Source organism: Aulonocara stuartgranti (assembly GCF_965226115.1).
Source record: "Aulonocara stuartgranti genome assembly, chromosome: 9".
NCBI lineage: Eukaryota > Metazoa > Chordata > Actinopteri > Cichliformes > Cichlidae > Aulonocara > Aulonocara stuartgranti.
This window is the reverse complement of record NC_138960.1, coordinates 15,573,818-15,862,175: the sequence shown is the minus strand read 5'-3', so window position 1 is coordinate 15,862,175 and position 288,358 is coordinate 15,573,818. Positions and strand designations below refer to the sequence as shown.

Genomic DNA, 288,358 nt, shown 5'->3' with positions numbered 1-288,358 from the left:
CTGGGCAGTTCCAGGCAACCAGCAAAGGCTGCTGGTCTCACAACTTGACAAGCTCAGGAAATTGGTAATGTGACGCTAAAGAGTCCAATCAAGACGAGTCAATGATGCTCTAAGACAGTGCTTCCCAAACTTTTTCCAGCCATGTACCCCTTGAACTACTACCCCTACGAATGACTCTTAATTAGTGTCTATAAATACATTGCAATACCGCATGCATAAAAATAAATACTGCACAGTCGATTATTTCTCACCACCAAATGAATTTATTAATATTTTTTAGTAATGACAGAATTTTAATAACAAACTTTACTACTTAATACTAGCAGTGTATCAAAAGATTTATTAGAATTCACCGTTTTGTCGAGAGCATAAAGGCCATATATGAACTTTCATTAAACAGAACTTTATTTAATGTGATGGATGTGCTTGAGCAGAGGCACACAGCTCTTCAATGTTTGGCTCAATTTGGGAAAGGCTGAGTCTTAAATCGTTTTCCACACAAAGTCTTGCTCTGTATTTTGTTTTCATGTTTGTTAAAGCAGAAAATCCCCTTTCGCATAAGTATGTGGTGGCGAAAGGAGTCTTGACAGCGCGCTTAGCCAGCACGGGCTGTTCAGTGCGCAGTCCTATCCAGAAATCCGCCAGGGTCTTTTGAGCGTGTTCAACTTTTAGAGATCCATCTGTGGCGATCTCAATTAGGCTCTCCTGGTCAGACGGTGATAACGAAGTAGGCACGGCGGTGAACAGGTGACGTATCCAATCATTTGAGCCGTCAGTCTCTGGGAAGTATCGGCGTAACTGCACCGCCAGCTCCTCAAGGTGCACGTTACATTCGCGCTTTACACTTTTTGATAATGTGAGATCCTTAGAGCACAGAAAATCATGCAGCACAGGAAAAACTTCGGTGTTGTTTGTATCCATGCAGTTCTTCCAAAGGTTTAACTTCTTTATCATGGCCTCAACTTTATCTTGAACATTGAATATAGTTGCAGAAACGCCTTGTAATCCGAGATTGAGCTCGTTCAGACGAGACAATATATGACACAGATAAGCCAGGCACGTAAGGTACTCTTCATCATGCAAATGTTCAGACAGCTCAAAGGGTTTCAAACCCAAACATGTTTCAAACGGACAGGTATTCCCTTTGCAGCAAGAGCCTCTCGGTGGATGCTGCAGTGTACCCAGGAGGCATCTGGCGCGACTGCTTGCACACGCGAAACCACACCTCCGTGTCTCCCAGTCATGGCCCGTGCGCCATCAGTACAGATGCCAACACATCTGTCCCACACAGAGTCCATGTGTGTTCATGAATGTGTCCAGCTTTTGAAAAATATCTGCGGCACTTGTCCTTTCTTCCAGCGGTTTACAGAACAGCATGTCCTCCTTAATAGTTCCTTCATGAATGTAACGCACATATACGAGGAGATGCGCCAGGCCAGCCACATCCGTGGACTCGTCTAGCTATATTGCATAAAATTCACTGTGGCGTATGCTCAGAAGTAGCTGCTGTAAAACATTTTCTGACATTGCATTGATGTACCGTGAGACAGTATTGTTTGATGATGGAATGGACTGTATCGTCTTTTTTGCCTTTTCCCCCAACATTGTCCCTACCATATCTAAAGCAGCAGGGAGAATGAGGTCCTCCACAACAGTGTGGGGTTTGTTGTTTCTAGCCACTCTGTAACTGACCATGTAAGATGCTTGTAGTCTGTTTTTATTCATAAGATCTGGCACCTGAATGCAGGTTTTACTTGTTGAAAGTGATTTTAGCTGTCGCTCAAAATATTCTCTTGGTTTATTTTTCAAATGGAGATGATTTGTCTCTAAATGTCTGCGCAAAAGTGAAGGTTTCATTGAGTTCTGAGACAAGGCTTTTGCACAAATAACACATTGTGGCTGGGAAAATCCACCAATATTTATACACGTGAACCCCAGCGAAATATAATTGTCATCATATTTGCGCTTCTTTGATGAGGTTGTGTTACAGTCCGAGCTGTCATGCTTTCTCCCACTTTGACGCTCCGCATCAGACACTTCATCACTTTCCACATGACTGGCTCCAGCTATGCTAGCCACTTGGCTAGTAACCACAGATACATCCGTGCTAGTAGAGCAGGGCGATATGGCCAAAAATATTTATCACGATATATATTTGAAAATTTGCGATAACGATATAACCGACGATATAATTGATGCGAGACAAAATACAACTCCACAACATTACTAGTGCAAAAAGACAACCTTCCATTTATTTTCACTTAAACAAGAAGCTGGTTTTTATGTACATTAAAGCTTTATAAAAATGTAACAGTGCAAATGCAAATTCCTTGCTGAAAGTTTAACCAAAAGGCATTTCCAGTAGAAATGGGCTGACATATCCTGAGCATAACCATGTATAATATCCACTGAAGTTAAAAAGAGGTGCTTTGCAACATTAAACTGCAGTGTGCAGTACGCATTTTTCGGACCATAAGGTGCACGGGATTATAAGGCACATTAAGCGAAACAAAGCAGTCAGATAAATCAAACTTTATTAAACTCATTCTTCTTGCTTCCTCCACTTCTGTACCATTGATTCATTAATGTTGAATTCTCTGGCAGCTGCTCTGTTCCCATGTTGTTGCAGTATATTAATGACTAACCTCGCATTGTGGATGGATTATCTCAGTTGTTCTCCTGACTGAAGTTTGGTCCGTTTACAGCATCCTGCCATGCGATTGCATTTGTCTCTAACCATGAAGAACCTTCACGTTAACTTTTATAAGTGGAAAAGTGTTAGTGTTCGTCCTCCAGCTTCACTGTTTATGTTATGCTAACATAGCTGTGTCGCTAGCGATCACGTAGCATATCATTATATACCAGCTAGCCCAACTTCAGTAACCCTACAAACATCACTGCTGTTTAGTTTCCTGTCTTCATTTATGTTGGAAGTGATAGCAGAGCTGTACGTTTGATTTTTTTCAGAAATCTCTCAGTCAGAACATGCAATATCATGCTTAGGTAACTAGCGAAACTAGCGAGCTAACTTCCGCTAGCTTCCTGCTAACGTCTAACTCCGTTAAATGTAATAACTTTTGTTTTCATGGATGCCTGGAAGTTAAACTTTATAGTTACACCTGGTAAAGCAGCAATGCTGATCGTTTTATTAAAGATGAAAGAATTTAGACAGTTTTTAACTCTAAGTGATGCTGCAGTGTTGTTTGACCTGAAGCATACGGAGTTTAGGACCCAGATTACTCCCAGATTTAAGAGCATCTTAGTCCGACAAATATGACAATAACAACGGCCGCTTGCATGTTCTGCAAAAAATGTGCTTTGTTGTGTATCTGACAGACAAACACCAAACCAGTTCCACATCACGGAAGTTGCACCGTTTTTACAAACCAATTCTGGTTCATCTGTTTCACTCAACAATCGGCCATGTGCGTATGAAAACAAAGGCACCGCGCATGCGCGTTTTACTCCCATTCTATCGCGATATTTCATTTTCCTATCGTTGCCTAACATTATACCGGTATTACCGTGAACGGTATAATATGGCCCAGCCCTACGTGCTAGCATCCAAATCTGACGAACACATTGTTGTTGAACAATCACCTGTGCGGTCACAGGAAAATGCATCTTCAGATATGAGCTTATTGGTTGTTGTGGCCGGTGTCTCTGTGGTAGGGCCTTTTTTTCTTGTTAACCACCTGTCCATTTTCACGCTGCACTGAATGCTTGGAGGCAACTTCAACTGTTAGGTGTCAGTCATCTGGGCAAGTCACGCCCATGCGCGCCCATGGGGCGACTGTGGCTCAGGGGGTTGGGAAGCGCATCTGTAACCGGAAGGTCGCTGGTTCGATCCCTAGGCTCTCTGTCCTGGTCGTTGTGTCCTTGGGCAAGACACTTTACCCTACTGCCTACTGGTGTTGGCCAGAGGGGCCGATGGCGTGATATGGCAGCCTCGCTTCTGTCAGTCTGCTCCAGGGCAGCTGTGGCTACAACCGTAGTTTGCCTCCACCAGTGTGTGAATGTGAGAGTGAATGAATAGTGGTATTGTAAAGCGCTTTGGGTGCCTTGAAAAGCGCTGTATAAATCCAATCCGTTATTATTATTATTATGTATTTTGTCAGAGCTATTTTTTTGCTGAACACCGGAGGGTGTTCATAGCCACATAAAACTGCATTAGCGCAAATCTCGGCTTTTAAAATTTTTGATCAGCACTCCAACCCCGACCCACGCGTACCTCCTACAGCCACTTGCGTACCCCCGAGGGTACGTGTACGCTAGTTTGGGAACTAGTGATGTGTCGGTCGTGAACGAAATAGCTCTTAGAGCCGGTTCTTTGACATGAACGACGGGAGCCGGCTCCTTATCGCGAGCCGTGGTTTTTTATTTTTCTTTCTCTCACCCTCTCTCGCACTTTTTTTCCGCTTCACTCTGCACGCGAGCCTTGTGCTTTGCGCTGGGAAGAGGGGGGAGTGGCGTTAGTTACGCTTGCAGTAGCACAGGAACAGAGCGGGAGGGAGAGAGAGAGAAAGAGAGCCAGGGACAACAACGTCACATTAGAAAGGTATAGTAATCATCCACAACTATTTTCAGTTGCAGATGATAAAGGATTCAGAAAGTTTATTCATGCAGACCCATATGACAGAGAATGTGCATCTTCTTTTAGTTTTCATATTTTAAATTATATTTAATTGTGTTGTGGTTTGCAGTGTTTTGTGTTGTTTCACTTTAAATTTGTTTAAAAGGAAAAAGCTGAAAATTTAAATAGTTAAAAGTTGAAATGTGAATAGTTGGTTTTTGTATTATATGACTTATTTATCACATTTTATGTGGAGTGAATAAATAAAAGTATATTTACGGTGGCCCCTAGAGACAAAGCACGTACAAACACGTACGAACTCTGAAGGACGTACAAACTCCAAAACACGTAAAAACTCAGAAGCACATAAAAACTCTAAAACACGTACAAAAGACAACAGAAGTGCTCCAGAATGCTAGGCGCAGTGTTGAGCTTTTGTTACAAAGGCTACGTTCACACTGCAGGCGAAAGCGCATCAAATCCGATTTTTTTGACCCTATGCGACCCATATCCGATCATGCTATGACAGTGTGAACGGCGCAAATCCGATATTTTCAAATCCGATCTGGGTCACTTTCGTATGTGGTACTGAATCCGATACATATCCGATGTTTTAGAAAGCGACTGCTGTTTGAACGGTCAAGTCGCATTAAATCCGCCTTTTACGTCACCGACACAAGACTGAAGCCAATTATCAGCGCCCGAGAAGACATCGCGAACGCTTCCTGGCCATCCAGTGTAGATGTTAGTGAAACTGTTGGGAAGACAATGTGAACATTTTATTTGTACTGTATAATCTGCAGATTCTGACAGAAATCTGCAGCTATCATTTGAAGCACCGCTCCTCTCTTAAACAGCAATAAGGATCATTATTAGGTTATTTACATTATTATGTAAATAACATAATAACTTAAAGCAAAAATTGGGAAACGAAGTCCGAAGTCTGCATATTAAGGGCCATCAGTCAAACAATACTGTTGCTCTGGGTCTAAACAGAGCTCGTTGTGTGTGACAGCTTCTTTTGAGCATGCGGGCCGCTTTGAGCGTTCACACTAGAGCGCGTTTGCTGTCGCATTTTATTTGTAGTGTGAACGAGCAGACAAAAAAATCGGATTTGATCAAAAAATCGGAATTGAGCATTAAGACCTGCAGTGTGAACGTAGCCTTAGTGGCTACACAAGCCAGCAAGTACCAACGACCTGATTTGGTGTGTGGTAGTAACAGGTAAATGAACATTTTTTTTAAATTATTTGAATATATATGAGTGCTTGTGTATAAATACACAAACAATACACATATGCTTTCAATTGTGTAATTTAAGTGATCTACTAGCTCTGTTTTGGAAGTTCAGTTAACGCTAGAAATGTGTTTTAGAGTTTGTACATGTTTTGTCTCTAGGGGCCACCTCATATATTCATATATAAACACATATAAATAAAACCACTTTTTTTTTTTACATTAGTAATTCCTTTTGTGCATAATTTTATATTATTGTTAATAATAAATTAACTACAGCAACAAAACAACCTGAAGAGCCGGTTTGGAGCCGAAAGAGCCGGCTCTTTTTAGTGAGCCGAGCCGAAAGAGCCGGTTCTCTAAAAAGAGCCGGAAATCCCATCACTATTGGGAACTACTGCTCTAAGAGACAATAATGCAATGGCACAAATAATTTACATTTTATTTCAGCCAGCTAGTCAGCTAGCTACAACTCACTATACAGCCTGCATCCATTATTGCTTACATTCAGATCAATTTTGACATCATACTGACACTCGGGTATGATAAGATACAGGGTAAAGCTAAGTGTAACAAGCTGCTGACTACAGCTTACATAAAAAAATCATTATTAACAATGTTTATCTGAAAGTTAACTACTGAAGTGACCTCAGATGTAAAATGTAGCTGTATGACTGATAAAAATATGGTCTTTTCTTCCTATTTAATTCAAATCTATCCACAACTATCTATGTGGTGTCTGACAGACAAAGCTAGCAAAAGGTAGAGGACAAAGGGTGAAGGGGTCAGCAGTAATTTCCTCCTCTTCAGTGACCCAGTAAGCAGAGACTCTGATGGTGGTGTAATAGAAGTTGACTGTCACAACAATATTGAGGAGACATGAAGACAGAAATGGGAGCGAACCATGAGAAAGGCTGTGACCCGATGACTTTGTGAGTTGTTTGGGATACAAGAGGGCAAAATTTGGTGTCTCTCCACTAAGCTTGTGTGTGTGAGAGCCCATACTGCAACTGACCAAAGTTAACAGGAAGCCAGAGTTTAGTACTCATGTTACAGTCAGTTGGAAAACTTGTATTAGCGAGTGAAAGCAAAAAGCCAGCAACGTGACAATTTAGACTCTCATTTATTTACTGTTGCTGCTGGGTAATTTTCTCTTATTATTTTTGGACTACGGTACGTGAGAAGGAAGAGTGGTAGTCTGCACACTTCTGTTATTTTTATCTTAGGTACAGAGCACGTTATACTCAACGCTGTGATGTTTCTGCACTGAACTTTGCACAGATCACCTGTCAATCTCACAATGCTATCTTACTGTGGTGCTTTTACTTCAGGTTGTTTTTAAGAGTTAAATTTGGATTTGTGTAAGCAGCAATCTCTGTTAAACACACATAGTTGGCATAGCTACTGCTTTACAGTCGTTAGTACAGTAAGAGAACCTCTAGTGCACACAACTTGACTGTGTGGTTTCATTTAAATTTTGTAAGCAGGATGAGAAGTTATTTTAAATAAATGACCAGAACTGGGTGGATAACATAGCAGCATTAAATTCAACCCACTCAATAAACAGGTCACCATGAATAAAAGATGGTTTTGCAAAATCCCAGATTACATCCACTCCAATAGCTATTTACTGTAGTTATCCGTGAATAAAGTACACAATGTACAGCTACAGTGAAACTACATGGTCACAATCAGGCCCCAAACAACAATATGTGCCTGTTGTCCAACTTTTAAATCTCTGTCCGCACAAAAGTTTGAACATTTCTTCTCCTTGTGTGAATTTAGACGTGTAAATGAAAGTTATGCAAACAGCACTGATTAATGGACCAATGTGGCTGGAAAATGCTTAACTGCAAATGAGACACAAGTGTCATGGTCCGTGAGTGTCTTTGGTTTGATTTATTTTTCCACCATGACTCCTGTGTCTTGGTCCCACCTTTCATGTGACAGTGCGTAGTTGACGTGGGTTACATAGGATTTCTGAAGCCTCTCATCATGCTGGAACTCACAGGCCTCCTTGACCTGGGAAGAGCAGGTCAAGGAGGCCAACAAGTGGAAATGCGCAAAGTACCAGGAAGTAGTGCAGGGGAAGGGGCTGGAAGACTTTCTATAAACCCATAGGAGTGGATTGTAGGGGCTTTGCAGGACAATCACTCTGCAAAGTCCTGGGTTGGCTGGGTGTGGCTGGGGCAGCCAAGAAGAGGGCCATCCAGCGAAGCAGCAGAGAAAGCCACAAGGTGGCTGTGGATTAAGAGGGCTGATCCGTAGGTAGCTACTGGTACGCAAGTCGGGGCCTGATCACCCCCGGCTGGGTCGCCTGGGCGAGGGTGTATGATGTTGCGAGACCCAAAACACCTGATGACTCCAGGACACATCCCTGAAGTTTCTTGCATAGGTAAAGAAAATTGTTACTTATGTTAATTACTTTGAAAAAAATTACCTTTACTTTGCAGAATTATGAATTGCTAAAGGGAAATAATTTCACAAGGTTTGAAATGTTTTGCTCTATTTTATACTTGAGACATTTTCTGTTGATCCAAGCCCAGTTTCATGAAAATGTTGCCATCTGAAAAATGGCATTTGACATTTGAGTAATATTTGTCAAAATTCAGGGGTCAAAAATGATTTTAGTCATTTCTGAATTTGATTTAAAACATTTGGTCTTAGAACTATCCTGGTAGCATATGAATAAAATTAGAGCCAACCGAGATTTTTTAGCACTATCATCCCCAGTTATTAAATTTTGACATTTTTTTAAACATTTTTTGGCTTCATAAAACTGTACACCAGTTTTACAAAGTTAAATGCAGTTAGGTGTAATCATGTCTAGATTTGAAAGCCTCTTCCAGAGATTTTAACAATTCTTTTAAAAAGCAAAGGCTTTACTGGTAAACCATGTTTATTAAATATATGGATGTTTTAAATAACCATAATGAAGACACAAGCTGCAATGAGTTAACACATTGAATATTCTGTAGGGCATTTGGCAGCCATAATTTTGGAAACATTTCCCGTCACCTCTAGAAGTTACAAAAAAAGCTTTTTGGTGTCCAGATGTAATAAAAGTAGTGTATCTTGGCAATGTTATCATGCCTCAAAAATAATAAAAAGTAAAAAGCAATTGCTGTTCCTGAATGGTTCTTACCATTTTTGGCTTAGAACCCGTGGAAACCAAAGGTCACTAGGGGAAAATGCTCATTCCTTAAGCTATTGGCACATAGTTGCTGCCAGTCATTAGGTGAAACTTGTTGCAAAGAGGTGCACAGTGACACACTGAAAAAATCATTGCTATTGCTATTGCTTTGGTTGCAAGGAGTCAGCTGTGATCACCCTTTGGTTGCATGGTAAACAGTTGTCTGCAAATAGTCTGCGACTGGTTACAAAGCAGTAGTGAAAATGTAAAAATGTGAGGCCTTTTTCTAGCGTTGTCTTCTGAACTATATACAGAAATCTTCCACACATATCTTTTTACATTAGACCAAGGAAGTCATTTCCCTGTACCACTCCAAAGTAAAATTGCAGAACGTGGTGAGAGCGATGGATCTGTGTAGCTGCTTTGAAAAACAACAACTAAGAAGCAAATATTTTTTTCACCCCATTGAGCATGTGGACATCTCAGTCACTTCTGATTGCTTTGGATGTTATGGCACCATGTGAAGTTAGCAACTAAAAAAATGTTTAAATTCTAAAACATCTGCAATATTTTTATATTTTAGAGCCAACGTGGCATGTTCCAGCGTCTAAGAAGGCAGTCTTACCCTGCCGTTTTGGCATGCTGTCTAAAGGTCACTATTGCACTGGCACTTTATGTTGACATTATACTGCATGCCCCCCACATAATCACCCACTGTGATCTCATATTTCTTGGAGGACTATGATTGTTTGTGTCAGAAAGCAGCAGTAAGGAGAAAATTGCTGCAGATATTATAGAAGAAAACTTTCAAGTGCTATTTGATTAAACGATACTTTACTGTAGTAAAAGACAGGAAGACAAAAGAGGAGGAATGGTTTGACTGTACTGTTCAAGCATGTGCAATTAGACTGAAGATGATGCCTTTTTCCACCCGTATCCTAATGACAGACTGTGGAAAACATAGAATAACTGCAAAGGACCCAGGAAATGGCAGAGAAGAGAAAAAGACGCACTGGAGAAAATCTGAGAGGCTTGTTGAGAAAAGAGGCTTGAAGACAACATTATGAGGCACTGACATTGGCACTCTGAAGCAGAGGAGGGAAGGAGTGATATAAACTCGATGTGCTGTGGCAGAGAAGATCGAAAATATCAGAGCAAAGAAATCGAAGGGAGAAATTAGAATAGGTTATTGTGAGATTATGTGTAATCAAGTTAACATTTGGGCTCAATGAAAACAAATAGATAATTGGTGTAGAAATGTTTTCAGCAATATACCCCTGCTTTCAGTGTAGTCTTTATAATGCTGCAAGGACAGGCCAGGCCAGTCAGTTCCAGTGGCATTCATGCAAATGAAAACTGCTGCAGCTTATTCAATTTCAAGGCCTTGTTTTGCCCTACATTCTCAAATGTTGCAGTCAATCTGAAGCCTGAGAGAAATTTTAAACTTGTATCAGAAAACTCTTGGGTAGTCTGTGGTGAAATATATTTCTATATGTAGCAGGAGACTCTCTGGTAAACAGTGTGGGTTTATGCGGGCAGCGCTCTGGGTTTATCATGATCTATTAATCAATATTCTGTGCCGCCATGAACAAAAAGCGTCAGATTTTCATTGTACAGAGATGACACACTCAATAGGAATGGTGCTTTATAAATGTAAAGTGGAATATATCTATTTCAGTGCTGTGTTTTAGGCAGGATAATGAATCAAGTGACATAGCATCCCTTACCCGCCACCTGTCAGCGATTTATTGCCAAACCAAACCAATGGTTTCTGTCATCTCTTTTATTATCTTGTCTGCCAGCGAAGTCGCTGCATTGTTAAAATATATTCTAATCTTCGTGCAATGTGGCTTATTGTCGAAGTAAAGGTTCCCCAGCGAGGATGACAGCGACGGCATCAACGCTGAGCGCTGACCCTGCTCCAATTTCCTCTTCATCTAATTTCTACATGGCTGCACTCAACCACAGAGAGGAGGAGGAGAAGAAGAAGAGGGGAGTCATCCTCAGAATGGAAATAGCCACTTTGAAAGAGGCCCTAGAAAATGGGCCGCCCCCCAGTGCAGACAGGGGCATCAAAAGTGCTACAGCAATGGATGCTAATGATCCCATGACACTTGGAAAGGGGGTGCCAGAGCGTTAACCTCGCTCTAGACGACCCATCCTATGTAGGTCAAAATGAATAGGTTCTGCATCAACACCCTGCTACCTGAAAATGACAGATTCTGTCCTCCTTTTCTTTCCCTCTGCTTTACCTCAAAATGACAAAGAAGGGCCTTTTGTGACACATCTCTGCTGCAGCTGATGCCACATTGCAAAAGCCTTTCCATCTGAAAGCATTATATTTTTGCTTTGATTTAATACAGACATCTTCAAATTAGCTAAAGCAATTTGACTTGCTTCAAGATAATTTGGCAATTTTCACTGCAATTTCAAATCCAAAAACAAAATGAAAATTAGATTTGTTGGCATAACCTGATGCTGAAGAATTATGTTCATATACAAGTAATTTCGTCCTGAAGGAAGTGAAACACTACTATGGTTAACAGAATTCAAAGGTGGAAAGATAGCAGCAATTCTTCATGCTCATCAACTTGGGAAGGGTTATAAGGCCATTACTCTACAGTGATAAAGGTTGTGGGAAACATTCAAGACAGTTGCCAAGCTTCCTACGAGTTGATGTCCCAGCAAATTCATCCCAAGGTCAGAGAAACTTCAAAAAACCCAGATCTACATCTCAGACTCTACAGGCCTTAATTAGCATGTTAAAATACTATTTTGGTGTTGATATTTGGGCATAATACACAGCGCCACATTTAATAAAAACCACAGCATATCAGAACAAAGACCTGATGACAGCTGAGATAGGCTCCAGGCCCCCCGCCCCCCCATCAAGCACGGTGGAAGAGGTGTGATGATTTGGGCTTGTTTTCCAGCCCTAGAACGTGGGCACCTTGTAGTCACTGAGTTGACTCTTCTGTATATCAAACAATTCTTGAGTCAAATGTGAGGTCATCTGCCCAACAGCTAAAGCTTGGCCCAACTTGGGTCATACAACAGGACAATGATGTTGGAACCTTATAAGAGCTATGTCTAAATTAATGTTCGCAAAACACGATCTGATATCGTCGTGTTGGTGTTGTTCCCAGAGCATCATACTAAATGTTGTTTCAGGATCAACATTGCAAGTGACCAATCAGAATGTTGTGACGTCATTCTTTGGCGACTTCGGGAAAAACCGCCATAAAACAAAAAACTGTACTTAAGCTGCGAGAAACCACCTCTGTCCGCCGATTACGGACCCTAACCCTAACCGTAACCCTTTAATAAATGGTAAGCAGAACTGATATTGTCTTTGCAACATTGGAATTTCATAAATGCACGAATGGCTTGGCGAGCAAAAGAATAACGTCACAACAATGTGATTGGTCACTTGCAATGTTGAACCTGGAACAACATTTTCATGATGATCTGGGAACAACACCAACATGACGATATCAAATCATCAGTTCGCAAACCTCAATTAACTGAAGCAACGTTGTTAAGAAGAATAGTTCCAACCTCTTATATCTGCATTTTCACTCTGGACTACAGTCGTGGAAATGTCAAACTGACCTAACCTCGTGTCAAGAATTATCACTGGTGATGACAGCTGGGTCTCACAGCCCCCGGAAACCAAACAGTAGTCCTCAGTGGTAGAACCCACAGTGCCCAAGCATGAGAGCAGTACACATGAGGTCATCAGCGCAACCTTGAACATGCTTTTTCAGTCACAGGGTTTTGACAACTAAATTCATCCCCCCAGGATTCAACTTTTAATGAGGAGTTTGACTGTAGCGTTCTAAGGCACAAAAGACCTCAGCTGTGATGCCAGCCAGCATGCTAATATGCTCAAACTTACCGCTGAAAAGCTTTTTGGCCACCAACACAATCTTTGCTTAATACCTACAGTGCTCGCATTTTATTTAGCTGCAACTTCCTTAAATGAAATTCAAGTTGAAGGATGGAAGAGACGACTCACACGCATGCACTAGAAGTCAAAGTAGGGCGTTCGCTAACAATTGCAGCAGTGCTGAAATTGGACCTTGGACCTTGAAGGAAAAACTTTATTAGGCATATCTGTTGATGGGAAAAGGCTTGGATCATCCAACTGCACTCAAATAGCCTCCATAGTTGCCAGATCTCAATCCAAAAGAGCACCTTGAAATGTGGTAGAACCGGAGATTTGTATCATGATGTGCAGTCAATAATTCTGCAGCAACTTGTGATGTTAAAATGCAAAATGTCTGAAGAATGTTTTCAGCACCTTGTTGAATCTATGCCACAAAACATTAAGGTAGTGAAAATGGGTACTCAAACCAAGGTGTACCTAATAAAGTTAGCAGTGAGCATAAATTTGTTTTTGTTTTTTTAGGAGATGTGTTAGTAGTAATTAGCAGTAAAAAAAAGCCTGTATTTAATGGTCATCAGTTAAACAAAACTCAAATAAGAAGTGCAACTGATGACTGAACCAAAAAACAAATCATAAGAAATAATTAACCCTTTAACGCAAGGCAAAATGACTCATTAACATTTCTTGTTAGTGGATCATGTTTTATTCATTTGACAAACATTTCAAGGCCTTGTGTGCCACGATGATTTCGTGTGAATAGCAACACATAATGCAAGTATGGATGTGCTATTGATTCAGTCACACATGTTCCCTTGCAACAGCAGAATAAAAGACATTTGTGAGAATTAATGAGCTGATTGGATTATGATGCAGTGTAAATTCCCTCATTCAGTTCCCTTATGAGGCAATAATGACAGAATTTATTCATACAGACATGTTGCCAGATTAATTTTCCACCAATTTTGAACAATTATGATTATTGGGGTGGTGGTGGAGAGGGGTGGGGGAGGGAGTATTCAGGATAAATGAGGTGAAGAAAAGTTTTGTTGGCCTCTGTCCTGATGAATACACAGAAAGAGCTTCCATATTAAGCACCACTTCTGATTCAAAAAGCTCTCTCATTCATCATTCATAAACATTTGTTTTGTGATGCTATTCTATTTGAGGTTTTTCTTGTTTTGTTTTGTTTCAGCTTTGCTTTGTCGAGCCCATGGCTTCTTTTCACGCAGCAAGACTGGAGAGCTGCGTCTCTCCCTTTAGACTCTTTAAGGGTGTTTAAAATGCATTTGAAACGTACGTGAACGTACGCACTCCTGCTAATGCCCCTGGATGTACTACGCACTCAGAAGGAATCAGACTCCTCATCTCTCTTTATGCTGTATACACATTTACATAATGCACACATGACCACGCGTTCAGCCCTATGCGACAAGAACCCAATTTAATTTGTCAAAGAATTATCCCGTCCATGCTGATATTTCCCGTCAAGCATGGCTTCTGCTGCTTTATCGGTTGCCATGCTAACTCTCGTGTTAACTAGGAAGCTAATTAGCAGTGTGTCTTTTTTCCTACTAGCTGTTATTCTCATGAGTTTCACATAAATTGGTACACTGCCTGTCAAAGGTTCTTAGTTTTGCCTTGTTTTTTCCTTTTTGCATTCTTATATGAATTCTCTGTGTTGTTGCTAATTTTGAACATAGAGTATAAATAAGGAGTAATTTGATTATTTCAGCAAACGGGGTAAACATAAGAAGAAATTGTACATTGGATTCAAAATGATAAATCAGTCCACAATAACTTTCTCCGCCCTTCAGCAGTCCACTGTTTATATATCGTAGCCCAACCGAGGCTCTTAACCCTGTTTTGATGGCTTAATAAAGGTTTCTGAGCTGTGACGCGACCCAGCAGCCCTGCCTCTTAAGTCTTCGCAGCCCCGTTGATTTTCTCGCGCTGACTCTCATTGAGCTGTGCCTTGATGTCGGCTGCAGCCGGCTTTGTGTAACGCCAGCTAGGGCAACTTATGAACTCGTTTGATTTTGTTGTCGATCTAGGTCTTCCAGCCCTTTTCATTTATTTATTTATTTATTATCATAGTCCTTCATTTCTTGATGCTTCTGAAATCAAAGAAAGACACATCGCTCAGAGATACTTTAAGATTTTTGTGGGGCTATGTCTCTTCAAGACAGTCTTTCATTCCTCAGAGTAATAACAGCTTGCCTTTCCTGCCGTGAGCTGTCATTTTGCTCCCATGATGACTGCTGAGTGCCTCAGAGTGTTCTACCAGAGACGTCAATCGTTGTATTTAAGAACCTACTAATTGGCAACCTCTCAGATCCTAATGGATCTCTAAAAGTCATATTTTTCTATTCACGTTTACTTATTTCGAGTGTTTACTACACTTCTTGAAATTTAACTAAGAGAGTAAAATATGGGCCTTTTAAAATTAGATGCGCAAACTACAATGTGCTATTCTCTGTGCACAGGAAAAAGATATAAAATTAGATATAGTGTCCAAGTATCTTGTGTACCCAAAGATTTTTCTGAAATGAACTGTTGTGTATCTTGTGCATCTTGTTCTCTGTTGTGTACAGCCCAATAGCTGTGTCTGTGATTGTATCTCTGTGCTGTATGCAGGAATTCCTATACACTTGCTTCAGAAGCAATTCTGTGATGCACCAGGCTATAGAGTGAAGAGATGTCTGCACTCCAACTCCTTTTCTACTGCACTACAAGACGTTTCCTATCAGTGCAGATAATTCCCAGCCAGGCCTATAGCTTTCATGTAAATGTCAGTGGCAAAGGCGCGTCAGAGAGATAAAAGCTCAGATAGTAGACCCTCGTCAAGACACATTCAACAATGCAGGGGTAGAGAATTGTACACGTGTCAGTGGAAGGTATTGACGGATGGTGTGCAATGAGTGCTCCAGCCTCTCTTTGTGCGATTGCTAGTTTATCGGATTTCAGTGGTCTTCAGATTTAAAAGTACGGGGAAGTTTTGATGACTTCCTCATCATCAATGAATTAAAACCTGCTATCATGATGCACCTTAGTCTCATCCCCGTGAGCATTACAGTATGGCTAATGAAGAAGGAATCGTGGTAACTAGGTAACTGTCCTACAGAGTCCAAACAAATACAGTTTAAACAACCTCGCTTTGGGAAGTGAAAAACGCTTATTTGTGCCTCTGCGGCACGCACCTCCCACTTGATCAAATTAAAGCCACGTGCTGCCTCAGTGCCACGGGCGCCTGAGAGCTCCCCCAAGTATTCCAGTTTTGTTTGACCCAGACAATCCTTTTACCAGTGATGCACATGATGCGGTCCTCAGTGGGGGCGCCACACTGGCAAGATTCCCTTTCACTCTGAACTCGGGGATGGGGTCGTAACCTCGCTCTCCAAGGGGGTCAGGGCCACAGATGGGGTCTGGCGTCCACTGCTGTGTTTGCGGCTGAATCGGAATCTTTAAAAACGGGTCTGTGTTTACATTAACTCACAATGATTGGTTTCACTGAGTGCCAAGGATAATTACCAAGGGTTTTCCTTTATTGAATGGTAATTACAAAAGACAAATAGACTTCAAGCAACTGACTTCCTGAGTAAAACAGCTCTCTCCCAGTGCAGCTGTGGGTGGTGATGCCGCCAAGAGTCAGCGTGTTTGTTGGTGTTGCTAACCACTCAGAACAGTGAAATAAATAGACAAAGGTAGCTGATTAAAAAATGAATGTATGAGTGAATAATTATACACTTTGCGGTGTTATTTGACTAGCTTTCTTTATTTTTACAGATTGCTCTCAGCTTAAGTGAGGGTAATAAATCAAAAACCTTTAGCGCTGAGTGTTTTTGCCTTTTGTTGTACTCTACAGTCTCATAATGTGACCAGAGAATCCACTCTTGCACACTTGATTTCAAACTTTTTCTTCCGCCTGACCTTCATATTATTATTATAATGACCTTTGACAATCTGCCATTTCAAAACTCAGCCCATTCAAAAGGTATACAGCCAGATATGAAGATAGCACATCATCACTGTAATTGACTTCTGTCCAGGTCTTGACTGAAGGTCACGCAGGCAGCCAGACAGATGAGTAATTAAAATCTCTTCTGCTCTTTAAGACACTCATTGAAGTCCACCCTTCATTTGGAACATCATTAGTCATGCTACAACTGACTCAAGCTTTATATCATGGAACTTCTTGGCACGCATTTGCATTCGCACACAATGTATAATCATTAGGAATATCCCAAGTAATTGAAGGTGGCACTTGGGAAATGGCTACCTGACACTGACAAGTGGAGGATGGAGGGTGCTGTCAAGGAGGTGCCAGACTTGTTACCTTTTTTTGGTTCATCAGTCAGAATCTGTCAAAGTGTGATGAACTGGAGGTTAAACTGTTCCTTTCAACTTGGACTGGACTCTTGTTTCTATGCTCCGAAAAATTATTCGAATAAACTCATAGCACAAAATGTAAATATCTAATTATCCTCAGTTAAACAGAATGGGGCTGTGCAAACTCAGCTCAGCGTGCTTGCTGTAGGTGAGCCCACAGTTAATAAAATTAGTTCAATGCTTTGATTGGTTTTTAAAAAAAAAAAGTTTCTGTCTGCCGTTTCTACACGATAAGAGGACGAATATCTCCAGTCCTCCGTTGGAATATAAGCCATGGAAAAGTCAACAGTTTAACAACTGGAAGAGCTTAGATCTGAGCTCTAATAATAATCAGAGTTTACAAAGGATCATCACAAACTGCTAAACGAGTACACGAGAAGAGATATAAATTAGTTGATGTTTATTTAAGAGAGATAAGATAAGATAAGATAGAACTTTATTAATCCCTCGGGTGGGTTCCTCTGGGAAATTCGACTTCCAAAAAAAAGCACAGCAACGACCGAAGTTACAGTTACAGAATTGTTATATATATATATATATATATATATATATATATATATATATATATATATATATATACACACACACACACACACATATATAAATACAGAGACAAATATAAATAAAATATACAAAGGGGATAAATAGAATAAATAGGAATAAAAAATAAAAATACAAGTGAATTGCACATTTCAAGTATTGAGTCTATTGCACTGTTGACTATTTACAAAAAGTATTGCACAAGGTATTGTACAGTGAGGTGCAGAGGCACTACAGCTTAGTTGTTCCCCCCTCCTTTGTCCTCCTGTTTCTCCTCCCTCTCCCCTCCAGAGAGGAGTTAAACAGTCTGATGGCGTGTGGGACAAAGGAGTTTTTAAGTCTGTTAGTTCTTGTCTTGGGGAGAAGCAACCTGTCACTGAACAGACTCTTCTGATTGTTTATGGCCGTGTGCAGAGGATGTCCAGCATTGTTCATAATGTCCATCAGTTTCTTTAATGTCCTTTTCTCTGCCACTGTCACCAGAGTGTCCAGCTTCATGCCGACCACAGAGCTAGCCCTCCTGATCAGTTTCTCCAGCCTGGATGAGTCCTTCTTTGCTGTGCTGCTCCCCCAGCACACCACAGCATAGAAAAGTACTCCAGCAACCACCGACTGGTAAAACATCCTCAGGAGCTTCCTGCAGATGTTAAAAGACCTCAGCCTCCTGAGGAAGTACAGTCGGCTTTGGGCTTTTTTATACAGGTGCTCTGTGTTGCATGACCAGTCCAGTTTATTGTCCACCCACAGCCCGAGGTACTTGTACTTGTTGACCACCTCCACCTCCTCCCCCTCTATCTGAACCGGCAGTGGACCTGCTCTAGACCTCCCGAAGTCCACAACCAGTTCCTTAGTCTTTGAGGTGTTGAGTTGCAGGTGGTTTGTGTGACTCCATGCGACAAAGTTCCTCACCAGACTTCTGTACTCCTCTTCCTGATCATCCCAGATACACCCCATGATGGCCGTGTCATCTGCAAACTTCTGAATATGGCATAATTCAGAGTTATAGCAGAAGTCAGAGGTGTACAGGGTGAAGAGAAGAGGGGACAGCACAGTTCCCTGTGGTGCTCCTGTGCTGCTGTGGGTGGCATATCTGGCATATTTATCCCTAAATATGCCAGATGAGTTATAGGGGTGCCCAATATGTAATTTTTTTATACATTTTACCTGACAGTGTCCACTTTTATACAGATTTTATGGACCGTCCTTTACCTAAACACCTTCTCTGGCTCTTTCAAGAGCACACTCAGGGGTTCTCAATCCAGCTGTGAGATGCGATGTCTCCAGCGTGTCCTGGCTCTGCCCTGCGGCCTCTTTTCAGTTGGACATGCACAAAATACCTCACCTAGAGGCACTTAAGAAGCATGCTGGTCAGATGCCTGAATCATCTTAACTGGCTCCTTTCATTGTAGAGGAGTAGCAACTTAACTCTTAGTCCACCTCCTTAGCTTATCTCTAAGGAAGAGCCTAGAAACCTTTAGGAGGAAATTCATTCCACTGTTTGTATTCGTGATCTTATTTTTGCAGTCACTAACTAGAGCTCATAACCATAGGTGAGGGTACGGATGTAGACAGAATAGGAAACTGACAGCTTCACCTTTACACTTTTCTCTATTTTCACCACAGCAAATAGATGCAGCATTCATATCCCTGCTACTCCCCACCAGTCCATCTGTCTTTCTCCCACTCCGCTCTCCCCAAAATAAAATTCCTCCAGTTGGGGCAGTAACTAATTCCCAACTTGAAGTGGGCAATCCACCCTTTTCCACCCTGGAAAAGGGTGGATTGTGCCTTAGAACCTTTTTCCAGCAAACATGGCTTCCAACTAATTCTCATTCCAGTTGATTCACACTTGGCTGCAAACCACCCTGCGAGGTAGAGGTTACCATCTGATGAAGCCAAAAGAACCACACAATCCAAATAAGCAGAGAGATGATCCTGAGGCACCAAAGTGGAAATCCCCACCACCACTTGGCTACTTAGAAATTTTATGCATAAAAGCTGTGAACCGGTGACAAAGGGAAGGCCTGGTGGAGTCCAGTGTCCACTGGCAACAGCTCTGACCTACTAATAACTTACTTGTAATGATCATATAAAAATACTAATTCAATATAGGGATTCCAACAGCATCAAAACTGCAGTGGATATATTTAGATTCCTCACTGTTTTGGGGAGCCCTGAAAAACTTCAGGCCCAGTGGAGCACACTGGCCTGTCTTGACTGTCTTCTGTTTGTCGCTGTTTGTTTTGCCTCGATGAAAGGCCTCAAGGACAGCCTAGCTGTTAGTGTAGAAGCTTGCTGTGTTCTCTTATCCCCACGAGGGTCTAGGAAAACACTCTAAGGAAGAATATACTTCAAAACACATCTGCTCATTTCTCTTTTCCTTAATATCAAGAATTTCCCAGGCGGCAACCTCTGGGGCCACCGCAGAAGTGCCAAAAAATTGCAGTTCCTCAAGTGGTCACTTGAGGCTAGTTCCAAAACCAAGTCAGTCCCCACAGACTCCCATAATAAAATACACAACTTTACAGCATTATCATGCATGATATGAAAAATGTTGATTGTGATTTTATTTTATATATTTTATTTCATTATGTTGATGCTTAAAGTTATGGCTGGAAGCTCTCTGCTGGACATCGCGCTGTTACCTTGAGTCACTGACGCAGACCCCATATCTATATTTGTGGTGCTTTGCTTTTTTGAGCTTTTTTAATTTAATTATGTAACACATAACATGGCTACTCTGAGGTACAGACCATCACAAAATGTCCCAAAGAGTTGCTGTGTGAAGTTCTAGTATTTGATTAATCTGTTACTGAGCAGTAATTAGTAATTAGTTTTGTGTGGTTGTGCGTGGCTTCCATACAGCTTATGAATGCAGCTTGCTAGCATTACGTTGACAGCTTGATGCTCTAATCTCCAATCGAGATATGCTTACTCCTGGTTCCAAAACTAGAAGCCAAAACACTTATATTGAGGGTTTTAATGCAGACTTCAGTACACAGTGAGTGGTTTATATATGGCTATGATATTTGCATAATATATTTTATACTTTATATCCGTGTTTCCTGAAACATTGCTGCTGCATGAAGCTAAACCTGATCTCATCATAAATTCTATAATAAAAACAGTACCAGGTAAATCCATTATCATTCACCTAATTCTGGGAATAATTCAGTTATTTAAGGTTCAGATTAAGGTACAGATTCAGTTATTCTCCTTTCTTTAAGCAAACTGTTCCACAGTCCAGGAGCTTTTGTTGTGACTAATTGTTAGGCCTTTCTATTATCTTGTTCAAGCCCCGAATGTGAATGTTCAAGCATTTGTAAACAGAAACTGTATGCCGACAGTTGTACACAAATGTAGGCTGAAATAACCCTGAACGTCTACCAACAGAAACACACATGGACACACACGCACGCACATGCACACACAGTGATGAACACTCACACAACCAGCTGCTGTGTCCCTGTGATCTCGTTTCCAGTGTTAGCTGTTCTGCAACAGCAAAGCCAAGACAAACTTCTACCTTTATTGTACTTGGCAAATAAAGTGATTGTGGTTCTGATTTTGAAACAACACACCCATAACTGGGAAAGAGACAACAAAACACAGCCTCCCATACACACAATCACAGAGACAGCTTTGGTCTAGTCAGCCGTGGTGAGTGATGGGAGAATGGACACATCACAGCAGCCTGCGGTGCTGATGGAGCCTGGCCCATCCGTGGCCTTGCCAATCTGTCATCCACTGTGTGTCCTGCAGGGCACAGACACATGCGCATACACATAGGCGCACATGTCCACACTCAGCCTGCTAGGCAAGGCAACCCATGAATCAGTCATCTCTTGCTCTTCCACGACCGCCACTCACCACCGTTCGTTGCCTGACTGACAAAAGCAGCAGGCCGCCGTGCCACAGCTCGGCTCCCCCCTCCTCTCCGCAGGAACCTGTTTCGAAAAGCCACTCTTTGGTTCCTGTGTGACCTACAGGTGCGTTTCAGGCTTCAGGTCTGTGGCAGAGACACAGCCAGGTCTAACTAGTTGCAGGAGGCCTTTTTTAGTTGCATTCTCACTCAGTTTACTTGAGCAGGTATGCACAAGGTTATTTAAACCTGGGTGGCATAAAATAACTGCCCTGGAAAATGCAGGTTGCAGTCTCCTTTTAAAGGAACAGTGGCAGGGCTTTTTGGGAGAAAAATGATATCCAGGCAGCAAAACAACCTCAAACACAAGACTGTCACTAAAAAGAGGTAGATATTTGCATCTGTTGGAAAGCTAAGGGTGAAATTCACATTAAGCTCCGTCTTTATGTGACGTTAGCCGGTATTAACACCCAAACAGGCAAAACGCTAAACAACACGTTCGGTAAAGAATTTAATAATGATCAGCGACAGGGGTTCCGCGTGGAGTCAAATCAGAGTTATTTGCCCGACCACCCACCTCTACCCCCCGCTGCACCCACCAAATCTCAAACCTGGCAGAATGACAGGTTACCAAAACTTTGTCCAATTAACCAGCCACATGTGAGTCCATGTGACTTTTGTTTACAAGCCCTGGTTGGCTTATAATTGGGCTTTGCCGACTTAAATGAGCCAAATGCAAAAATGCACCACAGTAAACTACTGCTGCGGTTGACAGAGAAGGAAAACAAACTGCCGCGCACCGTTGCTTAAAATACTGACGGTCGATTAAATACTGCACGGCAAATCTGCAGCCATTTGTGAAACTTTGATCAACAATGTAACGTGAATAAACAGGAAGAAAGGGGTTGTGATTCAGAAGGGACTGATTACGAACAGAGTATTTTATCCAAAAGTTTCCAAATTGACCGTGATGACTGAGCGAATGTTTGTGCAGAGGCGGTAGCAGTAAATTTAACCATCCTCCTCCCTTATTTTAAACCTGAAATGATGCCAGTTGCTGTGGTGTAACAGTTGCTACTCACTCTGTATTATGTTGTCTGACAGACTTGTTTTGCCAGCAAATCAGAACCAGAGGTAAGCAGCATCCAAACCCCATCCGATGAATAAAACATTTCCAAAAGACAATCAAACTCGCTTTGACATATACAGTCAAATCACACGGCTGGCTCTCTGATGGCTGTCGGCTAGAAATCGCCGGCCCTGTCTTTGTTGAGAGTGTCAGGGGGGAAGTGAGGGAGAGAAGCTCCAAGTCCATTATCTGTTCTCTCTCACTTAAACAACGTGGCTTCCCCTTGTTCTCCCCACCATCACCTATGGACTTTCTCCCATGGTTCAGCAGCAGGGAAGTCTGATAATTGGTTAGACTGCTGCACAGTCAGAGAAACACTGTTCTTTTTTACCTCATTAGAGACACCCATACAGCTGCATTGAAATTTCAATAAGCTGTTTGATTCAAGCCGCTTTGACATTTGCAGATATCTTATTGACTGAATACATTCTATTTTACACTCAGGGATATGACAGTATTTATATTTGATTTGCATGGCTCCTATGACAATGAGCAAATACACACACGCACACCTGGAAGCAAAGATCAAGCATGTCGAGAATCTTTAGTTGATATAAATCCACACGCCTGCATGAAAGACATTCCGATAATGTCTGATCTGAACGTTATATATTTTTAATCTTTTCTTTATTTTCTTTATTTGGAGACTTTGATTGTGTTAACCGTATTGAACCGAGTACTTTTATCAACCTACGCCTTGTTTTCGCCAGCCAGTCTTGATCGAAACTGCTGTTAATAGGTCCGTAAGGCATTATATCCTCCATACTTTCTTTGCACTTTAACAGTTGTTTCTTGCTACAGAAAGTCACAGTGCTTTTCACACAAAGCCTGACAATGCGGCAGCTAAATGTTATGTTTGTTTAAAGGCTGAAGAGATTTGCATCCTACTGTTTTAATGAAAGCGGAGCTCCATTATCTTCGCAGGATTATCGCGGCAGAAGAGTGTAGCAAAAATTAAAACAGTGACAAAATGCAAGCTTGATGGTCTAACGGGAAGGTGGAGGAAGTGTTATTGTCTTTTATGTGATGCAAATAAAATCAATGTTTAATGAAAGTGTTTCAAATGATGATGTGAAAACAATACAAGAGGTGTAGCTGGTGGAGATAAATTCGCAGAAAACTTACACTTCAATCTGCAGCTTAACTCAGCTTTACAGGGCTGTATAATTAATTCCGAACCTCTCTTTTAATTTTTATTGTTGTTATCTGTGAAGGGGAAATTCCAACAGTATATTGGTACCATTTTAATTATAGATTGTTCTCATTGATTCCTGAACCGTTTTCTGTGTAGAGGGAAAAAAGTAAGCCTTCTCTGGCTCATCATTTTCCTTCTTGGTGCAACAAGCGTGAAACGGTTTTGCAGGCTGGGAGATGATGAGCTACCTGTAGCAACACTATGTCTGAATTAGATGGAAGTTAAACAATGTGAGCACGGTGTTCATTTTCATTTAGGTTGCTTTAGTCAAATCAAAACTCGGCTCACCCTTACCCCTGTGTAGCACTATTGTTGTTAGGACGTTGAACATTTACTGTTTTTTCTGCACTATAAGGCGCACTTAAAATTTTCACAAAAATTGACAGCGCGCCTTATGTATGAATTCTGGTTCTGCTTAATGACCTTGAACCGATTTTATGTGGTGCACGGTGTTCAAAAATCTGTCAAAAAATGTTTTAGTATGACTTTAAGCCGCACCGCTTGATGGATTGTCAGCGACTTACGCCTACCGTAGTCAGTAGCCTCGCAGAATAATCTGGGTCCAAAACTCTGTCCGCTTCAGGTCCCAAAGTCAAACACTGCGGCATCACTGAGAGTTAAAAACCATCTAAATTCTTTAATAAAATAATCAGCGTTGCTGCTTTACCAGGTGTAACAATTAAGTTTAACATCCAGGCATCTTTGAAAACAGAATTTATTAAAATTAACAGAGTTAGAAGTTAGCAGGAAGTTAGCTCGCAACACAGCTATGTTAGCATAACATAAACATAGAGAAGCTGAAGGATGGACGCTAACTTTTTTTCACTCGATAAAAGTTAGCGTGAGGGTTTCTGATGGCTTGGAACAAATGCAATTGCATGGCAAGATGCTGTAAACGGACCAAACTTCAGTCAGGGGAACAACTGAGATAATCCATCCACAATACGAGGTTAGTCATTAATATACTGCAACAACATGGGAATAGAGCAGTTGTGAGAGAATTCAACATTATTGAATTAATGGTACGGAAGTAGAGGAAGCAAGAAGAATGAGAAGAGTAAAGTTTGACTTATCTGACTGTTTTGTTTCGCTTGATGCGCCTTATAATCCGCTGTGCCTTATGGTCCAAAAAATACAGTACCTTCTGTAGTGAATGTGCTGCAGCTGCACCTGTGCACAGAGTGTCAAATCCATGGCATTCATGTTCAATATATTGCTGTTTTCTCCACCTTTATTTGAAATTGTCTTCTTGCAGTCATTACAACAGCCAATGGCGTCATCTTTCTTTCAGCCTTACTGCACCATGACTCCTTGTTGTTGTAAGTTTCCATCAGCGTAGAGGCACGAGTTTGACATCAAGCTCCAGACCAAATTCTTTTATTTTTTCCTTATGCAGCCCACAATTCATCTGTTTTGGATTCCCCTCATTGCTCTTTAAGTATTGTTTTTAGTCCCCCTCCCCCCAAAAAAGATAAGAAATTTAAATACCTCATGTAGAAAGCAGGCAACAAACAAGCTGGTGAACACACTGAAGCAGTTAGCCACTGAAGAGCTAAACATTTCCTCCAGTAGCTGGTAAGAGACCAAAACAGCTTAAAGAGAAGGGAATATTGGTCTTTCATTGCCAGGTTGCCAGAAGCACAGCTCCCAATGAATAATAATGTTGCTCTGCAGCTAGTGGATGTGCACTAAATGAGCAATCTGCTAAGAAGTTAGCCATATTGACTTTTGAGGCAAAGATATGTCAGTGCTGTGCTCACCATTTTACAGCTCCCCTCAAATGGCAAAAAATAATCTTATTAGTTAACTGCATTAAATCTTTAATCTCTAGACTTTAAACTTGATCTTGCTTTGCAGAAAGCGACTGATACTATCCAATCAGTGCCAGGAAAGTAACAAATAGGGATTGCACCCCTTACACCCCATACAGGTAAACTCATCCCTACTGCAAAGCTCGTTCAAGTGAAATGAACAAGCTACACGTTCCTATGTGTTAATCAGTCATAAGGGACAGTCTTCAACAGTTGTGCTGCATGTGCTATGAATGTTTCTACATGTGATGTCTTCCTGTTTTGCATTGAATTCTCATAGATAGACAGATAGATGTGAAATGGCTCCAATAAACTGCAAGGTGCATTTCCCATAATGAATTCACATACATACTTTTTCAGTCTTATTTCTCTGGAGCTGTAATTTGTGCAAAGGTACATTGGATATAATTAGGAAAGAAGTTGTTACCTCCATCCAAGCAGCACCTGTCCATTTTACACCGAGGACCTGATTCAGCAGCACTTCCCTTCTGTTTTTTCACTAGATCTGCATTATGTTTAGATGCTTCCTGCTGAAGGTACTGTGTTTTAGTAGGTGTATATGTACCTTGTGAAAATTGACCTCAAGGGGAAATATATATATATATGTGTGTGTGTGTGTGTGTGTGTGTGTGTGTGTGTGTGTCAACTGATAGTGGTAAAGAAAAATTATCCCACTTGTTCTGTATCTACATCGTATCATACACAGCTTCCCATTATGATCCAAGCTAATAGTCAGATTTTGCTTCTGTGTGCCGGTGATTATATGGGCAAAATGAGCCCCCAGCATGCCCCTGTTTTTGTCCTGCCATTTGCAAAGCCTTGTGGGATATGACTAATGGAGTGTTGTGCTTAAAGGATTGTGGTGTCTAGTGCGAGTGTTCCCTGGGTCGTGGTGAAGTTAATTACCTGGGATTGAACAGTTACTTTGTCCCTCTCGGGGGAGGCAGTCAGCAGGCAGGAGAGGAAAGCGATGCGTCTTGAACTGGCTGCATATCCAGGTCACTGAGGGAAAAAAACAACACCTTTTTTAATATTTTTCCTCCCCTGCTTTAACCCTCCTGTGTGTCTCTGTGATCTTAGCATATGGCTCAGGAGCCAGACTCATTCCATCAGAGCCAAAGGACACCAATATCACCCCATGTGGAGATATTGGGAAAGTAATGGCTATTCTTTTTGTCCTCTGTTTACCATGTACAGGAGAGAAAAATAATATGGCAAAGCTATATACCCAAAAATACTTTAGAAAGACACTTTACCACATTCTTCACTATGTGCTGCTTTCAAAAGTCCATTCATAGTGTCCTTATAAAAAAGTTATTAATAACTCTTAGATTTGTGTAAAGTTGGTCAGAAGGTTCCTTTGTGAGTGCGCATGCGCCATTAGCGTGCTGCCTGCTGTAACCCCTAATTTCCCTCGGGATGAATAAAGTATTCTGATTCTGATTTTATTATACACATTGAGCATATAATAAGAAGAAATGTGTCTTTTGTTTCTATTGAATCAGTGAACTGTGTACAAAAAAGTAGTCCTCAATGATCTCCAGCCCACGCATGTCTGCGGCATTAGTTACTACTGATTTTTTAAAGCCACTGGTGAGGCTAGTTCACACACAAAGTGTCCTTTGGCATGTGTGCTAGGATGCCCTGGATTATGGCATTAGTAGGAGTGATTGGTCGCTGATTGTCAGTTAGCAGGGCGTGTTTTATTCCAAACAATTAACCTTCAGGTAGTTTGCATTACCATCAAGTAAATTGTACAATCTAACATTAACCAACAAGTGGACAGTAAAGTGAAAAAGTAAAGGGAAGGAGGTAAGTGCAAAATGTGAAAAGGGTCTTAAGATTGTTTACCTTGGAAAGTGCACTACCGCGACCCAACCAACCCTGAGGACTTTGTACTTTTGTTAAACAGGGCTGTTACCTCTCACTTGCCAATTTAGCTGTGACCATGTAGAAGACACCTAGCACCTTCAGGCTGTGTAGCCTAAAGCTAGGCACCACCAAACAATGTTTAGCAAGCAGGAGACAGAAACGTCATTAACCCTATTTCTATGCTAATGTTAGCTAGCCAGATTACAGCAGAAGATATTTTCCAGACATTTCAGATAAAAGTACATAATAGATACACACATTATGGCATAATTCAGTGTTTTTACTTGTTAAACTGGCCCCTTCAGTGTAGAAGAATTACGCGTAAAAGAATTTAGCACTAATTATATTATAAGTGCTCACAAACGGTCATAGTTAGCAGCAAAGTTGTGGCGAGCGTAAAACCCAACTGTGGAAAGAACTGAGTGTAGAAAGACTGTGAAAATACTATACAAGTACGCACTCTAAAAAATGTACTACTTGAAAATGAAGAAAGTATTGCATTTTGACAATTAAGGTAACCTAGCTACATGAGTTTCTTGCAAAAACTGGTTAGAGTATCTTTTAATACTCCCAACTGACTTTATAATAATTAGAATATCAAATGATGGATGCCAACCTATCAGCACCTTCACCACATGAATAAAACAACAGCATTGTTCTTGAGTTACACCTATAACAAACATAACATTAGAACACCCTGTTTTCTTTTCCAAACTAGTCTCACAGTATCATACAAGACACAACCAAAACTTTACTGAGTTAAAACAACCAATGTTCACATATGTGAACAAGTGCACAGAGAAAATTGCTACATTTTCTGCAGCAGAACTCATCACCCTGGGAACTCAGGTAATGGAGGAGAAGCTTGCTGATTTACCTGGTGCCAGCACATAATTTAAAGACATTATATAGTGTTGCAAAAACTGTCTGCCTGTCCACACTTAAGTAACACCTCTGAAAGGTACCGCACACTACAGTAGTGCAAGGCTAATTAGTCCACATGCAATTTAACAGGCATACCGACAATTATCTTACCTTCAGTTATATCTACAGTATGTGTTTGTCCATCCTTTGCTTGTGAAGACTTTGTGACTTTGAGTATGAAAACCCATAAGTATCTAGTGGCATGACTTAGCCGAGACAGCTGGAAATGATGCAAAAGATGACCAGTAGTGTCTTGATTATGCTTCATAGCACTTTGCTGGAGCTGCCTTTTCCCACCATCTTTCCTCAATTTGTGTAGTCCACTAGAGTCGAGGTTTTGCATGCACAGAAAAACAAACCCAAGCTCACTGAATGTATGGCTGAATGGAGGGCAGAAGAGGTACTACAACCTTGTATATATTACAGTTCTTTGAATGTAGGCTTGTTTGCAACCTGTTTCATAATGTTGCAATTTCTTTGTTAAGCACAGTGTTTGCATAAAGATAAGAATAATAGAGATGATGGTTAAAATTCAAGTTGCCAAAACTTAGAATTGCATTGTAATTTCTGTGAACACCTGAGAGGATTTTACAGTTTTTTACAGTCGCTAACAAGCGTTTGTCCAAACAGTTGTCACATTTGCAAAACTCTAAACACAATTAGCACAGCATCGGTCTGTTGTGGCCATACCATTCACACATTTCATGTCGTGTTCACCCAATATGCAGTCAGTGAACACATTTCCACAATGCTTACATTTTCTTAACAGACAAGTTATACCTCCCAACAAAACTATGGACTGTTCTTGTAGTATCTACGAATGTTAACACACAACATCCCACAATAGCAAAAACAATATTCCAAACCTTAGATACAGTATAAAAACCTCTGCTTCTGCAATGATATGTCGGTGGATCCGACATACCAGGCGGTTTTATCCCAGGTGCATCGACTTGGATAACATCAGATGTGATGTTGATGAAAACATGTGGCCTAACCCTGAAGATCGCAGAGATTAGATGCAAATCTTTTGCCTTTTTTTAGCCCCCCTCCCCCCCTTTTTATCTTGGCTTTTTGCTGTTGTTTTTTTGTTCAGAATGCTCTTGTGTGTTTCATGGATATTTTGTTCACTGTAAGCAATACTGTAAAACTTTCTCTGTCCTATCATACCGTGTTTCTACTGTACCTCCTGTGGTAAACAGTAAAGAAACAAAAACTTGTTTGCTTTTTACTGGAATGCTTTTGAATGTGAACATTACTGTACATGTGGACATACAGTTACCAACCAAGACATTTCTGGTGTCAATATGGTGGATTGCATGTTTCGCATGCAAATACCTGTGAAACTGAAACATAAAAGTCTATGCAGTTTTTGTAATGTCAATAATAGCCAGTATTTTGAAACCTGGTGTACTTTGATTGACTGCATGTACCTTGTGAAGTGAAAACAAGTGTTATTCTTTGACAGACTAATTTCATTTTGAGTCAGATTTATAGTGTTTTTGTACAGTTAGTGTGTGCAGAGAACGATGTGTTCTAATTTTGAAATGAGGAGTTAGTATATATTTAACAAAGTGTATTTTTGGGAAGGATATTATCCATTTGGCCAATTGTGTTTTGTAGGTGTGGGTCTGTGTTAAGAGTTTAGAAAAAGTATCTGGAGTATGGGTAGGCGCTTGTTAGCGACTGTAAAAAACTGTAACGTGACTGCAGAAAAAAAGAACTTATTAAATTTTCCTTTGGAGTCACCTGGATAAAGCATTAAATGACTTCTGTGCTGCCTCGGATAGCAAAGTAGCATCAGAAAGGTTGAAAAACATCAAAAAAGGAGCCCCTCAGCCTTCCTTCCAAAAATTGCCAGGTCTTCAACACACAACCTTGCCCTGAAAAACAACCCGCACATCCAGTACGCTGCAAAAATATAAAAGCCAGTCTGAAAAAATATTTTAAAAATAGTTGAATGCAGAGGGTGAAGAAATAAAAAATAAAATTAAAAAAAGATGAAGAAATCCCTATGAGCGTTGGAGCGTTTATCAGGGGATATATATCCCCGACTAGTTGGCAAGTGTGCAATGAAGCCTGCCACAGTGTCACGCCGCACTGTGGCTTTTAATAGGAACACGGCTTAAGAGGCCCTTACATCTTTCGTTTCACTTGAAGTTGTCACTCAGTAATCCCTCGGTAAAGTGTAATGCCGCTGGATTAGCGCCGCAACCCCAGATTTCCAAATTATCATCTGAAAAACCCACTGAATGATGTTGCTAATAGGAACCAAATTATGCAAAAGAAGAAGAAGGCCATTTTTTCGTCTCTCTCTCTACCCTCTTTCAATTTGTCACGTCATTTTTTTCTCTCCTTCTCTCCGTAACTTTTATAACAGGCAGATTAGCATGCCGCTGTGCTCATGTCCACTAGCTACTTGGAACGCGGGGAAGAAAAAAAAATGTCCAGATGAATATACAGCATCACAGGAGGATTTATTAATAGGGGGCAGTCTAAGTCCATGTGTAGTTGAGCTCAGGACTAATCCTTTCCCCCAACTGAATGAGACTGTACAAATTCCCCATGATGGCCCACGTCAACAGCTGCTGGAGTGGGTGGGGAGAATGAGAAGTGAAAGGAAAAGGAAAGGAAAGCATCCAAGGCCTCCTCCCACTGTCCACACTCCCTGGAGTCATCTTAACCAAAGCCGAAACCCAAGCTGGCCATGTTTGTTGTGATCACTAAGCCCGGAGACTTCCACTTTCAGGATAAAGATGATTTTGACCAGCCCTTCTCCAAACCCACACACCAAGGCTGACTTAGAATCTTTTTTTGGCAAACTCTCACTGTCTGCCTTTTCTTTCCTCTGCCTCTCGCTCACTCTTACAGCACTTTCATGTTCCGTTTCTCTCTAAGTTAAAACACTGGGAAGACTTCCTCCCAGAGTGCATTTCAGTGCATTTCAACCATGCTAAATCATACACACTCTGGGATCATGTGCTGTTTTTGCTCAGACTTTGTAAATTCTGTATCAAACTGCCGCAGAGTCACAGTGTTGTGACTACACCGTGACTGTCGCCGCTCACCCCGCCCACTGAGATATCAATGCTGATAGAAAAAGGAGACGGAGAGAGCAGACATGTTTTCGCCGTTCCACTTCTTTCTTCAGACACAGCCAGGGGACTCGGGAGGAGGGATGATGGTAGCTTCAATCTGCCCTCACAGCACAATTGGGCTGCCTGCCATGAGCCCCATGATTTATGATGCCGTCAAAATGTACACAGTTTTTTCTGTTGCTTCACCAAGGGTCACTGTGTTGTCTTAGATGCCTCTATCTCCCGGTGTGCTGCTATGCTCTCACTTCCAAAAAAGAACAACTAATCTCCAGCAGTCAGTGTCCATTTATCTGCTGTCTCTGAATATAATGTTAAAATGCTAATGCTGCATTTTAATATTCTTTTTCATTCCCCGATGCTGTGATAGAATTTATTCTCTGCCGTTGTTGCAGTAAAGGAGGTGTATCTTCGACGCTATATGCCTACATAGTCTTCAGATGTTAGCACCAATTACTGGGGAAACCTGCAGAGCTGGATATATACATAATAGAGACTATTAAGCTTTGAATATCACCTTAAATTGTGAACTGCAAAATTTATGCCTCTACATATGCATGAAGCTATGCTACTCTGTAGAGAGGAGAGGAAAAAGGACTTCCACACACCTTGCAAAACTCTGGGAGCAGCCGAATTATAATCATTTGAGGGGAAACTTGTTCCTGCCAATTCTGAAAGAATGATTGTGACACAACAAATGCTGATCCATAACTCCAACCCCCTCTGGAGTCACAGCACCACAAGTTCATCTGCAGCAGCGCTCCAACAGGAAGCAGGATTTCTCTCCGTCAAAGGACATGGCTCAGCTTGGCTGATTAGCTACGCTCGCTGAGTGTGCCCAAACAGCAAGGCCCGCCGTCAAAGTGGTGGAAAGGATTCAGTTCCAGGAGGGGAGGGGTGGGGTAAGGGGTTTGCGGGGCGGTGGGCTGGGGGTGGAGGGGTTGCCGATGCAAAAATGCAAAAGCTGAGGTTGCATGCTAATAAACAAGACCGCCACAGTGTCATGCAAATGTGAACTCCCCTTGGCAATTTCACTGCATGTTTGATACAGTCCTTGTGTGCCACTTTCCCTCACTATTGTTAAGGTGGCCTGAAGTACGGTTTCAAATTCTGCTTTTTAGTTTCCGCAGAGCATGAGGTCCTCAAATCCAGGTCCAAATGCCATTCAAAATCCTTTTCAAATGCTTCACTGTGATTTATTTAACGGCATAACTGAATTGCCTCAAAGTGCCGGCCCCCTTTAAGACTGGCACTCCTGGTGTGCTTTAGTTGCAGAGAGACTGTGAAAACTTCTGAGAAGCAGAGTCAAGCATTTTTGATGCTTTTATATTAGCTTTTCAGTAAACACAACAATTGGGACCAGATGATTTGCCTCAGTGAATGACTCATCTCACAAGAAAAGTCACATCTTTGCAATACGTCTTTGTTAGAAAATAAATATATGGCAGTAAAGACTTCATGATCTGGGATAAATTAGTATTTTGGTGCTCTGAGCTGCAGAGAAGCCTTTAAAATATTCCTATTGACTAATCTGCTGATCAGCATTAGGTGTGGCTGCTATTCTGTCAGCAAAGAATTATGTTGATTATTGCACAATGTCAGAAAGTCTTCACCGAGTTGGAGGGGGTAGTTGCAGAAACAGTTATTGCTCTGCTTTCCTCTGCATAACACCAATCTCTACTCAGTGGAGAGTAATCAGAATATTTTGGTGTGGGAATTGAAAAGAGATGGCTAAAGACAGATCATAATCCCCCGCTTTGCGAGTTTTTCTCTTAGGGAAAAATTGCTACACTAATAATTTCCTGCCAAAGCTGAAAAGGGTATTTTGGAAACTGGAAAAGGTCATCTCATTATTGGGAATTACCAGAGGAAGCTATGTCGTCATGTTCAGTATGTACACATAGAGGCCAAACACCAGAGCAAAGACCTTATCAGTTTTCCAAATTAGTAATATGTGCAAAGAGGAAACAGCACTAAGTCTGTCTCTGTGTTAGCATTCAGGTTCACACTTTAATTGGCTTCAGTGTATGCTTAGGTGCCCATGCCAGTGTCCTATTAAAACATGTTAACCACTTTATATATGGAGGCACTGTACCATACTATAAGTTAAATGAAACACTAACAACTCCTTGGTCATTAGAAAAAGTGGATAATTTGGAAGTTGATAAACAAAATACCATAATCAAAACTTTGCCTCAGCACTGCTCATCTGTTTGATTTTAACATGATGTTACACACAACCAGAAACTATGCGCAATGTAAACAATATGAAAGGCGGAGGGGGAGAAAGATGTTGTGTTGAAAATATTTTTAATTCTTGTTTATATATTGTAAACAGCAAAGCTTACGTTGTCCTTTCATCGTTACTTCTTTGGCTTTGTTGAACAACTGAAGGTAATGTAGAATGTTGAATGGGAGGAAGATAGAAGCTGTTGGCCGTATTTGGACAAAAATACAGTCAACAACCTTACAATATTTGCCCAATATCTTTGGGCTGCTATTCAAATGTATTTTGACTAAAACAGCAGTTCCTCTTGTAGTGACTTCTTGTAGCTACCACATTTTCTGCACTAAAAGGCGCACTTAAAATCCTTTAATTTTCTCAAAAATCGACAGTGCACCTTATAATCTGGTGCGTCTGAATTCTGGTTGTGCTTACTGACCTCAAATGGATTTTATGTGGTACACGGTGTTCAAAAATCTGTCAAAAAATGTTTTTGTACAACTTTGGTAAGCTACGAAGCCGCACTGCTTGATGGATAGTCGGAGCATTACGGCTACCGTAGTCAAGAGCCTCGTGGAGTAATCTGGGTCCAAAACTCCGTCCGCTTCAGGTTCCAAAGTCAAACGCTGCGGCATCACTGAGAGTTAAAAAACCATCTAAATTATTTCATCTTTAATAAAATGATCAGTGTTGCTGCTTTACCAGGTGTAAGTTAAGTTTAATATCCAGGCATCCATGAAAACAGAATTTATTAAAATTCTTTTTTAATGGAGTTAGAAGTTAGCAGGAAGTTAGCTCGCTAGTTCGCATCTAAACATGATATGCCATGTTCTGACTGAGAGATTTCTGAAAATTTAAAACGTAGCTACAGCTCTGCTATCACTTCCAACATAAATGAAGACAGAAAACTAAACCGCAGTGACATTTGTAGGGTTACTGAAGTTGGACTAGCTGGTATATAATGTTGTGCTACGTGATCGCTAGCAACACAGCTTTGTTAGCATAGCATAAACACAGTGAAGCTGGATAAAAGCTAACTTTTTTTCCACTCAATAAAAGTTAACGTGAGGGTTTCCGATGGTGAAGAGAGAAGAATTCAACATTAATGAATTAATGGTACAGAAGTGGAGGAAGCAAGAAGAATGAGAAGAGTAAAATTTGACCCCTTTTTACTGTTTTGTTACGCTTAATGCGCCTTATAATCTGGTGTGTCTTATGGTCCGAAAAATACGGTACTTCCAAAATTTAGTACCCACAGACTCCCATGTTAAGAGCTGAATTAAATCTGTTCACAGTCAGGTACTATTCCTCTTTATGTGTAATTTGCCCTTTTAATAGCAACTGTATAGAAGTGTTCTATTCATATGTGTATGATTATATCCATATTACTGTAGGATCTTTACCTTGAGGCAACTGTTGTTACGATTTGATGCTATACAAATAAAATTAAATTGAACTGAACATAAAGTTGTTATTAAGGCTTAAAATTTACATTGTTGGTGCCAATTTTATTAGATTCGAACAAAAACAACACAACAACATCAACACATCAGACCATGATGTTGTTGTGTTGTTGTTTTTAAACCAGGAAAGGAAAGGAAAAATCTGAAATTCTGGGTCCATCACAACCATTTTCATACATATTTCAGGATGTCCGTGGGACAGTTTGAGCTCTAATTGGCAGAGTTGGTGCCAGGCGGAGGAGGAAGAGAAATCATTTTAGAGAACTGATTGACTTGGAGCAGTGTCTAGCTGTGTGTCTGAGGTAAAATAGTATTATTTTATGAAAAGATTATTGCATCCGGTGTGTAGAAACCTTTAGGTAATCCAGGTATTGGCCACTTTATCCAAATGGCTGTAGCTCATTGCTCATTAGGGCTGGGTATCATCACTGATTTCTATAATCGATTCGATTCCGATTCACAAGGTCCGAATCGATTCAATCCACGATTCAATTCAATTTGATTCGATTCAATTCGATTTAAATCTTGGAAATTTTGCCTCAGACAGTCAGAAGTATTATAATTCAGATCAGTACATTTACATATTTTTGTATCTATAAAAAGGAAGCTGACACTCGCAAGACTTTATCAAAGGTGCAAGCATCACAGCAGATGCCTTTGTGTCAAAGCAGCTAAAGATAAAACAGAAAAACATGAAGGTGATTTTCCTGGCCTGGGATTTTATAAAAATATTCTGCAGTGCATCAAAAATGAAAGAAAACCATTAATCAACATATGAACATTACCTCTGAAGTTACAGTGGTTTTATTAGAGACACGGCTAAGCGTTTTGCATTTTGTATAATTTTAAAAAGTTTAAATTTGTTCAGTAGCCTATTGAACGGCAGAAATTAGGTTTTCTTTTTGGGAAGTAAGTAAAAGAAAAAAAAAACAGCGGCCGACAGTGCTGTAAATAACGGTCGTCTTGTGCGTAACAAGCAAGCAAATAATGCAGAAAACAGATTTTTAGACAAGAAACTGTTCTTCAAGTACAGAGAGAGAGAGAGAGAGCTGTGCATGAAGTGTGATTTTATCCTGGTAGAAGCAAAACAGCAAAAGTAAGAGGGAATTCATGACGATGTTTAAGTGAAGCGTAGTTTGGATCTTCTTTTGCTGCTGGTTCAGTCAATAATGTTTGGAGAGAGATAAAACTAACAGCTTTAGAATCAGCGAAAAAATTACGTAAACACAAAGCGCGGAGCCGCCGAAACATCAGAATCAGCAAGCTGTCAGCTTTCAGCCCCAACCGTGTCCGTGCCGTCGGGTGAGAAAGGCGACATCTCACTGATTCTGATACGTCGGCGGGTCCGCACTTTGTGTTTACGTCTTTGTGCAGAATCCGTGTTCGTGCTCTCATTTACTGTTTTAGCTGTTTGGTGGTTGTCGAAATTTTGTGAGGTTTCACCTGAGATTCTGGCATTTCGGGCAAAATAAATTTGTATTAAAAAATCGCTTCAGGATTTTAATGAATCGATATCACGTTATCCAAGCCAGAATCGATTTTAATCGATAAATCGATTATTAAAACCCACCCCTATTGCTCATATTCAACAAGGTGCTGAAAATGTTCCTCAGACACTTTGGTCCATATTGATAAGCTAAAATCACACAGTTACTGCAGATTTGTCAGCTGCACATTCATGATATGAATCGCCTGTTCCACTGCATACCAAAGGGTGCACTATTGGATTGCAATCTGGTGAAATTTGAGTACAGTGAACTCATCGTCATGTTCAAAAACAGTTTGAGATGATCTGAGCTTTGTGACATGTCACATTATTCTCCTGGAATGAGCTGTCAGATGAGGTTACCCTGTGGTCCCAAAGACATGGACATAGTCAGCAGCAACACTCGGATACGCTGTGGCATTTAAAAGAACTCGGTTGGTATTAAAGGGTTCAAATTGTAGACATAGACATATAATTTCTTATAATACTGACCGTCCAAATGATGCAACAGAATTCGAGACTCATTAGACCTGGCAACATCTTTCCAAACTTCTCTTGTCCAGTTTTGGTGAACCAGTGCAAACTGTAGCCTGTGGCCTCAGTATGGAGTGGCACCCAGTGTGGTCTAATGCTGCTGAAGCTCATGTGTGTTCAGAGATACTCTTCTGCATATCCTGGTTGCAATGAGTGGTTGCTTGATTGAATGTTCCCCTCCAAAGAGCTTGAAGCTGGCCATTTTCCTCTGACCTGTGACTTCAACAGGACGTTGTCTCCCAGAGAATTTACTGGATATTTTGTCTTTTTCTGACCATTCTCAGTAAACCCTGGAGATGTTTGTGTGGGGAAATCCCAGTAGATTAGGAGATTCTGAAATACTCAGACCAACACCAACAAACCCAACAAACAAGTCACATTCACCAGCACTTAAATCACCTTTCTCCACCAGTCTGATGCTCAAGTTTGGTCACCTTGACTGTATCTGAACATATCTATGTGATTGGCTGATTCTAACTAGTTAACTAGTCTATAATTTCGACTAACTAGTCTACCAAGATCACCACTTCTGTCACCCATAATAGCGTTGGCTCTTCAGAACTCTGCATTTAACAGGCGTGCACTGGATTGCTCGTGAAATAATTTTTTTTATATGTGAAAGAGTTCTCCTTTCAGAAGTTACACAGTTTTGCTTTGAGCAATATTCAGGGAGTCAAAAGCAATTAAAAACATCTCTTTATCATTTCGATGTTTTGCTGACCACGGTTTATCTCTGGAAGTTTTTGAAACCTTTAACACTGACTATTTCCCTGCAACCAAATGTTATCAGCAGAGTGTCATTATTGCTATAGTACACTCTGTCCTCTCCCAGATCAGCTCTATTGCAGAATTCGAAGGGATACACACTATGTATGAGCTCTTAATTGTAGTGGTGTGCGGATCGATACTGAAATATCGATTCTTCCGATACCAGCAATTTATGTTCTAGAATCGATTCTCATATTATAATATCGATATTTTAGTACTCTGGGGTAAATTTGTAGTTTTTCCATTAAAATGAACGCAGTGGAAAGAAACTATACCATTCGGATTGTCTAATTTGGAAGGAACTACTTCCTCTTACGCCTTTCATAGTCATATGTGAAATACGGCTGTATAAATGTGTCACAGCCCCTGGCCTGCACACTCACAACAATGGCTGAGCGCAAACAGAGTCATGTGTGGACGCGTTTTACCTCCACAAACAGCCCAGACGCAGGTTTGTGATATATGTGGCAAGACAGTGAGGTGTTGTGGCAACACCACTGACCTCGTCAAACACCTCGGAGTAAATCACATCACAGAATATGATGAGCTTATGTTGAGGCGAACTGAAGAGGAGGACAGGGACACAGACGTCTCTCGCAGAGTCCTTTAGTGCTGCAGGCAGGCAACATGCTCAAATAGCGCACAACTTCAGTTTTTTTTTTTTATTTCTATATGATTATTCTGTATTATTAAGCAATAAAAACAAGTTGTCTGATGTCCTCTAATCATTATGAAGCAATATGGTTATGTTATTATTACAATTACATCATAAAATTATATATTGTATTATGAAATGCAATGAAACATTAAGTTTTTGTACAGAGTATCGGTATCGGATCAGTATCGCCGATACCACCCTGAATTTTACTTGGTATCGGATCGGAAAGGAAATCAGTGGTATCGCACATCACTACTTAATTGCACTCTATGGAGAGTTATGCACAGCTCCTCACAGCAGTTCTCCTTATCCTGTCGCATGTACTAAAGATAATGCCCCGTGTTCCACAGTCATTAGAGGAGCAGAGAGACATTCTAAGTGTGAACAGCCCTCTGACATTTAGCTCAGGCCTAATTTTCAGCTCGGCACTGGCTAGAAAAGGTGGGCTGAATGTTTGAAAAAATTCTTTCGGTGGTTTTTGAGAGAGAGAAGAATACTTTGTGACTTTATTTTGAGCCGCTTTGGTTTATCTCACCTTAATCGACCGTTTAGTGCAGCGTTCGCCTTCTCGGTGCTTGCAAAATTAAAGCATTTCCATCTTGCCTGTCCGATTAGCCTACCTCACATTTTTTTCATACTCAGGAGCACTTCCACAGAAAGGCAGCTTGGTCAGCAGTCAAAGTAAATGTGCATCATGAAGGCGTGTCAAACTGATATTAAGGTCAAACCCCTAAGCACTACAGAAAACAATCTGCCATGCAGTGGAAAACTTGTGACCATCAGCTGTTTTTAAGTGTGATTCACTCGAAACAATGCACCAATTCAAGATATGCCCCTAAAGATCATTTTTGCAACGTACTGTATATGTGCTGTAAACAAGCCTGGACCCGAGTTATTTCCTTGTGTTAAGCGTCTCTTTATCTCAGCTGAAAATGACAGAAGAAATACGGTCGACTTCAGGCCGAGTTCCAGTTTTTTGCAGGAGACACAGCATTATTTGCGACATAGTGAATATTTATACCACGGAGTCCTTCAAGTTAGAAGATCCAAACATTATGCAGTTTTTTTTTATTTCTCTCTGGAGTTGGGAAACTGTGTTGATAAAAACTTATCTTAGCCCCACAGAACAACATGGTATCTGATATTCTTTAAAGAAGACTATGATATCTGTGATACGAGGTGCTTGGGCGCCTGACTCCTCTGTGCTCCCTTGTTCACTTTCCTGTAGCGTATCGATCTTTTTCTGGGATTGTTTATAGGACTCTGTGCGTCTAAAAGGAGACCTATTGATTTCCTTTTCTAGGGTTCTGCCACAGCAGAGCTCAAAGTCTCACCCTTAAAATAAAAATTAAAAAAGCATAATAAAATTAGTCAGCTTAATCATACATAATGAGTCCCCAAAGTGAATAAAACACATTTATGATAGCAATCTCTAACATGTGTAAAACTCTTCTTTGTTTTCTTATGAAAGTCATTTGTGGACTGAACTTTTTTCCGCTCTGATAGCATCACTGTTCATGCAAACTAACTAGGTCCCAGGTCTTCTTTTAGTTCAGAAAAACGTTCATTGCTGCTCCGCTAATGTAGATTTCATCACTTAAACACACAAACACGAGGTAGCAAACTCAGAGGGAGGGAAGTGAGAAGCTGAGCCTGTGCTGTAATGTTGGAAATTGTTAATTACTAGCCTATTTTAGCCTCTAAACTACACATCTCTTTAAAAGAGATTACACCAGGATTTGGTTGAATCACATCATATTTTCTAGTTTACTTAACTTACATAAGGTTTGCATCTTTAGTTAAACCTAAAATGTCCTATTCTTATTTTCACACTGCTTATATTTTTTGAGTTCTAACATCAAATGAGGAGTTCAAATTTACCTCTACCAAGGATACCATGTTTTTGGCATCATTTGCATGTATGTCTTTATTGTCGTCATCCTGCCTGGCAGGCGGACTCAGCTCAACAACAAAGCAGCGTAAGAGTTTCAAATGGATATCAAAGGTGTATCTCCTAAAAATCTCAGACGTGTTCGAATCAGAGTAACCTCAACCTCAAGGTCAAGGTCAGAGGTCAAGTTTTCTGAAAGTTTTGTGAATGCAATAACTCGAGAAAGAAGTCACCTAGGATTTTGAAATCGATACCATAGGCGCATCTACTAAAAACCTTGACCTCAAGGTCAGAGGTCAGTTTTTCTGAAAGGTTTGTGAATGCGATAACTTGAGAACAAGGCGACATAAGATTTTGAAACTGATAGTGTAGGTATATACTAGGGCGCTGAGGGGTACCTCTTCCCGCGCCAGTATTTTCTATCTGTAACACGATAGAAAAATACATTTTGAATTCATTCTAATAAAAACTTGGGATGTAGATTGAGGTCAACGGTCAACCTCAAGCTTTATTGGTCACAAACTGACAAAAAAGCCTTATAACTTAGAAACTCCATTTCTTTCATGTGTGGTGGGCATTGTCGGAATATAAAGTACGCTCTAAATATTTAAAATATCATGTCACATTTGATCTCTGACCTCTTCTTCAAGGTCAATAGACTGATCTGAATGTCAAAGTGATAATAATGCTATAGAGCTTTTTAAAACTAGGTTTCTTACTGCTGTTGTTTGTATTGATAATATACAAGCACATAAGGAATGAAATACATAATGATCTGAATACATTTTTGAAGAAGTAACTAGTAACTATAATTAATTACTTTTTCAAAGTACACTGGGTTTGAGTGCCTTAGTGCATAAGAATAAATGAGAAACAGGTTTTGTTTTCACACACTTATAATAAAGGTAAAAAAAGAAAAACAGTCTTCAAATCAGTTATATGCATATTTTATTTTCGCCTTTCTAAAATAACTGACGCTGCTCATCTTAAACTGTAATTAATGCTGGTGAAGGAAGAAGGAAGAAGGATAGCAAGTGGGACATCTTTGGCAGCATGATTTTTTAGCAGAGACCAACATGGCAGAGAGTAGGTTTAGCCTGCACACGTTGGCACTGTCAAAAGTCACAAAGCATAAATAATGTTCACGCGTAATAGTTTAAAACCACATGCTCATCAAAAGCTTGCAGATTTGGTGGAACTCCCTTGTTTTCGGTCTCAAGCCAAGCATCCATCGTTGATTTGAAGTGTAAAGCATTAACAGTCCAAACAGGAGGCAAAGTACTTGAGGTAACCTCTTGAGACAATCCATGAAAACCTCCCTCAGAAATGACGTCAGTAGACGCTGGATCAAGGTGGAGAGGATGTGGAACGTTAGACGTTAGTGTCAAAAGCCTTTTTAAAAGCAAACCAAACATTATAGCAGATGATCAGTTATTAAACAGCTTCCACGGTAACAATGTTTATACTTTTAAAAAACCCCAGCTTGAAACAAACTACAAGGAAGATTTTTTTTTTAAATGAAAGAGTGATTTAATACTGTTTTTCCTGTTTAGCTGTTATTCATCCACTTGAGTCCAGTAACCGAGGGAGGCTAAATCATTTATTGCTGGAGATGAACAAAGTCAACTGTGATTTGGAGCATTCCCACATCCTCTTCGCGTTGGTAATTGGACAAATCCTCCCTGGTGGCTGCCTCCCGCTCCTCCTGGTGGAAACCCTGAAGTGCTTTACGAAAAATAAAAGATATAAAAGAGGAGTAATTACTATACAGTTGCTGTCTACTTTTGTGTTGAACTCGTGTTTATATCAATCTCTTTGTCTAACTCTTCATAACACACCTGCAAATACAAAGTAAACTTGTATATAACTGAGGCCTTGTAGTACAACGGTACACATTCCTGTCACATCTGGTTTGTAGAACTGAACAATGAACAAGCAGAGCACAAGTTTATGACACACTCAAAAGCTACGGCAAAAAAAGGCTTGCAAAGACAACACAAAACACCACAGTGTGACAGTGAAGCTAACAGTTAGTAACTGGAAAATCCCCAGGTTTAATGCTATAAACAGCAATTAACAACAACTCCTCAGATTAACAAAAAGAACAAGAAAAAGGAAATACTTTATTTGCCCCATATTTTGAAAATTCAACAGCTTAAATGATGATATAAATATCCTAAAGAGTTACTGCATATAATAGGAAAGATTTCCTGTGTCTGTCCTTGTTCAGTGCTCTGCTGCCTGTTCAGTAAGTATTAAAGAAGAGAGTCAGGACTGGCCACAGGCTGAGGATAACGTCTCCTCTACCACAGCTTCAAAGATGTCCATTTTGCAACCAATGATAGAGCCAGCCTTCCTAATCAGTGCTTTCAGTCTGTCTGTGTCACCGGCTCTGATGTCACTCCCTCAGCAGACCATAGCAAAGTACACTATGTTTGCTACAGAGAAGCAATGGGAAATCTCCATTTTGCTGCAGAACAGGTGAACAGAAATGGAGACAGCACAGTCCCCTGTGAAAGTCCTGTAGAGCCCATCACCAAATCAGAAAAGCACTGAATTTTTTTAGATTTTAATCTGCTAAGATGCTTAAATTACCCCCACTCTCTCCACTCCCTCCTCCCCAACCAATTGACAGTTAGATACAATATTGAAGCCATATTGGTCCAATGACTGATCCCAGGTTTGATCTTCAGTCCTCAGTCATGCCTACCTGAGTGTAATGAAGCAGTAGCAAAGTCACAGATACCACAGATAACATGAAATTTGATTATTATAATCTTTATTCAGATTTATATTTCTGTTTTTCTATTTAGCAATAGCTAGCTAGATGTGCAATAGCATGTGTAAGGTTTGTTTCAAAAGCCCAGAGGGACTGTTAAACCAAAGCAAGAACAGACGCAGCTATTGGAGACCGCATGGAGAGCGCCAATCTGCCGGCGCAGCTTTGGGCTTCAGTGCCTCAGCTGTCCGAGCTGGACCTGCAGTGGGACTACACTGGCATGCAGTGTTCCAACATGCAGCTGCACTCCACTCAACTGGGACTCCTGGACAGCCAGCGGACTGCAGCAGGGCCTGTTCAGTTCACTACTATTAATACAGTATAATGTGGCAAATGATTTGTACTCATAACAATCCAAATGATATATTTTAAGACAGTTCCACATACTGTATGTCCTCCTTTGGCAATAAATGTCCACCTAATATTTCTGATCTGTCCATAACGAATACGTTTCTCCTACTACTTTAATAAAAAACTACAACTACACTTCTTTACTACAATTCCCAGTTGTTTACTTTTTTTTCAAAATCAAACTACAGACTTCTACTTGCGACTCCTTTTTTAATGATTTGTGTCTTTGTTAGGAGCCTGTGGACACACTGTTGATTTCATTCTTTTAATTATCTGGGTTGCCTCTTTATTTTTACAGATCTGAATCCATTGCTAACCCTTCAAGAGCTCAGATGTGTAAATGAATACACAGAAGGCTTAAATCTAACCAACAACCAAACAACCACAGCCAGCCAAATCGCCAACTGTAATGAGTTTACAAAAACAAGATAAGAACTCATGCTGAAAGGAGGAGGGGGAGCCTGTGCTGGCGTGACGGCCTGGAGGACTGAGGATGGATTGGTTCACTGCTTGTAGATTGGCGGTATAACCATAGCTCACTGTGTCCTCGTTTTTTTCTGTCACTTTCAGATAGACCCTGGCAAAGCCAGACACAGATTAATGAAGTATGGGTGTCTATAAACACAGAAGCAAAGAGTCCTGGCAATTCTTTTTTTTTTCTTTTCCTGACCAATCCTAAAGTATCTCTGCTGTCAGGTATAATAGGAGCACAAATTTCTACCGAGGCTGTCCTCCACATGCCTTGTCTAACTCCATGCGCTATAAATGTCATTTTCCTGTAAAATAACACACAAGGATGAATATCTAGGCTTTCTCTTCTAATCTATTCTGTCCTTTACAAGGCAGCTGTTGCACACATTTTCACAGCAGTATGTTTCTTATTTGCTCATTTATATTAAATACAAAGATCAAAGCAAAAAAGCGCATTTCCACATTAATATAACAAGTAAAGATTTGTCAGAATTGGTGTTTGCAGACAGCTTCTTACTGTTGTGATGTGTTTATGGAGGCTGGCTGTTAAATAATCTGCACAAAATACAGAGGCAATGGTGCAGTCAAGGGCAGCGGTTATTCATCTCAGGCTGATCTCCTGATAGAACATGATGCCAAATGCAGACATCCCTTTGGCTCACTGCATTTTGCGCTATAGGCAAGAGTTTGATGTTTGGTTGAGAGGACAGGACAGCAGCAAAGTGGATGCTTGGAGCACTTCCAGGGATTAAACTCATGAATCTAGCAGCAGCCAGTGGTCATCGTGACACAAACACTGCATGGGTGGTAACGTGTGCACAGCGTGGGGTCTTAGGCTTGGAACATAGAAGAGAGAGAAAGAGGGAGAAATTTGAAACCATAAAACCATAAACGCCTGCAGACTTTTCTCCCATCTCCCACATTTTTATTATAAATGACATATGCTTTGTGGCGCTTGTCTTGCTAAAGCTTCATTAAGTGTTGTGAAAATTATGAGACACAAATGATAAATAAAAGAACAGGCTGTGCATCTCTGGGCTCTCTTCTTGATGTATTTTCACCCCTTGAAGCCTCGTTTGTGAAGTCTTATAAACGTCTTGAATATATCTACTAATTTTTCCTGTACTCCTGTTACCTCATAACTTAATTATCCTGTTATGTCAAAAAATCATACTTTGTTTACTTGTATATCTCATCATCACAGCACTGCTTTCATGACTTCGTCGCTTAATTATGGGACTGATTATAGTTGGAGTGTCTGCCTTTGTTGCACCTTTATGACAGTGAAATCTTCCACAAATATTCAAATTCATCACTTTATTTCACTGGAAAGTCTACACTTGAATTAAACTGCATTTATGTTGAATGTAAATAGCAGCTGAAGAGTTGCACATAGTTACAGCATAATTAGATTGTGATTTAATATATTTTATGTTGTTTTTTTTATTGCATTCAGTGCACATACCAGCATTTTACATGTACCTCAAAGCCTTTGGAATATAATAACATATTCTTTACAACATCAGCCTTTGCATTGCCATTTGGTTTGTTCCTATTGAGGTATTGCAGACATGTGACCACTAACCGCGTGACTTCACCATTTTCAAGGCCTGACAGTCATGCTGTTAATGTAGGATTGCGTATAGAAGGTCAGACAGGCCTAGAGAGTGGAAGCATGTATTTCCCAATCAACTAATATTATATAAACCTTCTCGTGATTGCTTTCGTCACTAGCAGGTAAGTAGTTAGCACGTTTTGCTGAGAAACATAAAAAAACTGCAGCCAACCTTGACAGTCCACTAGCAACCAAAGCAATCAGCAGCAGCAGCTTCTTTGCAACTGATTCCATCCAGTGAGAGCCAGAAACCTCCTGGAACCACTGCCAGCCAGCAGGGAATGCAGTTTTTTCATAGCCACCAGTGATTGTAACATGTCCAATATGATAGTGAACTCTCGAGCAGTGTGTCTATGGCGTCACATGAGAAACCTCAGTAGACAGTAAAACAGATGAATGCTTCTGAGCCTGAAAATTTGAGCCTGCAGGGGGCGATATCTGTGGCTACAATAAGGCTTCCAGTCCCATTGAAATCTATGGGAAAACAGCTCTTTGCTTTTAATTCTGTAAACACCTTCCTGGTGGGTTTTTGGGTTTCATACTGTACAAGACAATTATTTTGTTATTTTATTGACTCTAAGGGCCAGACAAAATGACCGTGTGTGTTGTTGTTTTTTTAGCCAGATGTACCCCTTGCTCAACACTAAGATGGTGAGAATACTACACAGCGGCTTCATAATGGGACTTCCTGTGGGTGACATCATGGTATAGCTACATTCATCTTTTACACATTCTATATTAAAACTAAATCAGAATCAGCTGACTTAAAATCCTAAATTTAACATTTAGAGAGAGTTAAAAAAAATATTGTCTAGAAGTGTTTTTACAAAGCTAGAAGATGAATCAGGTATTACACAAGGAAACCATTCACTGGCTAGAACAAGGACCTACTTTACACCCATAAAACTTCACTGAATTTTTCTGCATTTTTTGAATTTTTCTCCAATGAAATACTAGAAGCTTATTTCTACTACTTTATGTTCTAGACACTAAACTTGTGCAATCTTTCCACTGAAGCTTTGATATAGTCCATGACTGTGACTCTTGGGGTGGTTATAAAAAGGATTTGGTTGCATTTTGTAAGAGATCGCTTGTGTTTTTCAACCCTGAAAAATTTCCATGCTTGTCTCCTGTATTTAAGAAGTTATGAGAGCTCAAAAACAGTGGATAAATAAAAGCACCCAATTCTTTGATTCACTTTGAGGGTCTGTAACTTGGACATTTTAAAAGCGTGAAAGTTACATTTTGCATGGATTTTTCAAGTAGACTAAAGTTATTGTACAAAATAAGCAATAGATTCTGATGGGGTTCGATTTGACTGACTTTATATGCCACATATGTTATAACAAGTGTCCTTATGTACTATAATAGTCACAATAGGACAAATAAGTGTACTATAGTCACCAAAAAACAAGGGTCAGTTAATCTGGTTTGTAGATTTGGTTACCCATTTAGATTTTTCATATGTGATTCCCAGATTTGTTTGTGTTTGTGTGTTTTTCCTTACTGAGCTGCTCATTGTGTTATATTCAGCTCTACACATGTTCTAATATTTTATTCAGATTTGTATTTATCGAGCTCGTTTTAAGTATATTAATTGTGCCCCTTCTTTGTGTGTCTTTTTAAACCTGTTGAACCTATTGTGCTTTTTTATGGCTCTTCTTTTTTGCTATTTTGTTATAGGCCGTGCTTAATATTTTGGCTGCTGTCATACAGGATACCCACCACAACCATCGCCACCATTACAGCCACTTTTTTTTGTTTTAGTATAAAAATATCTCATTTTATCTCTGTTGTATCTTACGCTAGACAACCAAAAGAAGTGAAGCTAGCCAATGTTTCAGCTTAGCCAAGCGGGGCGCCATTAATATTTACATCCTGTCACGCTCTCCTGAGCACGAGCCACTCATCACGAGCAGAGGTATGCTCCCTGCTGCGGAGTGATAAGATTGAAGGGTGTTGGTAGAAAGAAAATACTTCCTAAATGAAACCGCTTACTGAAAGGTTTGTGGATATTTTGGAGTAAAAGGGTCATGATTTTTTAAAATGTATTTTTGTGACGATTTGAGCGCCACAAGGTGAGTGCCATTTACTTCCATTATATTCAAGAGAAGGCCGACATCCCTAGCAGCGGAAATCTTCAAAATTGGGCAACTCACGCCAAAACAGTCTAAATCAATAAATAGCACCGCAGACCAGGGGGAAATATACATGTGATTTAATAAATGTATTTATTTATTTCTGTAATTTATTTTTTGTAGTGAAGTGGCCTTACAAAAAACGCCTTAATGGAAAACTGTACATCCTGCAAAGTTGTTTTGTCAAGCGAAATTTATTTTTTAAAGCATCTATTGAGCTGCAAAAGCTCAGTTTAGCCCATTTTTCTATTTGCAGTAGTGCTCTTATGCTTGAGCACTTCCCACTTGATTGTGCTCTTAATTGAGATATATTTAGAAATGCTAAAATCGTGTCTTGGCCGGTTGAACACATAAACCTCCCCAAATATAAGTCTGACATGATTAGCAGCAGATCAGCGGACCACACAGATTAAGTTTTCTTTTCAAGGTAGGAGAGGCTCTCGCAATGTTTGTGCCCACCAGCGAAACAGTTACTCTGAGAAAGTTTAGTTACAGGCTGATATATGTTTCCCCCTCCCAAATATCGCTATAGCTGATATTTGGGGAGGTCATAGTGTTTTAAACTGGATTACAGACTCTGAAATGACCACTGAGTTGAAGTGTCAAAAAATGAAAATAATAACCTTTATAAAGGTAGGGTTCATAGCAGGGATGCTGTATTAGATTGAGGTTTTAATATTAGAAGCCTCGACTAATAATAATAATAATAATAATAAGGACAGTCCTGCGGTAGCATTTAATCGTGAGGTATTAGTGGTAGAAACAGCAGTAAAGTCAGGCTGCTATTAACAGAAGTGCCTTAATAGTAAGTGTATGGTGATTGTTGCAGCAGCATTATTCAGTTCATAGAGTTGATTCATAGCCATACTTTAAGTACATTTACATTTGCAGCTCTGTTGGACGCACAAAAGAAAATACATGCATATTATTGAATTTATCATAAGCATAGTAGCTGTAGGCTTAATAGGGACATATTAAGACACATGCTAATTTGCCCTGGCATGACACTTGAGTTCACACAGTTACTCACATTTAATTAGCTATTGTAATAAGCCGTGATCTGTGGTTTACACGGTTTTAAAGGAAGCAGCGAGCCTAACTGGATGCTTTCGCAAATATAAAGATTTATTGATTGACTCCCAACCCGCAGTCAACCTATGACTTTGCAGCTGTTAATCACGGGGATTATGCAGATGCACAAATAAAACATCAAGCTTATTAATAAACTTGAACGCGCTCGCCCCACCGGAGCTCCTAATCTCCCCCTTTCTGCCATCTTCCTTTTGTTTAGTTTTTTGTCGGAGTGTGGCACTGTTTTTTTCTTTCTTTCTTTCGTTCGTTCTTTCTTTCTTTCCTCCCCTTCTCCCTTTCTGCTGGGGACTTGTGAATGGCAGCCAATGGGAGGGTTGAGTCCCCTCAGCCTCTCAGCCTCCCTGACATCCACAGCGAGAAGTGATGCAGCGCGACTGAGACGCGCAGTTGAGGTGGAACAACGGGCAACAAAAAAGCTGCAGCGAACGGATACACACTTGGCTCCGACGTGCGCCTTCAACACCCCGGGAACATTTCCTCCCTAGAATAAACTTCATTATCAGGTGAGCTTTGCTTGCAACTTCTCTCCGCCGGTGGGAAATTGTCTCATTTGTGCCCGATTCGCCGCTCGAACAGTTACTTCTTGTCTTTGCGGCGCGCTGTATTGTCCGAGTCGGGGTTAATTTATATTGGAATATGACCAAAGCGAATTAGTCGTGTCGCCTTTATAAGACGGTTTCCTCTTGTATGGATTGTAATGAAATCGCAAGTGGGGCAAAAAAAAGAAAGAGAGAAAGAAAATCCATATTTGGAGGAGACTAATTAGTGGGGTAACTTCGGGCTTTGAATTGGAAATGAGTTTGAATCGAAGTTATTTGTATGCACGTCCAGAGCCTGCTCATTCAACTTATATCGGGGGTCAATCTGTGGCCAGTGGGTTCTTTAACTTTTCTGTTTCGTGAAAGGGCTCTGTGCACAATTCTCATTCATTTTTGTGGATGTAGAAAGGAAGCGTGCTCCTCCCGGTACAGAGGTCCTCTGCGACGCATTTTCCCTTCTTTTTTGCCCTGTGATGCGATCATGCAGGCCTGGGCTCTCAACGCACCTTTGCCTTTTATTCTGTCGCGTATGAAACTTCACCCCAACCCAACCCCCCACCCCGACGCTCGCGTGAATCTATCTGTGAAGATTCCCTTTTTTTCCGCCCCTCTCCACCGATGATCGCGCTGAAGCCAGTGGCAAATCCACGGGATGCGAATCGATGCAGGTGGGACAGCATGCTCTGATAAAGGCGGATGACTGTCTATCTGCGGTCGCCTGCAGTCGCACTGTGATGCTCTGCTGCCTCTTCTTTTTTTTTGCTCTGCTGTTAGAGATCAGCTCAAAGGCCTTGCTTTCTTTTCCTCTTTCTGGGGGAGGGCACTCCTGGAGTTGACTCAAGTTTTCTAAAAACAACATGTCCTCCAGCGTTATTGACAACAAGATGATATCAGTGATGTGGCTTTAAATATTTAATGGATTCGCTGAATAATGCAGGCAGGCTATAAAGGGATTAACTTGGCTGTTTTACTCCAAACTTGCAGGTATCGACATGGTGATGGGGTAGAGGTGTGGTGAATCCAGTAGCCCCTGCACAATCCTGAAAATTGAATTCTGTGCTTGGAAAAGTTTCGCCATCCTTTCCTGTTTGTCTGCAGATTGCTCCATGTTAGTTATTGCTCTGGCTTAAAGTAAGCCTGAGGTAATATGCCTGAAGGCAGCCAAGAAGTTGTTTGGGGGAGTTGTCAAACTACCCGGGGAATATTCTGCAATAAGCACGCCTCTTCACACATGCTTTTAAAATTACAAACAAGAGCTCCTCTTATCCGAAGATAAGGGAGAAAAAGAAAGAAAAAAGCTTTACATCTGAAAATAGTGGGTTAACTTCGCTGCTTGCCTTTTTACAGGAACAACTTCCCACCTGTTTCTATATAGCACAAAGCAGCGTGGTGAAAGGAGATTGTCTTAGCCAGAATAGCTTCTGTGGTCCAGGTTTTTCATTTGCTGGTTTGAAGTTTTGAGATGAAAGGGACAGAGTCGAATCTGTGGCTGATCAAAGTCAAACAGAAAACATGGCAGGTACTGAATATTTAAAGGCTCTGCAAACAGTCTGTATGTGTGCATGTGTGTGGAGATCATACAGTACATCATGTATGTGTTTATCGCGCCGGCTGCGCTGGAGCTTCGCATGAAGACATTTTTAAGCGATATTGCTGAACTGGTTTGACAGGCGGAGGGGGGATAGACATATTCCAGCCATCAGCATTTTCTAAAGCAGAGCTCAGATTACAATAGACAGTCCCTCACATTTCATCTCCCTCTTCTCCCACATATATCTCTCCTCTGTGGGGCATGTGCAGCAGCTCAGGGGCTATTCCAAAAAGCTCCAGTCTCACTCTGCCGGCCGGCTCCTGTCTGTCCCTGTGAGCGCTGACGTCACCGGATGGTGGGTTTACCCGATGGCCAGACGACGATGACCGGTGACCCGAGCTGATTACATTATTTGTGCTCCAGATGGGCAGCATCATTTTGATGTGTCCTGCTCGTAATATTGAACGGTTCTAGCCCTCTCTGCAGTGGCATCTGGAGCTAATAAAATCACATCCCAGCGGTCTGTGCTGAAGCACCCTTCGATCCCCTATGGTGATCTCTGCGGCCCTCTTTTCCTCTCCTGTGAGCGTGTTTGGATACTTGTGGGCATTTGTTGAGCCTGCGTGCACGGCGAGTGGCTCTAATGTGTGTGTGTGTGTCCGTCTGTGTGTGTGTGCCTCGCTTACGAATGTTTGAAGTCAGAGGCAGAGAGCACCCCTGGGCATTGTAGTTCAGTAGATGCACCTTGATTGTTTGAGTGCATTAGTCACGGTCTGTATGATGTGATAATAAATCATGACGTTGTTTGTTCTGCGAGTGCTCCGGGATTCCTCCTAAGATTTTCTTGTGCCAAATATTTATCTGGAGTTGCTTCTTTCAGTGCCAGCCAACTAGGTCTCTCTGTTTTTCTTCTCTTTTTCTCTTCCTTTCAAATCTGAAGTTTCCCCCCCTTCCACTAAATACGTGACGCTGTCTTTTATTTCTCCAGGCTTCTTGTGACCATTAGAGCAAATTTTCTGCTGCCACAATGGTGACTTCTTAACTTGCTCCTTTACTAATGAGACAGATTCCCTTCAGAGACGCCTATTTATGGAGCCGTCAGATCCGTAATTGCATGGAAACCAAAATAAGGCGAGACGCGTGTTTCTCACCCACAGACTCACAGAGAAGGCAGGAATTTGTGACGTCTACTTCTGGTTATTAGATTCGTATTGTCAGGGTCCGCCCTCACCTTGCCTCTGAAGGTCAACCTGAGTCTCAGAGTGAATTTGCTATGACTAAAAAAGACACAAGAATTAGATGGGATACAGTTAAGCCACGCGAAGGCTGCTTCTCGACAGGTTTCAGCTGAAGGGATTTGCGAGCTGGACGATGGCCAGGAGGGTTGAACATCCCTATAGAGTCTGTATAAATCCCTCCGAAAAAGGCCTATTCTCCACTCTGTGTGCTGAGAAGATAAATCCACACAGATCTGACAATTTATACCTCACTTAACAATGACTAATTATCACTTCCTGCTTCGTGTAGGAGAACACCAATTACACAGAAATATACTCCTAAATCTGTTTTCAAAGTGGTTGGACAGAGATGTGGTATGTGTGTGTGTGTGTGTGTGTGTGTGTGTGTGTGTGTGTGTGTGTGATGTAATGCACATTGCTGGATGAAGCTGATAGTAAAGAGCGCATGAACTTGTGATAAAAGACGAGTGCAGCTTTTTACAGTATGGCACAGTAGGACGGATGTGACTATGAAATCACTTAGATTCGTGTCTTTGGGGTGGGAGACGCAGTAAATCACTGCCAATGTTGAATAACGCAGTCTGCCAACAGTTTTTTCTTTTTTTTTGGTCCCTCTTCCCCCTCAAACTGTGGCTTGGCTCCACAGCTTTTCTAATTATGAAGTGGCTGAGAGATAGCTTCACAGCTCCGACACTATGTGGTGGTTGAGCTAACCGAATGGCAATCTAACTGAATTACCAACAAAGCCTGACAGACTTGTGGAGTTTAGCGAACGTATTTGCAAAAGTAACATCCTCACCTTCCTGTTCAGCCACGAAATGTAGACACAGATGCACAGGCGCAGGCTCACACACATATGGAAAGAGGCGCGCACACACACACACACACACACACACAAGCACAAATGCTAGCAAACAAACACAGTACAAAGAGCGAAGGTGTACAGTTCTCCGCACGCTTCTCAGCACAATTTAACAAGATATATTAGTCACCCAGGAGGCAGCAGAAAGCCCGGCATCCACAGTGTGCAGCAGACTGCAGTCTGACAGTGGGAGATAGTGATTTACAACAAAGCCCCGTAGACCATGGCACAATTTCAGAGTTGCGGAAATGACACTGGTAAAGCAGGGGCATGAAAGTCTATCCACCAGCCACGTCTCATTTCTTACACCATTTGCCCTGGGATGGGGAGGGTGGAGAACGACGGGGCAGATGACAAATCCACTATTGTAGGTACCACACAATGAGTCGAGCCCAGGAGTTGAATTCTTTCCTGGATGTCATCGAAAATATGAGCAGAAACTGGATGGAGCCCACCTTCAAGGACACTGAACATTCCTTGGTTCTTAAATTCGAGGTGAAATCGATTTTTTGACCCAGCGAGCATACCGTTAGACTGCGGATTGGATTTTGAATTAAATCTCTATATCCAGTATGTGGGTGGGTGGGGGTGGAAAACAATAATCATCTAATAGTGGAAATCACAGATCCAGATCACTATCAAAATCTAATCAACCCTTCTCAGGCTTGAGGCTGATCTCTCTGGCAAATTTCATGGAAATTTGTTCGTGGGTGTTTCAGACACCACGCTGACATACAGATTAAGTGACAGAGGTGAAACTGTAGCTTCCTAGAGAGGTGAAAATTCACCCACAAATTTAAACCCCAAAATGAGTGCTATTTTGTCTTGAGAGGATCTTGCGTCATTTAAGAAAACTTGGTTAATCACAAGTAATTGTTCCATCCCTGGATGAATTCTTAGATTCTGTAATCTAGCTCCTTCGCCTGTGTTTAATTTAAGAAAACCCATCATGTAGGTAACGTCTTGTATGATGTGTGTGTTTCAGCGCTGCCTTTGAGGTACCTGGCTCAGGAGCGAGAGTGCGAGTGAGTGCAGTAGACAGATCGTGTCCGCAGGTCCTGCCTTTCCCTTCTAGTTGGATTCCTGTCTGTGCAAAGCCCAGAGGCTTAACTCTGACTGCAGTAAGAGGACTGAGGAACGCTAAACACTGTCTGGGGGAAGGCTGCTGAACATGACAGCTAGTTAATAAGTGTATGGAAGACGAGCTTGGAGGGGTGGAAGGGGTGGGTGGAGAGGGGCAAAATTGTCTGTCTGACTTTTGAGACTTTTGTGAAAGCAAAGGGAGGAAGAGGGGAGGATTGGTCAGGAGGTGGGTGGGTTTGGGGGGGTGGGAGTTGGTAATATTGACTGTTGGATGACGAGAGGGTAATAGGAGATCAGAGAGTCCAGCCACAGGACAAGGAGCATTAGCGCCTGACTGGAGTACAATGAAGACAGAGAAGGCAGTGAAGGGAAAGGGTCGAGTGGTGGATGAAATAAGGGAGAGTTGTAAAATAGGGAAGTGCAGAGAGGTATGGTGAGAGAAGGCAATAATGATGCTTACTTTACCCCTGCAAGGCAGCAGCAGCGAGAGCTGTCAGCTTCAGGCAACGCTGGCTGGTGGGACGCTGTTGGGATGCCTTGGTATGTTAACCCCCCAGACACCACTGACAGTACGTGATAGATCGCGGCTGCGTAATTACGCGTATGTGTCTGTTTGCGAGAGAGGGCGATGCTGAGGTTGTTTGTGGGCCTTCGTGCGTGCGTGTGCATATTGAGGTGTGTCTTTGTATGACTTTTAGCGTGTCAATTTTTCTTGGCAGCGGCGAAAGCAGAATGATGTGATTTTCCCCTTTAACAGCCTCCAGGAGTAATGATCCAGGTTATTGCAGATGACGTGTAACACCTCAACCCAGCGGGCATTGGCGCAGTAAAACCTGTCCTTATAGGTTAGGCTTCAGGGATGCTGTTGTCTTGGTGGCAGCACTGAGCGCACAATTCCTCTGTCTCCCAAACCTGTCACCTTCACATGGGCCCCTCCTTCTGTGGATAATGGTCTCCTGTCTATGTTGTGAATGATATCTGGACTCTATTGTGCGCCTGTTTCCTTCGCTGTGCTATTGTCCTGTAGAATGCCTTTGTGAGGTTTGTTTTTTTTCTTCTTCTTTTTCTTCCCAGAGAGCTACAATGTGCAGGCTGTATTCTGAGGTGCTGTAAATGAACAGGCAAACACATCAGCAAAGGTCCTATTTACTTTCAGTCTCAGGAGTGAAAAAGAGAGGTTTCTGCCATTGTTCTCCTACCTCTCAAAACATTAGGATGGTTCATTGTGAGCGAGAGAAATAGAAAGACCTCCGCACAAGCTACCTGTCGAATCAAAGTGTGTGCGCCGCCGTGGGACTGTATATTCCTCGGGGAAGGACACAATAGGAGCTTTCTGCTGCAACATGGGACACACCAATAACAGAACGCTGCTGTTTCAAGCTAAATAATACCCTGAGCGTCCCTCAGACATAAGGGGGAAACCTGTCCCCTTTGAGAAAAGGTCATTGTTTAAGACCCCAAGCAGCTGAACACTGTGCTCTGACATGAATAACTGACAAACAGATGTGTCACAGGCGCCCAATTACTGTTTGACGCCGCTGTCCGTCAAAGACAAATGGGCCAGGACCTGCCGGAGGACTTTCACGTTGCTGGAGCAGGCAGCCTTAGAGTCCAGCCTTGTGCTGGAAGAGCTTTAAGCGCTCTGCAATAATTGAGTTTGATCTAATGGAGGCAATGCCAAACGTGGGTTATTGTTTGCCTGAGGACAATGCAACAGAGTTGAATTCATTGTTGGGAAAGATGCCGGGGGAATTTCTTTGAAATGGAAAAATTGCATTAAACATTCCATTTGTATTAATTATATTGTGCCTCTCATTAACATTGGCGCTGTTAGGAGCAGGAGCAGCAGAACCGCCGGTGGTATTGGGCTTAAAGCGGCACTTCGAGCAATAATATTAGAGGCAACCATCCATGCCTCAGGCACGCTGAAGCTGGCTGTGATGTCACTGACTGAATGAATATAGCTTTACTCTGAAGCATTGTGTCTGGACCTTTGGTCCTACGAGACATCAGTCATTCAAGTTACTCACCACTAGATTCAATTAATCATAGCCTTAATTCAATCCGATGGTCAGGCCTCCCAGCTGTAAGCCTTTAAGTGGGTTTTAAGAGAGCCGGAGCCTGCTGGTGTACGGTCCTCCGTGCTTGAGCCTGCCTACCAGGGATATAGTGACACTCCAGAGGTCAAGGGTTAGACTCACATAGGCAGGTGGAGTGGTTACTTAGGTCTGGCGTTCACTAGAGTGAATGTGCAAACAAGAGTACCCAAGCACACATTGGTGTGCTTGAGCTAATGTGCAAAAAAGTGGATATGATACCTTGAGCTACCGGTTCATCAGCCTTTGCACACAAACATGAGGCAGCAGGTGCGCGCACACACACATACGCACACACACGGAGTACAATGTCAGAACTCGACCTACAGTAGCAGAAGCAGACACTTGTGAAATGCAGTGTGGATCTCCTCAGTCTCATAAATAATGGACGTCGGTGAAGCATCTGTCAACTTTTCTGTCAACTCTGTTCCAGATGGGAGTCAGACAGGCCAAGCCAGAGCAGCGTGTTACATACACAGAACAAACCTCCATCCAGGGTGCCTCCTGCACAGGCGCCCTGTTTACATCAGCACACTGACACCCGCGCTCACCTACATGCCTCAGCCTATCTGCTGATTATTTAGGTCCTGCACCCGGCTTCCTTCGCCGTCTCTTTCTTGACACACACACACTCACAAATTCAATCACAGCAAGAAAAAGAGCAAGTGTGCTCTGAAGACCTCCCCTTGGTTCAATAAATAAAAGTTTTTTTTTAAAAAGCCATACTGCTCTCTATCTAAATACACACATATCCCCCAAAGGCTCTTCGAGTAAACGCATCAGTAGCACCTCCTCACTTGGTGGCAGGGAAGCAGTAAACACACGCCTCCAATGGCCTACATGTTTGTTGACTTAAATATGGCAGCGCTCACGTAACATTAAACACTCGCTGTGAGTTCCTTCCAGACGTAGCCACAGAGCTTTGCGTCACACTTCCTTGGCATCTGGCTCGGAGATATCGGGGTGTGTTGTCCACGGGCAAGCGGCCAGGAAGGGGACAAGCGAGCAAGCTCGGGATTTGCGCGCTAGAACAAGTTTCGGCAGCGACTTGGGCTCTGCCTCGCTTCCCTTCCCCCTGGCAGCTGGGGCGGGAGGATGAGTGGGTCGGGTGCTGCCGGGTGGCGGTTACTGTACGGTTGCTTTATGGACTAAAGCACTGTCTTCCCGGCCTTGTCGTAATAGAGGATTCAGCTCATAAAGCAGCATCATGATTTGCAATAAGCAGAGTTAGGGGAGAGTAATGAAGGTGTAAATCAACTGAGCCGTGGTTTTTTCTTCTTCTTCTTCTTCTTCTTTTAATCTGACGTTGGCAGTCTCTCTTTCCCTCTCGCTTTATTCCATGCTGCCCGCTCCCTCCTCTGCTTCTTCCTCCTTTTCTCTCTCTCCCTTCGCAGTAATGGAAAGCCTGGCACTCTGTAATAAAGCAGAGTGAGCAGCAGTATTAGTAAACAGTCGCCGCACTCATTCAGCCAAGTCCAACTCCTTTATTTTGTGTGTGCGAAGTATTTCATAGCCCCGTATGGTGTTAAGGTTGTGGGCGTGGGGGCTTAATGAATGAGGATGGAATGAAGAGTATTTAATTCCAGTCTGGGAGAGGGAGGGACTATTAAGGCTTCCTCATAAGAAAGCCTTTGTTTTCATTTTTTCACAGAAGTTCTGGACCAAGAAAAGAAAAGCCTTCATTTTTTCAGTTGCACTGGGAATGTAGATGCAAATGTGCCGCACAGAAGCTTTGCAAAGAGGAAGAGGACCACACAGCCATCAGCGAGGCACCAGGGCTCGCCTCGCTCGCTGCCCTTTCCCCAAATAAAGACGTCGTCAGAATTTTGAAATGGAAGTCGGATTGGAAGCAATCATCAAAAGAGAGGGTCCAGTACTCCCCAAGTTAAAATGCCTGGCTGGGAATCATGTTAAAATTTCCATTCCTCGCTCCAAATCGATCGTATGGGTCCCTGCTCTCCAATATCCATGGTCACCTTTGCTATAAAGTAGGGTATTACTTCTTTAATGCAGTGGAGTTTTATTCTGTGACCAGTGAGGAGAGGAAGGAAAAGAAATGTATCCACTGACCTCAAACACAAAGAAATGATGGCTGGGGATAATGAAAGAAAGTAGCTTGAGTTTTATATACACCGTACGTGTATATATGTGAGCAATGCTTGAAGTCCACGAGACATTGGCTTGAGTTATTTTCCTCGTCTGCCTGTTTAACGCCGGCTAGCCTCCGCGGACACGTTAATGCAGTATTGATTGTTTATCTGTAATAACACCATGCTGTTGCTGCTTGGGTGACAACAGACGAGGGAAGGGAGGAGGTGCTGCGGGTGGTAAGGTGGTGATAGATAACGCACTATACCCTCTTTTGACTGGTGGCTGGTGATTGTGAATCTGGGGTAAAACGAGGTGCCTGAACATATCCTATCTGGCAATAGTCCAGGTGTGAAATGGGAAATAGAAACTGGGGTGAAAACGTCAGTGCAATGTGGCCGCTGCTCGATAAGGCTGTCTCCTGTCTCTGAATAATTCAATCTCCTGCTCTGACCATTCTGGTAACTTCCCGGTGCCAATGCCGGCCGTCCACCCACTCTCTGCCCCTAGGCCCCGGAGCCCATATGGCCAGCTACAGTGTCTCTCTTTGACCTATGGCCGGGCCTGTTGTTGAGCCAACCCCCCCCCCCCCGAGGAGCTTGGTAATTACAAATAAGCTGGAAGTCACACCAGCCATGGAAAAGGTGAGTGTGATTAAAGATGTGTGTACAGCAAAGTTCAAGGGGTGCTCTGCTGGCAGGCCAGCATATTGAAGCGTGGGCCTCGGCAGTGCCGGGGAATCAAACGCTAACTCGGATCAATCGGGCTTCTTTGTTCATTAGAGTCATCCATTCCCGGGAGTGGAATTGAAAAGAAAAAACAAAAAAAGCAAGCCATCTCAGCGCTCATTTTAGTGATGAGGCCGCTGTCCCTCAGGGGTAACGAGCAGAGGTAAATAAACATGAGTAACAGTTAAGGTCAGAGGAGATCATGGCCGTCTGTTCTGCATCTGAGACGATGCCTGAATCTTTTTTGACGTGGTCGGATTGAAAGACCCTTATTTACCAGCCGGATCTGTTCAAAAAGGAGAAGGCAGCAAATACCCTCCTTTCATTTCTTAAGGAGCATTGCTACCAAAATATGTATTTATATGCGCCATTTAAATTCAGAAGCCTTCACAAAGTCTGCGGCTTATTCTTGAGTGGTATTCATACAATTTATACTGTTTTCATTTGTGGTGCTTTTTTCTATCCCAAGGCTAGGCTGATATCCTTGCAGGAGTCTTGCCCGTGACAAATGGCTTTCTTGACACTCGGCTGCCTCGCTGGTTTTAGTCGGGTGCGGTTTGAGAGGAATTTTGTCCAATTTACGAAGAGTCAAAAGCCATGCATGTCTCTAGCTTGTGAACATGTGTAAAGCCTCAACTGTTAATAATATAAAAACAGGTGCTCCTAACTGTCTCTGTGTGATTTTTATGGTGGGCTTCTGTGGGAAGGTCATTACTCTTAGTCAAAGGGGGAAACACATTTTCTCTGTGCAGCCTTTTATTGGGGTCATATTTTAAGTTGGTGATGTCTTTGTTTTAGCTCCATGTATTATTTAGGGTTTTGTGACGATTGTGTTTGTAGCTGCCTTGCTGCTGACCTGCTGTTACAGTCAATATACGGCTGAATGGAAATGTGCTTCCACGTTGCTGCCTTTCGTGTAATTGTCACAACAGGGAGGCTGAGACAAACGTGGGAACACAACTCCTCCACTGATTTTCAATTCAGTGCACCGAGTTTGACCTTTGTGTAGCCCAATCAATGCATCTGCTTCATGAGACGTACCATCATTTAAAAGCAATGGCTCCGTCTTAATCTAATATCCTGGAAGGGTAGTATTAGAACGGAAGAAAAACAATGTAATTGATACAGATATAACAGCCTTTTAATTGCCTGGTTTACTGTGAATATTATCCCTACACCTATGCATGCTCTCTGGCCTTTTGGCCTCCAGACTGTGCAAGGCTAAATATACAGAAAAGCCAGACTCTTGCGCTTGACTTCACATGAGCCATGCAAACACTTGGGAAGCAAACACTGATTTGCATAGAGACGGAGGCTCCCATAACCACCAGTGTATTACCACAAAGGCCACAGTGGGAAATGCAGGAAGCCGGCAGACCCTCCATTGAGCCTCTTCCCTCCTCCCGTCCCTAACCCCCCTCTGCCATTGTCAGTCCTTCAGAAGAGGGCTGTGTTAGACCACACGGCTGCTGGTGACAAAACATGTGCTCCGGTGAACACATAGGAAAGCAAACAACTCAGGCTGTCTCATCTGCTAACGTGTCACAGGATGAATGCCATTAAGCTATTATTTCTTTGCTCTTTATGCACGAGGACATCTCATGCCCATTTGTTCTGCCATCGAGCAGAGGACAACCACATCTGTTTGCCACCAGGGTACTAGACATTATTAATCTTTTCACGAGGACATTTAGCAAAATCAGGCCTCCATTTATTAGCCCCTAGCACAGAACTGAAGAACTGGCGAGGGGAGATAATGATTTTAAGCTCCCATTTAGTCAATTAATTCTCGGATGTGGAATCAGAAGCTGCTTGCTCAAATGTGAGAGTCTCTGTTGTTTATGATGTCATAGTCTGAAATCATATTTTTTCAGGGCTTAAAGTAATTATTTGGACCTAGATCTGTCACACACTCATGCCACCTTAATACAGTAATGCTTAACTAGAGTAGTTGTTTGATCTAAGCAGTAGAGACAAACAAAATAGTCAGGTGTATAGTTAGGTAACAGCCAATAAGTGAAGCTCACTAAAAGTATAGATAACATCTGAACAGCCAGTAGTATGGAAGCGCTTTGAACTCTTTATAAAAAGGTTATTTATAAAACTATTTCAGAGGTATGCTTATAATGATGATAATAATGATAATAATAATAATGATGATAATAATAATAATACAAAGAAGAGGAAGCTTTATGACCTTGTTTAAAAAAAAGTGCTATATAAATAAAGTGCTTCTCAGAGAGAAACTGCAGAGTTATAGAATATAAAAAAATTCAAGAACAGTAATTACTATTAAAATAGCAAATAAATAAATAAATAAATAAATAAATAAATAAGCCAAAATGTCACTGTCACCCATTCAACTTTCATGAAAATGTTTCTAACGTTTTCTAAAAGTATTAATACACATTTTTTGTGTAATAGCTAAGAATCAATGCAAATATTTTAAAAGTTTATTAAAAATATGAATAAAATGTTAAATGATCAAACTAAAAATGATCAAACTAAAAATGTGGATACAAATTAAAACTTTGTAACTGTTAAAAAAATATAAGTAAAGCTGTAAATAAAAAGTTTGAAATAAGTAACTAGAGATATGGCTTGCAGTCAAAAATGTTCATAAACAGCATCGACAGTAAAAAAAAAAGATTTGCCTTAAACCTACATTATTTTTAATGGCCACCAGGGGGCGATAACTGCTGTTATCTTCTATAGAACTATATGGATTGTTTACCAAACATCTACATGGCTTTCCAATCATATATAAGTGTTTGGCAGACAAAGTGTTTCTTGGTGATTTTCAACGACATAAAAGTAGCTACTTCTGTCAATCATAAGCAGTTGAAACAAGTACTTAACAATAGAATAGAATAGAACAGAATAGAATAGAATAATCCTTTAATTGTCCCACAAGGTGGAAATTTCTTTAAATTCATCTTCAGATTGTTAATGTTAAAAAAGTAATTGATGAATAAAATTGTTTGGTAAAACACACATAATGGGTAAGTGGTTGAAGCTGTTTGCTAACATGTTTGCTAAATGTAAGTAAGCAGTGGACAAATGGCTGAGGTAGTCAGGCAGTATTTATGAGTCAACGTTATGACAGCTTGCTAAGTGTAACTGATTAAAGGATAAGCTGAATTTAATCACTTAGCTTCGAGTAATCCAGTAAAATGGACTTAAATTAGCTGATTTGAACCTGAGGGGAGTATGAAAAGGTTCATCTGACAGGACTCAGTGGGATAAACGAAAGTTTGGGAATCACTTCATGTCACACTAGGGGAAGGAACTGAGAGGATACTCTTCTGCTGCTCTGTCACTTGCCATAAACACTGTTGTAAGTTCAAAGGTGCCCATCTCTGTTTTTGTGACGACAGGAAGAAGGAATAGGGAGTGAGCTGAAAGACCAAGCAGTGTGTGGAGAGCTGGCAACCCACAATTTAGTCTAGACTGAAGAGACATATAAAATCAAGTGTGCTGGAGGAATGGTTACTTCAGGAGCCCTCTGTGGCTTTTAAACTGGGCCACTCCAGCTTTGGTTGTGAGAGCCTCGGTCTGAGTGATGCGGGCTCTGCTGAATGATGGCACAGTGGAAATAACTAGAAAAACAGGCAAAATAGCTCTCATTGACTTGGCCCAGATTGTATGATTTATATGGGTTATTTGGTATGCATTTGGGCAGCGAGGCAAGGTAATGTGTTTGCAGTGAGCTCTGGAGCGGTGCACTGGGATGAATGTTGTGGTCTCCCCCTATCTGTGTGTGCATGTGTGTGTGTGTGTGACAGGGATAGTATGAGCTAATTTGTTTCGATTACTGTCGTCCATTCAAAAGCACAGCCTCACATCCCCGACACGTATGATCCGGAAATTGGTTAATCACATAGTCTACAATTTATCGGATTCACACGCAGCGCATCCCGTTTCTTTCTAAATATTTCCTCAGATATATTATTAGTCTGTGGATAAACATCTAATAACATCCTTTCCCTGAGAATAGGGGTAATTGTTGGTAACACATCTTTGCTGAAAACTTAATGTGCTATTTAGAAGCAGATAGGGGACTTAGAGCAACTTTAACTAAATCTTGGTGCTATTCCAATGTTGCAGGTTGAATCCTAATTTCGACTAGAGGACTCTGGTGTTTTGCAGGCGTTCAGCGAGGAATTTCAGTTCAGCTTTGCATTCCGATTTGACTGGGGATTTTCAGCTGTTTATTCTGCAGCGTTTTATGATGATGATTTTGGCCTCCTCAATCTGTGGAGATTTTTTTAAATATATAATTTCTTTTGTGGTAATATCCCCCATCTGTCTGAAATCTCCTTTTAGTGTTCAATTTCCTTGCCTTAATCTGTGAGGCAGTGGGCACGTCTGTACATCAGATTGGAGTGGAGTGAAGTTATTTTCAAGACAATGTGACAGTGTGTCTAGACAGAGTTTCTCAGCTAAACAAAAGATCAATATATATTGACAGGGTTGTGAAGACATTGCTTTTTTTCCTGTCTTGGTTTCCATTTTGCTGCAAAAACGGGAAAAGGGAGCAAAAGTTCACCCAGATGCTCAGTTTTTTTTTTCATAATTGGCTTCAGGGAAGTCGGTTGTGAACCACTAACCCACATGGGCAATAAGACAAATGGAGACTCCCACATTTGGGTCGAGTGTTTCCCTATTCACGCTTGGAATTTAGGCTGTCTATTTCTCCAGCGAGTGGCATAACATGGATTGTGACATCCACTCTGAGTTGGACTTAACAAACCGAGTCTGAGATGAAGCAAGGACGAGGAAACGGGGAGGCCAAAGAGAACAACCTGCTGCTGACACCTCCTCACATTAGCAGCCTTATAAGGGCCTCCTCTGTGGATTGTAACATGACCAGGTTACCTGTGGCACCAGTTCCCAACCCTCCTCCTCCTCCTTCCCGTCTCCCTTGCTCAGCCACTCGGCTGACATTCTCCTCTCTCACTTTTAATTGCACCCCCGGGGTTTTTTTCTGGGTTGCTGTGCAAGTCTTCGGCTCAACGGGCGCGATAGGGTGCTTTGCCGTGTCGCTCATATCCCTCGTTAGGGAAAAATAAAAAAAACGAGAAGAGAAGGTGGGAGAAGTAGAGGAGGAGTAATCTACTCTAGATTAGGCTAAAATGCCACCCAGGCCCACTGTTTGTAACAGCCCATGTTCACAGAAAAGGCCATTAGCTGGCCAGATCCAATATGTATTGATGAATGCATTTGTGCAGCTCACGTTGTCCCTGTCTCTATCCTCACGGTCCTGTGTTCGATAAACCCGATAGATGCATTTAATAACTAATTGCTCTGATTCAAAATGTTATCCCAGGCAATTCTTTGAGCGCAGAATCATGGGGCATTCTAAAATTGGCAGCAGACACATTAATCTTGCTTACCCAGCACCCACCACAAAGCACAAGTCTTATTGCTCTATGGTGACTCCACACAATCTGTGACAGGCAATTTAAAGCAATTTACTTTTTTCATTTTTTCATCAAGCATTTTTTTTAATGCAATTAAATGGCACATGATATGAAGTGAAGACGGGGCAGGCGAGGCAGCCAGTGTGTGTGTGTGTGCAAGGAGGGAGAAAATAAAGGCAGCCTTGTGCTTGTTGTAAACACTGCCTCTTAACTGGGAGAATATAATTATGGTGTCATGTTCTATTACACACCTTCATTATGACGATGGTGCTCCCTGAGAAAGCAAACAGGGAAAGACGAGACCTCTGTTTCAAAATTCACCTACAGCAATGGGCGTTCGAGGAAGATGGCTCGAACAAGAGCAGACTCATTTTTATTCTTCGGTTACACGTTTTTGCTCCGGTTCTTCTTTCTTTAACAGAAAATTAGGGTTAATTACGGCTTGTGTTTAGCCTGTAGTCCTCCACCATAATTTCTCCGTTTTCTCAGTTTTAATTACATTGTACTCACCGTAAGTGTGATCTAGAAACACAGAGGAAGTAGCAGAACCTTTAGATGAACTTTATTTGGAGTTAAAATCCTAAACTGCATAATAATGGTGCAGCATCGCTAATTGGTTTTGTTTGTTTTGTTTATGGCGTTCTGGCCACTGCCATGTTGTTTTTCTGCACACAGAAGTGACCACAGTCTATGCATATTGTCTATGTCTGCCTTTTATCTGGACGAATGCATAGACCAAATGAGTGCATGGCACAAACATAAATACCTGCTATTTAGTTCTGAGTAAAACACAAATAGGATACTTCAATGTGGATTTCTTGAATGTATAATTATTACTGGTAGAGAAAATTGTATTATGTATCTAATAATTGCATCAAGTATGCTTAATGGAAAATCAGACAGCTAGCTGAAACAGGAGCCTGTCCATCAGAGTGGCCACACCACAATAATCCATGATTTGGTCTCAGTGCAATTAAAATAGGAAGATTAACCTGTAACTATTGTTGTTACAAATCGGGAACTTAGCTATAGATACCAAAATCACTTTTGTACCATACATACATATATTTAGCTCTTTGATATTTATACAACAGTTTGGCAGTTTTTCAGTTAAGCTTAATGTACTCTGTTCAGTTTTGGCACCAGTGACCTCAATTTTCAGCATCAGAGGCTGCTGCTTAAGTCACAAAGGCCTGCGCCCCCGGCAACAACCGGCCGAGAGTGACCTAGCTGGTTGGCAAGCCATCGCCGACAGCTGCTTGGTGAAATTGGTTGCAAAGAGGTATGCAGCACTGCACCAAAACCCTCCTTGCAATTGCTTTGATCACCAGCAGATTCCCACTGGTGCCTATAGTTTGCACAGACCATGTTGTTGCGTCTCCAAACACTCACCATCTACTCATGCAGTAATAAAAGTGTGAAAAGTGAGTAAAAGTTGCACTTTTTGAAACATGTTGGCTGCAGCGGTGAGGCACAAATTTTACTTTGCAGATGAACGTTCTTCATTTTACATTTGGATCATCCTTTTTTATGTTTCGCTACCACTTTACGAGTAGTTGGCGAGCGGTTGCACGCAAGACACCAACTTGTCTGGAAACTGTCTGTAACCATAGCAATCATAAGGCGGTTTTTGATGCAGCACCCAGCAGCGCACAGGAATCACTTTCCAGCCAGTCATGGAATGCACATTTTTCCGTAGTCCTGTGGTTCCCACGGGGTCTATGACTGCGCTGTTGGGCTGTTTGAGAGGCGTTAGGTAAACACACAAAATGTGCACACCCAAGTTTTGTTGTTCATAGTATAATACAGTCAGTCTGCATACTGTGATGGATGCAGTAGACACATTGTTACAAGAGTGATATCTTTCTCTCTTCTTCTTTGTTTTTTCTGCCAACTAATTTGACCTCAGTTGGGTTTGGTGTATCTAGTTTAAGTTTTGCGTTCTCTTGATCTCTCAGACTTCTTTAAGGAAGGCAAATACAAATGATGTATTTTAGTACTGAAAATAAGATCCAAGTTAAAAGAAACCAGAAATTCCCATAAATCTCCATCCTTTCTTTCATTCAACGTCAGCCTCATAGAGTATAAATGTAAAGAGGCAAGCGTTTTTGTCGTAGCCACTGGGCTCCACGTGGCACCGCAGCATTCTTAACCAGCCGTGACATTTTTTGACGTAGCAAAAATCAAGCTTTAGCTGACTTACTCCTGGTCGTGGTCCCTTGTCAAGAGAATTATCAGAGCAGGGGACTGTACAATATGGCTTCTAGGGTATGACAAATGTGGTCATGGGGCGAGCGCTCCTTAGGGACAGTGGAGCCCTCTATGTAGTGAAAGCATTAGCTTTCCACAGTGACATTATGAAGAAATCCATTGAAAAGGCCGGCTTCCCAGTGCTGAGGGACTGGAGGTAGAAAGCTTCATGAGTCCACCCCAGAGACTGGCTGGTATTTCCAACCACGCTGAAGCCTACAGCAAATCAATAGCACAAAGTCCCACATGCTCCTCTCCAGCGTCAATTAAGTAAATTCATAAAGTCGAGAGAGCAGGGAGTTGGGGGAGGGAAATGAAAAAGGGAAAAAACTAGAGAGAGAGCAGGGGAAAAATCATCCAGTCATCTTACAAATTTGGATAGGAAACAGAGCGTCTGGCCTGTGAGTTGCAGTAGAAAGCGGAGGGTGGTGGTCTGAGAGACTATTTCTCTACGGGCATTATTAAGAAGCCTGACAGTCCATCTCACTTTCACCTGCCTCCATCAGCGCACGCACTGTTGACCTGGAAGTCTCCCCCCACCCCCACCCTCCCCACCCCGTGCTGAGCCAGGCAGAGGACACATGCAAAGTGACTGGCTTTCAGCGAAAAAGCCCAGCGATAATGCATATCAGCTTAGGCCTATGCAAGCAAAGCAGGCATACGCCGGGGGATGGGGATGGAGATGTGAGAGGGGGGAGGAGGGGGGACTGCTATAAACTGCAACGCATGAGGGAAAAGAGAAAGAGGGGACCTAACCCCCAGTTTCAATTTGCCTCATAAGGGGAAAACAGGGCATGCCTTGGCTGCCTCTAGAAGACAGGTAGCGTAATGGATGGGCCAGTCTCCTAGTCTGACTGCTGACGCTGCTCTGACAGGACGTTTCTACCTCTCCTTCACTCCCCACCCCTTTTGCCCCTTAGTGTTGTCACAGTAAGTACCTGATATCTAACTTTAGGCACGTGTGTCCTGTATGCAGAAGTTCAGCGTCTCATCTAGGCGACATAAACAAACACTCGGTTTGACATTTGTTTAACAGATCACAGAATCTGGTTTTCTCTGAAGTCGTGCCACAATGCAGTCCACAAGACACGCCATCATTCACGCTTGTGAATACAAAGAAAAAATAAACAGCAGCAGCTCTACTGATATTTTTCTTTTGTCATAAACAACTTAACACTTGTGAAACTGAAGAGATGGTTAGTTTTTAAGACCATTCTGATCAGTCCTCTTTTGAAATGTGTACAAAAGGTAACTTGTTCCTTAAAAGGACAATGGAAACTCATCAGCATGTCTTTTTAATAGTCGTTTATCTGCTTAAGGTTCTAGTATATATCAAGTTAAATATGGGTACTGTTTCTCACATATGGATTCTCATATTCAAGAAACTTGGATACAAGTCTAAACTAAATATCTCTACGTTTTGGCCTTTAAATTAAATACAATACTGTGCAAAAGTCTTGAGTCACCCAAACGTCTTTGCAATTTGCCACGTTTTTAAAGTTGTGTTGACCAGTAGCTCTCTAGGCTTTCTGAAGACATTCACCTCTTCCTTGAAAATTACCATTTACAGTGTTTTCTGTGTTTGTTAAGGACCGTTGTGTCAACACATAACAGGCAACTTACCAAATAACCAATTTGAAATTGTATATTTGTTATTAGCAGCCTGTGGTGAGAACACATAATTTTTTCCCTTTTCTTTAGATCAATTTATGAAAAATGCCAAAGAAAACACAGTTTGACTTGCATAAAATAGTATTTTTATACCAGCAAGGTTATTTGCAGAAGACCAATTAGCTAAAAACTTGGTATATCTCAGCATGGTGTGCAGTGTGTCCTTAAATGACTAAACAAGTGGCGAACAAAAGAAGAAGCGGCATAAAAGAGAAACTTGAACAAAACGAGGAACGCCAAATTACACCAGAGCTAGACTCAAATCAGCAGCAATAGAACAGTAAGAGTCTGCAGTAAAACACATTGGAGGCTTTGTTATGGTTGGGCTTCATTTTCTAAAACTGATGGAACAATGAAGACAAAAAAAGTACCAACAGATGTTGATCCACCATGTAATACCATCTGGAAAGCATCTGATTGGCAACAGCTTTATTTTTTAGCATGACAGAAATACCAAACAGACCAATCAGTCATGGATTGGCCTCCTCAGAGCCCAGATTCAACATTATTGAAGCAGTGTGGCATCATCTTCACAGAGGATGGAACAAAAACCAGGCAAGATTCAAAGAAGAGCTCTGAAGAAGCCTGGGGAACTATTGTATTATTGTGTATATGCCAAATATTCAAGGATTGTACAAATTCTTTTTGCCTTATATGTTTCAATAAATTACTATTTTTTACTATTTTTTAATACTATTAACACATCTATTTCCCATTTTCCTAGCAAGATATAATAATGAGGGGTGATTCAAGCCTTTTGCACAATATTGTACTTGTGGAAAAAGTATTGCACACCTACACATGTGTCTGAAAATCTTCTGGTTTTAGAAGTGCTACATGTAATATAAAGGTTTGGGCATAAAAATGTTTTAAAGCGTTTAAACTATGTTTTTCATTAAAAACAATGTAAAGACAACATTTAACTAATTACCAACAACAGTAAAATTATTGGGTGTAAAATAGTAAAATCACATCTATTTCAGAAGTAAACGGGCTCACCACTGTGAAAGACTTATTAGCATTAATCTGGGGAAATTATCAACTATGCTGCATAACATTAGTAAGAGATTCAGAGAATTTCAAAAATCTCTTTGTGTCAATATGAATTGCTTTGAGTTTTGGATGCTGAGGCATTAACCAGCAGTCCTAACCCTAGCCTTAACTCTAACCCGTGGTAATCAGAAAACATAGTTTTTGTTTTCATTAAAGTCTTCTTCCAAGACACACATCAAAAAAAAATCATATTTCTTTTAGAAAATAATCTGTTTTGCTTTTCTGTAAAACATTGGGTTTGGGTAGTACTAGAGTCTTAAACCTCTGAAGCTCGAAATGCTGTTGCCCAAAGTAAAAAGAAAAAGATGTATACACACATTTCTATCTGTGATATACAATGAAGTGTATGGTTTAAATCACTTCCCAGTCAGTATCCTGGTTTACATTTTGCACGGCATCTCAACTTTTGTCAAAACAAGGTTGCCGATAAACTTTGTGATGATCTCCAGCTCACCAGGAGACGCTTTTCTTTTCATTGGGTATGTAAGGAAGGCAAACAAAAGCATGCTGCAGCATTGTTAATAAAAACAGTTCAGTCGACAAGCATCTTTACATGACGTTGGAGTCTGTGCCCTGGCTGATCTCTGGGATCGGCTTGTAGGAGTGAAAGTAAATAAGACATTCAAACTGTCTTCGTGAACCTCTGCCAATGCAGCAGACATTGCCAAATAAGCTGAAAACACACAATTGCATCAAACTCTCCATTATGTTTTGAACCGAATCTTTTTCACCACAAACAGCTTGACAGACTGGCACAGTGGAGAAATATGCAGCCGCTACAAAGACACCCAACCAACATCAAAATCCCTGTACAAAAGTTGCTGCAAAGCTGTCCCAGTCGATGTAGTGCGGCATCTGTTTTGTATGAATCTCAGCGGTTGTTTGATGTGTGGGGTTTTTTTCTTCTTTATTTCTGCAGCATCAGATTTTAAACTAAACTTAAGGTGTTGTATCTACAGCAAAAACTCTGGTATTGTAACAGCACAACACTACCGGCTCTGCTCCCATCAGCCGACACCTTTCCTCTCCCTGCTCTTCTCTCGCTCCATTTCTCTCACTCCCTTCAGTCTATCTGGCTGCACTTCTGCATGCAGGTCAGGGTACTTAATTCATGTCCAGAGACATCGTTTCCTCATTCTCTGATATAGTCTGCGCAGGGAAGCTGACCAAACCTGCCTTACACTGGGGCTACACTGCCCCTCTCCCCAGGCCCCTCATCCCTCTGCTCCCACCTTCTGAGAGCACGCGATATGGAGGAACGTTGCAGACGGTCCCCAGCGGACCCTCTGATAACCCTCCTACCAAACCTCAGCTGAGGAACATTGGCGGCCTGGATATCGCCCAGCCGCTGAGGAATAATGAGAACAAAAGCATAATACATGGCTTTCTTTCTCTTTTTACCTTCTGCTCCTCCTCCACCTCCGTCCTGTTGCTGTTCTTCTTGTTTCGTTTCCCTCTTACATTTGCCAGTGTTCACTGGCCTTTGGAGGACAGCGGACAGAAAAAGAGAATGGGTGGGAGAAATGACAGAGCGCAGATATTCTGCCGCCCACGTAAGGGCCATTCTGTATGGTTTGCAAACAGTCATTTTGTTCAGTATCTTTACCCTGATCTTAAGGTAATAAACGGGCCTCGACATTGCCCAGGGTCTCCATTGGCATTCTGCTGGGTCAGATAAAGTGTGCAGAAGCAGATTGCTTAAAAAGATAGAACGGGCCGCTCCACATACAGCCGTGTACTCTATTAGATGTTGATTCAGAGGCTTAATTCAGATAAAGCTCTACAAATGCTGTACAAGATGTAAGCCTATACGTTGATGTGCAAACATACTAATCTTAAATTTATCGTGTTAGGCAGCACTCAGCCTGCCCATCAATCAGATGACTGACATTCAGCATACAGAAATGTGAGCGTGTCTGCCCTTCGCATTCCTGTTATCATGTTGGTCTTGTGCCCAGCTTTTCCTGTATTTGATTTTCACGAAATCTTTTGACGTGAGCATTTTGATTTCAACGTGTAAGGTTTGATATGGGAATAAAAAATAAGGGTGATGTAGCTTTTTCTGGGTCACCTAGTTGGTTTTTAAATAATCCCAAGGTGATGCATTTAGATAGTTTCACTTCTATTATTCACAGAATGTAAAAAATGTTGAAATTATAATGATATACAACGTTTCCTAAACAATGCCCGGGGCATTTATTTATCTAAGCTGCACAGGCCAGCATTGCTATATTTGCATCAGCCTTGTATTAGAGGCCAAATATTATTTGCAAGTCCTTCTGTTTGATTAGAATAAGTGATCATGTTAACTCAACAAAGCCTTGCACTGATATGTTTACATTTGCTCTTAATGGGTCACTGCCTTTAGCAAGCAATGACAAATGGATGATGATTTTCATTATTATTATTATTGCGTTTTTTATGTAAATTCTTTTCTCCTAAAATGGAGATGCAAACCAGTTACCCACTGCACTCATGTTGTCACAGCTTCACTAATGCAACATGAAAATCAAGCACTGCATGACCAAATTAACTGTGAATATAATGCTGCAGACACACTAGGGAAAACACTAGTTGGAGACTGCAGCACAACCCAAATTACTGCAGCTCTGTGCAATGAACTTGAAATATATTTCCTTTGAAATAGTTGTTTAGTAGGTTTGCAGCTGCACACGGTCAGTTGCCACCTCAAAGCATCAAGACAGAAAGAAAATGGCAGCACAATGGAATCGGTCTGCGACGAGAAAGGGGTCAAGTTGGTAATTACATACAAACTTTCATAATACAGCAATTAATTGTGATAGAATTCAGAAAAATGCAAACCCGTTGCTGCCTACATGCTTGAAGTTATTTATTGTCGTGGGTTTGAGCTCTTGATAGCAGTTCTCTTGGAGCTCTGGAGATGCACCTGACTTGGAAAACTTTGTGCAGCCGTTTTAATGATCAAAAAGTCCAAGCATTGGACTGCCTCCAAAACAAAAATGAATCTTCATCTTTTGGGTTGTTTTATAGGTTTGTCTCTGTGAAACTTTTTCAGCCATTTATTTATTTTTGTCTTTCATTTGGAGTACAGCTTGTGTTTGTTCATATCAACCACACCCATGGCTATTAACTGTCGAGACTACCAATGTTTATTTTAGGAAATGTGGTAAAGCACAGAGAAACTGCCAATCTTCACATTTGAGAAGCTGCACCTTGCTGAAGGTTTGGCTCATTACAAAATCTACAACTAATTAATTTCAGTTCACCTGCGAAAGCAAACGAAAGCTCCCAGCAGCAGTAAACCACCTGTAGCGCGCAGGTTTTTTCCTGCTGATCAGTTCCATCTGGAGGGAAAGTGAAAGCTCACTGAAGCGATTCAGCGATGAGAAGTGAAGGGAAATGTAAAGGCAAGGATTTGGATGGAAATGTCTTTGTGAAATGATTTTTTTTTTTTTGCATTTCTAATATAAATTCCTTCTTTTCCTTATGTTTAAGATTGAGGTTTTGTGGCTATAAAATGACTTCATAGATCTTCATATCAGTAGATTCTTAAGATGTGTTTAAAGATATATGTTTGTTATTGTGCACTGAAGACTAAGCTGGTGTTAACGACAGGTTATGAAACAAAACGAGAGCTTGTGCAGTAACAAATTACTTCCTCTCCTCCCAATATTGACACTCTGCTTTGTCTTTGTAAATGTTCTAGATGCTGGTTGCCGCCCAATGTGAGTCTGAGGAGCCTTTCCTGCTTCAGTAGATTACAGCATGAGAACTGATCCGATACTCTGACTGAAAACAAACAAAAAAAAAACCCTGGACACAGACCACTGAGGAGTGGAAAGAAAACAGAAGGCTGTGGTGGCGTGGCCATGGATAGAAGGAAAGTTTGCATATTAATGGTGCTGTGGGCCATGGTCCACCTCAGCTCTCCAGGTCAAGGGCTCAGGGCCTTGAGAAGGACTACAGGGGGGCGGAGGGGGTCAGGACTGACAGGACAGGATGCCAACGGAGTGCCACTGAGACGCTCTAAGCGAGGTTGGATGTGGAACCAGTTCTTTTTGTTGGAGGAGTACACCGGGACCGATAAGCAGTACGTCGGAAAGGTAGTACAAGGCTCAACTTTCTTTCCTTTTTCTTTGTCAGATGCAGCAGAGCATCTGCACTACAGGCAGATGCAAACTGCAGCTGCTCTGTTACACCGAAACCTGCTGCAGATGAAACACAGCAGCTTCATGTCATGACTAAAGATGAGCCCACATCCGACCATCCACTCACACACAAGCATTACACACAGGCTAAACAAAACAACATGTGATAAAAAACAACAAAAAAGTGATTAGGTTTTTGTTCTGCTTTGTCTAGGCACCAGTTTTAAGTGCATGCACAGACACCTCAATAAGCCCCGCAGATGAGTTTTCAGAGCTTTTTCAGTGAGTGCACATAAATCAGACACATCAATGGAAATAAAACAAAATGGCCATAATATAATATGCTAATTAAGGCAGGAAATTGAACCTTAAAACTCTTTTGTGGACACTAAAGCGTATCCATTGCATACAGAAAGCATGTCAGGCATAAAAAAGCACTAAGTGACAAAAGTAGGTACTGAATGCCTCCTCAGATTTACTATCTCGACTTATAGATAGTTGCTAATTCAAATTCAGATAGTGCTGGTGTTCATCTATTAAAGTAAATCCCCGTAGAAGTGCCGTCGGTACTTAATATTTATGAAGTTAGGATGCTTTAAGTAAAAATCTGAAGGAAAGATTTACAAGAAAAATACCAGAGTGCACTGCTCTCGGGGTGCTTTTACTTGGATAAAATAAATGGCAGAGGTCAGGCTAGTGAGAGCTGGACCTGATTCTCTCACATTTGAAAGATTTAACATGGGAAAAGTCTATTGATGCAAAATATAAGATGTTTATAGTGAAACCTGTATAAAAATGGTCAGAATTTTCATTTTATGTACTATAATTATTTTTATAATAACAACGAGCAAGTCGTGTTTTCGTAGTTTTATACACATGCACATATAGCTCTCAATTTGGGCCCAAGTGTCGTTTGGTGTGGCTTAAACTGCACCCATATTTTTTTTTTCAATTTCCATCTTCAATTTGTTCACGGGGAATGAAAGGAAGTAGTTGGTGAGAGCAGCCATAACAGCATTATAGTTTGGAAAAGAAAATAGCAGCACATACAGAATCTCCAACGTCATTACGAAAACTGTCTGGACTGTAAAATTGATAAGTGATCACCAGAAAGTGCCAACAGCAATGACTGCTGTAGTAATGAAGATGTTTGCAGCAAAGTAGATTCTGGAGATTGGTTGTATATGTCTGCTATCAGGGCGTCTTTGAGAATTCAGATTTGTAAACAGGGTGTCTGCAGGTAAACGAGTTACATTTAAGACCTTTCAGGACCTTTTGCATAGTACTTTAAGTCAAATTTAAGATCAAACTTTCACAGCAGAAGTTAAAGTTTACTCTTTTCAGTTGGCGTCAGTTTAAAATGAACAGTAAGGTTAAATAGAATTGAATAGAAATGAATAGAAATAGAGTATTGATGAATGTTCTCCAAATCTTGAACTGAAACCATGGGCTTGTGTGTGATCTGAATGTGTAAAGCAGTGAAATTGTCACAGTGACTGGTCTTGAACTTGTGGCTCCAGACCAACATTTGGCTCTTTTTTCCCCGTCTCCAGTGGTTAAGTGTGACTTTGACAAACAACTAGATGAATCTAATTATTTAAATGAATAACGCCAAGGCCGTCAGTCTCCTTGATCTGCAGCTGGATTTTGTCAAAATTAAACTGAAACTTTTTCTTTTGTTTTGTGTTTTTAAAGTAGGATTTTTTTAATTTGATTCAGTTGCACAAACACAGGCACTGTAGGACTGCTGTTTTATGTAGGCCTACATGTGGTAGTGGATACTTTGTTACTTTGGTTCTAGTCTGTACTTACTTTTGCAAATTTTGTGGCAATTTTTGCTCAAATTTTTTTTCCCAAGAAACACTGTTGGCCTAGGACCCAAACAAACAAAATTTTAAATAGTTTTCTATTTTTAATTGTACATTTGTATTCAAGACATTTTAACATAGTGAGGTGTAAGTTATCGTTCCAAACTCCAAAACTGACCCTAAACCTGACGCTAAGATATCAGAATAGGCCATTTTTGGTTTTAGTTCATGGGTTTCATGCTGTGAGAAGACGTCGCTTCTTTCTCTGTCCACAATTTGCAAAAATCGTTATTCTGTAATTTGATCCAAATTGCACAGAATGCTCACCTACTGGATCTTTATTCATATTATGCAAGGTCACACTTGCATCAAGGTCAAGGGCACACTTGTCACTTTACGTGCAATAACCTGAGACTTATGACGACTCACTTTAAATGACGCACATGAAAAATATTTTATAATTTTTTTTGGAAGACGTTCTTTTGCCTTTTTCCAAAATATAGAAAATATATTAATCCCCTGAAATCTATGTTTCTTAAGAAAAGCTGAAAAGACTTGAAAAACATAATCCCTAAAAGGTTATTTTATATTCATTTTTTATACATTGTTTCAACAAGCCTTTCCATAATGGTGTTTGCTGTAAGTAAAATAATGGGACTGTGGCTTTCCCCACGTCTGAAACTGGCCAGATGGGAAAATCAAACGTATCACCCACCAGTGCAAAAGAAGCGATAGTAATGAACTGCTTCTTGCAAATTAGAACTTGCAGTCCCTAGATTCTCTGTTTAGTGTCTTTTTTCTTAATGCTTTTTAGTTGTTTACCTTTTTGTTTTTCAGTTTGCATGAAGACGCCATCTACGAAACACAACATGAACTTTCAGTACTGAGGCAGTGCTATTTATGTTCATCTAAAAATGCCTCATTATGTGCTGTCTTGTCAATACATATTTATGAAGACAGCGATCTGTTATTTATCAGTCCAAGTTAATGCACATTTCACCAAATATTGCTTCGTTTACATGCTACAGTCACACACACAGAAAATTTTGAATTTGTGATACAGCAATTTTGATATTCATTTCCTATAATAGCACTGATAGGCAGAACCTAACTACCTGTGGTGCCTAGTCTCGGTACCATAATACATACACTATGTAATTGTCCTCTGCAAACTACACTCAGTGGCAACGATCGCCGCTTAATGACATCCTTCACAACAAATAAAGTCCTGTATACGAATGTATCATTCTGTCCCCGCGAATACGAGAATCAACCCGTCATCTATTAGTCGACGTGACGTGATACTCCAATCGGGTAATGCTCACATATCGGACTTCCATCCATCCATCCCCGGGCTTTGTTTGCTGTCGGCTGTCCAATATATTTTGTGCTTACTGTCAGCTCTGTGGCTGCTTGCACAATGTCCATTCCACTCACATCAAACCATCCTAAAGCGGCTGTCTTGCCCTACAGTGAAATATGACTTCCGCTGAAGGTATTATTTGTTCAACAAAATGAAAACACAGTGTCGACCCAGATAACATTGGGAGGGGGTGCACAAGAAGATGGGCCAAATAATGCTTGCTTTACATGCAGCGAAGCGGAAGTCAAGATATCAGTCTCCTCTTCCAACCTACTGTAATTGAGGAGATTGTGAAGCGTTGTGGCAAGGTCAGGATGTCTGAGTCGGAAGAAAGGCTGTTTTGTGCGAGGGGCTGAATGGGGCTAGTGCTTTGCATTCCTATCATGCGTCCACGGAGGATGGAGTCATCCAACCAAATGAGATTCTGCAACATACGTCCTCCCCGAGTGAGGGTTGACTTTCAGTTCTTGCCTAAAAGGATTACAACATTTGCGGGCGAGCAAATACAAGAAAGAACAAAAAAAAAGTTGAAAAGAAAACCCCAGAATGAATGAAGATCAAAAGTAAATACAGAGCTTGATCAAACCACTTTGTCTTTGGAGAGTGGTGATTGATGTCCCACTTGTCCTTTTAGCTTGTAAAGGGACTAATAGCATAAGAAGAATGGATTATCTGAGTGAGGTATATACTTAGAGAGTAGGAGGCCGCGACCTAAGAGCCCATATCCCAAAGACACCATTAAAGCATCAACCTTCGAGCAGCGCACTTAATCATGACTGTGAGCACTTGTTGTTTCCCCTCCTAAGTACGTGCAGCTGGGTGCTTTTCCTCATTGTCAGCTCACTAGCCAGTTGTCACATAGGATTGCAGTATGTAGATCTTATCTGATTGCAATTACTGTTTGGTAATTGCCAGATAAAGTACAAGTGATGAATGAAGCCCTAAAGGGAATGAATAGCTTTTGAGTTGAACACATGGCTCAACATAGAGTGCAAGCATCTGCATCTGTATCCTCAGGTGGAGGCTGTATTTTTTGCCATGTAAAGGCTCCGAATGGGTGAAAAACTACAAGAAACACAAAAGAGAAGGCTTTTGTCACTGCGAATGACATTGTGGCAGCCGGCGAGCACAGCGTGGAACAAAACCGCTTTTGTTTGTGATGGAAAAAAAACAACTGGAAATAACACAATGACAGGTTATTATAAACAAGGGAGCTGCGCTTGACACACAGTAAAAGATAGAATGATGAAACTGCTCTTGAATTACAACATCGCGTCTGCAGTTATTTGGTAAACTCAATCTCCCTCGGCTTAGTTTTTTTAATTTATTTATTTTTGCTCTTTACAACAGCTTTATCGAGCTGTGAAGTACTAACAAATGAAATTGCAATTTTTCCAGAGCAAGCGTAACAAAAGCAGCTGGAACAGGAAGAAATTAAGAGAAGCGATCAAGATGTGATGGAAAAGACTCTGGCAGTGGCTTGTTGGGGGAGCTGGTTGGCTGCTAATCTCGCTGTATTGGCCAATGATTTTCTTTTTCCTGCAGAAAGGGAAGCCTTGCACTGCCTCTCATTAGCAGGCGAGCTGCATACAGGCCTCAGAGGGCCTGGGCTGTCACTGGGGGAAAGAGAATGTTTGTTTATTTCATTATTTCTTACTTTACCAAAGGGCACATATCCACTGAAAATGGTTAATGGCCTGTGGTTGAGGAGTGTTTGTGCTGCACTATCATATCTCATAAAGTATTTACAGCCCCTGATAGGCCCCAGTGGTTCTGGGCCTGGTGGGTAGAGTCTTCAGCGTAGTGAACAAACACCCCAGCGTACATGCAAACACACACACATGCACGCACCTGCAAATACTAGCCTCCAGTAATAGGCTAGAACTCACAGAAAAGACAAAAAAGGCTGATGAATACAGACATAATACGCTCCACAGCCCTGTATGACTCAGCGGTTGAGGCATCCTGGGGAAAGGACTTGCGAGTCTTATGGCAGTGGAAAGGTGCAGGGATTTGTGTGTTTTGTTTTTGTGTGTGGGGGGGCTGGGGGTGGTGGTGGTGGTTTTTGGTCTCCGTTCATACTCCCCCCTATTACCAGCTGCTCACCTTGGCACAGAGGCAAGGAGTTTGCAATATGGCGCAGGCCTGGCTGTACTCTAGACATGGCAGCCCCTGCAGGTCTCCAGTGGCGACCTGGAGCATGCATTGGCAGTGTTTATTGATTGGGCGATAAGTTCCCTGTTGTGTTCTGGGAAGTGTGGGCACGAGGGGGGGCGTGAGCTTCGGAGGAAACGGGCGCGATGAGGTCTTGCGGTGATGACACCCGGTAAACATCTGTCTGACAACGTTGCAGCGGCGAAGTGATATCTGAGAGAGATACGCCAACATGTCTAGGGCACCTGCAATTATCTCCATGCTATCACCTGCCTACCAGTGTTTAAAACACCCACTGGTTTTGTCAGATTAATTAATCTTCTCTCATCAACATCACAAGTATTTCGTTGGCCCGGCATTATTCGGCTGAGTGAAAGCAGCCCCACCTGCTCAAGAAAGTTCGACACAAAGGAAACAAAAATGTCAACTTATTAAAAAATTTAACTGAGCCAAGTGATGGTCTCAATGAGGAATCAAAGCCTTTAGAGTCTCATTTTAATGTCATTAAATTTTTTATACTGTAAAAAAGAAATTCAACGTTGCCAAGTACGTTGATGCTAAAACGGATCCCTTCTTCCTCAAGACAAACCAAAAATCTTACAGTTTAGAAATATAAAATGATGGCAAAAGAGCCAAACGGGACAGGCCAAAAAAAAAAAAAAGAAAAAAAAAGAAATATAAAATATGGAATATTGCATCTATTTATTCTTGATTCAGTACAAACACACAGAGATATTTAAGCTTTTAAACAATGTTGTTTACTGAAGTAGAGCAAAGAATAGTTAGACTTTAACAGTAGAGCCGCCAACATATTGAAACCTTTGACACATCTGCAGTCAAAATAGTTCTTGAAGCAGTTAAAATGTAAATGTTCATCTATTCAAGTCAACAGTCTTGACAAAATGACCATTTAACATTTATTATATTACGCTTCTTAATTAAACAGTTGCTTCAGGCTTTTTCCTCACAGATTAAAAAGATAAAGCATGTTTTGGATTGCATTTACTGAGAACGCCACAAACAACGGATTAAAGGGCATTTAAATATTTTTTGTAGAAGAATTGTGTTGTTTTTGCATGGCTGTAACAACTGCAACAAGAGTTTATTAATTTTACAGTTCCAGATAGAATAGGTCAAGTAGTGTATCTTTTTAGAATTCAACACTTGACTATAACAACCCTTTTAATTATTGTAGAGGAACAACAGTAAAAAAATTTTGACCGCTTTTGAACCAGCTGCTACCATTGCTAATCCCAACCTGAGGTTTCCAGTTTAGTTCAGTTTTATTTGTTTGGCAACAGTCACAACAGTTGTATCAAGGTAACCTTAAAGCATTAAAGAGAAAACCCCCATTAATCAGATGAGCCTCTGTAGGCAGGAACTTGGTGAGAGTGGGGAGGAAGAACTCCCTGTTAATAGGAAGTGACCCACAGAGGAACCGGACTCAGGGACAAACAGAAGAAAACGCAAACTAGTGGTGATAAAAGGTAAACAAAGGCATGGGAGTGCATCACAGGAAGTCCCCCAGCAGCCTGGTCCTATGACTAAAGTTTGGTTCATGGTCACCTGATCCAGCCCTGACTGTAAGCTTCATGAAAAGGAACGTTTGAAGAATAATCTTTAATAGCCTGCAGTCTAAGAGCGAAGTCCTGCATTTGGGATAATATGGAGCAGTGAGGTCTTTCAGACGTGGGCACTGATCATTTGGAACTTTTTAAGGATCTGAATTGTGAGTATAGCTGAGAACCAATGAATAGAAGCTAATATAGGAGCAATGCAGTCTCTCTTTTCAGTCTCTTTCTTTGCTTTCTTTGCCTCGCCTAACAACAGAACTCTTTCTTTAGCTGGTTAGGGTTTCCTACTTAAATTTTTCCACCATTCCACCCACCTGAGGAAAGTTACCAACACTACTGCTTTGTGTTGGTTTGCATTGTAGATTTCGTACCTGGAGGCAGAGAGAATTGGATGGTGAAAGCAGGGTTTATAGGCAGCCAATCCAAATGTAGATGGTATCAACATTCATTCATTTAATTTCGTTTTTTTTCCTATTTAAACATAACTTAAATTATTTTTATTTTTTTGCAAAGAGGTTGCATTATTCTTTCTGCTCAAGCAACACTTAATTAAAGACAAAAGCAACACTTCTTAGTAATGTCATGCAGTGCAAACGTATCTAAATTTGAACCTACTGTGATACCAAGAGCAAAAATTATCATTTAAAAAAAGCACTAAACGTGTATTTATGACTGTTTAGTAGCTGAAGTGATACAAAAAAGTTAAACTGTTGACAACTGCCTGTAATTAGAATAAAACATGCTGAAAATTATGCACAAAACAAGAGATGTCAGATGTCCACAAGTAAGGATTGTAAGTTAAGTGACATTTCACCTTCATGTCGCAGCCGCTCTCACTGCATATCTCAAGTTTACACATCAACAGACATTTGATAGGCTATTTTTGTACACAGTCTGAGGCTACCATCTGGCTACATAGAAGGCAGCCAGTTCTCGACAGGCCAGGACACAAGGCCTTAAAGGCTAACTGGCTAATTGCCCTAAGCAGCCTGTTTCCAGTGCCATCTTTCTGGCCTAACTCGAGTGAAGCACAAATGGCGACCAGATCGAGTCAGCGCTAACATTTGCTGCTCTTGAAGCTGATTAATTTCACAAACAAAGACAGCTCGCTTATAAGTTATCACGCACAGATGTCTGATGAGTGCCACTTCACCTCTCAGCCCACTTCAAACTGCAAGATGAAGCATTTAGGAACAGAAATATGTTTGTTTTTCATTGTTGGGGGAAAATTACAAGCTTTTAGAAATATTATCGTGTCACTTAACAAAGTGGGATAATTGAATGAAGGGTTTTTGATATATATAGGCCATTATTGATGATATAAGGCTTGAAGCAAAGGCTTTATAGTTTGTTTCACAGACAATTCACAAGGAATTCTTCCTCACGAGTCATTTTTCTCTGTGATTGAGTCCTTGAACTCCAATTTTGTTGAAAAGTGAGAACATTTCAGCCTGTTTCCCATGCAAATCGACTCATTTCAAGTATTCTCTGAAATCAAGTTTCATTTTTTTTCTTGATGAGAGTGTGACTACTCTCCACATTCCTTCCATATTCTTTTATCCCTCCAGACACAGACACTAATTTTAGAAACATTATTACAAACTGTTTTGACACAGTTAAATGTGTTAAAGAAGGATTTCAACCAAATCCTAGCCAGTTAATGAGATTTTAATCTCATTTGCAAAGTTCTGTAACTGCATAATGTTTAACATTTAAGTAAATGTATAATCCTGTTAAATAAGTGAGAGTACAAAACTGACCAATGCATTCATCGGAGTATGAATGTGTGTGAATGTCAGTTGTGCTTGTGCGAATGGGTGTGAATGGGTGAATGCACAAGTTGTGTAAAGCGCTTTGAGTGCTCAGAAGAGTGGAAAAGCGCTATATAAGAACTAGTCCATTTACCATTTACCAAAAGAATCATAACTGTTAGTTTTACATTTCTGATCATTTACTTACTTTCAATTCAAATCTGTATGACGAATAACATGCTTAATTAGCTGGTTAGCGCAACGTTAAAGTAATATTTCTAAAGGTTGCAAAATCTACACCTCAGTAACTTGACCAAGGGTCTCAAACTTGCGGCCGGGGGATCACTTGTGGCCCACGTCACCCTTATATGCGGACCATATATTGATGTGAAGACATATAAAGCAGTTTGGCCATTGAAGTTACTTTTCTTGTTAGGGAGGATTTGTTTGTTGTTGAGTGCAATGTTAAAATAAGTTCTTTAAAAAGCAAAAAATGATTTAATATGAAGGCAGTATGAGCAGAGAGTACAAACATGCTGCTAGTTCAGTGTGAGACTCAAAAACTAATGTGTACTTTTTTTATTTGTTAAATATGAATAAAATTATAGCAGAAGTGCTGCCACAATCTGGTTATTTGGTTCAGTGAAAGGCTTCAGTTTGTTAAGAGTGAGAAAAAAAATGTTGGTTCACGTTTGCAGTTTTGTCTTGTTATAAAATATTTGAAATTTTTAAAAGCAACTTCTTGCTGTGCTAAGCTAACCAGCTATCCTGATAGTGTACTCATAATGGCTAAAAGTTTAAATTTGGAAAAGGTTGCTATCTAGTCCACCAACAATGTTTTAGCCAGTAAGAGAAAAAACCCAAAACATAACATTTGGAATAATTAATCAAGTAATTAAGTAAAATAAATGAAAAATATACAGCAAAGTTTTTAGTTTTAGTTTAGTTTAAGTTGTTCTGCCAGTTTTGTCATCACAATCAGGAGACTATATGAAAAGTCCTCCTGGCATCTGTGTGTTTAGTGACAGTGTGATGTGTAAATGATACTGCGTCAGATAATTTTATAGTTGTACATTTTAATGAAGCTAATGAAACCTACAATCAGATCAGTTTTCACAGGCATGAAAGCATTTAAATCAAATTAAAGCAAAACTGAGGCTAAATTGAAACCCAGGCAAATCTTCCATAAATCAATTAAAAATATAAAACTATAGTAACTCTAGTAGGATGAGGACAATGTCACACAAGGCAATGCTAGCTACCTAGCTAAAAGTGATAGATTGTACCAGGCACACAGACAGTATAAAACATGGACTTAATGGAGAAAACCTTCAATTTCAGAATAAAAGTCTTATACTATTGCAACCAACACGTTTGAAAATTATACAAACTGCAGGTAACTATATCAACCTGCTAGGGACCAAATCAATGTCAAAGAGATTTTCAGTGCAACTCCGTACTGCTTTGCAACCAATTTCACCTCGTGATAGCCAGCAACCACTCGTCAACTGGCCGTGGAATATAAATTGTTCCCTACCAACTGATAGTTGCCAGGAAGTTCTGCTGGAGGTTTCTTCCTGTTAAAAGGGAGTTTTTCCTTCCCACTGTCGCCAAAGTGCTTGCTCATAGGGGGTCATATGATTGTTGGGTTTTTCTCTGTATGTATCATTGTAGGGTCTACCTTACAATATAAAGCACCTTGAGGCGACTGTTGTCGTGATTCAATTTTATAAATAAATTTGAATTGAATTGAAGTCTTTGACCAGTACTAGAACTGTGTAACTGAGGTCTAACTTTACTTACTAGAGAGTGGCTGTCCAGTTTAGCTCTGATGTGTATTTTTTACAGTTTGTAAAAGAAAAAAATGTATTTTTTTTTCTTCAGTTCTTCCGTGTAATTTAAAAGTCAGTATTTGCAGTAGTACTTCACCCAAACCATCCAACCCTGCCACACAGTTTAAATGGTGTACACAGCGGGGTCGTATGCTAACAGAAATGAGACAGTGTGATGTGACTGTAGCATTAGTCTTCTAACCATTCCCTAAATGTTGAACTCTGCCTTTAGGAAAGCAATGGCTCTGTTGAAGTTTTTTTTTTGCAGAGCTTTTTTTTTTCTGTTTTTAAAAGACCAGAAGTCCAAGTGTTAATGGATATAGCATCATGCTCCCTGCCTTTTTTTACAATTTGGTGCCATAGGAGGGCATAGGAGAAAAGGCAAGCTATTGATGTGCCAGGGCTTCTTGGTGACCAAACTGAATGCACATGTGGCTTTCTTTTCTCCCCCTGTGACAGTTTAATTGTATTTTCGATATAAATTGATCAAAGGGCTTTTGTGAATGCACGTTGGGCTGCCACATTGATTTCCAAGAGAGTCTTTTTTTTCTTCTTACCACCCCCCTCCTTAATTTGAGTAGAAGGGCAGCAGTAAATTTTCCTCACCGGCAAGGTGGGCAACTGGGAGGGACGGGGTCGCTGCAGCAAGTGCTGGAGTTCGATACTCCGAGCTTCCTTGTAATATCCTTCAGTGTAGCAAGGAGGAAGTCTTCAAAACCACGAGAGCTCTCTGTTTCCATAGAAATGACAGTCGACACAGCATATGTCACACTGTCTATCTCACATCTCAGCCGAAAGAGAGGACTCAACAGTTATTAACTGAATTGTCGTGCCGGCAGAGATAGGCAGCTTGATAGACAATCATAGAGAAGGACATTGCAGCTATAACAGCGGGGGAAAGATAATAATGTTGAAGTGGATTGTTTTCAGCCAACTGAGTCTCTGTTTGGGAGCACGTACTGTAAAGCAGAACAGAAAACAAATACAATTCTGCAGAATATTCTCCTGGCTTGGTTAGGCACAGCGAAAAAAAACCCAACCCCGAAACAAAACAGGAAAGTTGTTTTGACCAGAATTCAAAGTGGGTGAATGAAACAGTGCTCCACTCGAGATCCTAATCCGAGGATAGTCAAAATTTTGCAACACACTTGACTGGCTTGGTTAGACAGACAGAGAAAGGAATGAAAACAGTCTTTTTTTTTTACCAGCATTCAAGCAGTCGAACAAAACAGTGTTAAAGATGCTAATCCACAAAGCTGTTCATCTCACATGTGCCAGCTTTGCCCTGATAAAACAGCATGAATTAGTAAAGCTTCCGAGCACCTGCGATGAAAAGCTTTTTAATATATGATGAGAAGGGAGACTTTGCAATGTGGTCCCACGTGACCCAGCTGCGACGCACAATATCCCCCCCTCAGTCTGTCCACCGGCTGAGCCAAGAACCTTTATAGACACAACAGAAACTACCGGCGCAAAAGGGAGAAAAAAATAAGCATTCAAGCCGGCAAAATCAAACGTGCCGGCTCACTTGAGTTAATGAGGTGTCAATAACGGACCTCGGAATTACATCCCGGCATCCACTTACGCGGGTAAACATTCGGATGGCGTTTGCCTCGGTTTATGCTTGACATGTTTGCCCGTGTCTGCAAACATGTGCTCTCCTTTTTTGCCCTCTACCTCCCCCGCCACCCCACCCTGCAATTATTACTGTGTCCTTGGTTATTAAAAAAGGGGAAAGGGAAGTAGGATGGGAAGTAGTGGGAGGGGAGAAAAGACTGGACAAGCTTTTGATGAGTTCTAGGAGATAAATATGTTGTGTGTGTGTGTGGTTGGGGTGGGGGAGATTTGGCTGTGGAATTAAAATGTCAGAGCATGCTAAGCTGCTGTTCATGCAGAAAAAAATTAAACATTAGATAGGGAGGAACAGAGCAAATAATAATAACGAGGAGCTCCACACACAAGTGGGCTCTCGTGGTCTTCTGGCATGTTGGTCCTGCTGCTGATCCATCAGGGACTGGCAGGCTGCGGGGCGTGTGCTCACTCATGCTGGTAACCCCACAGACGTGTGTGTGTGTGTCCCCTCCCTCACCCACCCTTTCAGCGAAAAGTAAAAAAGTAACAGTAGCAGTGAATGCGACATTTTACACGCTCCGGCTGCTGGCTTTCTTCTTGGCAGGACGCGAGCTTCACAGAGGCGAGGTGAATGTGTATCGTCACAACACGATGACAGTTTACCAGAGATGATATGAATCTGTTAAATAACACCAAACACACTTATCAAAAGCTGTCAGCGTTTATTTGCCAGGGCCCAGATTGGTCAGATCACCGATGTGCGCGCAGTCGATCAGAAATGCCGCGATTCGGCTTTGAAATGTTATTTTTGCTGACATCTTTGCTGCAAAGCGCTCATCGCCGGGATGTGTTTTTGCAGCCGTCAATCAAGCGGTGCAGCTTGGACTGCAGCAGATGAAGATTTTTGTTTACTGTCACCATTTCTGCTCAGGCTAACAAGGAGATCTTTTTTTTCTTTTTTTTAATGTGGAAAAGGGTAGCTGACACTTGCTGTTCATAAGAGGAAATTAAGCAAATGTGAAAGCTTTCATAAAGTCGAGTTTGAATCTCTGTTGTGCTATAACAATTAGCAGTAGAAAGCAGCAAAATGGAAATTCATTAAAGTGAAAATGCCACAAACTGTTGCCTGAAATGGGTGTTTTGTGTTGTAGCAGGGGATCCAAATCATATTTTCTCCTTTTTTTCCCCCTCTTTCTTTCCACACAGCTTCACTCGGATTCTGACAGAGGAGATGGCAGCGTGAAGTATGTCCTGACAGGGGAAGGAGCCGGGACCCTCTTCAAGATAGATGAAAAGTCAGGGGACATCCATGCCACCAAGAGGCTGGACAGGGAGGAGAAGGCCTTCTATATCCTCCACGCCAAAGCTGTCAACCGCTTCACCAACGAAGCGCTCGAGGGCGAGTCCGAGTTCATCATCAAGATCCACGACATCAATGACAACGAGCCGCGCTTCACCAAGGACCCCTACATGGCCAGAGTCCCTGAAATGTCTGACATTGGTACGTTCCAGCTGTAAATATTAGACTCTTAAAAAGAGCTATTTATCAGACAATTAAATGTTTACACAAATGAAGGTTTGCGCCTGTGCACGCAAGAGGAGCCGAATTAAAAGGATTATGATTCAAACAGGATAGAGATGTTATAAAATGCCAGCCTTACCGGATCAATGGGACTTTATCAATCATAATAATGATGCCGACGCAACAAAGAAGGCCCAACTAATTAAACGAGAAAGACTAGGAGCTGTTTTATGACCGGAGAATAAACAAGGTAAAAGCGTCTCGACAGCGCCGGTGCAGATAATCTTTTAAATACAGTATTGTATCTTGTTAAAACGACATTTAATTTAATTACCGACATTGTCAGCTGTGTCATCACAGTGAATAATTGTGGATTCTGCACTGCCACTTCCTTAGACGCCGCACGGCACCATTCGCTGCTTTTGCGCCGTCCTTTCTGCTTGTTATTCAAACAGCAAATGAAATAATTCACGGTGCACTTTGGCTCCAGCCTAAAAGCACACAGCAGCCTCATGAATATAGATAAACAATAGGGAAAAAAAGTCATCAATACTTGCACGCAAACACGGGGTGAACTATATGTTGTGCTTCTGCTGCTGCCGTGCTTCTGGGACTGAGGGACGTTGGTCTTGCAGCCCAGACATGTGACAGAGTTGTCACTTGGTTCAGCAACCCCAAGAGAGAGGCCGGCACTTATCTAAGGGCAGCACGGGTGCCCATGGCAACAACCGAGGTGTGATGTCACCGCTTGGCAGAGCATGTGTTCACGAGTGACTGCCTTGAGACACTGCCCCTTTAAATGTGACACTTTGAGTTTTATTATAGTCTCACGGCTCTGACATCCTTCGCTTGGACTCTCAAGATTTTGACGCGCTCCTCCCTTTGACAAGTGAATGATTGCAGTTGGGGGTAATTTACTCCCCCTGCACAAAAAACCGTGATTATTCCTGAGTTGTTTGTCAGAAAATTCTTGTCTCGAAAGCTTAAAGTTGCCGATGAGATGGCTGATGTGGATCAGTGATATTTTCTAAAAGCCGCCATGTCAGAAAAGCCTCTTTGAGTCTAATTCCCTAGTTAAAGGTATTAGCGATCAAGGTTCGGTGAACTTGCTCAAGAATCCTCCCGAACTGTCACTTACAGCAAATCAGACAGCCGTGGTCTTTCTCTGTCTGTTTTTTATTTTTATTTCTACAACATCCTTCATCCATACAAATCACATGGGTTTTAAAGGAGGGAAACTCTGGTCTCACCCCACACTGATCTCTGCTGACATCAAATTACAGAAGTTTCATGAGGTCGTTATCCCATTGTATTGCACAATTCTATATTTATACCACTTTGCCATTAAATATTTCTACTCAATTAATTTTCTTCTGCATTTAATGAGGCAACACTTGGCCCCGCAAGGCGCCATTTGGGAGGTAGCACTTGGCTAACCGTTTCCCTTTGTTCTACTGAAATAGGGCCTCAGCCTTTCTGGAAGAGAAAATGGATCACAGTCGTTCGCCTGCTATCAGATATTTGGCTTCTCAGACACTCCAGATCTGTGGATACGCTAATAGGCTTCTCGGGGCTTGCAGAGAGCCAGTATAGGTGCTGCTGGCATGCTTAGAGAGATATACTTAGAAAAATACATTAGGAGTTATTGATTACCTGCAAAACTCAATCATGTATAAGGGTATAAGTGTCCGAGGAATAAAGATTGGTTTGGGTAACGCAAAGGGACAGAAATGATCCGTCACATTCTGCATGGGCGTGATTAGAAGAGGATCCGACACCTCATCAGAAGGTGCATCAGCTTAACCAATTATCCAGCAGGCAATTTTCAGCAGTATTGAAGAGTTGATCTAAATCATTGTCATGAATCTTCCTACCCGCAGGCACCTCAGTAATTCAGGTGACAGCCACAGACGCCGATGACGCCACGTACGGGAACAGCGCCAAAGTGGTCTACAGCATCCTGGAGGGCCAGCCGTACTTCTCCGTGGATCCGGAAACAGGTCAGTGTTTAGTAAAATGCAAAAAAAAAGAAACCTCACCTGAAAATAATCCCAATTCCTCCAGTAGATAGATAAAGACGTCTTTGTATCTCTATCTCTTTTAGACAAAGACATTATTACACGCAGTTCACAGCAGACAACTCAGTGTCAGTCAGTCAGGTTGTCAAGCAATCAGTCTAAATATTTTTATCCATTTTTTTTCCACCTACTTATTTTGTAATATTCAGTGACCAGTAGGGGGCGACTCTTAACCCTTTAAAGCCGGTCAGAGCGTAATATAATATTCCAGAAACACGCTTTGCCGATCCGATCAGCTGTTTGTAACACTTCCTATGTCCAGCATCGCGAACTATCGCATGCCCGCCACGACCTGCGCGAAACCGGAAGTGACGTCATTTTGCGGAAATGTAGTTTTTTGCCTTCAGGGCCTTATGAGCCTATACTGGTGTTTTTAAAAGTTATGTTTGACTTTATGACTTTCTGTATTGTTTCTGGGATGTTTAGAGCTCATATTGCACTGCTGGAAATAGTTTATTTTGATGCACATGCTGTTTTTTGCAAATTTGTATCATAATATTTATTTTCGTTTTTCCTGCAGTGTAGAAAAATTGGTGTATTTCAAAAATAAAACTATGAAGACACTCAAAATAAATTTCCTGTGATGGGAAACTATTTTGTGCAACTTTTTTGTATTTGCAGTTTTGAGGGATAAGCCTCTTAAATTTCTCTAACTAGAAATATATGTTAAAAAAACAAAAACGATTTTAAATTTTTTTGTAGTTTATTGCACTTTTTTGAAATGTATGTAATTACTATGCACTTAATGCATACATATTATTAAAATGTGGGCTATAATGGTTGTATTGATGTATATCAACTTGAAATGCTCCCAAAAATGGCTCCACTACAACATGTAAAAATATAATATAAGCTCTGGCGGACTTGGTTCTATGGTAGGTCTTAAAGGGTTAAGGATTCAGAGCATCATTCCCACATCATCTCGGTACAGACGCCTGAACACAAATGTTTGATGGATCTTAGTTGACATGATATCGGAGAGCCCCGTAAATTCACCATCACAAAACTTTGCTAAAAGCCGTTTTTTGTTTTTTTTTAAGTAGGCGAAGCTTTTCCTTATTATGTCCTTCATAAACTTAAATATGTAAAATGTTAGGGGGGGAAAGTGTGGTGATACCCACTGCTGCCTCTCTTTGTGACATGTTATGCCCACAAATAGAGCACCACGCTGCACATATGTTTTCAAACAGCTAACATTTCAATGGCAAAAGGTTTAAGGGGCTAAAACTAACTAAATGTTTACTATATCTGTTTTATATACAGCTTTTGGACAGAATGAGTCTTTCCTATGCATTCCAACTGTTTTTTGTTTTTTTTAGATTTATTTTAGACCTCTTTTTAGCCTTTATTTTTCACAGGGCTGTAGAGTAGACAGGAAAGCAGGATGCCACAGCCAGTTATTTTTATCCCAGCTGATGTCAGATAGTTGGTCAATCGACTAGCAACACCACTGTGCTTGTTCATTGCATGTTGGATCCTATTTAAACACACTCCTCTAACCACGTCATGGAATCAAAAAGTGGTCAAATTGTAGCAATCTCCTTCTTCCCCTGACTCTGGTTCTTGGTGCTGAGTTCTTTTAAATAACTTTGGAAATAAGTTTTTAATTAGGTTTATGTCATATAACCTTTTTAAAATGTTACTGCCTTGTCACAGGTGACCTAGAAAGCTGACCATGGCGACCCTGAAATTTTAGACTGATGGATCAAAGTTAGGTAGCTACCAAAAATTAGCTAATTAACTCTCACCTTTGCTTTGACAGGGAAGAATTTCTTGTCCTTCATCTCTGAAAATCTAGCCTTTTTATACTTTTACCTGAAATATAAGATTCAACACTGACACTTTCTCACACACAGCAGGGACTGAATTCAAGGATTTTTAGCAAATGTGTGGAGTGTTGAGATTTGGGATGTTGCATTATCCTGCGGCAGCTGCAACGGCAGGGGTGCAATATTGATTTTAATGCTTGTTGTTATACCAATTTAATTCAGTTAAATTCATTTCAGGTTTATTTATATTCACAACAACAGTAATTTGAACATGTTTTATACTGTAAAGTATGTAACTTTAAAAGTTAGATAATATATGATGATAATATATTATATTATCATCATATATTATGATATCCACTGCCACAGTGTCGTCATTCATTTATTTGATTGTGATCACTGTGTAGTGAAAATCTGATGTTGACAGCCATGTGTTGATGGCAGTCTGGTTTAGATATAGTTTGGCGCTAAAAAAAACAAAAAGCAAACAATTAAACAGATTTGTGGCTGTGAAAATTGTCCCACTGAGGGTTTCGTGTTCTGACCCTGCAGACTGTCTGTGAAAGACAGACATGTAACCAGACTGATGTCACTTTTTGTATTGACAAGATCTTGGGATGCCATGTTGTTTTTTTGTAATCAAAGGGTTTTTTCTAACCTTGTTCAAAAACGACTTCTTCCTGTTCGTTCCTTTCACAATAGAAGTCTTTGACATACATAAAAATTATATTCATTGCATAAAGTAACTATTTAAAAATCATAATAATTCTTTTCTTTTTTTCTAACAAGTTTCATAAACATATAGATTCCAGTGTGTATGTACACTTTGCTAGTTCCAAGTTTGCCTTCTACTCCAAATCTTTGTGGCACAGACTCAACAAGTTGCTGGAAACATTCCTCGGAGATTTTGAGCCATATTGACGCGACAGCATCACACAGTTGCTGCAGATTTGTTGAAGCTCCCATTGTATTGAGAGCCGGTTACTGTGGAGGTTGTACTCAAACAACCTCCACAGTATCATGTTCGAGAAACCAGTTTGAGATGAGCTTTGTGACATGGCGTGCACCACAAACCAAGACTCATCTGACCAGGCAGCATTTTTCTGATCTCCCATTGTCCAGCTTTGGTGAACCCGTGGGAACTGTAGCCTCAATTTCCTGTTTGTAAGTGAAGGGAGTGGCACACCGGTGTGGTCTTCTGCTGCTGTAGCCCATCTGCTTCACGGTTCAGTGCGCTATGGATTCTGGTTATTTGAGCTACTTCCTGTCAGCCCAAAGCAGTCTGGTCACTCTCCTTTGACCTCCAGCAAATCTTCGCGCCCCCCCAGCCACTCACTGGATATTTTTTTCTTTTTCAGACCATTCCCTGTAAATCCACAGGATGGTTGTGTGGGAAAATACCAGTAGATCTTAAATTAAAATTTGGCTTTAATTCAAGTTTTCCTTTATAAATTTACACGTTAATAAAAAAAAACACACAAAGAGAGAAGAGAGTGTAACTTTAATAAAAGAAATCAACTTTAAAAGTTAGATGAAAGGAAAGCTTTTCATAGAAATAAGCAAAAAGTATAGTGTAGTCTTTTTTTTTATTTTAAACAAAAATTTTATAGAGTTTGAAGGAGAAATCCGTCACACAAAAAGCAAATTTCTCCTCAGTGAGAGCAGCTTTAGTAGAGCGGCATGCACAGCAGCCCCGAAGGACGCTGCTTTTTGACTGATGTGCACAGCTCCTCGCTCTTTCTTGAGCAGGAAGCCTCTCATCCTGCTGCTCTAACAATGCTGCAGCCACTGCACTCTCCACCTACGTGTGTAACCCACGGCTCAGCGCAACAAGTTCACACCTTCCTTTCTGGGGGTGGCCATTGTGGGAAAGATAACGAATGGCTAACGAAACAGAAACGGCGCAGGCATGCTGAGGGAACGCTGCTTCAGCGGGAAGGTGAATTAAAAACAATTTATCAGAGGATAAATCCTGAAATAAATGCAGTGATTTTCCCTTTAACCAGCAGCCTTCTCCTCGCAGGCTGATGTGTGGCGAGGGATTTGTAGACAGAGAGAATGGCAAATAACCAACCCCTAAAATGTAACCGCTTGCTACTTTTAATCATTAATGTGCGCTTTGGAACTCATCCCGCTCGTGTCCTTTTTTCCCCGCTTAAACAAAAGGAGAATGACAAAAAAAGCCATTTGCAGATTAGCAGAGGGATTAACAGTAATATGGTTTATCCCACATGTGGTATGTAAGCTGACATCCCCTCTTACACAAAGACATGCCTGGACATCACATTATAAGCAGGATTTGTTTCTCCTCTCCTCCTCTTCTGTGTGCATTGTAGTCATTAAACAATAACAAAGGTAGCCAGAGGTGCAGAGCGAGCGAGATGCTGCTTTTCTAAAGATGCTATACCTTTGCTTGCTTCCCCGCAACACCGTCAAAACGATCGCTGTTTCCTTGTGTCTGAGATAAATTGTACATTGTTAGAAGTTGGGGAGGGGGGGAGTTATTGTATGGGAGGAACAAAAGGAGCAAGTTGGAGGGCCTTCTGAACAGCGTAGGCCACTCTGATCTGAGCGTGAGCGATGCGCCACATCAGCTGCTCCTTCTTCCTTATTGTTTGATATGCGGTGAATCATCAGTTCTGCCGAAAAGTGCTGAAGTTTGTCAGAACAGTTTATTTAGGGTGAAATTTATTTTTTCATCTTCATTCTCCCGTTCCGCTATGTCTGTCTGCGTCTCCCCTCGCCGCCTCCCCCCTCCACCTGCTCCTCTTTTATGATGCTTCAAATTCAAACGTGTAATAGCAGACAGGATTTAAGGCCGACTCTGATGGGAGATGGAGCACACCTTTTGAATATGCTGCCAATTACCGCTTCACTCGCTCTCTGTCCTGACTCCAAACTAGAGATCTGAGGTGTCAGAGCCGAGAAGTAAGCAACTGCACGGCACTTGAAAGGCTGAACATTAACAGAGTGTTAATTCAGAAAAAAGAGCAGATAAATGGTGCCGAATGCATTTGGAGGCAAATGCTACACTTAGGAAATTAAAGGAATACGCCGTGGTTTTGGTATGTTGGCTCTTTGGTCCACTTACCAGTTAAATCATGAGAACACAGACACTAAAATGTGCTCCTGGGTGGCCGCTGAGCTCCATGCTGCTGAGCAAGAGCACTGACCTTTGAGTAATAAAATGTTCTTAGTGGTTTAATTATCTGGCCTGTAGATGCATGAATCTAAGAGATGAAATATCATTAATTCAATACAGCTGATTCAGGCTGTTATTTTTAGATATGTTTCAGGTGAGAACTGTACTTTATTTAAAGATATATATTTATAGATATACCCAATTCACCCGTGGACGCATTATTTTCTGTCATGTGAGAGCAAATGTACTCCTTAGAAAGTATTTATTACTCATGTTCATACTGTATCTATTACTCATGTTGTACATTTACCACATTAAATCACACTGAGTTATTTGAAAGGCCAAAGGCAGTCAGAAAAAATTAGTTTTTAAGTCTGTTCATCCGGCTTTTTGGCAGCGTGTGTCTCAAGTGGCCACTTGAGACTGGCTGCAAAAGTGAGCCATTCTCCATGGACTTTCATGTTAAAATTCCCAACTCTAAAAGCATCTTTGTAGAAGCCTGATTTTGGCTTCTGTAGGAAAGGTGCACCTTCATAACAGCTGTACAGGGGGGATTTCATTTATAAGTCACTGGCTGGAACTTTATTGAAGCATAATGTTTGCATATTTCGAGTTGTGGGTGCTAGCTACAGATCTAACTAGCATCCATGCATGTAAGCGTGCATGTAGCATGTAAGCTAGCATCCATGATTTCAAGTCATAGAACAAGTGTTTTGGGAGTTTATGCTTTCGGTGCATTTTTTACCCAACTGTCTTCACTTCTTGTTCTTTTCTTCTTTTGGCAGCTAATTATCATTCACAGTTGATTCCAAAAAAAACAACGTCATAGCTGCTAAAATGCTAACACTTAGGCACTGAGGCATTGCCATGTGTTCATTAGTTTGTAAATGCTGCACTGCTATGTTGTTGCCAGAAGTGACCACATCTGAGTTCCAAGTTATCAGCCCACAGTAGCAAGCTTGTTTAACAAGGTGCATTCATAGACTTTATGGGTTCATTGCACAGACAGAGATATCTTGTCATTTGTGATAGTAGCATACAGCTAAAATACTACAATTTTACTCATTTACAGACTTCTTGCCATGTGATTTTGCAGATAATTACTTCAATAGGCACCTACACCTCAATTAAAATGAAGAGGTCCAGTTCTGAGACTTGACGGAGAGCTCAAAGCCACGTGAAACATTCCTAACTTAAAGCAGTAATTAAATGGAAATGGGAGAAATATTAAAGAAAATCTAACAGTGCACCTGTCACAAAGGGAGGTATTATCTGTTGGGATATAAAAAGGATTTTGTAGCAGGGTAGACATGATCATTTCTGCTGTAAAGTTAGGCATTTTAACATGGGAGTCTATGGGGATTGACTCACTTTAGAAAGCATCCTCAAGTGGCCACTAGAGGAACTGCAGTTTCTGGCAATTTAGCATTCTATAATGATATTTTGCTTAGCGTAGAAAAAAACGAATTTTGCAATCACAACTAAGTAGCTGCAGCTGCTGGTGTGGGGCTATTTAATGTAGCTATTGTTCAGTTTTGTGACTGATTAATCAATTTACTAACTGCTTATTATTTTTGCTTCAGTGTTCATATTCTACACTTTAGAGTCCAGGCATGCTTTTATCTTTTCATACTTGTTTTCTTTTCTCTCTGTGCCAGCATGTACGATTACCTGGAATACTGCATGAATAGAGCATGTCAATTTATGTATTTTTGCAGATTTTCTCACACAAAAAAACCCTGTCATTAAAAAGAAGCAGGTTTAAATTGCTTTTCGCTCTGATGTTATGTTCCCACTCTGTCAAAAGTTTGCTGTAAAAGTGAGTAGTGACCGGAGTTGAAGGGTGAACGAGGTCTTGTACCGAGCACACCTCAGAAAATGCTTTCAGTTATAGACGGTGAAGAGGAAAATGGGCAAACGAGCTGCTGATTATGCAGCAGCGACTCGTTTCTCTCTAAGCAAATAAACATAAGTGGGTAAACTTTTTAGAGTTTGGAGCATTTTTAAAACTCTGATTTTCATCCAGATTTTTGCGTTGTTATTGTCTTCCTGATTCCCCCTAGTTTTTTAAAATCAAAGCTGGACTGATTTTAATGTCATAAAATAACAGATAATCAGAGGAAAACAGAAAATAATGAGTTGGATGAAGCTACAGATTGCCTGCTCTGATCAAATGCACGCTATTCTCTTTGTAAATCTACATTTTTTGGTTGTTGGGTTTTTTTTTTCTCTCCTCAGGCCTGATCAAGACAGCCCTGCCTGGCATGGACAGGGAAGTCAAAGAAAACTACCAGGTTGTGATCCAGGCTAAAGACATGGCCGGACAGATGGGTGGGCTCTCAGGAACCACAACGGTCAGCATCACCCTCTCAGACGTGAACGACAACCCACCACGCTTCACCAAGAGTGAGTACAGCCCTTCTGGTGGACTTGTGCATGCACACACACAGTGACCAATCCTCAGCTCATGAGAACCACTTGTCAGTGTGAGCCGATGCCAGGCCGGCAGCCCCCATCTGGTGTCAGTTTCAAAATGAATTTGGATTATTGCAGGGAGCTCTGGGTTTTGTGCAACTAAGGCGGGCCTCTTAAAGGCAGCGAATAATTAAATATAGAGCCATATGACAGAGCGAAGGGTCCTGCAAAGTGCATCAGATCAGCCCTGTAATCCCTATTAAATGAAGAGAGTACATTCACTGGGTTTTATCTCCCCTGCTCTTCCTCTCTCTTTGTCTATCTCTTGCTATTAAGTCTTCTGCTGCCTTTTTACTCCATAAAACCACTGTTCTCAATTTAGTGCTCAAACTGTCCTTGGTGCATTTTTCTCCTCTTTTTTGTTACACTCGCACTCATCAATCACTCACTCCTCTTTACTCCTTACGTACTCTCTTTTCACATACTCTCTCCCGTTCTTCCTCTCCCTCCCTCTTTGCTCTCGTTGCATCTGGCAAATAAATGGCGAAGGGAGCCAGATCAGATTGACAGATTACCGATGTTGTCGTGTCCCTCGCTCCCCCCACGCGTTTCACTGTACGGTGGGTGACGCGTGCGCACAGCCGCGAAATGCAAGGCAAACACGCGCCTGCGGAACTCCCACCAGCTCCGGGGGTGGTGGCAGTGGTGGTGGGGTGGCAGCTGCTGTCATTTCAAACCCCTCCACCAATGAATGAAGAGCGAGAGGAGGGAGGGAGGGAGACGGATACGACGGGGATGGCGAAGGTGACAGGAGGGGGGAAGAAAGGGGAAGAAAGAGGAAGAGTGAAGCGGACGGCAGAAAGACAGCCTGTGATAGAGGCGAGGGGGGTGGAGGGGTGGGGGTCGCGGGTAGATTGAAAGAGGAAGAAAGAGGAAGAGATATTGTAATGGGACACCCAGAGGAGGTAGAGTGTCAGGAAGCGATATCATTGTTGTCTGCCGGAGTGATGCCTCTTCTTTTCCACCCAATGCTAAATACCTGTTAGCCCAGGGAAACCTTCTAGTGGTGCAGTGTGTGTGTGTGTGTGTTTGGAGGCAAGTGTCAGCGTCACAGAGACCTGCCGACTCAGGCGTTGCCAAAACACTGTCAGCATGTTTTATTAGTGTGTCACTGCTGTTTGTCTCCGCAGGCTGTGTGTATATCACCCTCGCTCCCCTCCCGCAGTCCAGCTATTTATTTAAGCATACGAGATGCAACCGAGGCCGCCGCGGCCGACAGGCAGCCATCAATTTATCCCCCTTCAAACCCAGAAATCATCTCAGAAAATAAGTGTGGGTGGGGGGAGGGAGAAGAAGAAGCAATTAATTTATGTTGAGCAAATTGGCCCAGAATTTATGTTACATCCTAAACTTGAAGTGGTGAGTCAATACGGCTCGTAGCAACCTACGTGAAAGGCCAAACGTCTGTTTTGGAGCTGAAATATGTTTCGGCACATATGAGATGTCTTTCCGCAGCTAATCTACAAATGTAGCAGCACTAAATCCAACACTCCTTCTGACACGCTCTCCCTCCTCGGCTGGCTCTTACACTGCTGCTCTCTGATTGGTTCTGACTCACTTTCTCCCTGACCTGCTCTCTTGTATTCCTGCTCTCTGACTCACCCACTTACACTCTTTCTTTTTTCACTAACAAGGCCGTAAAAAATACTCATGTTATGACGCTCGTCGGGCTGTCAGGGGTGGCGCTTGCTTCTTTTGTGTCCGGCGCGTCGTGTGTGACTGTGTGTGTGTGTGTGCGGTTTGTTTTAAATCGATCGGGGTTTTGTAATTGCTTTTCGATTAGACTTGAGGAGATCTTAAAAAAGAGGCGCTAATTCACCACTTACATGAATTGCATCTTTGTGTGGGAAAAAAATTGAAATCTGGCATGAAAAGAAACACTAAGGGCATGGCCTTGGTTTTTGCAGTCCTACTGCCACACACACACACTTTCAAGCTTTCTCTTTTTTTTTTCTGAACAGCTTCAGTGTTGCTCCGATTAACAAAATCTTTTCGTCTCATAAACTCTTTGCAGCCCTCTATGAGTTCAGGGTACCCGAGTCCATCGAGGTTGGGTCTGCGGTGGGAGTGATCCGAGCCATGGACGCGGATATCGGCCAGAATGCGGAGATGGACTACCGGATTATTGGGAGCGATGGGCCTGGGATGTTTGAGATCACCACCAATAGGAGCACACAGGAGGGTGTCATTTTGCTGAGGAAGGTCAGGCACTCTCTATGGGGAGGTTTTATGGGATCACATGAGCAGTTTTAACACTTTCACTTTGATTTATTCGCCAAAAAAATCCAAATTGTGTCTTCAAGATTATGAAAGCAGCCTGATAGAAATACTGACATGGTTATTATGTTGCAGCTTTTACAGCAGCAAGAATCATAAGCAACAGGCGCTGCTTTGTTATCTTTTTGCCCTGGGTTTCGCCTGTCAGGCTGCAATAACTCTGTGATTGGTGGAGAACTATATGAGCCTCAGGCTTCCTCAGAGGCAGCCCCGCAGACACAAACCATGAAAAAATTCTGGGAAATATATTCTGCATATTTTCCACTAGAGAAATGCTTTAAAATACATGTTTATTTACAGTAAAATCTTGTTGACACGAGAGGCGTGCATGCACAGGCTGCACAACGACTTCACTCATGCTATATGCATTACTTTGTATTTTATATTTATATATTTATATTATGTGTGCACAAGACTAGCAATATCTCAGCTGTGACTGTGTGCGCTGTGCAAACATTGTGTAAATGTTCTCCTAAAAGTGCCCTAAAACTAATAAAAGATAAGATATTAATACAGTTCAACTTATAACCTTTACTTTTTTACTTTTTGTAATACATTACACAAGCACAACAGGAAAATCAAACATAATATAACAAATAAAACACATTCATAAAATTCAGCTTTCATACTCAACAGCATTATGATTTCTTATGATTGCAAGCTTTCACTGTTATTGGCATCACCTAATTAAAAGCCTTAAGGTGCATGTTGTGGTGAAGCAGTGCTATAGAAAGAAACTGAAGTAAAACTGAATTATAATGAATAGAATTATCACCTTAAAATCATAAATGACTTTTTTTTTTTTACACAATTTATAACCTTGACATCTCTAACATAATTTGTTCTTGTTGGAGACTTTTTAAGGATTTTTTTTGTGTGTGTAGTCAAACAAACTTAATCTCAGGGTATTTTATTCATTTTGTTTAGCAGGAACTTTTAAAAAAAAATCTTTTAAAGAATTGGCTAAAAACTTTTCAAATTCAAGAATTTACTTAGAAGTGTTTTGTACTTTTTCTTTAACCTGCTAGGACCTGGCAACCAAAATCACATTTTGGGTTGTCTAGACCAAAATGCTACATTTTGCTCTACAAGGGCCTGATATCCACTTAAGCTGGGCAGACACTGTGCGATCTTTTTCGTGTTATTCAGCTTCTGCTCAAACTGCACGATTGACTCGCAGGGGTTAGAAGTTCGCAGGTCACGATGCAGGTCTCACACTATGCGGCCCGATGCCCTGATGCGACCTGAGTGCTCACACTGTGCGTCCATAACATGAAGGTTATAATGGAAAATCTGTCGCTCGCTCTCCCTCTCTGTCTTTCATTCACACAGACACGCACACCACCACCATCAACTTTGCTAAATTGCTAATGAAAAACATTGATCAGGCAGCTGTGATTGAGCAGCAATGTCCATCCAATTATTTTCACGGTTGTTGTGGTCGTGATAATTTTGTGAGGCCACATCGAAAAGGCTCAGATGAGCTTGCCAAAGTTCTACAAGTTGTGCCTCCATCGCTTGTGTCCAGATCACACACTGCACTGCTGTGCTACTCCGTCTTTTTCACCGACATTTATGTGTTTGCACATGTGCAGTGTAAGAAGCTGCGGTGACCTCCTCACGACAGTTGTGACCAAGCAATTGATGATCGGAAGCTGGTCGTGAGGTGTTAATCGCTTCTCATTACCCCACGTATACTACATGATGCACGACACACGATGAAGGCGAAACTCGGGCCGATCACCAAAACGGTCGCACGACTGAAAAATCGTCTCAAAATGAGCCAAAAATCACAGTGTAAGCCCAGCATAAGCCCAGATTTACGAGGACATTATACTGCCACTGTTCTATTGAAATTTTAAACAAATATGCTCATATGTGGATCTCATTTTTCTCAGAAACAAAAATTATCTAAAAAAAAATAAAAATCTGGTAATTCTTTGTTTTTACATTCATCAGGTGCCAATCACCCCAAATATCAAAGAGAAATTAAAAATGCATGACATGGAAGAGTTTGGGTCTTAGGAGGTTAAAGAACATGCACGGTGAATTTAGAGAAATAAGTTTAAAAAAAAAACACTTTGCAAACGTACCTAACATTCTGTTCATGCTTTTTTGAGTATTTTTTTGACAGATTTCTGAGTGTGGCTAACATTAGAGCCCAACATCAGACTCGTGACCGTGGCTCTAGCTCTGAATTGGATAAAGGTTAAGAATAAGGATCAACTAATGTTAGCAGTGCTTACACCAATAACTTTCTTTCTTTCAAAGCTAGCATTCTTGCACCTGATCAGATCTCACTGTCCTCTAACACAGCAAACACGTCACGTTTCACCTTGTTTGTTTATAACTTCCCGTCACAGACGGAGGGATGCTGCTGGCTGGTGACGGGTTGCTACGTAGAACCAGCTGAATAATTAATGTTTTTGACTGGACTCGACTTGACTAGCGAGGACGGCAACATCTGGTTGACTAATCGGACACAGGTTCACAATAAAAGCCAATTAAATGCTTTTACTGTGAAACAGGGAAGAGTTAGGCTGATTGCCATTGAAGCTGGGTTGATGTCTTGTGTGGAATTGCAGGACTCCGCTGAAAAATGCAATATACTGAATGCAACTGAAGTGGACTTATTGTTTTCATGGATGTATAAGATACATATAAGACATTAGTTTCAAGTAAGGAGGTCAGTGAATGGCAAGTAACCCCTGTGAAGCTGATCTAAACACTCAGTTTCATAGTTTTTAACCTTAGCCATTAAAAGCCGATGGAGTATTGTCATGACTCCATCGGGTCACCAAGAGTTTGAATCTTGGTTACGTTGACCTCCTTCCTGTGAGTACAGGGTACAGAAGGTTAAACTGTCTGGCAGCCAATCAGAAGAAAGTCCACCTACTGTAACAAGAGGAGTTAAAACAGCTTGTTGCAGACTGAGAATGAATTTAGAGTCTGTGTGTAAGATACTGTTTTGAACTGTGAATGCAAAGCTCCTCTAGTAGTGACCAAGGACAAACCGACGGAGTTAGAAATGATCGAAACACAGACTTTCAGTTCTTTCACCACATGCAGGCCTCACTCCCTTGGTGTAACCGAAAGGATAGACAACACAATAAGCAGCGCTCGATAAAGGGAAAAAAACAAACTTTATTTCCATACGCAGCTAGGAGACGGACAGCAGAGTTATTAGATATCCATTTCCACTTCCCCACACATATGTTTTCAGTGAGATTCATTCTTCCCCTCAGCTGAGACCAAAGCAGAAATATTGATGCTGAGTATGGATTGCAGCATTCTGCTTGTGGTGTGTTTGATGTATTCAACAGTATCTGGCAGTTGCCTTATCAAGCACCCTCTCTGCAGCCTTCGATCGATCGCTTCCATCATGCCATCATTAAGTGCTGGATGACATAATTGCCCTTTGTAGTGGATGTGGTGTGCAGGCACACTGTGTGTGGGGACTAAGCATGCCCTAATTTTGAACATACTAATTAAATGGGCTTGTCATCCCATCTCTGATTGTACCGGCCCTTCAAAGGAACATATTCCTCCAGTGGACATGCGGTCCCCCTCCCCGGCTTGGCACCAAACAGTGAAAATCAATGACTCATAATATGTTACTATTCACAGTTTCAGAAAACAGCTCGTTCCATCTGGATTCTTTTTTCCAAGCTTTCACTGGCTGTTCCCAACAATCGCGGACCCGGCATCCTTTTATATGTACAGTAGGCAGCCGGTGAGGGAGCTCACTCTGATCCAGCTGCTCCAGCTCAGCACTGGGCGCACACTCATTAAAATGCACTGCTCCCCAATTATTTCCATCAATGAGGGGATACCTTTGCTGGCTACAACTTCAAAAATAAAAAGTTCAGACAGGGAACCTAAAAGAGAAAAGCTAACAGCGGAAAAAAAAACATTAGAACCGCAAAGGAATCAGGCTCCTAATCATCATGCACAGTCCATAAATTATAGGCTGCAACAGCAGTGTACAGTAGATGCAAGAAGATCAGGGTTCGTGCGTAAAAGCAACTAAGCTGTGTTCTTTTATGTGTACAAATAGATAGAAATGAAAGTATGGCAACAGGAAAAAAAGATGTAGCGTGAGTATAGTATAGGGAAAAAGTGCAACGACAAACTGAAGCTCATCATCTGTGTTCTTCAATAGAATGGCTATGATGAAAGGACTTTATGCCCCTGTTTCAGTTGATTTTAATCTTTTTATAATCATCCCTATTAACCTTTTAACCTTAACACTCCCTCATAAAGTCTGGGATAAAAGCCGGGAGGAGGGGCATGCTTGAAATTGGAGATGAAGCGGAATATTTGACAAACGAGTGATTTTTTTGCATCAGTATCTGCCTTTTCCCCCCCCTTCGTTCTTTGGCACATATTCCAGCAGTGATTATTTCCCATTTTGAGATAGTTTGCAGTAATCATGCCTTCAGCTGTGTCCCAGAAGCTTTTTTACCTTAACTTACCTTATTACCTTAACATCACCGATTGGCTGACAGCTTTCTTGTGGAGACTTTCCAGTAAAAGTCCTCCTCATCGTCCTTCGTTTCTCTTGTGTTATTAACCTGCCTGCTTGCTCAAGGCTCCAGATAAGAGTAGGAGATGCTACTGCACTAACATTAAGTGAATGGACTGCTTCCGATCCATATTCACATATAGGAGTTGATTAAAAAAAAGACCAGAGGCATTGTCATATTTTTAAAAGGTTATAGCGGGTTTTCAAAATGCATTTTTCCTGGGGGAGAAATGCTTGTGTTGTAACTACTGAGACAGGTGCACTTTGCAGGTACACAAGGCTGAAAACATCAAAACTTTTAAAGTTTGATCCAAATACACTGAATCTGTTTCCCAAGTGACTCTGTTGGCATCAGGATGGTGATAAAATGGCAATAAAACAATCAGTCTGCGATTGAATGGGGTCAGGTTGCCAATTATATGCCTACATCTTTTTCTGATAACACAGCAATTAACTGATAAATCGCAAATCTGTTGTTGTCTACACACAAAAAATGTACATTAGAAACATTAACTGCTTACTGTTCGAGCCAGATTTGAAACAGAAATTCCTCCACAAAGAACAATGTAGTTTCTGCAGGATGCAAAATAACATAGACACTTAGCAACTTGCTTTAAGATTGTATTACAACCAGAATATTACCAATTCAGTATGACTCTACTACGAGTTGCGCTCATCAGTGTAGACTGACTTACTATAGATGGATCGCCAGGTGTTGTCAATCTGTCTGCATTTGTCAATTAAACAGCAACCATTTGCAAAGCTTCACCAATCGACAAGACGCACCACAGTTGTTTGGAGACAGGTCTCAAAATCAAAAGTGGTTGCACAGAAGTTAAGCATGCAACACCCCCAGCTAGTCGCAATAAGTACTCCAACAGCAAAAAAAGTTCAGTGTAATAACAGCCATTGATTTTTTCTCCTACTTGTAAGGAGGTTGCTGTCTGATTTTTACTCTAGTGTGACTGAGCCGTTATATAGACAGCTAAGTCACTGATAACCAGCTCACCCTGGTTTCACATTGCGTGAAGGCTCGGCTGAGGCAGCCTGGTCAGCTGGCAGGAGCCAGTTTCTCTAGGAAGTCTCTTTGCTTGTGGTTGATCAAAGTCTATCCCTGCTCTCTGGGACTTAAGATTGTGACATTAGTTCTTATTGTGCACTGGAGATCAACTCTAAGTTGGAAGACCACATAAATCAGAACCTGAATCAGGTGGAAAACTGGTTCATGTGTCACAACAGGATAAAGGATAAAAGTCGCCCGCTGCTTTCGGACTCGTTTTGAATCTTTAACATTGGTCTTTTGGCTCGTATGACTTTTGGTTTTTGGAGTTGGAAGTTACCTTATATGGATGATAAATAGAATGCTAGCCTAATGCTAGCTAGCTTGGTTACCAAACAGCATTCACTTTCATAAACTGTACAGGTGCAGTGCCCGGGCACATATATTGTGTAGATATTGCCATGTAAATAAAATACGATTTCAATCAGCAAACTTGAAGCACAGATTCCTGGGATGTGTGGAACCATAGGACAACACACCTGTTAGTCTGTGTAGCCATGCTATGGCCATGGATGAGTTAAAGAAAAAATCAACCCACTTGTTATGAAGGAGCAAATCTTTCGTAACAGGAAATGAACGTCCTTTTAAGATTGTGACTGAGCTAACCAACAAGGACAGGATGTGTATTCAGGAAGGCGGAATTGGACTATCTGTCCTCCCACTGGAGACCCAGTCGTTTATTTGTCTGTTATTTATAGTATGTCGTATTTAATTTAAGAATGTAGGGGTGAAGTACGACCACTACGACCATAAATAAAATCAAATTCTTAGGGAAACTTCCAAGTCTCTCAAGAATATCCAGCATCCCTGTCTTTGAAACTTGTAAAATGGCTTTTAAAGAGTTCACACAGCATAATAACATTAATGTTGCCACATTAGTCTAGAAGATCATACTATATGATACTATATTAAAACTAACCCTAACCCTAATCTTAAACCTATACATTAGAAACGTAGATGTTTCTCTGCATTTTAATTCTTTTTCACCAAATTCCTACCATTCACTATCACTGTGATAATCTGGTATGTTGATCTGAGAAACAGCATCAAAATGAACAGATGTCACCCAGCAAAGATCTGTGCACAGCTGTGATTGATTGTTTCATAGATCCGCGCTGTGCCGAGCATCAGGAAATCAAACTGAAAAGCAAATGTAAGAAGTTGATAATAAAAAAAATTTAAAAACTTTGTTCTTGTTTGTGTTATAAGGCAGGCTGTAATCAGATTTCCAGTCTTAAAACATGAATCCTGTCATTAGCCAGACCGTGTTGTTGTCATGTTTGTTTTCCACTGAAATGCCACATCAGTCATATTATGCAGCAGCGCTTAGGCAGACGTCCACGAGAGCACGGCTGTGATGTGTGCAGCAGCCCGTGTTTGTCCATCAACAATCTTGTTAGTGTCCTTGAATGTGACCCTTTACATGCCCTCAATAGATACTCTGGAAAAGCTGTTTTTTATTCATTAAGCTGGCAGTCGCACCTAAAATAAAATGTGACAAATTACAGGACCTGTTCATGCACACAAATGTAAAGCAAATATTAGCACTTTAAGCTGTAATTAGTGGAATTGGTGCTTCTTCTTCTTCTTCTTCATGCCTCTTCTGTCTCTGTTTTGCAGCCTTTGGACTATGAAAGGAAGCGGCAGTACAGTCTGCGTGTCCAGGTGGAAAACGTCCACATCAACCCCCGCTTCTACTCGAAGGGCCCCTTTAGGGACGAGGCCACCATCAAGATCATCGTTGAGGACGTGGATGAGCCGCCCGTGTTTGATCGCGCCAGCTACGTAGTGGAGGTGAAAGAAGACGCGCCCAAGAACACCGCCATCGGCTCCGTCAGCGCGTCTGATCCGGATGACAAAAACAGCCTCGTCAGGTAAATGAACCAAGCTGCATCTCTTCTTTTTATTTCACAGCTTAGCTCTTTTTCAAAATTTGCTGCTGTGTGATCTTTCCGAACGCACTTCAAGGCAGCTATTGATTTCTATTCAAAAGCCAATGAAAAGGCTGAGCATGATAGCTCATTCAAGCACCACTTAATTGCTTTTGCTGGAGGTTTCAGTAACATCTGAGCAAGTTGAGGACCACTCATCAGTCTTAGTTAACAGTACAACTACTGGGAGTTGGAGAACTGACAAAATTAGCTTTTAAGATTCGGTTTGGGGATTGTGTTGGCTTTACAAGTCATTTAGATGATTTAATTACAGATTGTAAAGGCAAAACATACTTTAAAATATACAACTAAACAAAAGGTACAATAACTAACCCATCTAAATAATTTAATTAATAAACAAGAAGAACATTAAGGAAAAGTTAAAAACAATTTTTGGATAACCAGCAAGCCACCCAGCTCTCCCTAGCTCTCGATCGAGCAGATGTCATATCCAAATGTGTGTAAACATTATGTGTTTCTAATATTTTATATGGGTTTGTATGTCATTTTAGGAGATGTGATCAAAGTCTTTTATTTTAGCAATGCTAAATGATTGAAAATGTGTCAAAAAGCTTTTCCTGAGCCAAGTTTCTTCCTGTTACAAGGGAGTTTTTCCTCCCCACTTTAACTGATTCTTGGGGTTTTTGCCTGAATACTGTAGAGTCTTTACCTTACAGTGTGAAGCACCTTGAGGAGAACTATTGTGATTTGGTGTTGTATAAATAAACCTGAAGTGAAATTAATAAGTTAATAAATGAAGTGCATAAAATTTAATTTCTGTTTGTGCAAACATGAATCAAAGTTAATGCATCCAAAAGACTGAAACTACAGCATGCGTGGGCTCTAAATGAGCATAACTGCTGCTGAAAGAAGTAAAAATTTGGATTCTGTTTTATCTCATATACAATGACTAAATGTTAGCAAAACAAGAAAAAAGAAGTCTTATGCCCTTAGATTGGATTTTCAGGTCCCAATTATCTTTAAGACTGTTTGAAAAATCAATAAACACAACTCATTTAACAAAGTTGTATACCCCAATGGTTAGATCACAGCTTCAGTTTGTGGTTTGAATAAACATACATTTACTGTGATATTGACCTGTTCTCGCCCACTTACATTATAAACCATCAGTCACTGTCAACATCCAGTGTAAAATCCACTATAAAAATCTGACTACAGAGGCTCACATGCTTTGATAGCATAGTCTAAACTCAAGGCTGAGCTTTTCGCTCTTTAAGCAGCTTCACACAATAAGAAAACAAGACAAAACTCAAGTAAAAACCACCGTGTGCACCTTGAGTTAAGCATATAATATCTCACTAACCGATTTCTATACAGAGTCAATATTTGGAGCTCCCATTAAGTGAATTATTCATCTTTAATGCGAGATGTTGTTTAATGTTCTGAAGGTTGTAAATGGATCTTTGTGCTCTTGTTTTCTTCACCATTAACATAAACAGCGCTAAAATAATGAGGCCTGCGCAGGGAGACACTTTGTTCTGCTACACATACAAAATGCAGCGAAATAATGAAAAGTGCCAAAAGTTCGCTTACACAACTTAGCTCATGGAGATACAAAATTATGCGAGCGTTGTATTAAATGGGAATAATGGCAGTGGGGTGTGAGGCTGCGCCTCGACTCCGCTTCAGACTTTTTCATTTTTATGATGTACTAAGGGAGTTGGCTCTCAAGGTTGAAGTTCCACCACTTTATTGCAGGTGTCAAATATGATATCATTCTCTTTTATCGCCCATCATCAAGGAGGTAGCTACCCTGTGGCATTTAAAGCCGTGCAGAGGGGGAGGAGGGGGAGGGAGGAGGGTTGGGAAGCCCGGGGGCTGCCTGGCATGAGGAAGTCACTGAGACGGTTATCTTTATTAGCTCGCTGCGACTTGCGGACACGTGCACGTGTGTGGCAGGGATGCATACGCAAGTCCTTAAGTAAGCCATAAGTGCAGTATATAGACTCATGCAGACACATGCATGTTTCATCCTACATTTTTCCTTCTGAATGAAGATTTCAGGTCAGCTCTTTACATGAGATTTGATTTACTGCAGTCTGCAGCTTACATGCTTTTAAACGGAATACTTTGGCCTGAACAAATACGAATAAGATGTGATGAACATGTCATGCATTTCCCTCACTGAATGCCTCTTTGGCAAGCGTGTCACTGGCTCTGTGAATGTGGAGAGGTATCGTGTTTTCAGTGCTGTACTGTCCGTGTTAAGAGCTTTTATTAAAAACCAGATTCTCTACAGAAGGAGAGTTGCTTGGATGCTGACATTTCTGGAGCAGTGTACTTACATATACACTCATCAGCCATTTTTGGGGGGTATACTTGACTACTCATCTGGCAGAAACTCATTTAGGCATATAGACATGGTCAAGATGACCTGCTGAAGTTAAAGCTGAGCACCAGAATGGAGAAGAAAGTGACTTTGAATGTGGCATGGTTGTTGGTGCCAGACAGGCTGGTCTGAATGTGTCAGAAAATGCTGATCTGCTGAGATTTTCCTACTTGAGCATCTCTAGGGTTTAGAGAATGGTCCAAAAAAGAGAATATATCCAGTGAGCAGCAGTCCACTGGGAGAAAATGGATTGTTGATACCAGAAGTCAGAGGATCAGGTCAAACTGCTTTGAGTTTATAGGAAAGTGAAAATAATCACCATTATAACCAAAGATAGCAAAACATTTCTGAATGCAAAACACATTGAACCTGGTAGCAGGTGTGCTGCAGCAGCAGAAGACAACACTGCTAAGAACAGGAAACTGAGGCTACAGTTTGCAGGGGCTCACTAAAATTGGGCCATAGGAAATTTTAATATTGATTTCTTGAGTCTTGATTTCTACTGTAACATTTCTATAGGGTCAGAATTTAGCGTAAACAACATGATTGTGTGGATCCATGCTTGTGGGAGATATTTTCTTGCACCTCTTAGAACCAGCTGAGCATTGTTTAAACAGTGCAGCCTACCTGAGTATTGTTGAGTTCACTGTACTCAAGTGGGCTCAACAGTCACCAAAGCTCAACAAGCCAGTCCAATAGAGCATCTTTGGGATCTAATGGAACGGATGGAAAACATGGATGTCCAGCCGAGAAATCTGCAGCATGATATGAGGCTGTCATGTCAATATGACCAAAATTCCTAAGGAATATTTTCAGAATTAAGGCAGCTCTGAAGGCAAAAGGCAATCCAACTTAGTACTAACAAGGTGTATAATAGTAAAATGGCCAGTGAGTGTATGTTAAGATCAGTGTTGGGACTAACGCGTTATTAAGTAACGCGTTACAGTAACTACGTTATTATTGTGGTAACGAGCACAGTAACTAGTTATTATGCCAAAACCAGGAACGCGTTACTCGTTACTGGGATTTAGATAGGCTCGTTATTCGTTACTTCGTGTGGTGGCTATCGCGGAGCTTCCACAGATTCAACAACATTAGCAAGTGGTGGAGGCCAGCAGGTGGATGAGAGGAAGGGGACGCAGGAGGAGGAGAGACCCGAAGCGGCCGCCCGTCCGAGTGTCAGGTGAACTGAACTTCAGGTAAGACGTTATGACCTGCAGTCTCTCTGGGTCAGATATAAACCAAGTTTATTTGGAGTTTATTTTCGTTATGCTGACTTTTTCGTACTGCGTGCTAGCTAGCATGACGGGGTTTCTATACAGCTGGGTGGTGCTATGTTACTGATGTTGAACTTTATTTTGTTCATATGGTTAATTATTAGAGTTTCCAACCGTCCCGTAAAAAACGGAATCGTTTCGTATTCAGAGAAATTATTACGGGTTTCGTATTGAGGTGAAAAGGAACAGTTTGTCCCGTAATTCAGCTACAATGAAAAAGACACAAAGCTGGAGTTATTCTGTGTCTGTGCTGCACAGCTGCCTCTTCTCCTCTCATTCTCCCCCCTCCCTCTCCTGTTTCTACTTCAATCATGAAACTGATCAATGATCAGCTGATCGGCTTTTCTCTCTTGTTTATTTATCGCCCACTTTGCGCCAGAAAGAGGAAACCAGCGGATGTCGCGGTAAACAACAGCAGCACGTTTAAGCTTGATCAGCTGTTGTTAGAATTTATTTAGTATTAATTTCTAGTATCAGCTGATGTTTGCTGGAGCCACAGCTGTAAACCTGCTGGTTTGTATATGTGGTGAGTGGGAAACATGAAGATGAAACCAGGAGATGTCCTTACTGAATCATCAGAGCTGAACAGGTGATGGAGAAACAGGTTTACCTTTTAGGTGACATGAATGAGTTGAAGGGAAGTTATGAACTGTTTCTGAGAGACTAATAACACCAGGATCCTTTTCTAAGTAGCTGACAGCTGGTAACTGTGCAGGGGCGGATCTAGCAAAGTGTTGCCAGGGGGGCAGGTAGGGCATTAACAGGGAAAGGGGGGCACAAAGAAATACTTTCTTATTCTCATTTCAAATGTCTCGCTTTTAATAAATAATTATCTGAGTCTTACAACAAACGATTGATAGATTGATGCATATATACCATCAAAACAGTGTACATCACTGTCACAACAGTGTTTATTTGCATTCAAAGGCTTTATGATATTTGCTATAATGGTGGGCCGGTCTCTAGTCAAAATGCCCGGGCCAATTTTTTGTCCCAGTCCAGCTCTGTATGCAGCTCATCTGCAGTCTGGTGTTACCAACATCTTCCTATTCAGAAGGCAGAATTTCTGAGTTCTGAGTACAATCGAAAGCACCACGACTGCAGTTTTTGTGTTGGATGTAAAAAGCGCACATGACGCTGTGACGTAGGCTATAATCATGGCGGCGGTCAACGACGGTCCAGGCGTGGGATTTCTCTCGTGGAAATATGCACATTATCTTTTCCTTTGGTAGGTGACACAGTGCACTTGTGGCAAGTAAGCAAGCTAGAAGACTGGCACTCTTGCTGGGTATCAAGTTAGCAACACATTAACAAGAGAAGTCTGAGTAAAACCAAAGTTACTTTCCCTAGTAACTAGTTACTTTAAAAGTAACGAGTAACTTGAAGTAACTGAGTTACTTTTGATGGAAGTAACTAGTAATGTAACTAAGTTACTAATTTAAAGTAACTTACCCAACACTGGTTAAGATAGATGACGTGCAATAAAGATAATAGAGATGGGCTCATGAAAATGTTTATTTCACTCCTCTGAAGCCAGCGTGTTTAATCTGATGTGGGTGTTTATATGGAGCATTTCTAATCTGCTTTATTATTGAAGAACTGCTGTAGAGCCAGTATGTATGTAGCTGGTGGCTGTCCATCCCACTGTGATGGGATCTCTTTAGTGATGTTCAGACCTTTAAAGCACGAACAATATTCAAGGTTATTAGAGAACATTTCATTTAACCGGGGTTCAGATTTGCCATAGTGGAGCTTTCGAACACTTTTTTATTAGCCGTCTATATTGGCCAGCTTGGATGAGAAGCCCTCAAAGACCATCGAGTGCTGTGAAAAGTGGCTATTTGAACATCTAAATGTGAATGTGAACCCTGATGTTCATCTGGGCTAAATATGGTTAAAGAGTGAGTCATTTTTTTAGTCTTTTAGGTGCCATATAACAGCATTTCAGTTACCATTTTTCATAGTGTCGTTAGCACTGCTTTGCATGGACATGTAGCCGAGCTGGTGCTCGATACTAAGGATAGCTAACCTCTCCAAAATATAACAACTGAAATGATTTCGAAACAAAGATCATTTTGATACAGATTTTTTGACCTCGTGTTGAAGAAAACATTCTCAAAATACTGTGTCAAGTCGGTTGGTCTCTTCAGAAGGGAGGAAAGAAGCAATAATGTAGGTCCCAACCCCCTGATCACTAACATTTCTGTAACCCTCCTCGTCCTTCTGCCTGGCCTTCCAACCAGCCAGCTGTGTGCCTGCTGAGAGCAGCACTTTGGTTGTCCGGTCAGGACGAGGAGCGCCGTTATCTCTGCGCCATTAATCAAGGGAAGGGTTAGACCCAGGCAGCTGAATTATTGGGAATATTAGAAAAGCAATTAGTAAAGCCCACGGCTGACGCACATCTAACAAGGTTAGAGTTACTGTCGGGCCTGTGAGGTGGTAGAAAAATAGGTGGGAGTGTTTAGATAAAGACACCAAAATGTTTGTGCGGAGGAAGCAGCAGCAGCAGCAGCAGCAGCAGGGAGGGGCTGAGGAGGTAGGGGTGACACCCATGGGGAGGGGGAAGATCGGTGGAGGGAGGAGAGGGATGCGGCGATGCATTGAGAGCCGCGGTTCATAGTCTCCCCTCGGGGGTCTCCTTCCTCTTACGCCGGCCCTCCTGATGCCTGCTACTCCATTAATCACACTGATGCATCACAGAGTAGTCTGGGAGGCAGAGAAAAACAACACAACTGGATAACCTGTTGGCTCTAATGTGTGTATCAACACAGGGCAGACTATTCAAGACTGCTAGTGCCAGACAAGACAGTTTATTATTATATGTCACAGGTTCAGTTCCCCCCAAATAACCCAAAATAGATCATTTTATTAAACTCCTGCTGGATGTATCTGGTCCAGCAGATGGGTTTACTTTTACAGTATGTGCTCAGGTTTTTCTCAGGCTCCACGTCTCCCACTGATTTCTCTGTGAATACAGCTCAATTACACCCGCTGCTTGCTCCTCTGTGGTGTTTTAGTTGCAGCAGATGTTTCAAGGTGTAGTCAGACAGCTCTAGGCCTAATAACAATAAAAACATACCCGATGTAAACGTGGGCCACCTTGCCTTCAAGTTTCCTTTTTGTGCACGTCTGGGCTGCTCCTAGTGCGACTACCATTTGTAGGTCACTCCCTTTGTGACTTCTTGCACGTGCATGTTTGTGATACCAGAGTCAGCAAACGTGTGCCAAACTGATCCAACAAAGATGGTTCATCTCACCAGGAGAATGAGTCTTTTTGGATGGCTGCTTGCTACTCCTTTACTTTACTGGCCCCATTACCTGATAGTTGCCCACTACCATTTTCTGCAGGAAGTAGCTTATTTTACATTGGTGCTGTCAGCGTTAATCTCGGTAAAATGATGTCAACTCCATAACCGCATTAACGCTGCAAATCTCTGTTAGCGAGTTAGCGTGGGTCGCCCCTTGCGTGGGGCTGCATGGCGTCCACGCGTTAGCGCGATTAGCTAGCGCCGTGCAGCCCCACGCACGGGGTGATCCACGCTAACAGAGATTTGCCGTCTACACAGCATCCCCCCTCCCCTTAAAAAAGTAAAAAAAATAAAAATACACTCTAAAATTTTCATGGACCGCCTTTAGCTTTGATGATGGCACCGTTCACCGTGGCATTGGCAAGCTTATCCAATGTCACAACATTTATTTCCAGTCAGATTTCTAATAATTTTTGGCCAAGATCTCCCCGCGTACTGTGGCACATTCCAAAGATTGTGCTGGAAATGACTGCACTGCTCTTTCACAGTTTGAACCCAGTGATTCCTGGCATTGTCATCTCGGAATGTCCCGGTGCCACCGGGAAAGAAATAAAACATCTGATAGCATTCAGTACATTCAGCTGACTTCAATGGAAAGCTATTACTTACACCGTGACCAACTGGTGAATCTTTTTTAGCCGGGCGGTGTATATTTTATGGCAAAAACAGACATGCTGTATTTTTTCTTTTTAATGACTTAAGTGCTATTAAAATATTCAAGAGTCATGACCGTCCCTCGTTTTTATGCCACGGATTTGTTCTCCAGGGTCAGACTAACTATGCTACTCTGGCCCCGGTGTGTCTGTAGAAGAAGAATCTAAATGTAGCTTATGCTGTGCTACTGTGTGCGCCCATTTTCTTTGGCCTCACCAACACAGTCTTTACTTGGCATTTCCCAGATTTGGATCACTACAACTTTATCCTCTTCCACAAAAAGAAAATTAAAGTAAAAGACTCACTGTCCTGATACAGTGGAGGACATTTAGCCTAATTTGCAGATGGTGAAGTCTTTCAGGAAGTGATTTTAAAAGTAGATGCAGTCCTGGAAGTGATCCAGAGAGCAGCCAAAATTAAATCAGTACGAGTCTTGCTTTTTGATGCTTTTTTCAGATACCATACAAATGAATAGAGAAAAGCTTTGTAAATTCAAATTAACTCATATTTTTCTTATTTGTGCATATAAAAAAAAAAATATATATATATATATATATATATATATAAAGATAATTGTGTTCCTTTCAGCAAAGTAGACTTTTCTTCTTCACTGTGTCCACCACACAGAATATCAATTCGACCAAGACACACCTGAGACGCTCTGTCAATGTGACTGTACCCTGTGTCTGTCGCCCTAGGAAAACAACACATTTCCACTCAGCATGAGTGCACAAGTTTACACGCCAATCGTTGTCTGTGTGTTTTGTGCAGGTACACTATTGATCGGCGCACAGACATGGACAGAGTGTTCAACATCCATGCAGGCAACGGGTCAGTGTTCATCCTCAGGGAGCTGGACAGAGAGGAAAACGCTTGGCACAACATCACCGTCATCGCCACCGAGTTCAGTAAGTGCAGCAGCCGGACCAGAAAGAGACATTTCGGTTCACGTACTTCCTCCAATTCTGTCAGCCAAATTGGATTTTTGGGACCCAAGTATTGGCTGGTAGCTGCTGTTTGTTTCCCCAGCCCATAGTTTACATTCTCTAAAAATAGCATGGGTGCCCATTTATCTGTTTTCCCCCTAATTTAAAATCTAAAAATCAGCAAGCGTCTTTGTTTTCTAATCTGCTGCTGTTAATTCAATGCTGCCGCAAACTGCTATTTCCCTTCATCTTTGCCAGTTGTCTTAAAAAAAAAAAAAGATCCTAATAATTTCCACATCCAAAGACCTTATTTTACCTATTATTACTTTATTTTGTCAGTGAAAACTAGAACTTTGTGCAGAGTCTGCGCATAAATATAACTGTGGAAACAAAGAAATCAGCAAAACTTGGAGCATCTGATTTATGTTTTTAACCAGCTATTATTTATTTATATGCACAATACTGTAATGAGTTTGCTTGGAAACTAAAGCAGAGCTGCTGTTAATGAAATTTAATAATTACTCATGTAAATTCACTGTGTCCACCTTTGTGTTTCCCAGCCAACCCGCGACAGATCAGCCGGGTACCTGTATACGTCAGAGTCCTGGACGTCAACGACAACGCTCCAACATTCGCCACCAATTATGAGACGTTTGTGTGTGAGAACGCTAAGGCTAATCAGGTTGGTTATTACCCAACATAAAGCCGTAGTCATGGTTTCATCTCGACTTCCCAGTTTAGGATTATGCACCCGCTCCCAGCACAGCATGTAATTAGCGGGCCTCAGAGAGAATTTATAAATCTGTCACGTGTGTTTTAAGCTACTAGATAGTGGGACCGCTTCTGGGGACCAGACTTTCACATCTCAGGTTGATAAAGAGAAGTTTTCTTCCTCAAAATAGATTAAAGAAGTCGAGAACAGATCCACAGTGAAAAGAGATGTCTAGAGGTTCTGAAAAGACAGAGCTGCATTGTAGACCTTTTAATGTAAGACTCCCACAGCTGGGTTCGGATTTGCAGCTCTTCTTGGGTTGAAAAACCCAAGTCTGTGATACCTCAGAGATAAATGTGGATAGTGAGTCTTCAGTTTTAGGATCACTAGTAAAGTCCGAATAACGCCGTTTTACTAACAAAATGTGGTCCAAGCTGCAGTTTGCAAGACTTCTTTGTAGTCTTTACAGATAAAAAGTCTATTCACAGCGTTAGCCTGTGATAATGTAGATGTTTTTCCTCTGGCCCTGGAGTATTATGCGATTTGTCCTTCTACATCAGGGCTCCTCAATGTCAAATTAGAGCCAGCATATGAAAAAAACAACTGATTTTGTAATGTGTGTAATCAGAGGATGTCAGTTTTGGGGGTTTTTGTGTGCTTCATAGTTTCTTTTAAGCACGAGTGATGTGGCTGTTACATTTCTTGTCGCAGCACGTCTCCTAGTGCCAGTCCTAAACCCAGATAAATGGCGAGGGTTGCATCAGGAGGAGAATCTGGTGTAAAATCTTTGCCAAATCAAATGTGGATCATCAATAAGATTTTCACATGATTGGCCGACACCTGGCTTAACGACGACTGCCACCGGTGCTGTTGACCAGCAGGGTGCCCGGGGAAACTGTGCTGCTGTCTATGCTAAGGACAGAGTGAGATGGAGGTAGATGAGTCGCCTTGACAACCCCTAAAGGGAGCAGCCGAAAGAATATGAAGAAGCCTAGAAGCTTCTGTCTGGCTACAGCTGACTGTGTTGAGACACCTGCCAATCAAAGGAGCCGTCACCCCCCCTACAGTTGTTATGGGGTTTGCAGGTGTTCATTTATGCACAACTCTCCAAAGGTCTGGCCACAGCATTGCAATCAGGGTTTTGGGTCATTGCAGCAACTTGATTCTTGTTTTTACTTTGCTTTGTTTTTTCCATCAGTTCTGTTGTGGATTTCCTGTGATCATGGTCCTGTTAATCAGCACTTGGCTGCTGCTTGCCCCCTTAGTTCTCTGTACTTAGCTTATCTTAAGAAAAATATATATCTTCATGAGTGTAGAGCCACTCTTCCTTGTGCATAGTAATTATATTTTCAGGTGTCATTCACTAGAAAGAACCCAGTTATTACTTAGGATAGGACAAGGCAGGGATCCTCACAATTCATCTCTCCAAAACTGAGCAATTTACAGTAAAATGATCTACTTGAATACAAGCCACTCTAAGCCAGAGGATAAACACCTATTTTTGAATTTGAGGTGAACTGTGCCATTAAGTAAATACAGCATCACTATATTAAACTCATACTGTGTTTCAAGGGGAACAAAATGATCCTTTATGCAGAATCAGCCTGGTGCCTTCATGTTGCATCAGATACAGATGAGGCCGCTTTAAACTACTTTGTATCCTGCTAGGTAGCTTAATTCAATGTGACACTTTGCTGATGATATCCTTGCACACGTTTACCATCTGAAAACCTCTTGAGGTTTATTCCTTGTTTGCGCGCCCTTAACTATTTGTCTTTACGAATTCCCAGGAGAACAAACCATCCCTTTAATCTTAATAAACAGCTCGGTTATTCATCACAGCAGCCGATGTTAACATGCAACTACCAGATGCTAACGAGCATGAAGTGGAGTTATCTTTAATTAGACGCATTACAGCTAGAGAGACAGCATCACAGAAGCATGTATGAATTAGATTTGTTGGTTGTTTTATTCTTTGTTTGAAATTTAACAGCTGTGTTCTTGCTCAGCTTCCACTTCCTCTTCATAGCTCTGCTAACCCATTAGCTAGCTAAAACACTAGCACCCGCACAAACAGCAGTTTAGCTGTGGTTAAATGTTCACGGCTGGGGTTGGGTTGCCCTGTCACTCACCTGTGTGCTTCTCACTTCAGGTGATACAAACCGTGGGCGCCACAGATCCTGATGCCCCGCTCGGAGGACACCGGTTCTTCTTCAATCTTGCTCAGGAAGCTGCTGGAAAGGCAAACTTCTCTGTCCATGACAACAAAAGTAAGACACTGCGTGTGCCCTACATTCATTACCTGTTGTTAATGTGCTGTATGTGTCATTGATTGGTTGACGTTTTACAGTAAATAACCAGATTTTCCCTCATCAGACAACACAGCGTCAATCCTCACAAGGAGAAACAGCTACAGCACCCTGCAAAAGAGCGTCCACCATGTGCCGGTGGTCATTTCTGATGGAGAGTTCCCAATGCAAAGCAGCACCAACACGCTGACCATCAGAGTCTGCACCTGCGACCGCAAGGGCAACATGAAGGCGTGCAACGCAGAGGCGCTCACAGCGAGGGCGGGGCTCAGCACCGGCGCCCTGGTGGCCATTTTGCTTTGTGTCATCATCCTGCTCAGTGAGTACAGCCTTACGTTCTTTCTTGCATAAATCTTTTTGGGGCTTTTCACTACAGAGCTTCTCCAGCAAAGCAATCCATAGGAGGTGTTAAACAGTCGGTTTCGTATTTCACTGCTTAATTTGATTCATCACTTCCTGTGGGCGGATAATTCTGCCAGTGACCGCAGCTGTCACCTTAATTTGATTTTAACCGCGAAGCAGCGAAGATCTACAGCATCTCGACTGACTTGAACAGGATGCTTTTCTTCATTGCATTAGGATGGTGAGATAGGAGCGTTTTTATTTAAAACTACAGCCTGGTGAAGGTTTCAAAAGCCAAGTAATTATTGCTGCCATACCTTGAAGCACCTTTACTTCTCAGTCTTAACTCAATCTTAACTCAGTAAGTATAAAAACCTCAGCTATAGTATTAATGCCTCTCATACAATATCGCGGGTTTACTGGAAATTCATTTTTTACTGGGCATTAATATTGAGTTTCATAAAATAATATGACTTAAAGTAAAAAAAGAAAAACTTGGATCCTTTCTTAGGGGTTTCAGCGTGCTTTGAAAAACATGAAAACATACATTTAAGAAAAAATACATTTCAGTTTTCACAGTGAACAGCGTTAGTATTAACATCTGAGTCAGGACACGTCAGCATAAAAAGTGTGTGGATGCTGTCATTAGATTTGTACAGATAATACAATGTAGCTGTTCATGCACGACTACCAAACTGTCCACCCTCAAGGGCCTGTTGTCTGAGAAAGAGCTGATGATGTAGGAGCAGCAGACCTTGGGGCCATAGTGTTTCAGACAACAGGATATTTGTACTTACCCCATAGCCCAAACAAGTCATGGTACAACAGATGGCTGTGGCCTCTGAGAGCTTGGTTCTACAACCTGGTCACTTCCTGTTGAAGGGAGTTCATCCTCCCCACCTTTGCCAAAATCTTTTCATTGTCCGACTCTTGGGGTTTTCTTTTTAATATTGTAATGTTTACCTTGAGGCTATTTTTGTGAATTGGAACCTGGAGTATCTTTCATCTTGCAACATCTAGCAGATCGCCTCTGTCTTTATTTGCGAAGGCAAAGAATTCCTGTTAATTTTAATCCAAAGAATTGAAGTTCCAACACATAAAGGACAGTTTTATGACCAAGATGTTTCGACCTGTTTGTAACTTTCTGGATGACCCGGATGAAAGCCTGCAGATAGTGAAAGCAAGAATAAAAAGACAGGATATATTGAAGGTCTTGCTGTTCTTGGCTGCATTGCTTTGCTGTTTTTGTGCACAGCTAGAACTTTATTGTAGTCTGATATAGTCATACACAGTATAAAAGATGGATGTAGCTTCCAGGTCCAAAAAGCAAAGCCATCATGCTTTAAACATGCATTCTTTTTAAATGGCCACCAACGAGTTTTACCTGTGGTTGCAAAAAAAAAACAAAAAACCTTTCCAGTCCTAGAGAAGTCTATTACAATTGTCCCACTGCCTCAAACTCCGTGAACACGTCACTGATGAGTTTATGAGCTAGTCACTCATTTCAGGTTGCACGAATACAACATTGACTAAATTTTTTAAACTTTGGTCATTCCATGTTTCAAAAAGGAGGATTTTACAGGGTATGGGCTTGTCTGTCACAAGTTGTTAGCCAATAAGGGTGCAGCTTCACAGTCTGATCCTTGCTCATGATATCCAATTTTAAAACAACAAGAAAGCAATAGTGAAAACGCTCATTTGCAGTTTCAAAAGAAGATCGTCACAAAAATATAGGGGTTGTCACAGTAGCTATCTTTTATAAGACCTTATGGTTAGAGCGTATGTCACCAGGAACGTAAGACAAATCCAAGGAAAACATAAAAGATATAAAAATATCATAATTAATGATAAAAAATGACAAGGAGACTGTCTCAACTTGCTGAAATTTGAACTTCTTTCAAAAATAACGCTTAAACAACCCTGAGTTGTTTAACACCAATTGAATACTTAAAGAATAAAAGTAACCCTCACACCATCCCTTGAATGTCATAATGTTTCTTAATGGTACAGAGGTTGCATTTTTAGCGCGTAATGTATTCTGCTATGTTCTTAAAGGGGGTTCCTTTATGTTCTTAAGCAGCAGCGGCCCTGAGGAGCGAGAGATGCATAATGCATCCTTGTGGTAGCAGTGCCTGCTTTACAAAGTCAGACAAAGTCCCTGAACATCAGTGCACACTCACACAACATCAACAATTCCCCCAGGACAGTCACTGGCCTTCAGAACAAGGAGAGAGAGCACAGAAACAACAGCAAAAGTCACCAAACTCTCATATTTGTTCTCTTTGTTTTTGTTCTCCACACAGTGATCGTGGTGCTGTTTGCTGCCCTGAGGAGGCAGAGGAAGAAGGAGCCTCTGATCATCTCCAAAGAGGATGTCAGGGACAACGTCGTCAGCTACAATGACGAAGGGGGCGGAGAGGAGGACACCCAGGCCTTTGATATCGGCACACTGCGCAACCCGGAGGCCATCGAGGAGAGCAAACAGAGGAGAGACATCGTCCCCGAGGCCTTCTACCCTCCGATCCGACGGCCTGTGCTGCCCCCAACTCGGGACAATAACGGGGACGTGAGAGACTTCATCAACCAGAGGCTCCAGGACAACGACAGCGACCCGACGGCGCCGCCTTACGATTCCCTGGCCACCTACGCCTACGAGGGGAACGGCTCTGTAGCGGAGTCCCTCAGCTCGCTCGAGTCAGTGACCACTGAGAGTGACCAGGACTACAACTACCTGAGCGAGTGGGGACCCCGGTTTAAGAAACTAGCGGACCTGTACGGGGGCGACGACAGCGACAGGGATTCCTAACGAGAACCTGGCACACAGACAAGGAGAAAAAACAAAAATCCCAAACACATGTTGAAAACATCCGGAGGGTTCTGGTGCACGTGTGGCGAGTGAAATGTCGAAAGGACGGAGAAACGAGCGCCGTCTGTCCGAGTGTTCTTTCACCGCCTTCGATCACCGTTCAGTTGTCCCCTCCGGTGACCAGACGTAGGCTTTGTGTGTCCAGTCAGTGTTAGTTGCGTTTTTGCGAGGGCACAGTTAAAACAGACTTTGTGTCAAGACTTTTTGGTTTTTGTGTGTGTATATGGGGTGTACATGAGGCCCAAATATATCTATACCGATATTTTTTTGTTTCTTTTTTCTCCAAAGCTGCCTGTGACGGACACTTCAACAAGCAGTTTTGTAAACCAACAGATATGCCTATGTATTTTTCAGTGTTTCTGGGACAAAAACATGCTGCATATTGTGAGTTCTATCTTAGCTTGTGTATGTACGGTAATATGATACAATACGCTGTACAGTTGTTTTGTTTTTCTAGGGATTTCTATCTTCCAAACAATCCCCTCTTTCAGCAATGGCTGCCTCACTATAAACACTTAGCCACAGTTTGAGTTTGAGCCACAAGAAAATGAAAAATATGGTTCCACACAAGGTGGGGGAGATATACAACATCAAATTTTGAGTTAGTTGTGGCAGGTGTTGAAAAGTGGTGGTTGTTCTTTAATGGTTATATAAAGCGGTGGTAAAGGACTGCTACTACAAACACCTGCAAACACACTGGTTTATCATTTTTACAGTATTTGATTTTCATCACCACACGGCTTAAAGCATTTGCTGTGAGGTGGGCTGAAATACCAAATATTTCCTTATTGAGCTGAATGTTGTCAGCAGTCTTTTTTTTCTCTGTGCAGGGTGAAATATGAAGTGCACAGAATAGTGTTATTTTCTATGCTGCAATGAAAATCCACAAGTCTAACATGTATCGGGCTCAGTTAGGGGGAAAATACTGGTCTTGTTGGACCTTTTTGCTCACTTCACTTCAGAAACACAGAGTTGGAAGATGCTGAGAGGATGCCACCGAGCCTGAAATTACAGCATTAAATTAGATTAGGTTAAACATCTTGTGGACAGTTACCATTAAAATTCATTATGCAATTTTATTTTCTTCCCTTAAATGGCTCATTTTATCTGTTCAAGAGAGAGTGAAAGGAAAGGTAGCACTTGAATCAATGTAAGCAGCAAAAACAATAGGGACATATTGACTGGAGCCTAAAGAAATAAGTCTGCATTAATGTGAAGCTTTACATCTTCATGCAAAGCGTCATAGCTCATGAAACGAATCAAGAAAGTTGCCTTAAATTTAAAGAAAAAGAGCAAAAAAAAAAAACCCCGCAAAATAAACACAGACACACAAAAAGAAAACAGCAAAATGCTTCCAGACTTCATTCTCTTCTCACTAAGGAAAAATAAAAGGCTAAATCAGTGGTTTTCATCCTTTTTCATTTGACATATCCCCAGTCTTCTGTCTTTTTGCTAACTGTTGTTAGCTAATAATTTAACTGTTAACTGTACTTAAGCGAAAAATGCATTATATTAATACCTAATGTCAGCCAACTATCCTTTAAGCTAACAACTTTCTTTGTACCGTTAGCTAACACTTGATGGTTTTCCAGTCTTTCACCTTGCTACTATGTTAATTCATAGTGCTAGCTGACAACATGGCTACTAACTACACTTCAACCAAAAAAACCCACTGTGCTTTGTCCATAGTTTCAACTAGCTACTGTTTTCTGTATTGCTATTATGTTGTGCTATCAGTTGTTTTGTACTGTTAACAGACCAAACAAAAAAAATTCAGCACTGCTGTATTTATAATTTTAGCTAGCTGTTCATCCATTCTGTTTAGCTAATAGCATTTTTTGCTCTATTAACAAACAGTTGCTAGCTCTACTCTTTACTGAGACTTTTAGTAACTATTTAAATGTCACTTTTGATTTTAGCCAGACAATAACTTTTTTCCCCGTTAAGTGTTGCTAACAATTGTAAAGAGGTGATGGCAGTCAGGATAAAACACTTTATCGATAAGTAGGCTTTACTTTACTACACACACAAAACTATGGAAGCCCGTTTCCGCCACTAAAAAAAAAAAAAGCTAGTATCCATAACTCGAAATTTCGAGTTACTTTTCTCAAAATTTCGAGTTAGCTCTGCCAATCAAAAATATACGTGAATGAGGTCGCTTTCTTGTTACACGGAAGCATATGGCGCAGGACCGCGCACTCAAAAACGGATCCCAACAAATTAAAGTATGTTTGCTGATAGTAACACCATGTGATTCAGCTAATAACACAGGGATTTCATCATTTGTGAAGCCAGGCTGAAAACACTCAGCAATCTGTGCATTCACGACTGGATGTAATACCGGTAGCTTAGCTGTAGCATTTGTAGCTGAGGGCTTCAGCTTCCGGGTAACATGGAAATGACGTCATTCACGTAGATTACTGATTGGCAGCGCGAACTCGAAATTTCGAGTTGCTTTTCTCAAAATTTTGAGTTAATATGTCGAAATTTCGAGATAATAACTTCGAGAAAATAACTCGAAATTTCGAGAAAATAACTCGAAATTTTGAGTTATGGATCTTTTTTTTTTTTAGTGGCGGAAACGGGCTTCCATACTAAACACAAGCAACCAATATATTCAAAAATGTTATTATACAACACTGTATTAACAAAAACAATTAAATTTGATAATTTTTGTAGTGATCTTTCCCCCTATTTTTATTTATTATAATTCTTTTTTTCTCCAAATCAAATGTTTTTATGTTCATGGTACAGTTTACTGGCTGACTGGCTAGGTTCAAGGCTTAAAACTTTTTATCGTGTATTAATTTTATGAAAGATCATTGAAGAAGATGAATGGGAAATATACGTCCAGAGCCCTTAAAAAAATAGGGCGGTCACTCTTTGGCAAAAGAGTGATAAATGTGTCACACTACCTACCTTAAACACTATTTAGCTAAGATTTTGTGTCCTGAGAAGGGCTCCGTCCTGCACTGTAGAATGTATAATAATGTAACATAGCAGTACAGTAATAGAAATGTGCCAAAAAGCAAAGAACACCAGTATTTTCCTTTAAAAAAAACCCTTCCATTATTTTAGTCTCTTCCTTTGCCCTTCACTACGTGTACTGTATGTAGTGCTGAACATGAAGCTGGTTCAAATGTTCAGGCTTTACCCAACTGATTTCCTGTGGGACTAACAGCCCTTTCCATAAACATGCTTATCAAGGGGCACCTGACCTTTGAGTGGTGTGGAATTAGGTTCTTAAGCCCAGAGGTGTGTCCTCGGCTCAGAGAGAAGGTCAAAACATTATCCTGCAGCAAGATCACAAAGGTTTAATTTTTCAAAAGTAGGAGGAAACTTGTGAAAATGATCTCTACCACAGCAAAATTGGGAAATTACTTTAAGAGCTGCCTAACTACAAACACACAGCTGTGAAACAGAGAAAAATGTCTAAACCAGGAGGGCACAATGATATCAACAGGAAAAAAAAAAAAAAAAAAAGGCCAGCTAAAACAAGCTCTGCCCTCACTTTAGCAAAAGGCCAACCAGTGAAGAGGCTGACATTTATCAGACATTTGAAACAGTAATAACAAAACACAATGGCATAATTGCCATAGTGCTACTTTTTCCCCCTCTATCACGAGCCAGCTGATTGCACAGTGGTTGGAAAATTCTTTATATCATATACACGAGTTCTCTTTTCTATTTCTTGGCTGCCTTGTTTTGTTTATTAGCTTGTTGCTGGAGCTCCTGTTGTGTAAGTGGCCATTTCAGACTGTGGTAATGTTGCTATGATAAGCATTTAATGGGTTTAAAGACCCTTCACTATAAGAAAACTGCTTTTCCACCTCAAGGTGCAATGCGAGGTCTCAAATGAAAGTCAACATGACAGCAGCACTCACCAAAACCATTTTTTCCCCTTCAGTCGTCACAGTTTTCTGTCTTCATACAGGATGTCAGCATATCGCCATCACGAAGCCGTACTTGTGTTTTCCTACGGCGAGTGTAATTGTCTACAAGCGTTGGCTCCGGGCTCAGTTAAAGTCGTCGAAAACATTACACGTCCAAACAAACCATGCTGCCACATCTTTTTTTTTTCCCTTAAAGCTGAGGCAACTAGATGGTGACACTGATGTCCTCTTTCTCCAGATAAAATAGATCTGTGGTTGTTGATGTGTAGACATGGTCGCTCTCGGGGCTCAACTCTACTACGCTATATTATGTTGGTGACAATGTGATTGAGCAGTTCTGTCAATGTAGAAACAATTTGAGAGGTCGTGGTACTTGTAAGGGGCCCTGCATCATTGGCCATCCATCAATCTGCTTTGTAAACCGTGATATTTTGTACTGAATATTTATATGACACAATTAAATATCTTTAAAATCAACCACTCGTTTCTCTTTATGAGGTTTTCTTCCAGAATATTTCACAGATTTGTGTGTCTCAAGGTGCAACGTGAGGCATTTTTTTTAACCCGAGGCAGCTACTGTAGATGGTGATGCTGATGTCCTCTTTCTCCCGATAGCGAAGGCAGGAACAACTGTAATACACTCAAGTAAGAAAAAAGCTAGCGCGATTACACTAATGCTACAGATACACACGATCTTGTTGCCTTTAACAAGGTCACTTCACTTGTCAGTAAGCTGTTCTCCTCAAAGCAACTTTGGTGTATGGGGAAATCGATAAAACACCAATGAGACGAAAGTCAGTCTGCTATCAGTTTGCGATTAAATGGGTTCAAGTCATTAATTACATGCAATCTGCTTGTGACAATACAGAGATTAACTCAGACAAATCAGTGAAAATCACAAATCTTTTCCTATTTGTTGCAAATCTGTTGTTGTCTACATACAAACTGACATTAATTGCTTTCAGAGTCTAACCAGACGACTCATGAGTCTGAACAAGAAACTCCTCCACAAATAGTGCTGAAGTTACTACAGGATGGTGATTTAACTGCAAAATGAGAGAGACTTGGGAAACTTCTGAAAACTTGCCCTCTTGTGAGATTTGAAGATTCACCTATGGTACCGATTTTAAATCGTGCAATCGTCTTCATAATGTTGGGGGTCAACGCTGACTGCCCGGCGGGGTGAATACAATATCCCATCAGCCTTTTACCATTGAGGTGTAAAAAATTAACATTCACTTTAATGTGGCTGTAGGCAGCAGAGTGATGTATAATATGTACTGTGCAATCATCATCAACACCGAAGACACCTGACATCTAAACACATTTTAAAGTATACACGATAAACATTTTTTAAATTACGTTACTCGACGCTATTACAGTAATTTGATTTCTGTCATTTAAAACTTATTTGCCTTGTGTCTTAGATACAGCAGACGTTATTAATCCCACACTGGGGAAATTCACCTGTTACAGCAGAACAAGGGTCAGAAAGAAAAAGCGTATTGGAGAGTTTTAATAAACAATAAAAATATCATTTGTATTATTTGCACCTATTTGTTCCTTTTATCAATAAAACCTCAGTTGCCTTTGAGTTGTGAAGTACGGTGCTCCCGGTCTGACTTAAAATAGATTTGTAGTTGTTGGTCGTTAATGTGTAGCCATGACAACCGGCCTCATTCACAAATTGTGCATATGAACAAATTCAGAACAGCCTTAACCTTTAAGAATGAGAAAATGATTAATTTTTAGTTGTGTTTAGTTGCTCAGTAAGATAAATTATTGGCAGAAGTTCTTACTATTTACATAAAACATTCAAATCTCTCTAAAATCAGCTGCTGTGAGGTTTTCTCTTTCAGAATAACATTGTTTGACAGACAGCTGTGTGGCAGCTCTAGTGGACCACTTTCACTTTCTTCCCTCTAGTTATGAAGAAAAATGTAACTTTTATCTGAAATGTGACAGCAGCCACAGGCTAGTAAGCTAGACAGCTACCATCCTCACAGGTACATATTTATTATCTACAATAAATCTCAGTATAAAAGACCCGATTCTAGACGTCAGATAGTTATTAACATGACGGCTTTTGCTAAATAGCTGGATCCAGAGGCTACTGAGCTGAGGAAATTGTTAATTAGACAATCTATAATTAAGATCTGTTAGACAGCCAATCGGATTTAGAGAGAGGTTAAAAAGAGAGTAGAGGAGGGGGGGGGGGGAAATCACATTTTGATTATTAGAGGATGAGTGGCAGATGTGAGACAGATGGTGACACTGTAGTGAGGGAGTATAACGGACTCATCCTGTTTTAGAGGTTTAGAGATCAGAGTAGGAGGGATTACGATTAATACAAAAAAAATAAATAAGAAAATCTCACTTTTTGGACCAGAATCAGAAACTTTATTTACAATAGATGCTCTGATGGTTTATTTAACAGTTCTTACTCCATTTTAAAAAATGGGTTTTTTTTGCCATGTGCCAGTAACACGGTGAGGTCCTGCTGTGGCTTTGTTTTTAAAAAGGTTCCACTCTATATTTAACACACACACATAAGACAACATAAAGCCACCTTCGACAGAGCCGGAGTGATAAACAGCATAAAACATGAACGCATGAGGCTTCATTTCTAATTCCCTTTGCCCTACTTTTACTTTGAAAATACTGGCCACAAAGCTAGTTTCCCCCCAAATATTTGTGCTAACGGTCACTTTGACCCAGTTGATCCCTACCTAAAACCCATCTATCTTCCTTACTACATCTTCATGATCAACTAGTGGCACCTCCGTTTTGCTAGCTCTTGCCTGAACAGCTGCAACATCTGCAGAGAAGGCTCCCTAATGTGGACCCGGGTCCTGATTGGCTGTCCCAAAGAAGGCGCTGTCACTTCCTGTACTCTTCCGAGTCTTCGGTTTCCTTCTCCTGCCGCTCCCGCTCTCGTCTCATCTCCTTCAGCTCCTGCCTGTATTTCCGCTCGATGAAGCGCTTCTGATGAGCCATCTGTGGGAAGTTATCTGGTACAGGGAGAGGCAGAGCGGGAAACACAGGAGTCGACCAAGGAGAACAGATAAAGAGAGAGAAACACAGAAGCAGAGGTGTGAGGAGACAAGGTCAGTTTCCAACTGGGTGAGGACAGCAATTTAGTTCCCAAATTGCACTGACTATGGTTTTCATAGCATGTGTCATGCTGTCACTTAGGTCAAATGAGCGAAAATGTTGCAGGCTGTATTGAAATTAAATTGCCCTCATGTTGTTATTTCATTAATAATGATGAAGTAACAAGGAATTAGACAGGCCTTGTTTGGTTTCAGCACAATGACTGTGAGATCTGATAACATAATTACAAGCGAACATTTCGAAAATGAGATCTGTAATAAGATGGCAGAGTGTGACAGCAGGAAGAAAAATATCAAACAAAAACAGATACAAGCTTAAAGGTATATAAGCAGCAGACAAAAGAAACTGTTAACGTTTTGAAATTGTGTCTATTTGAAACTTTCATATTAAACTGCTCGTTTAGAAACCTCTTTTAAAGCTGCTACTATTTGGCGTTCAACCAGCAAACTGCAGCTTTGGCTACATCAGCCATTAGTTTCTAAAGAGAAGTTCTGAGGCCTCGATTTGAGTTTTCTGCTCGCTGCCAACTTGGCTCGAGTCGTCTCCAAATGTGGTGAAACACACAGGGAGCCCAGGCTCAGGAAGTGGGAACCACAACAACTGAAGTGCTCAGGACTCGTGTCAATCAGAGACACACTCTGAACCGCTTTCTGTGAAAGTCTCCACCAAGACGCAAATTGGTTTCTGTTTCAAGATTTCCACATTTCTGTGTCACATATTTTCATTAAGAGCTGTGAAATGTGGGGGCGGCGTACTCGGGAGAATGTGCTTAAAAGGCTAACGGCAGCAAATACGGGATTACGGATATATCTGGCCCGAGTGACGGATACACAAAGGAATATTTTATTAAGTATTCTGCTGCATCAATTTTGCAATGACTAAGTGTTTACACCTTTTTTTAATTTAAACTTTTTAACCTTTAAGGGAAAGAAACACCTTTGAGATTAAAAATATCATTTGCAAGAGGTTCAACTTAGATTCAGGCTCGGAAGTTTTTAGACAAAGACGCTTTTTTTCTTTTTTGCCTTTATGCACCACCACAGTGGATTATAAAGGAAACAATTGAGCTGTCATTCAAGCGCAGACTCTCAGCTTTAACTCAAGGGCTCAAGGCTCTAAAGTAACTGAGAAGCACTTTTGTGGCCAGGTGAGGCCTGTTCCCTTGTTATTTCATGACAAACAAAGTAGATTAGAGATCTGGAGTTAATTCTAAGTGATGAACTTCAATGAACTCTCAATATGAGGTCCAAAGAGCTGCCAGTACAACTCAATGAAGCAACTCAAGGTGGCTGCAGTAAAGGCCTCATAGAACAGCGGTCCCCAACCCCCAGGCCACGGACTGGAGTCCTTTGGTACTGGGCCGCGAGAGTTGCGCCTCGGGTGTGAAATTTATGGTTTTCAGGGGTTTTAGCAGTTTTTATTGTTATTTTTTAAATTATTTTTATCGTTAACTCTGTTTCCCTGGGTCTTTTCACATGTTTTATGAATAAATCTTCTTTTTTGGTACTGGTTTTATTTTGGTGTATTTATCCGCGACACCTTAAAGGCCAGGCCGTGAAAATATTGGGATATCAGTGGGAGACTGCGGCACCCACGGTGTGGGACGGAGAGATTTCGCAGGTCTTTCCTCCCCACTGCTGTCAGACTCCATAATAAAGACTTTAACTGATCAAGCACACACATCCATACATATGCAATAATACTAAGTGCAATAATCCTTTCTGTCATCGTTGTATTTTTACTCAGTTGTATATAGTATTTGTATTCTATTTTTATCTTATTGTATATTTATTTTATTTTATTCTACTGTATATAGTATTTTATTTTATTCTATTCTGTACAGTTGTGTACTGTATTTATTCTTATTGTATTCTAATTTTTGTCTCATAACTTTTGCACTGTCCACTTCCTGCTGTGACAAAACAAATTTCCCACGTGTGGGACTAATAAAGGTTATCTTATCTTATCTTATTGTCGGACACAACCGGTCCATGGTGCAAAAAAGGTTGGGGACCGCTGTCATAGAGCATTTCAAGGAATGGACCTTCTGTCTAAAGAGAACATGGCAGCATGAACAAACCACAAGACTTCTGCAACAATCTTTGGACAGATGAGACCAAAGTTGAGGTATTTGGCTGTACTTTGGAGAAACCCAAACACAACATGTCAGCACAAACACGTAATACCAACTGTCAAGCACGGTGGTGGAGGGGTGAAGATTTGGGCTTGTTTTGCAGATCACACAACTAGGGATGGGTATCGAAAACCGGTTCTTGTTGAGAACCGGTTCCCACTGTTTCAATTCCTTGGAATCGTTTGCCACTTTTGCAAACGATTCCCTTATCGATTCCAGTCGCCCCGAATGACGTCACCACGTTGCGGAGCGTCATTTACCTGGCAGGAAACACGGCGCCTAAGCGGCTCAAACGCTCAAAAGTTTGATTATACTTTATGAGAACCGATGACAACAGGGCAACTTGCAAAGTAGATATTTCATTTAAGGGAGGAAACACTACGAATATGCAAAAGCATTTGCTCACAAAACACGCGATGACACGCGTTTTTAATTCCGCTCCGGACTCGTGACTCTCAACCCAGCAGCAGCGCTAACGTTTGCACGTCCTCTCCAGTTAATGCGGCAGGTAAATAATCAACTAACAGTGCATATTATGTTAGCGCAATCTGCCTTATTACAAGACCTGCCATTACTGTACATGTAGGTGACCATGATGAGAGAGACAGACAGAGTCTGGCTGGCGCTCGCTGGCAGTTCTCGCTGCAGTCTACCGGTAGCGTCTCCTTTCAGGCAGGATAGACTAATGTCACCGAGCAGTGTCTAAGTTTGTGGTCAAAGGCTTGCACCCATTTGCCACAGCAGATGCCCCCGATTTTTGGTAAGTGAATGTGTTTAATTGTAGGCAGGGACATTACTGGATATTCTTGTGTAATTGCCACAGAACAATTTATGTTATACTTTGTTATTGCTACAGAAGAATGTTGCAGCTTTAAGGCAGGGATGACTCCTGGAGTTGCTTTCTCACTGCATATGCTTTATTTCACAATCAGATCGATTCGATAACAAAAACATACAGCAGCTCCTCTCCTACTCCTAGCCCTTCGCTGCGGTGGAAAAAAGAACGACTTCAATCCCCTTCAAGGAACATACGTACAAAATAGTTTTCCTGATACACCAATGGGGCGTTCAATGCCATCTTGTAAATATGAGTACTCTGGCAGAGTAACAGTTCAAATGAAAAATACACCAGAACAAACAAGCAAACAAAAAAAGAAGTGTGGGGTACCTTTGAACCAATGAACAAAGTATAACAATTTATACTTTTTAACATAACCCGACCCCGTCAATATGTGATATGTCTCACAAGAATATTTATTTTATTATTTTACATTTACAATTTTTTTTCCTGGGGACCCTGTGACACCCCATTGAAGAGCCGTAGGCTGGATCTCTCAAGATCTCACTGTTGGGTTTGTAAGGCCATGTTACTCCTAAATTTCTATCTTGTTCAAAGAGAAGATATAAAACAAAGCTCTGAGCTAATCGACCTTAGTGTTCTCCTTTTTAAAAAAAAAAAAAAAGAATCGATAAGAGAATCGATAAAGAATCGAATCGTTAAACAGAATCGAAAATGGAATCGGAATCGTTAAAATCTTATCAATACCCATCCCTACACACAACCCAAGAATACAGCAGGCAATGGTGGATAGGAACTTTGTAGCAAAGGTTGTGTAAGTACTACGAAGATAACTGTATAAATAATGTTACAGAAATCACACAAGTAGAAGCAACTAGTTTTGCATGCCTCAGATACCCAGTTCATTTTTTTTCCACCCAGTGCTGAAAATGACACGAAAGACAGTCAAAATCGATTAAAATTCCTTCGGATTTGCAATCTTGGAGCTTTGGATGGTTGTGAAAGATGAAAAAGTTGTGGGAAAAACAACTGAAACATCAGTTACTTTTTTCAAAAACATGTCTTCGTGTTGGTTGGAATTTCACAAGAGCTGTAGGAACAATTCAAAATAAGAATCAAAGAATCAAGATGAGAATAAAGTAATTTAAAAGAAGAGAGGCCAATGTCAAGCTAGTGAGGCTAGCATCAAAATGTTAACTGCTAATGAACAAAAGTGATGCATTCCTTTTTTAAAGCTACTTACGTGAGCTTTTTCTCTTCATGTTTCAGACATTTGAGTAGATTTTTCAAAGGTGACAAAAAATGCCTGTTACAATTTCAGAAAGTGGCAGCTGACAGTTTATTTTGTCTGCTCAAGAAAGGTAATTAACTTCTTCTCAGAGTACTAACAAAAACTCACATTGGACAAACTGGAATGAGATCATATTGGCATACTTAGGAGAGATTATTTTACTGATTGTTAATACATTTTCCCTTCAGTTAAAATGATTTAAGCACATAACAGAGCAGTGACTCGTTTAAAAATATTGAAAACACCTTATTTGGTGCACCAGTGTCGTCTTGAAAGAAGCAACTTTCCTCAGTTTTCATGCCAAGCAGCACCGTTTGTAATTTTAATATTCACTGCTCAGGTAATTTCCCATTAAGTGTTTACATTACTGTGCCTGCCCACTGCAAACTTCAATTTAAAACAGCATGCATGACAGCTGCCCGGTGGTTTGTGTCTACTCGCTGAGACACACATTTGACTGTGCAGTTTTTCCAGTCACTGATCATGACCATGCAAACTCAGGCAAATTGGCCTTCCAATACCTTTTCCCTCAAACGTTTTAAAGATAGCCTGTGAGGGAAAACAGAGGAGCCACAATGGCCTGTACTTACAGGACATTAAAATAAGGTCCTCTGTGTGTTTTGTACAATTCTGCGAACTTTGCAAGTATCAGGTTATCATTTTTCATAAATTTGGATTCATACAAATGGATGACAAACTGCAGAGTTTTTTTTCCTTTAATGTAGCACTGATTTTACAAATCTTGAAGCTAGGCTAGGTTTGGGCTTGTCACCAATCACAGCTTAGCACCATCCCTCCAATCTCCTAATGTGGAATTTGCAGGTCTTGGAAATGGAGCCATTACCACTTGATGCCAGAGGACACCTTGTGCATAACAGGAAGACTTTGGTAGAATCTGTCATAACTAGGTATATTATGCCTCGGGATGAAAAGAAACAACAGTCCAAACTCACCCATAACTGTTAAACTGGACAGAATGGATGTGTGACTTATGAAGGTCGCAGCATTTGATTTAGATCACTTTCACAATCCTCGAACCATTCAGTGAACCTTTATTCCCAACCACCAATCTCTAGGACTGAAGCCAACATGAAGTAACAAAAACAAAGCAGTCAGACTGGCTACAAAACCAAGTTAGTCTAACAGGCAGAATAAATGAACATAATTACCAGTAACCAGTAACCTCAGGCTCTGCATTTTTAAGCTTTAATTAAGGGTTTTGGCAGCTAAAACCATTTTGCTGGCTCCAAACCCCCCCAAAAATATGTTGGCCAGAAGCGAGAACTTACCTGTAATGAATGAACAAGCTAGCTCCCAAACCCCAAAACAACACGCTGTTTCAGAATGCAGAGTCTATAAGCAGTGGGAGATATTATGGAAGCTGTGTCCAACTTCTATTTATTTTTTTCTGCCAGTACCTCATGAATAAAAGGCATCCCATCCCAGGATATACGTGCTTTGTCATCTGGAGAGCACTCAGGATAACTTAGTATTGAGCTGTATTGATCTTGTCTCTAAAGGGGACAAGTGGACCCAAACCACGACCTTCCACAGCAACTAGATCCGCTCAATGTAAGAGTCAAGGGTTATGGTTTTCCTTTCATGTAAGACCGTACTTTCTTTATTCCATTTTTCAATCTACATGTGAAAGACTTTCTACATTTCAAGGCCCAGGTGTATGAAGTTTTAATGAACCTCTTTTTTGCTAGTGTGTTGAGTTTAATCATACCTGGTCTACCAGGTCATCTAGGCCAGATTATGCCAACTGTTAGGACAACCACTGCGCCAAGTAAAATAGCCTCTGAACAAACAGAACAGAAAGAGGTCACAGGTTCATTTTAAGGCCAAACTGAATAGCCTGTTTAATAACTAACAGCCTCTCCAATGTAAAACCTGAATTGTTGATAGAAGCATTGGATTACTAATGCAATGAGGAGACGAAGAGTTTGAAGATGAAATATGTTTAAGGGGAAAAAAGGGAAGCAAAAACCCATTAATTTAATGCATTTCACTCTTTCCATTTCCAGAGACCACATTGCACAACATCATTTCTAAATGCTTTCTATAGTCTTTTCAGAACTCGTGAATAGGACTTGGTATTTACGCTGAGACACATTTAAGTCATGATAAACTTGAGCTGAAGGTTAAAGGAGATACAGTAAAAGGTTTAGATTATTCTTTTATTCATCAGCCTGCATGTTGGAAATACGAGTTAATATAGAAACACTTTTAGCTATAAATATGACACTGGAAAGAACTGCAGGTATCTGGTGAAAATCTACTGTAGTTCTTAAGGTCTTTCTTGATGTCTGAGTAGTCTTATGGCGCATCAGAACAAATGTGAAGTGAAGTTTCATCTCATGGGTTTCTGGACCATTTTGAAATCCGCTATTATTAGCCCCTAACAGCCAATGGAAGAATTACTTCCTTCCAAAGTACAATCAATACTTGGAATTGGTTCACGGGAGGATATTTCCAGAACTTCTAAGGAAATCTTACAGTTTCCCTTACTTTTCTTCAAGTCCTCTATTTTGTTTTTCTCAAAGTTGAATATACACCTTCAGCTTCCTTTAAAGGGCGACAATAAGCTTGCAGATAGTGGGTGGTCTCAGTAAAATCCACAATCTACAGGAGAATCTCATCTGATATGCTATCACAACACTAAAGGTGAAATATATTGAACTTGCACTGATGCATATTCGGCTCCTTTTGCCCCAAGTCGATTTGTGCCTTTGAATAGAAAACTTTACTATGCTGCAGGTCTAAACACACCATTAACAAAACGACAGTTTTTCAAATTCTCACTGCTGGGTCTTCAAAAAACAAGAACTTCATATAAAATAATATTCTCCTAGCCTGTTTGCTCAAGATGGACACAAGAATCATCAACATCAAGCTACAATTCAGCCCTTTTACATGGTTCCTACTGCTTAAGATAATGCAAAAGACCTTTTAAAATTATGATAGTATGAAATCTCAAGACCAGCTTTAGAATAACAAACATGGAAGCAGAAACACATCAATTTCTTGATGGTTTATTTGATAGTTTGATAGGTCTCATCGCCTTGCGTCAGGCTCTTGTTAAACATTAAAACAACACGTCCCAAATGGTACAAGCTTGCTGATAAGGTTTACTTTGCTAGAGCTGCATGCAAACAACATACCTTTTACATTTTAATAGGTATTGGTTTCTGCCACTGATGCAAAATCTGGATTTAATAGCTAATTTTCATTGAATTTGCATGCTTGCTAGCAGAGACTGCATTTGCTCTGAAGGTCCCGACCACAAAACAAAATGAGCGTTTTGATTCTGCTGTTAGGATTTGCGTAATAAAGATGGAAGAGGTATTCATTGATTGGCTCGTGCTTTTTTAACTTAAGCAATTCAGCGATGTAATATCTTTGAAGGCTTTCTAAGCATCTGTAGGATTCTTGTCTTACCTCAAACCATGTTATTTAAAAATCCAGTGTGCTTCAGTACAGAGCCAAACAACAGAAAATACGGCAGTGTCTTAAATACTTAGGAGCTGTATCATGAGTAGATAATGTACATTATCCCCCAATAAATGTGAAAATTAAATTATTTCTATTGTCCAGACAGTGAACTCACAGCTGATAACATGGCGCCTTAGGGTTTTAGACAACTACTCGACTATCTGCTGTGGATTTGTGTTTTCTGCAAAGAGCTGCCGTCCTACTGCTGCAGACCCATGACCACGGCTGCAAAGATAAACCACAGGAGCACAAGTGAAAATGTTTCTCACATGTTGCTGGGACACATTAACCATCTGTGTTGCTTTTAACCTCCACTTTGGCGCTGATAAGCAGTAATTCGAAAACCATGAAAGGGTTTCACGTTGAAGAATGTCCCCTCTAATGTTGAAAAAAGAGAAGAGAAAAGGTGTTGTGCATTCAGATGTTTTGAAAGGATTTCCAGCCTCCTACATGTGAGGCTTAGGTTGCCTTTCAATTTAATTTAAATTCTTTGGAGAGTTGTTTAGGCATATGAAATATTTTAAAGATGTCACCTTGAGCTCTCTAGAGAGCTGTGAAGTAGTTTTCTTTTTTCCTGTCAGTTTATGGAATAAAGCATAATTGGCCTTAGCCAGGGCTTCAGAACATCAAATTCTATAACTGATTGCCAGGAGGAATTAGCCATGAGCGAGTAAAGGCCATGCAGTGCTTTGGTCGTCCTCAACCAGTTCTTGTAATCAAAATTCAAGAACCTACTATGGCAGATGAGCCACTGCCAACCCCCCCCCTGCAATTTCCATATAATATGTGTCCGGCTTGTGAATGGAAAAGGATAATGTATTCTTCCCCTTGCAACACTATAATTTGTCATTATGGCAACAGAGAGGAAAGCGTGTGATAACAGCAATATCCTATTAAAAAAAGAGAAGGAAAAAAATCCTGAAGAAAGAACACTGAGCAAAAAAAAAAAAAAAAGCATGCTGAAAGAAACACACACATGCATGAACACACAGAAACACACAGTCTATTTCAATATGCTTTCGGTGAGTAAGCAACACTTGGTGAGCCTCGGAGAGAAAACTACATATTGCAGTTAAAATATGGAAATCAGCGGCATTTTTCCCTAGGAGATGACTTGAGAATAACCCACTCGAGAGGAAAAAAATAAATAAAAATTTGGCCATTTACATTGTTTAACATGCAGCACAAGAGCAATCGTCAAAGAATATGGTTGCTAAGGATACACAAGCCTTTTCATTTCGGCCTGTGTTGGGCATCACAAAAGCATATTGTGAATTCTCAGCCGTCCGGCGTTCTGAAGAAAAGCACCTTTGAGAAACGGTGCTCTTTGCATGCTGATCAGCTTTGGTTAAAGTGTTATTACATTCGCTCCGCACAGCTTTTTTGTTAATTGACAACATAGTAATTTCTCTCAAGGATGGAGGTTTGCAGTCTTGAGATTCAGGTGCAGAACTGGCAGTTGGGGGGCCTACACAACAACGCGCTCTGTTGTGCCCACCAGCAGCAGTGCTGAGACGAGCAGCTGGATGTGGAATCTGTGATGAGAGATCAGCTCCCTCTTTTGTCCTTTCACTTCAGCATTCACTATTCAGCCAAAGTTTAAGGCTGTGAGACGACTTCACAATTGACAGAGCCGACTGAGCCCATCACCTGTACCGTTATCCTTGGCTTTAACTTTTACAGTTGAACACCATTAGACACCCAATATACTTACACAAAAATTATGATTCCATTAATGTTCATTGCATTGAACCCAACACATCACTAGATACGAGATCAGAAAAATGAGGAAAAATGAAAACCGTTTGGAATGAATCTACACATGTACTTTCGTTTTACTTAAATTGCATTGGAAAACACTATCTAACATCATTAAAATGCTGGTTAAGGTTAGCAATAAGGTTAGGGTTAGGGCTGGAATACATGGCTGGAACGTGCATTATAACGGGACCGTCATTCTACTGGATTTAATCCATAACCCGGTGCATAGTTATAAGAACCCAGCGTTCCTCAGGAATGCTGCGGGACTTGACAAATCGTCATTATATTATGCCTTGGGGAGTGAGAACGGGCTGCCTCAGAAAGCATCTGATGTAGTTCTGTTGGATTCATCGACCTTCAGCCTGCACTGGTTTGCAGCAGAGTGCAAACCAGTCAAGATAACAGTCAGCACCTGCGACTCTCGGTGCCTCCTCCGGACTGGTGGAGATAGGATTCCCCATGTGAGATAGTTTAAGGATCTTGGGATCTTTTAATGAGTGATGGGAAGGTAAAACAGTGAACTGCTCATGGTAAAAAGAGCTGGCCAAAAGGTGGAGCTTTCATATTAGCCATATTCCAACTTCAACCAGATCTCTTGACCATAGGAGAATGACTGCAAGAGAAAGGTCATGAATATAAGCTGGCAAATGAGTTTGCTCTCAAGAAGCTGGGCTCATCCTTAGAGAACAGGTGAGGATGTTGGAGTAGAGCTGTTGCTCAAGGTGGCATCTGATTAGGAAGTCAACTGGGCGCCTCCTTTCGGAGGATCCCCGGTGTATAAGGACACCCTCGGGGTAGCCCCAGAACCTGATCGGGAGATAATATATCTTGTCTACCCCCGGAACATCTTGGAATCCCTCAGGAGGAAATGGAGTGTGTTGCTGGGTAGAAGGATGTCTGGAGGACCCTGTCATGGAATGATGGACGGATGCCTGTTTGCAACAGCACTTATCTACCCAGGATTTCTAAGGGAAATGCTGCAGAAAGAAGTCAACCGAGCTTCCTTTTGGGAAATTAACCCGGACTGTGTTCCTTCCTTTCTAGTAAAATGTGATTTCACTGGCCGAATATCAAAATTGAGAAAATTGAAACTCAAATGCGCTGACGCCCTATGATTCAATAAGACAGAAAACTACTGACTGAGACCATGTTTACTGACACCACAGACTAAGGGTGTCGAGGCAGTTTCTCCATAGATTTCCACAGAACTGGACTTACCTAAAGGAGTCACCCTCTGCTGGTCATTAGAGAAAAATGCAGCTTTAAAGCACTTCTGCACTGGCTTCCTTTTTTAAATATAAACAGCTGGAGGTAGAATCTGTGATGAGAGATCAGCTCCCGTCTAAGAGCTCAAGAACATACACTGGTCTATCACCATTCAGCTCAGGCACAATAGACCGAGTCCATCACCTACAGCTCACACGCACAACATCAGTCAACAAGCCAATAGTGTGCCTGTATAGCGGTGCTGATGAAGGGATTTTCCCATCGTGCCAAAGGCCAAACAAAAGATTCAAGCCAGTGAATGGAGATCCTGCATACTGTACTTTACTTTGCCTCTTTCCATCCAGTGCTTTTATCAAGAGATTAAGGGTTTTAGAGAGAGCTAAAGAAAGAATGCAGCTCCCCTTCCAGCTACTAGGCAGATTGAGGCTCCTACTCTTATTTAACAGATACCGTATTGTTTGAGAAACAAGCAGCTGTGAGGAAGCTGGGAAAAAAAGCGAATGGGAGGGGCTGAGCCATAGAGAGATGGGAGACTTTAAACAGACACTGTAAGGATGAATGATAAATGCTTAAGCCGTTTCCATGTATATTTGATGTCGCCTAAGACCTAACGGTGCATGGTGCATGGTGCATGGAGCCCCAGGGCCTCAGAAACACTGCACCACCGGCTCCTTCTTTCTCTCCTTCCTCATGTCGATTTCGTTCGCCTACCTGGCTGCTCTCAGCTCGATTTGTTTGCACTCATGTTTCTTCCAGTCTGGGCCTTGGTTAACATTTAATTCTACCTTGACAGACACAGGCAGGAGACTGTCAAAACGCGGGCCATCAAATAATGAAATGTGAATCAGCTGAGCCACCAGCGGATCAGCTACAGACAGCACACACACCAAATATTGGGGCCCGGTCTCTTTAATGAGCTCTGAGCTGTCTGACTGAACACAGCCATGTCTCTCACCTCTCTGACACCGCTGGAGCCGCGGATTCTGTCAGGCAGGAAAAGCTCTGCAGCAGAAACAAAAAGTTCAATCCTGCTCAAAGTGCTGCTGATACTCGAGGAGGCTTTAAATAAAACATGGAAATGAATCCTGACACGTTGCGTCGAGTTGTTTTCGATCCGAGAGTAACACAAGGTAGGACTGTTGTACACGAGGAGTAATGGTGTAAGCTAGTACTGCACTGAGGGCCAATAAGACAATCAATGACGAATTACATGACACCGGGGCTAATGTCCTTGATTAGTCTTGCTATGCGAACAAATGAAGCGAGGCTCTTGACAATCACATGAGAGACAATGCGGCTCCAATAGGAGTTGATGCATCAGGCGGTTCTGCAGCAGATGAGCTCCAGTCTCATTATACAAGCTCATGGTCAGGAGACATACAAATCCTTCAAAGTGTGTTTGAACCCTGCTGACTGACCTTGCATATTTAGCTTAACAAAAAGATGTTCAACAATGGAATTAATGAATTTTCTCTATGATTTCCAATACCAAAGTGATTCCTTTAACACTAAGTTATGAATAATAAGGAATGATCAGCACACTGTATTTCATTTGAAATAAATATGACCTTTAATTAATGAGGCTTATCTGTGAAAGATGGAAGCGATTGGACTAAAAACAGGCAACAGTTCACTGAAGTTTTTACAGGCAGGTTTAACTGCAAGGATTTTCATTATTCATGGTCTTTTAAAACCATTTCATCAACATTAGTTCTCACAACTCGTGTCTTAAACGACTACAATTAATTAAGAATACCTCCCTGTAACGCAGCTATTATCGACAGTGCTGTGCAAAAGTCTCGAGCCTGAGCTTCTTCTGCTTTGAGCAACAGTTCTTCAGGGTTTCTTTAGACATTGGCAGCTTTTTCACTTATTTTCAGTCCAGGCCTTGTACCTGACCACTTTCACAGGAATGTTTTTTGTGTACGCATAACAGCGAACTTAGCAAAGAACCCATTTTAAATTTTATCTTTAGGCACTTTGTTACTACCAGCCTGTCACAAAAACACAATTTGTTCCCATTTCTTTAGCTGAATCTCTGAAAAATACCAAAGATAACACAGTTTGACAGGCATAAAATAGTATTTTTGTACCAACAAGGTGATTCCTGAAGAGCTATTAGCTAAAAACTTGGCATATCGCAGCATCGTGTGCAGAGCGTCCCCCCAAAAAATTTGTAGAAACTTGACAAGTGGAGGACAAAAGAAGAAGCGGCAGGCATAAAAAAACCCATCTACTGCAGATGAGCAGTAGCTGAAAGTCATGTCCTTAAGAAATGAGAAACGATTCAGAATGTACATCAGAATGTCACAAAGTCATTCTTAAGGAAAGGAAGCAGAGAGAAAAGACTGAGGTATGCCAAATTACACAAGAGCTGGAGTGAAAATCAGTGGAAACAGGTCTGATGGAGTGATGGTCTAATAACTAATAACTTTATTAGCAGCGCCCTCCTGAAATGCACCAACAACATTGAGAGTAACATCCTCCTCTCCGCCCCTTAATGCTCTCTGGTTACTATGGTAACGCGTAAATATTTCTTTCAAAATAAGACACGCAACTACAACACGGGAAAAGACCCAGGGAAACCGAGTTAGCGATAAAAACCCTGAAAACCATAAATTTCACACCTGAGCCTCAACTCTTGCGCCCTGGTACCAAACGACTCACGGACCGGTACCGGGCCGTGGCCTGGGGGCCTGGGTTTCAGCCAGTGGTGTTGGGCTTTTGTCAAAACTAATGAAATTATGAGCACGACAAAGAACAATCAGATTTTGATCCACCGTTCAATAGCATATGGAAAGCATTTGATTGGCAACAACTTTGTGTTTCGGCATGAAAAAGATCCCAAACACACTGATGATGCTGTAAAATCATGCTCAAACAGGAAAACACACAAATATTCCATGCCATTTTGCAAACAAAATATAAAGAGAGGTGGCTCAAGATCTCTGCAGAGTTCTGTAAATGTTCTTAAAAACTGCTCAGAGTAACATAACAGACAGGTCGGGTGTGAGCAGAGAGTACATCAAGCTGACGGCTGACTTGTAAATTAGTGGGTTTAAATGAAGTGACGGCGCAAAGTCAAACAAAGCTCTAGAACTGGAAGCTTTTTTTTGCGCCAAAGGAAGGAAGACTTGGAGAGATGATTTTAAATTACCTGACCTTTTAAAAGGCATTGCTAATCTAGTCACATGAAACAGCAATTTATGAGGGGGGAAATGTTCATTTACTAGGAATGAGCATCTATCAATCATGGTGACAGAGGTGTACACTGGGGAGAGGAAACGGGTGGAATTAAGGGAGGGAGGATGACACAGGAGAGATAAGGAGGGAGGGAGGCGAGGGAAAAAGGGAGCCAAAAGCAGAGGGAGAGAGGGAGGCTGAGAGAGCGGCTTTAAATAATAACACACTAATGCTAATGTTTCATAAAAAGCTAAAGCATGGGTGCGCAAACAGTATCAATCACAAGTGGCTGGAGGCCTCATTTAGAAGCCAAATGAAATCAAAGTTTGACCTTTCTGCCCTCTGCAAGTTCCACAGGCCTGTTCCAACAAAGCCATTTGTGTTCACCTCCAGCTAATTAGTTGAGTAAAGAACAAATTGTACATTTGATTAATGTGGTCACACAGATAGCAACTGAACCTGGTCCAAACATTACAACCAAACTCTTTCCACTCTCAGTTTAATGGAGGTTATTATGCCCACGTACGTATGCAGAGTATAGGAAGCAAATTGGAGGTGTTGGAAGAGGCTCGTGGATGTGTTTCTGAGAGCCGTGTAATTGTATTTTTTACTTAGCAGCGAATGAGACGTTACCTATTTTCCTTAAGTGGCGTTTGATGAAAAGACAATGACAAGATGGAAAACAGCCAAGGAGTGAAGCAGCACGTAGGGGGACGCGTCAGCTGCACTCCTTCAAATCTGAAGAGGAGCATAAGAGAGCGGAGCAGAGTGTGCAGCCTCGCTCTCGTGGTCTCTAAAAAGCGCTTGAAAACAACATTTTTTTAAAAATGCAAACTTTGCGTGGCTCTCGAAACAAACTTGCCGCTGTCCCCCGGGGATGATCGACGTGGTCGAGGATGCTTAGCTTCCCCAGTCTTTGTTTTATTGCTTCTCCATCTCTGGCTAGGCCCCATGCCTGTGCTCTGGGCTAGCACTTCAAACAACCTAATGTCCTATATGTTGCAGCCAACCGGCTGGTCAGGCCACAGCTCTCTGCCAGCCATCTTGCATACTGTACAGCCAAAGCTAATATTCAACACTGAGGCAAAGCATGTGAAGGGCTTAAAGTGTGAAAACGTTTATGTGTGTGTGGCGAGGAGAGGTCTTTGTTGCCGAACAACTCACATTTTTCGAGCGCATCCATCGCAGCTCCCATTTCTGCCTGTTGGATGCTAGATTAGAATTTTTTTTTTTTAAAGAAAAGGAGACAGAGAAAGAGAGAGAAAAAGGTCTTTAGCATATTTAAAATGTCCTTTTTTTTGAATTCCTGTCAAAAAAGAAGAAGAAGAGAAAAATACCCCACAACCAATATTGAGAGGATTATCAAAAGTGCATTATATTTGTTTTCCAAGGAGCCCTTCTTCGCTAACAATCTCAGGTAACACGGTGCACGCATTTCCAAAAGGTAAGCCTATCGGCGGCTCTACGCTGGGCACTGTTTACTCCTGCAATTCACCATCCCCTCCTTATATATTATGTGGTGTGTGATCATAGCCCAGCAGTGGAGGTGGCTGGGAGCTTAAGTCATGTAAATACAAAAACAGTAAGCTGCCAAAGATTCTGTGGAAGGGACAAACTTATCGCCAGCTTAGTGCAAGAGAGAGCGGTTTCAAGTAGGGGGTCGTGGAGGGGATTTTCACATGTGTGTGTGTGGGGGGGAGGGCGAAAGATGTTTGATGGATTTAGGTTTCATTTCTCGCAGGCTCAGCTGCAGCTTTATCGTCAACCCCTCCAACCCTGAAAAGGCCTCGGCGCAGAGATTCACTTTCTTTACTTTACAAAAGCATGAATATGCGAACACACACAAAAGGTGTGCAACTCAACACTGAAGGGGGGGTTATAATAAAAATAAATAGATATGTGTGAACACAATAGCTCAGGTAGACCTAAACACAGCCCCAGCAGCAGCGCCGCCTCGTCAAGCTCTCCTCGGCAAAAAGTGATATTTCCATAACAGAATTTACATCGGATCAATAACGGATCGATTCAACTTTCATGCTGCATAATGTCTCTCGCAATAAAATACGCCAGCCAGAGCTTAATTGCTATAATAAACACCATCAATAAAGTGCAGCCATTATTCTGGAGCCCATTAGCGGTGCATTGAGAAGGAGAACGCCTTGTCTTGTTTGTGTCTTATTATATTGTACCATCTTACTCACCTTGGGCCTTTGCCACAGCCGATTCGCTCTCCTTTGAAATACACGGCGACGGTGTAAATGCGCGCGTGCGACGGCCCCACCGTCTGCAAGGTCCTGCAAAATTCAACAGAGGAAGGAGGGCAGAGTTTAGGAATAATAAGAAAAAGAGAAGCACAAGGACACTCAGGGACACAGTCCTTCAGAGAAATACAAAAAAAAAAGTTTTGAATTGGAACAAATGTAATTCGACTAAAGAGCGCTCTTTGAGAAGACGCACAATCCATCTGAGGGACACATAAACAATTTTTAAAGCCTCCCAAAGTCCCCGCACTCATCTTCTGACACCTAGATCTGAAGAGGAGTGTGGGGAAATAAATAAATAAATAAATAAATAAGTGACACGTTGAGAGAGGAACTGAAATAAAAGAGTGACAACAGTCTTTGAGAGACCTGCGAGTCTTTGGCGCGCTAGAAGGGTAAACAATGAAAACGCTAAAGAGGGAGAGATGACAAGAGACTATCACTGAAGTAATTTACAGATGTACCTCATTTAAAAAAGAAGAAGAAGAAGAAGAAGGAGCCAGATGTTGACTTTGTTTTATTTCTGCAGGGACATGTGTACAAGACAGTTGTTTGAAATGTTAACATTAGCATAAACATCTCAGACCCAAGCTGTGAGTCACCTAAATTATTCACAGACAATTTACTTATTTCAGGAGAGCAAATCCATTTTTAATGCAACGTGGTCACTTATGACACTTTATCAATAATTCAGCCCCCTTTCTCGCTTACAAATGAAGAAGCGCATAGCATGTGCCGAGCAAATAAGACTCCTGCGTGCGCTGCTTTAGCCAAATCTCGACGGGGAGAGCGTGTCACTTGGAATTATCGCGGCGCTAAAATAACACAAAAGGAGACGGAATAAAAGGGAAATCTACGGGGCCGTCGGGAAGTCGTTGGCGCTGCGTTCATGCTAAAAGCTACTTCCAGACTGGGGCCACTTTCTGTACAGTGCGAGATGGGTGTATATGTGCGCTCCCTGGTGTGTCGAGATGTACAGGAAAGTGATAGAGCGCGGGGTTGAGGTGTCGATCTGTCATCAGCCAGGCACATTCACCAGGGAACCTTTAGCAGGGGGCTCGGTACATTAACTCCTTTCCTTCTCCTTTTTTTCCCTGTCCTTTCCTGCCTCTTTTGGTAATTTAGTCTCTTTCTTTCCAACTCACACCCTAGTCTCACTCTGTGTTTCTCTACCCTTGACGCTTGTAAACAAATCCCGCAGACTTCGAAGACCGACAGCAAGACAGATTCGACGCCGAACAACTGCTCTATGAAATGCTATGAAAGTTGTATGAGTCTGGCTTATCGACCAACAGGGGTCAGGTCATCTCACGAGGTGGTCAAAGGAATGCTCAATATTACCGGCTGCTACTGTGTATACATCAAACATGGGGAAAGAAAGAAGTAATTACGCTCAAGGATGGAGGGGAAGCCTTCCATTCATCAGAGGCTGGGTTTTATGTAAGCTTGTGTCTCCTGTACATGTGGGGCTGTGTGAATTTTTGAAATTCAGGTCACCCAGGAGCTCTATTTGTTTCTCCTTCACGTTCTTGTGGGCAGTGGACTTGGGGAGGGAAGTGTTGATTGCGGTGTCAGAGCTGTGCTGTGTCAAAAAATTTTTTTAAAAAATCGCCATCCGCTGGGCAGATAGACGGAATAATAAACACGGGGGACTGGAAAGACGATTAAATAAATACAAGGGAAGAGAGACGGGGAGGAAAAGGGGACAGATTAGATGCTGAATTGTGGAGTTCATTGTACGCCGAACCGCTCCGTCTCCAACCACCCGTGAGCCTCGAGACGACCCCCCCTCTTTTTTTTTTTTCTGAGAAAACTGTGTTTGCCAGCTTCCAGTGGTGACACAAACACTGCATCGTGGCAGCTCTCAAAAGCTTTCTGTCAAATGACACTTGCTCCTTGGCTTTTTTGTCAAATAAGAGATCGTTTTAGTTATCTTTTCTTTTCTCATCACAACAACAAAGACCTTTACACAGTTGTTCAAAATGTTTAGAGTCTGATGACGAGTAGTCTTGTAAATTATGTTTGTGCCAGTTCATTTCCCTGAATTTGTGCTGCAGCCCACGTGATGCCTGACCCTTCTGGACTGCAGAGTTGGGCTCACACTAAAGAGACTGATCAAGTGTACGGTGCAACCATGTGTATACACACTTAGATTAGATCTTTAATCTCAAAAATTGAATTTCTTACCATTGCTAATAAGATGTCATGTTCAAATTCAATATGTATTTTATGCTTAAAATGTTTAAGTGGCAGCACTTGAATGTATCTTAAGACTGCTTAAAAAAAAAACTTGCAAAAATATAAATGGCTACTACATTAATCGAAATATGCAGCTATATAAAAAGTTAAAGGATTCATCACTGTATATAAGCCATAGAAGATTTGAAACTGCTCTGAAAAAATGAATGACCAAATAGCTTAAATAGCGTGAAGTAGTGTTTAATCAGTTAGAGCGGAGTTAAAGATGAAGATAAAAATCCTTGACCATGTGTGCCTACAATTCTAAGCATAAAGAAGCAATGACCAAAACAGTATTTACAAAAGAAAAGCACAAAAAAGGGAGAAAGGGTACCCTTGCTGCACTGCTTTCTGCTAGTCCTGCAGAAAGCTATGTTTAGACATAAATGTAAATTCGGCAAGTTAGCCACCCAGAATTCGCTCAGTAGTCTGCAAACAATTAAATTCGTTAGCAGGCAAGCTACGGTTAGCAAGCTGTGTGACTCTGTTGTGTTTTATAACATTTGCTGATAAAGACATTTTACAATGAATGGCTATTTAATGAGCACTTTGGTTGAATTAGCTGATATTATACTTTGCTAAGTTAGGTAGCTGCCTTTTTTCAGTATCCTGGTAGGTAATGTTAGCTTGCCTGTGAACCAGGCTGGATGCTAACAACCTAGCTTAACCAGATGTTAAGTTGAATGAATTCAAAGCTATTTTTAGCTGCTCCCTTATTCACAAGGAGTCCTCCACAGCAGGTAGCTCGGTACTGTTTGATTTGTGTCTCCCAGAATCACACTGAGGGACTTTTACTTGTTAGACAAATGTGCAAACCATGTTGAGTAGCTAGTTGGGCTAACTCCCAGGGGTTGGTTAGGTAATAAATCACTATTGGATAATTACTTCATTAGCTAAAGTTACAAAATAGCCAATATGAAATTCAAAACCATGTTTTAGGTATCTGAATTAGCTTTAGCTTGTTTTCTCAAGAGTTTTATTGTTTGTTTTTGTGCCCATGTGAAGTTTTTGATAAAGTTTTTGAAGTTCTAGGAGCTGTTTGATTCTTGACATTAGTAGAATTCTTAACTTTATTGATTCCGTACTGAATTGCCACTATGATGAAGCCTCGAGTTGAACAGTTGTCTCTGTTGTATGGTTTATGTCAATGAAGAGTGTGGCTTTCAGGTAAGAAACTTGCCTGATGGGGCCAAGAAATTACAACTGTTTAGTTTGTATTTAAATATAAACTAAGCACAAAAGACTAACCTCTAATCACACACTGGTACTTCTAGATAATGCCGAAAGAAATTTATGCAAGCCTCGGTAATATGGTGGCCTTACTTGTAGAGTGGGATATCAGGCTCCTTGCCCTCTGTTCTCAGGGTCAAACAACACTGCTGCAGCTGAGACTTGGGGTCGTTCCAGTCCTGGTTCAGAATGAACTCCTGCAACACACAAACAACACACACTTGAGACCAAACTATCTCTCTTCACCCACTCATTTCAAAGAATCAGAAACAATGAAAATGAACTGCAGTTACAACCGTTCTCCTTCACTCCTTCATGCTTTTATTTCATTCCTGCCATCTCCAAGCTTTTACCCCCTTTTGGACTTATTTGCGCTCTCTCTGACTGGCTCTCCATCTATGACTTGGCGGTGAGCACAAATCACAGGCTACTTAAGACAAAAGCCAATCCCCGGCCAGAAATAAAGAGCGTCTGGGAGTCTCCCAGGTGTGCAGCTCTGATACATTTCTCTTATCCAAGGGGGACTTCTAAAAGCCCTTCCATTAACAGGGAAGCAGCCTTGTCATAAAAAGGCAGACTTTGAATCCAGAACTGTCTGCTCCTATTAATTTTCTACAAAGAGTGCTTCTGCTTCTCTCTCGCTTTGCAGCTCCCTCGCAGACCTCCATCTCTACTGTTCTTGCTTTCGTGCTTTGCTTCCCCTTCTTCCTCCTTTCCGGTTTTCCTCTCTCCGGGGGGCATCCACACTCCTTTCGCTGAAGGCTGAGAAATTTGGCTGCAGCTTATAGCCTACCTCTTGTACATTTCGAGTGCGGTGATGCATTCACTCTCATGCAAACACCTTAACATGCATAATGGAGGGAAGAAGAAAAAAAACTGCGAACATAAGGAAAGGATTTATGTTCCCGGTTTTGCTTCTCTATTTCCATCTAAATTGGATGAAGCAGCACAGTTTGCAACACTGTGGTTTCCAGAGGGCTATGTAAGGAGACATGCTGGCTGTTTCACAACTTTTCTCTTGGAAGTGGAAATGAGGTGCTCTCTTGCAGCGACCATGACGCAAAGCTCAGCTCCTCTAGAGCTGGGGATTCTCCCTGGAGAGGCACACCAAGACAGCAATTAGCATGGCATATCAGACCGCTGCAGCAGCTTCACAAGGAGAGGTCCGCGCTGTGTGGGAAACTCGTACACGAGCACGCGTGTGTGTACGGACACCCGGTTTCAGTTTGTCTTTTCACTGCAGCAGCGGTAATAAAGGGAAAAACGGAGCTCTTCTATCTAAACTTAGACTTGAGCACTTAAGGATATAATGCCCGTCCCTTCCTAACGCGCATCTTGCCATTGAAGTTTTGACTGAAGCCTACTTATTCAGCTCTCGCAACACTCCAGAAGTGGATACCGTCAGCAACTTCAAGCACTTCTCGGATCAATAGAAAAACACAGACGACTAACATTAACAAGCCAATGCATGCATCCCAACGCCGTTGAGATTCCCATTAAAGATGACTAAAATAGCCACCCAAGCCGCCATTGTGAGAGGCATTCAAAAGCCAAGCACCACTTCAGGCCTCACGTCGATGCTAGTGCCATTAGGGCCCTGCCATTAGCTCCCCTCCTCATCATCTCCCCCCGGTTCGCTCGTTCCCCGTCTCTCTCTTAGGTGCTCGGCTCAGCAGCTCATTGATCAGGTGCGAGCGGTGAACAGCTATCAATAGGGACTCACCTTCAGTCGAGGGAAAAAGCAGACGTTCATGAATGTGTGCACGTACTCCAGGTCTTTATCAATGTAGAGAGCTGCGATGAAAGCTGCGAAAACAAAAGAGACAGAACGCCTTTTTAAACGAGAAAAAAAAGGAGGTGGGTGCTTTGCTTTGTTTAACAATCAGCTCCATTTCTGCTTCTGTAGTAAATAAAACATTAACAAAGACCAGAAGAGAGACCCGAGCAGCGGCCTCCCTCGGCGAGGGACGTGATGTTAATGTTAACAATTGGAAAAGATGGCTCTGTAGCCGACTGTCCTTTTCTATCACACAGGAAATTGGAACTACAAGGGCCACACAGAGTTCAGAGAAACATGTCATATATAAGATAAAATTGTATGTCAAGCTGAATAAATAACTGGCGGCCTAACTGCTCTGAGAACAAAAAAAACCAAAAAACCGAAATGTAAGCAGAAGGTGCTGGGTGTCATCTTCATCTCATGGCTGTCCCTTTGTTTTCCCCTTCCATTAGATGCCACTGCATTCACTCATCCCTGTGACTAAGACAGTGGGACATGAGAGAGAAATAATAGGTAATATATTTCAGGAGGCCAGTGAGGGCCCGCTGTAGCTGCAGGGCACAACTGTTCATATACAGAAGAGCTGCACTCATCTCCAGCGCTGCCCCGCGTCCTCTTCCCGTGTCATCAACTCTGCTCCGCTGCAAACTTTTGAGGGATGATTTGAAAGGCAAATGATATGAAGCCCTGTGTTGTTTTGTGATTCATGCATTATGGTCTGTCTATTGAATGCTGGCCTGAAAAACATTAGTGCTTTTTAGTCTTTTTTTCCTCTTTTAATCTACCAAACTGGAATGGCTCATTTGCTATTCCCTTTGTATCACAGTTCCTGTCCCTGCCTGCTCCCCCTGTTGGCCTAATGTGGACCGCAAAAGGTCTCCTCCAATTCTCCGTTTCCATTCTCCTCTGCATGCAAATCCCTGCGCTCATGTTCAGCTTACACCTTCCTATAGTTCACCATGAACTTCCTTTAATTGCAGGATTGAAATCAAGTGAATGTTATCTCTAGCTTAATTTATCGGATTTGATGTACACCTAGGTGCTTGAGGGTTGAGGGACATTTATATGTGATAGGTAGGCAATGAAAAAAAAACTCGAGATCTGCCAGAACAATCTGTTACAGCCCAATCAATACTGGAATTTATTAAGGGCCAAACCCTCGCAGATAAGCTGATCTGAACACCAGCTCACGTCAGCTTATAAAGTGTTTTATTTAAGCTCCTCAGGCCTGTCTGTGCAAGCTGCTCAGCAACCCCCCTTGAGTAGGGCTGTATCGGGTATCAACCATAATCAAATTTAGTGATCAATTTAATTAAAAATACAGTGAATCTGCCTCACTGTCGTTTTATTTGGCATCTTCATTTATAACTTGTATGACAGACATGTATATTTCTGACTGCTGGCTTGATTTTTAAACGAGAGCTTAATGTTAGTGCACTTGAAGAGGCCTTTGTTTATTTCATCTTCTTATCTCCGCCTCCCACTGGGCGCTATTGTGGGTGGAAAATTCTGCTGTGTGTGCGGAGATCATGACGCAAAGCGGAGAAGACAGGAATGAACTATTTAAAACACAGAAAACAGACTGGATGAGTTAGGAGAACTATAGGTCTGAAGTAAAGAAGTAAAGAGCCGTGTAGATGTTATATATCTGTTTGGACTGACATCCGTCCACTTATGTTAATTACTTACAATAAAGCCAAATCATTTATCATACAGTATGTCAACATGTAAGTGTCTCATCATGCTGGAAGTGAGAAATAAACTCTTTTCCCTGCGTGTTGTGGAGTTTTTCCTGTGTTTGGGTCACACATTGTACATTACGGTGGGTGGATAATGGGTACATGTTAACCTCCTCTGCCTCCCACACAGGTGGTGCTATCGGTCATCAGCGATCGTCCAGAGGGACAATAGGATGATCGGACTGTGGAGCACAATGCCCAACTCACCCTCCACCCCAGGTTCTCTATTTGAAGAACCACATCTACTGTCATGAATGCTCTGCTAGGGCTGCTCAATTAATTGAATTTTAATCACGATTACGATCTGGGCTTTCAACGATCATTAAAAATGACTGAGCCGATTATTAGCCCCTCCCTCATTTATCCGCGACACCTTAAAGGCCGTCTGTGAAAATATTGTCGGGCATAAACCGGTCCGTGGCGCAAAAAAGGGTGGAGACCGCTGATTAAGAGGACCCGAGGGAAGCTCGGAAAGCTAAGCAGAAGTTATTTGGAGAGTGACTGCCGTTGGTTGAAAAGAGAGTTTAAAAAAAAAAAAAACTTCAGTGGTGTTGCACACCATTTTATATTATTTTTTAAAGTTATTGTTAACCCTTTAAAGCCGGTCAGAGCAGCACGCTCCGTTTTGCGTAACTATTTTTAAATCCCTGTAGAACCTGAACCGCGTAAGCTAGCGCAATAATTTGTTTTGCATATGAAACCGGAGGAGTTGTACTTACATCTGATGCCATCAGCTTGTCCTCGGTCACGGTTTCGTTCCACATATAGCTTTGCAAAAATTGCATAAAAAGCGCTTGCATGAACAAAAACATAATATTCCAGAAACACGCTTTGCCGTTCCTGTCAGCTGTTCGTAACACTTCCCACAGTGAAATGATGCACATGCTGTTTTCTTTGCAAATTTGCATCATAGGATTGTTTTTTGTTTTTCCTGCAGTATATAAAAATTGCTGTATCTCCAAAATAAAACTATGAAGACACTCAAAATAAATTTCCTGTGGTGGGAAACTATTTTTTGCAACTTTATTGTATTTAAAGTTTTGAGGGATAAACCTCTTAAATTTCTCCAAGTAGAAATATATGTAAACAAAACAAAAGCGATTTTCAATTTTTTTGTAGTTTATTGCACTTTTTTGCAATTTATGTAATTACTATGGACTTAATGCATACATATTATTAAAATATGGGCTATAACAGTTGTATTGTTGTATAGCAACTTGAAATGCTCCCACAAATGGCACTACAGCATGTAAAAAAAAAAATATATAAGCTCTGGTGGACTTGGTTCTATGGTAGGTCTTAAAGGGTTAAATAAATATCGTCAAATAATCGTGATCTCAATTTCAGTGAAAATAATCGTGATTATCATTTTTGCCATAATCGAGCAGCCCTATGCTCTGCTCCTGTTTTCCATGGATGTCTGTGGAGGTCCCGTCCCCCAAAACAGCGCCGCACCACCAAATTTAAGTTGCTGCAGGTAGAATAACAATCCTCTTACTGTTTAATGATATGCACTTGTGCTACTATATCATACGAGTTTAGTATGTATATGTAGAAAATTACATTTTACATGTGAAAAAATAAATCTGTCAGCGTAATGCAGTGGGAGGAAAGTATCGAGCACCACAGAGAGACAGCTTCTTAATGGCCTCCAGCATATATTTCCCATACAGTAATGGCATGTTTCCAATAAGTTACTATGGGCTGATTTATTTGCCTAGTTGCTTGTTGGCTGTTTCCTGGTTGTGATGGAGAGCGGCCTAGAAAAGGGCCATGGATTTCTAATTCGCTTGTCAGAAAAGAGTCTCAAAAGCACCGGTGACACGGGCTGATCCCTGACAGGCTTCCCACCCACAAACTCTACCAGATGAGTTTGACAGAACAACAGAAGTACCACCCTGATGGACTGAACTCTCCTCACTGTGGCAGCACCCCTGTTTACACCTTAAAGAGCAGGTAAAATTAACATAGGTCCTTATCACCAGAGCCACAGTAACAAGACTAAAATGCACAAATATGACCAAAATCATGAAAAACAGGTGGTCCAACACTAATTATATTGTACTCGTACTCATTATAATTTATACATACTAAAATAGATTTGAATGACAGTGGCAGGTGCTGCCTACTCACTGCAAGCGCCCTGGGGCACATTATTTTTCACTTCTTTGTTATTTCTATTTTTCTGTTTAGCTAATCATTAAAAACAAACTCACTCTCTTTGTGTAAACAGCAAAGAGACAAAAGCACAAACCCACCACTTTTGAAGCACATATATTGGCTGTATTTTCAGCATTTTAATCTTTAGTTATGAGACACGCTGTCATGTGTGGTGTCAGTATCCATTTCCTGGTCATTTCCACATAGAATCCAGTTGCACATCGTGGGGATTAACTGCCCACTGCCACTGATAATAACCAGAAATACCAAAATGTCCATTAAAGCAGGAGCAGAAAAATCCAACTAGACAATTCACCGATTGTTTTATGCTTAGCTGTGGCCCCATAAACATTGCAGCGAACACAAAAATAGCTGCCATGGTAAGAAAACTATTATCTATAATACTGCAAGTAATATGGCTTGTTATGGATATGTATGAATGAAGCAGTGGGCCATATCTAAGAGACAGAAAGCCATCTCTCTAACAGACTGAAGAGCACAGTGATATTACAAACTCCATGTCTGGAAAAGACTTTATATTGGTGGTGCTATTTAAGCTGCTTTGCATCCCACCTATACCCCAGCAGCAGGCCAAGTGGGGTAATCCAGACATTCAGCAACAGTTTCCAGACTTTCCCAAGCCAGATGAAATATATCATATTTCCAGCGGGTTTGGGTCCTCCCAGAAATCCTCCAAAGCAGCAGTTCCCAACCTTTTTTGCACCACGGACCGGTTTATGTCTGACAATAGTCTCACGGACCGGACTTTAAGGTATCGCAAATAAATACAACAAAATAAAACCGGTACCCCAAAAAAAGAAGATTTATTCCTAACACATGGGAAAAGACCTAGGCAAACCGAGTTAACGATAAAAACAATAAAAACCATAAAAAATAATTTCCCCCAGGGATCAATAAAGTATTCTGATTCTGATTCTGAAATTTCACACCCGAGCTTCAACTCTCGGGGCCTGGTATCAGTCCATGGGTTGGGGACCGCTGCTCCAAAGGGAAGTGCACAGGAAGCATCCTAAGCAGAAGCTTGAGTCGCCTCAACTGACTCTTTTCAACAGAAAAGAGAAGTGCGTCTACTGTGACCTGCTATGGCAATGGTGTCCAATCCCAGGCCTCAAGGGCTGGTGTCCTACAGGCTTTAGATGTGTCCTTGATCCATCACAGCTGATTCAAATGGCTAAATTACCTCCTCAACATGTCTTGAATTTCTCCAGACGTCTGGTAATGAACTAATCATTTGATTCAGGTGTGTGGACCCAGGGTGAGATCTAAAACCTGCAGGACACCGGCCCTCGAGGCCTGGAGTTGGCCAAGCCTGTTTGCTAAGCCTATTCCACCATTTTTCAGCAGAGAGTCATGCCCCCAGATTGCAGGTATACTGACTCTTATCATGGCTGCAAAAGATTCCAGTGCATTTAAAGGTTGAAGGCCAAGCTCTGATGAAGATAATGAAAAACAAAACGAAACAGGATTGGTTTTTTTTAGGTTCTCGAGATAGATGGACAGGATCAGCCCCCTCCTACCTAGGGCTGATCCTGTCTATGAATATCACAAACAGGATAGGATATAAGGGGGAGTCCTAGAGGAGTCTGACACTCACTGTAAATATGCTTGACTTTATGCCAGAAAGAGCTCTAACTTTGGTTATACAAGAACCTGATGGGCTATAAAAATGTAATTTTGGGAGTGCGGTCATAAACCTCGTCATGTAGACCTGGTGGTCAAACTCCCATGACCCATCCAGACTGCAGTTCTGATGAATCCAGTGATATTGCATACATTTATTGTACTGCAAGTCACATACTGGTAAAAAACAAAAGTCTTATTAAGCCTGCAGAACCACAAGCCAATTAATAGCTCATTAATTATGAGAAAATCTAGCAGCTGCAGCAGGAAGATTAAAAAAAGCCCAAAATAAAAACTACAGCGGCACACAGGGAGCATTTTCCAGCCTCTTAAACAGAGAAGTGACTTTGTTTGACATCCACCACAGAGCGAACAAAGAAATCAATAATGTTACACCATGCTGCCATCTTAAACTGCACATTCTGGAGAGACATACAAGAAAAGGAGTCGGGTCTATAAAAGTCTATAAAGACGGTCTTTCTAGTCATTTTAGATTTGCAGAGATGAATCAAAGAGCTGGGAACCTACACTCCAACAAGTCGGCCAGAGTCTTGGTCCGCAGCGCGACTGGACGTTTGGTTTTGTCGTTGGTGATGGCGAACTCCTGCATTCCCAGCTCCTCGGCCACTTTGGCCTGCGTGCGGTTGTTTACCAGGGAGCTACGGAGGAGCTGCGGGCGAACAAACAGAGGATCGCATTTTAAAGTCCGCCTGTCAGAACACTGGAAACACCAGAGTAAGATCCACACTGCAGAAGTACACAGGAACATCAAAATGGAAGGGAAACATGAAATAATTCATCAAAGACAGACATGGTTACGCTGAATAAATGTTTCAGGGTGATTGCACGTTAGTCTGTTAAATATTGCATTGTGACTTGGAGCTGAGCGCCTTTACAACATGTTAGATTGGTTGAAGTACATTTAAGTCCCTAAAAGGAAAAACAAAAACACTTTAAATATAGCTACAAGATGTGGAAAAGAGCAAATGGAATGCAATATGACTGAATGTGTCTTGCTGTGATATGCCCTCCTTAACAGTACACACGCAATCACAATTGGAGCCACAGAAACACGCACTAGTTGAATGGGCACTTTTTCTTCCTCCCGATTTGAAATCCATTTCAGATGTACCCCGTCTTGACTCTTGGGCATTGCTGGAGCTTTCAGTCTCTAAACCAAAGCTCGCTGGATGCTTTTACAAAAATTACGTCATGAAATATCCATAAAAAATAAAATAAAAAAATAACTGCAGAGGTTCTTATTCAGTTTTTAGACCAGCTCGATCCTTGCAGCCTCCAGCAGTGGGGTCCTCTGAAGAGAAGTGCTGATGCTCGACTAAAAAGACGGCGCCGCAATGCTGTTTGACGCCGTCGGAAAATGGACTTGCGTGTTCAAAGTGTGATCATTTGCTTTGTACCTGTGGTACAAGCCGTGCAGGTTCGCGCACACGCAACTTTATTTTTCAGACACTTGACAGCTTTTGCAAAAATGTGCCAACAAAGATGTGTTGCTGAAAACCACTGAACAGTTCCGTCTCATGACGATACCCATCACGAGGAGTACAGTAAACATACAGGCACAGCATGAGGGGGGGTGAGTGGAAGAGAGCTGTGGAAGCAAAAAGGTAAAAAAAAAAAAAAAAGAGGAAGATCACAGATTTATGAGAAGGGAAGAAGGTGGGGAAAGAAATATCACCCCTCAAATGATGTAAAAGGCAGGAGACGGTGGAATAAAGACCAAACACGGGTGTAAAAGAGGAAGATGTGAGAAGTACATGGCTGCAGGTGGAAAAAAAGCCTTAGGGGAGTGTTTTAAGTGATTTGATCTTACTGTTAAATGTCCTTCATGGTGGTCAGGAAAGTGGATGAAGAGATATTCTGTGGCTACCAGCTGCATGATGGAGTCTCCCAGGAACTCCATCCTCTGGTTGTGGCCCCTGGATAAGAAAAATAAAGGAACAGCGAGTGGGGTAAACAGAGGCGAGGCATGGAGAGAAAACACAAGGTTACCGAAGGATAATGTGGGGAATGAAACGATATGTGGGATGGGAGGAGGGTTAAAAAAAGGGGGAACAGGGAGCGTTTCACATGAGGTCATTCATGTACACATCAATGGGGCATGAAAGGCATCGCGCTCTCTCGACAAATCTACCGAGCTTTTAGTCTTTTAACAGAAACGGCAAAGTCGGCTGATGTACATTTCATGGGTGGCCTCTGGGAACAGCTGCACTGACAGGGTGTGTGACAAGTCGGAAGCAGCCTGAAGTAGCAGGCCCTTATGAAGAAATCCTTCAGCTTTGATTGCAATTCAAATTTAAAGGTACGAAGAAGAAAAAAGAAAGAAAAGAAAAATTCTGGTGCACCTGCAGGAGAGCCTGTCAAAATCCTAAGCCTACAAAAGGCAGCAACTGTGCGCGCAGCTTTAGAGAACATCTTTTAACCCTCAAACAATTCCTGGAAAAAGCTCATGGCAGCACTGTGATACTGTACATCAGCTCCCTGCCTTTCTCCACTACCAGTGAAAAGCAGGGAGGATACTGTAACTCCCCGCACAGTGTTAGACAGGGCAGGACGAGAGGGGTGTGAGGGGGGGTACGCAACTGCTGTTGCTGCTGTAATGGTCATTAATTAAACAGAATTATAGATTAGCATTGCAGATGTGGGCTGGTGCCATGCCAGGCAGGCAGGAAGCGTCGGGTAGGGTGGGCGTGAGCTAGCGCCATGCAAGCAGGGAGGTATATTCAGCAGCAGAGCGCATATCCATCTATAGCTAAGAGCTCCACGCAGGAGGGGAAGTCTGAAGATGAGAGAGGGAGAAGATGAGGAGGTGGTTGACATCAAAGAGAGAAAAAGGCCAAAGTTTATTGTCCAATTTTTAGCGCTTCTGCCTTTTATGAGCTGCCGCCAAAGAGATCTGAGGTTAAAACAGAGCGAAACTGCAGTTAAAGCATATTAAGCAGAAATGTGTCCGTCTAGATTTTTGATTAAAGTCTTCATTTGTTTTTTCTTTGTTCTTTTGACCAATTGTTTATCTCGGGGCGGCTGTGGTTCAGCAGGCAGAGCTGGCCGCCTGCCAATCGGAAGGTCGGTGGCTCAATCCTCGGCTCCTCCAGAACATATATCAAAGTGTTCCTGGGCAAGATACCGAGTCTGTGTGTCTTTGTGTGTGCGCAAGATAGTTAGAAAGCACTCAAAGGCATGGAATAAAGTGCTGCGCGAACGTGTGTGAATGGATGAAATCGGCTTTGAGTGCTCAGGTAGAGTAAAAGTGCACTATATAAGTACCGGCCCGTTTACCATTTACAATGAAAAATATACACTAGAACTGTTGAACTGGACCGACAGTTCTAAAACTCAATGCATCAGAAAAGTATTATCAAGTGTCATCCTTTTAAAAACGATCGTACAGTGTTGAAGTTTTCGCTAAGCCTTTACACCTGTGTAGTTGGCTTTGGGTGTAATTATAAAGTTATGTCCACAAAATAAGTGACGACTGTTGTGATATTTTGATACCACGGTAGCATTTACAGGATATTGCTTTGTAGTGAAAACTGTTACTCAATAAGGCCCATTTACTAGTTGTTTTTCTCTTTCTCTCTGACCCAAGAATTGATGTGTAAGACTCACAGGCTGGTACCCCAAGGTCGAAAATACCACAGAGACGAGACCACTTCCTTACTCCCATCCTCCCTTCTTTATCTCTTAGAAAAAGGCTCGTTAAAGGCCAGATGGTTCGTTTCAGAATTCACTAATGAAAGAACTCTGTATTCTATGTCTAGGAGTGTATTTTGCTGGAATGATCATAAATTGTAGCTGAACTGATAAACTACACAAAGGATACTTCTTTGCTCACAAGGCAGGAAGACGTTTCCTTATTTGGTCTGTACTGGTTTGAACTGAGAACTTGCTGACACACGAACCTTTTTTTCCTCTATATAAGCTGTTTTGTACTGAATAAACCTTTGAGTTGATTTGGGAAGGCAACCTGAAGCAGTCTGTGTTTCCTTGTTCTCCCAAGCTACTCCCGGCGCTGTAACTAACCCAGCTGAACGGCATACTTGAGTGTTACTTTGAATAATTAGGAATCTAATAAAGAAAGGACAGAACTCTGCTTATCGGTGCTCGTGCCTTGGAGGGAAACCGGGACGGAGATTTTCTCTTCAACGACCACACGTGATTTCAATTTCTCCCCTTCAAGGTAGCCTTCCAGCATGGCTGTTAATTTCCAATCACACCCTGGAAGTTGTTTTGTCACCACATGCACTTGTGACTCAATATGTCTGGGATCTTATCCAGTGCGCCCAAACAATTTTAATTTCAGTTTGTGGATGTAAAAAAAAAAAAAAAAACCCTTTCAGTGCACTTGGTGCCAACAGTTCAGGTTTGTGGTTTTCTGGATGTTAAAGTAGAATTTTGGAACGATTCGGTCACGACTTCACGGTGCACAACCCCGTGAATGTCAAACAAAATGGTGAGCATGCTCTTGGTTGCACTCCAGACTTAATGCATTTCCTTTGAGCTTGAACACTGAAGGCTGCTGTTTGGTTATTGAGTTGTAGCCAGAAACCCAGATCTCAGCATCGCTGATGATCCTTGACATGAAAGTTTGGTCAGTTTAACAGAAAAGGCTCTCGGAGGCCTGTGGTGAATTTCAAGTAGTAAACAAACTACTTTCAGGAAGAGAGTTAATATTAGCAGCCATGCTGGAAGCACTCTACAGGTGCACAAGGAGAGATACTCATCCAAACTTAAATCCACCCAAGTGGGTCTCTCCTAATGGCCCACCTAAGAATGAACGGCGACTGGGCCCGGACCTGCCTCGTAGAAACCCGTCTTGACAGATGACAATTTTTTTTTAATCAGTTCTAAAAACTGCTTTTGTGTCCACTGTGAAAGTTTTGTTGCTGCTCTTTTGTTTTAGCTGTTATGTGTATTGTTATTTCTTTTATTATTTGACTTGATGATGGCAGAAGCATAAGAAGTAGGAGTGCTAACTTCAAACTACAACACCAGCATAATGTTGCCGTCTTCACGTTTAATCGATTTTCCTCGTAACTCTTTATATTAATTTTACTTGTCACTCAAACTCCTCTTAAATATTTAGATGTTTAATACAAGAAAGAAGAAACCGATTTGAATTGTTGCGCACTCAAAGATCACAGAACAGTTGATACACCAAGAACTTTTTGATATCACTGTGTATTCGAGGCCCAGGACAGAGCTTCATTAGGAGTGAAGGGACACTGCCTAATGCAGACTCCACATTAAAAATAATCACAGAGCGTCTTAATGAAAAGGCTCTGCTTCATGAGAGCGTGGAGAACTGAGGTTGGGAAAAGCAGGGGGACAAGGGGAGGGGAACAAAGACCAGAGATCAGTCAGTTTTCATCCTGCACCTCAGCACTGTACATGTGCACACGTGTGGTAAAAGGCTCAAAATCTATCACGTATACCGTTTGAGAGCTGAGTAAAACCGGGGATGCCAGAAAGAATGTGGTGGATAGGAGACGATTGAAAAGGTGTAGTGTGAGCTAATTTCACATCCAATAGGAGGCAGAGCGGGAAGGCAAAGAGGGGAGTGACAGTGAGAGATGAAACGAAAAAAAGGCAAGAGATGGGGGGGAAAAAGAAGAGATAGAGTAGGTCAAAGAGGAATGCGTCGCCGTGTGAAGCGGCACAAAGAGCCATCCCTTATTCACTTCAACAGCAGAGGCACAATGCTCCAGTAAGGTGGGGGAAATTGAAGTAAAGTGTGGAGCCAAGGTCTTTATTCGCCTTTGACTTTGATCTAAAATACCTTTAACAGGCCCTCTGAAGAGGCGGCGACAGGCTGCCCGCTCCAAAAAGGGGCAAGTGCACCATTTTAAAGCCTATTTTTCTCTTTTTAGGGAAATAATGTTCTTGTTTCATATGTGCATGCTTGTGTAAGCTTCAGATGTGTAATCGCCAACTACTTTTGACAAAGTTTTGCTTTAGTTGGGGGAAACTGGAGCGGTCACTTTGGACTCCGAACGTAAGGAAACAGTGATTTTAGGCAACCGTGAAAAAAAAAGGGGGGGAAACCATTTGCACCGCATGAAAAGAGCAGTTTTAATTTAAAATGACTCTCTGACAGAAAGAAATCTCAGGGTCTCCTCTAGCAAAGCTGCACTGAACAGAAAATGAAGCTGGAATTAGATTTATATAAAAGCTTAATTTACAAGCTATTTAATAAACTATGTAATGTAACAGGCTGAAAGCTTGCATTATTTGAGCTCATCTTATTCAATCTCACGGTCAGGAAATTCTTTATAGGAGATCATGCAAGTGGAATTCTATTTGCTTAAAGAGTGGTCACTGCTCAATGTTATTTTCTAATTTCTATTTTCAAACTAAAGTAAACTGCAAATTCCTATTACGCGTTGGCTTACATCCATCACATACATACACAGTGAATGCTTAAACATAAACACTTCTCAAAGTATCTAAAGCCGAGAGGTTTTGTAAAACCCACATCAACATATACATAGGCTACGTTCACACTGCAGGTCTTAATGCTCAATTCCGATTTTTTGATCAAATCCGATTTTTTTGTCTGCTCGTTCACACTACAAATAAAATGCGACAGCAAACGCGCTCTAGTGTGAACGCTCAAAGCGGCCCGCATGCGCAAAAGAAGACGTCACACACAACGCGCTCTGTTTAGACCCAGAGCAAACAGTATTGTTTGACTGATGGCCCTTAATATAAAGACTTCAGACTTCAATTTTTGCTTTAAGTTATTTTGTTATTTACATAATAATGTAAATAACCTAACAATGATCCTTATTACTGTTTAAGAGAGGAGCGGTGCTTCAAAGGATAGCTGCAGATTTCTGTCAGAATCTGCAGATTATACAGTACAAATAAAATGTTCACATTTCTCCAACAATGTCTTCCCAACAGTTTCACTGACATCTATACTGGATGGCCAGGAAGCGTTCGCGATGTCTTCTCGGGCGCTGATAATTGGCGTCTGTCTTGTGTCAGTGACGTAAAAGACTGATTTAATGCAACATGACCGTTCAAACAGCAGTCGCTTTCTAAAACATCGGATATGTATTGGATTCAGTACCACATACGAAAGTGACCCAGGTCGGATTTGAAAATATCGGATTTGTGCCGTTTGCACTGTCATACCATGATCGGATATGGGTCGCATAGGGTCAAAAAAAAAAAAAAAATCGGATTTGATGCGCTTTCGCCTCCAGTGTGAGCGTAGCCTTAGGTCCATAGTTTTTGGGTAAAGGCACAATTTGGGTGAAGTTGCCTCGGTGCACACCACCATTTTAACCCAGGCAATCAAGATGTGATTGAAGTGCCTCTTTAATGCAAGGAGCTCAAGGAAAGTATTGCAGAAATTACAGCCAATTTTAGACACACTCCCCATTTTTCTTAAGGCTGAAAAGCACCTGGACACTTCACTGACGACCACTTTTATGGTCATGCAAGGCCTTTTCAACTTTTTCCATTAAAAATCAAGCAGATTAAAGATTTGCAGTTCGTTTGGTAGTTTCTAACTGGAAATCTAAAATATGATGTCTAAAGAGACGAGGCCTTAATTAGACTGAAAAAACAAAGTAAACTTATGAGAGAGGCGGCAAAAACAACAGGAGCGGTTAAATCAGCAATCTGATGAAGGGCTGAAGAGAACGAAGGTACTGGCCGACTCAGCAACACCAGTGCCTTTGACTTAAACCGGCACTGGTCGAAGAAAAAAGTAGAAATATTTAAGTATGAGAGAGATGAGGACTTATTTCAGTTAATTCAATCTTTTTTTTTTAAAACGCCAAAGAGCTCACAGCATTGTTTTGGGAGGGGAAAACCCCTCATAGACGTGTTGTTAGCCACTGGATGAGGCAAGTGACGTCAAACGTCACGCTACAAACCTTAACACAAGCCCTGAAAGAATATTCGACAAAGTTCGGAGACCTTTTAGAGCTCATGGACTCATGACTCATGGATAACATTCAGTGTTTGGCTGGTTATTCTGAGAGTTTCTTCTCTGTTTTCTTTTTGTGTTTTCTTTCTAGTTTACTGCTGATATTAATGCTTTTAAGATGATAACAAAGCTTTTGTTGAACAAGGTGTTCTGGATTCAGACTGCTCTAAACAGTCAGCTTTGTTTACTCCTGGGTCCGTGTGCCCTCGATGAGATCCATGAAATGGTCATCTCTGGCGCACAGCTCCGGCTGTGAGCACAGCAACCCGAATCTTTTGTTTATAAAGGGCAGCCAATCAAAACTAAGCTAGTCTAACGGGCGGGCAGACAGGAGCTGCACCAGCTTGCTTCAGAGAGTTGATGAATCGAGTTCTTGAATCAAGGCCCAGCATAAGATGAAGGATTATTTTTAATAAAATATTGTAAATTGCATTTGTGAATCATGCAAAGCTGTCCAAGTCCAACAATAAAACTGTGAAACTGGAAATGAGCATAACAGGCCCCCTTTATTAGATAATCTGCAGTGATTAGAGGTCCGAGAATAAAGCGGCAAAGAAGCTTCTCTGTACTTTATACATTTCTCTGCTTTTCACAGCAGCCTGAATCACAAATATTTCATTCACTAATTTCCTTTAACTTTCAATTTTAACCTAAAACTACCGTATAAAATATAAATGCACATATAAATGTTTCAAATGCCTTCTTTTCAAAGCTGTACAGTGAAACGTGCTCTCATTGAACAAACACTGAACATGAAGAAAAAGCCGGACCCCGTTTCATCCTTTTTCCCTAACAGTGAGATTCTTGCAACACACCCAGCTCTTCCGCTGTGAGAGGAGACAGGAAGCTCATCGCCTGGGGGCCGCAGCTCTCCATTACTGCTGTCTGATGCTAGCCTCCGGTCTCCGCCGCATCAAGACACCATCAGCTCCCACCCCTGCATCTTGCACTGTCTTCTCCTTCTAGGTCAGCTTGTCCTGGGTCACTCCCGTCTACTCGTCTTCGGCCTACCTTTTCGCGTGACCCTCCTTTCCATTTTCTGACCTTATTCTTGTCTCTATCACGACAGCCTGACCCACTTTGGTATAACCTTTGGTCCTTATGGGCAGCCATTGCTCAGTTCCAGCTTTCAAGTCAGTCGGCTCTATTTAGGTCAACATGCCTTTGGCTACTAATGAGCTACTGAACATAAATTACCCTGAAAATATATTAATTTGCTCGTTTTTGCTCCAGGAAAAGCAACAATACAATTCAGTGAAATAAAAAATACATTTGTTTAAAATTGCCACCCCTGCATTTTTTATTTATTTATTTATTTGTTTTTAAACGTGAGGTCACCAAATTGGAAAATATAATTGGGATCAACCTTGAGTTGGAAAGTCCTTAAAGTGAAGCTCAGTAGGAGACAAACCTCTGGACATCTAATCAACTTTGACCCTGACTGGAGAGATATTTGACATTTAAGTGATGGATTAGAACATGCACAGCAGTGTGTGTGTGTGCGTGGATGTAATCCACACATGCACACTCACAAACGCACACAGAGCAATGTCCTAGTCCAAATCTAAGCAAGCAATTACAGAGTGCAGCCTGCCAATAAGATATCAGAGGTGTGCTGCCAAGGCTAATTTGCTTTAGCTGTCAAACTCACTAGTGTGTTGTTTGGTGGAGCTCAGAAGTGAGTTAAGCTTCAGTTGCAAATAACCCTCTCATAGTCTGAATCAGAAACACCTCAAATTGGAGTGAACGGTCTCATTAGCGGAAACATTTTGCTATGAAAATTGCAATCTTTTCAGCCTTTCATGTGACGAGTAAACGAGCGCAGCTACACAATAACGACGAGTTTGTTTCGGGCAGACCCGGCCGCTCTCTTCCCGATCAATTTTTAAGTCGTCCTTGTAGAAGTTTGTAACTTTACTGACTATTGAACAGATGTCAAAACAGAAGCGGAAAAAAATTCCAGTGTTCCAATGTCAGTGATAAATCACAGCAGCACTGCAGAGAAACACTGTAATTAATAGAAAAAGGGGAAAAAAGCAAACTTACACCTTAGAGTTAGTATATGTTTTATTGTATGTAGTTTAATGCTCATGTTTAGATCAATATGTTGTGTTTGAAACCTGCAACATTCATAGAGTTAAATAATCTTTACCGTTTAAGCCATTTTAACCTCTTTTTTTTTTTTTAAATGCAACTTTCTTCTGATTGGCTGCCACTAAGCTTGAACAGCAGGTAGGTGGGACTGTTGTGTTTAAAGTCAGGTCTGTGTGCCTGAAACATGGAGCACGGGCAAATAGTTCAAAAATGACACTAAGTTCTCACATATCTCAAAGGAAACTGTCACGAGGTTACGGAAAGGAAGGAAGGAGAATTTTTGACAACTCAGGAAAAGAGAAACTCAGTTATCAGAGAATCCAACTGTTCTCACATTAATCCCCTTACCAGTGTGTCCAGCAGACAGCCTACAAAGTAATCTGTTCTTATTCTTTCTAGCTCGAGAGATGATCCAACATAACTCCTTTCCTTTAAGATTCCCATGACCAAAGTCAAATTCCCTCCATCCATAACTTATCCAGGAGAATTCACCCAGCTTTTACGACTGCCACGCAGACACTTCCGGATCACTTCACCCAGTTAGGAACCTTCCAAAGCGAAATTGACTATTAGACTGCAAAGCCAATTCAGAAGTGTGCCTTAAGCCTGCATTCTCTGAACCTAATCTCCACCTGCAGAAGATTCTGTTAACTAGTCCACAGTGGAGAGCAGGAGCAGGACGACTGACACCAGCTGCAGTGCTGGAGTTGAAGTGCATCCAACCATGGGACGAGATCCTCTCTAAGGAAGCAGCTGAATGATCTAGAAGACTGCTACAGTAACAACCTGGCAAAAGAACCAGGCGACAGGGCACTGGATCTCAAACTGTGGGGCGGTGCAGCCACTCTCAAAAAATCATAATCATGATTATTTTGGTTAAATGTCCTATTATACAACTTTTTTTCCCCCAACTGAATACTTCAGTTAAAAAAATCTAATTAAATGAAATAAAAAAGGTAGAGGTGGTGGAGCGTGGAAAGTTAGGGTTTAATCAGGGAGTGTGTTTGACTTTAAAGCCTCATATAAAGTCTCATAAAAGCAACCTCAAGTCCCAACCGGCCTGCCTCCATCACGAGATGTCGGTTTAATGCAAACGGGCGGCAACAGCAGCCTCGGTTTAAGCGACATAAAACCCAGGCTGAGTAACGCTGTCACGTGTTACTGAAAGCCTGAGAGACGCTGAGCGATCCAGAGACACAAACAGCTTCGGTCAATTTTTTCAGTGTTTTCACAGAATCAGGAAATCCAGAGTCTGAGGAAAAACGCATCGCTGTACAGGAAACCCAAGGGAAAAAAAAAACAACTTTTTCCAGATTATTTTGTTTTCATTTATACTGGAAGCGAAATTGAAATTAGAATCTATTTGCCCAGCTGGAGAAGGAGCAAAGGACAAGGTGTCCCTTAGTTTCTCAGATTCAGCCCTCAATTGTGTGGAGTAAACATATTACTTTCTGAAAAAGGGTCTTTTGTGTAACAGTGTTATACATATATAAATATATATGACAAAGTAAATACGGACAAGCAAAAAGCTTTAAATGAGAATCCAGGAGTTCACAGGGTGGACAGTGAAATAAGACATGAATCAAATCTCCTTTTTCCCATGTGACAGCAGGGTTATGGCCTCACAGGTACCACAGACTACAAACACGAGGACTTCACAGTCCCCTGGGCCTCACTCTTGGCTGTGAAACCCTCGGATTAGGCTTTGTGCCAACAAACAAACCAAAAAAAAGAGCCATCTTTCACTAAGGTACTTTGAACATGACATTCAAGACATCATTTGTTACAGAAGCAGCTTTACCGACGGCGAGAACATGTATAAGCTGCAGGGGGTAAACATAATGATGATGTGGGAGGAGGCGGCTGCCGCATTCACAACAGATACAACAATTTAAAATGCTCAACATATAAAACTCCCAGCATTTCAGATTATATTATACATTATAATGCATCATGCCTCATCACCTCTGAAGGGAGCGGCAGATAAAAGTCTGGTTATTTCTGCAGCATCCCTGCAAATTGCATCTGGCCTGCTAGCGCCACACTTTGCATTTTAATTGGCCATAACTCTATTATCCACAAACAAACAGCGGAGGTACTTACAGGGTGAGGTGGTTAAAGCCCACGGTCCTTAAGGTGAAGGCTCTGGCCAGCAGGCGCACATGTGTGAACAAAACTCCGATAGACTCCTCGAATTGGGTCAGTTTTTGGAGGACCGGCGACGTCTCAATCAGCTGCCTGTCTGTCTGCGGCTCCTGTACCTGGAAAAGGACAAAGATCGCAACAAAGGAGGTTTGCTGACGAGATATGGGGCCCTGAAAGAGCTCTGGTCATTATAGATATAACGAAAACAGACAGAATGCCAGCACTCGCTGAAATCTGTTGTTCCTGTTTAGGATGATGGCTGTGGCAACAATAAACAAGACGTCTATTTATCAGTGAGTTCCAGCACTTGGTCTGTTTTGACCCTTCCAAGGCTACGTACGTGTGCCAGATCACTTTTCAATATTTGTACCCGACACACTCCTACTCATCTTTTATAGATCTGAGACTAGCCAGAGCCAACATTTAGTGAGTAGCAATTTTTCAGTGTTTACTTTTTGGCGAGTCCTTAGACCAGGTAAAGAGAGAGCTTAGTGCTAGAGCGCACGGTGATTATGCTAAATTACAGACTGCTTCCAGGGTGCTAACAGTTTGGGAAAGACCCTCCTTTGCTTCTACATAATAACATATCCTCAAACACAAAACCAGTCTGTGTGTTTTTGTTGTTTTTCTTTCAGTGTTTTGATTGAAGAGGAAGAACCTGAATCCCCTGCACACACCCCTGACCTAAACTCTGTCAGTGCTGCACCTCACTGTTGCTCTAGCAAACGGGAAATTCTCTCGCACTGACATCACTCAGAGTTAGGGTGACTGTGTTTAATGTGAACGTCCACCACTGTAACAGGATATACACTCAGCAGCCAACCAGGTTCAACTCCTGTCTTCTAACGCCGCTAACGTGGTCTGATATGATTATCGTCGTCGAGAGGGTAGGGTTGGGGTTTTGCCCGCAGTGCACCCTGCTTCATAAGATCACGAAGCTGAAATCATCTCAAACTGGTTTCTTGAACACAACGATGTATTCAAATGCCCTCCACAGTCACCGGAGCTTAATCCAGGAGTGCACCACCTGTGGGATGTGGTGGAGCAGGCGTATGACATCATGGATGGAAATGACTCTGGTTAAATCTAATATCAGGCAAAAAACCTGATATTAGGAAGGTGTCCCTAACAAAGTGGCCAGTGAGTGTATTTGACAGAAAAAACAAGCGGTAAAGCTCTATTGGCAGTTTTGTATTCAACTTGTTTTTAAGTAGAAATAATGTTCAGTATTTTTAGTGTTATTACATTTTTTGAGTAATGTTTTGTGTTTTGTTGTACTTTATTTATATTTTTGCTTATTTTTATCCAGCACTTTCTTACCTTTTCAGTTACTTATGTATTATATTTATCTTTTTTTACAAGGTATTTTATTACCACTGTTGACCTGTTTTAATTTTTGATACTTCATTTACTCCATTTAAATCATAATTTTGACGCACTGTATTCATTTTATTGAGCTGTTCTTTATTTAACTCAATTCATTTTGGGTTATTTTTAACGTTTTGGCTAATGTACTGCAGGAATTTCCCAACTTCTGGGCATAAATACGTAAAGAAATAAATATGAAATTTTCTGAATAAAATTTGATACGTAGTTATGAATAATGTGCTCGCGTTTGATGCGCCTAATCGCTTTTCGCTGTTAAATCTACTCTTTTGCCCTTGCATATACGTTTTGTAATTCATTTTAAAAATGTGCTCTTTGCTTTGGGATATCTCACAGCCCTGAATATGTATCTAGTAACAGCCAGCAAGACCACTTCAAGGATGCTTGAATAACACACCAAAGAGAAACTTGCTCAATGAAGTCGTTCTGCATAAGAGTGTCAGATAAATTCAGTAAATGAGATGAACCTCTGCAGTATGCGCTGCTTTAGGGCCTGTTTAGAGTGTGTGTTTTTCCTCCGACTCAAAACAAACTCAGATGATCTGGAGCAGATGGAATCTCTTAGTCATTAAGTTTTAAGTCAAACAGCTCCCTTTCCCCACCACTCTCTGTAAATCTGATGATTCCCACAGTCAATTAATATCTCTGGTGACTCAGTGGTACTGTAAATGCGCTGGCTTGTTATGTGAGCCTACTTGTGACTGTGATGAGACTTGAAAGAGCGGTTTTCAGTTGTGTAAATCGATATAGATTATGCTTTTAAGATTAGCTCCAGGGCATGGAGAGTTCAGAGGTAGATGGGTCCACGGCTCTCTTTAGCTACAGCATTTCCTCTCGTCTGTGCTCATTACAAAGAACATATGAAGAAAGAAGAGGAAGAAATGATATGCAAAGAAAATGTGTACACGCATGTTTGTTAAATCAACAGATATCCTTATGGGTGCATTAATTAGGCTGCTAGAATGAACTAATTGGTCTCTGCGTGGTGCAACTGTTAGCTTGACCAAGACATCTTTTCCACAGAAAACAGAAACATTGAGACGTGGACACTCAAAGGGAACGCATGCACATTCACTTGACCTTGTTAGTTTGCTCTATTTTACACTACGAAGTACCCTGAAAATAAGAATAAAGAATACACGCAAGGCTCTCAGAGGCAAGATAGCCACTTTCTTCATTTTCCAGCACTTTCTTTTGTCTGCGTTTTCGTGATGGAATGACAAGTAAACAGCGCTCTCAAAGTCTCCCATGTCGAGCCGCTGCACAGAGCAGAGATGTATTTTTAAACTCAGTATTTTAATTGGAGTGCTGCCGGTAATGTCATGCTTCCATCTTCCAGTGTGTCCTAAGAAACATTTCACTCCTGCCTTTTTTGCTCGTTCTGTTAATTAACGAAAGGCGTGTAAATGTCATGCATCGCAACTAACGACATCTGACGAGTTCAGCACTCATAGGCGCGAGCTTATCCTTCAGGGGAAATGGCCAGCAGCAAGGCTTCAAACGAAGTGAAGAGGAGACAGAAAAAAAGAAGAATCAACAGCAGTTTTGAAAAAAGATGGGGGAAAAAAAAAAACATGTTTGAAATGGCTTCAAAGCATCACTTTCAGCTCAGTCCAGACAGAAAGCAGAATCAGAGCCCAGGTCTTCTGAGGCCAAAAAAAATAAATAAAATAAAATAAAAAAAATCCAGACTCTCATGTATCTCCTCAATAAACTAAAGGAGGAATTTGGCAATCCAAACTCAGTGTAAATGATGTTCTGGTAAATTATTCTGGAGAGCTGGAGGTGATGATGTGCTGGTGTGAATCAAGGAAAAAGGAAGGAGCGCAGAGTGATCCGCAGTATTCTGTAGGGTGAGGCTGCTGCAGGGTAGTGTATGCGTCTATGACAAAGATCTGTGTACGCACAATTACACACACCACCTCCAGCTGCCATCACCGTCGCCTCAAACCTCATTAAGGTAGCTTCTCTCATCTCTGCCCTGTCATCCCTCTCTTGGTCGGGGGGGAGGCTGGCACACCTTGTTACCTTTCAACAGCAGATTTAGGCAATAGAGGCTCAGTTAGAAGCAGAGAGCACGAACATGTCTGTGTAGATACTCAGTCACTCAGGTCATGACGGTCGTGTGCTTCGGTCAAAGGCGACAGGACTTCTTTTAGGTTCTTGAAGACATTTTAACTTTCATCCAAGAGGCTTCATCAGTGCTGATGAGAAGTTAATTTAACCCCTAGTGGGGCTGTCACCTCAGAGGTGGCACCAACACGCCTGGACTGGCCTACGACACCAAAATAGATTTAAATCTCAAGGGACGTCCTGGTTAAATAAAGGTTTAATTAAACCTTTATTTAAAGACCCAAAAAATATATTTAAAAAATCCAAATAAAAGTCATTAAACTCGTATTTCTTGGCAGCATTTTTTAAGCAATGGCCGTGAATTTCTCATCCATGCTTCCTTCCTTTTCTCATGGCCTGCTTTCAAATATTGGTCTTCTGTTAGGCTCAAAATTAGCTTGTTTTCTCCCCTTCTTCTTTCACTCGAGCCATAGTCCATGTCTCAGGGTAAAAAACATTTATCAACTCCATTATCGCAGCCCAAGCATTTATTTATTTAAATCAATGTTTTTCCAAAGAAAATGCTTTGGAAATGAGGCCTCACAGCAGGAGCGTTCTCCAGATAGGTTAATGCTATCTATGTCAGCACAGGTCACTCTTGCAAAGATGTGCCTTTTCTTCGGCTTCTGATTCTGACACTTCTTTTCCAGTTTCTTCTGATGGAAATTCTCCTACTTTCTGCCTTTAGGAGTGCATACCTTTCTCTTAGAATATCCCTCGTTTCTCCATGATCCACTTCAAGGTCTACAGACCAATCGGCAACCTCCAATCGCTAGGGAACAATGAGTATTTCCCAACAGCTTGGCTGGAGGTTCCTGGCCATGTCTAGGTGAGATTGCTGCGGTCACATGTTGTTTGTATTGAACTGCGTAACTGGAGCTTGAGCGGCTGCTTCACAGTTCCTGCCAGCAACCTGCAACAACCGCTCGTCAACATTTGTCCCTGGGGAGCACTCTTTGATGGGGGTTGTCAACAGGTCTCTCGGCATGGGCGATTGTAGCTTTAAATGCACGCGGTGATATAAACTTTTCCTCAGGGTGAGAACTTTCTGCACATATTTGAGAATGAGGCCTAATCTTCCAATTCCAAGATTATATGCTTAAATACATAAACAATTAAAGGGTAAATACAGCTTAGATCACATCACGGTTCAGGGTGCTTTCAAGCTACCGAGAGGCTGACACAATTTAGTCAGGTCTTATCCCACTGGCAGAGGACCACCCAGAGGAAACCTCTGCAATGCACAGTGTGTGGTAATGAGGCTGTATGACTACTCAAGCACACTGTGGAGGAACCAACCGAACCACAGAGCCATAGCAGGACTGACCCAAGAGCTCCACCCTGCCCACATTAACTGCTGCCACCGCCTGTGCAGCTCACCAGGAAAACAGGCTGCTGGGTACACAGTGGGTTTAGTCTGAGCACTGAACAAGATCAACAAAAAACATCCAGGCTCTCTGTGGATCTTGGGGATAACAAATACAGGGTTGAGGAGGCTAAGATATATTAAAAAAAACCCCAAACATATGTTGTAGGTAAACAAAAAAGCACAATGTTATTTTTTGGGGGGGCAAAAGCAGGATGTGTAAAAATGTACATACGCAGCAAGATGAAGAGAATAAAGCGCTTAAAGACGACTCGGCATACACACAAAGAAACACTTTCTCCTCGCAAACACATCAGAGAGAAGGATGCCTGACGGTCCCTGGAGGCCCCATGTGATTCGGGACTGTAATCCTGTTATGGCATCTTTGATCTCTTCTTCCAAATCCTAATTTCAAACAAACACTGTTGACATGTTTAATGTTTCTGGGCAGATCATGCAAAGCAAAGAGCAGCAGAACGGAGAGAGACTGAAGAGACGGATGATGGAGAAAGGATGAGGAGGGGGGGAAACGGGGGGGATGATGTGGCAAAGAGAAAAGGCAAGAGAGACTGAGTAAGTGAAAAAGCGGATTAGGGTCTCGACCAAAATGGAGAGCATCGAGACAAGGGAACAGAACAATAGAAACTAGTGGAAGGCTACCGGGAGCCTTGTGACAGCCATAAAGAGCTCAGTCAGCCTCAGGCAAAATACCCAACAGCTTGCCCACCTCTGTTACCGACACACACGAGAAGAAGAAGAAAAATAACACGCACATTTAGACGAGAAAACTTCAAAGATTCGCGAAGGCTTTTGTGTCTTGGGGGTGAGGTGAGTTTTAATGAGAGGTACCCAGACAAAATAAACATCAATAATAAAACATCTCTCTCCTAACCTGCAGGGGGTGTGGTGGGTAGTTGAGCCAGACCTCCCGCAGATCCTGTGAAGACAAACAGAGAAGGGAACAAAGATGAAGAGTCAGGGGGAAGAAATTAGCGCATTTCCCCTTGGCATGAGGGTCATCCTGTTAATGAATATAATTCATTAACACTACAAATAAACACAGCGAATCATTAAAAGTAGCAAAAGAACCCAAAATGAATATTCAAAAATAGCGCATTTTTTATAGATGAAGGGTTATTTCGGCTTCAGATTGGTTGGTTTTGAACATTACAAAAGCTTCCCGGGCACAATATACTACCTCTCACACCGCTTTCCTTCACTGTGAATAGGAACCCAACCTTCAAACGATTTTTCTGCAACTACTTCTTTTGTTGCATTTTACCATGCATTTTCTGTAGCACTTGAACTTGAATATTTTTAAGCCTATGTGCACACGTGTATGTGTGGACTCTGTTAAGAGTGTTGTAAACCACCTGATTTGGACAGATGTACAGAAAATGAGTCAGAGAGTGAGTTGTCTATAAAAGCCACTTGATTTCCAAAGCAGCGAGTGTGCCTAACGAGGAAGAGACTCCCTCTGAAACGTGACGCTGACAAATCAGTTCACACGTAGGAACTATTAGCGCTATTAGCATTATTAAGAGTAACCTCCAATGAAGTCAACGCAAAGTGGCAAAAACAGACAGTTCCTCTAGTGGCCACTAGAGGCTCTCTCCAAATGTGAGTCAACACACACATTAAAAAGACACATTTACAACCTGCTACAAAATACAGTTTAAAGGTTCAATAACCCACCTTGTAAGAGCTCTGGGGATAATTATTTTTATTACTCATTTTTAGTCATTAAACTGGAGTGCTTCACTGTGTGTGTTTTGTGTGCGTTGTTGGAGCCTTTTGGAGTGTTTTAATGGACTACGTGAGTAATATTATCGCCTTCTATCTGGTGCAGATCAACCTAGAAGTTCTTGCTTCAGTTTTGGTGAAATTCTAGAGCTTTATTAGTGTTCTCCTTCAGCGGACTCAAACTTTTTTTGCGCCACGGACCGGTTTAATGTCAGACAATATTTTCATGGACCGGCCTTCAAGGTGTCGCGGATAAATACAACAAAATAAAGTGATAGGAGCAAGACAAAAACTGTGGTATTTGGTAAATATAATAATAATAAATGTGAATTCACTGTGTAATTCTGTAACTTTATTAGCAGCGTCCTCCGGAAATGCACCAACAACATTGAGAGTAACATCCTCCTCTCTGCCCCTTAACGCTCTCTGGTCGCTATGGTAACGTGGAAACATTTCTTTCAAAATAAGACACACAACTATAACAAGGGGAAAAGACCCAGGGAAACAGAGTTAACGATAAAAACCATGAAAACCTCAAGATTTCACACCTGAGCCTCAACTCTCACGGCCCGGCTGGTACCAAACGGTCCGTGGCCCGGGGGTTGGGACCGCTGTTCTACTTAATTAGTAATTAGCCTATATGTGTGACTGTGTGATCCACCCTTGCAATTTATGAAAGGCAGCTAATGTCCACTGATAAATTAGCACTTTAGTCTTTCATCCATATAAAGCAACATCTGACTAAAACAATTAAAAATCACCAAATGCTAACACTGAAGCTTCAAAATGTGGAGCCCAAAACCAATGGGTGTTGTCACAGAGGCTAATGGCACTAAAAAGATATTCATATGCGTTACTGGAACGTAATTATTGATGCGTCTTTGTCACCGATTATTAATTATGTATGTCACTTTAATAATGCAACAGGAGACGAGTTTAATTACCTAAACACTGGTGGGTAGTTTTATCTCAATAACACACCATAGCAGACTACGAAAGTTTAATTTTAAACTTAACTGTAAAATAATAAGCAAGTAAAGCTTAAAAATAATGCATTGAGCAGCTTACGTCTCAACTTTTGTGCATATTTTGAGATGACAAGATAATGTGTACTAAGCATAGAAATGACAGGTCCTGTGAAAATGTACCATTTGACTTTCTCTTTTAGCCTTGACAGCTCACTCCGCTGACATCCAAAGATTGTGTTGTAGTTTCTCAACATTAAAATTAAATGTAACGCTCGACGATGATGCGTTGATAAGGCGGTGACTCTAGTAGCGCACCACACAAGGCTCTATGTAGGAAACTCCTTGTCCAAGTGCTTTCAGGTGCCATCAGTGAGCGATGGTGAAAGAAAATAGATAATTTTCAGGCCCAGAAGTCTGCATATCGACCTTACACAGTCAAGTAAGGTGGTGCTTGTAAAAAGGTGGGTTGTGATGTGGATTTGAGCAGAAGGTGAGGGGTGTTTGCGGGTGGAGTATTGGTGGGATTTAGCTTTTAGAGGAGCGTTTCCTCTGGAGACGCACACTAGCAGCGCTGGACTTTTGCCCGCCCTGCCTGTGGAGAGAAATATGTGCAAGATCAACATGTTTCCTCAACCCTACTCTGAGGTAACCACACAAGATCGAATAGTAGAGAGACCAAGGCTGAAATATACACAGTACAAAGAGAGAGAGGGAGAATAAGTCGTGGCTCTCAAGTTGTTGCCAAGGACAACGCCAGCCGGAGGCAGTTTTAGGCCTAGAGTCTAATGTTGGGTGAGTCATAGTGGTGATAGAGATGTGGAGAGGGCCTCTAAAGTACAGTATCACTCAGGTGTTTAAAAGGTTCAAGGAGATAAACCTTTAAAATGCGGTGATGGCCCACGGGGGATGGGGGGGGTGGGGTTGTGTGTGGTCAGCAGCATCGAATGGGCGCCTCATCTTCTCAACGCACCCAGCTGGCAACCCATCGCCTTGAGCAGCCGATGAAAAATTCATGAAAAGTGGTCAATACGTTTGAGTAAATGCTTCCTTTTGGTTGCTTGTCCTTTTTTTCTTAGCCTGCGAGCTGGGTGGAGGAGCACTAAGTACACAGCGCCTATCAAGTCGACACTGAGCTTGCTTCCGGATGCACGCGTCGTCGGTTGTTAAAAGAACGTCGATAGCGCCGGCTAATGGATTGATTGCTTTCACACTTCTTTTGCAGGTGCACAATTTGCTTTAAAACACATAAAAGTGATTCACCTAGGCCGACGCATTTAAAGCGGCATAGGGGAAATGAGAATGAAAAGGACAAGAAGGGAGAACATGACACTTGAAATAAATAAATACATACATAAAAACAAAGGGAGAAGTGAAGTACACGAGTCGGTTCGGCTTAAGATCGAGGCTTATGATTAAAATCCATCCACAAGGCGCTCGCGATCCGCCCACATGCTGTATATAGACCCGAACAGCTAATGTTTCAATTACAGCCATTCCAAAGACAAGTCAGACAATGATTAAGCCAGCATCGAGTGGGGATTTAAGAATAACAACAACATTTTCCCCCCCCTACACACAAACACACTCTCTCTCCCAGTGTAAGGAAGGTATAATTACTAGGGGCACAAATCATCATGTACAGCAGCTGAATCACAACCATTTGGAGGATATAACTGCTGCTACAAACAGAAGGGGGAAAACACATGCAAACATGTTTATTTGAATGTCACTGACCCACCTGTAATGACATTTGAAAATAGAAGCAAAATAAAGGGCAATTTGGAAAAAATGCCTCTGATCTTCCTTTTGTTGGACTCAGCTTTAACCCAGTTTTCCCCAACCACGGTAACCCGCCTCTGCATCACCACCTGGATTCAACTAAGCAAACAGGCAAGCTCCATCATACGGTGATTATGTTTTAGCTAGTAGCAGGTTATTTACCACAAGAGGTCTCCCAGCGGGAGGCAACTTGTCTCCAAAGATTCGTGGTCTGACTGATGGCAATTGCATTGTGGTTAAAATCTCTTATAAAAGCAAGTCATTTTGTCATTTTGATTTAAAAATTGTGAAATTTTTGCATTTCTGGTCGGACTTTGAATGTAAGTACTTACATTTCTCTTTGATGTGAATTTCTGTATATGTAGACAGAAACAGACAGCAAACAAACAATATATCACTAACCAGCTTGACCCCAAAATCAATTTGAAGGGAGCAACTGATTAGCAGTTGCAAACCCGGTCCCTGCCTTAGAAGCAACGATTTCCTGGGCTATGAAACTGCAACTTCATTGCACATAGTTGAAGTAATTTTGGCCACGCCACGGTCTCCAACCACTATTTTCCCCAATGTGACTGTAGCATAACTGATAAATGGTATGCCGAATGTAATTGCTATAGAGTAAACAGCAAGCTGAGAGTAGGTCAGATCCTGTCTAAAATGAGTTCAACTGAATGCCATGAGAGGCGGTCTGATGAAGCAGCTTTTGAAACCATCTCTCAGGGATTTGGGGGTATGTCAAATGAAATTGGGAACCAATGCTTTAACCCACAGGGGAGTCGAGGCACAACCTCATTCTTGCACATACTCCGGCCTCACAAGCAAACCGTGAAGACTCAGCGTCACATCCCCCTTTACCCACACACACTCAAGCACACACAACCCCTGGGATTGTTGGCTGTCCATGATTGGGACATAATGGTGCTCTTCTCTGACAAGGTCCAGTGCTCGCTGACAAATTGGTCTCTAGCTACAGGCTGCCAATCAATCCATCAAAAGTAGTAGTGCAGCGGAGAGATCAATAAGAGATAGCGCCGTTGATCAATACTGATATAAAAGCAGCCCAAAGTCCAGAACAAAGGCTTCTGTCAGTGAGTGGTCAAGGTGATCTTCTAAATATGTGAACTAACGTCGATTCTTTTGGTGAAGTGTACCACGCAATTTATATTTGAGGTTAAGAGCACACCTTTTACAGTTCCTCTGAGTGTAGGCAGAACAGTGTATGTGAATAGAAAATGGCCCGTGAATGAGTGAATGCATTCATTCTCCAGGCTATTAGCAAAGCAAGGACACAGTAGAAGCATACACATTCTCATTCAAACACTGGCAATATTATGCTTAACTGGACAAACGGTTCAAATTGCACAACGAATGGAGAGGGACACTAGGGTGTCAAACAGGTAAAGAGAGCCAGAGTGAAAAGATAAATGAAGCGCACGCTTGTGGTTCATATAACCTTTGTGTTTCTTCTTTTACAAAGAAACAAACAACAAAATAGCTTGAATTTAAATTATAGGTACAAAGGAACTGTTGCTGTAAGACACTGAGGTGGCCTTAACATGGAGCGAGTTGGTCACCTGTATGATCATATAAACCCAGCACACTCTACTGGTACACAAAGAGATAGAAAAGCACCCACAGGGGAAAAAAACCCACTCAGAATGAGTCACATTTAAAAATCCACTAATAAACCTAATTTACTTTTTGCAAAAACACTCATTTTGGAATACATGCCAACAAAGCGGGGGAAAGGCTTGAAAAACTCAAACTGTTTTCCATCACTGCTTGAGTGTGTTGAAGTTGAGCTTCCCTAAAACCCTTTTTGGCACTGCACCCAGAAATGAGTAAAGTAAGAAGACTGTGGCAATGCCATGTCACCACAAGTTATTAATCTCTGCACCACAGCGGCTGTCTTTGTTGTCACAGCAACCTTTTCTCAAATTTGGCTTTTGAGTGTGTGGTGGCTTCTGTGGTGGTGTTACTAAAAACCCAACAGATTAGCTGATGGGCCACTAGTGAGATAATTTTGGTGATTTTTGTTCCTTAAAAATAGTTTGTTGAAGCAGCTAGTTATAAATATCTAAAGAAAAGTTTCATTAGTTAGTACCAGACTGGACCTCTTTTGCATTCAGAACTGCCCTAGTTCATGATGGCACAGATTCAGCAAGGTCGTAGAAACATTCCTCAGAGATTTAGCTTCATTAGCATGGCAGTGTGACAAAGTGGCTAGGACAGAATTCATTTGCCATTTGTCACTTGCGTATATTGTTATTCTGTCTTCTGTTATTTTACAGTCAGCCATAATGCTTTAATTTAGACAGTGCTGGTGTAACTTCTCTTAACACACAATATCCCGGGTTTTGTTTGTGGTAGCAGTAGTTACATTCTTTACATCCATGCATGTGTTTTAAAGCAAACACTACTAACCATCAGATCATCTGAATTTTCTTCTGTTTACAGGCACATGTCTAGTAAATTATGTTTCTTTATGTTGCTTTGGTTATACTTACCATGGTGTCCATGTTGTGCATTCAGGTCCTGTATGTGAGACGGGTGTATGGGAAGGGCCGCCCACTACTTCCTGTTTATATAGGGTCATGAGGTCAATGATTGGATCACTGGGTGTAACCAAATGGAGGGTTTTCATACTTTCATACTTTATTGCTAGAGATGCTAGCAATAAAGTATGCTTAAAAAGAACTTCAATTGTCTGCTAATGCTATTTACTTATCACCTTCCTTGCTGCTTAAGTTATGCTACATCACAGGCAGCATAAAAAAAATGTATCAGCTGTAAATCCATAATGACATCCCGTTCCATTGTTCAAGAAACCAGCTTGGAATGATTGGAGCTTTGTGACGTGGTGAGTCATCCAACAGAAGATGGGTACACTCGGGTTATAAAGGGATGGTTATACTCAGCAGCAATACCAAGGAAGGCTGTGGTTGTTTAAATTACATTCAGATGGTACTAAGGCAGTGGTCCCCAATCCCCGGGCCACGGAGTCGTGAGTTGTTTGGTACCGGGCCACGAGAGTCGATGATTGAGTGTGAAATTTATGGTTTTCAGGGTTTTTATCACTATTTTTTAAAATCCTTTTTATCGTTAACTCGGTTTCCCTGAGTTTGTTCCCGTGTGTTATGAATAAATCTTTTTTTTTTTTTGGTACCGCTACTCATTTTATTTTGTTGTATTTATCCGTGACACCTTACAGGCCGGTCCGTGAAAATATTGTTGGACATAAACCGGTTCGTGGCACAAAACAAAAAGGTTGGGGACCGCTGTACTAAGGGATCTAAGGTGTGCCAAGACAATAAACACCATACCATTACACTACCACCAGGCCCTTTACTGCTGTGGCTCATCTGCTCAAGGTTCAAAGATTCTGCATTACTTGGATGCAACCGGTAGTCACTTGAGTCACTATACCAGGGGTCTGCAACCTTTCACACCCAAAGAGCCATTTGGACCCGGTTTCCACGCAAATGAAAACCCTGGGAGCCGCAAATACTTTTTGACATCTAAAATGAAGATAACACTGTATATATTGTTTTTTACCTTTATGCTTTGTGTGAACAACTAAAGTGTGTTGCTTATGAAATCCATGAAGTGCTACAGAGAAAATTACATTTTATTTATGTAATTAACACATTTTGAACTCTTAAATATAACAAAAGGAACGACACCCAGCTGAAGTAAAATGATCCATGTAGCAAACAAATACTGTTGTGAGCCGCCACCCTTATATCGCCTTTGGGCTTTTGGAGCCTTGACCTGACTTTTAAAAGATAATTGGAAAAAAGCACTATGCTGCTAAAAAATAAAAAAAGTAGATATTTGCAATATTCTGCCTAAGTATGTATTTTACCTGGTTAATGTGTGTGGCGAGGCGTGGTCTGCAGCGCCGCTGCAGGGGAGGCGGACGCACCTGAGCGGCACCCGCAACCTCACCGCCTTAACGTCTGTGCTATCTATGCTGTTTTGTTGGTGTGTGTCGGGCTGTGAGCTGAAAAGCTACAGCCGGCTGTATGCATACAGCAACCGTGTGTGAAAAGTGGTCAATAAAGGGATGCTGAAAAGCGTGTTCATGGAAACATCGTCGGGTCTGCCGTGGTATGTTTACAATGGGACTTCTGCTCCTGAACCTCTGTGCACAGCGTCTGCAACTCGGGGCTGTACGAAGTCACTTTCAACTTTACACAGGACTGTAAGCTGTCATCTGTGAGGCGTGAGCGGTGTTTGTTTTTAACATAGTTTATGGTGGAGAATAGCTGCTGACATAATGTGGATCCGAAGGTCCATAATTGGCCTACCTGGGGTTGAAAGTCTCGGTAAATGCACGCCGTTTTGGCGGGTATACCGGCTTCCGCGAGTGTGACGTTTATTTTGAGCGATGAAAAAAATGATAAAATATAATTATATTTTTATATTTTAATATCACAATAATCTAACAATTTAGAACTACAAGTTTAAAAAGAACTAACATAAATAAAATACACTTCAGCTAAATACTTCTAATTTATTTTCCCAAACCACGCGGAGCCCACTATACGGACTAAAGAGCCGCAGGTTGCCGACCCCTGGCCTTTCCATCAGGATGACACAGCTGACACAATCAAGACTGATGACTGATGTTCGGAATGTAATTGCTAAACAGTTAATGCAGTAGTCCAGATCCAGTCTAAAAGGAGTTTAAATGAACACTTTGAACATGGCTGTTGGTAGTGATGATGGGCATTCTGAGCCCATCTCAGAGGTTTAGGGATAATGTCAGAATAGGCAACATTTGTGGGGGGGAGAGACAGTAAATAAACCTGATTCTGTGTTATTTTTCCTCTATTGATATCAAAGTGTGGTGAAGAGTTGAAAAATTCAGATGGTTTTCATTCTCTGCCTGAGTGTGTTGAAATCAAGCTGCTCTAAAACCCTTTTTGGCACTGCACCCAGAAATGAGAAAAGAAAGGTGGTGGCTAAGCCATATCACCAAAAGTTATTATCTCCGCGCCACAGTGGCTCACTTTGTTGTCACAGCAACCTTTTCTTAAATTTGGCCTTTGAGTGTATGTGTGCATGCTTGTGTGGTGGTATTAATAAAATCCAACAGATTAGCCGATGGGCAACTAGTGAGATCATTATGGTGATTGCTCCTCAAAAGAGGTACTTCCCTCAGGACATGGCATCAACATCTTTTCCCAGCAATATTGCACTGCTGTTGAGTCCAGGTTGGGAGCAATCGAGCAGCTCCCCCTGAAGAAGATGCTTCCTGCCTCTCTGCTGATGCTTTAATAACCTCCACAGTAATGTCATTAGCAAATTAGCATCTATTGTTTCCTCCGGGCTTCTGTGTGCAATGAAGCTAGATTCCATCCTCGGCAAGAGCTCCGCTGTTTGGGAACCAGAGCCAGCAAAGGTGACGTGTTGAGAGAAAAACAAGGAGACGGAAATAACTGTTGCGCTCCAGCCATGAATGCCATACCAATTAGGGAATAACAGAGAGGGTGAAAAAAAACTGAGGATACTGTTTGTCTGACTAGGTCTTGAGGTGGAAATTACATGCATGCTTTGTTTTAGGTAGTCGGCTCTGAATTTTACCTCCGGAGTTGTGGAGCTTTTGTTTTGACTTGTCATAAGAGCGCGGGGAAACATCTGTGGGGGTAATGACATCCTGGGGTGTGAGTGGGGGGAAAGAATGGAAAGGAAAGAGAGAAAATAAAAGGGAGCGAGAGAGAGTCACCAGGCAGCATCCTTTTGTTACACAAGGAGTGCATGTGACTGATCACCCATGTGTGAATGGAATACAACACCAGCAAAAAGGGTGCGATAGAAAAAAAAAAAAAGTAGAGTCCTTCCGTTTTGCACTGCATCCCTTAGTTTAGTAATATAATGTGTGAAGACCCATTTTGACGTGTTAAGCTAGAAATACAGAAGGATTCGAGTGGTTCTGCAGACTCTCCTGCCTGTCCATCTCGCCGGTCTGCCCCTCCAATTCCCCGCCCGCATACCCATCATACCACCCGGCTGGTGTTTGGCTTTCTGGTCTGTGTCCATCTGTCTCCTCTCAGCTTTGTATAACAGAGCTGCCATCAGGAGGATTCATTCAGCAGGGGGTGGGGATGGGAGTGGGGGTTGTCAAGCCATACTATTTCAATCCTCAGTCTGCATGTCTGAAAACTTTCAAACTAAAGTCGAATTTCCCTCAACTTTTACTGGGAATTTTAGTTGCATGCAAACTAATCAATATGTTTATGTTGTTGTTTTTCATGGATACAAATTGCTACGCTTTTTTTGCGCCATAAACCTTTAAGTATAGTATTTCCACAGGAAGTATGTTTTGTGCCTGCACTGTGTATTTTGTCCAAATAAAGAGAGAACATGTCACCATAGAAACCAAGAAAACAGAGCATTAAAAGAAGTGGTGGCAACGGTTGTATTTGAACCCAAAAGCATCTTGTTTTTATTTTCTTCTCTAACCGTGAGTTGGCAGATTAGAGGTTGTAACCATTTCAACTGGCATGGCAGAAAAATGGGTTTCATCTTACTGTAGAGATGAACTTATTGATCGCATTTAATTGCAAATATATTACTAGCGCCAATATTATGTAAAGCATTTCACAAACCATGATCACATCCAACACTAAACCCCATGGGGAATATGTTTATCAACAGACGCCTGGTACTTTTACCTGTCAGTATAGCACAAATTGTAGGGTTGTGTGTACTCTACTCTATCTTCTAGTGGCAAGAAGTTGTATTTCTAAAGCTAATTTTTGCTCTTTCAAACACCAGAATTATACTCACTTGTTGACCTACATGTGGATAGCTGCAGACACTGGTCGATACAAGTAGATTTTACATTTTTCAAATGGATATATAAATAGCTAGTCCATTGCAATAAATGTCTTGCAGATGAGTCTAAAGCAGCTGTATAAAGTTGGCAGGAAGATGCCCATTTACATGTATCTAAGGAGGGTTTCCCAAATCTCCTGGTGGATACTGACGTGGTACCAGGCCAGATTAGATATATCGCTAGCATGGCCTATGTCCACCCTACAGACGGGCGGGGCTGAGATAGATTTTGGTCGCCCGACTGGAGATATCGCTAGCTCCGGGACGTCGGACTAGCGATTTTGCGAGTCCTGAATGTGATTAATACATAAGTAAAAGAAATTCCTATACACTCTTCACACAATGGTCTGCTACAACACCTACATTACTGATGCACCAAAGATCCTGAAATACTGGAACACCTTCACTTGGGGTAATAACCTCTCCCTAATCCAGATAAAACAGGCCACATCTTTTTCTGGCCGACAACCACATGTTTGGACCTGAAGGTGGTGGATTCAGACTCTGATAACGACATTTAGGAGAGCCTTGCATACTCGGGATACTCAAAATGATAACACTGGAGAGAGTTTAGTGTTGTCAGTGCAATGACATAAGAATTCAACTTGGTAACAACTTTTTAGAAGTTGTAAAGTTCACTTGCTAAAAACAGCCACAATATGGTGCTTTCTTCCTTGTACTGACTGTGTACAGCTCTCCAGACAGTAATGGAGCTTATTATGATGTATAACCAGCAGAAACACCTGACAGTGTAAAGCTGTTCAGTGCTGTACAGGCACCAATGTGGAAGAGCCGATTCCTCTGTCCGAGAAGAACCAACAAACTATCCACAGAGCCCATGCTAGGTAAGCTAGCTGCATGTTGGTAGTTCTTCTGTTCTGTTCTACTGACATTACCATATACCACTCATTACTGTTTGAGAACCCTCCTTCATCTTAATGCTTCATTTATGTCTCCAACCTTGCTTATTACCCAGTCTAAAGCAAAAATAATCCTAGCTTGCTGATCTTGTCAACAACCATACTAAAACCCAGTCACAAAACTTCCCAGATGTGTAACGATCAAAAAGAAAGATGAGTACAAAGATGTATGAGGTCCAAGCAGCTGGTAAGACCACACGGAAAGATAATGTGCAATTTACATTGTACCTGAACATCATTTAAGGGTCATAGTGTTTATCTGAAAATGACAGATTTTTTTATATTCCCACTGAACTTTCAAGGTTATGCACGCAGCGCAGGAAAATCATCTTTGTGCATTTTATACTAGAAGAAAGTGACTTATAACTTTATTATTCTTATACTGACCACGCTAACTCACTTTTTGCTCATCTCCAGGAGAATCAAACATCTGAAGGGAAACTTTTAAAAAGACCAAAGAATATAGAACACACATCCCAATTTGGCCACCGTTATAGCCTCCTGTTAGAGTTTAGAATGGATTTTAAGATCTTGCTCATTAGTGAAGTGTTGAATGGTTTAGCTTCTGTGTAGTCCTTTCAGCCTCTCTGAGCTTGAATGTCCTTATTCCTCCATTAATCTTAGATCCTCTGATACAGTTCTTTGTAGTTCTTATCTTTATTAGCAAGATCAAATAGAGAATATAGATAGAGCACAATTTAAGCTATAACTATTCTGCACCTCACGTTATAATCACTGTCCACTTTGTTTGCCTTTGTTGCACAAATAGAAGGATGATCACACTGATAATTCTTTCATAAGCACAGTCAATGTTCCTCTCCCTGTGTGATACAACAAATACCAAACATAGTGTCCAAGGCCATCACTATATATGGACCAGCAGTTTTTCTCTGTAGCCCTATTTATACATCTGCATTTGGCCTCAGTCAGAAACCCTTGTGTGAATGCTTGGGTCGCTAGCAGATTGCCCCGCTTACTTGTAGTTGGCATGGGAGAAACCAAATTGTTTGCAACCCTACGTCAATTACTGCCAAGAAGCAATGAAACTTGAAAAAGTACAATGCAAACCAGAAATGGACGATGCTCACCTTCAAAATAAAAGTAGCAACTTAACATCATAACTACCATCTTTCAGAACATGCACTTTACACTATCACTCGGCAAGCAGTTGGCAAGTGTTTGCCAACGTTTCCATCTTCCACGCAAGCTACATGTGACGGCAGCAACGTGTTGGGGCCAAGGTTTTCACAGGAGGTTTTCAGTAAAGTTTATATTTCTTTACTGACTGATTAGAAACTTCCAACATTTCCCATCTGGCTGGGGATTACACATTTTTCCTAATCGACAGATGGTTGCCAGGGGGTTGGTGTCTGGTCTCTAGGCCTATGCGATTGGGGCTTTTGTACACATGTTTGTGTTTTTAAATCAGCCTTTATATCTAATGTACCCTATCCTCAGTCTGTTCCAACAAACATTCGACTGCTATTCATAAAAAGGATGTAAGAATACTTGCGTTATAGTGGTTTTTTATCCACATCCACGGACTCAAAAATCTGTTTTTAAAGGGGAATGTCTTGTTCTAACAAATAAAAACCTCTGCATGAAGACAGATGAAAAGCTTGATAACTCCTGTTGATTTTCATGGCCGCAGGATGACAGCAAAACAGAACCAAGGACATTTTCAGCTTTGCAGGCAGACACAAATACTCAATAGGCAGCCTTACAGTGGAAGAAACTCACTGTAAAATTCGGCCAACTGAAGGGGGGAAGAAAAAAGAATCAAGGCCAGCTGTTCAATCAATTAAAGTGAAAAAAAAAACTTAGTAAAAAGGTAGAGTTTGGCACAGAACACTGAATAATTGATCTCGAACCCTTAAGACAATTATGATATGTATTCACTTGATGATCATCTTCTCTGGTAACTTTTGTGGTGTGAGGTTTTAAAAGATTCAGCCCTGAAGTCTCTGATCTGGTTTCTCAAAGACTACAGGACTTGTTTGATAGAGTTCTTTGTGTCATACAGTGTGTGGGAGTCACCGACTGATTCTCAGCAAACAACCTCAATAGCCAATTAGAAGCAAGCCTGCTGCTACTTACTAGACTAGCTGCAAGTTATTTGATTGATTCAGAACATCTCTAGCCAAGATAAATGCAAAATACTGATTCATTTATTAATTATGCATGCCTGCTGAGCTCATCCACACGTACACACTTACAAACAATAGCAGGTGTCCTGCTCAGGAGTGGCGATCTGCAATATTCAACATCCTCAAGTTAATTTTTCAAACTACATGAGCTGTTTTTCCTGCTATGGATTAATCCACATCTCATTTTTTCCTCAGTTATATTGTTTCATCTTTGTGCATATCAGCGTACACACAAAAAGCAGCTAGTCAAAAGTACAGCAGGATAAAGCGAGATTTTGTGAGATCTCAGGTTCTGGTGCTGGCAAGGCCTCAATAATATGCAATGTGTGGTATGTTGCCAAAACATGCTGTGTGTGGGTTTGAGAGAATAAAAGAGACGTCTTACACAGATCGAAATAAGAAAATCTTGTCTGCCGCTCAGCTCTGTGACTCAAAGAGAGATGCGCATACCCTTGCAAATACGCTTCCTGTGCAGCAAACCACAGTGTGGCAAAGGGCAGACACCAAATCAGAGTCAGTTACCTCAGAGTTGAAAAGCAGCCTCCCAAAGAGCTGCCGGGCCTCGTCCAAGCCTCCTTCCAAATACACGGCCCCTGAAATGAAAAACAGGAAATAAGAAACTTACTTTATTTAGAGGTGTGTGCAAACAATGTAGCTGTGCTGCAATTTGTGAACCTTACTTTGTACAACATGTGAAATGTTATTTAACATTAGTGTGAAAAAGCACGTCCTTCCACCAGTGCGGTGTAAAAAACTTCTACCAAATCTGAGGCAATATCAGAGTTCTTTGCTAATGGAAAACTTAAAATTAATTGAACTCCGCAATGAGTTATAATTGCTTTTTTAAAAGTAGGAGTGCATTTTTATTGCTTTTTCATGGTGAAATGACCTCAGGGTTCCAGTGCACATCCACCTCCCCCTTGTCAGAGAGCAGGATGAGAAGGACGAGGAGGAGGAAGGCAGAGATGGTTGCATCACCACTCCGAGATGTAACCAGCTAAGGTCAAAGAAACCTTGAATTTCTGTCATGCTGGGCCTGCCTCACATGCTTAGGCATGAACACGGACAGCATTTATAAAATGGTCTTAGCCAAGGTGACTAATTTGTTTGTGGATCCGAATTGAGAATTCTTTGCTTTTGTGAAACAGGACATGAAAAGCAAGAAATCTACCAAACTGTCAAACACGAGGACATGGCTTACACTAAACCCTGATCTTTTCTTAGCACTCAAAGCGCTTTACACAACTTGTGCATTCACCCATTCACACAAACACATTTTCAAAGTGCTTTCCAACTAACATTCACACACACTCATACTCCGATGGATGCATAGGAGAGCCAAGTATCTCCTAGTAGTATCTTGCCCTAGGATATTTGGCATGCAGACCAGGAATCGAACCACCAACCTTCCGATCAGTGCTCTACCGCCTGAGCTACAGCCAACCCCAACTACTGGTGGGTAGGGAAAATGTACATTCCCCAACTGGTTGGCGAGTGATTGCTGGAAGTTTGTAGGTAAAACTGTTTTAAAGAGATATTTGGTCTTGCACCAGAAACCTCCAGATTTCAACTGGTGCAGTTGCTTGCAGTTTCCATGGAAGATGCTGATTTGTCTTCAACATTCGGCAACTGCTGATCAAGCTGGAGTGAAAATGAAAAATGTGGCACAAACCAGAAACAGAGATTGTCCGCCTTCAAAAGAAAACATATCTTTTGAAACACGCTGGTCGCACCAGTAATGGACCACCTTTATTCTGAAAGTGAAATGTCACTATTTCGAGATTGTATTGCACTACCGTTCAGCAACCAGTTGGAAAGGTGCAAACTTTGCCAACTACAGGCGACTATTTTAGCAACAGCCAGCAACCTCTGCAACCACCCACCAACCGATTAGAAGATGCACATTTTTCCCAACAACTGGTGATTGTCAGGCAGTTACTGAGTCCACTTTTTCCCATGAACTTGCAGCAACCAGAGGTCTCACCCCCTACTGGCCATTGTGAAGAATGCAGCTTTAAAAGAGACAGGTCACCCCAAAATAAAAATAACTTTTTTTCCTTCTGGTCTGTGTTTAGACTGTTTCGTGAGTTGCCACTTTTTAGACATTTTGGCTTTCAAATGACTTGCCTTCTCTTCAATATAGTGGAGCAGCATAGCACTTGTCTTTTGTTATTCGAAGAGCTTTAAAAAACCTAGCAAGAATGTCTCACTTCAGAAATAAGTGACTTCGTCAACGCTCACAAACCTTGTTTGAGCAATTTCAAGTAATCACAGTGCAAAAAGTATGCATCGGTTTGTGACTGAAGGCCCACAGTTGTGACACAAAAGAAAAATGAATGATCCAAATTAATGGCTAAAAGTTTACACTGCTTGGCAGCTGTCATCTACTAATAGTAAGTTTGGCAGATTGATCCCCAGCAAAGTGTCCTTGGGCAAGACAATGAATCCCGAATTCCTTTCCATCCGTTCATACATGATCCATCCATCATTCACGTAGAAATGCAGAAGTGCTTTGAGTGCTCAGTAAGAGCAGGAAAGGGTTATCTATTTGCCTCTTACTTCAGCAGACTTCAGAAAGCAACATAAAATTGCTCAATGAAGTTTTTGTGGGTTTTTTTTTCTTTTCTTAGAGTGACTGAGTCATTATTCCTGAAAGTGGACATTCCTGCTGAGTTTTTCAAATGCATTTTTGGTCTTTTAAGCACCCCAAGGTGGGTGTCATTTAGTTCCATTATATGTAATATAAGGCAGACAGACGATATCTTCAAAACTGGGCAACTCACACCAAAACAATTCTGATGAATAAACAGCACTTCATGCCACAAGAGAAATATGTTCATTTGATTTTGGAGTGAGCACTCTTTTTAAAGCAGTGCTGTGTACTTCTTGGGCTGTGAATAGACCCGACAAACACATACAGACATATGTACTTCATCTTCGAACCCCCCCACGGACAACGTGGACAAAAGTATAATATCTTTTTTGTCACTCGCCCACAATCTTGGACATGAGTGTTGGTGCAGATGTCCGCTGAATCAAACCTGAATTGCGAGGGGGGGATAAAAACATAATAATATTCTGCACAACATGTGCATACGCCAACACACAAAAGGAACAGGACAAAGGAAGAAATTTGGTTGAAGATTGGTCCCAAAATGAGGAGATCTGCTGCCACAGCAAGCAAAGAACAAGACAAGTATTCCAAATTTCTCCCTCTATGGGAATGATACGCCACTTCTTCGGCTCATTCTGCTGCAGCAGTCAGCTTCTTTTCACAAGTCAACTCCCCTTTGTTGTTTTGCTCCTCTACTGTTTCTACTAAAATCAGTGGAACTATCATGGTGCCTTTAAGCTGCATACAACTTCAAACCATCACACTTAGGGTGGCTCATTCAATTTAGAAAGCAATAACCACCTGGCAAATTGGGTATACAATCGTGCAGCGGTTTTTATTATGTGCATAAATGAGCCAGTGGAAATGGGGCGCGGTGCGGTCGCAAGACTAAATGCGCAAACTGCTTTCATGGACGACATCAAAAACATATGAGGGATTCATCATCTGGGGAGGGGAAACTGCTTTCAGATGGCTAACAGGCCATTTACACACATACACACACAAACAGTGAAGATGCTGCCTACATAACCAAACCATAAAGAAATACAAACAAACCACCTAGCACACAAACAATCACAAATGGACTCCCACTCTATGTGCTTTTCATGCTCTTTACTTCTAAACAGAATGGGAAATTACTACCAGCCATTGCCCAAATGTTCGTAAAATTTGATTAAGCCTGCCAACTTTGTCTCACCCAGCAGCCACTTTGGCAAGTAAAACACTCAATCATTTAGACACCCTTTACTAATACAAAAATCTAGTTGAGTGCTAAACTAATGAAAGGAGCTTGTGAATTCTGGAAGACAGCAGCCACAGTGGCTATTAGACAAAAACTCGTTTCTCGCCATGCTTTGGACCGTCCTAGATGTGAAACAGAATATGCCTATAAATCAGTATCTGTAAATCTATAGCCTCTTTAAAGTCAGCACAGCAAGACATTAAAGCCCTTGCAGATGTGTATCACTGGGAAAGCCCTCTGTAATCTTGGCACGACGAAGGCGAGCGTCTCACTGAGGCCGACCGCGACAGGCTCTAGAGACAGGAGTGGTTCGCCTACAGGATGTTTTCCACTAAGCAGCAGCGCTGAGATTTGTGGTTTTACCATAATGCGGACCTCAGTTCTAGATGCTGCTACAAAGCAGATGTTACCTCTGGAAACCAGCTGTGAGAGTGCAAGAACTCCCTCTCAAGTCCAACTTCTCAATGTCTTTCAACTACTACTCATAACGCATTCATGTGTGCGAGCACCGATGCTACGGGGAGAGTGGGTGTGGCCGGGAGGCAGCTTTCTTCATGTTCTGATGACACTGCAGATTTGGAAAGTTCCCCAAATGGAGGCTTTAAAGTTGTTGAAATTCAAAGTTTTTTGCTTCTTATAAGATTTTCAAAACTTTTTCCAAGTGGAAGGAGAATGTAGGGGTAAGCGGTTAGAAACCAGGAGAGCCTCAAGGGATTTAAAAAGGTATTAAAAATCTCAAAGCAACACCTTTGGTGTCAATCAAAGGGCCCAGTGGATGAAGAAACCAAGATATGCAGTTAAGTCTAGCGAGAACACACTTGACAAGGAGGCTGTCCGTGCAAAGAGTGTGCCCCAAAGCAATCCAATCAAACACGCAACTTACCGCAATCATTAAACGGAGATGTGTGCTTCTCAGGCCACCCCGTCAGCCTGCAAACTTGAAGCTGACGCCCTGAAGACACACGGCCCACAAAAACACCCGAACAGCTCGACTGGTAATTGAATGCTAGCATCTCTCTACAGCTCATCTTGCAGTAACATCATGCTCTGGCCAAATCACTCTGCAGTCTCCGGGCTCCAGTGCATTCAACACTCAGTTGTCAGTTCTGCCTGAGAATCCAGTGCGAAATGCAGGAGGTCTACAACTATTAAACATCTCACAATAGCCATGAAAGTCATAGCAAGCGTGCCCAAAGGACATTATGATTCACTTAGCTTCACAATAATAATAACACAGACGTAAGACCGAAGTTCAGCAGCATTTTACATGAATCTGAATAGAATATGAAAGTGCTATTTTCCTCCAAATCCCTTGTTAAATGTATCGAGTTTAAGCCTTTATGTTCAGATAACCAACCTGAGAAATGACTCACTATTTAAGACCTCAAAGTTCAGTTCACTAAAACGTCTTTTTCCCCAACCTGGATCACCTGTTTGCTATGTTGATAAATGACTACATAACTTATTTATTGCTCTTTATAGCCTTTGTCTTGATTTGTTAGCCTGGTTTAATTAAGAAATGTGCTTTCAAAATAAAAGTGAACAAAAGATGTAATAAAACGATGTAATAAAAGCTGAATCGTATATAAAACAGACAAATACATTCAGATCTATTCTTCTATGAGACTCCAACTGCAAGCTCTACCAGTAGGACAAGGCGTTTACAAGCCAGCCAACATGCATTACCTCTCCAGTCCTGGATATGCCCCAGAGTGTTTTCCTGGTTGAACATGCCTGAAACACCCCACCTTCGAGGGGTCCAGGAAGCATCCAAGTCATGCGCCATTTAAACTCACTCTTTTCCAGAGGAGTGGTACCTCTACTCAGAAGCCCTCATGAATGACCAACCTCTTTATCCCATCTGAGGAAAAGCTACAGACACCTTTGGGAGGAAGCTCATTTCCGCTGCTTGAATCTGTGATCTCATTCTTTCGGTTACTAGCCACAGCTTATGGCCATAGGTGAGGCTAGGAAAGTAGATCGACCAGTAAATCAACAGTTTCACCTTCACGCTCAGCTTCCTTTTTAACACTACAGACCGCTACGGCGTCTGCAGCACCAATCCCCCTGGCATTCTCCCACTCCAGTCTTTCCCCACTCATGAACCTTGATACGGGATACTTGAACTCCTCCACTTGGACCAGTAACTCCTCCCCAGCCCAGAGAAGGCAATCAAATCTTTTCTGGGTGAGAACCATGACCTCACCCAGTGTGAATTCTCATCCCAGTAGCTTTGCACTCAGCTGTAAATTGCCTCAGTGCGAGCTGGAGGTCGCCTCTCAATGCAGCAATAACGACTACATCATCAGTAAAAAGCACAGGCATGATCCCCAAGACCACCAAACAGGAAACCTTTCACCCCTTGGCTCTGCCAAGAAATACTGTCCATAAAAGTCAAGTCAAGTCAACTCAAAGTCTCCTGTAGCACATTTTAAACAACATCAGCTGGCCAAAGTCCTGTATAGGACATACAAAATATAAACTAAGTGTTGTCACAAAATCAATATTAAATATACACTAAAAACTGCCAAATAAACAAAGTAAATAAAAACAGAATTGGCGGCAAAGGCCTAAATCCTATTCCCATCAGGAACAAGCCCCCATAGCACTGAGAGACTACTAAAGACTGAAAGGCCAAACTCCTACGCACCCCAAAGTATATCTGAGAGAATAAAAAACACTCCAGTCTTCAACAACCAGGATGAAGAGGACTCTGAGCCTCCTGAATTTGAGGCATTCCCTTCACCAGCATCCTGGCATAGAGTATAATCCCTCTGAAATTGAAGCACACCTTCCAGTCTTGCGTCTGAAAATGGGGGGGATCAGCACCCATTTTGCCAGTCCAGAGGCACCATCCTCAAACTCCATGCAGAGGAATGCCAAACAGGACGGTGCCACGACATGCAGGGCCACGATGAACTTAGGCCAAATCTGCTGGAGGTTCACTAAGGGCTTTTTTATAACCATCTCTGTCCTGATACCTGATATACCGACTATGATACTTTAAATTAAAAAAAAGTCATATTTTATAATGATTGTCCTTTTTTTTTTTTATTAAAAAAGGACCAAAAATGCTTTTTTTTCTTGCCCTTTACTTCATGTACCAAGTTTGAATCCATTGCTGTGCAGAGGATATCAGTCATGGCCAGAGAAGGCCAGCGTCTAATGAATCTCCACATTGTCACAAGTCTAATTCAGACAGCCGTGCTGACTGTACACCGTTATGTTTAGGAATGGGATTGCAATGTCTGTGGGCTTTCAGTGACCAATAAAAACCCAGAGTCAGGGGCATATGAAACACCAGTGGCTGACAGACACATTAATAACCTAGAATGAATTATTCAAAAACGCTCAGGCTCTAATCCATCAAATAATATATTAAGCTCCCTCTCAGCTCAATGGGGGATGAAGCAGCAGACGGACAGGGAAAGCAACACATTAAAGGCAAAAAAATAAACAAAAGCAAAACATAAAAATAGAATTTTTCAGCGCGGCGGTGACAAAGGCAGTCGAAGTGCATTATAACATCAGTTTCAAAAATGAGGCTCGAGCGAGGGGTGAGATGGAGAGACAAAAGAGGGCGCGCATGAAACCAACTCCACCGCTGCTACCATCGCGGCAATTAACAAAAGGAGCAGTTCTCACTCAATGAATACACCGGGCGCATTGTGTATGAATCTGATATTCAGCAAGTGAGAGATAATCCTTTCTCTGCGTTCTTTTAATAGGAAGAGCTTAGAGAGGGGGCCTCACAAAGGTTCACCATCTGTATCCCCCATGGCTGCTGGCAGCGTATAATCCACAGATCAACTGTACAAGGAAATTAGGGCCATAAAACAGAGTGGGGCCTCTTTTCTTCTTCTCGCAATTCTTTTCAAACAGTTTGGTAGGAAGGAAGCGGCGAGGCTTATCAGCGAAGAGGACCTGAGAGGGAAACGGGAGGGCAACAGGCGTGCAGAGTTTCTATGAATAAGCAGTGGGAGAAAGTGGTTTCTAAAGACGAAGAGGTAAAGTGGGCAAGAGCAAAAGTACTGAAGGAGAGGGTGAGAGCGAATGGTTAGGGGCGGTGGTGGGGGGGGCGTTGTACAGAATGGGAGGTGCGCAGGCCAAAAGAGCCCAAATGAGAATGGCCCACTCTGGCAGAAGTTAATGACGAGGGATCAGAAAAGCAAGATTTCCATTCAACACTTTGAATTATTCAGGGTTGCAGGGCAGCTATTTGCATTGCAGATGCCTTTGCTTTCCATTCCTCCACTGCTCTCCCTCCATTCGTCCTCTCTCCAGCTCTCTCCCTTCCCTTTCTCTCTCTGTCTCGAGCAAGAGAATGGCCCTGCCTCAGGGTTAGGAGATAGACACATTCTCAGCTCCGCGGAGAGAAAGCTTTGCCCATGCAAAGCAGGAGATTATCTGCCATTTCCAACACAGCCCAGGTTCAATGGTCACTGTGGCAGAGAAACAAATAAAACAAAGGTCAGAAAACATGCATAGTAAGCCGTTAAAGCTATCTGCCAGGGCCCTGGAAATATTATGAGCATGTCATATTCCATCAGAGCTTTCAAAAGGAGCGTGCGTGGAAAGAGGCCCATTTGAATTCGACGCATGAGCGCGCCGACGGGGAAAGAAAAAAAAAATGTTAAAAAGGGAGGGAAAAAAGAAAAATTAAAAAAAAACATTATGGCAACTTCAGACAACGAGGCAGCGACACATCTGCAAGTGCACGTCTGTTGATGTGGCGCCTGCTGCTTTTGAGAAAGTGGTGGTTTGACGTCTCTGTCAGAGGGAGCGGCGTGCGCAAGGATGAAATGACAGTGCTCGCGTGCCCCTCGTACCATCCTACGGCACGTGCGAGCGATCCGAGTTTGTCTTGTAAGGAGAAAGAAGTGCTCTGTTCAGTGAGGGAGAGAGAGTGCTGTGGGGCTGCAGGGTGAGGATGGAAGAGGAGGAGGAAGAGGAGGAGAGGGGGAGATGACAGAGTGACAGCATGACTCATCATCTTCGTGGCACATCTTTCACCTAATAACACCCAAACTCTAGATCGTAGAGGGAGGGGGGCAGAGAAAGATGGAGAAACGCAAAAGGATATAAAGACTAAGTCAGAGACGGGGGAGGGTGGAGACAGATCGACGGCTCGACAACAAGGTCTTAAAGGAGGCGTTTGAGTAAGAAAAAAAAAAAACCTGAAATGAAGATGACAAAAGCCTCGGTGAAAGAAGAGGAGCAACATCAGACGGCATTCTCGATGCAAACGACTTTGAAAGCCTCATTTTTTGTGGTTTTTTTGCGTACGTGTGCATGTTGCGCCCCTCAGCGAGTGTGTCTGCGGTGAGCGGGAAGACGAGAGAGGGGTGGGCGATATTTTTGAGTTAGCAACCCAAAAACCCATCACCACAGGGTGCTCTCTGACAGCAAGTTTTCTCACCGGTTCCTTTACAGCACGAACCCTGTTTATTCATCACTTTTCTAAAGATGAAACTGGAGGACAGAAGGTGGGGGGAGAGGCTGAGAGAGACGGGAGGCATCCGGTGTCGCGGCCCTGCTGCCTTGCTCGGATGTGCGCGGCGATGAGGCGGCGACAGCCACGGGACAGAATAGATTATGACTTTGTCTCTGCCGATAATGAAGCCGTTACAAGCACGGAGCGGCGGGCCCAGCGAAGAGGCCGCGGCGCTAGTCAGCACTTTCCCCCCGTCGCTCTCCTGTTTTCCGTGAGAGGGAGGGAAGCGAAGAAGATCTCTTTAAAGTCACCCACTTTCTGTATCTATCATCAGGGGAGCGCAGAGATGGCTGAACTGGTTCAATCAAGATGGTGATAAGATGGGGAAAGCTGCCGACTCTGCAGCTCTCCAGGAGTGAGGCTTAGCTTAGCGCTGCCCATGGGGTAGGATGAAGAGAGAGAGAGAGGGAGACGGGTCCCCACCAAGAGATTTTTTATTATATGTGTGTGGTTTCCAGCACAGGGTCCTAATCACTGCACAAACCCTATAAACGGAGCAGCTGGAGAGACGAATGGCGAGCTTGTGTATGTGTTTGGTGCGGGCAAAGGAGAGCAGCTCTCTGGGGATAGCATGTCCAGCCAGAGGTCAAACCGCATCTCCAGAGATCAATAAAAGCTGCGTAATGTTTCCAGAGCCTAATGGGAGATCCACTGCAGCTATTTATACCGTTTAACACGCACAAAAAACAAAAGAGGAAATACATTATTATGAAAAGGTTCAGTTTCATTCAAAGCATTTGAATTAAACACATTTATGCATTAAAGCGTTTTCAGTATGCGCTGATGCAAAGTCCACTAAAACTCGACTATTAAATCCCCCTACTAATGCGTGTGTTGTGTTTACACAGGCGGAGAGAAAGTATTTGTTTTCCGTATATGGAAATCTACCCTTTTAGGAATAGATTTACATATTTAGTTGACTCGAAATGCATTCCTCTGTTTTGTTCTCCTGCCCGACCATCATCCCCCCTTCTCTCTTGATCTCAGGGGAATCTCACCCATCAGAGCCTCAAAGCAGTTGGCCATGGCGTGCCGCAAGTCCGACTCCCTGCACAGATCCGGTCCGTGAGCGTAGAGCATGAAGCGATCCAGCTCCAGTTTCTGCAAATGAACAAATGCATTCACGTTAGCTCGCTGTCAACAGCACCTCACTAATAACCACGTAAAAAATGATGACCTGTTTCGTTTCTTTTTTTCTTTTTTTTTTGCATTCCGCACTTTCACAGGCTTTTATGTAAGAGTCCAAAAACTCAGGGGAAATGAAAAAGATTGCATGCCCTTGCTGGAAAAGGTTCTACTTCATGGCACTGACAGATGTGCTCATGTGCTGTCCAGCTGTGGCATGAAGCACTAAGCCGGCACAGGAGGAGAATGTTCACACGTGTGCATACAGGCAGACGCACGCTCACACGCACGCTAGATAATCCCAAGATAAAACGTGAAATCGCACTGTGGTGACCTTCATTCACTCTGAAAAGTAGTTCTTTTAGTAGGCGCTACTTTCTTTACAAAAGCATACATCAGTACAGCAAAATTGTACCACAGAGAAATGGCCTTTGAGCAGCAGCTTCCATTCATATAAAGAATTGATGCTCAGAATCATCGTACTGACTTTAAACAAGTCACTGGGATTTATAAAACTCTCCCTGGAACATATGTCCATGTCCTAATTTTTAATAGGATATTAGTGCACGCAAGGTAAATACAGTCAAGTCGCTAATGAGGAAAAGCCAAAAGCTGCAGTTTCTCCAACGGCCTTTGGAGGCTCCAAACGTGAGCTGAAGTTGTGCTTTTTACCCCAATAAGCAACAAGAAACAGCAACAAGTAGTTTCATGTAACAAGTTTGAGGTCAGATTTCTTAGTTATGAGACCAAACTTGTATGTATTTATAAGAGCAGTTAAAAAATAAATAAATAAAAGATAACAGAACATAAATTAAATAGTTGCTCAACTGGCTCCTGATCCATCCAGTTCACAGATCACTGTAATGCCTGAATTATGCTTCAGTGAGACATCGATGTTGTACGGTGTAACCAAACACTCCTTTAAAACCCTACAGTGGAACCTGACGTGCACCTGCCGAGAAATGTAAATACACGTTGAGTTAATGTAGCCCGCAACAATTCGAATGGCGTGGAAGGGTGAGGGGTAATGTTAAGAGGCGTTTCTGAGTCAGGGCGTAGATTCACTGCAGAAGTCTAAATAAGCTCAATGTATAAAGTGCAAAAACAAAGTGATATGTTTTCTGGTCTCTGGTTGGCTGTACTGCTTAAACTAATGAAAATGTACTCGCACGTACCGAGTCTGCTGGACGGTTACAGTGTGAATGGAGTTTTTACTACCAAACTTCAGCTACCACAGTAGCGTTTCCTGGGAGTCATGGATGGACAGACTGAGGCCTCACATTGGCATAAGTGGTTCTTTGGCTTAATCATCTTAGAACATCAAGATCATCTTAAAGCTACACTTATCAAAAGACATGAGCATGGCTACACTTAAGCCAATGTGGAACTGCCAAAAACCTTACTTTGGAGCCATTTGCGGCTCCACAAACTCCACAGACCCCCGACATGTTCAAGATATGAGCTTCTCAAGCCAATTAATGTCCAGTTTTTACCCACAATAACCAAGAAGTATCAGTAAAATGTCAAGTTTTTTAGTGTTGTATAATTAACACATAATCAAAACAATTTAAAAATGTATATTTTCATCAAATGTGGAAGTGCAAAACAATACAGTTCCTCTAATGTCCTCTTGAGGCTTCAAAAGCGATCAATCCCCATAGACGCCATGTTAAAAGGTCTAACTTTATATATGCTTTTTACAAAGCATGCTTACATTCTAGTATACCTTATAGTTTTGGTCTCAAATGGCTTTTTTAAACAAGTGCATGCAGGATGGATTTTCTTTTATAACTCATCCATTTGGATGAGTTATAAAAGTTTAAAATTACAGCAGTGGTCACTTTCCTTGACATGCAGATGCTACCACAGGTAAGGCTTAACCTTAGTTAATTTAAGTCACTGGTCTGAGCCACTGGATCACTGTTTGGTATTAATGGCCTTTAAAGCGGTTATCAAACAGAGAGCGATGGTTGAAGTGCTGTTAATTATCTTCCAGGAATTCTGTGCTCCAATTTTAGTTGGCAATTTATCGGTATTTCCCCTGGTACTAATTAGCAGATATCTCCGTGTATGTGACAAACCCGGGACAGTCTGTTTGCAGCTTGATAACCAAGTTTGCTAGCATTGACCTGATGATATCCGCACTTCTGTTGTGTTTTCTTAACCCTCTGGGCTTGTTCAAAATCACTACCCCTTTCAACTTGTTCGTGGCCAAAAGTGGCCACCAAAAGATTAGGTCTATGTAATTTTTATTATTTTTATGTTTTTTTGCCATTTTTTCTGCATAAAACTTTTAACTTCAATTCTTTTCATAAATATAAAATAGTTATTACTTTTTAAATTTTTAACCCTTTAAACACCAGTTTGTTTGTCCACTTTTAAAACACGTCTTAAAACTCATTTTTACTCTTTGGCTTATGACACAGTCTGACCCTGATTTTATTGTTTTAATCTAATGTGCTGATTTTATTGTTTTAAATGTTTTTATATATATATATATATTACTTATATTATTATTACTATTTTTCTCATTTTTTTAACATGCTCAATGTATCATGTTTGGCATGTCAAGTGTACAGCACTTTGTGTTCAGCTCGTGGCTGATCTGAAAGCGCTATATAAATAAATTTCTTGCTTGCTTGTCCACTGCACTAGCTGGAAGACAACATCAAATCTCGCAATTTTATATAATTGCATTGCTACTGAAATTTCTTGTATTATTAATAGTAGAGTCTGGGGCATGTAATTGATTCACATCAACATTGATTATAATGCATTGTTATATTTGTGCAGGGAGAGCAAAAACATAAAAACTCCCTCTCAGCTTATTCGTGGCCAAAAATGGCCACCCCCTGTTTACGTTTACAAAATGCTATAAAATTCATATATATTAAGAAAAATTCCCACTTATTTGTTCAATGACTTGCTGTTCAGTGCTGTTCAATGGGGGGGGGTGGGGGGGTGGGGGGGTGAATGGTCAAAAACAAAAATCACACATGGTATGTTAGTGGCCAGAAAGGCCATTTAATGACCAAATAACCACTGAAATGACCAATGAAATGATCAAAATGTATATTCCAGTGTGTGCTTCTGTGTGCATCCTCATTAGCAGCAAGATGTGCTAACCACAGTAGAGTGGTTTTTGTAGGCACACTTTCTACACCTGGTGCGAGGGGCTGCTGTTCCAATCCTGGAGGTGCTCCTTTTGCACCTGTATCTCATTTTGTTGGTGGGGTGTGGGTTCAGAGTACTGTATCTTGAGATCAATGGCAGAAGTGGCTGAGAATTAAGGAGAAGGGTGTCTTGCAGTTGTTGAGGTCACCAGCATGTGTCCCAGCTCTCCCAGGATCACTCTTCATTTGTAGATTGTAGAGGACTCCCCCACTTCAGTGAAGTTGTTTCTGGCGGGACAAAGGCATCATCATCACCTCTGCCAAGGTGCCCGAAGGAAAGACGTTGTCCTCAGAGCTCCTCCGTCAGTTGGAGTCTGAACCCCATGCCTTTTTTTACTTCCTGATAACTTCCAGTGTTGTCATCCAACATGCTATGTATTGCTTTATTCTGGTGTAGGCTTTATCTCCACTTCATCTACAATCCTCCAATCCTCACACCTTGGCCTCCCGTGCAGGTTTGTAAGGGTGCACAGCAGCTAAAAGATCTCCTTTGTTATAACAAAGTCAAAAGTAGATCTCAGGCTGCTAATGCAGGAAACTGCATACAGGGTGAGCCCTGGTTTGACACCAGTGGGTACTGGATTGTAGAGCAGTCTCTCTTCAGTGGTGGGACCCACATGGTTTTCCTTTCATGAGGGATCCACTCAGTCACCGGCTCCTCGGTCTCAGAAAATGCTCCTATGTTCTTTTCCATCAGCTGCTCGGCCTCCACCTCCATGCCCCCCAACCCCAATCCTCCCCCAAAGAAGAGGATTCAGGCACTGGCTAGTACTCATCATCAGTGGTGATGCAGTCAGCCTCTTTGGAGATTGTCCCCTCATCTTCTGGAGAGGAGGTTTCTTCATCTTGGGCAGATGTATTTTCTTCAAGGACAGATGACTGCTGCTGTCCTTGCTCTCTGACCAGATCATACAGACAGTGCTTGAAGCAGTGATGACCTTCTTGCCATATAGCCAGAATAAATGATCTGGAAGCTGTTAGGCTTACTTACAGCAGTAGCTCTGTCTGCACCTGCATAAACTCCAGGACACGTTTACAAACAGTGTTTGTTGTTGTTTGAGCTCCAGCTGCAGGTTTGAACTCTGCAAAATGTCCTGTGATTGGGTTTTTTTTTTGTTTTTGTTTCTAGAGTTTATATTTTTGGTATGGTATCTTTTTATGAAAAATACAAGAGTAAAAGTGCTTTTAACATGTGCTTCAAAGCTGAGTTTGACTGGGAACCTCAAAGCTCAATAGCCTGCATCCACAGAAATGCACTGCAGCCTATATAATGTTTGATGCGTCATTATTTATTCCAGTCTATCTTGCAAATACATGTTTGTGCTGCAATGTCATGCACAAACATAAACTATTAGATCCTTAAGATCAAACCTATGTCAAAATTGTTTCATTATTTTGGTCCATTGGAGTGTGGTAGGCCATCGAAAGCCGCTACTAGAAACTCGGAATATTACATGAAATCGCTTGCTTGGCCAAAAATGGGTAAATGATGTAATTTGATAAAAAAAAACACTAAAAACTATAACTTTCATGTGTTGACTTTAGAATGAAAGCAATTTTACCTAAATCGCATGATATAGTACTGTCAGTAACAAGGAATCAACAAAGGTGGTTATAATGGGTTTCAATTGGCCAAAAATGGCCACGATAGAGTCAAGAGGAACAATTTGGTGTATAGTGAATATTATTGATATTATTAAGGAGCTGATGTTGAAAATGAAAAAATCTGACAAAAATACACACCTTTGTGAAGTTTCATTCCATTTGCATTAACAGAACAAAAATGAAGTAGCCACAAATGGCCAGGATAGAACCCAGAGGGTTAATTAAATGTTCACATCTGTTTTCTTTTGGTTGGTAGTAAAAAATAAGCAAAAACTCAGAACTTCACTAACAGGTGACTGCATGCAGTAATTTCTAACTAAATGCAGTTACTGTTAAAATCTGTTAAAAAGGGTTTGGTTGATTAAAGCGATCCATGCTTACATCACTGATGCAGGCCCGTAAAGTTGTAAAATTTCAAATGTGTACTAATAAACATCAAACAGAGTTTTTCGGTCTAACAACAAAGCACATCGCAGATAATAATCTGCATAGGTTGCAATTCAGTGCTGTGATGTGTGAGACTGTGGGTCAGGCAAACTTTCTGCAAACTATTTCTATGAACCAAGTCGAAAGTAGCCCAACTTGACTCTTCTGGCAGCGCACTACAGACAACAAAAAACAGTCAGGGTGCTATTTAATTACGGCTGATAACTGTTGGTGGTATCCCACCCCCGGTGATTGCACACACAAATTAAATCACAATTCATAAATACTCCAACTCAGAGGGAACCCGCTCTGACTTTTAAGCCTTCCAAGTGAAGTGGCGGATTGTGCGTTGCTCGCTCAAGATATTTTTTGAAAGATAATTGCGAGTGTTCTTGAGCAGACGGCTTTAGAGGAGCCTGGTAAACAACTTGGCAACGTTGAACACTGTATCACACTCACTTTACCGCGAGCGGCAAATTGAAACAAGCCAAACTGCTACACAGCACTAATGCAGATTCGGGCGGCTGCATCTTTGTATTCAGCAGGGAGCAACATGAAAGATTGAAGTTTTTAATTGCTTTCTCCACATCACGGGACGATTATTGTTGTGTTCTTTACAAACGTGCCAGTGAGTACAGCTTGGCTCTACGACGCTGCCAGCAAGAGAGCGAAGGAGGGAAGCAAGGGGGCCTAACGATAACAGGAACTGGAGAGTGTTTCAGGGAGACCTCTAGGGGCCCATAGGGACCCCAGCCGCACTCGTCTAGTCCTCCAAAACAACAACCTTTTAACTCCAATTACAAACCTGAGGGGGCAAAAATGGGGTAGTAATGGCATCGAGACAAAATTACTCTTTTCCCCAGTGCCTGCTTAGAAAGGAGCAAAGTCATAACAGCAAGACAGAAAACAATAAGACTGTCTCCAACATGTTCTCCTGCCAGATCTGACACCTTACACCACTTTGACCTGCAGAGGAAGGTAATGAGTTGGAGGAGGTGGGGGAGGTTTACCTTGGCTAGCATGGCCAAATGCTGGTTCTGTACGATGGCCGTTCTGTAGGTGGCCAGGCCACCCTCCTCTAAACTGGGAAAAAGGTAGTACAGGTGAACACTGTGGAAAGAGAAATCAAACACAAAATAGTTCAAGTTAGCCTTTTTATGATTTTTCAAATCAGAATTTCTCATCCGAACATGTTAAAGGATAGAAAAATATGACCAAGTATAATCGAATAAAAGTTATTGCTCAGCCCAACAGACACGAGAATCAGTGATGAAGAAAAATAAGCCAATAACTGTCCAAAATAAGGATGACAAACATACAATCTACACGCCAAAAGCAGCCCACCAAAGATGGCTTTGCAAATGTGAAAACTGGGCATCGTTTTGGACTCTAGCTTGAGTTGCGAGTTGCTAAAAATACCAGAAAACCGTGTTAACGTGGTGTCTTTTAAGGATTCACTGTTACATGGGCCAAGTACGGGTGTTCGCTGGCTCTATTATTCAGTCCAGTCTCATAGCAAAATGTGAAATAGTCACAAAAGAGCAATCTATTTTTCCCCACTGACAACAATTGCCAATTTTTTCTGTGTCAGCGAGAGCACAAGTTTGTAATATTTGTGATATGCTTAGGTAGGAATTATTTTTTATTTCTTTTATTTATAACGATAAAGAAAAGAAAAAGCTTTAAAAGACTAAACTGTGATCTTTTCCTGAACCTAACTCAGAGGTTTCTAACGCCTAAACCTCACCAAGTCATTGTTAATGCCCGAGCTCAACCGAGCGCCATATGTTGAATGAATATTTAAAAATGATACAAATGATGTGTGAAAATCTGCGTATGACTCAAACTGGTGTGAGCAGTGAAATGACTCCACCATCAACCCCTCCTGTCTCAAAGTGGAAAATTTTCATTTATGAACATGGACGAGAATCGGTACATAGAAGGGTGGACACAGAAATAACTGCCTGTTGGCGAATGACATGACATTTACAGCTGGTAGTGGCTAGTGTTTGTCAGTTATTTCATTAGGTCTACATTAGAAAGAAGGTTTGGTGAGGAAAAGCGGAATAAACAATGACATAATGACAAAATACAACAACCTATATTTTCAACTGGCCAAACTGGTATAGTCTGGTATGTCTAATTCCCTTTAAATGTCACGTTTTTGGATTTTCTTCCCTTTCTTTCTTGCCGATTCTTTTCTGAGCCAAATGTCTGAATCATCACGAGTTTTGCATATTTGTTACTGACAAAGAAATATGCATGGCTTGACACACCACCCCGAAGTGAAGCGGTTAAGTGAAGGAGCTGTGCCAACACATTTCTTTGACTGATGACAGCAGGCTGACTGAATTGCCTTTTCCCCCCCATAAAATATCTCAGGAAGTTCATCCATTATTTTGTAAATGAAGGATTTGATAAATGTGACATTTTCTGGATGTACTTTTTCAGACTAAAGTAGTGGATTTTTTTTAGCTTGTTATATAGGACTTGAGATCAAATTGGGCTGTTCTTGGCCCATGAACTAAAGAGAGTTTGACAGCCCTGGTCTGTCCAAAAAGTTTAATGCCATTTCACGCTGCCTCATCCTGCATTTTCAAAACTCTTCAAGACCGACTAATTAATTTTCCCGACATATCCAGCCTTTCCAGGTCTGCGCTGGAACCCAGAAAATGGCGGCGGACGCTTGAGTGGTTCCACAGCTGGGTTCCGCGCTAGCAGGTTCCATTTTCATTACGGTCCGGCGTCTCCCTAACTGCGGCGTGTCATTTGATTTCATTTGAATTAAAACAGGCAATTTAATTCAGTCATTTCTAATCAATGCAAAGAGAGGAAAGCAGGTGGCGTTCTGTTTTTCCAAATTCACGAGAGGTCCATTTGTCAGGGTATTGTGATCTTAGTGTGGAAACAAAACACTTAGAATTAATAAAACCCACTTAGTGTAATGGAAAATAATGAGACCAGAGACTCTTGGTTTGCTAGCCAAAGTGTCAGTCACACAACCCGACTGAGTGGACTCCACAGCAATTTTCAGGTAGGAAAACACGCTGTATTTATATCTCTGCTTATTAATAGCCTCCACCAACTGTGGCACTTTCCAGACACCAACTGTGAAGCTCATCTGCAGTCTGTTCCTCGTGTGCTTTTCTTTACGTGTGCTGCTGTACTTTCTGGCCCAAAAATAAAGAAACCAAATCAATGCGCCCAGCCGTGCCTCGGTGTTTCTTAACACAACTACAAACATGACTTCACAAGCATTTATTTTTAATAATTTTTACTCATTTAAACACCTGGACTTAAAAAAGTCCTTCTGATGAAATATTTACTTACAAATATTGCACGTGGCCTTATTTTCTTTACATCAGCTGCTGACCCTTGTAAAAAAATAATCTCGCTGCTCCCCTCTACTCAACACTAACTCCCACCCAGCGTTTGGAGCTATTCAAATGTGCAAAATATTCTGTTGGCTGAACAGCAGAGACGCAGATAGCCTCCAAGGGCAGTGCATGCTGGAGGTGCACGAGGCAGTTGGCCGGATCTGCTGTAGCCATTTAACTGGACAAGAGGCTGATAAATAATTCAGAGGGCCAGAGCATAGGCCAAGCATGTCTCGTCAGACGCTAACAATCAAAGAAGAAGGCAAAAGAAGAGGAGGGGGGTGAGAAGGAGAGAAAGTGGCAAAACATGCCCGGAGATACCAAGAGAAACAGAGGCTAACCACCTTCTTTGTAACACAGTTCCTGGTGCATAAGGAGCTGAAGCGGTATCCTTTGTAACCCAGTGTCAGCTCCTATTAAGGTTTAATCCTGTTCCTGGATGTTATGGAAGTGTTAGCATTGAGGCTTACAAATGAAATTCTGGTAGGAGAAGTTATGCTGGTGGGCAAATGGAAATCTGATAAAAATCTATTCTCCCTTTTCTATGTGCATGTATGCGTGTGAAGGGTACACCTCGCGGAAAGAGAAAAGCCCTTTTCTTATATGTTACAGCATTTATGCTCGGAGACGGGGGAGGAGGATGTGGTGGAACAGTGGGAAAGTACAGTTAGTGGCACACTAACGGACTTCACCGCGATGGATTTCAAGTCAAATGATTGAAATGTGATTGAAGTGAAGACTTTCGGCCTGTCATTCAAGGGTTTTTACAAAAGTACCTCATTAACTGTTTATTAATTAGTGTATTTTCTGCACTATAAGGCAAACTACGAAGCCGCACCACCTGATGGATTGTCGGAGCATTAGGGCTGCCGTAGTCAGGAGCCTCACCGAGTAATCGGGGTCCCAAATTTCATCCTCTTCATGTCCCAAAGTCAAATGAACACTGCAGCATCACTGAAGAGTTAAAAACTGTCTAAATTCTTTCATCCTTAATAAAATGATCAGCGTTGCTCCTTTACCAGGAGTAAAAATTAAGTTTAACATCCAGGCATCCTTTAAAACAGAATTTATTAAACTTAACAGAGTTAGAAGTTAGCAGGAAGTTAGCTCGCCAGTTTCGCTAGTTACCTAAACATGATATAGCATGTTCTGACTGAGAGACTTCTGAAAAAAATAAAACGTACAGCTCTGCCATCACTTCCAACATAAATGAAGACAAGAAACTAAACAGCAGTGGCTTTTGTAGGGTTACTGAAGTTGGACTAGCTGGTATATAATGATGTGCTACGTGATCGCTAGTGACACAGCTATGTTAGCATAACATAAACAGTGAAGCTGCAGGATGAACGCTAACTTTTTTACACTCAAAAGTTAGCATGAGGGTTCCTGATGGTTATGGACTTCAGTCAGGAGCACAACTGAGATAATCCATCCACAATACGAGGTTAGTCATTAATATACTGCAACAACATGGGAATAGAGCAGCTGCGAGAGAATTCAACATTAATGAATAAATGGTACGGAAGTGGAGGAAGCAAGAAGAATGAGTTGAGTAAAGTTTGACTTATCTGACTGTTTTGCGCCTTATGGTCCGAAAAATACGGTATAGCCTTTTTTTATACATAGTTCCCAATTTTCAGAGATTCAATAGTAATTAGGCAAGTTGACATAATTTATACTATCATTAATATAAGGATAAGTACACTCTGGGTCATCATTTATCCCACTAGCACTAGTTCCACTCGCACCACATGCCCATGCCATAAAACTGTGATCGGCCTCGGATTATCCTCCTCACACCGGTACAAGTTAATTTTAGTCTCCTCTGTCCAAACAGCTTTTTTCAGAACAGTTTCTTGAGGGTAGCCAGTGGTTCATGCCATGCTGTAAACCCTTTCTATTTCTATGCATGGAGGCATCTCTTGATTGTAGACCTTGACACGAATACACCTGCCTCCTTGTGTTTCATTCCACATTTCAGACCGCATTGTTGATTTGGTCGCTCCTCAAGTTTTTATTACCTCTCCAACAGCCCGCCCACCCACCATAACGATGTCCTCCCTCCCTCGCTCTGACGTCCGTTTGGACCACACCTGGAATCAACCCCAGAACTTTTATCTGTTTAATCTGTCGTGAAATAATAAAGAGATGTTTTTCAATTATGTCCAATAACTTCTGAGCCTCTGAAAGCAGAGAACTATATATAAAAATGGGTGTACTTCCTAAACTGTTAATGAACCCCTTGAATCAAAGCTTAAAGTCTGCACTTCAATCACATCTTGATTGTTTGATTTCAAACACTGTGGCGGTGTGGAGAGGCAAATTGCCAAAACACACACAAAAATAGTGCCAGTGTCTAAAAACTATAGCTACTGATAATCTCTGCACTTTTCTCACGTTTCCTCTCAGAGGAGGAGGAAGTGGTGGAACACTGAGGAGGTAGGTGGGCTATCTCGCTAAGTAATGTATGAGATTAGTAGTAGCTATATATATATATATATATATATATATATATATATATATATATATATATATATATATAATGAGCAGTGTGTGCTGTGCTTAGGTAAGTGCCGGACAGCAGCGCCCGCACTCACCTGGCAGTCAATAACACAGTCAGCATTCCAGACAGCAATTCCAGACAGCTAATTGCAAGTTGTCATGGAGAATTTCAGCCTATTAAAATAGGTTGAGGGCGGCGTGAGAGGTAACGAGGAGGAGGAGGTGGTGGGAGGGGTGGGGTTTACATCCCAGTTCCAATTACCAGTAAATCACTGTCTTGAATGAGTTGAAAGTATGGAGAAGAGCGTGGCTGTGACAGACGAGGATAGATGTAGACAACGAGAAAGAGGGAGAAATGGAGTGAGAAGGTGAGAAAGGAAAAAAAAGACAAAGGCTGATAGTGTTCTCGTCGGCTTCAATTAGCGCAGGTGTCTATCAGAGGCTCGCAGGCGCTTTCTCACCTGGTGAGGAACTCGACAACAGCATCACCGAGGAACTCCAGTCTCTCGTTGTGATTGATCCTAGAGATGGGGAGGAGACGAAAGGAAAGGCGGAGATGTTAGGACATTAGAAGAGGTAGCAGGAGAGATGGACTTCTCACACATGCACGCACACTCTCTCACACACACACACACACACACGCACACACACACACACACCTGCTCACCTGCTAAATCCCTTGCTTTCACAGTTAAAGTTAATTTTCTTGTCAGCAGGCCTGCCGGGTATATTAATCACAAGAATCGTCCCTTTGATTGCTCCTGTGGTCAGTGATAGCATGAACAGATATGTGCCCGCAGGCAGCCTACCTGGAAGGGGAGGGGTCATCCTGTCCCAGACGAGACATGATGTTAATCAATGTGTTGATTCCTGCGAAAAAAAATTAAAAAATCCCCGGGATGGTAGGGTTAGAGTTGCCTGATAAAAACGACTGGTCATTTTTAGAGTAGGAAAACATTGAAATAAAGACCTTTTTTCCTCATGTACATGTGGTGGACCTTCCTGTCGCCATATTTGGGCTGGCGGATGCCGCAGTTGGACAGCGAGTTGCGGGCGTGGTCGGGATTCATGCCAAAGTTGAGGTGATGGCTGGGGTGAGTTAAGGCCAGCTGAAAGAGAGGAAACGTTCGTCGATTAACAAACGGGGATATTTTGAACACTTTGTATACCCACAGGAAGTTGCTGTCACACTTTGAAAATCTGACTGGGATGTTATCTGAAATACTTCTACGTAGTTTGTGTCAGGAGGTCCTCCGTTTTGGATAAAAAATACCTGTAGTGCGTCTGAATTTGGACAATTATGCATATTATTAGTTCCTTGTGACCATTTCAATGGTCTCACAGGGTGATGATCATTGTTTAATACAAAGACAAGTGTTGAGCAGTCTCTCCATTTCAGAGCTAAAATTTCCACACTCTGCATTTTGACCGTCACAAGGAATCCATGCAGTACTTCATGAAGTTGTACCCGATTGCGTGAATGCTCTTAGAAGCATGTTACAGTTTGGCATCTGTGAGTGTGCTTGGGTGCAAGTCACGTGAATTTCGTCACCAGACAACGATCGCAAGGCTCTGAGCGGGCATCGACAAGCCGGCTGCTTTTTAATGATCGCACAGATTTATCTGCAGAGGTGCCAGCCTACAACGCAGGACCTACGCAGGCACCTTTTAGTCGGACTTATCAAAGACTTAAACAAAGAGTAAAGTGACTGACTACTCATCCGTGGTGTCTCCAGCTGTCTGTGTCCACAACTAGAATATAATAGCCGCTTTACAATTCCCTCGTCTCTGAGTCTGCTAGGGTCCAAGTGACATAAATTTCATCATCAGACAGCAAGCGTGAGGCTCTGCCGTTTTTTTGTGACTGGCAGACTCGTCCACAGAGACTTTGCATTACAATACACCAACTACGCTGCGCCCATCAGACAGACTTCAAAGGAGAATAACAGGAATGACTGCTGACCTGAGGTCTACAGCTGTCTGTGTTAAAATAGCAAGTCTAAGTACGGTAGTAGCAATTTGAAACATATTTGTTTGATGTAAGCAGTGGTTCTGACTGTATAGAGCAGACAGACAGAACATGTGATGTCCATTCACTGGCTGTGATATGTCACCAGACTGTTACCTAAGCAATCCTCACATGCACGCTATCAGGCATCACACGGGGGAGCTGCTCGTTAAAGGCCATTTAATGTCTGATCTTTTGAGTCCTGTTTGGTCTGGAACAGTTTAGGCTGCAGTGCATGAGTAAAAACAGCTTTCTTTGCAACCAGGAAGGTCACCTATATATATGAGATGGAGTCTGCATTACTGCCGACTAAGGTAGTAATTTCTAAAAGGCCAAACGCTACAGTGGAAAGCGTTGAAGCACTGACCCATGCTGGCTGTTTAAACACAAGCCCTTGTGTGGCTACAACTTATATGCAGTAATCATTCAAGTACATATAGTTTCAATCAATCAAATAATAGAGAATGAGGCGTTGTTTCTTTTTTCTGCTTAAAATTAGATCCCGGCCAGCAGACACCAGCAGGTCATAAAAACAAATCAAGGCCAAAATCAAGATCAAACTTCCAAATAAACAGCTCTAACTAGGAAGACCGCGCTCAATACGCAATCGCATGGAAAAACAGTTTAAATGAGGGAGCCACACTCCATGAAGAGGATCTCAGACAAGCTGCCAGAGGCAAGCACCAGCAAAGAAAGGAGAGAGTCCCGTATTCGAGCACCTCACATCAATGCCCACACTGCGAGAACATTAACGGTTCCAGAATTGGCCTCTTCAGCCAATTAAAGACCTAAAATAAGAACTACCCAAGAGGCGCACCATACTTGAGTTGTGAGTGTGCACCGATTACAGTATTCATCTGCATCCAGTGGCAAACATCCACTTATTGCTAATAGAATCAATGAGGTTGGAGGAATTTGGATTTTAATTAAATATTTTGACAGATAGCTTATCAACTATTGTTAAAAAAAAATAGAAGATAAGAACTGAAAGAATTAAGGCAATATACTCTAAAAGACTCAAACACTGCAACGCAAAAGAACTCCATAGTTGGACTAATGCTTTTATTCGGTATTGTGATTATAATGGTTGATGCAACAGGTCAGAGCCATTCACTTAATCCTCATCCTCCGCTGCAGGCTATTATCCTGTCCTTTAACAAAATGGAGGAAACCATGAGCTCCAAACAACTCCATCTGAAAGCGTCTTTGATTCAGTGTCCCAGATGGCAAAATGGTGAATAAAGCTAAGGCCATTTGCCAAATACAGCAAATGGATCACAGTAACATTACCAAGACAACGAGTGTGAGGTCACCTTTTGGCTCGTCACCAAAGTGAGACAGAAAAAAACAGCAATTCTGCAAAGTAGTTTTGGATCAGAATACTTGGGCGGCTTTCAAATGAATCTGAGCAAATTGCACGTTTCTTCTCATTTCATTCCAACTTGATTGTTTAAGAAAGTTAAAATCTATTAAAAAAAAAACAAAAAAAAAAAAACACGCACAAACAGAACATCAAATATTTTTCATGACTCTTTTTCACAGCGCCAAACACTAAAATAAAAGCCACTAATTTTCCAAGGAGTTTAATTTACCTAACTTTTACAAAATATTCCAGTTGTAGTCAAATGCAAAGTTCCTGGTATATGCATTGCTCGAGTGTTTGGGCTGCTTAGGTCATGAGACTTTTTTTTCAGTGATGCTATTTGCATTCTTAATGCATTTGTTGCTATTTTGCATTAGTGACTATATATATTGACATCTGAGCTGCCACTTGGGAGCAGAATAAAGGAATACGGGAAAAACAATTGACCTCCAGGTCAGTGTAGAACCGCCAAAAGCTGCAGTTCCTCTAGTGGCCTCTTGAGGTTGGTTCCAAAAGTCAGTCAATCCCAAAAGACTCCCAAGTTAAAAGTCCAACTTTACAGGATCTCTATTAATCATATCGTCTGGCATACCAGCTGTATGGTTTATGACAGGGGTCGGCAACCTTGGGCACGCGTGCCACAGCCGGCATGCGAAGGGTTAACTGATGGCACGACACGCAGTGAATTAATCTAAGAAGGTGCATTAAAAAAAAATAAAAAAATAAAAAATGGCCGGGCCAGAGGTGCACAGTGCAAATTAGCTCACATAGACACATTAGTTGTGCCACTTCTTAATGACGGTATCTTAGCTAACAACCCAAACTACCAGATTCAACTTGTAATTGGCTAAAAATAACTTAGCCTACCGGTGAGAGGGACGTTGCTAGCTGGCAGTTTTAAAATGCAAGCGATGTTGAAATTTCCACATTCCGACACTTCAAATACTTCAGGAGCTGTCCGCTCAGCGCAGCATCAGCACCACTGAAATAAACGGATACATCCGTAGACTTGAGACAGAACTCACAATGCGTTTTGTGGACTTTCAGGTTTATGGACCAATGTTTTCTTTTATGATCAAACCAGAAAGCTTTAATGAGCAGTTGGGTTTGCATTAAACTGGATGGACACAGAGGACATCGAAATGCAGCTGATAGAACTGAAAAGCTCGACACTATGGGGGTCAAAGTTTGGAGAACTACTAACGCAGCTGGAATCCACAGCTGTGCGTGTTCATGGAGCTGCATTTTCACCTGCTGGACATCACTACCTGACAAGTTTTCAGAACATTGCAGAGGCCTTATTGACAGTATTTGGCTCTACATATCTGTGTGAGCAGATTTTCTCTCACATGAGTCCTCAGGTAGCCGTCTGAATGCTGGACACTCGGAGACCTGTGTATCTGAGTGGGAGACCAGAGATCACATTAACATGTGTATCCCTGTATTAACAAATATGCCCTACTGGCCCAGTTTATTTTTCTTATCATTGTTGTGAGGAGACCATAAATAGCATTTGCATTTGCTGTTATGGAGTTCTTGTTATGAATAAAAAGTGTCTTTTTTGTTTCAAAATAGCTGATAGCTGCTAACATCTGCGAACAAATATACAGTGGCTTGCAAAAGTATTCGGCCCCCTTGAACTTTTCCACATTTTGTCACATTACAGCCACAAACATGAATCAATTTTATTGGAGTTACACGTGAAAGACCAACACAAAGTGGTGCACACGTGAGAAGTGGAACGAAAATCATACATGATTCCAAACATTTTTTACAAATAAATAACTGAAAAGTGGGGTGTGCGTAATTATTCGGCCCCCTTTGGTCTGAGTGCAGTCAGTTGCCCATAGACTGCCTGATGAGTGCTAATGACTCAACAGAGTGCACCTGTGTGTAATCTAATGTCAGTACAAATACAGCTGCTATGTGACGGCCTCAGAGGTTGTCTAAGAGAATATTGGGAGCAACAACACCATGAAGTCCAAAGAACACACCAGACAGGTCAGGGATAAAGTTATTGAGAAATTTAAAGCAGGCTTAGACTACAAAAAGATTTACCAAGCCTTGAACATCCCACCGAGCACTGTTCAAGCAATCATTCAGAAATGGAAGGAGTATGGCACAACAAAGACAAGGCCGTCCACCTAAACTCACAGGCCGAACAAGGAGAGCGCTGATCAGAAGAGCAGCCAAGAGGCCCATGGTGACCCTGGACGAGCTGCAGAGATCTACAGCTCAGGTGGGGGAATCTGTCCATAGGACAACTATTAGTCGTGCACTGCACAAAGTTGGCCTTTATGGAAGAGTGGCAAGAAGAAAGCCTGTTAACAGAAAACCATAAGAAGTCCCGTTTGCAGTTTGCCACAAGCCATGTGGGGGACACAGCAAACATGTGGAAGAAGGTGCTCTGGTCAGATGAGACCAAAATGGAACTTTTTGGCCAAAATGCAAAACGCTATGTGTGGCGGAAAACTAACACTGCACATCACTCTGAACACACCATCCCCACTGTCAAATATGGTGGTGGCAGCATCATGCTCTGGGGGTGCTTCTCTTCAGCAGGGACAGGGAAGCTGGTCAGAGTTGATGGGAAGATGGATGGAGCCAAATACAGGACAATCTTGGAAGAAAACCTCTTGGAGTCTGCAAAAGACTTGAGACTGGGGCGGAGGTTCACCTTCCAGCAGGACAATGACCCTGAACATAAAGCCAGGGCAACAATGGAATGGTTTAAAACAAAACATATCCATGTGTTAGAATGTCCCAGTCAAAGTCCAGATCTAAATCCAATCGAGAATCTGTGGCAAGATCTGAAAACTGCTGCTCACAAACGCTGTCCATCTAATCTGACTGAGCTGGAGCTGCTTTGCAAAGAAGAGTGGGCAAATATTTCAGTCTCTAGATGTGCAAAGCTGGTAGAGACAGACCCTAAAAGACTGGCAGCTGTAACTGCAGCAAAAGGTGGTTCTACAAAGTATTGACTCAGGGGGCTGAATAGTTACGCACACCCCACTTTTCAGTTATTTATTTGTGAAAAATGTTTGGAATCATGTATGATTTTCGTTCCACGTCTCACATGTGCACCACTTTGTGTTGGTCTTTCACGTGGAATTCCAATAACATTGATTCATGTTTGTGGCTGTAATGTGACAAAATGTGGAAAAGTTCAAGGGGGGCGAATACTTTTGCAAGCCACTGTAATTCTATAAAGTTGTTCTATATAGTGTGTAACTGTTCATATAGAGCGTTATTAAATTTATTGCTAATGCAATCATATGGCACATTGACTTCTGAGGAAATTTTAGATGGCACTCATCATCAGAAAGGTTGCCTACCCCTGGTTTATGAAGTAGGTGAGAAGTCTTGAACAAAGCTCAAAGAAGTCCAGTCAGTTTCACAAACTTCACAAATAGGTCAAGTTTTGTTTTTTGTTGTTGTTTTTTTTAACTCATCCATTTGGATTTTAGGAGGACTTAAAGGTTAGGGAAATGGCCAATTTGACTCCCAGATGGACCGACCTTGGCAGATGCAGCCAGCAACTGTCTGCTAGGCCTCAACTCAGTTATCCCAAGTTAATGAACTATACCATTTGTATGCAGTTTGGAGCATTATATTTGAGCTGGTAAATAGTGTGGCTTGCGTTGTGGAACAGCCCATGTAAGAAGTTCTCCAAAGTTGTCAAATTTCTACTGTTAAGACCTCAATTTTCTTTATATACACTCTGCTTGCTCAAAAGAAAGTAGTAGTAGTATTCAAGAGCTACAATGTACAAACACTAACAAAAGCTGCCCTTTGGCATTCGTAAGTGCTTCTTGTGTCCTTCTTTGCTTTTTACTGTCTTATGTGTCTTTTCCACTTTGTTTGTAACCACAGATTTAAAAAGACAGACATCAAAGTCATAGATGAGATCAATTGCCATTCCTGTTTTAGGCTTCTACTAAAGTAGAATGATGTTTCCAGTTCATTGGAAATATGGATAAAATCCTACTGTATCCTAAAGGGCTCACATTTATTTAGAAGACAATGAATCAAGTTAGTTCTAAATAAAATAAATAATTGTTGTTTCCACAAAAAGAAAAAATTAAATTTCATTTATACAACATGAAATGAACAATTTCAATAAAGCTACTTTTGGTTTCTTCCTTATTCACAAGGTGCCGCCACAGCTCCACATGCTTGATTTGGCAGATTCTTTATGACAGCTAAAATCCAGGGGAATTTGTCTTCCCCAGAAAAGAAGCAGCTGGTTTTGGCCATCTATCACCTCTACTGGATGGCTGCAAATGCATGAAATCCAAACGGTGCACACCATAAAGTGGCCCGGGTTGCTGTGAAAACTATTGTACTGCAATCAAGAGTTCTCAAAATAATAAAACATTGAACTGTATCTGGACCATTTCTGTTAAAAAACATAATGAAAATTGAGGAAGATGGTTCAACATTTCTGGGCTAGAGCTCCACAGGACTCCATTTATTCTAGACTCTCTCTTTAGTATTTATAAATTCTTTGCAGACAACAACGCAATACCACAAATACGCTTTTACAAAGGGCAAGTGCAGCGCACAGTGAGCAGGAAAAGCCAAACTGACAGCATTTAGACATCAACAACATGACCAAAACCTCCCGAGGCCTGGTGTAAAATCTCCACAGAGTCTGATTTCCATTTACTATCCTGGACTTAGACTGACTAATTGACTAATTACCAACTGTAACACCAGAAAAGCAGCCTAATAATGCTGGATGGAGGAGAAAGAGGGGAGGTAGCTCTACTTAGGTGAGCTGCTAAGAGAGAAAAAGGATTCCTCTTCTTTCTCACAGAGAAAGTTGTTTGCATGAAAATTAATGACTAAAACTTTCAAACCTGTAAAGAGAGCCAAAAGTGGGAATTTAAAGTAAAGCAACCCTGAAGGAAATGCATTAGTCGACATTCAGTTTTGTTTGAAAAAAAGGACAAAAACCGCTGTGCCTAGAAAGACTGCCGCAGCTGAACATCTCAAACTCGCTGAGGGAAGAAAAAGGGAAAAGATAGGGCTCAGTAGGATATGTCAAGCCTTTATCAATCTTACATTAGGAGAATGTTAATCTCAGCCCAGAAAAAATAAAAAGACTCCAACTACTCTTTCCCCTGGGCTTGCTTTTCAAAATGCTTGTCTCCTTTCAGCCAACTTCAAATCAATTTCAAGCTCCAATGAGATATATATGTAAAACGTTAACAGAGAGGTTTCAATATTTATAGTTGCTCAAGAGGCCTTCAGCTTTGTAGCCCTGAACACAGAAACGACAAATTCAACAGCATCTGTTATTTTTTTCTTCCCTGGTTAAAAGTAACAGCATTCTGAGGGAGGTGGGTAAAAAAAAAAAAGTCAGTTATTTGACATGACACAAACAGAAATCAAGCAATTCTCAGCACCGTGTTGACACTTTGATGAGAAAAAAATAAAAATATAAGTAAAAACAACCCACCACGTCTACATCCAATCTCACCTCCCCCATTGTGTGATGTCAAACACCAGTCAATGACTGCCTACTACACAGCCTGAACTACGGTGCTGGGCCCTCTAAAGAAAAAAAAGTATGAAACAAAATACACGAGTAAACACTGCAGATCCCTCACTGCTAAGAACAACAACCAACAGCAGTGATTCTGTGGACAGGATTGACGTCTGCAACTGTTCCTGTCAAGATAATGACTCCGTTAAGTATTGGAGTGATTCGGATTTAGCGATCGCTGCCTCGGCTGCTGCTCGACCGCCTTTGGCTAAACGGAAATAAACATCATCGCTCAGCTGAGAGCAGAGGACCTGACTGGAAAGGGTGCTGCTCGTGCACCCGCGTGCAGGGAAAACCGATGGGCCGATCTGCCTGCTTGGCAAACACAATGATGTAATTACTCTGTACAGCTTTATTTAAAATAGTGCATGGATAAAAACCAGGCTTTAAAGGTTAAAGAAAAAAACAGCGAAAAAAAAAGGGGTTGAGGATATAAAACAGAGTTACCATTACGTTGATGGATGTTCACGACACAAGTCAAAGCTTGAGCAAAGAGATTCTGTCCATCAGAAATCCTTAATACATAATCCAGTTTGTGGCGTTTTAAAGATTTGACAGCCATAACGAGGCAACAGCTTTGGTTGTATGCTTTGGATATTTGTGAAGAACAAAAGAGAATATTGGAGATCTGTTCTGAATGATGGCCGTTTAGCCACATGATGACAGCTTGGCTTTCAGTTCTTTGAGAATATAACCGCGCTCGTTATCACGTCCTTCACATAATGAAATACTTAGCGAATCGCCTTTCATTCATTTCTTATGGAAATATTGGTGAGAACAGGTTAACTCTTGTGTGGAAATAATCTTTTAGGAGGCACAGATGAATATTATAAAATAGGCACATTTGTTATGGAAATATCAAGAAGCGAGAGGAACACACGTTTCATAGTTTTCCCTCCTCCTACACACAATCACATCAAACCATTCTCCATCCAGTGTTTCCCCATCAGCGGCTGCTGAATGCTTCATGGAAAAGGTGTGCCTTCACTAACACTTAAAAACAGTCACACTTGACCCATGTCTGAGATCGCCAGGAAGGTTATTTCGGAGTTATGGTGCAATGGCGGCAAAAAGGAAAGTTGGACCGCCCCTTTTTGTACAAGCTTCGATTGCGGTGGGAGAGAAAGAGACGCAGCCCTTAAGGATCATGAAGGAGAATATGGATGCAGCATATCTATCACTTATGCAGGCGCAAAGCCATGCAGAGTCATGTGATTTTTGTCCCACTCAACAATGTGACTGAAGCATTCTGGGCTCGTTGTAAATTAGACTTGACTAACTGCACTGCATCACAATACTGATACAGTCTTTTACCAACATGCCATGAGGGTTTAATCTATAAAGATTTTGTCTCTGAACAACTTCGCTCACTAAGTAGAAGCTCATTAATTTCTAAAAATGTAGGATCAGGCTTGAACAGAGTTATGTTTGATTCGTTATTTTTGCAAGGGATTACAAAGACATAGACGCATGTTGAAACAGCTTAGGTTTTACTGATTTCTTTGATTTGGAAGCTCCCACAGACCCCGCGGCTCTTTGAGGACTTAGCCTTCAATTGGTGTTGTATTTAAATCTGTTTGTTAAGTAATTAATGCGTTTGATTCAATTAATTCCAATCTGGTTGTTGGTGTTACCCCCGTTTTCATCCTGCTGAGTGAGAACTCCAACGCTGGCATCTTCCTCGCCTCCATACAGCTGGCCAATCACAGAATGGAGTGGGAGTGAATATCGGATGGATTGTTAGAAAGGTACAGAAATGGTTCGATACAACCCTTCTCCAATTTAACCCCGGGCATGTGTGGGAGAAGGAGGTTTCCAGAGCGAGCCTTCCAACAAGCAGTTCTGATGAACCACAGCGGGGCACACCACATGGAGACTGCAAGAACTGTAAGAAATCCACTTGGGCTCCTTGTATTTTCTCAGACAACTTTATGAGAGGGGAGTGGGCAATATTAGGCAAGTTTAAGAGTTAACAGTTCTTTCAGTCTCTTCACTAATACATAATGCAAACTATATCCATTGCAAACCACCTTTGCACTGCAAGCGGTGCTCTCCATCACAGTGAATCGAAGAATGTAAACATCAGGCAGGCGCAGTAGTCTTCAAGATGAATCATTCGTACAATATATCTGTCTCGTGTTGTGGTAGTTGTATCAATCAGTCAAATCAGACAAACTAGAAATATAAAACTATAGCCTTAGGTACTGGTTCAGATTAAGCGGCTGAAAAATGAAGCAAACTGGCTATAGTTTTTCCCTCAAAGTGAGTCAATCGCAATCGACTCACGGTGTCTGAACGTACCCAGCTTCACAGCACAAATAAACACGTTTACAGCCAGTTTTTTTTTTTTAAAACAGAACAAAACAGATATTTTCTTACACAACAAGTCTGAGTGGGATGTATTTTAAATAACCCATTGACCTAGATAACTGAGTTAAGGGCGTGGTCACATTGATTGACAGGTGTCTTGACAAATGGAGCTGAAAGATATCTCTTAGGCCTCGTCCACTGCTCTGAGTAATTAAAATGGACCTCTTCCATGTGTGGGTGATTTTGATCCATTTCCAAGCATTTTTAAAGTTATTTGACTAATTTTATGGTTTGCTATTTGACACAAAGCATTTGAGTAGTGTGTACTTTGGTTCTGGTGAGTGAAAATCTAGTATTTTACTAGCCTGTTGGTTATATATACCTACATACATATATATGGATTGTCTGAGTAAAGATTTAGTTTGCCAAACTTTGGTATAGTCTGTCTAAAACATTTCTTTAAATTAATTCTTTAAAACAAAATAAAAATAAAATATCCCTAAAAATTGATTTGTTAAGGTTTCTGAAAAACCTAAAAATATTTATGCAGTCTTGAGATTCTTTTTCGGGCATTTCAACCATGAGAAACCCACAATCATGTGACCTGAATAGCTCTCACAGCGATGGGTTGGGGCAATATCTTACAGAGGTTTCACACTTTGGGTCCAGGTATGTTAACGACCCATTCCTTTATGTCACACCTTGGCTTTTGACTGCGATGACTCGCGTGATTAATTGTGGGTCAACGACCATCAGGACTACCTTCAAATGGGCCAACCCCCAGTAGGGATTAAATACCCGTACCTTTTCACCAATTTGAAATGAAGACGTCTTGGATGAGAGGTGAAACATCTTTACAACCTGATAGAAGTCTCCAGTTGCTTTTTTTTAAAGCACTCAAGACTACAATGTCTTGGATGACTGAAAACCTAAGCTTGAGTGTGAAATTCTAGTATGTATTTTATAACTTTGATTGCACTGAGCTAACCAAATCTGCTAGCTAGTTAGCTGAAAATGTAAGCACTCGGGACTTTCTAAAATGATCACACATTGGGCTCCAAAAGCAGCAAAAATGCTAAATTTTTACCTTCACAACAGTACTTCACAAAGAAATAGGTGATGTCAAGCTGACTACACCTATTCTCAAGCCTTAGCCAATAACAGCAATCAACCCTTTCAATTCCAATATTAAAAAACATCTGGTGCCAAACACCCAACCTGGCGGCCATATTGGATTGTCAGAATTAGGAAAGGTCTTGTACACATGGGTCCAATTCACGCTACATTTTAGCTACTGTTAACAGTTAGTTCCATATTGTAGTTCATGTGTTCAGCAACCACAAAAGTCCTGGCAATAAATAAATACTGTATCATTCTAATATCCAGCATACAGTACATAGCACTAGCAATATTTTATTTTATAAAATGAAAAACTCAGGTATTCAACCTGAAACAAAAGAAAACATTCAAAGCATGTGAAACGGTATTCCCCAACTGAATCAAATGGACACCTCAATCACATGGATGGTAATGTGTCGCCATGAAAACAAATAAAATACCCCAGTACACAGAGTCACAGTCGTATTCACAGGGGCACACAAACAAAAGCATGCAATATCAGAGGCAGGGCTGTGGACTTGTACAGTTAAATTATTGAGATGCTCTGTGATGCCTCTCATTCTGTCAGCATGGGTCAAAAGCAAGGAACGAGGATGAAGCAACAGGGGGCTGGGTGGGATTATGAGGGTCTGTTGGATGTGGGGATGCGGGAGCATGTGGCGACCATGAACACGTGTCTCTCCAACCCTGCCCCGCCCCTCCTAAGTTTTAAATGTTAAATGTTTAACGGGGAGGCTCTCAGAAGAGGAGCTTCAAAGGGCCCAGGCTCCACTGCAGTCGGGCGGGGGGGAAGTGCAGAGTGCAGAGGCTCCCGCTCTCAGGCTGGGTTTTTGTCAGTTGCCTCATGCCGGGATCACATTGCCTTTCTCTACTGCATAAGCAGGTATGTTGCTGCACAGAGAATCAAAAGATGTTTCATGGCTTCGCCGACTGAGTTTACTATGGTGAATGTACATCAGCAACATTTATTCTCCTTACAATTTGGATTTACAGATAAGCGTTCATTAAACATTATAGAGAATGAGCTGAAAACAAGCATCGATTGCACCCAGCTCTTCTCAGATGATAAGCCGCTTTCATCTCTTATGAAAAAAGGGAAATAAATTCTCATTCCTTTAACAGGAGTACAGCTCATTACTCTACATAGATGGAACAAGAAAAGCCATTCACAAATACATATTCAACTGCTCCAAACCCAGACAGACCACTGAAGTCTGGCTCCTCATTGGAGAAATACTCACTATAGCCTTCAACATGAGGATTTAAAGACTGTAGGCAAGTATATATGATGACCTGTGAGTCAGTCTAGTCTATATTTAAAGATCCTGAAAAGCATTTTCATGAAGCACTTCTGTTTTTGTTTCGAATTTGAAGTGTGAAATGTAATTAATATTTATAGTATTATTCCAGGGTTTTCTTCCCATGCTGGTGCTGTGCATAGAAATGAGCCTAATAAAGTGTGTTAAGTTGGTATAATTCTACATGTCAGGCTGGCTCAAGGACTTAAGGAGTGAAACAAATATGTAAAATTAATGAGATGAAATGCAGATAAAACAAAAATAACTATATTAATAATAATAATAATAATCACTGTCAGCCCAAAAACCAGGAAGTGGTGATACATTTGTTGATCCATATACAGTGCAACCACGTCATGCGCACGCTTTTCTTGGTGCGAAAAGAACAAACTCGCCAGTTTGAGATTATTTTTGTTTTATGCCACAAACCAAGCTGGTAGACCCAAATGAAGCAGTCAGGTGAAGGACACCTTGCACCTCTACATGAAGAAACAGGTGAGGATGAACAGATGCTTTTAAATTATCACCTCCAATGTGTGGTAGCGTCAGTTCACGGTAGAACCGCTGAGGGGGTCATTTTGATCCCTTGGCTTTTTTAAAAATCATGTAACCACATCTCATATTTCACAACTTTTCCTAAAGTAGGTGGTTTAATTTAAGTTTTTAGAAAGATAATATGTGATGTGGGGGATAAAAAGATAAAGAATTCATGATTACTTATACCTAGAATCACTGAGGACGTCATTTTGACGCCACAGAAAATGATGTAAAACAACAGATGTGGTATTGCTTAGCAACACAAATTTTAATATGACGCCTGCTGTAACGTGAGACACAGCTAGATAGCTGTGATTGATAAATAAATACATAGGGCACTGTAGTTAGGTAAAAGATGATTAATAACTGCAGGGCTGATGGGATGTTGGCCTGGGTCAGAGGGAAAAGTGTGGCGTACCGGGCGGGTTGCAGGCTGTCAGGGCAGTGGGGGAACCGTAGCTGAACTGAACAGAGTGTGGAGAACCAATCTGAGCAAATACAGAGTGAAATCCTGAGCAAATTAGCCAAATCTGATGGTTATAGGGCCTCAGGAGGAGAGCTGAGGGGCTAAAGTGCAGGCAGATTAGGATGGTCTGATAAACTTTAACATTAATAAATCTATTAAAACGTGTTTCTTATTCTATTTTAGTTGTTTTTTTCAGTATCTTTTTTAGGGCATCTAACTACGGAGCCCTGCAAGGGACATTGGAGAAAAAAAAAATAAAGATGAACTTTTGCGAGATCTTCGCAGGTCGCATTTGAAGGCCGAGTCGGTGTATCCTTCGTGGCCCAACTGTTACGGCCCTATCAGGGCCTCCTCCTGAAGGTGCTTGTGTGGGCGTGTCCTACAATCTCTTCTGCCTGAGGTGCCACCTTTCTCTTTTACACAGCTGACTCGCATCAGTAATTAAAAGTATTTAAGCCCAGGGAAAGGTGAGCTCTGGGCCAGAGTGCCATGTGTTTTTGCTGTTTGCAGCTAGTGAGCTGCCCTCTCTTTTTGACTTATGTTTTACTTTACTGACCAACGCTTGAGTTTTGTTTGTTTCCTTAAATGGTGATAGCAGCTTGTCCGTCTCTTTTAGTTGAACATTAATAGAAACTTTAATAAAATTCTTTAATTTAACCATTTTGACTCTTTTTTCTGACCCGGACACATTTTGTTATACTCCCCCACCCCCTCATCACCTAGACCCCTTTTAGGGGAACGTAACACCAACCTATCCCAGAATTCATAGCACGGCCCAGCCAACTATAGTTTCCAACAATGGCAGCAGCTACTTAGTTTTAATATTACTCTTTCTGCATCACAAAATAAACTTCTAACATATTTTCAGGCGTGAATGTAGCTGTGTAAAGTTCAAATATCTGCTCGGCTTATCAAGACATCACATATTTGCAAAAGTGCTGTTACGTCTGTTACCCACCAGCTCGAAGCTGACCGGGAGGTCGAGGCCACTAGAGGCTCACTAGAACCGCACTCCCGGCGCATCGTGCCTCGACCTCCCGGCGCATCGTGCCTCGACCTCCCGGCGCATCGTGCCTCGACCTCCCGGCCAGCTTCGAGCTGGCGGCCTCCGAAGGATGCGGCCTATTTTGCGAGATCTCACAAAGGTTCATCTTCATGTTTTCCCCTCCAATGTTCCTCGTGGGGCTCCGTATCTAACACCACTTCATCCAACATTCAATTTTACATTTTTTTGTAATCCTTCTACGATAATTAAATCGTTTAGATGTATAAGCTGCTGTTTTTGTTTAGTGAATGCTACTATATATTTTAAGATCTAAATCACTTGTAAAAGTACTTATTTTGTAAAATATTTCACATATATTTATAAATGAACAACTCAGCTTCTGTAAGAAATTACTTGTTTGTCATTGCTCTTGTTGTAATGCAGGGTCAAAACAAGCAACAAGCAAAGCTGGTGCTTTGGCATGCATTACGCAAGACTGACCAAACAATCCACGACAATTTGTTAGTCGTACTGAGGAGAAGCTCTGGCAGTCTGTGTGTACACCCTCCACTGCAGCTGAATCACAGACAGTGTTAAAGATGGATGGACTGTGGCTTCTGGGTCTGAAAAGTGAAGCCAATGCAGAAGAAACGCCTTAAACCTGCATTTTTTTTTTTTTCATGGCCACCAAGGGATGAAAATTTCTCAGGTTGTATAGACGTTTATGAGAAAACAGCACTCGGCTCCTTTGCTCTGTGACCTCAGTAAAAACTTAGCTGATGGTTTTTTGATCGCAGTGACTAGTCTCAGGTTATATTGATGATAATATTTAAACAACTGGCCACCCTGGATAATACAGGATTATCCAGGGTATGCTGACTGAGCGCAGTTTCATAGCCAGATCTTCTCTTTTGCTCATCACATGGTTACAACTTGCAATGCAACCAGTTCGCTTCCTTGTGTGTTGGTGTTTGTTCCATTCTCCTTGAAACAAACAATATGGTAGCCACTGTGCCAAAACTTTTATACCTATGCGTTCGACACAACTAAGGATAAATTATATTCAAAGCACACAAACCTTCTATCAAAGTACAATTCATTTGTAATGCAATCAAAGGGTGGGAGCTGATTCTCCTCATGTTAAATGAGCGGAATGTCACAGGAAAACATTTATCTCATTAAATGTGATCATCCCATCCGAGTGGAGGCAAATGAGAAGTGACGGCGGATCTGAAACCCGCTCTGACTCGGAGCGGGGCTGTTTGAGCAGGCACCGCTGCACTCCTGCAGCCGTTCTGTCTGAATCTATCTGGGCGCAGAGTGTGTGTGAGTGCTGTGGGACATTAGGCGCTGCTGTGTGTGTGCTGTAGATGAGGAAAGTGTTTTAAGCCCAGCAATGGTGGCTCCCTACTTGGGTCATTTCAGTCCCAGTAGTGGCGAACTGCTGACAGCCCTGGCTTTGTCCACACACAGATACACAGCGATGCCACTGTATTACCACATCAATGGCAAGAATTGCAATGCAGGCAGGCAACAGGCGCTGCAGAAGCCTGTAGTGCACGCTGCCTGTGAGCTGTTATGTATAAATGATTGTTTTTCTTTCCATCTGTGCGTCTTCTACGGGAGATGAAGGAGTTGAAGGAGAAAGGGGGAGGGACAGATCAATTAACATATCCCTAGAGAGACCAACCATTGAAGCTCAAATGGACATCTTCACGATGAAAGAGGCCGCAGCTTGTCAGCTACCGGCTGGCCTCGCAAGCCAGTGTTTCCTTTTTAGCGCTTGTAATGACAGGTCGTCATTATGCAAACGACAAAAAGGCCAATCATTGATCGATATGTGCAAAAACCACACACAAATGCTCTCAGACCACTGAGCAGTCTGGCACACAGACACACAGAGCCCTGAGCGAATCTTAATGCATCCTTCCCCTTTTTAACTATGTATAGGCTACAACACATTGATTTCTAATGTATCAGGTTATGACAGCTCTTCAATATTGCTGGAGGCAGCCGTGGAGCTCACTCTGAGAGCACACAGCTTGAGGCTGTGGACCTGACAGGGGAGAGCTGGCATTACGGAGGAGGCTGTCGTTGTCCTGACTACTGTCACTGCAACTCACAGCAGACCTGGGCTGCTCACTGCAGAGATATGACTCAGGCCAGTGTGTGTGTTACCTTAGCTGACTCCTGAGCCCCTGTTTCAACCTGAACTATCCCTGCAGAGGTGGATCGGGCACAGTAATGAGGGGAAACGCTGCCTCCCTGGATCTCTGTGCATAACAAGCTCCTGCACAGAATGTTTACTTTTTTATCGGCCTATCTAACCTGTAGACTGTGCACCGCCTGAAAGCACTGCATGGATTCGCCTAATGTTATCTATCTTGTTAGTTATCATCTATGCCAGCCTTTAAGTAAGCTTGGGACAGGCCTTCACAGTCACATCAAACAGTCATGACAGATTCTTACCTGAAGGAGGCAGCGCTCCTTGAAGACATAGGCGATGAGCTTATCCAGATGCATGAGACACTGGTGGTAGCGGATATGATGGGTGAGAACGGGGAGCATCATGGCGTGCTGTGGAGGACAGAGAGAATTGACAAGCAGGGTAAGAAAGGAAGACAGGAGAGGAAGAAAAAAATAGAAAATCTCAAGTAACAGGAAGAGGCAGAGAACAAGGATCATGGCGTATATGAAAGAAAAGTGAAGGGAGCGTGTTTTGAGAGCAAGTGTGATGAAGAGATTGGGAGAAAGAATGGGAGAGGGTTGATGGAGGGAACGGGGAGGGAGAAATCAATCAGCCAGTCATTATTTATTAAGTGGTGCTCTGCAACAAAGAGATGAAATAATCAAAAACCCAATTGCTGTAGAGCGAGAGGGAATGACAGAGATGGGGGAAATTCACATTTGGACAGGACAGTCAAAATCGAAGCCCATTCTGACATGTTGACACACTTACATTGGAACAAACGCTGACAGCCCCCGCTGACCCTCACATATGAAAAGAAAAAAGTTTGAGTGCAACAAAGTAAAAGAAAAGTCAAGGGCAGGGCGGGGTTGGAGGATGAGCTGCGAGTGAGGGGAATGTGACAAGAAAAGTGGGAGTTAAAGCGAAACAGTCGGTGGTCGGATACTGAGCTCGGCAGTCTGCAGAGCCAATCTGCGGAATCATTAGCCGAGGCTTATCAAGTCTTCCCCTCGGAGTGACTGAGAAACTGTAACAAAGGCTGGTGTACACACATTAACCCCGTGCCACCACATGAGAGAGGAAGGAGCCGTGCATGTTTTAATTAGTGCTACTGGGGAGGGTGAGCCCGAGGCCCGGCGGCTACAAGCGGTGCTGCCACGTAGCCCTGGGGCCATCACAGGGGCCGTGGTGACACAGTCCCCGGGCCTTGTTAAGCAGCCAATTAAACAAAGCCGGGGCCCGGTCATGTCTGCTGCTCCTGACCTGTTCTTACGACTGCCTGAGTGACTGAGTATGTCTCTGTGTTCACAAAGGCAGGGTGGGGGCTTGTTAGAGAGTTGATACGCCACTAATTAAAAGGTGAGAAATTCCTAATTTACTGTCACGGGTGACGTTTGGGTATTTTGGACACCTTCCAACCAGGCCAGCAGCCTGAATTCACTTTTTCTTTGATTTAAGTATTACAAGCACGACTCCACACCAAGGCTTTACTCTGGGAAGCCAGTCAGGTTTATTATCTTCCACCCAAGCATATTTGGCACCTCATTTTAGCGATAAAAAAAAGTTATATAATTATGCGTTGGAGAGATTTATACCACCTATTATCGATTTACAAAAGGATAACTCCATGCTAGACATGCTCTTTTCCAGCTTTTGTTTCTACTTTAGCGTCTTGGACTACAGCTCTCGCTTTTGTGATCTGCTGTTTGCGCAATCCAATCAGAACCTACGGTGGGTGGAGAAATGCAGATCTGAAGGACTACCATCAGAAGCTACAGTGCAAGACGGCAGAGCTGGAGCTGGTTGGGTGGAGACTAACCCAGCTTTCACAGTGCATGAGCCTAGGTAGACCCTGGAAGAGTCGCCATCACGGGACTAGCACAGAGTCAGCAACCCTATCGTGCATCTCTTTGGACTGTGTGAGGAAGCCAGAGCACCCACTCAAGGGCTAAATTCAAACCCAGCACATTTTGGCTTTTCTCTGACGGATGCATCACGACCAATTTGCGTTTCGCCGTCTTGCCCAAAGACGCTTCAACATGTGGTCTGGAGGAGCTGAGTAACCAACTAGTCTTCTGATTAGCAGATGACCCCCTCTACCTCCTGAATCACAGCCGGTAGAGCTACTTAATTAATCATTAAATAACAATTTTGTTAAATTAACAGCAACTTGGCTAGTGAGGCAGAAAGCAGAGAGAATACATTGAGAATTATGAATTGAACAGCGTGTCTTGGCATGTACAGGGAGAACACTGCAAACTGGGACTGCTGTGAGGCGACAGCGCTAACCGCTGTCTAACCACCTATGCTTCCTGTTTCTTTTCGTTGATAGGCTCATTTATTTTGATGCACATTGAGCCATGTGTGATGTGAGTGAAAGGCCTCTGGTTTACAGTGCTTCCACAGATTTTATTAGGCTGTATATATTGTGCAACGTAAACTACTGCAGAAATTCACCTTTGCAGGCGAGCTTTATTACCTACCCCTAACACAGCTGATACAGTTGTATTTCTCCATGCTTTGCCTTAGTTATATAATTTATAAGTAGGTGGATTAATATATATATATACACTAAGTAATTGCTGCAGAAAACATAGACCCGCCCACACTTATTCTCTCCACTGTAGAAAAAGAAAAACAGACTTCCCTTTGAAATGTTTTTGACTGTCTGACTGAACATAAATGTGATCAGGGAGCCAAAAAGAACAGAAAACAAAAGAGTGAGAAAAAAGGCAGTGAATAAAAAAAAAAAAAAAAAATATGAACATAAAATAAAATTGTGATGAATAAATAAGTCCCATCTCTGCCCCCGATGTGCAGCCCGGTCCTTGACAGAGCCTTTCAAGTGAAACAACCTTGGTGTTGCCGAACGATGTTTGTAACAAGGGGGTTGATTTTGCTCCGGAAAAAAAAAGAAAAAAAAAAAGACGAAGTCTGCTTTTAAAATCGAGAAACTATGGGTCAGTTTTGCAGCTATCTATTGTCTGTGTCACATGTTGTGTAGACTGTACCGCTGCAGTTCGGACTGAAATTATTCATGAAGCAATTAGTCGTAGCGGTACAGCTTGAAGCAAATATAATTGGACAGCAATTATGGATCGGATTCTTCTTTGCTAGACCTTGCTGTAAGAGAGGTCTGGCTTGCACGGCTAGAACATTCTGTCATTCCTCTCCAAATGTGAGCAGCAGCATCAGCTGTAGGATACTTTCACTGCACTACATTGATAGTGGGTGTGCCGAGAGAATAATACGTGCTACGCTGATGCCAATTATCTTTTCAGTAAGAAGTTTAAGACAAAAAAGATCCTAGAATAGACAATAAATAAAAAATGCACTCAAACAGACTTGGCTATATCATTACACTGACTATCAATGTAGTGCATGAGCACACGAAGCGCTCTGTTTCAGTGGGCACAGCGCGCTGCTTACACATTCAGGGTTATGGTTCAAGTCTCATTAGTTCTGCCCGTTCGAAATCGCGTGCACACATCCAAGTGCAAGTTGAACATGCTGCTCCGCTTCCTAGAAAATGAGCTACAGTTACGATAAAAATAAGAATCCATCCTAAATATATTTTTTTGCTGTTAAAAGTGCATGAAATGCCGAGTGACAGTCAAGTGGCATATAAATAAGCTGTCCAGTCGGAGTCGTTACTTAATGAAAGGTATGGCTACCGCTGCGGCTCTGTGGGAGTACGCTTTGCCTACACAGATTTTGACACTTGAATGGAGAAGTGACGCAATGTGTGGAAAGAAGAGAAGGGTGTGCGGCTGTGCAGTGGACGTGTCCGTCTGAGTGGAGCCACTGCAATATGTGCATGTGTCCAACTTCTAGTGACTATGTTTGCTTTTTGGTTTTAAATACAAATTCAGTTTTATTTATACACAGCCAATGCACAACAGCAGCTGCTTTAAGTGGCTTCACGTTGCAGGGTAAATAACAAGGAGTCGGCGATAGTGAGAAGGAAGAACTCCCTTTTAACAGGAAGAGACCTCGTGTTTAACTAAACTCAGGGAGGGGCAGCCAACTGCCACGAGCATACAAAGCGAGCATTTAACTTTGTACCCTGAAACTATTGCACTTACATTGTTAACAGATATAACGTAGACAAGATTTAGACAAACGTTAGCTAAACTGTAGCTAAACTCAGAAGGTGGCACTAAAAAACATGTAATTACAGAGGAAAACAGTCCATAGAGACGAAAACAATGCAAAGTAGAATCCCACGTTAAAATACTCTGCCTATAGAGCAGGCATAAAACAGTGCCTGCTACAAAAAAAATGATTTGGGTCCACTCTAACCTGTACCATGTAGCGTCACAGATCTATTTGCCATTTCTGATCATGTTAATCCGATTATTTGACAGATTGTATGACTTGGTGTGTGGCTAGTTGTACTAAGAAACCATCCAAGAAGGATGCACACCAGTTTTGATGGATAAATGTTGCGTATTTCCTTTGCATATTAACTGAAGCTAGTGCCAGTAGCTGTATCTGTATAGTCTGTGAATGCACCTTGCTAACCAACCCTAATAGTATTAACTGATAACTTCGCAGTTCTCCTTCTCTTCCATGTCTAAGTACAGTCATTAATATGTTTTTGCCTATAAACCCGCCCTCCCTGCTATTAAAGCTGTCTATAGTACAGTCAAAACTCCAAGAATACTAAAGCATTATTGTTTATTTAATTTGACAATGATGGGTAGGATTTAGCTGCCTTGCTTTTCCGTGTCAGTCAGCAACAAGTGTTATAAGTAGCTGTGGTTTGATTCCTGGTTCCACCAGTCTGCAGATCCTTGGGCAACAAACCGAATCTCAAATGGACCCTGATGCATCCATCAGTGCGTGAGTGTGCATTTATTTGATAGGTACAAAGTGTTTAAAGGCACAGAATAAAGCACTGTATGGGTGATTGTGGCTTCCAGTAAAAGGGATTCTAATGCTTGAGAAAAGCGCTATATAAAAACCAGTCCACTTACAAAGTTGATTCTTTCATTCTTGAATGAAAATGCTCCACACTCTGTGCTTTCAGCTTCTTGAATTTGGGGATTTTTTTGAATTTAAGGTAAATGGGTTTTTTTCTCTTTACTATAGAATTTAAAAAAAAAAAAAAGTCTGTAATTGAAATAATCTTTATTTAGTATCCTATTCAGTCTTGTTAGAAATATATATATATAAATCTTTGTTTTAAAAGATTGTTTATACTTGTCTCTCTGGAGTGCATTAAAGGATGTTTTGAATCTCTTTACTTTTAAAAGCACCAGGGTGTTATGCTTCATTGTTATGTAACTGTGAAACAATGTGTACATTCATTTGTTCGATCCATGGAATCGGCGCTGTATGTGCATGCATACAATTGAGTGGCGTTACCTGACAGACGTCAGAGCGGATGCCAGTCTTCCAGAAGCCCTGACTGCTGAGCTCCACTGTGACCTCTCGGCGCATCGTGTTCTTCTGACGGATCTTCTGAAGAGCTTCCTGCCAAACAACCAGCCAGTCAATTATTGATCCACTGGAGCACAGCCTACGGGGACAGCTCCCATCCTCAAAACCTCACCCCACCCTCGCTCCCCCCTTTCTTTGACTCTTGCTTTTCCAACAGATAGGCTAGCACATGTAATAATCTGAAACCTCCATGGCAGGATACACATATAGCATAGCAGCAGACAGCAGCAAGAAGAAAAGTGACAGCTTTGCTGGTTCTAGCTAATTGAGGCGCTGCCATAGGTCAGCATGGCTGTGGGGAGTGGTGGTTGTGGTGCTCCTGGGTGTAAGAAAGCTGATGATGAGGCTTCAGTCGCTGCAACCAAGAGCTGAGGCACCTGCCTGCCCATTAGGCCCACCACACCAGAGCCTAGAGGTACCTCCATCAGCAACACCAGGAATCATTACAGACACACAAACAGACAAACATGTCAGCCCTACAGCAGATTCAGCAGAGTAAAAGGAGAGTTTGAGTCTGAGATAAGAGGTCCTACAAATAACAACCAAGATGGAAGACGTATTGACAGACAGCACCTCCTAAATGTGCGTGCGCATGCATGCGTTTCATTCAGCGGAGACGCTATCGACTCTGTCTGAGTTAGCCGTGATCTGCCTAAAATGGAACGCCAGGAATTTTCGACTCGCAGAGGAAATAAGAACAACAAAGGCATGAATAAATAATGCCATCCTACTTTGAACTGTGCATCAAAGTGAACACCGTCACCCACGCGCACAAGTGCATGTGCAACCACACACACACACACACTTTCCATGGACAGCCAACCACTGTATATGGAAAGCAGTAATCACAGAGAAGTGCGAATGATATGTAAATGCTTCATTTTTGCAGGACGAAAATTTGAGCGAGAAGCACAAAAAGTAAATAATTAACCAGTGTGGGAAGGAGATGAGACGTCTCTTTGACCAGCAGAAAGTTACGAGTCATGGCACATTTGACTTTTATCATCATACTCTTCTGCTGTGAAGAGTGTTTGTGTTTTTGGAACAGGCTGAGGTCAAACACCAAAGAGACTGTCTGAAATTCAATGACTGTGGAAGGCAAGTGCACATCCGTAGCTTGTGTGCACCATTTACTTCAGCTTTTGCTGGTTCATTTAGGGCCCTGTAGCTTATTCCTACCATATTGTTTCCAGTACAAAGCAGGAAGATTAAAGCTTTTGCAATTTTAGGTCATCCAGCATATGACTTGCTAGAGCTGATGCCCTAATTTCCATAAGATGTGCAGGAATGCTGATAATGAATACCAGTGATTCTTTTAAACTTTGCTGTGCTACCTTCTTTAGTCCAGACCACTACAGTAATTACCCCACGTTTATGGTCTTGTTGTGTTCCACCTGTGGGTATGCGGAGCAAGAAGCCAGATGAGGTGGGGGGGGGAGAAGGAAGACTGCCCAATACAGAACAGAGCACAGCAGATACTATTGAGTCAAAAATAACATGACTAGCAGTAGCAAAGGTTAAGGGTGGGTTGCAAGCTGGTTTGCAGAGACATCATAATGCTATGGTAATGAGATCAGCTGATGTGCCACCATCACAGGCTGAATTTTGCAGTCTAACCTAATGTTACGTTCGATGATTGGTGCCTGTTCTTCTGGGTAAAATCTCTGTTTCTACAGAGGTTCAATGTACTTAACCCATAATCCAAATAATCCAAACAAGATATAATCTAAAGGGTGATTTACTGTCTGAAACGGTGTGTTTAGAGCAGTCTGATGCCTGAGCTTTTGGCTCACAGGGATTACTTTGACATGCACTGACCTCTTTATTTGAAACCTCAGTCATGTTTAATTTTAGCATCCACCAATGTAGCAATATATATATGCATGACAGAAAATAAGGCAAAAACATAGCAGGTCCATTTTAAAGAACCAAAAGAATAAAGTAAAGAGAGCCGCAGTCTGAAAACTGGGTAGAGACATCCTTAAGAGCACATCCCTGTCGATGCTGAAACGTACTGAGGAAAGAGAGCGTTAAGTTCTTGTGTGGCCGAGCTGAAGCTCAGACTCGAAACCAACAGAAAAATCTGTGGAGTGAGTTTAAGATAGCTTTGCGAAGATGCTGCAAAAGAAGAATCGGAGCAAATCCCCAAATCCACATACGCCGAGCTGATAGAGAAGACTCGAAGCTGAATCCACTGTCAAAGCACTGACTCGGGGCTGAATACTTATTCAAATTAGAGATATGAGATAATAAAGTAGCACAGTTCTGTATTTCATTTTCTTTCATTTCTAATACAGAGACAAATAATATCTTATAACACACTTCACCTATTCGCTCTATGTTGGGAACAATTTTAACCAAAAACTTTATTTATATTGCAAACAATCACTGCAAAAAAATACGACAGCGTTGTTGTGTGAATGGTTTTGAGGACCAGTCAGTGGTTTGGCTAAGGGGATGCCACAAAGTCCATCTGGGCAACACAGCCAGCCAGCCAGCCGGGCAACACAGCCAGCCAGCCAGCCAGCCACACACACACACACACACACACACACACACACCTCTCTGTGCTCTCAGCATGAGATGCAGAGGGGGCGCAGAGGCGTGAGCCAGGGTGTGTAGGCCAGTTTTTGCCACACCTCTGCTCTCCCCGGAGCTCTGCAGACTTCAGGGGGAGTGCGGAAGTATCAAAGGGCCCGTCTGAGGCGCACAACACCTCTGACAGGGTGCTTCTTAAAATGCCTATCAGATGAGCAGACATTTAGTCTGTCAGTGAACGACCATTTACAGAGGAAGCTTCAGTGTTCCCTCGGGCATTAAGTAAATAGCGGTGCCACACTGCCACTGCAGTGAGGAGACACTGACATGGCTAATGCTGCTGGAGGAGCATGATGGATCCACTGTTTGGGTTCACTAATTGCTCCAGTGCAGGTTGACAGTGGGATTGTCAGGGCCTGTTAGCCGGGGAGCTTTGCCGAGCTACCTGGGAAACGAGCTAATTGAGCTCCGAGTTCTCGCTCATTATTGGTCCAGAGTGTATCAAACAGTCCAAAGGAAGAGGCTGGATCTGCAGCACACTCAAAGAATTAGAGGAGAAGCTGTGTCTGCTGTAGAGAAGTTGTGAGAAGGATGCAGTGTGGCAAGGTGCTTGTTCTCGGCTTGCCCAGGCCCCACACACTCTCACACAGCACCACCACCCCATGAATCCCCGTGGCTACACGGTTATTACTTCACTAAACCTAAACCTTTTCCACTCCTGCTCCCAGGTGGAGGTTTGACCTTCACAGTCAACTCGAGAGCGCAGTTACAGGCGTTTTATTTTGAGCAGTAAAAATCAACTAAATTATGCATTAAAGGGTGGCGTCGCATTTTTCACATCTGTCATAAAACAATATTCAGGTGCACCGATAATACCTCGACTCGTGAGACTCAGACTGCAGAAAAGTTGAATTTTAGCCCAGAACACAGGAAGTGCATTAGGATGGGACGCTTCAATGGTCTGTATGCACAGAGGCATGCTAGAGCCCAGGTGATCTGGTCACCTGACTGAATTAAATAAAACAAATGTGAGTCGTCAAAATAAAGACAAAGGAGTTAAAACAGATAAAGTGGAAGAGAAGGTGCGAAGAGTGAGAAAGGTAGTAATATAGTGCAAACTTTTAATGTTGCTCTGTTCTTCAGTGCACCATCGTTCGACAGTGCAAAACTTTAGCAACATAAGAAAAAATATCAGAAACTATGAAAAAGGTTGAAATGGCCAAAATAATAGTTTAACAATAAAAAATGAGTAAATATCCTCGCGTTGGCTGGACAATTGGACTGTTTAATCAGCGGTAAAGTTACGCTTTAAGTAAAAGCAACCACTTTAAGTCTGATATTCACACACAAAAAAATAACATAATTTGAAAAACTCCAGGTATTAATGTGTAGAAAATTACCTCTGCTACAAAAAAAAAAGCATTAAATGCAACAAAGTGTGGCTACGTTTTCTTAACAACAACAAAAAAAACTAACAAAAAGAATCAAATATTGCTGCCTTTGTAAGTTTTGAACATCTCACTTTTGTTGAGTGAAATAGCATCTTTGTTACCGCAATAACGGCGAGTACTGGCAGGGAGTTTCCGATAAGCAGCTTTTGAATCAGTGCGCACAGCAGGAATAATAGCAATGGTAATAGTTTTGTTTTTGTAATTAATATCTGCGAATCTCTTACTTCTGCAGAGAGAGTAAGAGCGCCAGTGTTGCAGCAGCACCTTTCATATCTCCAGGACACGCGCTTCCACTGAAAGCGCCTTCTACTGATAAATTATGAGTGTGAGAAAAGAAACAAAAAAATACATATCAAAGGCGGTTTTGTTTTCTTTCACCCACCTCTCTCTGTGTCATCTTCTGCTTGTCGATCTGCCTGACCTTGGGGCTGTTGGCCAGCAGGTGGCGTAGTTTCACGTAGCTCTTCCACAGCTTCTGATACCTGCGGACGGTAAATAAGGAGGTGACATGCTGACAAGTCCACTCTCTCTCTTTCACTCTCTGTTTCCATCCTTTGCAACAACACATCAATATTTCATTTGAAGCTTGCCTGATATCAAACATAATTTAACAGCAGCCAGCAGCCACTGTTGCATCAGCTGCTTGTGTGTGAGGGGCAGTGGACACAGAAGAGTCAGTGTTTCAGATGTCCACTGTTTGAGCTGTGGGCAGAAGTTCACACACACACACACACACACACAGATACTCACAATTTTCTGCTCACGTCGTAAAAAAGAACGAAAAAAAAAAAAAAGGGAACAGACGTGACACTGGCTCGAGTTATCTCGCAACCTCATTCTCATTTTCTATAAAACTCTATTGTCTTTCTTCTCATTTGCATCTGAAAAGAGGCACGGAGTTATCGGCAAGGTGACATGTAGCCATGATACCAACCACCTCCCCCCTCTCTCTCGCTTCCTCTCTCCCTCTCTTTTCAATCAGACCCCCTGATTGATGCACCAAGGGCCGGGTGTGACCGTTCTGCTCCCATTCAGGAGACTTTCTCCTCATTTACCCAGAGTTATTCAATTATGATTGGTGGGATGGAGGGGCTTGGGGGACAGGATGGCGCGCTGACAGGGAGAGTGGCATAAAATGACAGAAGGAGTGAGGGAGAGAGAGGAGGAAGGAAGGAAGGGTGGAGGATGAGGAGGGAGGTGGTGGTGATGGGGTGGGGGGTATACTGTGGAACAGAAGAATTATAGAGCTTTAATAGCGGGGACTTCATTAGAGACTGAGACGAGGGAATGAGGCGGCTTTACCGCCCCGATTATCAGCTCACCAGCACCTCCGCACAGAAGCCCCGCTCGGACGAGAGACGGAGAGGAAGAAAGGGAGAGCGAGATGGAGAGAGAGAGAGAGTCTATCCAGCCTGGGAGGCCCCCTCGTCCCCAATCCGCTCCAATGACCTTTCCACAGATCTGCTGTGTGCTCTCAGGGTAGCGCTGCCGCGGCTCTCGCCATTCCCTGCACATGCTTTCATTAGCATATGCTGCCTCTTTCTTTCTCTTCAACCGCCCCCTCCCCTTCCTCCCCCATCTCCAGCCCTTTTCAAATGTAGACCACTGCTGGCTTCATCTATCTGTTACAGTAATGGCGCTTTGGCATTCAAACACAGCTTTCTGGCTTCAAAATTCCACAGTGGAATTTTAAGAACAGTGTGGAAAAATCTGGGAAGTGAAAAGTGACTTTTATGTTTACTTTGCTCTTTCATATACCCACTACAATGATGAAGTACAATACTTGTAATATTGGCCTAACACCACCGTCTCTGTATCTGGGTGCTGCATGGTGGAGCAGCTGTCCACACCCCTTTTACGAAGGCCCAGAGTGGGACGACTGTCTCTTCTGGTTTGTAAATACGCTCCAGAGCGCTTTAAGGTGCAGATAAGACACAACGATAGGGACGCATTGATCAGATATTAGTCCGATCCTTACTCAATAAACCATCCACACAAACTGATCCATTTAACTGTGTTTGCCTCTTTGTTTCCAGGACTGCAGCAGCTAGTAGGAGCACTATATAGGAGGAAGTTAGCAGCACAGCAGCAGCAGTTTGGAGGGATTTTACACCTGATACACCAACAGATTTATTTATACATTTTGGTTTTTTTTTAACTGTTTTTAAGGAGTTTGACATGACTGAAAAGCTGAGATAAGACAAAGCTTTATTCAGTCAGAAAGACTTAGGGTAGAAGCTAGAGGGACACTTGGCTAAGGGTGCACAGATGATTGTAAACAGTTTAAGTTTATTATTTTACTTCACATGCTGACGTTCGTGTGTGTGTGAGGTGATGGAGAAAAAGGAGAAAGCAGCATGACTACAGCTTACAGCTGGATGCAGTAGCTTTATGATTCTCTTCTCTCGATCTTGTCAAACGCGCTGGTCTGCAGGTTTTTATACATGTTATTTGTTTGGTCATAATTTCTTATATTTCGGAAGTTCCACATCAGGTTACGGTTAGGTTAGAGTCAAGAATAGTTTCCGACTACGTTGTAACGTAGATTTCCCGCTGAAGTATAATTCATCCATTAGTAACTTTTCCTTCTTTAGCCAAACAACCTGTTATAGGTGACTATGTGCTAAACCAAAATAATCTAAATTCATAGAAAAATAACAAAACTATTTACAGAAACATGAAAACAATTTAAAAAATGTATTATTTTAGCCTGGTTTTCACATGCTGCATCTCATTTCAACTTTTGCGTTAAACCGATTGTCTTTTCAAGCCGTTCTGCCCGCACTTACAGTATCTCAGTCCGATTTTTTTCCCTCCATGCATCAGTAAGTCTACAAACTAACCCTGTCGCTGAAGAGCTTCTTTGAAAAGCGAGAAAGAGCCAAAGATGAGACACCAGAAGAGTGTCAGAGTGCCAACAAAAAGAAAGCTGCATTTAAAAGAAAAGATCAACAATCTTACTGAAATCAATGGTTCATCTCAACAGGTGATTCAAATGCTCTGTAAAATAAGTGGCGACCAGACAGCTAATGAAGCCATGAAACAAGCTCAAGGCTCCCAATGCATGAAGCTGCTCCATGGTTAAATCAAAAAAAATAAAAGTAGACAATTTTAATCCATTAAACATCGTAAATATTAAAACTTTTAATGGGGGAAAATATACGTTTTATATATTTGTGTTTAAAAAAGGTCATTTATTGTAAAGAAAGTGTATAAATTCCTTTATTTCTTTACGTTTCTGTTGCTTTAGTCTTTACATTGCACTCTTTGCCTTTTCAGACCAAAGACTTGACTCCCAGTCATCTGAGAAAAATGAGAAGCCTTCAGCATTACAGGACCTGACAGCATCAAATCAACTTCATTTTGCTTTCCTCATCAAACACTGTGCACCGTTTTATTTCCATTCTCCTTAAACGTTTGGAAAACCCATTTAAAAATAAAGACAGCTGCTTTTGCGTTCTGTGAAATGTAACTGCAGTGAGCTACGCAGGCACGGATAAGAAAAATGATGCATGGAAACACTGTGTCAGTACGGTGTCACTGTCAGTGTCAGGAGAAAACGGCCCAATCACGGCTCGGTATGCAAATTATGAGCTCAGCTTCAGGCTCATGAGTGACAAGAGACTCTGCCACTCTGAAGCCGTACATCAGCGAGGCATGAACGTGACGGCGTTCGGTTCAAACTCGAGCCACGCTGGCGGCGTTGTAGTTATTCAGCGAGACCGACATGAGAACCCGACAGCACGTTCGAGGGCTTTTCTGAAAGAGGGCTTCCGCCTCCTCTGCATAGTTTTTTACCCCTTCTCCCCCGTGTGTGTCGCTCCTGCTTTTCTATACATCTCCCGACCTCTGTCATGCCATCACTCCTGCCTCATTGGTCGAGCTGGGGTAGCTCGAGTGGCAGCCCCCGAGCGCACGTGTCCAGCGGTCGGCGCGGAGGGAAGACGACAACACAGCATCTTCAGTCTCCCGAGTTAATATATGCTGCTGCTGTGTCCAAGACTCCCTCTCTGTGGCATTGCTGCAGCCGCAATCAACACCGACTCCTGCCCTCGCTACACGCATCATTAGCAGTAGTAGGAAATCCTTTCCGCTGGTCTCTTACTACTCGTTTCTGCATCGGCTAATGATGTCCCAATCCATCCATAAATTTGTCGTTGTCTGCCGCTTTGAGAAGTTTGACGTGGCAGCAGGGTGCACGGGGATGAAAGTGCTCAGTGGACAGACTGCTAAAACGTGGCAGCAGGGGAGAGGGGACATTAGAGGGAAGAAGCAAACTAGTTCTGCCTAAATGGATTCCCTAATGATCATCCTCTTGTTTGCATCTTCATCACCACCATTTTCCTCCCGCACCTCCCCCTGACTGTTACGCTTTAAACCAGACATTTGAGTTAAAAACGAAAGCCACAGGTTTAAATTTAGCATCAGAGTGCAGGAGTTGTGTGCCGACTTTTGATTAGCGATGTTGTCGCATCTCTTTGAACACCTCAGAGACTGCCGCTCACATGATCTCATACACTGCTTTTGTTAATTATGCAGCGGCACAGTACAGTATTCCCTACTGCAAGCCCTCCGGTGCGTGTATGTTGCATTACTATTCACGAGACAAACCGCGCCAGCTCCCGCCGCGGAGGCACCCAGCGGAAACCCGGGACCCGTGACGACGCATGTAAAAATGTCACGCCGCTCGTTTTCTCTTCCTCTTCCTCCCCTTCAGCTAGCGCCCCTCCTCTTCGACATACGCTGCTCTCGTCTTTCCTTGACGTGCAACGCCGCCGGTTCTTCTCTCGCCACCGAACGAACGAGGAGCGGTGGGAACGAGGGGGCCGGTGAGCAGCGGGGGAAGATATTTATCTGTGCATGTCGGCGGCCTTACTGGGGGTCTCCAGCGTAGCTTAACTGCGCGGGCCGTATCCCAAAATGAACGATGATGGGGAAAGTGATGACGTCTGGGTTGAACTGCTCCCTGTCCAGTTGGTCGATGCGCACCGAGCTCGGTTTCTGCGGGGGGTGAGAAAAACAAAGAAGTCAGCACAGCGAGGAGAAACATATTTACATAGCTACCGGGCAACCATCAATCAGTCACCTGCTGCCAGCATGTGAAATAAAAAATAATCCACCCAACAAGGGTCATCTGTCACAGGCGCATAATGAGATGAGGCCCAGATTGTGCTCGTAGCGTGAGCGCAACAATGATAAAGCGATGCCGGGGATGGCGAGCTAACTTCTGACGCTCTTATCGGGGAGGAGATTGACAGGCAACATGTCCTCGGCCGACTCCCAAATCACAGTTAGCCTGTCAGGCGTGTGGTGGGATCAGAGGAAGGGGCCGCGGCATAAGGAGCGCTGATCTGCATGGCAGATGGCTGGAGGCCTGCGCTCACCTTGACATTAGCCGCGTCCGCCCGTCGCCGCCTGCATGCAAACTTTGATTAGAGAGCGAGAGGTCGGCAGGCAACTTTGATTGTGCCGTTAAAGCGACATAATCAGGTTTGATTGGCGGCGTGATTGCCCTGTTTACAATCCCGACAAATACACTGTAAATGCTAATTCACAGATCTTAGGCCATTTAGTGTCCTCAGCTCCACCACCTATGCTTTAATTCACCGTAACAGATTGAAAGGTGATGGCGTCAGGGGAGCCTTGCGTGATTGGCATCGGATGCTTTCACTCGGAGCAGCATGTGACCTTGGTGTAACGCAGCAGGTGAGGGCTTTTCACAGAGCGAGAGTACGGACGGGCTGACCTACACCACTTAGCCCTGAAAGGACATTTTTATTGATTAGGGAGCGCTGTATGGTTTACACTTAAATACCTGCAAGAAAACACTTGTGTTTGCTATCAATTATGTGACTGACGGAAATGAGAATGCCGCTGGTTTGGTTTAATTAATCTATTGATAAAAATGCCTGGTTACAGTGTATTTTTCCAACTTAATTGCAATGTTAGCTGCAGTTTAAACTGTGTGTATAATGAGCCACTTTATTGCCATCTGCTATTTGCTGTGCTTGTTCTCTACTACATTTAGTAAACTTTCCCACTTCTGTTTTTTTTATAATTGATTGAGCCATTTTGTTCTATTTAAGTATTTTTAAAGCTGCTTTTATTTCATTGAACACTTTTCTTTTATTATACTCCATTTTACTGCGCTGTTACTTTATTTTGGATTTAACAGAAACTTCCCACCTCAGATTTATCTGAAAGAAGTCGAGGGGAAAGATTCACTTCCTTAAAGTAATTATGCATGACGACTTAAGCTAGGTCGTTCCTGTTTTTCAGGATAAATATCTGATTATATGGCTCTGTGAATGTGGTCTCACAGCTCATTGGCTGCTACACTCATAAGAGTATTTCAAAAATTCATACTGGGGAAAACGAGAGAGAAACATCACAAATTTTGAGCATAACATTAACACAATCTTGCTCTTTCTAAAAAAGTTCACGTGGAGCTGGCACATGGTGTCATTCCTGGGGAATATCACAGTGAAGTTTCCATATTATACACTTAATATCTGCAAAATCATTCAGCAGATTTGGACTGTTTTAAAAGAAAAAAAAGTTAGGTCCTTGTTTATGAGAAGCTGTAAATCAAATATCAGTCCCCTGCCTGCAAAAATGTGGTTTCTGCAGGCCTTTAAATTTGCTGTCAGAGATCAAATTTAAAGCATCCATCATTCTCTGTTAAGCTGACACTGCTGAGAGTCCGTATTCATAGAGCCACAGTACCAGGTATTTACCCTAAAACATTCGAATGACCGAGTGCAAGTAGTTTTCGAGATAATGAAATTGAAAATGGCTCCTAAAAAGATGCGACTGCCATGCCTTGAAAAGCATTTTGGAGAAAACTAATAACAGCAGGAGCCTGAAATTGTGCGTAACAGGGAATTTTTTTTAAGATAAATCTGAGATGTTCAGGTGGGAGGCATTTCATAAACTGACATAATGTGTGTTTTGGCTGCTGTTACAAAACATCTGGGATAATAAGGCCTTCAGCTTCTCTTTCCTCCCTCTCCTCCTTGCTACAGAGTGGCGGGCCTAAATTGACCCTTGCCAGGCCTCACAGCGGGAGATTAAAAAGAAATAAATCCAGAAGCAACAGCCTGAAGAAAGTGCAAGTGTAAAAAACAAAGGGTATTATGAGTTCATATGTTTTGCCTGCTCAGCTGATTGGCTGCACATGTTAACTAAACCAGAGTGCCAAGTTATTCATGGCTGCATCTCAACAAGGTTAAACTTGATTCGATGTACCACTGCTGGTAGAGCCTTCGTCATTTTATCTTTAACCTGGAAGTGGGAAATAAACACCCTGAGGTGAGTTCACGCCCGTCACCCACCGAGCACGTGCACAGCTGCTAGCGCTACACTGACTGAACTCTCATCCCCGACCAATCGCAGCCGCCGGGCATGACAACTTTCCTGTTGGAAACTCTGCCCTGGACTCGGGGAACTTGTGATTGGCATGTTTAAAATATTAATTTTCCAGCATGTTTTACAGACAACACACAGGAATGGCAGTGATTTAATCAAAGCTTAAGGCGCTGGGCTTAGAGCTGTAAATATTTTAAAACCATGCTTGGTCAGAGAGAATGAAGTGGCTGTAATCAGCCATCCAAACAATCACCAATATTGGAAAAAGCTTCCTGGGAGTGTTGTGATCCATTGCTTTGACCCTTGCCTCTGATAACTCTGTTTTCTTCAAAAAGGGTAAAGCTCCAGACACGACCTCCTTAATACACTTCGTTTGACTGGCGGTCTAATCGTTTAAGTTGAGCGCAGCAATGGAAGACCATTATACACCCACGGTATGGAAAGCCTGACAGCAACAATTCAGTTCTGCCAGGAACAGCAGTTGACTCAATAACTCACCCACACCAAAGGTTACACAATCACATTCACTGCTCATATGCAACATCCTTGCTAGCAAGGACATCTTCACCTTTACCCAGACACAATTTCTGTACCTCCTTCATAATGTGGGCCACACGAGAAGGTTAACCAACTTTGACTGCGACATAAAAACCTTCCTGCCGTAATAGTGCCGATGACAACAAACGCCCTGGGCATAAAAGGTGAGGCTGCTCGTGTCACAGGCTAACAGGAGCAGCCTCATTCCTGCAGTGTCTGAGGGGACGTGCAAACGTCCTTGAAACGTCAGACAAAGCCACCTCGGTGTCGTAACAAAGAAGCCGAGGGCCTCACCATGCCCGGGTTGGTGACGATCATGCCCTTGCACTCCTCGGCGTACTTCTGCCACGCCAGCTCCTCCCACTGCAGCATATCTGCAATCTCCTCCTCAGGGACCAGGGGCTTGCTGCTGCGTAGTAGGTAGAGCAGCACCTGATGCATTGACAGCACCTCCTTCCCGCCATCTGAGACATTTCATAAACACAAAGAAGAAATAAATTAATAAAGCCACGTATGCATAGAAGCTGAAGACAGAGTTCAACAGATATTTATAGTTAATGGGGAAAAAAAGGAAAATGTAAAAGCCTCACTGCAGTTATAGGAGGTTAACTGTTTCTCCGAGCATCCATGTGTTGTTGTATTAAAAAATAAAATAAAAATCAAGAATGCTGTTGGAGAATATTCTCTGTTTTATACATCTAACCCGCCTCACCTCTGCCAACTCTCAGTTTCTCAGCCAATATTCAGCGAAAACATACTGTGAAAATGTCCCCGTGCATTACAATGGCACTGTTCAGGAAGTGCACAGGTGAGCAGGGGAGCTGATGCAAGGTCGGACGGCGCGCGATACGTGAAGGCACATAATGACACGCTTATAATAACAGTCCGCCCTGAATTACAAGATCAGAAATAAGCCGAGAGGCACCGCACACACACATATGCATGTGCAGAGAAATACAGCTGAACACATGCGTGCAATCACGCAGGTCAAACAGAGGCAGTTTAATAGACACTCATGCAAAATTGATTGACCTCCATTTCAGATGGACACAAACCAAAAAAAAAAAAATCCACTGTCCTCTCAGTCCGGGATGCATTAGGACTAATGCACACCCGGCGACTCTAAATTCCAAACACACCGTCATCGTGCTCTCACTGTAACTCCCCTGTTTGCTCTCTGCCTCTTTCCCCTTTACAGATCACATCAGAAACACTGGATTGGGTCTTCTGGCGCTTTTGTAAAAGAGACAGATAAGTGTTTGTAGCCGACTAAATTGGGAGAACTGGGAGAGAAATTGTTTTTTGATGGAGAGAAAGTAGGTGGGCACGGCTGTCATGACAAACGCCGCGGTAATATCATAGTGCACCAGCACCATCATGTGCATCAAAGATGAATACCAGGCAGACACGCAGAGGCTCAGGCACTAACTCCATCTGCCATTTTACCAAGAACGAACCACAACTATCACCATGAGTGTAAAAGCTTTGAGTGGATATCGCTGGAGGAGAGTTTTTTGGTTTTAGGCAACGTGAGACAGCTTAAGAATTACAGACCACAAGAGGGAGACAAATGGCAAAAAAAGATGGTTCTGTGACGAGTCCTACCGGGCAGAAATCTGACAAAACGTGGCATGAAATGGAACCGTGGGCATCCAGAGACCTCCCCGTCAGACTCCGGATCTGGAAAAAAGACATTTATTAATGACACAGTCTTACGTGCTTTTCACTCATTATTAAGAGTCTAACTTTATGAAATTGAAATGAAGACCCCAATTATTTAAAATAAGAGTTATTAATAAGAATTCAAGCTTTTCCTTCATATCATGGATGTGACTCTAAATGTGAATTACTATGTTTAATATTTAAAATGTTCTCTGTATGTGTAATGACTGCAAAGGTTAAACTCATATAGGATTAGGTGTTGGTCGCCAATGCTCTATGCCCCCATCTTATCTCCTCATTATCGCTCTGACAGGTATAATATAAATGCATGATCTGTGCACATTGTTATCAAAAATGCAGTGCTGTTGTAATAATGGGGAAAATTACATTGTTTTAAACACCTTTCAACACAGTTCTCAACAGATTTTAACCAAGGAGAGAAGAAAGCATAACTTTATTACTAAGCAACAAAAAAGATCCATTATTTAGTTTTATGAGCCTTGTTATCCAACTATATATGCATCCGAGAAAACATTACAGCAAGTAAGTTTATAACAGAATGCAGTTCCTCAAATGGCCACTGGGGGCTGACACTAAAAGTGAGTCCCGTGGTAAAATATATTTCACAGTTTTCTTTTTTTTGTTTGTTTTTTTGTTGTTTTTGTTGTTGTTTTTTTTAACTTACCTGTCAAAGATTATTACTTTTAAAATTTTAAAATTAGAAATTTGCCCATAGTGATTGACAGGTGTCTCAGCAATGTTATAATAGTGGATTAAAGCTAACCTTAAAACTAGACGAGTCATCGTAAAACTTTGTAGTTTACTGAAAAATAGTCTAACAAATGAGTTTGTACGTACAAAACTAATTAAAATCACATTAAAAAGATTTAGTTTTAGGCAGTTTTGACAAATATGCCATAATCTGCCTGATGAGGCTTTGGTGCATCCATCCTGAAGAATTTTAGTAAATATATATATATATATTTTCATCTGTAACAAGAAAAAGCGTAATTAGAAAAACTGGAGTTCCAAATATCGACCTCTTGCCGATGGTGTCTGTTCCCCTTTGGATCATTTTTAACGCAGCTACCGACCAAATGATGGGGCTTGAAGCACTCATCTGAGAAAGGTGTGCTCCACTTTGGGCGAGTGAAACACTGAGAGGCGGTCTGTTGCAGCAGCTCATGATGTTGTTTTTAATGACTTCAACATAAGGTTGATTTTCCTTGCTCACTGTGTTTTAGGCAAGATCGAAACAGCCACCTTTTGTCTTGCAGTGAAGTTTTAAAAGCCTACCAGTGTTTTAAAATTGGATTACACTTTTGGGAATAGCCAATCTCTATCAGCTGATCGCACTGACAGTTCTACCACCAGGAGGGAGGCTTGTAATCCCAGAGAAGCTATGAAGGAAATGACCGCCTTTCACAGCTGTTCCACGGAGGTATCGGGACAATAACACGGAACGAGCTCGTTGGGCTGATTAAGTGTAGGCGTGTAGATGAAACACTCACGCTTCCTGGGACCACAGTGTACCTGGCTTCACACGTAACGTTATTCTGAGCAGTAAGAAGAAATACAGACCGACTGCAGTGGTTGTGGTTTAAACGTCGATGTAATTGCAGACATGTTGCTGTGAAGAAATGCTTCTGTGGACTAACTATCGAACTGCTAGCTGTGTGAATGCATCCATTATAGAGGCTGAGGGAATTGCTCCGTTTCAATCCAGTTTACATGAACACAGTTTGGAATTCTCCATCAGTGGATACAAGCATCACCCAAATGGTAATAGATCCTTAGCAGCCTCTGCACCACTTACTGGAGATGCTCAACATTTTCTATTACATCTATTGCGTGCAAGCATTGTGGTATCTATAACAGACACCACAATACTTCTATTAATTTTAAATTTAAGCTCATACTAGATCTGATTTATCGAGCTCTTCGCTTTCTTGTATTTTCCATTTAGCTGAACAAGTTCTTTAGTGTACGATTTCAACTTTCCAGAGCTGTTTTGTTCAGTGAGTCAGAATTTGTTTTATTGAGCCAAGCTGGCTGCTTTAACAAAGTGCATTCCCACCTTTTAACTCTTAATGCAGGTTTGTATGTGTGAGTTTGTGTGAATGCAGTTTGCTAAAAAACCTTGCAAGCATCAGCACCCTCTCATCTAAATATGGTCACTTATGTCGAAGAAAAAACCCCCAAAAAACAAGACAAATTGAGGCTTTTAAAAAAACAAAACTATTATATACAAAAAATATTTCCATAAAAATAAGGGATGGCATTCAATAAGATGCCCATTTTGGTATTTCTGTAGCGTCCAAGCTGCAATTTGAGATAATTTCCTCTCATTTTGTGACCCATGCGTAAGAGATGCTGGTAGGACACGCTGCAATTTACAAGCGACAATCACCGATAAAGCTGGGAGTTTCTGTGATCTGTGTGTAATTGCGAGCCCTCGCTTTGGGAATCGTACCTGTCAGGTTCCAGTCATAAAGCTCAAGAATATCCCGGAACAAGTAGGAGGCAAACAGCTCCAGGCCTCGGACGCAGTAGTTCTGTACACGAGAGACAGCAGAGGTTTGTTATCAGCGCCACGTGAATATACAGTAGCAGCATGCAGCCACAAAGACTACCCCATAATGTAGATATGATTGATAACTAAATCCAGTTCTGAGACTTTATCACATAAGCCACCTTATTGATACAATCACCCTCAGCGGGTCAAAAGGAAGCTCTTTTTCCTCTTCTAAAAGGATTAGCACCTTCACTCATCCGAGCACTGAGGTGCAAGAGTTACACGGGGCTCAGCGGCGCTCAGTCTCAGCCGTTTGAGATAAAAACAAAAGGGGTGAGAAAGGGGAGAAAAAGAGCTGGCAGATAAAGTGGGGTTTTACTGACCTCCGGTGCCATCTCCTCTATGAAGTGAATGGTGTAATCTATGTTGAAGCGGATCACACGGCACAATGGAATCTGTGATGATGAAAGGAGCAAAGGACGAGAAGAAGAAAGGACAGACCGACTCATTACCATGGCGTTAGGCAGAGGTCACAGCTTTGCAAGGAAACTCATTAAAGCCTTGTTTTTGGGGTGTTTTTTTGTCTTCAGTGGAGCTAGCTCACATCTGTTGGAATATTTGGAAACCACATGGAAAAAAACAAGCAACTCAAACACACATGTACAAGTGCTCTCCCCCCACTCACACAGGCGTGAGCACCTGACTCTTGAAAATTAACTAACTGAAATCATGCTAAATAGATAAGCCTGCTCTTCTGTGTTTAATCTCCCTAGTTACACGGTCTTTGTTGTTCGAGCGCAGGGGTCCATTTTAAGAGATTAACCTGGGAGCTACTTTCATTCTTGCCCATCCCAGCAGCCAACTAGCAGGGGGCTAATATCAGCAGACTCTGCGCTTCCTAATCCCCGCACTGCCACGAAGAGTTTACCCCAGCTTTTAACAAGGGCCGCGTAAATTATCCAGTTCAAATCATGCCTAATCCTCTGGGTTCTTTTCAAGCTAGAGGGGATATTGACAGAGTGCTCTAGTATTCAAACGTGCAGGAAAAACACACACATGCGTAGAGAGGGGAGGGAAATATTCCAGAAACGGCGTTTGGTGATCCCCTCGGCTGATTTCTCTCTTCTTTAAAACTTCCACTTTGGGGGACGGCGAGAAAGAGAGGCTCCTCTCAAATCACAGCCACTCTAGTGTTTGACAGTCACTGATGGGCCTTCAAAAGTGAGCAAGAGGACTCTGTGACAAGGTCAGCCCTGGGAGAGAGGAGCACTTTGTCCACGCGACAAAGAAGTCGACCCGAAGCCAAGAGTCGATTTGAAGTTATTTCTGACAAGAGTGGAGCTAAAAGGAGGAGGGATGGTCCACTTAAATGCTGAAAATACGAAAAAATGATGTGTTGCCTCAACAGACACGTAGAAGGTTGAGAGTGTCCCATCACAGGCAATCTAGATCTGACTGAGCTGCACAACTGATCGTGGGCCTGGGCTTTTTAAACCGCAGGCTTTCGAGCAGGCAGGCTCACACGTAAGAGGGAAAAGGGAATAAAAATAAAAAAAAAATAAGAAAAATGTATTAAGAAGGGTACTCTATCAGTTTGCTATTGCAAACTTCTGCAGCTCCACCCATATAAATCAAAACTAATGCCCGATTTTAATTTGGCTGATGTCCCCTTGAACAAAGTCTCCTTGTGTGGCGCTGACATGCTTCCAGGGTTTTCTGCTATTTTTAAATCGCTTTCTGGAAGCTCCATTGTGACTGCTTGCACAATGATGTGCGCTGGATCTCTTCAAATGTATTAAAGCAGTGACCTTTCAACTGCTTTAATACATCATTTCGTTTTGTGAAAGAAGGCAAAACCCTGCATGCAGCCACATCAGGTGTGCAAGGTGGGGAAATGAGGGAAGATTGAGATGGTGTGGGGAAAAAAAAACCCCCGTTGTATTTTCATGTACCGTTACACGATGGCACAAACTCAGGTGCTATTTTTCCCCAAATCCCTTATGTGTTTTTGTTTTCTAACTGCATGGACTTCAGTGACTGGACTTTATATACAGAGATTACACATGTGGTTCCTTTTCCTCTTGTTGTTTTCGACCTCATGTAGCTGCAAGGTAACTGATGTGCAAGATTTATGTATATGTGAATACCTCTTGCAACCCTAAGGTTAATGAGCAGGATCCTAGTAATGAGTTTCCAAAAAAAAGCCCTAAAATATCACCAATGAAAGAAACAATCCACAAAAAACACTTTAGCATTTAGGTTTGTGTATCCTGTTTCTACCAGACAACCTTTTGGCCTTTAAGTCATTAGTGAAGCTGCACATATCTATGAATAACACACTATATCAAGCATTTGTGCAGAAAAAGACTCCCCCGAGGTGAAATGTCAATGAGGAAGTCGTAACCAACCCAGTACACTTATACTTCACCTTTGTGATGCTTAACATGACACTTACAAACAAAATAGAGTAAACCCAGTGTGACACTCGCCTCCGAAAAGCTCAACGCAAAAGGAACTGCCGACTCCGAACAAGTAAATAAATAAAAATAGAAACTATAAAACACAACAGCATAACTGAGAAAAATGACTTTACACTGACACCCACTGTTACTGTCAAAAACCTGAGAGTGCTGTGGTGGAAAATTCATGGCTTACCGCCCGAGCTGCTAACAATTCAAAGCAGGCTTACGTTAGTGAGAGGAGTGTGGGAGAAGAGAGAGAAGCCTTCAAACAGGTACTCGTGGTCATCGTACTCAATCACTGTCGGCCTGTCGGTCTGGAACAGAAAAGAACAAGAACAGTCTCACGAGCATGCAAACACAGCGCTGCAGTTTAGGTAGAGTGCTGTGAATATAAACAATCAGAACAATGTGTTAGCATGTATTCAACCTAGTTGTTTATTTTAAGTTATACCAGGAAGTTGGTGGGAGGTGACACAGTGATCCTGTAGTGGAACAGTTTGCCAGCGTTGTTGTTCATTGGACGGCACCGTTTCACAGGCTGGAAAAGATTTTAAAAAGTCAATATTTGACAACGAGGTGTTCCTCTGTGCTCGACATTTATGAGCGAATTTAAGTAAATGTAAGAGGTACAAATCATGAATGAACTGAAACTCCCTTTTTTCCTTTATAGACTCATAGGACAGCAACTTTAACGGTGATGCGAACATCAAAGTGTCAAAAAAATGCAGTTCCTCAAATGGCCACTTGAGGCTGGCTAACAATAACAACAACAACAATTATAACAACAACAACAACAATTCTTTATGCAGCGGTTCCCAACCCCTGGGCCATGGACCGGTACCGGTCTGTGAGTTATTTGGTACCGGGCCACGAGGCTCGTGTGTGAAATATATGGTTTTCAGGGTTTTTATGGTTAACTCTGTTACCCTGGGTCTTTTCCTGTGTTATAGTTGTGTGTTTTATTTTGAAAGAAATATTTACACGTCACCATAGCGACCAGAGAGCATTAAGGGGCAGAGAGGAGGATGTTACTCTCATTGTTGTTGGCGCATTTCAGGAGAACGCTGCTAATAAAGTTACACAATTACACAGTGAATTTGTATTTATTATTATATTTACAAAATACCACAGTTTTTGTCTTGGCCGCATCATTTTACTTTGTTGTATTTACACCTTAAATATTGTCTGACAAACCGGTCCATGGCGCAAAAAAGTTTGGGGACCGCTGCTTTAATGAATACAACACTGACCAAAACAGCGATTAGCCACAGTGGCTAATTCCATCTTTTCAGTCTACTTTTAAAGTATTTTAATTCCAATCTGTCATTCACCTTCTTGGTCCTTTATAATCAAGCCAAAAAACATTCAATTTATACCGATTTAGAGCGAAAAAGGCATCAAAATGTTCTAATTATGAAGGTTAAACTGCAACATATTTTCCAGTTTTCTTGAGAAATTACTTAAGCATATACAGTGGATTGTTCTGCTAATGGACTCTTTATAGGATTTCACTCATTAGCTGGTTGAGCCGACTGGAAAAAAAAAAAAGGGGGGGGGGGGGGGCATTGCTGTTCCCTTCTGCAGATGAATGCAGTCACGCAGAGGCATCTTGTTGAGTGCAGAAGTAAGTGAAGAGCAAAGCATGTTTGCAGAGGTTATTATGAAGACAAACTGCTGGTATGAGTGATGAGTAAAAGCTTAATTGGCATCCTATAATGAGCATAATTATAAAGTCAATACACATTAGAAACTTATTAAAACAAATAATTGACTAACAACTTCCAGGTCAACAAAGAGCAACAAGAAATTAACGCACTAATTAACTCAAGGCAGATTTTTAAGACAGAAAATATTACTAAAAAAAAAAAAAAAAAAATCAATCAATCAAATATACATCCCCAAACAAGTGAGTATGGAGCAGACATTTACCCGCCTTTGTCTGGAGGATGATGCACATTTACCACTATTTAACGTACCTATCATTGGTTAATAAAGTCATTAAGGATTCATTAAACAATCCCAGAGTTTGATCATTTCCTACTGGGCATAAAGGCAAAAGAAACTGAACGACTGAGCTTTTTGTAGATAAAATGCATTTTACTTGTTAGATGAGCACGCGGCTGGTGGGAGTTATAGTTCCAAAACACAGCAAAGTAAGAAAGTGAGTCATAAAAGAAAATCTATCTCAGTGTGTGGAAAAATAGCCGATGAATCACTCGGACGCAACTCCCCAGTCAAATTTTCCTGAAATGCAATATCCTTTTGTTCTTTAAGATGCTTCTGTCTCACTTATCGCGCCTTTAACACAATAGAAGATGGCCTCTGTATAGAAAATGCTTTTAGCCTGACTAAAATAATGCCCTTGCCCCCGCGTGGCACAACTTCAAGGTTATGAAAGGGTGATTTATTCATGGCGTGTCATACCTCTTCTCCCGGGTAGATGCTGTGGCGGATCCCTGTACGTCTGGCCTTGGCACTGCACTTACACAGGGGACCATCATTCATCTGGACAGAAAGAAAATACGTAAATCAGACAGAACTGCTTCACTTGCCATGTATAACACAGGGGCTGCTCAACATTTTACATCTCTAAACTGCAGACTCCTGACCTTTATTTCTTTGCTGCAGTTTGAAGTTTTGACTTTTTAAACTTCACTTTGTGACACTGTCTCCGCAATACATATCCTCACAATAAAACTGCTGGCCTATAACTTTATTACACACCGTCTTTCCATCAAGTGGAAATGACATTTATTCAAAGCAGAAAGAGGAAGCGTGCAACTGACATAGAGACGAGACAACAATACCCAGAATACCTAAAATGTGAAAGTCGGCTGTCCTGTCACCGCAACCAAAAAGCCAATAAAGACCCAAACCAGGAAACCTGTGAACCAACCACGTTCCATTGACACGAGGGTCACGGCAGTTTCAAGTGGTTGGTGGCAGACTTATTCACACATCAGTAATTTCCCTTGCAGTAAAGATGTAGCTAGGTGTATTCAAAACATGAATTAGCGTGGCATTGTTCAGTGCTCTGGTGCCTGGATTGAGCCACTAATGAAGCTGTAGGATTGTGTTACTCTTTCTGTGGATACTAGAAGTCCAACCTGCAGGTGGAAAAGCAGATTGTTAGATTTGGCTGGTGAGTCTATATATCTGTTTTTTTATGTCCCACTGAAATAAAAGTTATGGCTCTTTTCACATTTATGTAGACAGCAGCTTCAAAATAAATGCCCAGAGGCTCTGCTGGCTGCTGAGTTTGAAGACTTCTTTATAGAAGGACTTTGGTTGTATGTGCTGTTAGTGGTTTCTGATATTTACAAAAAGACTTTAGAAGCCAACAGGGAAGAAATGGAGTCCTTACTGTAGCTACACTAGATATTTATGGCCACAACAATCAACTCTTACATTCTGCTTTTTTCAAATGTTTTTTGCAGTCTTATCGAGTTTGAAGTCTGTTGTGGAGTTAAGTAATGTGCAGATTATCCTCAGTTCCAACAGCATAGCTGGTACGGTTTCTTTCTTCTTTATTGGATTATTTAAAGTCAGTATTTATTTTACCTATGTGGATCTAACACAGATGAATACTGGACTGCAATGATCATATGGATGCCCTACAGCCTTTTTGACAAGCTTTCTTCTACTCGTTCTTCTTCTACTCTTTGATTACAGAGCCATGCTGTTGTAATACACGTGGCAGAAATAAGTCAGGCTTTACTGGACAGCAGTTTATCTACTGTCTTAAAACTAGTATATACTCTCACAGGTAACTTTATATGGTATATAAAGTTACCTGTGAGAAGGTTACAAGCAGTAGAGCATAACTGTTCTACTGCTTGTTATGCAAACACCTAGTGAGCCAGTGAGATGGCAGCAACTCAGTGCACTTAGGCATTAAGACATGGTCAAGATCCTCCGGTGAAGTTCAAACCAGCCACCAGAATGAGGAAGAAAAGGCAGGCTGGTCCAAGTATTTCAGAAACTGCGCATCTACTGGGATTTACCTACACGACCACCTACAGTGTTTACAGAGAATGGTCTCAACAGACAAACTATCCACTGAGCAGCAGCTCAGTGAGTTGACAAGAGTACATCAGTAACTTAAATAACGCCTCCTTTTAACCAACGTTTTCAGAAGAGCACATGTCGAACCTTGAAGCAGATGGGCTACAGCAGCAGAAGCCCACACCAGGTGCCCCGCTCCTGTCAGCGACGAACAGGAAACTAAGGCTACAATTCATACAGACTCATCAAAGTTAGACAACAGAAGACTGTTGTCTAACTTTGATGAGTCTGTCTAGCCCGATGAATCTCAATTTCTGCTGCAACATTTGGACGGTTCTAAATTGAATGAAACAGGAAAGCATGGATCCATCTTCCCTTGTTTCAGTTCAGGGTGGTGGTGGTGTACTAGTGTGTGGGATATTTTCTTGGTATCCCATGATGACCACAGTGTACCCACCTTCTTATGGCTGCTTTCAGCAACATAATGTGTCATGTCACAAAGCTGAGATCCTCTCAAACTGGTTTCTTGAAAACAACAGTGTACTCAAATGCCCTCCACAGTCACCAGATCTCCATCTAATAGAGCTGTGGTGGATTGGGGGTTTCACATCACGCATGTGCCACCAAATACTCTGCAGCAACTGTGTGATGCCATCATGTAAATATAGATCAAAATCTGAGGAATGTTTTGAGCACCTTGTTGAATTTATGCCACAAAGAATTTAAAGACTTCTACAAGCAAAACGGGTCCAGCCTGTGTGGAACTGCGAGTGCATGTGTCAGGAAAATGTGTTGTTGGAGACACCTAGTGTTACCGCACCATAAAAACAGTGGTTTGGCAGGTGTTTGACATGCTTCGATGTCTGGTCGAAACACACATAAAAGTATGTCACTGAGATCAATGAAGGCCAAGATCAAAACCAGGTGGAGTCTGACCTCTGAGTATTGTGATGATGGCTCATGGATTGGATATTCAATCTTTTTATATAAATAAATACCAGTTAAATGGAGGAAAAACACCAATAATAACTTAGTAATTCACACATTTAGTAACTAAAATATGGAAGTGTGATGTTAAAACTAAATTACTGTTATTTCCTAAAAAATATAATATATTATTTATGTTGTCTGATGAACTTATTTCGTTAAGTGAGACATACATAAACGTATGTGTAGACTTAGTTAAATCTGACAGATTAAAAAAAAACTGAGATTGCAAAGTCATATTTTGCTGATGCAAAATTCTGCTTGAGGTTTTAATTCAGGATTACTTGAGTGCTTTTCTTATAATGTCTCTGGTCTAACGCAAAGTGAGGTCTCTGCAGTTTTCCTGCTTTTATTCACAATGCAGGGCCAGTATCAAGTCAATTTCACATTGCACAGCAGGAGCCAGCACATCAGATTACATCTAAGCGCTGGAAATAGTCTGTTTGGTTTTGGAGAGGGTTCTTCCTGGGTAGAGAGTACAGGGGGGCAGGAGAGTTAACATCATCAGTTATCACATAGGCATAAATCACAAGGACTTTGATCTAGAGAGCTGGCAGGTTAAGGACCATTTAATGTCTGTTCTGGCTGCAGGGGACATCTGCATTCTCACTTGTTTCTCTGCGGGGTGATGTCTTTGAAAGTTCTGGGCTGTAGTGCACGTGTAAAAAAAATGTTATTTGATTGATTTACTTTAACTTTTAAAATCATTGATTCAAAAATGAATATAAAGTCAGCTGTTGTCAAAAAACCAAATGTTTTGGTTAAAGGTTTCAGCCTGTCTGTGCAGCTGCCTTATCGTTCTCACATCGACAGTATGTCTTCCAGTATTTCAGGAATGCTTTCAGATTGAGATATTCCGTATGATTTAATACTTTGTCGGGCATGAATTCAAGAGGTATACACAGAAGATAGAACAATCTATCCTCGGCATCCTTTTGTTAAGACACACTAACCTCCCCGGGGTCATTGTACCAGAGCTCCTCGTGCAGCCGGTCGGGGTGAGCTTTCTTCCTTTTGATCTCAGCGATGACATCAAAAACCTCTGAGTCAGAGCTGCTGGAGCAGGTGGTTCCTTCGCCTTCTGACTCACAGTCTGAGTCGCTGCTGCTGTCATCTGAAACCACAGTGCAAGAAGGTCTTTAATCATGTGAATGCTACGCGGCTAACGATTAAAACTAATTCGGCGAGCCGGAGCTGGTCGAGTGGTTAAGCTCCTCTGCTCAGCTGTGCCCTCGCAAAGTATTACACTCACAAGGCAGAGTCAAAGTAAAGTAAAGTAATCTGTCAAAATGCTTTAAAACTGCGCGCTCGGGCTCTGCCAACTCTTGAGGAGGAATACTCACCCTGGCTGTGTAGATGACACAGCAAACCTTAAGATCTGTTACCCAATTTGCACTTGCTTAATCTTTCATTATGCAAACAAATAGAGTTTAGCATGACTAACAGCTAACTGTGGTGGTTTCGTTGTCTAAACACTGTTGTTCATAACAATTTCCAATTTTCATGCCAGTTGCAGTCTTTAATGCATCCGTGAGATTAAAAGCAGGGTGCACTTGCCAAAGTTGACATCTGGCACTTGTGTTTTCTCTCCTCCTCTCTCACTTGTCATTCTCCCTCACCGAAAACAAACCTCAAACCAAAATGAGGATTATAATTACCATTCTGCTGAATGGTTTGTGGCCCTTAGCTAAGCAGAGTCTTTAATTCTTATCAGCACTTTAACTCGAGTGTTTGATTGTGAAGTCGGCGCCCAGAGCAGCATATTTAGCAAATTGGATCTCCCTGAGTGAGATTTATATTATTGCGCTGGTGAAATAGACAATCGGGCTGACAGCCCTGCAGATAAAATCAGAAACATAACTTAATCTCTGTCTCGCCCCAATGCACTGCTGAGAAGATAGCAAGCTTTTTTTCCCCATATCAATAAAAAAGGTTGTCAACAGATGTTTTAGCTGATGGCTTTTATTTGGTAACACAAGTATGTGCAGGCCAAGGGTTTATTTAAAGACGATCATACATACATACAGTCACAACAGCAGATATTAAACATTGCCAGTTACAAATGATGAGGGCAGTGTATGTAAAATTCTCTGTCTTAGATGGCTCTAAACACTCAGTTTCAGCAAGTTTTTTTATACTCTTGGCCCTATATGATGTCATTTAGATAGGAAATTCCTTATATGGCCATCTCAGGTAAATAAGCCCCGCCTACTTGCTGTTCAAATCTTCCTCTGACAAAGGGCAGCCAATCAGAACAAAATGTGGAGCTTGAAATGAGCATAATAGGTCTCCTTTACAGAATTAAGTTTAAAGACTGAGGTTAAAGCTAAAATATAAAAATAGCACAACTAACCTGGGTCCTCGTCCAGTTTGGTCTTGGGCGGCTCCCATTTGGGTCGAGCAGCCTTGGCTCGCTCCTGTCTGTTTCCCAGCTCTTCCTCAAAGCGCTCGTACAGATCACGCAGTTTACTCGTTCCCACCACTGTAGAGTCTCCCTGAAATACAGCAGTTCAAATGCAACAAGCCAAGTTTGTTCAACTGCTGAAAGTTAAATGGAAAAGTTGTAGACTGAGAAAGGATTCCAGGATCTTTTAGTCAAACTAACATTTTAATATTTAATGGATATTTCAGTCAGAGCCACTTTAGTCGAAAGAAAATTATAATTTCCTCCTGTGCTCATTGATTATTATTATTATTATTTATAGTGCAGTATGCCTCATGTAGCTCCCACTCTTAAGTGAAGCCTAAGATAATGCATCTCTAATTAACCCTCAAGCAACCGAATCTAAAAGAACTGAGGTTGGGGTGGTAGTCATACAAGTATTCCTGTATATTTTATACTGATACACTGACTGTTTATACTGTAAACTATTTATACAGCGCTAAATCACAACATCAGTCGCCTCAAGTCGCTTTATATTGTAAGGTAGGTCCTACAATAATACATACAGAGAAAAACCCATCATATGACCCCCTATGAGCAAGCACTTTGGTGACAGTGGGCAAAACCAGGCTCAGGGAGGGGTGGACATCTGCCGCAACCGGTTGGGGTGATATCTTTCCATTAAATATTATACCAATGGGCCAGTTCATATGAAATGCTGTCTGGTGGTCTCTGGATCATTTGCCCTGTTTTGTAGATGATGTGGTTCTATTGGCATCATTGTGAGTAGACCTCCACTTCATACTGTAACAGACTGTAGCCAAGTGTAGAGCAGACGGGATGAGAATTAGGACCTCCAAGTCTGAGATCATGGTTCTCAACTGGAAAAGTGTGGAACTGCTGCCCCAAGTTGAGGTATTGGTTTGTTGTATTGAAAAGAGAGCAGGCCGTGAAAGCTATCGGTTAAAATTCTACATTTTACTCTCGCCTATAGCCAAGAGCTTTAGATAGAGACCAAAAGAATGAGATTATGGGAATAAGCGGTGGACACGAGCTTTCTCCATATGTGTCTGCTCCTGCCATAGAGACAGGCTGAAGGGCTTGAAGTAGAACTGCTAGTGCTCCACATTGAAAGGAGCCAGTTTGGCCATTTGATGTAAACGCCCACTGAGGACCTCCCAGTGTAGGTGTTTTGGGGCAGACCCAGGACACACTGGAGAATCACATCTCTATGCTGGCTTAAAAATGCCGCAATATTGCCCAGAAAAGATGGAGGAGGTGGCTGGGAAGAAGAAGGCCTGGGCATCTTACTCAGACTCCTGCCCCCACAACCCAAACCCTCAGAAACAGCAGAAAATGGATGGATGTGCAGATGGATGTAAAGTTGTAGGAGAACAATGACAACTGATGGAAGGAAACCTTTTTATTATTAAAAATATAATAAAATCACATAGAAATATCAGACTATTCTGTCAGTTGAATTTTAGACTGTGCACTCTATACAAGACATGCTGACAGGATGCACCAGCTGATGAAGGTTGGCATTGAGATGAGATGAGCTGGTCTGGTGGGATTGTAGCTGAGCTTGATTTTGTGGGCTGCCAGAACTAAAACTATGTTTACTTTTGTGTGTTTTTTTATGCTTTCACTGGAGACGGTTCTGAGCAAAGAGGAAATGAGGACTGAGCCAGAGGGGATGACATGCAACAAAGAACCCCAGCTGGACTCTAATCAGGAGAATTCTGGGATTACACGGTCAGTCTCAAACCCACAGGCCTCCAGGATGCACACTGACTTTTTAAAACTTAAGCACAACTATATTTGAGTTTCTTTAATATACTCACACTAACAGTCTATTGATCAAGACAAAATGTGAAGTTAGGTGGTATAACAATGTCACAAACAAAACTGCAAAACATACTTATGCCTTTAAAAGAGAAAATGATCTGCTTTCCAATAGAAATGTATCTTAAATTATTACAAAGCTTGGACCACTGTGAAGTGTAATCGAAGTGTAAGTGCAGTTCTACACACATCTGGCACAGCTACAGTAATTGACACCCAAAGGTAACATCCTCTCTGTCATAACAGAGACACAGGAGAGCTAAATCTGTTTGTGAAGGATGCTTACAAGTAAAGTTGGGTTCCCGCTTGACATTTAATATCACTTCAGTTTTCCTTTAAGGACAGGTCAACTGTCTGCCAGAATGTGTAATATGTGGGGAGAGAAAGGAGCTGAGGACACCAAGCATTAGAGACTACGGATAAAGGTCAGCGAGGAGAGAGGAGAAAAAGTAGGTGTCAGTATCTACAAGATCCAAAGACTTCAGAAAAGCATTTGAGAAGGATTTGCTAAAAGAAGAAAAAGTGGCAATAAGATGTTATTTGAGTGTCAGCTTAACTGACTGACTGAAAAACATACTGCTACAAAGCCACCAATCCAAAAAATATCACAAGTAAATATACGAAGTAAAAATACATAAAGATCTATGGTACTTTATTTACTCACAACACATGTAAGTGCATAACTACAGATATGCACGCTTTTGTTAGGTGTTCATAAATGTTCTGCTATGTTGGGTCTTCAAGAGGATATGGAATGTATCGATATATGCAGGGGTGCACATAAGTGGTCCGCAGGTGAGCATTCGCTGTCAAAATAAAAGACGCGCACCAGATAAGTTGCAACGAGCGTTAGCGTACATATGAAAGGCACTGTTTTTGTCCGCTAGAGTGGGATTTTCATGGCATATTCTGCACCAGATCTCTGTGCGTTCATCATTTGTTTGACTCAGCCTTAGTGCGTGAGGTTTAGAGATACCGGCTAGATATAGTCTGACTCACTTCAATGGACAGCTTGAGCTATGGAACAGGTCCTCTGGAAAGGGGCTGGACTCTGTTCCAGTCTGTAGTCGTCCTCAGTGAGAAACTGTGGGTTTACCCTCGTGTATGCTGTGAACAAACGTCCAGGGAAGCCGGCCTTCTTAAAGACACTGGGTGGGGTGCTGGAAAGTGCTGCAACTGGGGACTACCTTTTTCTACTGGGAACAGTATGAACCAGAGGGAAACGGCTTGCTCGGTCTGAACATGAGGAGGTGGCCAGTGGGGAGAAGGGCTGAGCTTATCTGCTTAGACCCTATGGTCCAACCAACAGAAAATAGACAGATGGATGGTGTGGCAATGATGACAGAATAAAATGGGTATTTAATAGTTTTGGTGTTGATAAGCTTATTGAACTGGTTTCTAAAGCTTAGAAAGGACAGCAGGTCAAATTATTTCTTAAGTATTTATAATTTATGGTACTCCTTTTGCTCTGGTTTCTTGTTATTAGTCTGTTGCAAGCCTACTTGGGGTGGGCACATCTTTCAAAAGCTATTCTTTAACACCACTGCAAACAAAATTAGTGTAATGGCAGAAAGAAGATTCACAAAGTTTCCTTTTAAGAATGTAATATAACCACTGAACTACTGTCCCCTTGTTCAGGCAAGAAAGACAAATATATTGTTAGAGTTACAAATCAGGAATTTAGCAAATGTTAGCTTTATGAAAAAAGAAAGATAACAGTACCACTTGGTCCATGGGGTCATTGGAATAGTAGTTCTCTGCGTGGGTGCACCGAATCCAGGCAGGTTTCAGCAGGTCTTCCTCTTCTTTCTCGTCATCGCCCTTCTCCTTCACTTTTTCTCGCTCCCTGTCCCGTTCCCTCTCTCTCTCCCGCTCTCGGTCTCTGTCGCTGAAGGCTTCATCAGAGTCTCTGCTCCTTATGGCGGAGAAGCTGCGCTCTCTGCTCAGCCCCGAGGAGCTCTCTGACCTCCTGTCCCTCTCCTCCTCCCAGCGACCACGTTTCCTGTCTCTGCTCGTTGACCGGCTACATACGAAAAGGAAAAGTCAACATGAGACATGAGGATAAATCTGAGTTGAGGTCTCATGTTTACACTTGCTCATTATATCAAAGAAAATATATTAATACTAGAAAACGGCAAGAAATTAATAAGTTAAACTGTTTGTATGATACTACTTTCCTTTGCTTGAAAAATGACCTCTGTCTAAATAGAGCCACTGCTCAAGAAACCAGTTTTTTCTGCCACAGAGGTTTTTTGACATGATTCATTACCAGTATGGTGCCTTCAGGTTTTGATCTTAGGTATCATGACTTTGATTTAAAGTAGATATCCATGAATCTTTACTGAGGTCTGTCTCTTTTCCTCCTGCTTGACAGCTCCATCTTCAACATCCTTTGTCCAGTACATCCACTTTCCCTCCTCTGCACAAGTCCAAACCCTGTGAGCCTCCAAACCGCTCAACCCGAGCGGTCCCTCTGATACACTCATTTCTAATCCTGTCTATTCTGGTCACTCCCAATGATAATCTGAGCATCTTCAGCTCTGCTCTCTGTCTTTTTGTCATCTTGTAAAACTCCCCTTTACTTTTGCTGCCATCCTTCTGTTGCAAATCACCTCTATCCACTCAGCCCTTCCTTCACCTCTCTTGTGCACAGTCTCTTGCTTTGAAATCTTAGGTAGGGCTGTTCGATATAACAATATGTATCAGATGACGATATAAAAACGTCTATCGTTTCCTATTACGCAATCATTTGTTTTGTGGTGTCGCAAAATAAACTGTTTACGGCAATATTTTTTCATCGTTTTAAAGGTCACTGTAGTGACTATATTAATTTCTTAAAGTTCTCTCTTTATCTTATATTTAATATAACCACACTACGGACGGACAAGCGCCTGTTTTTATGCGTTGTGGTTAGCAACAACGAGGGTAACACCATGGGTGTCTGCTTGTTTATTTTCTACATAAACCTTTCACAATAAAGCTCAAGATCCTGTTGAGACTTTTCAAAATAAAGTGAATCACGTGAAAGAGTATGCAGAGTGTTTACGGATGAGAAGCAAAAAAAGAGCCGCCATGGCACATTTTAAAAATGTGAAACATGTTTTCAAATCAATAAACACCTTCAGGACACTCTCAAACAGTGCTGGAGTAATAAAACGTTTGTTGCAGTCAAAACAGGAAGTAAAGCAATGGCAGAGATTTTTTTCTATGATTCAAGGAAAGAAAAAGCATAATTTCTTCTCTCTATATAATCTGAAAACATCTTCTGTACTGATGTGTGAAATGCTGGTTAAAAAACAACTATGAACGCTTTTCTTTCAAAACCAAGGATTTTTCTTTGTGACCTTAAACTTTGTCTATTACAGATTTAAAAGGTTTATCGATGAGTGCTATTTCACAACAGCTGCATTAAGCCAAACAAAGCAACACGTGTACCTTCGAGGCCTCTTTCTGTGCCTGTCGGGTGACTGGGATCTCCGACTGTCTCTGTGCCGATACCGCTCTCTGTGAACAGACAGAGCAGTTAAAAGGAAATCATTTCACTGATTGATTTCATTTGGCAGAGCGTCGTCTGTGTACCTGCTGCGATCCCTGCTCCTGTGTCTGGGGGGAGTCCGGCCTCTGTCGTATTCAGACCTATACCGCCCACCCTCTTGCCTGCTGCGCCTGTCTGGACTTCTCCCGCGGTCCTTCCTCTCTCCAGGAAATTCCATTTTGTGCCTGTCGCCGTGGCCTCCATAGCCAAAGCACTTCCGCCTGTGATCATCGTGCCGATACCCTCTTTCTGGGGACCTCCTGCTGTCCATGGGCTTCTCGTACTTGTACTGCCCCCCATGCCTGATGCTGTGGTCTGCTTGAAACTGGGTGTTGCTTTGGGTGTAGCTGGAGCTGAAGGTAGGAGGAGGGAATGGAGGGTGAGGAGGATGGGGGTAGTTCATGGAGTACGGAGCGTGGTAGTTCATTGATTGAGAGGCCATGGGGGGAGGCATTGGGGGGTGTGGTAGCGGCGGTGGGGGCACAGGAGGCATCATGTAAGGGTGGTAGGCATTTTGAGCAGACACCTGCGCCCTTGGAGCGGGACCACCTGCGGAGCCGGGTAAGGGAGGAGGTGGAAAGTTAGGTGGCGGTTCAGGGAAGCCTTGTCGGGTGGGGGGCTTCGAGAAAGGTGGGCGCACTGGGCACTGGTTAAGAGAATTGGAAGTTTGGGATTGAACTGGTGGTGGATACTGCATGAAGTCAGGGTGTGGAGGCATGTAGGGGGCAGTCTGCGAATCGTAACGGTAGGAAGGAACTGGAGGCTGGGGAGGGGGCGGCCTTATGTTGGTGGGTCTGTAGTTCTGGTTGGCACCGTGCTGGCCAGGAGGCACTCCTCCCCGGGGACCCCCACGATCCTGATGGAAAGACATGGCTGTGGACAAAAGAAGACAATCGGGTCAACACAACTGACATCCACCTGCGAATGAGACACATCTGAAAATCAATCGACTGACATGAAAGCTTTAGTTTCCACTCACAGGTTTCAGCCTCTAAAGCCTAACCTGTCGCTGGCGTCAGACAGGTTGTTTCAAACATGTGTAACTCCTGAACTATTTGCTCAATTGAAATAATTCCAGTGGTTCCTGAAAGCAGCGACTCTGCACTTTTATTAGTAGTAGTATCGTATCCCTGCCTGGGATTAGTGTAACGACCCCGAAGATCACTGAAAAAGCACAGAGTTGATGCTTTCGGGAACCATTGGCCTTTTTCAAATTTAAGTATTCAAAAAAAACATTTGTTCCGCCCAAAATAAACATCAGACCAGAAAATCTGACTTTTATTGGCCACTAGTATTGGCTCACAAAGTGTAGTGACGGCCAGAAGTTTCAGCACAACATTTGTGTTGCATACTTTGACAAGTCAGTTTTTTATTTTGATTATTTAGATTTATTTCTTTTTTTTAGATCTCTTTGATAAAGTGAAAAACAGTCATTAGTATTGTCATTAGTTTTAAATACTTTGATTGGCAAATAAATCAGATTTGTTTAAAGAACAGGACTAGCCCCAGATTCTCGATCAGATTACAGTATGGAGAGTTTCATGGTCATGGACCCAAAATGGTAAATTCATGATCTCCAAGCCCTCATCAATTTAGCCTAGTGACATGGAGCACCAAACTGCTTCTGGATCAATGGAAGAAGATGTTTTTCTTAAAGACAGTTTTAGTCAGTCTTTACTCACCATGGGCGGAAAAGCAGAAGCCCAAAAAAACTTTCAAGTTCAAGCATTGATAAGGCAGGAAATGCCATCAGTCAGGATTTGGCTCATAAGCCGATATCCAACATGCCACAGAGAAATCCAGAAGTTATGAAGAAGGTGGTTCAACAGTTTACATTTTTTTTGCATCAATTTGATTTTGTTGCCAATAAAAGTCACTGAAACATATGAAACGCGTGTTTTTGTTCTTTCCCAAATCACAGAAACATGCAAAAAAGAATCTAAATAAAAACTGAAGTGACACAAACAAAAAACTGTGCACTGCCAAAATTTCCGTGCACGACTGTAATTTATTTACTGCATAAGCTGCTAAACTATAAGAACGCCAACGTATAAGTAGAGTTATATTTTATATTATAAATCTATATTACAAAATCATTTGTGTCTAAAACTATAATTAATTTAGTGCACCAGTTCTTCTTTACACTTCCCTCTAAATGCTGCAAGTCTCTCGGCTAGAAAGAGCGAGGGTGGCTGATGTCAGGCTGCAGATGGACGTTAAAAAGAAATTCTTTCCATTTAAAGTTCCCAAACAGCTCGATTGCTGTAATTATTTTATTAGTATTAATTATTATTATTATTATTGTTATTATCATTATTATTAATGTGATGCATCCTGTAAGAGCAAACTACTCATTGGGGAGGGTCTCTTTTGGCCAGTTTGCTTCACAGGAAAGATAATACTGGTAAAAACAAATAAGATATTACCTCGCTATTTTTTCATGGTATCGTGATCCTCGTGTTACGTATTATTTCATTAATAAATATCGCTTCCGTTCATTAATATTCTTAGAAGGTTTTTTTCCTGCTTATTGGAGAGAGTTAGGAAAGAGTTCGAGTCCAGCCTAATGCTGCCTGGAAATAAGGACGGGTTCGCAGTTTCTTTAATATTGTGATGATTCATTTAACACTAGTATTGGATCAGCAATCAGAAAAGCTTAGTAAAGGTTGGGTCGGTGCATCAAATACACTGTCACACAATGGTTGTTTTTAAATTGCCCTTTCTCTACATGAACAATCTCGCTCAAGCTCAATCTCTGGACGGACAAACGAAAGTCGTAGATTTGTGACCAGCACTTTATTCCCCTAATGTGTTAATCGACGCAAATGCGTATATTGAAATCTAATATTGTTGTACATATACGGAACTCTGAGCTTGATATAATGATTTTGAAACTTAAAATAGCGTTAGCGTCTTATAAAAAGCCAAATAAAGGCTAAGAGATAGTAAAGGTTTTCACAGCTGAGCACCGTTAAACGAGCTGCTTGCAATTACGAACTCCACCTAACCAATACAAACATAAAACGCAGAAAATAACCAGCAGCAGCCGGCGTAACGTAAAGGTTAAAGGAGAAGCGAATACTCTAATTTAAGAGCATTATTATCCTATGCTAAGGTTGGATAGACGGTAATGTTAGCAAGTTAGCAGCAACAGCATCATGTCAGGATGTATGAAGTTACCTTCAAATCGAGGAGGGCTAACAACAAAAGTGTGTCATTCCTGTTGGTCAAAAAAATCCAGAAATTCTAAATGTTGGTACTATATTGTTATTATTATATTTTAAATATTTGTTAGTAGAAGCTATGCAATACGGCTAGCTACCTGGTCACGCTTTCGAGGTGCCCGTGTTTCAGGTCGGGACGTTTAAGGAGACGGACACAGATGAACCAATCGAATTCATGGATTTGGGGTTGTCCAATAGAACTTTATAGTTTTGGTGGGTTCCTAACGGCGTCGTGGTAGCACACAAATAAATTAATGAATAAATACGTTTTTCGCATTTTAGAACCATTTCGAGACTTAGACTTGGTCTGTCTGTGGCTTATAAAATTAACATTTATGCTTGCGACACAAAATGAGATTACTTTTAGGAAACGTGTGTGGTGCGTAATTTAAACCTGAACTATGTCTGCTAGACCCAGTCTTGCCTTTAAATAGGCACAAAGTCTAGGCCATCATTTTTAGCTCATGGCCCACATACAGCCTACTAAATATATATACCATTTAAACATTGATCATGAACAGAAAATACACACACATCACTAAGTACACATTGCTACTAACTAATGAGAACTGGTTTAATTCTTCATGGCATTGATTCAACAAAGTTCTGAAAACATTTCTCAGAGATTTTGGTCCATAGCATCACACAGTTGCTTCAGATTTACCAGTCCCAAAAGTGCTCTATTGGATTGAGACCATTTGGGTACAGTGAACTCATTGTCCTTGTTCAAGAAACCAGTTTGATATTATTTGAGTTTTGTGACACGATAAGTTATCCTACAGGAAGCAGCCATCACAAAATGGCTACACTGCGGTCATACAGGGATGGACATGGTCAGCATCATTACTCATAGAATGCTCAGCTAGGTTTACAGTGTGCCAAGATATTATCCCCATACACTACCAGCAGTAGCATGAACTGTTGATACAAGGCAGGAATGATCAGTGTTTTTATGATGTTTATGTCAAAGTCAGATCTGAATCACAAGACAACTTTTTTTTGTTTCCAATCTCCTGCTGTTCAGTTTTGGTAAGCCTGATGTTGTGTATTCAGAGGTGCTCTTCTGCCTAGCTTCGTTGTAAGAAGTGGTTATTTGAGTTACTGTTGGCTTCCTGTCATCTAGAAACTGGTCATAATGAAATCTGGCATCAACAAGGCATTTTCAATCAGAGAACACCCACTCACTGGACATTTTCTCTTTCTTGGACCATTTTCTTTGATGATTTCTCTGAAATACTCAGACCAGCCTGCCTGATTATTATAAAAGATTTGAATGTTTCCCAAGATAAGCCAAAAACGAAATTATTATTATGTTGCTTTGATAGGTGCCTTCAGCTCATCTCTATTTTGATGTTTCTCATCTTCCTCTTGACTATGCTTCTCATATTATCTGTGGAGATCAGGTCGGGAGAGTTGGCTGGCCAGTAAAGGGCAGTAAAACCATGAGCAGTAAAATATTTGGTAGTAGGTTTGGGTCGGTGGGAGGGTGCTAAGTCCTGCTGGAAAAACAAAATCTTCATGAAGCCTGCCAGCAATGGGAAGTGCTCTAAAATCCTCTAGTAGACAAGTTGACTTTGGACTTGATTAAAAAGGGTGAACCAACTGCCACCAACACCAGCTGATGATGAGGATCCCCAGACCATCACCTTCAAACACATTGGATCCATTCTCTGGCTTCCAACTCTTCCTCCAGAGTCATGGACCTTGATTTTCAGTCTTTAGAGATGCACTAGTACATGTAAACAGGGACAGGTTGGTGTATTTTGTAATTTTTATGGGGGCTTTAACTTGTGAACATGATTACTGGTAAATGCAGGCTGATGCTCTCTTTATAGATGTTTCTTTAATGTGCTCCATGTTTCATGGTGCTTCATCTTGTTCTACTGTACATCAGGAAAGGATGTATGTGTCTTTGCTTTCTTTGGCTACTAAATGTGACCCCGATTCTGATCCTGTTTACCACAGCTTCTTTTTTGTGAAATAAAGAAAGCAGGGCCATCTTTACATTTATTCCCATGTACTTTTGCTTTAACTCCCCTAGAGGGCAGCAGAGGGTTTCTTTCCCCCCCTGAAATTTCATTGCAATAACTTCGGGAAACATTACCATGGAAACCTGTTTTCTTTCCAGAATGAATGACTGAGTCTGCAGTGTATCATCGTACATCTATTTCTTACGGTCAGTCTGTTCTTCTACACTTAAAGAACCTGAGGGACAATCCGGCCTCAGCCAGTTGAACTTCTCGTGTATTGTTCTGAGAGAAGCCTCTTAAACTGGTGCTCTGTATTGATCTCAGTGTGTCTCTGGAGATGTTGGGCTGAATACAAGGGTCACAGCCTACTTGTTAACCTCCCTGCGCAATAACGTTGCTGTGACCTCTGCTGTGATTTTATGGACAGCCTGTTGCTATGTGAATTAATGTGAAAGAACAAGGTGAAGGTGTACAAACCCACACAGCTTGTTAAGAGGAAACACGCACATTCTGCTCTGACCACTAATCACCTAGCATGGGGGATCCAATGTAAAAAAACAACTCAAGAATGCTGGTTGGACAGACAGGTAAATATTTTCTTTACTTCTGAAATACTAGAAAAAATGTGAAAAACCATCCTCCAAACTTCCACAAGTCCACAGGGCAAAGCCAGGATTATTACTTTGTATTTTTAAAATGATTATAATATAACAGCACCGAATCAGTCGTGGAAATAGTAGCATCTCAGTATTTAATCAGTTCAGCTTCAGCTCTGAGCCAGAGAGACCTCATCTCTCAAAATCCAGTGATGATGTCCGCCTCGCCAGTGCTCTCATGGCAAAAAGGGAGCAAATATCTGCAGCCAGGTTACTCAAATCTGCTGAAACCTGAAACTGAAACAAGTTTTAAAGATGTATTAAAAATTCCCCTCATTTTGGGTTGCATGTGTGCACATGTGTGCACATGCTTTTAGAAATATAGCAGTAGCTGCTACTAGTATGCAAATACACCTGCAGATTGCCAGTGTCTAAACTGTTTGCACAACACAAACACCTATAAAGTAACAGGAATACACAGTATAAAAGATGGACGTAGCTGCCGCGATGTCACCCGATGGCTTCAGACAGTGCATTTCAAAATATTAGAATTTTGGTCAACTTTTTTTTCTAGACAGAACCTTATGAATGAAAACTTCATTATTAAACTATTTGATGGTATAAATGGATAGGAGTGACAGATGGGTTCAAGGTGGAGGTGGGATTACATCAGGGAGCGACTCTGAGCCCCTTCTTGTTTGCAGTGATGATGGATAGGGTGACAGATGAGGTCAGGCAGGAGTCTCTGTGGAGTATGATGTTTCCAGACAACACTGTGATTTGTAGTGAGAGTAGGGAGCAGGTGGAAGAATGAAAGTCAGTAAGAGAGAATACATGTATGTGAATGAGAGGAAGACAGTGAAGAGGAGGAGGGGTAGAGAAAGTGGAAGAGTTTAAATACCAGAGGTCAACCATTCAAAACAACGGACTGTGCAGAAGTAACATGAAGAAGAGAGTGCAGGGAGGGTGGAGACGAGTGTCAGAAGTAGTTTTTCAACAGAAGTGAAAGGGATAAGAAATATTTGTCAGATGGTAGTGAGACCTGCTGTGATGGATGGTTTGGAGACAGTGGCAATGACAAAAGGACAGGAGGCTGGGCTGGAGATGCTAGTGCTAAGATATGAACTAATAAAATAGAATTTCACTCACCAAAACTGAAGCCTAGACTTCAAAAAAAAATATAAGCTAAAAATCATCATACGTTCATATTGTCGAGTGGATTGTCCTTCAAGCGACCTCACGTAACCTCACCATACGTGGCAGAGATGAAAGAGACAGAGACATTAAAGGGAGAGGAGGACATTTTCACCAGCCTTCTTGGTTTTCCTCTGAGGTGTCTGATGGTCAGCAGAGCTCCATTCAGATTCACTTCAGGCTGCCTCAGGCGGCATTAATATTCTCTGCCTTTCTCCAGCTTCACTCTCCTTTCTTTAAAATACAAAAGCAGATTTTCTTCATCTGCAGGAAGCTGCAACACAACCACCCTGTCTGACATGTTTTCATACATATTTTTCACTCATAAAATCACAGAAAAAGGGGATTTTGCATTTGCTGCTAGACTGTGTGGGATGCCTTCTCCTCAGGTAAACTTTGTTTTTACACACACACATACACTCACATATATATTTCGAAATACTTAAAGCCTCTGTTTCATAAGCCTAATACTCTTCACTGGCCTGCAGGGATCCAAAGTATCACATAAAATATGAGGAAAAGATCATGCTGCCATGGTTGTGGTTTTACCCCTAGTGGGACCACAATCCGAGCGCCTCCAAGTCTGAGGCCAGCTTGCATTTAAGAACTTCAAGGTCTTGAGCACAAGTGTGGAAAGAGTGGAGTGAACAGAGCCTGAAAGCAAAGCTGTAGATTTACCACTCCATCTACATTCATACCTGTGGTTATGAGCTTTGGGTAGTGATGGAAATGAGCTTCATTCAAAAGACAGCTGAACTCTCCCTTAGAGATTACGTACTCACACAATCGGGAGGGGCTCAGAGTACAGCCGCTGCTCTTCCACATTGAAAGGAGCCAGTTGAGGTGGTTTGGGCAATTGCTTTAAGCCTCCTGGGTTCCTCCTAACTGAGGTGTTGTGTGCATGTCTAAGTGGGAGGAGACCCAGACCCAGGAGATGGAGAATTACATTCCTTGGATGATTAGAGAAGAAGCTCTGGGCATCTATGCTTTGACTGCTGGTCACTGCTGGTAATTTATCACATTATTTATGGTAACACAAGCTTTATTGCGCTTTAATAGAAGAGGGAGTTTGCCCATCATTTGACTTTTTCAAAGACTGCACAAAATGTACCAATAGCATTCCCTACTTCTGTCAAGAGGAACAGGAAATGGGGAGAAACTGTGAATATAAATGGTTATTTTGACAAAAGCAACACTGCTACTAAAAATAAGGCAGAGTGGATTACAGGCAGAAACACTACACGTTTAAATCCATGTTAACATATTTATTCACAGGTATCATTAGCCAGAGGGCCTTGGATGTTTTGTGAGTAGCCTGGGACCTTAAAAGAAGAAAAGCCAGAATAAATGTGAATATGGAAGTTTTTCAAATAGAAAAGCAACAATGAATCTAGACAAAGAAGTGCCACTCAGAGCCATCAATGATTTTTCTAAATTCCAGTACAAAAAGCAGCACTGCCGGTTGTTGTCTGTCTCCTGAAGCACAGAAGTCAAAACTTTCCAATAGTTTTGTTGTTGATGTGGCAGGGGGGATTAATGGAGCACTCTGCACCTGCCATACATGAATACAAAAGTCAGAACAGCTGTTAGTGGATGAACCTCTTGCTGCTGTGGACTTTGGAGACACTTTGCAGGTGCAAAGAAAGGAAATAACAGTGTGTGGTTTAATTCACTGTTATCACTGAGCATATGTTTATGCATAGGCAAACATCGGAAGGTAAACAGTGTTAAGTCTCAGCCTTTGCCCTTACTTAGCCTAATACTACGTTAATATTTTTGCCCATATTTCAATAGTCTAAGTTAGAAATCAGACAGTTTGTGTGGTGGCTGGCAGTGCTTCCTAAAATAACAAATACAAGATTTATGATTGAAACAATACACCAAAAGTGAGATGAAGTTTACTTGGCAGTTGCTGATTGATTCCTGTCTAAACTGTCTAAACTGTTTAGATGAGTGGGACATGAGAGAGAGGAGGACAGAGCAGAGGAAATGAGTGTGCCGGATGATACTTCAAAAGAGCTGCTGCAGAAGTGAAGAACTGGACATCCTTTCAGATTAAAAGGAGCTCTTATAACATAATAGAAGCAGAGACTTTGAGACTAGGGTTGGTATTTTTTTTAAATTAAAGAATGGGCAACATCCAATCAACATGCAGACTCTTATTTCTTCTAAGGGGCTCAAGTCCTGCTGCAGAAAATAGAAATTATGCAGTCAAATTATAGCTCAGTTGGTTTCTACTCACAGAAGTGCTTCACACAGCACAGAGACTTTCATATTAACTTGAACATGTAATTGTACTGTGCAATATTAAAAGAATAGGAAGGAGACCAAAAACACCACCCGAGGAATTGCACGACAGAAAAGCAAAGCTTAATTACTCTACAAATTGATAGTAAGGTGCACAGACTCATTACTGTTGAGAGGTGAAATTAAATTAACTCTACTTTCAAATTCACTTTTCATTTTCTAAAATTTGCTAAAAACAATCAAATGACAGGACTGGAGCTGCTAAGGAGCACAAAAAAATCTTAGTGAATAGTCAAAAAAATCTCAATAGTTAAAATAAGAAGCCCAACAAAAGTATGAAACTTGGTGGAGAGCACTTATGAAGGGCCAAGAATCTGGTCAGCAGCCCCCTGGCAACCTCCATGTATTTTTCTTGATGAATTGGCGAGTAGTTCCTGGTGCTTGCTGGCTGCAAAGAGAGCGATGTGGTCCCTTGTAGTTTAGATGGAAGATACGACTCTACAAACACTCACTCACCTACTGCTTAGATGGGCTGAAACATTAAAAAGTGCAATGCAACTCTGGATAACATCTTTCGTACAAACCACAGGTGATGATGGCAGGCTGCTAATGGCCAGTTGCACGGATGTTTTTGGTGCAGTACCTTTGACCAGTGTCACCTAGGAACAATAAACAACCTTCTGCAACCAGTACGGGAGTATACATTTTTCCTCTTCCAACCGGTGCTTAACAGAGATCATTGTCTAGTCGCCAGGCCTATGTAAAGAGGGCTTTAGCAGCGGATTTCATAGCATCTGCTAGCAACCTCCAGCAGCCACCTGGAAATGGTTAAGGATTTTTTCCTAGCTACCAGTGGATACCGGTGGTCAGCAACCAGTCTCTACATCTTTGTGACTGGTGCCTAAGCTGAAGAGTGAGCTTCAGTGCAGTCCTCCCTGCAGACAAAATGATGTCTTCTGTGTTGCCTTCACCAGCTTGCATAATAGGTGTGCTAGATTTTCTGCATACATGAGTCTGCTAGGGTCCACTTGGATGCTAGTGATGTAAATGTTATCATCACATGATAATGTGAGTATCTGTGTGTCTGTCTGTGGATGGGGGCACGTGTGTACGTGTGCCCTTTTGGTGGATTGCAAAGAAGTCTTAATAGAAATACCAGTTTTCCACATCTGCAGTGGAACGCAGGATTTATGCACCGAATGTTTCCTCCTATACCCTCTTCTCGAAGAGGGGAAGAGCAAGACTAAAGGATCAAGCTTTGGCCTTTATGGTTCCTAAGATGAAAATTTATATCAGTCTGGACCATCTGTGAAAATATGTTTGACTTTAATCTTAAATGGCTCTTGAGAAGATTTGGCAGTGTTGTGTTATAGCTTTACAGCAAGAAGGTCCTGGGTTAAAATCTACTGGCTTGGGTCCTTCTGTGTGGGGTTTGGATTTTGCATGTACTCCATGTTCCTCTCATAATGCGAACGCTGTGGGTTAGGTTAACTGGCAATTCTAAATTGTCCATGAGCGCAAGTGGTTGTCTGTCTCTCTGTGTCATCCCTGCAATAAACTGGCAACCTGTCTCGGGTCTTCCCCTGCATCTCTACCCATGATAGCTGGGATAGAGTCGAGCCCACCTGTGACCCTGAATTTAATAAGTGGAAGAAAATGGATGGCTGGATCGCTCCAGAGCAGGTCATGTGTATGGCATAGTGATTTAACCAGGTTAAGCCCCCGACATTGAAAATCTGTCTTTTGGTGTGTGCTCCATATTAATAAAACATATTTTTCGTAAGCCTTCTCAGCCAGTTTTGAATCCTGAATCTGTTTGTTTTTCTGTAGTGAAGCGTAACACCCACAAGATTGCACCGAATTAAAGTACCAAACAAAAGATGAATCAGTGCAATTAAGCAGAGACTGACAACCTTGGTTTGACGTATTAAAACATCATCTCTGCAGAGCGAGACTGTGCTTTACCTCTTTCAAAAAAGAAGGGAAAAAGACTCATTTCAGCTGAAAAGGCCAAAGAGAAAATATGTTGTTTGGGTGACACACTGGAGAGTAATGCATCTGTGGGAAGACTGAAGTATTGAAATAAACGCATCATCAGGAGGGTTTAATGGACAGGTTCAAATATTAAAAACTCACCTGATTAAAAGCTAGTTCATCTGTGTCACCTGTAGGTTTTGAGTGTACTTAACCCCAAGAGGGTGGAAATACTGAGCGTAGTATCTGCAGTTTTATGTTAGTTATTACATTTACAGCAGCTGCAGGAATCATCTCTCCTGAGGAGTGCTATATGAGCCAAAATGCTGTATGGGCTGAGCCACACGGTCTTTGTGGGTAAAAACTATACATATTTAAAAAAAATCACCTTTCAATCTACAGTAATCGTCACAATGAACGCTCATTACAGATATTTCAGTCGTGCACACTGTAATATTGTGTTGAGCGCGTTGATTCAAAAGCCTTTTGTTGTTTCAAGGTTCAAATATGAAAGAATGAAAGTCTGCAGAGTTTTTATGAAGTGCTTAATCATCGGCTTTGACATGACTGCAATCACTGGAATGAGGATAGACAAGGCTGAGTCCTTGCTTCTTCACGATGAACATAAAGAGTAACTCTAGTTTCTCTCTTATTTCTTATTACTCGTGGCACAGATTGTGTAATGTGCTGGAAACACCATTGGTCTATATTGACATGATAACATCACACATTTGGTGCAAATTTGTCAGCTGCACACGACGGGTTATCCTGTTTTAAACAGCTGTCAGTACACTGAAAAAAAGGGATTGGCCAGCTCTTGGATTTACGTAAGCATCTTGCGTGTATTTAACACAATTGCCTCATGCTTTAAAGTTAAGTGTAACTAGTGTAGAAACTACATGATATGCAGAGAGGCTAGATTAAATTGTTCATATCATGTTCAAGTGAAGTAAGTCAATAATATATCAATGTTAAATCCCACGACACTGCACGGGTTTCAGACTCGCGCTCTTTAGATCGTGGTTTCAGGAAGGCATCCATCTCTGTCAAGCAGCCACCTCTACTGTTTTTTAGTATACCAAAAAAAGTAAGTTGAGTGGTTGTTACATTAAAAAAGTCTAACTTGTAATTTGAACACAATAATTTCATGTTTCTATGAACGTAATTAAATCATGAAGAATCTGTACGAAATTCAACAACTTAATTTGTTCTTGTTGAGACGACCTGATACAATCTAGTACGAGTGGTTAGTTGCTGAACTCATGAAATTCACAAGATCGCACAAGATTTCAAACTGCAGGAAAATCACTGGAGTTAAAAGAGGCAGACAACTACACACACACCACGTGCATGCTATTGCTATTTATTGTGTATTATTACAAAAACAAAACAATTCTGCATCAAATACAGGAAATCATAGCTTTCCTACATTTCCTAGATTGTTGGCATGGTGGTTAGTGCTGTTGCTTCACAGTAAGAAGGTCCTGTGTTCAAATCCACATTCTGGCTAGTTTGCAGGTTTCTCTCTGGTTATTCTGGTTTCCTCCCGCAGTTAAAAGTCATGCAGTTATTAGAGTTAGGGTTAACTGGTGATTCTAAATTACCTGTGAGTGTAAATGGTTGTTTGTTTCTATGTGATAGACTGGTCAGCTGTCCAGGGTGTACCGTGCCTTGTAACCTATCACTTCAGGGTTATTTCCCAGCCCTCCTGCAACCAGGATAAAGATAGAAGGATGGTAGTTGTTGAAGACCCATTAAATTTTTATGGTAACCAGGATCTAGACTTTGTTGAACATTATGTAATATGAAGACAGCATGTAGTATTTAAGTGACCAAGTAGTATTGGGGTAAAAGTTATTGAATACTGTTGAAATAAAATGACAAAATTGTGAAGGATTAAAATATTCCAAGAACTCAACTTACTTCATCTGAACATGTTTCAATCGCGTTTTATGAACATAAAATGCACAGGTTTACTGAATATGAAAAAGTTGTGTTGATTTAACTCAGTTGTTTAAGTTTCTGCCAAAGCAAAACATTTGTGTGCAACCAATGTCCATTATTGAATCAAGTAAATCCAACATGGCCTGTTTTTCAGTGTAGATGGGTAGACTAGGGTTATAAGGGTATGGTTAGCAAAAATATTGCTGTTTAAATGATGCTCAGTTGGTACTAAAGTGCAAGAAAATAACCCAATTAAACCATCACCACCAGCCAATGATACCTGGGAGGATGGACACATGCACTTCTGTTCCGATAATCTAAATGTTGCAGCAGAATCATCAGAGCTACGTTTTTCCAATCGTCTATTGTCTGATTTTGGTGAGTCTGAAACTATGAGTACAATTAATTTTCCTGTTCTTTGCTGACAGCAGTGGTATTTGGGGAGATCTTCTGCTGCAATTCATCTGCTTCGAGGTTTGATGCATTGTGCATCCAGAAATGCTTTCCTGCATGCCTTAGTTATAACAAGTGTTTATTTGAGTTACTGATGCCTTCCTGTCAGCTGTCTAACCATTCTCCTCTGACCTCAACAAGACATTTTCATCCAGAGAATTTATTTCTGATGCTGCCAATAGTCAGTCTAACTACAAACACCTTTACAGCTAAAAGTGTAAGTTGGAGTAATGACACTGCAAAATTAAAAACATATTAGCAAAGCTAGAAGAGACTGATGTATTAACTTATATAAAATAATGCAATCAGAAAGATACCTCCTGATGATATTCAGTATGGGTACTTGCCCTCTGGTTTCATAATTGTGGTGATTTGCAGCAGAACTCATGGCCAGATGTTATTATTTGAATTTTTATCGTAGCCAATAGATTATAGAACCAACCAGGCCTACAAGCAGAATGACTCAGATTCTTCACTTACTTAACTCAACCTGAGAGAGACGAGCTTGAGCTGTCTGTTTTGCTTTGTGTTGCTCTGAAGGCTTCAGGGCAACAAATCAAAGTGTGCCTAAAAGAGGCTTGAGCAGTGTGCTGGAAAACAGTGAATTATCTGGGTCTAAATGTAGACAAGTGGAAACTGAGCTTCTGACAATGACTGCTGCTCTGCCAAAGTGGCTGGTGGGGTAAATACCGACTGAGCAAAGCTAAGGATTTTTCAGCATCTGGGTCGTTGTGATTTGGAACAAAATAAGGCAGACCTAATTTTCTGCTGACTGCACAGGGTATTGATTTGTTGTTCAAATAGCAAGACTGTTTATTTAATTCCTCATAGAGGATTTTCAGTACTGCTATTCATTCAGTGTGACATGGCAGTCTATGATATGATGTTGTGGAGAGGAAAATGTGGTGTAAACTTGTGTATATTTCAAGCTGAGGGGGAAGCTGTGGATCTAAACTGCTGCAGTCCTCACCCGTGCAAAAACACATTTAAAACAGTACCCATCAGTGTTATCCATCTTACTTCAGCAGTAATTTTGCAGGACTGAAAAATAAGATCAGAAAACACCTGCAGTACCTGGAATGGCCACTTGGGGTTAAGTGTGAAAATGGGTCAGCCCAAAATAAAGAGCTAAATTTTACAGCAGAAATAAACATATTTACCGCCTGCAATACAAAAAGTTTTGGATCTCTGTAGCCAGTTTTCTCCAGATAACAACTCTAAGAAGGGTAAACGTTCAACTCACCAATTTACATTTTATTTTATTTATACTATTTATACTCGACTGTTAAGGGGAGCAGCATATTGCCATAGGCTTGATTCAATTCTTTGACAAAGTATGCCTTGTAATTGAATACATGAAAGTTTAAAAACGACCTTTAGCAGGAATAACTGTAACTAAGAGTAACTGTTTTCTGTATGACTTTATCAGTGTCTCACATTGTTGTGGAGAAAATTTGGCACAATTTTATTTACAGTGTCATTTCAGTTCATTGAGTTTTGTGGGCTTTCATTAAAACATAACTCATTTAAAGTCTCACCACAGTATTTCAGTCAGGCTGAGGTCTGGACTTTTGACTGGATTCTTTTGTTTTTCAGAGAGAAGACGTATAAGCACTTAGAAAAGCACTCCATTTAACATGCTAACTGCGTCTGACATGAGGCTCTTGGGATTTTTGCAGTTTCTCTGAGCACTGCACTGTCTGATCTTGGTGTCAGTTTGCTGGGATGTCCACTTCTGACGCTGTGTTAACACATATCTGAATACTCCAGACCACCAACTGCCAAAACGTCTGCATTTATAGAGGTACACACACTGATGAGCAGGTAATCAAGTGCATTTAATTAGCAGCATCTTACCCAGTGAAAGCAGTAATGGTTTAGTTATTGTAGTTATCTTGGTCAAGTCACTGAAGCTACTAATGTCCAGCCTAATCACTATGGCACATCCCAACCCCAAATTCATCTTGAATCAAATCCCAAACCAAACCATTTACAAATTTAAAATTCAGGCATCATTCAGCAGTCCCATTACACTTTTCTTTCCTGTGCAAAAACACTTTTAAAGCAGTCAGAAGCATTACTCATCTCCACATGATTTTAGCTCAGCTGCATCTGAGGTGTCACTAAAAGGCTTTGTTTTTTTTTCTTTTTAGCATTTGAACACACAGTGGAACACAAAAAAGAAACAAAAAAGAAGATTGCATAAAAACATCCCTCTTGCACAAATATGGACCGCATACTGTGCACGAAGTCGTGTCCTGTTTCCCTTTATCAGGCTAGATTCAACTATGCGCTCCACTTGTAAAGTGCAAAATATAAAACTGGATTCACAATGTAATTTGTTTTCTGGAGAGACAATCTTTTAAATTCTTAACAGCCTACCGCAGTCTTCTTTGAATATATGGTAAAAATAGTCCCCTGTTTTTGTTGCATCTTCAACAAACTACTTCAGATCTATCAGTTATAAACAAGTCAAATAATATGATAAAAGTTTTTGTGCATTATATTTATTTATTTATATTTATTTATCTATTTTTAAGATGAAAAAATCCATCTGATTTATCTTCAGATGAAATTAATAAAAAGAAATTAAAAAATTTCTTTGCATATGTTTGTTTCAATTTTTGTCATACAGTGGGGCAAAAAAGTATTTAGTCAGCCACCGATTGTGCAAGTTCCCCCACCTAAAATGATGACAGAGGTCAGTAATTTGCACCAGAGGTACACTTCAACTGTGAGAGACAGAATGTGAAAAAAAAATCCATGAATCCACATGGTAGGATTTGTAAAGAATTTATTCGTAAATCAGGGTGGAAAATAAGTATTTGGTCAATAACAAAAATACAACTCAATACTTTGTAACATAACCTTTGTTGGCAATAACAGAGGTCAAACGTTTACTATAGGTCTTTACCAGGTTTGCACACACAGTAGCTGGTATTTTGGCTCCATTCCTCCATGCAGATCTTCTCGAGAGCAGTGATGTTTTGGGGCTGTCGCCGAGCAACACGGACTTTCAACTCCCGCCACAGATTTTCTATGGGGTTGAGGTCTGGAGACTGGCTAGGCCACTCCAGGACTTTCAAATGCTTCTTACGGAGCCACTCCTTTGTTGCCCGGGCGGTGTGTTCTGGATCATTGTCATGTTAGAAGACCCAGCCTCGTTTCATCTTCAAAGTTCTCACTGATGGAAGGAGGTTTTGGCTCAAAATCTCACGATATATGGCCCCATTCATTCTGTCCTTAACACGGATCAGTCGTCCTGTCCCCTTGGCAGAAAAACAGGCCCATAGCATGATGTTTCCACCCCCATGCTTCACAGTAGGTATGGTGTTCTTGGGATGCAACTCAGTATTCTTCTTCCTCCAAACACGACGAGTTGAGTTTATACCAAAAAGTTCTACTTTGGTTTCATCTGACCACATGACATTCTCCCAATCCTCTGCTGTATCATCCATGTGCTCTCTGGCAAACTTCAGACGGGCCTGGACATGCACTGGCTTCAGCAGCGGAACACGTCTGGCACTGCGGGATTTGATTCCCTGCCGTTGTAGTGTGTTACTGATGGTGACCTTTGTTACTTTGGTCCCAGCTCTCTGCAGGTCATTCACCAGGTCCCCCCGTGTGGTTCTGGGATCTTTGCTCACCGTTCTCATGATCATTTTGACCCCACGGGATGAGATCTTGCGTGGAGCCCCAGATCGAGGGAGATTATCAGTGGTCTTGTATGTCTTCCATTTTCTGATGATTGCTCCCACAGTTGATTTTTTCACACCAAGCTGCTTGCCTATTGTAGATTCACTCTTCCCAGTCTGGTGCAGGTCTACAATACTTTTCCTGGTGTCCTTCGAAAGCTCTTTGGTCTTGGCCATGGCGGAATTTGGAGTCTGGCTGTTTGAGGCTGTGGACAGGTGTCTTTTATACAGATGATGAGTTCAAACAGGTGCCATTCATACAGGTAACGAGTGGGGGACAGAAAAGCTTCTTACAGAAGATGTTACAGGTCTGTGAGAGCCAGAGATTTTCCTTGTTTGAGGTGACCAAATACTTATTTTCCACCCTAATTTACGAATAAATTCTTTACAAATCCTACCATGTGGATTCATGGATTTTTTTTTCACATTCTGTCTCTCACAGTTGAAGTGTACCTCTGGTGCAAATTACTGACCTCTGTCATCATTTTAGGTGGGGGAACTTGCACAATCGGTGGCTGACTAAATACTTTTTTGCCCCACTGTATTTGCTACATCTTGGATTTTTGTTTGTAATTTACTCCTTAAAATTTGCAATTTATTTAGCTTTTTCCTCCCACAGTCCAAAGACATGCAGTTAGTGGGATCAGGTGATTTTAAACTGCTCATATGTGTGAATGGTTGTCGGTCTCGCTGTGCTAGCCCTGAAAACGAAGCACCCCAGTGAGGTGATGTGGTACTATAAGGTCATTAAGATAAGATGAGGCCTGGTTATTCAAGACCTTGTATGTGAGGAGCAGAATTTTAAATTCAATTGTGGTTTTAACAAGAAGCCAATGAAGAAAAGCCAGTACAGCAGAAATTTGCTCGCTCTTTCTATTTCTTGTTAGTACTCTTCCTGCAGCATTTTGGACCAACTGATGGCTTAACTCTACTTAATTCTTTCTCAGGACTGCATAGAGTTGGGTAAAAATGTTGTTTTCCACAAGAATGCTCAATTTACAGGCATTTATCCACATGCTTGCTATAGCTTCATAACTGTAGTTATAATCAGAGCTTACAAAACTGACCTAGGGTTTTCTGGAGGAGCAAAGTCTCATTAAGTCTTCCACTAGTTCCTTCCCTTTGACTTTATGCAAATGAGTGCTGCTTGTTTATCTAAAGCATATCTTTATCTTAAATAATGGCTCGAATGTTCTTCAAGCGAACGAGGTAGTGAAAAAGCAAAGAGCTGTAATGTGATGCCTGAGTCATTAAAATCTAGTCCACCAATTTAGAATGAGCCAGGCTTTTTAAGTGTGGTAATTTCTATCACACTTTGCTTTTTAACTCACTTTCAGATTTTAATGGATCCACAACATCTGAGTAAGAGGCTATAAAGTCTGACCTAACGGCTCAGCTCACAAGTTATCTCTGGCCTGTTTATGATGTGAAACAGGGCACTGGGATCATTTTAAATGGCAATGAGGTATCAATTATAGACATGGGGATTAAATGAATAATTCCCATATTCTTATTATTTACGGTTAAAACTAGGTAAATACTTATGTTCATAGGAGAATTCTAGAAAAAAGTAATTGATATTCTTTCTGGTGACAGCTTATTATGTTCAAAGTCACTGGTCTGTAAAATACAAAGTGATTATCGGGCTATGTCGAAAACCAACAAAAGTTCCTTCCTTGATGGAAAAAAAAAACTGATAATGCCGCTTTCTTCAGAAGCATGTTCCTCATTAGTTTACATTTACCATCTCAGCCACTGTGGAGGACAGAGACTGCACATACATAGAAACAGATAATTATTAAAGGCAGCCTGCAGAGAATGAAGCACATTTTTCATTTGGTAAAATATGATATATTTCATTGTAGTGCTGGGAAGAGGAAATAAATTTCATTGAAAAATAGGGAACAAGGAGTTTATTTTGATGTACTCAGCTTAAGTACTGAGGCGTAGGTTGTTGCTGTGATTATGTGTGATTAGAAGTATTCAGAAAAATTCAACCAGAGTTAATGTATGAGTTTTCCCCCCCCCTGTCCATTTTACTAGAAAAACAAAATATGCAGGATTCAATTATGTTATTGGGGTTACTGAGGCAGCAGCAGGTACAAAGGTACTGCAGGGGCAGCTGTGGTTTGTTTTACTGTTTCATCCAGTCCATGGGTCAAAGTATTATAGGCCAGGATACTGAACCCCCCAGATTTACCCTTTGTGTATCATTGGGGGTGTGATAGTGAACTCCCTGCTTTTACACAATGAAAAATATGTTTGAACCACCAGGGGAAGGAAGCTTGTACTGGAAAAGGTTTTAAATAAAAAACAAAACAAACAATAAAAAAAAATCTGAAAACATATAGATGTAAAAAGAAATGAATGTTTATAAGGAAAACATGTAAAAAGTTGCAGTCAAAATGAAGAGAAAATACCGAAAACTAGCTCTGAAGTCCAAAGAGATATGTTATTACCTTTAAAGAAATGGAGACATAACTGTATTTTTTGATTGAGATCATGATTTGGGCTAAAATGCCTTCTTTTAATTTTAAAAGACACACATTTCTAAAGGAAGCAGTGCTGAACAAACAGCAATCTCTATTGCTCTCAAATTGTGCCTCATATGGGACACTTTCACCTTCTAAAAGACCAAAATGGATTAAATAATGCACCAATCATTCATAAGTAAGCAAATAAGCCAGCAGATTACCACCTACCTGCAACAATAACCTTTCCACCATTTTGGATATGTGACCATGTTGGATTAAGTGAATAATGCCCCAGTCACACAGGCCTGGAACCCAGTCCGCAACCACCAGTTATGAGGTGGAAAATAAAGGATCTGATGAGCTGTGAAAAGTCCATGTCACACAGGCCAATAGACTGTCCAGTGACGCCTTGGTAACCACCTGTTGCCAGGGAAAAATGTACATTTCCCAAGTAGTTGCCAAAAACCTCATTGTGATTACTTTGTTCACTTGCATATTGGTTGTAGTTTGAATGGAATCGATGGAATTGCGTCTCCAAGCTGTAGTTTATTGGGAAAGCCTGATACAAACCGGAACAGTTGCACCTTTTCAAACGTATTGGCAGGAGCTTTTACTTTGAAGGGGAACTTTGAATCACACTTTTTGAAGTTTTAATACCACTTGGCCAGCAGTTAGCAAGTATTTACAGATAACTGTGAAAGAATAAAGCAATATACTAGCAACAAACGCAAAGCAGCTTCTTTGCAACTGATTCCACCCGACAAACCTAAAGGATGGATACACATTTTTCTCTAGCAACTTGTGGTTGAACCATGTCCAAAGAACTCATGGCAAACAATTCTAGGCATTGTGCTCATGATGACACATGAGAAGCATCAATATTGGATATAGACCAGGAAAAGCATTTAAGCAGCATTCCCTCGTTTAGCAGCATCATCATCACAGAAACAAGCATGTGCAATCACAGTATGCAACAGCAATACCAAACTGGTCAACACACAACCAAAAACTCTGATCTCCACCTCCCTGGCTTCAGCATCAAATCCAGTGTCATGATGGATGTTTATTCAGGTGTTCACTCCGCCATAGCATATCATAAACAGCTGAATAAGCGTCAGGACTGGTAGTAGAGATAGGCAGGTGTCACTGTACATAGCTTTGTGGATGTGATAGATTAGATTCTTGCCACTGTGACCTGGACACAGATGAAACAGCTTTTTCAACAAGTCTAAGAAAATGTATGCACAGTGCATAAAGAATTATGGCTGTCAGTGCCAATAGTAAGTTATAATTACCTACTGGCTGTATCTGTTGAAGCAATAACAGACAAAGGCCATTAAATGGGTTGAAAACATTTGAACCGGAAAGCCTTTTGTTAAAAAGGTAAAACAGGCTCACAATTATCCCTTAAGAGATTACATTAATTGAAAATGCACATTATGTTCAGTTACTGATTTCCTTTCTATTTAATGTGAAATTTGAAGGGTACTTGACTGTATTCATTTTAAAAATGAGTGCATTTCCCAGCTGAATGTAGGGAACAGATGAGATTCTCTTCTAGGAGACAGCATGTGCCACAAAAACCAGCACAATTACACATCCTTATTCAACATTTTTAGAAATTGAATCTGACTTGTAAATTAATCTCTGCATTTTGTACCAGGAATTTCATATTATTTATTCATCTATAAATCGACAGTTTTTAACCCTGTCTATCTCAGTAGCTGATATCTTTGACCACATTTCCTTAAAAGAGTCAAATTCAAAAAGATTTGCCGTTGCCTGAGATTTGTTTGCTGATGTTCTTCCCTTACTGTAACAGATCACTGATTGCAAAACCAATTGCATGAAGCCACATCTGAACAAAGCAGGCAGATGTATTACACTTCACTTTTGTCTGAACACATGAGCATTAGTTTTGTGTACAAGAACCCATACTGCGTCACTCCCTTAAACTCTCATCTGCAGAAATCACACTGCAGATGGCTGATGCTATATCAAAAGCAGAAGCTTTGATAGGTTAATTAAGAGAAACCACTTAGCTCTAAATGCGAGCTAAGAAGGAGCTGAGATAAATCGTAACAAACAGGCTCGACCGATGGGCAAAGGAAGGACCGCGTGATGTCTTTAATCAACACTCCAGGTTGTTTCTCTATATTCTGATATGAGAAGAGTCATCTGAGTTTTTTCCATCCTTTCTTGGTCAAATTTGGACAGAAAACAACTAGATGGAAATTATGTTTTTGTGTCAGCACCAATTAGTAGATATATGTATCTGCATCCAAACAACATCATCGCAATAATCTATGTGTATATAACAGTAAATACTAAATATTGAATATTATTGTGCAGCAAGTATGATCGACAGCGCACAGTGTGCTTTGAGGTAGCAGCCAAAAAGGGTGTAGTTTGTGTTTGTGAGCACCCGTGTGTACATCTGTGAACATGAGCGCGCTTGTATTCAAAAGGTTCCTTCATTTAACAAACTGCTAGAGGGTGTGGGGAGGTCCGTCCTCCAGGGCATGAAGCAGGCATGGAGGAGAGCCAGGCTCCAGACATCCAGAGACCCCCAGAACACAGGAGACCAAGGAAGACCAACGGAGGGGCAACTCGTTTTTTTTTTTTATGTTGAACTGAGAACCATCACGGAAATGGTGATTTTTATGCATTGGCTTCCATCTGCAGCGAGCTATTCTTGCATTTAAGTCTCTTACTAACATTGCATAATTTATCTTGAATTTTCAACAAACTTTTTCACTTCTTGCTGTCCTGCAAATCATTTAATTCTGCACTCCAAGGATCATGTGAAAAATACCGAGTCAGTGTCTGCTCTAAAGTAAAAAATAATCTTACCTTAAGATTAGGAGCTCTCCATAACAGGCTGCTTATCTGCAGTGTTGGGTAAGTTACTTTAAATTAGTAACTTAGTTACATTACTAGTTACTTCCATCAAAAGTAACTCAGTTACTTCAAGTTACTCGTTACTTTTAAAGTAACTAGTTACTAGGGAAAGTAACTTTGGTTTTACTCAGACTTCTCTTGTTAATGTGTTGCTAACTTGATACCCAGCAAGAGTGCCAGTCTTCTAGCTTGCTTACTTGCCACAAGTGCACTGTGTCACCTACCAAAGGAAAAGATAATGTGCATATTTCCACGAGAGAAATCCCACGCCTGGACCGTCGTTGACCGCCGCCATGATTATAGCCTACGTCACAGCGTCATGTGCGCTTTTTACATCCAACACAAAAACTGCAGTCGTGGTGCTTTCGATTGTACTCAGAACTCAGAAATTCTGCCTTCTGAATAGGAAGATGTTGGTAACACCAGACTGCAGATGAGCTGCATACAGAGCTGGACTGGGACAAAAAATTGGCCCGGGCATTTTGACTAGAGACCGGCCCACCATTATAGCAAATATCATAAAGCCTTTGAATGCAAATAAACACTGTTGTGACAGTGATGTACACTGTCTTGATGGTATATATGCATCAATCTATCAATCGTTTGTTGTAAGACTCAGATAATTATTTATTAAAAGCGAGACATTTGAAATGAGAATAAGAAAGTATTTCTTTGTGCCCCCCTTTCCCTGTTAATGCCCTACCTGCCCCCCTGGCAACACTTTGCTAGACCCGCCCCTGCACAGTTACCAGCTGTCAGCTACTTAGAAAAGGATCCTGGTGTTATTTGTCTCTCAGAAACAGTTCATAACTTCCCTTCAACTCATTCATGTCACCTAAAAGGTAAACCTGTTTCTCCAGCACCTGTTCAGCTCTGATGATTCAGTAAGGACATCTCCTGGTTTCATCTTCATGTTTCCCACTCACCACATATACAAACCGACATCCTGACCAGCAGGTTTACAGCTGTGGCTCCAGCAAACATCAGCTGATACTAGAAATTAATATTAAATAAATTCTAACAACAGCTGATCAAGCTTAAACGTGCTGCTGTTGTTTACCGCGACATCCGCTGGTTTCCTCTTTCTGGCGCAAAGTGGGCGATAAATAAACAAGAGAGAAAAGCTGATCAGCTGATCATTGATCAGTTTCATGATTGAAGTAGAAACAGGAGAGGGAGGGGAGAGAATGAGAGAAGAAGAGGCAGCTGTGCAGCAAAGACACAGAATAACTCCAGCTTTGTGTCTTTTTCATTGTAGCTGAATTACGGGACAAACTGTTCCTTTTCACCTCAATACGAAACCCGTAATAATTTCTCTGAATACGAAACGATTCCGTTTTTTACGGGACGGTTGGAAACTCTAATAATTAACCATATGAACAAAATAAAGTTCAACATCAGTAACATAGCACCACCCAGCTGTATAGAAACCCCGTCATGCTAGCTAGCACGCAGTACGAAAAAGTCAGCATAACGAAAATAAACTCCAAATAAACTTGGTTTATATCTGACCCAGAGAGACTGCAGGTCATAACGTCTTACCTGAAGTTCAGTTCACCTGACACTCGGACGGGCGGCCGCTTCGGGTCTCTCCTCCTCCTGCGTCCCCTTCCTCTCATCCACCTGCTGGCCTCCACCACTTGCTAATGTTGTTGAATCTGTGGAAGCTCCGCGATAGCCACCACACGAAGTAACGAATAACGAGCCTATCTAAATCCCAGTAACGAGTAACGCGTTTCTGGTTTTGGCATAATAACTAGTTACTGTGCTCGTTACCACAATAATAACGTAGTTACTGTAACGCGTTACTTAATAACGCGTTAGTCCCAACACTGCTTATCTGTACCTCGGGGTTGAAGCATTAAAGCTTATTAAGGTAACACACCTTAAATGAAGTATATTGTGTGTAATGCAGGTGCTAGTTTTTTGCAAAGAGAAATAACTGAAACAATTACAAAATGAGCTCTTTTTGGTTTTGTTACACAGAATTTTAATATTCTTTTTGTTTTAAACTGTTATCATAACTCTGAGTCTACTATGAAGTAAATGACACGGCAGTAAAAATGAGCAGCTCTTTCTGTGTAGTAAAACAGTAGGTTATCATCCTCTTATGTCTATTTTTCATTTTAATCTTGTGAGTAATATGGTGCCATTGTGACTTGATGGCTATATTTGACCCTACTTTAACTGTTCCATCTGTTTGTGCCACAAATATTACATTTAATAACATAATATTAATGTAATATTAAATATTCAAGCCCCCAAGTTTATTTAATGGGAGGAACAGAAATCACCAATTAAAATGAGTTAAATATTTCACACATTGATGTGCGACTTGACCAGGAAACAGTCTCTGACCAACAACAACAGCAACAAGTCATGCATTTAAAATTCAAACACATTTTCACAGCACTCCATTAATCGTACGCCCTCGCACAAATCTGAGCACTCAAAACATAAAATTAATGAACGAATGGTAAAATCAAGTGAATAACAGCCAGGAGGATCAAGAGCATCAGGTCATCAAAAACGGCTGATCATTTTGTCCGTATGCTCAGTTCTGTTTCTTTCTCCCTCACTCTTTCGATGAGCAAATCTTTACTTACAAATCAAGTTCAGCCCCTGCTTGTTTCTTAAGCGTCATGGGGAAGAGCAGCAGAAAGCTACATCAGGTAGCACCTCTGTCACAGGAAACTGAAGTTGCAATTACAACACAATTATCAAAGTTAAAAAAAAGAGGTATTTGTAGAAGTAGTACTCTTGTTTGAGCAGGACT

The 288,358-nt window shown here is 41.6% G+C and overlaps 2 protein-coding genes and 1 long non-coding RNA gene across 9 annotated transcripts; 2 read left to right on the top strand and 1 right to left on the bottom strand.

Moving 5' to 3' along the window:
• The first annotated feature begins 47,785 nt into the window (after positions 1–47,785).
• On the top strand, positions 47,786–125,754 carry LOC309714738 (cadherin-10-like). Of its 3 annotated transcripts, XM_082547403.1 has the most exons (13): positions 47,904–47,963; positions 49,315–49,618; positions 73,366–73,762; positions 87,068–87,362; positions 89,264–89,383; positions 96,611–96,778; positions 98,862–99,049; positions 106,330–106,583; positions 115,001–115,137; positions 115,716–115,837; positions 118,020–118,137; positions 118,244–118,495; positions 120,822–125,754. In XM_082547403.1, the coding sequence occupies exons 3-13, from the start codon at positions 73,529–73,531 to the stop codon at positions 121,322–121,324; spliced, it is 2,391 nt and encodes a 796-aa protein (XP_082403529.1). In that variant the 5' UTR covers positions 47,904–47,963; positions 49,315–49,618; positions 73,366–73,528; the 3' UTR covers positions 121,325–125,754. The 3 variants fall into 3 exon arrangements, with proteins under 3 accessions (XP_082403530.1, XP_082403529.1, XP_082403531.1); XM_082547404.1 differs by lacking the exons at positions 47,904–47,963; positions 49,315–49,618 and adding an exon at positions 47,786–47,889; XM_082547405.1 differs by lacking the exons at positions 47,904–47,963; positions 49,315–49,618; positions 73,366–73,762; positions 87,068–87,362; positions 89,264–89,383 and adding an exon at positions 92,992–93,169.
• A 1,900-nt stretch (positions 125,755–127,654) lies between these two features.
• drosha (drosha ribonuclease III) lies at positions 127,655–287,231 on the bottom strand. Of its 5 annotated transcripts, XM_082546430.1 has the most exons (34): positions 266,233–266,290; positions 266,091–266,130; positions 262,955–263,783; positions 262,811–262,879; positions 261,098–261,398; positions 257,501–257,642; positions 256,101–256,261; positions 252,580–252,660; positions 250,607–250,693; positions 250,383–250,469; positions 248,077–248,148; positions 247,652–247,733; positions 245,122–245,196; positions 243,811–243,980; positions 240,488–240,612; positions 235,994–236,093; positions 231,548–231,655; positions 226,459–226,566; positions 209,323–209,461; positions 209,162–209,222; positions 209,020–209,070; positions 208,814–208,873; positions 203,484–203,583; positions 197,143–197,245; positions 187,316–187,386; positions 173,286–173,330; positions 167,488–167,645; positions 157,162–157,267; positions 155,859–156,000; positions 149,734–149,816; positions 148,104–148,207; positions 144,483–144,575; positions 143,446–143,492; positions 127,655–128,288 (listed from the first exon to the last, which is right to left on the bottom strand). In XM_082546430.1, the coding sequence occupies exons 3-34, from the start codon at positions 263,779–263,781 to the stop codon at positions 128,158–128,160; spliced, it is 4,089 nt and encodes a 1,362-aa protein (XP_082402556.1). In that variant the 5' UTR covers positions 263,782–263,783; positions 266,091–266,130; positions 266,233–266,290; the 3' UTR covers positions 127,655–128,157. The 5 variants fall into 5 exon arrangements, with proteins under 5 accessions (XP_082402556.1, XP_082402558.1, XP_082402557.1 ...); XM_082546432.1 differs by lacking the exons at positions 266,091–266,130; positions 266,233–266,290 and adding an exon at positions 287,125–287,231; XM_082546431.1 differs by lacking the exon at positions 266,091–266,130 and having other exon boundaries at positions 266,233–266,298.
• LOC309714206 lies at positions 131,027–132,015 on the top strand. Its single transcript, XR_014278849.1, has 2 exons — positions 131,027–131,285; positions 131,458–132,015. It is a non-coding gene; the product is annotated as an uncharacterized lncRNA (long non-coding RNA).
• Positions 287,232–288,358: the final 1,127 nt, after the last annotated feature.

What these genes read in the sequence shown, in the direction of transcription:
- LOC309714738 (XM_082547404.1), top strand. Translation starts at nt 73,529, where the DNA reads ATGGATAGAAGGAAAGTTTGCATATTAATGGTGCTGTGGGCCATGGTC. An exon ending in GACAAAAACAGCCTCGTCAG is followed by an intron (nt 106,584 to 115,000) that starts GTAAATGAACCA and finishes TGTTTTGTGCAG; the next exon opens with GTACACTATTGATCGGCGCA. An exon ending in CGTCATCGCCACCGAGTTCA is followed by an intron (nt 115,138 to 115,715) that starts GTAAGTGCAGCA and finishes TGTGTTTCCCAG; the next exon opens with CCAACCCGCGACAGATCAGC.
- drosha (XM_082546432.1), bottom strand. Translation starts at nt 263,781, where the DNA reads ATGTCTTTCCATCAGGATCGTGGGGGTCCCCGGGGAGGAGTGCCTCCT. An exon ending in GGCTTTAACCACCTCACCCT is followed by an intron (nt 157,268 to 167,487) that starts GTAAGTACCTCC and finishes TTTCTTATCCAG; the next exon opens with GGGCCACAACCAGAGGATGG. An exon ending in ACCATGAAGGACATTTAACA is followed by an intron (nt 156,001 to 157,161) that starts GTAAGATCAAAT and finishes GTTCGCCCGCAG; the next exon opens with CTCCTCCGTAGCTCCCTGGT.